Source organism: Dendrobates tinctorius, unplaced genomic scaffold, assembly GCF_039654945.1.
Source record: "Dendrobates tinctorius isolate UK_male_01 unplaced genomic scaffold, ASM3965494v1 ptg000011l, whole genome shotgun sequence".
Classification (NCBI taxonomy): Eukaryota; Metazoa; Chordata; class Amphibia; order Anura; family Dendrobatidae; genus Dendrobates; species Dendrobates tinctorius.
Window position 1 is genome coordinate 107,739,129 of NW_027361679.1, and position 288,358 is coordinate 108,027,486.

The following is a 288,358-nucleotide window of genomic DNA, read 5'->3' on the forward strand; positions in this document are numbered from 1 at the left end:
ACCTCTAGGGTTGTTCCAGGCATAAGGCTTTCAGCGCCACCCGGTGGTCTGCGCTGAAAGCACAGCAGTAAATCTGCTACATATGGGCGATCTGCTCATTGCCCATATGTAGCAGAGCCAATCGGGTTGCGCATGCTTCAAGCCTCCTATGGAGGCTATTGAAGCATGCCAAAAGTAAAAAAAAAAAAAAATGTTTAAAAATAAAATTAAAAAAACCTAAAAGTTCAAATCACCCCCCTTTCGCCCCAATCAAAATAAAACAGTAAAAAAAAAAATCCCACATACACATATTAGGTATCGCCGCGTTCAGAATCGCCCGATCTATCAATAAAAAAAAAAGCATTAACCCGATCGCTAAACGGCGTAGCGAGAAAAAAATTCAGAACACCAGAATTACGTTTTTTTGGTCACCAAGACATTGCATTAAAATGCAATAACGGGCGATCAAAAGAACGTATCTGCACAAATGTGGTGTCATTAAAAATGTCAGTCCGGCACGGAAAAAATAAGCCCTCACCCGACCCCAGATCATGAAAAATGGAGACGCTACGGGTCTCGGAAAATTGCGCAAATTTTTTTTTTTTTTTTTTTTTTTTTTAAGCAAACTTTGGAATTTTTTTTCACCACTTAGATAAAAGAGGACAGAGACATGTTTGGTGTCTATGAACTCGTAATGACCTGGAGAATCATAATGGTAGGTCAGATTTAGCATCTAGTGAACCTAACAAAAAAGCCAAGCAAAAAACAAGTGTGGGATTGCACTTTTTTTGCAATTTCACCGCACTTGGAATTTTTTTCCCGTTTTCGAGTACACGATATGGTAAAACCAATGATGTCATTTAAAAGTACAACTCATCCCGCAAAAAATAAGCCCTCACATGGCCATATAAACGGAAAATTAAAAAAGTTATGGCTCTGGAAGGAAGGGGAGGGAAAAATGAAAATGTAAAACCAAAAATACCCCTGGTCGTTAAGGGGTTAAAGTTTCAAAGGGGACCTTAGCAAGATAGATCAGAGAGGCTGTTCCAGGTCTGAATGCCCACTACACAGGAGCAATGGCTGCATCTTGGGGGAAGATGAATGTTTCCATCACCCAGATCTGTAAGGGTGTGTGTACACGCTGCAGATTCTGCTGCGGTGTACAGTACCATAATATCCTATGGGAAATGGAAACCGCAGTGCAGACGGTGCGGATTTTTCAGCGGTTTCTAATTTTGCTAAATCCGCAGCAGAATCCGCAGCGTGTGCAGTGTGCACACACCCTAAGGCGGCCATGTGGTCCTCTCCATCTACCCTTTTATAAGCAATAAATATAGCACAAAGGGACAGTGCTTACCTGCCCAGGTCTCAGAACTAGTCCACTCTCAGGATGAAGCAAACCCATGTAATAAAGATGGCGGAAATAGAGGTACAAAATACTGTAACCTACCAACTCATGGAGGGAGTGATTGCTCAGCAATAGATTGCACAAAAGAGGCTTGTATAGGGCGCTAGTCACACAAAGGCAATGCACAATGTCTGGCTTACAGCCGATTGGTGACACCCAGCACTAAATGCATCCCATGAGAGCAGACACCCTAGTTTACAAGGCCAAAAATGCTGGGCCTGGCTGCACCCTGAAAAATGAAGTGCAAAAAACCATATATAATGAGGTATTGGTCGATATTTTGGCCAAGATATGTAAGCTCGCAACAAGCGTCCTCACATTTGCAAGTCCTAATGCCTAAACTTCATACAAAAACCACAAACAAGGACTAAAAATCCTCCAAAAATCCAAGACTTAATACAGCACAAAGGGACTGCAGTGCTTACCTGCCCAGTTCTCAGAACTCCATGAGTTGGTAGGTTGCCTCATCAGTATTTTGTATAGCTATCATCTTTATTACATGGGTTTGCTGCATACTGAGTGCAGTAGTTCTGAGAACTGGGCAGGTGAGCACTGCAGTCCCTTTGTGCTATATTCATTCTTGAATTTTTGGAGGTTTAGTCCTTTTTGTGTTTTTTCCTTTAGAAGCAATATAGATCTGCCTCCTCTGATCTCACATTTGAGAAGGGTTCTGCAGGCTGTGGTCCCTCCCTAATGAGTAATTCTCCCATTGGTGCGGTCATGGGTGACAGAAAAACACGTATTACTTACCGGTAATGTGTTTTTTCAGAACCCATTACAGCACCTCATTTTACTAAAACGATCACCACAAGGTTGGTGGGTGGTTTTTATCTTATATACCCCTTTGGTGTTGGTGAAAGTTAAAAATAGTTAGATATATATGTAGGTGTGTACACTTACCTGGGAGTTCCTCTCATGCTCTGCAAACCAACTGATGCGGAGAGAGGCGCTGCCCTTTTTATCTTGAAGGTATCCATTCCTTGAAGGGCAGATACCCCCTTTCTCGATGCTGTCATGGGCTCCAAAAAAAAAAAAACACATTATGAGTAAGATACGTGTTTTTCCCTAACCTATGACAGCACACGAGAGAATAGGATCCTCCCCTATTACTGGACTAGACGGCAACTCCCACTTCCTCCTGCAATGCGGTTTTCTGTCCTCTGGCTATAGGAGCCTTGAGCACATGGCTGGAGCAGCCATGAATCACCAGTGTGTTCTATAGTAACCTCTAGTAAGAAAGGCAGCGTACAGGAGCCCAATTTGATTCTAAAATTCTAACAGTGGGAGAATCTACATTTAATGATTCAGTATCTACCTTTTTGGTGGCCCATCCTGGGAAGGTAGCTTGGAGCCTGGCATTTCTTGCTTATGCGCTTTGGTTTAGTTGGCTAAAAAAACCTTGTTAACAAGTCCTGTGTTTGATTTTTAGTGAAGTCTTGTATAGTGCTTGTTTTGAGCCTCATCTGTAGTCTCATATCTTGTGTATTGAGCGGGGGGGGGGGGGGAGACACATGGTTTGTGCGTTGAGCCTTATGTCTGACCTCATGGCTTTTGTATTGAGCCTCAGGTCTGACCTTGTGTATTGAGTCACTTCAAGTCTGGCCTTATCTATGAGAGATAAGGCCAGGAGGTTTAAGCCCCCACCACACACTGCGAGATCGCTAGCGAGATCGCTGCTGAGTCACAAGTTTTGTGACGCAACAGCGATCTCACCAGCGACATCGCTGTGACAGGTATCAGCGACCGCCCCCCCCACCAGGTATCGCTGATCGTGCGCAAAAGCCCTGGACTTTTTTTTTATCGTTGGTCTCCCGCTGGCTAGCACGCATCGCTGTGTGTGGCAAGCGGGAGAGCAACGATCAGCGAGCTCCCAGCTCGTAACCAAGGTAAACAGTGGGTTTCTAAGCGCCGCACGTCGTTTAGAAACCTGCAGTGTACCTTAGATACCAGCGAGCTGGTGACCAAGGTAAACAGCGGGTTTCTAAGTGCCACGCGGTGCTTAGAAACCCAATGTTTACCTTGGTTACCAGCTCCCTGCACCAGCACGCTAGTATCTAAGGTACACAGCGACGCGCGCTCTCGTCGTTGCTGGTGCTGATCGCTGGTGAAGCTGCCTGTTTGGCAGCTCACCAGCGATCCTGACAAGTTCATATCGTTGTCGGGATTGCTGGTGAGTCGCTATGTGTGACGGGGCCCTTAGCCTGCCTGAAGGTTTTCCGGCTGCTTCATAGTTGGGGGAAGAGCCTGCCATGTTAGGTCTTGGATTTTCCTCGGCTGTCTGTCACATGGTGGGACTAGATGGGGCAATCGGTGGCGTATGACTTAGTGGTATGTACGGTGTGGGGGTTATGGTTTTTGCCTGGTTAGCCAGCTTGGGGCGTGTAGATCTGTTTTCACTAAGGTCCCAAAGCTTTACTACCCTTTTACTAGCAATATTGCTGATATTGGTAAGGGTGGCTTCCGGATAATTCCCTCGGTCTGTGGTCACTGTATTATACAGTCCAAAGAGTAGCAGGCGAGTACAACAAATTCTATTCAATCTCTCGTACCTGAATATTGTATTGATCAGCATTTAACATCTATGTCCCTGTGGTCCTCGTGGACCAGAATGCCAACTTAAGTCCAGTCAGGGGTCATAAGAGGGACTGCTAAGAATTTAAGCTAATAAAAAAACTACAGCTCAGTTCAGCCACCTAGTTGGAGGTGCATGATGGACAAGGCTGCGCCAAGCTGAATAAAACCACTAAGTCCAGTTAAAGTTCCTAGCTGGAGTCTCTGAATGGCCTTCTGGATGTTAAGTGATTAAACGTTCAATTCCCCAATTTACCCCGATATGGAGTGGCAAGATGAACCTGGTTGTGCTAAGTCAAACAGTACTACGGTCTGCCCTCTTAAGGGAGGTCCGAGTTGGACTCACCTGCAGGGAGGCTATTAATCCACCAATTGCCCCGATCTACCCTAGTGGTAAGATAAGCTTGATTGTGCCAAGTCTGTCGGCACCAAAGGGAGGTGCAAGTGACTCGCCAGTATTGAGGGCAGATAAAGTACCCCCCTGGTATATTGTGTTAAGATACTTTGTGCCAAGTGGGGCAGCACTCTAACAGTTTGCCCTCCTAAGAAAGGGGTGAGCGAGACTCACTGGTATGGGACTGATGAACGAAAAATATTCCAGTCCAACCCCCTAATAAATGAAGTTGCATGACACACGGTTATACAGGATCTGGTAAAAAGTATTTCAAGACCAGTGTATCTTTCCGGTTAATGTGGGGAAATGGACTGATTGGAAATTAAGATGGCGGAGCCTTTATACCTAATAAATGTTTTTTGGGATAGAAGTCATAAAGTTAAAGATTTAACTAAGTGGTGAGTTGGTTAAATATCCAGTCTGTGCGCTCTTGGAGTGATACGATGGCAACTCTGCAATAAATCTATAAAGGGAGGAATTGATGGATGAGTTAAAATGTTCCCTTATCTGTGAGACTCCTATGGCGAAATATAAGCATGTTCGCTAGTTAAGATGAATTCCTTCGCACTGAGGTAAAACCGTTCTGAATATTAATCAATCACAGGATACATCCTTAACCCTTTTACTCCCAAGGGTGGTTTGCATGTTAATGCCCGGGCCAATTTTTAAAATTCTGATCACTGTCCCTTTATGAGCTAATAACTCTGGAACGCTTCCATGGATCCCGGTGATTGACAGTTTTCTCGTGACATATTGTACATCATGTTAGTTGTAAAATTTCATTCATATGACTTGCGTTTTTAGTTAGGAAGTTATAAGGGTTAAAAATTGACCAGCGATTTCTCCTTTTTACAATACCATTTTATTTTTATGGACCACATCACATTTGAAGTCACTTTGAGGGGTCTATATGATAGAAAATACCCAAAAGTGACACCATTCTAAAAACCCCTCAAGGTGCTCAAAACCAGATTCAAGAAGTTTATTAACCCTTCAGGTGCTTCACAGGAATTTTTGAATGTTTAAAAAAAAAAAAAAAAAAAAATGAACATTTTACTTTTTTCACAAAAAAAATACTTCAGGTTCAATTTTTATTTTACGAAGGGTAACAGGAGAAATTGGACTGGAAAAGTTATTGTGCAATTTGTCCTGAGTACGCCGATACCTGATATGTGGGGGGGAACCACTGTTTGGGTGCATGGCAGAGCTCGGAAGGGAAGGAACGCCGTTTGACTTTTTCACTGCAAAATTGGCTGGAATTCAGATCGGATGCCATGTCAAGTTTGGAGAGCTTCTGATGTGCCTAAACAGTGGAAACCCCCCTTAAGTGACCCCATTTTGGAAACTAGACCCCCCAAGGAACTTATCTAGATATGTGGTGAGCACTTTGAACCCCCAAGGGCTTTACAGAAGTTTTTAACGTACAGCCGTACAATTAAAAATAATTTTTTCCACAAAAATGATCTTTTCACCCCTGTTATTTTCCCAAGAGTAACAGGACCCCAAAAGTTATTGTGCAATTTGTCCCGAGTACGCGGATACCCCATATGTGGGGATAAACCATTATTTGGGCGCATGGCAGAGCTCGGAAGGGAATCGGATTCCATGTCGCATTTGGAAAGCCCCTGATGTGCCAAAACAGAGGAAACCCCCCAATTCTAACTCCAACCCTAACCCCAACACGCCCCTAACCCTAACGGGAAAATGGAAATAAATACATTTTTTTTAATTTTATTATTTTTCCCTAACTAAGGGGGTGATAACGGGGGGGTTTGATTTACTATTTATGGCGGTTTTTATGTTTGGCAGCTGTCACACGCTAAAAGACGCTTTTTATTGTAAAAATAGTTCATGCATCACCACATTTTGAGAGCTATAATTTTTCCATATTTTGACCCACAGTCATGTGAGGTCTTATTTTTTGCGAAACGAGTTGACGTTTTTATTGGTACCATTTTCGGGCACGTGTCCTTTTTTGATCGCTTTTTATTCCGATTTTTGGGACTCAGAATGAATAAAAACCAGCGTTTCATGAATTTCTTTTGGGGGGTGCGTTTACACCATTCCACGGGCGGTAAAATTGATAAAGCGGTTTTATTCTTCTGGTCAGTACGGTTACAGCGATACCTCATTTGTTTTTTTTATGTTTTGGCGCTTTTATGTAATGAAAATTTTATATAAAAAAAATTGTTTTTGCATCGCTTTATTCTGCGAGCTATAACATTTTTAATTTTTCGCGGGACAAGATGACGTTTTCAGTGGTACCATGGTTATTTATATCTTTTTGATCCCGCGTTATTGCACTTTGTTCGGCGGTATGATTAAGCTTTATTTTTTGCTTCGTTTTTTTTTTTTTTAAGGGGTTCAATAAAGGGGTTAACTAGTGGGACAGTTTTATAGGGCGGGTCGTTACGGATGCGGCGATAACAAATGTGTACTTTTGTTTTTTTTTTTTTATTTAAAAAAAATGAATTAGGGAATATTTTTATTTAGCGATTTTTTTTTTTTATAAATTACATTTACTTTTTTTTTTTCAACTATTACATTGTCCCAGGGGGGACATCACTGTCATGTGACAGATCGCTTATCTGTCAGATCACAGATCACTGTGACAGAACAGCAGGCTTCCTCATGCCGGCGCTTTGCAGGCACTGAGGAAGCCAGCTCCCTGCAGGCCCCCACTGCCATTTTGGACCCCCACACTGCACATCGCGCTGCTGTGGGGGTCTCAGGGAAGCACGGAGGGAGCCCCCTCCCTGCCGATGCTTCCCTAAACCCCCAGTACACTGCGATCGTGTTTGATCGCAGTGTGCCAGGGGTTAACGTGTCGGGGGCGGGCCGTGACCGCCCCTGACAGTGCCAGGTGTGATAATCAGCTGACCCCCGGCCGCGATCAGCTGCGCTCCCCCCGTGAGCGCAGCTGATCGCGCTAGACGTACTATTGGGACTTAGGTCCCAGGTCACATGGACGGAATAGTACGTCTAATGTAGGAAAGGTGTTAAGGTACGTGTTTAATGGGACCGGATGCTAATACCTAAGCTTATCTGAGATTTGAACAATACCATAATTGGATTTTCCTGAAACCCATGACAGTACCCGGATTTTCCCTCCCTCTGGCTTATGGTGGTTCTCAATCTTCTCTTTCCACACTGAAGACTGGGCTTGAATGAATGTATAAATAAATTGGGTGACTCTTGCTTGACTCCTTGGACATGCCTTTATTTTGTGCCTGGGGCTTCCTGTCCAGTGATAGGCGCGGATCCTGCTCTCTCATGTGTGCCATCATGGGTTCCAGAAAAATCAAATTATTGGTATTTTTCTCTCTGAAATGAATTGAGCGTTTCCTTGGCTTTGTGTCTCGGATCATTGTCTTGCTGAAATGTCACCCTTGTTTCATCATCTTCATCCTGGTAGATGGCAGCAATTTTTTTTATCAATATCATCTCAGTACATTTGTCTATTCATCCTTGCTTCAATTATATGAAGTTTGCCAGTGGTGAATGTTGAAAAACAGCCCCGCAACATGATTTTCCCACTTCCAAATTTCCCTGTCAGTATGGGGGATCTAACATGGTGTGTAGTATGGCATTCAAAGCATTCAGTTTTGGTCTCATCTGACCGGACTATATTCTCCCAGTATTTCACAGGCTTGTATGAATGCTGTGGAGCAAACTTTAAATGCACTTGAACATGCTTTTTGTTCAGCAATAGAGTTCTGCTTGGTGAACGTGCATGCAGGCCATGGATATTGACTGCATTATGTATTGTTTTCTTTGAAACAATTGTACCTGTTAATTCTAGGTCTTTCTGTATCGCTCCACAGATGGTCCTTGGCTCTTGGATAACCCTATTGAAAATTATTTTCACTCCTCTGAGAACAATTAACGCCTTAGCCTGTTAGATATGCACAAGGACCACAATACAAAAGGTTTCAAATTGTCAGTAATTATAGCAGTAGTTATAACACGGACCCTGCAAAACACTTAACTTTATTTTTCTGACAATATGGCCACCATGTGAGTTTTTTTTTTTTGCGGGACGAGTTGCATTTTTGAACAACACCATTGGTTTTGCCATATAGTGTACTGGAAAATGGGAAAAAAATTCAAAGTGCTGCAAAACTGCAATTCCACAGTTGTTTTTTTGTTTTGCCTTTTTTTTTTTTTTTACTATGCTCACTAAATGAAAAAACTGACCTGATTCTCCAGGTCATTACAAGTTTGTAGATACCAAATGTAGAGGTCTAAGTTATTTTAAGTGTTTAAAAAAAATAATTTGGAATATTTTTTTTTTTTTTAAGGAAAAAGATTCCATTTTTTGAGATCTAGGGCCGGGTGAGGGCTTATTTTTCAGGTGCTGATCTGACGTTTTTATTGATACCATGTTGGTGTAGATACGATCTTTTGATCGCCTTTTACTGCATTTTAATGCAATGTTGCAGTGACCAAGAAAAAACATACGTAATTCTGGCGTTTTGATTTTTTTCTCGTTATGCTGTTAACTGATCAGATTAACCCCTTACTGCCATTGGATGGGATAGTACATCCGATGGCAGTACCTCTGCTTTGATGTGGGCTCCTGTGGTGAGCCGGCATCAAAGCTGGGACATGTCAGCCGTTTTAAACCTTGTGGTCGGCGCTCATAGCAATACAGTAACTCTGCTACATAGAGGCGATCTGAGCATCATCTCTATGTAGCAGAGCCGAACAGGCTATGGCAGCTCATAGCCTCCCAGGGAGGCTATTGAAGCATGCCAAAAGTGAAAGAAAAATAGCTTTAAAAACATTAAAAAAAATTAAGTTTAAATCACCCCCCCCCCCCTTTCGCCCCGTTCAAAAAACAAAAAAAAAAAAAAAAAAAAAAAAAACCAAAAAAAAAAAAAAACATACACATATTTGGTATCGCCGCGTTCAGAATCACCCAAATAAAGGATTAACCTGATTGCTAAATGGCGTAGCGAGAAAAAAAATCGAAGCGCCAGAATTGTTTTTGGTCGCCGCAACATTACATTAAAATGCAATAACGGGCAATCAAAAGAACATATCTGCACAAAAGTGGTATAATTAAACATCAGCTGGGCACACAAAAAATAAGCCCTCACCCGACCCGCGATCACGAAAAATTGAGATGTCAAGGGTCTTGGAAAATGGCCCAATTTTTTTTTTTTTTTTTTTTTAGCAAACTTTGGAATTTTTTGTCACCACTTAGATAAAGACATGTTTGGTGTCTATGAACTTGTAATGACTTGGAGAATCATAATGGCTGGTCAGTTTTAGCATTTAGTGACCCTAGCAAAAAAGCCAAACAAAGTGTGGGATTGCACATTTTTTTTTTGCAATCTTGCCGCACTTGGAATTTTTTCCCCTTTTTCTGTTAAACAACATGGTAAAAAAAAATAAATAAAAAAAGTTACGGCTCTGGGAAGAAGGGGAGGGAAAAATGAAAATGCAAAACCAAAAATACCCCTGGTCGTTAAGGGGTTATACATTTGGACACAGATGTATTATGTAGAAGTAAGGCTCGGTCCATACTGCAAGTTTTAGCTCATCGAAACAGTTAGAGACTTATGCGGACATCGACTTTTTCCTGTGTGAAGAAAGCTCAACCATGTACAGTATGTTGCAAAGTTAGAAACTGAAGCTTTTATATAAAAAGGCTGTTTAAAAAAGACAACCTATGTAAATAGGAAAGAACAAGTACAGATCACACACAGGATACATGAGCAAATATCACCATATTTCTGTTGAACAGTACAAGAATCAGAATTTCTAACACAAAAGCCAAATGGAAATTTATATCATGTTTTATTTATATACACTTTCATAAATTAAAAATCGGTCATTCTGGATGAAATTCATGTACATCTTTTTCTAAAGACACAAAACAGATAAAAATACATTTGTGGTGGAAGATATTTTTTTTTTTTTTTTTTTTAATATCACTTTTCAAAATGTCCAAAGCAACAATCTACAAAAAGGAAGATAAACAATTTTGAAAAAAAGATGGGAAAACATTTTACAAGGCATACGGGCAAGTATCAAAATAATTACTAACCAAGAAGGAATCTTAAGAGTTTCTTACAAAGATTCTGGTTAAGTCTAACATCCTTCTAATGCAAGACAAAAAAATAGACCAAATTGAAATCTATTATACAAACTGCCAAGCACCCTTATCACATTTATATATCACACTCGGACAAGGAACGGTGGTAGAATGTCGCTTGGAGCAGGTTATTAAGGCAAGTAAAAACTATATATTTCTCAGCAGATCCAAGTTTGGAATGGAAGGCTCTGAATACCAATTGATACACAGGCCACTTTATGGTAACAAAAAAATAGCTTCAACTCTACCCTCCATATAAAACTCTGTAGAGGCCACGATTCCTTACACACGTCAGACTGCAAGTACAATGTTGTAATGTGGCAGCACCGTTGATTGGTCGGGGAGTGCATTTCTTGTTGCATATGACATAGCACCATAGGGCACCGCGACTAGGAAGATGCAGTCCCCACCTTGTCATCTGGAGTATTGTCTTGCATTGGCTTTTCCTGTAGATACTTAGTCTGGGGGACAACCACCTACACAATTTAGCCTTTGCTTCCCTAGGAAATACATACTGGATTAATAAGTCCTGGCCCATATGACACAAAATAAGATGTAATGCTCTACCCCAAGTACTACAATGATGTGTTGGGGTACTTACCCCAAGTTTTAGCTTGCTCAACCATTTAATTCTTTAAAAACTCAGAAAGACTATGTTTGGCCTCAAATACATGTCCTTCTAGGAAGGGTACTAGATTTAGGATTGTATAAAGATATCTGATATATGTGCAAGACTATATACATATAAATATGTACCTATACACAAATGTAATATACACACATTTACAATATATGCAATTATAGCTTAAGTTATATGTTGGAGGAGAAATAAAAAATCAAGTATCTTCAAAATCCTTGCTTTAGACTTAAATAGCAGGGTCAGTTGGATATTTAATACAGCATCACTACTGTGCCTTAATAACCTGGGATAAAAAGTTCCTATCTTACAGTCACACAATTAGCTGCCATATCATTTTATAGGGGGAAGGGCAAGGGTGGACCCACAAAATAAAGTAGAAAAAAAAAAAATGGAGTAAAGCTCATTTCTCTGAGCCGATAGAATGTGTCATCAAACTAGGAAAAGAACAGAATGTACTTTGGTTATACAGATTTAGACATCATTAATAAATTAAGCACACGTTATACCGACACATCGGACCTCGAGTCCCAGTGTGTACTGTTCAAAGAGCACCGCAACTTATCAGCACCAGATAACTGAGGCACAAGCTTATGGGTAGCACCAGTTGAATCTGCGAGGGAAGACAGGCAACCCTGCCGTATCCCTCGGGTTCATCCAAAATCCACGTGCCATTTCAATTTTCTGCTCAGTTCTTGAGCTACGTCCTCCAAAAGATAACGCACAAAAATAAAGTTACAAAAAAATGATATATAATATAAATAAAGTACAATTGTCATTTTCCCGGATGTTGCAGTTGAGTGTTCATTCACAGTGGAACAATGGTGTGTGTCCTGGCACTGAGCTCAGTGAAGAATTAAGTGATTTTGGAAGTTTAACCAGTGGTAGCTACAAAGGAAAGAATACGAGGGGGAAAGCTCTCCCCGCACACAACGTTGATGAGCACCTTTTTTTTATTTTAAGGTTAAAAAGACAAAAAAAAAAAAACATAGCAGGTCTGTATTTGCATAGGTGAATTCAACTGAGGTAGACGTCTAAATACCTGTGGAAGACAGAGGCAAAACATTACAACTTTACATGGCCATTGCTCCATAGCACCAACAAGCAGTGTAAGACTAAGTTCCTGGACAGTGATCAGCGATCCAAAATGGATCCAGCAGCGATTGGTTATATTCGCAGGATAAAAAAACAAACATTTGTGCAGACCACTATGGAGAAAAAAAAATAAAGATTGTAACTGGATCAGTGTTTTTTTTTTCTTTTAACATTGAATCTATGAAAATAGATTAGCCATCCGTTTTTTTTCTTCCAGTTAAAACGGATTAGTTTTTTTTTGCTAGATGACCACTGGAGTTGTGAACTTAACCTTACCCCAATACCAAGAGGTACAACAGAGGGCTCTATACACACTTCCAAGGAGAAGACTGGATCCATGAAAACATGCTCTTTTCAGACAATCTGATTCTGGTTTAGGAACAAAAACGCTCTTTTGCAGTTTTCAAGGCAGTCCAAGTTGTTTTCTGACCACCACCCCCCATTCAAAAGTTAAAAATGTTGGTTCTGTTTTTGTGCCCTATTAAAGGGTTATTTTCCTGTGGTCATCAGGAGTGTATAGCTCCCCTGCCTCCTAGGTTCCGGGGGCAATGCGCTCCTGAAGATTTCAGTCATGTGCACATGTTCAGGATTTGGTCAGTATTCTCCATCAGTATGTGTAAGCCAAAACCAGGAGTGGGTGATAAATCCAGAAGTGGTGACGGGTTTCTATTATACTTTTCCTCTGACTGTTACTCTCCTGATTTTAAAAGTCAGTAATAAGCGGTCATAGAGGAGCGCTTAGGAAGCAACCCAGGGGCAGACAAAAATGTCAGGTCTCCACCGCAGCTCCAGCCGAAAACCTCCAATGGAGCAGGGTTCCCCAACTCCAGTCCTCAAGGCCCACCAACAGATCATGTTTTCAGGATTTCCTTAGTATTGTTCAGGAGATAATTGCTTCACCTGTGCAATACAAAGGAAATCCAGAAAACGATCTGTTGGTGGGCCTTGAGGACTGGAGTTGGGGAACCCTGCAATGGAGGATAGGAGCAATGAGAAAATGGAAACGGTCTTAGGAGCGCAGGAAAGACTCAGACAAGAGATGGGGTTAAACCACAACGCGTTTCGACAGAGGATCCGTCTTCCACCTGATGAAGACGGATCCTCCGTCGAAACGCGTTGTGGTTTAACCCCATCTCTTGTCTGAGTCTCTTTCCTGCACTCCTAAGACCGTTTCCATTTTCTCAATCCTCTCCTGATTTTGGCTCATAAAATACTCACCAAGTACTCAACATCAGTATTTGTGTGTGAACATGGCTTAGCAGTTCAGAGCAGCAGCATTGGTTGGGCCGCTAGTCCGAATTACTTGCATATGTACCTTTTAGGCTAGTTTCAGACTAGCGTTCTTGGGCGCAGGGCCACCGCTAAGCCCCGCCCCCCAGTCAGCTCCTCCTAGGATCGCCTGAGGCTGCATGTGATCAGCTTATCCTATATTTAGCGTTGGATACGCTGATCGTGCGCTGGTCTGGTTTTGCTGGCGCTGCGTCCAAGGCACAAAACTGCAACAGCGCGTTTTTGTGTGCTGGGCGCGGCGCCAGCAAAACCAGACCAGCGCACGATCAGCGTATCCAACGCTAAACATAGGATACGCTGATCGCATGCAGCCTCATGTGATCCTAAGAGGAGCTGAAAGGAGGGGGCGGGGCTTAGCGGCGACCCTGCGCCCAAGAACGCTAGTCTGAAACTAGCCTTAGTGATAAGCAAACGTGCTAGGATAAGGTGTTATCTCCGCATGCTCGGGTGATAATAGAATGTCTTTGGCGTGCATGAATAATACAATTCCCCGCGGCTGCATGTCTCGTGGCTGTTCAACAGCTGCAACACATGCAGTGATTGATACACAAGCAGGCAATCAACGCATGTGTTGAACTGCCACGAGACATGCAGAGGCAGGGAATCATATTACTCATGTACGCCAAAGACATTCTATTATCACCCGAGCATGCTGAGATAACACCTTATCCGAGCACGTTTGCTTTTCACTAGTACCTTTACCTCTGAAGCATCACAAGGGGCACTGATGCTGGCTAAATCCAGTGATATGGCCAACTACAGAGCAGCGCTTACAAGCCCTATAGCAAGGAGCATGAAACTATGTGCTCCTTGTCTAGGAAGCGAGCCAACTGATCGACTGCAGAGGTGGTCAGTAACATAAGCAACAAGCAGTAAACTACAGAAATAAAAATCTTTCTTTTTGAGGCTGGAGACAATTTCTAATAGAAAGCTAAATTTCAAAGGTTGCAAACCTCTTAAAACAATAAAACCACATCTGTGCCGCAAGAGCAAAAATATGAAGCCATTTAGCATGTATATACTATATATTTTTTTTTCATTACAGGTAGTTTTCTTTAATCGCTGATGACACAAGACCTTCGGATGCTGAATATATACCATGACCTAACGGTCTTGGTATCAAAATAGGTTCAAGAAAACTTTCTGAATGCTATACCCAATGAATGATAAATGTTGAATACATTTTGAAATTTACTGCATTTAAAACAAAGAGAACAAAATGTAGTCCAGCAACACAAGGGCCTGAGAGGAGCATGCTCAAATATCCTAGATTACTGGCTTTACTTGTAAAAGTTTAAGAACCTTTACAAAGCATGTACCACCAAACCCAAGGGGCTCGATTAGTCTCCCGTAAAATATCCCAATTGGCAGCTCTGTGCTGGAAATGCGGCAGAATGCAGAAACGATGAAGGTACTATATGAAGGATAAACATTTTTTTGCACAGTAAGAAGGGAGAGGAAGATAGGATTTACATTTTATATGGTTCCCTGACTCATTTTGAAAGTTGGGTTTTGGAAGGTCTATTGAGCCTAAGCTAATAGGCCATAACCCAGAGAGCGCTCATTATCTTGGGATGTGTGTATTTCTCTACATTGCTTTAATACTCATTTCTGATGTAGAAAAATGCTCTTTGCATTCTATAGTCTCTGTGTTGCTGGCTGCAGAACATAGTAACAAAGCATATGTCAGCGAGTTCTGTCTGACAATTTATATATGGTAGATCAAATCTTACTTCCAAGTTCATCTCAGCTGGTTTATGAGCCCTACAAAGTTCAGCTCAGCTTTGATGTGGTCATAAACTGGCTGAGAGGAGCTGAGAAGAACAAGCTCAACCATGAAGAATGATCTCACCGATGGATTCTCAGTTAGTGCAAAACAGTGGCTACAGAAGGAAAATGGTGCAACATTGTCTACAGAAACCAAATTGCAAAAATGCTTTTCAGCTAAAAATACATGCACTTAAATACTTATAATGTATATATATATATATATATTAACAATAATAAATACATTGGAGCCTTTAAGCTGCTTATCTCCTCTGGAGAATCTACCAACCTAAACACGTGAAATAAGCTGAAATAATTATTTAGGAAATTCAGAATCAGTTTTACAATCCGAAACAGTCGGGGCATATATTTTGTACAATTTATATCAAAATATTACTGAAATATACTACCTTATGAATGGGAGAAGGCAGCTTTCAAAATATAATGAAGCTCTGACAAAACACCAGCTCTGCCCAATTCTGCGTCGAAAGTTTCTGACTGCACTTGCTTCCACATTGGGGTGATAGCATGGCTGGTCACATGAAATCTAGCAATACCTGACAGGACATGTGCACAAACATGACAACACTGACCCCCCTCATCTTCCAGTGCAGAAATGACTGGAGTCGGAATATCCCTTTTAGAAACACTGTCTCAGCTTGTCACTCCAGTTCTGGATCCCCGACCGTGTGCGTATTTCTGTACAGCATTCTGCATTTTCAAGTTAAAATCTTTTTTTTCTCAATGTGTGTAAAAAAATTAAAAAATTCCCTGCCTAAGGCCAGAGTCACAATAGCCTGTAGCATCTGATGCGATATTCTAATGACACTCGGCTCCAGCTCTGCTGCGAGAGCGTGATCAGAGTGTCCGTCCTCCCATCCCCTCGCATCAGAGAATCACAGCATAGGTGTGGAGGAGAAGGAGAAAGTAATTTCTCCATCTCCTCCATTGCCAGCATCCGCAGGAAACGCTCTGCACTTGGGTGACATCCGAGCACAGAGAGCAGTCGCACGACTACATCAGGGTGATTGCGAGGGCACAGGAGCTGCCCACAGAATTATTCACTGGTGCCGACTGTTACAAACAGAAATCCTTCCATAATGGGCGGAATTAGACAGAATTCCAATCCTATGCATATAACGAGGTATTCTTTTTAAATGACTCTTATGATGGGATATGCCATAAATGTCCAATATATGTGGGGCTCATCCTTAGGCTAGGTTCACATTGCGTTAGGGGCATCCGTTAAACGTATGGGCTAACGCTGATCTCATTTTTGACATCTTTTTAACCCCTAGCGCTAACGTATGCGAACGCATTTTGCTACCATGCGTTAGCCATAGAGGTCTATCCACAGCGAAAGTGTCCGTTCGCTGTGTGTTAGACCTAACGCACCCTAGAACGCGGTAGGCCGCATTTGAGGATGTGTCACAAAGTAACGCATCATCACTAATGCATGCCGAATCTGGCATGCGTTAGGATACGTTACTATAATGGCGGCCAATGGGTGCGTTAATGCATCCGTTACATAGCGTTAGTGCTGCTACGTAACGGATGCGTTAAATGCATATCCATAACGCGATGTGAACCAAGCCTTACTGAGAATGGGCCCCCATTGCATGCAGACCTGTTTAGAGCAATGGCTTCACATACACAGCGCTCATCATTAATTCCTATGGGAGCGCTACAATTGATGAACACGCTTGCTCTACAACCATCGGGACTCACACAGAGATTAATAGAGAGTCGCTCTATTTCTGACAGAGTGCGATGGGTGCCCCATTCATGAGATAGGTATGGTCCCAAAAGCAGGACCCACATATATTGAATATTTAGGGCATATCTTGTCAATATGTAACAAAAGTCCTAGATAGGACATCCACTTTAACCTCTTACATGCCGCGGGTCAATAGTATTCTGAACACAGGATGTCAATGGATTGTCATGGTAGCCCAAGGCCAAACATAGGTCTTGCCATGACTTTCAAAATCTACCACAGCTTTGCCTCTTTGTATGGTAGTGCTCAATAAGGTCCCGGTCAGTAAAACTGATACTCAACATATACAGTGCCTACAAGTAGTATTCAACCCCCTGCAGATTTAGCAGGTTTGATAAGATGCAAATAAGTTAGAGCCTTCAAACTTCACACAAGAGCAGGATTTATTAACAGATGCATAAATCTTACAAACCAAAAAGTTATGTTGCTCAGTTAAATTTTAATCAATTTTAAACATACAAGTGTGGGTCAATTATTATTCAACCCCTAGGTTTAATATTTTGTGGAATAACCCTTGTTTGCAATTACAGCTAATAATCGTCTTTTATAAGACCTGATCAGGCCGGCACAGGTCTCTGGAGTTATCTTGGCCCACTCCTCCATGCAGATCTTCTCCAAGTTATCTAGGTTCTTTGGGTGTCTCATGTGGACTTTAATCTTGAGCTCCTTCCACAAGTTTTCAATTGGGTTAAGGTTAGGAGACTGACTAGGCCACTCCAACACCTTGATTTTTTGGCTCTTGAACCAGGCCTTGGTTTTCTTGGCTGTGTGCTTTGGGTCGTTGTCCCACAGCATGATGCTGCCACCACCATGCTTGACTGTAGGGATGGTATTCTTGGGGTCGTATGCAGTGCCATCCAGTCTCCAAACGTCACGTGTGTGGTTGGCACCAAAGATCTCGATCTTGGTCTCATCAGACCAGAGAACCTTGAACCAGTCTGTCTCAGAGTCCTCCAAGTGATCATGAGCAAACTGTAGACGAGCCTTGACATGACGCTTTGAAAGTAAAGGTACCTTACGGGCTCGTCTGGAACGGAGACCATTGCGGTGGAGTACATTACTTATGGTATTGACTGAAACCAATGTCCCCACTGCCATGAGATCTTCCCGGACCCCCTTCCTTGTTGTCCTTGGGTTAGCCTTGACTCTTCGGACAAGCCTGGCCTCGGCACGGGAGGAAACTTTCAAAGGCTGTCCAGGCCGTGGAAGGCTAACAGTAGTTCCATAAGCCTTCCACTTCCGGATGATGCTCCCAACAGTGGAGACAGGTAGGCCCAACTCCTTGGAAAGGGTTTTGTACTCCTTGCCAGCCTTGTGACCCTCCACGATCTTGTCTCTGATGGCCTTGGAATGCTCCTTTGTCTTTCCCATGTTGACCATGTATGAGTGCTGTTCACAAGTTTGGGGAGGGTCTTAAATAGTCAGAAAAGGCTGGAAAAAGAGATAATTAATCCAAACATGTGAAGCTCATTGTTCTTTGTGCCTGAAATACTTCTTAATACTTTAGGGGAACCAAACAGAATTCTGGTGGTTTGAGGGGTTGAATAATAAATGACCCTCTGAAAAAACTTTTCACAATTTAAAAAAAAATTAAACAAAGAAATAACATTCTTTTTTGCTGCAGTGCATTTCACACTTCCAGGCTGATCTACAGTCCAAATGTCACAATGCCAAGTTAATTCCGAATGTGTAAACCTGCTAAATCTGCAGGGGGTTGAATACTACTTGTAGGCACTGTATATATTTAAAAAAATAAAATAAAAAACGCACCACCCCATAACACCCCTTAAAAATGATTAACTTAACTTATGGTATAAAGATTATGGTATACCCTAAATACAATATGACACATCCTTTAAGGGTTAATATGCACAATAGTCATTCAAAATCCATGAGATGGAAAATGCCCCAAGATCTACAAGGAAATAAAAATATGGCATGCTAGGCTCTCTGTGGGTTTTGGGCCACTGGCTAAATTGGGTCCCACTTCTACGACAGCCACATGTGGCAGATATTACTTGTATATTGTAGGGTAAAGCTGTTATTTTGATAGGTCTGGTATATTGCATAGAAAATAATTTGTCATTCTGTTGATTTTGTTAGCTTTCTGAACAAGGTTTTTGTTAGTTGTTGGCTATCGCGGCTTTACAGGTAGCATCAGGTTCCATTTTTACATGCCATAATAGTGCAAAGGTCATCATGCTAAAGAACAATCACTACTTTCATATTCATTTGCAGATGGGAGGAGTGGGTAACTCACCTCCTACTGTACCGCCGGTGACTCCAGGAGATGTAAAACTGCCCATGCCGTGGGAGTTAGCTAAACGGCTGGCTGGGCCAGACACATGTACAGGCACGGAACTGAAGAGAGACTGCAGCACCGAACTGCTGGCCACTGAATTGAGACTACTCTGCAGTGTGAGCTGGGAGCCGGCTGTTAAGCTGCTCAAGAACTGGTGTGGTGTCTGAAGAGGGTTAGGGCCAGGTCCCTTGCCATTCAGTAGCACTCCTGCTGCCTGTGACATAAATAAGTTGGTCCCTGCTCGGCCCTCCCCATCCCTTTCCCGACTGCGTGGAGCTCTGGAGCGATCGCCTCTTGTAGATGGACCCCTTTCCTCTCTCTTTCCACCATCGGATGAGCACTTTTTATTCAGGAACAAATTTCCATCTGGTGTTTTGCCCAATTCCAGACTGCTAGCTGACCCAGGGCTTGAACCCCCGGAACCTCGACGGACCCCATCTCCAGAGGGATAATGGGTGTTGTAGCATGGGGGTGAAGCAGAGCTGTCAGGGGTGCGGCTGGGAGCAACATCAGAGATCGGGGAGAAGGTAGACTTCCATTTGCCTATACTCTCACAAGAGGATTTTCTGCTGGGATACGGTAGACCTAAAGTGGGGGAGGTGAAAGGAAGGATGAATAATGTGACGAAGAGGTAAATGTGTCTTAGTAATTGTTTGGAACAGAGCGCCATTGATGAAAAAAGTCAAGTCATGTGAACACTAACCTCTCTCCCCTTCACTCTTCTGCGGGGAATCTTTATTCTCAAAACTCAGAGTGGAGCTCTTCCTTTCTGTCCTGCGTGGAGGGAAGTGAAGAGGAGTCAATTTATTACAGAAACACAAAATCCAGACCTGATATTTTGTCAACTACAGCTAAGATCTGAGCATGTAGGGCATGTTCAGACATGGTATCTGTGTGGCATTAAGTACACCTAATGGGAATTCTACATTTCCATAGTCACAGTGCGCTATGAAGACCATCTGCCATGCTTTTAAAAATGCTGGTTGTTTACATAAAAAGACAAACATTGGATTCAGTATAATTTGTGATCCAGAGGAAGCAAGCCCAGCACAACAATGTCTACCGAGTCAGAGTGCTACTGATGTCTGATCATATTACAGAAAAGCAGACGTAACATACACACTAATATATGTGTGTGTGCGTGCATGTTATGTATGTGTTTATCTTTAATGTGTGCAAAATATAAATATATATATATATATATATATATATATATATATACACACACACACACACACACACACACACTACATATATACACACGCACATTATATATATATATTATATACACATGCCTACACACATACATAGCTATTATATCGGAAATGGACAGTGTTGGAGCCGTATGTCTTCGCCATGGAATAAATGTTTTCAAAAATTTCAATGAAGGATCCGAGTCCTCCTTTTTTTAGCATTGGACTTTGAGGACTGTACCTAAAGGTACTGTCACACTAAGCGATATCGCTAGCAATATCGCTATAACTAGTGACGTTATAGCGATATTGCTAGCGATATCGCTGTGTCTGATACTTACCTACGACCGGCTCCCCCGCTGGTTATCGCTGATCGCACGAGAACGTCCAGGACTGTTTCTCGTCGTCAGCTTCCTGCTGGGGCTTCCTGCTGTGACGACGAGCGACGCGTGGACGACGCAGGATAGCCTGGTGTGACAGGTAAGTAGCGACCCCCGTCCCCAGCGATGTCGCTGGTGAGATCTGCCTGTGTGACAGCTCACTAGCAACCACTTAGCGATGCACCAGCGATCCTGACCGCGTCATATCGCTGGTCGGGATCGCTGGTGCATCGCTAAGTGTGACAGTACCTTTACCCCTTCACCCCAAAGCCTGCTTTCACCTTCCTGACCAGGCCAATTTTTTCAATTCTGACCACTGTCACTTTATGAGGTAATAACTCTGGAACGCTTCAATGGATCCCACTGATTCTGAGAAAGTTCTTTTGTGACTTATTGTACTTCATGAGTGGTAAAATTTCTTTGATATGACTTATTTGTTAAAAAAAAAAATTGGAAATTTGGTGAAAATTTGTAAAATTTTGCAATTTTCAAACTTAATTTTTATGCCATTAAATCAGAGTCATGTCACACAAATTAGTTAATTAACAACATTTCCCACGTCTGCTTTATAATCAGCACAATTTTTGAAAAAAATTTTTCTTAACAGCTTCATGACCTCCAACGGTAGATAAAGGTTGGCACTAGCAGGGCTTTGTGCAGCGCCAACATTTGTCTACGGTCAGCGGTTTTGTGCTAATCGGGACCCCCACGTACCTTATAACGAGGGGATCCCGGCGCACAATGCTTCCTTTGACCCCTGACCTCATCGAGACCCAATTGGTTCAGGTCAGATGACTTCAGCGTCACACCAGCCAATGAGAAATCACTAGGAAAGTTTGTTGTAGCAACAAACTTTCCTGGGCGATCTGCCTCAACACCGTTTCTCCTCTAATTTCCTGTCAGTGAGAGATTAAAGGAGAAACTGTGTCACAAGTGCTGCTGGCAACAGCAGTGCCAGTCAGCGATGTTGTTATAAAGTAAAAAAAAAAAAAAAACAAATAAGGCAGGTTTAGAGGTTAGTGCTATAGTCAGGGGTAGGGTTAGGGCTGGGGCTAAAGTTAGGGTTGAGGCTAAAATTAGGGTTAGGATTAGGGTTGTGGTTATGGTTAGGGCTGAGATTAGGGTTAGGGGTGTGTTGGGGTTAGGGTTGGAGTTAGAATTGGGGGGTTTCCATTGTTTAGGCACCTCAGGGGCTCTCCAAATGCGACATGGCGTCCGATCACAATTACGACCTCAAAGTGACACTGGCCCGGTCATGAAAGCAAAAACAGGCTCTGGTGCGAAAGGGTTAAGATTTCTCATTTTGACAACAAAACATTTAAAGTAAGTGAGGGGCCTATATGACAGGAAATACCCAAACATGGCACCAATCTAAAAACTGCATCCCTCAAGGTGCTCAAAACCATATTAAATAAGTACATTAACCTTTCAGGTGCTTCACAGGAATTAACGGAATGTGGAAGGAAAACAAACAGTTAACTTTCTTTCACAAAAATATTCCTTTATAGCTAATATTTACTTTTGCAAGGGGAACAGGAGAAAATGGGCCTTACAATTTCTCCCGAGTACACATATACCCAATATGTAAATGATGTGGGTGCACGGCAGGGCTTGGAAGGGAATAAGTGCCATTTTACTTTTTGATTTAAAAATTTGCTGGAATAATTAGAAGACGCCATGTCGCGTTTGGAGAGCCCCGATGTGCCTGAACAGCGGAAACCCCCCCACAAGTGACACCATTTTGAAAACCAGACCTCTTAGGAAATTTATATAGATGTGTATTGAGCACCTTGAGCCCCCAGGCGCTTTAAAGAAGTTTTTAACGTTGAGTCGTGAAAATAAAAAAAATCTAATTTTTTTTCCACAAAAATAATTTTTTAGCTCCAAATTTTGTAGTTTCACAAGGGTAACAGGAGAAAATGGACACTAAAATTTGTTGTGCAATTTCTCCTGAGATCACCGATACCTGATATGTGGGGGAAAAATTACTTTTGGAGGCACAGCACAAGTCTCAGAAGGGAAGCAGAGGCATTTTGCTGCACTGGTTTGAGGGTGCCATATCACATTGGCAGAGCCCCTGAGGTGCCAGAACAGCAGAACCCCCCCATAAGTGACCTTATTTTACAAACTAAACCTCTCAATGAATTAATCTAGAGGTAAGTGATTATATTGACACCACAGGTGTATCACAACATTTTATACTATTGGCCAGTAAAGAAAAGTAATTTAAATATTTAAACACCAAGTTTGTTTGTTAGGCTATGTGCACACGCTGTGGTTTTTGCTGCAGGTCCGCTGCGGTTTTGGCCCTGCGGAACTGCAGCAGTTCCGCAGACATGGTACAGTACTATGTTACCCTATGGGTTTTAAAAACCGCTGTGCTCACGCTGCGTTTTTTTCCGCGCGGTTTATAAACCACAGCATGTCAATTGTTTCTGCGGATTCCACTGCGGTTTCACACCTTTAACATAGTAGAGATGTGAAACCGCAGGGGAAAACCGCAGGTCACTTTACTTGCGGTTTTACCTGCGGTTCCGCGCGGAAAAACCCGCAGGTGAATCCGCAGTGTGTGCACTAGGGTGACCGCAAAAAATCGATGTCAGAATTTTGTCCGTCTGGACCCCACAAAACGATTCCCCTTTCCAGATATTGAGAGAGCCAAAATTTGAGCTCGATCAAACGACGTTAACCCGTGCCGCTCGTCGCTCAAAGTTTGAAAAAATCCAAATTGAGGTATTTTAAGATTTAGGTATTTTGCATAGTCTGTTAGACTATAAAGAATGTGACAACAACATTGCAGAAATAGCCCTGACCAAATTTTCGAACCATTTGTGGTATTTGAATGCAGAGTTGGTGGGATTATCGTTTTTTGATCCCACCATTACAGACAATGAAAAGTTGTTAATGGCTAATAAATTGCTCAGTAGCACAGATGAACCATCAGAGCACGCTAGGGTTGTAAATCCAAAAGTTAGGAAAGAAAAATTAAAAGAGGTAGGAAGTAACCGACTTTAACGACCTTCTGACAAAAGATGAAGAACAAAAGCAATATGTCCTGCAAGTTGTAAGCAAATGCCGAGCATTATATTCTGACGTTTCAAAAATTACTTTAACAGAAGCTCTAGAATAGATTAGATAACTATGTAAAATTATCAACTCATGTAGGTTAGCGTGCTCTGATGGTTCATCTGTGCTACTGAGCAATTTATTAGCCATTAACAACTTTTCATTGTCTGTAATGGTGGGATCAAAAAACGATAATCCCACCAACTCTGCATTCAAATACCACACATGGTTCGAAAATTTGGTCAGGGCTATTTCTGCAATGTTGTTGTCACATTCTTTATAGTCTAACAGACTATGCAAAATACCTAAATCTTAAAATACCTCAATTTGGATTTTTTCAAACTTTGAGCGACGAGCGGCACGAGTTAACGTCGTTTGATCGAGCTCAAATTTTGGCTCTCTCAATATCTGGAAAGGGGAATCGTTTTGTGGGGTCCAGACGAACAAGATTCTGACATTTTCCCCCCCCCCATATGAGATCCGGTCACCCTAGTGTGCACATAGCCTTAGTTAGTTTTACATTTTCATATTGGGAAAAATGGCACCAGAATTTCCCACAATTACTTCTGAATGTAGAAATATCCCATATGTGGATGTACAGTACTGTTTAGCCACACAGCGAGGCTTGGGAACCATGGAACGCTATTTGCCTCTTGGAGCAGAGATTTTTCTTGAATAGTTTACGGACTCCATATAAAGTGACACCAAGTACTAGAAAAGCAGAATCCCCCCTCAAGTGACCCCATTTTGAATATTAAACCCCTTTGGGAATTTATCTAGAGGTGTAGTGACGATTTTAACTCCATAGGTGGTATCCAGAAACAAGCAGTAGTGGATGTTGCTGAGTGAAAATTGCAAACTCCGGTTGTAGTGTCCAGTAAGTTGTAGTGCCCAGCACATTATGCTCAGCTCATGCTTCTGGAGACACACCTGTAAATTAGGCGAGCTCTCATCACTACAGAAATGCCAAACATGTGGGCGCTAAATGTGGCTTAGACACACTGGGGCTCAGAAGGGAGGGGGGGGGGGGGGCATTTGGATTTGGGAGTGCAGAAATTTTTCTTTTGGGGGATGAGGAGCCATTTTGCTTTGTGTTGCCAGTAACATGGAAGCCGGCTTAGGCCTCTTTCACACTTCAGTTTTTTGCATCAGTTATAATCCGCCAAAAAGGCGGACAAGCGGATCCGTTCTAAACTGATGCGAACGGATGGCACAGGATCCGTTTTCAGACGGATCCTGAAAATGAAGAAATTTAAAGGAATCACTGGCCGGGAAAGAGGGGAAGGAGGGGAAAGAGGGGAAGGAGGGGAAGGAGGGGAAGGAAAGAGGGGAAGGAGGGGAAAGAGGGGAAAGAGGGGAAGGAGGGGAAGGAGGGGAAGGAGGGGAAGGAGGGGAAGGAGGGGAAGGAGGGGAAGGAGGGGAAGGAGGGGAAGGAGGGGAAGGAGGGGAAGGAGGGGAAGGAGGGGAAAGAGGGGAAAGAGGGGAAAGAGGGGAAAGAGGGGAAAGAGGGGAAAGAGGGGAAGGAGGGGAAAGAGAGAGAGAGAGAGAGAGAGAGAGAGAGAGAGAGAGAGAGAGAGAGAGAGAGAGAGAGAGAGATCACAATCCGCCATTAATGCAAGTCAATGGGAAAAAAACGGATCCTCAAAAAAAATTGAGGATCCGTTTTTTTTCAAAACCTGGCGGATTGTGACTGATTGTAAAAAACGGAAGTGTAAAAGAGGCCTTATATTTCCGTTAACAGATGACAGATCTGAGTGGGTACTTGATTTTTTTGTGGATTGAGTTGAAGCTTTTATTGGGAACATTTTACATAACATTTATGATCACATTTATCCTGCGCTCTACGCTGAGCACTTAGTTTTGGGTTTCCATCTAAATCTCCGAGTGACGTGGCAGATGAAACCCCCAATGGATCCATTCACTATAATGAGGCAAAATTACTGTGGACTCCTCTGTTTAGCATTGTCCTTTTCAGAAGCGACTAAAACTGCAAAACTGTGGTCAACCGCGCTTTTATACTTGCCTAAAAAGACGGACACCACCGTATCACAGGCTAGACGGGTTCACAGTGCCTCCATTTGCCTCATTATAGGGAATCTTCCACCAGGGGGGTTCTGTTTGAAACATGCATTTCAGAGATTTACACAGAAACCCTGGTGTAAGAACTCAGAGCAGGATAAATGTGCACTGAGCCTTAATACGATTTATGGGAGGCAGAATGAAAAAAATCAACAGCATGTGAAGAATTGTTTTTATTTATTTTTTACGCCATTCCTTGTATGGTATAAGAGATTAAACAACTTTTTCAGGTCGGTGAGATTACATGGATACCAGATTTATATTGATTTTTTATGTTTGGTTGCGGTCACACACTAAAAGACTCTTTATTGCATCACCATATTTAAAGAGCTATAATTTTCCATATTACGGCCGACAATCATGTGATGGCTTGTTTTTTGAGAGACGAGTTGGTGTTTTTATTGGTACTATTTCTGGACAAATGACATTTTTTGATCACTTTCTATTACGATTTTTAGGAGATAGAATGAAGAAAAGACAGCAGTTCAGGCATTTTTTAATTTTTTTTTATACCGTTCCGCGTGTGATAAAATTGGTAAGACAGGTTTATTCTTTGGTCCGTACTAGTACAGCGATGCCACATTTATACCTTTTTTTAATGTTTTGCCGCTTTTACACAATAAAAGCTATTTTATAGAAAAAATAAATTATTTTTGCATCGCTTTACTCAGATATAACTTTTTTATTTTTCCACTGAGCAGTGTGACAACTTGCTTTTTGCGGGACAAGATTACGTTTTCAGCGTTACCATGTTTATTTATATTCGTCTTATTGATTGCACTTTTTGTTCGACGGTACGATGATAAAGCATTGTTTTTTGCTTTTTTTTTTTTTTTTACACAGTGCTCAATTAAGGGGCTAACTAGTGGGACAGTTTTATAAAGCGGGTTGTTGCGGACGTGGCAATACCAAGTGTGTACTTTAAAAAAAAAAAATGTATGCATGTTTTTTATTTGGGGGGGGGGACCATGTCCATGCCAGCAGGGGGGAATATAGGGGACGGGGAGGCCCAAGTCCATGCCAGCAGGGGGAATATAGGGACGGGGAGCCGTGTGCATGTCAGCAGGGGGGAATATAGGGACAGGGGGCCATGTGCATGTCAGCATCAGCAGGGGGGCATATAGTGACCGGGAGGGACATATCCACATATGTGCCAGCGCAAGGGGGCCATGTACCAGGATGGGGGTTTTATAGATACCAGGATGAGGGGGGTTATATAGATACCAGGATGAGGGACATATATATGATTTGAAAGATGGACACTGGCATTATAAGACACACCTCCAATTAAACATTTTTTTTCTTCACCAAATTTGGGGGTGCGTCTTATAATCAGGTGCGTCTTATAAAGCGAATAATTGGTGATTGGTGCCGCTTTCCATTTTTAGAATATACCCACCCATAACCTTAACCCCCGTGATCACAGCAAAAGCAGCTCCCGCAGGGCCATACATGTACAACGCATGTTGGGAACGGGTTATGGTTGGATTTGTGTTTATTTCCTTAATTAAAAATATACCCACCCATAATCTTAACCCCCCTCCCTTGATCATGGCGAATGCAGCTCCCGCAGCATCAGGAGCGGGTTATTGCTGGATTGGTGCTGCTTTCCTTTTTTTTTTTTTTTAAATATACCCACCCATTTGCAAATGCAATTTTGGGGAACAACTTTTTCCAGTGAGCCTCTACCAAACAGCCATGTAAAAGATAACATCTACTGCTACAGAAGCAAGACACGTCCAGAACAGACAGCAGTCGTAGGATAAGAACATTTTAAGATCACAGCTTTTTATTCACCTTGCATTGTGGATTTCAACTTCAGACTCTGCTTCATCCTCTGTTGTGAGGGGAGAATAATGAACCCCATTAGAGGAGGAAATGGGTTTCTCTTTTTTTAGTACTGGGGGCAATTCATGATCCTGGTAGGGTGCAGGGGAGCTTTTCAGAGAGTTTTCCGGTGAGGAAATAGCAGTTATTTCCAACGGTTGGTTAATGTTATTAACCTAGAAAAGATAAAGATAAACATGAATTCCATTTACAAGTAAAATACTTAATTTCCCTCCAAAATTATATATAAAAAAAAAAAAACACATCAGAAGAAAATGCTATAGAAAAAAAAAAAAAAGAAAAAAATCCTCATGTAAATTCCTGGCAGATCCAGCAAAGACCAGGAGGACCAGCTGGAGTGATTGAGCAAGAATGGCAGGGAAAATTTTTATTTTTTACTCTCCGCCTTATAGTGTACTGAAAAATGGGGAAATATTTTTTAAATGCTGTAAAATGGCAAAAATAAAAATTTCAACACAATTCAGATACTGTTTTTTGGGTTTATTTTCAAGGCATTCATTGTGTGGTAAAAATGACTGGGCAACAAATTTCTTCAGGTCAGTTCAAATACTATCATACCAAGTTTTTTTTTTTTTTTTTAAGTTACAAAATTTTTTTTGCTTGGGTCACTATTTTCTGAGACCCATAATGTTTCTATTTATCAGTCAATGGAGCTGTGAGGGCGTGTTTTTGTGACCTAAAATTACATTTTTATTGATATTTTTCAACAGATACATTAAGGATGTGAGCATACGCTGCGGATTCTGCTGCGGATCCGCAGCGGTTTCTGCTGCGGTGTACAGTAGCATTATAACCTATGGAAAACGAAAACCACAGTGCAGATGGTGCGGATTTTTGGTTTTGCTACGATTTTCAATCCGCAGAAAGAAATGACATATCAATTCTTTCTGCAGATTCCGCTGCGGTTTGGCATCTGCTCCATTGTAGAGATGATAAACCGCAGGGTAATCTGCAGATAAACCGCATGTCTTCTGACCTGGGGATTTACCTGCAGATTTCACTAAATCTGCGCGGACAAATCCGCAGAGCATTCCGCAGTGTGCACACACCCTTAGACTTCTTGGTATGTGCACACGGTGCGGATTCTGCTGCAGTTCTGCAGCAGATTTGGCCCTGTGGAAATGCAGCAGAACTGAAAGTGATGTACAGTACCATTTAAGGCTATGTAAAATAAAAAACGATGTGCACATGCTGCAGATTTTTCTGCACAGATTTGGTGCGGATTTAAAACTGCAGCATGTCACTTTTGTGCAGTTCAGCAGCAGTTTTACACCTGCTCCATTATAAAAATCCGCAGGTGTAAAACTGCAGGGGAAATCCGCACAAAAACTGCAGAAAATCTGCACTAAATCCGCAGGTAAAATGCAGGTCATTTTACCTGCAAATTAAACAAAATCTGTGCGGAAAATTCCACAGCAGAATCTGCAACGTGTGCTGCCATTTCTTTTATTTTTGTGGAAAAAAAAATTAAAAAAACAATTTTGGCATTTTGATTTTTTATTCTTGCTATGCAATTTACCCACTGGGCTAATATTACTTTTATATTTTGGCATATTGGACTTCTACTGATGTGAAGTTATCAAGTTTATTTTTAAGTTAAGTATTATTTAAGTATTTTTAAGTTAAGTTTTAAGTTTATTTTAAGTTTATTTTTAATTTTTCTTTACTTTTAATGGGGAAAAGGGGATATTTGAACGTATACAGATACACTTTTTTTTTTTTTTTTAAAATAGGGATTTTTGTGTACTCACCGCAAAATCCTTTTCTCCGAGCCAATCATTGGGGGACACAGACAGTGGGTGTTATGCTGCTTGCCACTAGGAGGACACTAAGAAAACCAGAAAAAAAGATAACTCCTCCCCTGCAGTATACGCCCTCTCGCTGGATGAGATTTCTCCAGTTCGGTGAAAAAAAGCACAAGGAGCATAAACCGTCAACAATACTATGTCAACACCTAAGAATGCTACAGTGAGCCAATAGGCTAAACAGGGTGGGTGCTGTGTGCCCTAATGATTGGCTCAGAGAAAAGGATTTTACGGTGAGTACACAAAAATCCCTATTTCTCCTACGCCTCATTGGGGGACACAGACAGTGGGACGTCATAAAGCAGTCCCTTGGTGGGGAGCATACATCTGCTAATACCCCATGTACCACCGAGTCAACACTGAGGTACTGCCGATTGCAGGATGCGTCTGCCGAGAGCTGCATCCGCAGAGGCCTGAGAATGAATTTGGTAATGTTTTGTAAAAGTATGCAGACTGGACCAAGTCGAAGCCTTGCAGACCTGTTCTGCTGAGGCCTGGTGCCGAATGGCCCAAGAGGCGCCCACTGACCGGGTAGAGTGCGCCTTAATCCCTGCTGGGACAGGCACGTTCCTGACATGGTAGGATTCCCGAATCGCCAAGCGAATCCACCTGGCTAGCTTTGCTTTTGAAGCAGCTAGACCCTTCCTATGCCCCTCTGGAAGTATGAACAAAGCCTCTGACTTGCGGAAGGGAGCCGTCCGCAACATGTACCATCTCAAATCCCTAACCACCATCCAGGGTGTGGAGGGCCTTCTCAATGAGATGGACTGGTGCTGGACAAAAGGAAGGCAAAACAATTTCCTCATTGAGATGGAAAAAGGACACTACTTTGGGCAGGAAAGACGGGGACGTCCTGAGAACTGCCTTGTCCTGATGAAAGTTCAGGAACGGAGGGCGGCAGGACAGGGCCGCCAATTCTGAAACTTGTCGAATTGACGTAATTGCCACTAGAAAGACCACCTTCCAAGAGAGGACGGTCAGTGGAACGTCCTGCAGTGGTTTGAAAGGAGCTTCCTCTTAGGCCCTGAGAAGCAGGTTAAGGTCCCATGACTTCAATGGCCTTCTATAAGGAGGCACCACATGGGAGACTCCCTGAATGAAGTTCTTGACCTGAAGTTTGGTGGCAATTTTACATAATAACATAGTTTTGAAGGCTGAAGGAAGACCCTATGGCCATCTAGTTCAGCCTATTTTTAGTGCAGCTGTTCTGCATTGTTGATCCTGGGGAAGGCAAAACATCCACAGAGTAGAAGCCAATTTTCTCCATAGGGAAAAAAATTCCTTCCCCTAAGCTGGGTCAATCATCTACCTATATTATGTTATTTGTAACCTTCTATACGGTTACTCACAAGAAAAGCATCCATTCCTTTCTTAAATTCAGTGAGTTGGCCATCACTAATTCCTCAGGAAGAGAATTCCAGAGCCTCACTGCTCTTACCGTGAAGAACCCTCTTCTATGCTGGTGCTGAAATTGTCTTTCCTCCAAAGGAAGAGAATGCCCCCTTGTTGTCACAGTCCTTGGTACAAACAGTTCATTGGTGAGATCTCTACATTGCACGCTGATATACTTGTACATATATATTAGGTCTCCCCTAAGTCTTCTCTTTTCTAGAGTAAATAGACCTAATTTTGATAACCTTTCTGGGTATTGTAGTGAACCAACTCCATTTATCATTTTAGTAGCCCGCCTTTGAACCCTTTCAAGTTCAGTAATGTCTTTCTTGAGCACCGGCATCCAAAATTGCACACAATACTCCAAGTGTGGTCTGACGAGTGATTTGTATAGAGGGAGAATTGTGTTTTCATCTCGTATCCCCAAACCTCTTCTAACGCATCCCATGACCCTATTTGCTTTGGTGGCAGCTGCCTGACACTGGGCACTCCAAATTAGCTTCTTATTGACTAAGATGCCCAAGTCTTTTTTTTGCGTTGGAATAGCACTGACAAGGCCGAAATTTGGCCCTTGAGTGAGCTAAGCGCGAGGCCTGACTTTAAACCGGATTAAAGGAATTCCAATATGGCCAGAATGGAAAACACCAGAGGGGATCGACCATGATTCTTGCACCATGAAAAGAAGGTTTTCCAGGTGCGGTGATAGATGCGCATGGACAGAGTCTTCCTAGCACTAATCATGGTGGAAATCACGTCGTGAGAGAACCCAGCCTGTGCTAAAATCAAGAATTCAACGGCCACACCGTCAAAGACTGGGCCCCGGAGTTCTGGTGGTAAATCGGGTCCTGAGAGAGTAGATCCATGCGATCTGGAAGTCGCCAGGGGAAGTCGGCGACCAGTTGTATCAGTTCTGCGTACCATGCCCGGCGCAGCCAATCTGGCACGACAAGCATCACTGGTACTCCCTCTGTTCTGATCTTCTTGATGACCCTTGGAAGCAAGGGAAGAGGGGGAGGAAGATGTACGGGAGCCGGAACAGGTGCCACGACAGAACTAGGGCGTCCACTACGATGGCGCATGGATCGGGCAATGAATCGAGGAACCTTCGTGTTTAGTCTTGAGGCCATGAGATCCACATCCGGAGTCGCCCAACGATGACAAATCTGCTGAAAAAGACTTCGGAATGAAGAGACCACTCTCCTGAGGCAAGGCCCTGGCGACTGAGAAAATCTGACGCCTGGGATGTGGATTGCTGAGATGGGCGAATGGCTGGTCTTGGCCCAATGGAGGATGTGACTCACTTCGTGCATGGCCATCCTGCTCTGAGTACACCCGTAGCGTTGTCGGATTGGATCTTGATTGGGTGACATGCGAGGAGATGGTGGAAACTCCGTAGAGCTAATCTGATCACACGTATCTCCAAGATGTTGATGGGGAGACGTGACTCTCGAGTTGACCAATGACCCTGTGCCATGTGGTGACGAAAGACCGCACCCCAACCCAGAAGACTTGCATCGGTGGTTACTACCAATCATCTTACTGGGAGAAAAGACATCCCTTGATTCAGGGAGGACTTCAGTGTCCAACACTTGAGGGCTTGCCTGACCCGCAGGGACAGAAGGAACCGATGGTCTAGGGAGAACGGATTCTTGTCCCAAGCTAACAGCAACGCGTGTTGCAAGGGACGGAGATGGAACTGTGCGAATGGAACTGCTTCCATCGCTGCCACCATCTTTCCGAGAATTCTCATGCTGAAACGAATGGCGTGAGGAACCAGTCAGGAAAGAGTCGGCGCTGTCTGTTCTAAGGATTGGGTCTTTTCTGGAGGGAGAATGACCAACCCGCAGGAAGTGTCCAAGATCATTCCTAAAAAGGAAATCTGCTGGGCCGGTTTTGGGAAAGATTTCTCAAAGCTTATCTTCCAGCCCAGGCAAGAAAGTGGATTTACCTTTATATCCACGGATTCCTTGCAGGCTGGAAGGGATGGACCCTTGATGAGCAGGTCATCCAGAAACGGTAACACCACCACTCCCCGAGTGGAGAAAGGCCATGACAGCCACCATGACCTTGGTAAAGACCCTGGGGGCGGTGGCGAATCCGAAGGGCAAGGCAACGGACTGGAAGAGTTCCTCGTGAATTGAAAAACGCAGGAACTGCTGGTGGGACGGGCAGATCGGAATGTGAAGGCAAGCGTCCTTGATGTCGATGGATGCTAGGAACTCTCCTTTTTCCATGGAAGTGACAACTGATTGGAGATTCCTCGGAATCGCCGTAACTTGACAAACTGATTTAACAGTTTGAGATCCAGTATGGGTCGCATGGTCCCGTCCTTCTTTGGAACCACAAAAAGGTTTGAATAAAAACCCATGAACCTTTCGTGATGAGGGACCGGAATGATGACTCCGTCCCTTTGCAGAGCCTGAGCAGCCCGAAGGAAGGCTCTCGTTTTTCATGGTAGAAGATCTATGTGATCTGGCTCCCCTTGATCCAGATGCCCTTGGCCTGGGCTTCCAAGAGCAGTTAGGTCTGTATGAGACCTGAGAGCCTCTGTCTCCGCACGGGGATCGACTTGATCCGGAAGAGAAGGTAGTGGAGGACCAACCGGAATTGTTGCGAAAAGGTCGAAAACTCGTCGGCTGTTGGCTCCGGAACGGCCGAACAGTTTTTAGTTGAGGAAGAAATTTACTCTTTCCCCCGGTAGTATCAGAAATGAGCTGATCCAGTTTCTCTCCAAAAAGACGACCAGTCTGATAGGGCAGGGAAGTCAACGATCTTTCAGATGTGGCATCCGCCCGCCAGTCGTGGAGCCATAGGGCTCTTCTAATGGAGATCGCATTAGCGGCAGTTTGAGAAGTGCAATTGGCAGCATCTAAAGAAGCGTCCACTACAAAGTCCGCTGCGTGAATTATCTGCCTGGCAACCCGTTGCCTCCGGAGGAAGATTGGTACCCTGGAAGGAAGTAATCAAGACTTCTGCCCAAGCGGCCATTGGCTTAGTGACCCAAGTAGTCGCGAAAGATGGAAAAAGCGCCGCTCCTGAAGCTTCAAAAACTGAGCGGGCAAGATAAGTCAATTTGACGATCCGAGGGGTTTCTGACTGAGGAGCCCTCAGAGATGGATAGGAGCGTTTTAGAAACAAGACTCGATACAGGAGGGTCCACCGAAGGGGACTGTAACCAATCCTTCATTAGGTCTGGAGCAAAAGGGTATTTAGTCTCAGTAGACTTTTGCCCTGTGAACCGCTTATGTGGCCGATCCCTATGTTTCTGGACAATGTCCTTAAACTCCGGATGGCTGGCAAATAACCTGCGCACACGCTTGGTTTTCTTAAATGAGATAGGGTGTGCTGAAGCGGGAATATTTTCCTCATCCAACTTCAGAATCCTGTTGACTGATTCTATAAGAGAATCATGCAACTCTTGATCAGTTGGGGGGATTCTGAGGGGCAGACATGTCAGATTCGAATTCAGAGTCGTGCTCGCTGTGAACCTCAGGAGAGGGAGAGTGAGAGACAGGAGTCGCAGATCCTGAGGGGCGAACGTGACTAGGGGACGCGTCATGGGTCCGCTTTCTAGAGACCTGACCATCCCTTGAACGAGTACGGCCCATGCTGGTGGACGGTTCCCGGCCGATGCCAGAGCCCTCCTTGGGAGGTAAGGACGCTTTCTGACTTAAAGAGTCCTCCTGGAGGGAGAATATAGCCTGGGTCAGAGACTCCGACCGTGACAGGGACGCAGCCCACTCAGGGGTACGAAACGCAGAGGCCTGCCAGCGGCGGCGAGGGGCGTTTGAGCGCAGGCCAGGTCGCAGTCCGTGCATAACGGATTAGTCTGTGCACTGGGTAAGGCAGACTTGCAAGTGGTACACACGATAGAAAACACTGTGCTTCTTAGCAGCCCGTTTAGCCTCCTTAGATTGAGACATAGTGCTCCTGAAAGGGTTAAAGGCAGATACTGGTCTGCAGCTGCAGGGAATGTGCCGGGAAGGGGTTAAGCTTTGCTCTGAGGGCAGATGCAGCTTACCTCGGTCCTGTGCTGTGTCCCTGGGTGGAATAGCGGTGGCCCTGTGGTGACACCCGGCATCCGGCAGAGTGTGTGCCTCACAGCCTGTTTCCAGAGCAGGCTGAGGTGAATTTCATGGCCCCCGAGACTAGGATTGCGCCTCTCGTAAGAGACGAGAGGCGCCAAGGAGGGGCAGTGGGGCCAGTGCGGGAGGCGCTATTAAAATTGCGGCCTAGTAGGCCGGAGACAAAATCTTTGGCCTACCCGCGGCGCCGAGAGCGGGGGGGGGGGGGCCGCGATGGGGCGCCAGAGCACCGCTGCTGAGACACGGTCAGCGCCTCTCCCAGGGACCAGGACCCGACCCCATACCTCTACTCCAGTGCTCAGGTTGGCCGCGCTGTCCTGGGCCATCCACGCAGGTCTTCTCATCCTCATGGGCTGATGTAGCAGAGCTGGAGGAGTTCTTAAAGGGGTACGCTCCATCGATCCACCCTATAGGTAGGGGGATGGAGAGCTATGGGGCTGATTCAGGGCATTCGGGAGCGCTGTAGGTAAATGCCTCTGCCGGTCTCCATGCACTCCATGCATCTTCTGTTGCGCTTGCCCTCATATCCGTCCACCGTAAGGAATCGTCAGAGGAATCAGCCACGTTCGTCGCAGGAAAGTGTACGGGGAGGGATATTTCGCGTGCTTGCCTGTTGGTTCGGGGGAGAGCGGGCTGTAGAAAGGTACCGTCGCCCCCTTCACTCCGTTAATTAAAAAATAAAAATTTACTGAAAATTCAAAAATAAAAAAAAACGGTGGGGTCTGAAACCAGACCCAAGTGCCTCCTACAGACACTAAGCAAGAACTAGAGAAATCTGATCCAGCGAGAGGGTGTATACTGCAGGGGAGGAGTTACATTTTTTTCAGGTTTACTTCGTGTCCGCCTAGTGGCAAGCAGCATAACACCCACTGTCTGTGTCCGCCAATGAGGCATAGGAGAAAGAACTTTTACTTTGTTAGTCTTCTTAGGGGACTTAAACCTACAATTATCTGATCGATTAAACTATATAAGGCAACACCCCAACAATACAGCATACAGAAACAATCAGGGTCAATGAAAGCAAGCCACAGGCTGGTCTTCATAGGGGCACCATCATAGCAGGCATGGGGGGCCTTACTAGACTCCCAACTGAAAGAGTAGCTCTTCAGCACCATGCAGTCTCGCTGTGGGGGCCTGATTAGTGCGTGCAATGGTGCACTCCCAGGCTGCGTGCTATAAATGGTGCTGTCAGAGATTGATAGTGGCATTTAAGGACTTAACAGCATAATATGCATGGAACCCTAATGTAATAATACTTAGCAACACACTGTACCATGGAGCTGATATTCAGTGGAGAACCTGATGCAAAGCCGCTCAACCCAAGGGATGCTGGAAGTGATCGTCGCTTAGGAGATACCATCAATGAGTGACTGCTTGTTGAGGATCTTTTCCTCCTGTTTCCACGTTTCCTACCATCCTGCCCTGTGCCACACTCCATGCGGATAGTGGCAGTCAGAGGGCTATGTTTGCTTGATGGCGACCTCCCGGAGGAACCTCCGCCTCCACTTGTTATAGTAAAGATTATTCGCCTCTTGGCTTCAATTTCAGCATCACTGTCTATTTCTCCATCTCCCGAAAGCTTGCTTGGGTCTTGAAGTGTACGTGGACTATTCGATATGGAATAGTGAGCAGGTGACCGCTGAGAGATTTGCTGGTGATGGGAAGGAGTGGAACTACGAGATCCTCCCGAGTTTGAAAGCGTGCCTGAATTTGAGGAGTCATCCATGCAGTCTGTCTCTGATCCATGGCTGTTCAAAACTGGTCCATTCAAGGATGACCAGGTTGGGTAAAAGAAACCTGAAAAACAGAGGAAGATATAGAAGTGTATACTTTATAAAAATATGGGTATACTGTATATGTAATATATTTATGAAAAGAGACACAGTGGGACAGAGGAAGGAAAGGAAAAGAGGGAGCCACAGAGGGAGGGAAGGAAAGGAAAAGAGGGAGCCACAGAGGGAGGGAAGGAAGGAAGAAAGGGAGCCACAGAGGGAGGGAAGGAAGGAAGAAAGGGAGCCACAGAGGGAGGAAAGGAAGAAAGAAAGGGAGCCACAGAGGGAGGAAAGGAAGAAAGAAAGGGAGCCACAGAGGGAGGAAAGGAAGAAAGGGAGCCACAGAGGGAGGAAAGGAAGAAAGGGAGCCACAGAGGGAGGAAAGGAAGAAAGGGAGCCACAGAGGGAGGAAAGGAAGAAAGGGAGCCACAGAGGGAGGAAAGGAAGAAAGGGAGCCACAGAGAGAGAGAAGGGAAGAAAGGGAGCCACATACAGAGAGAAGGAAGAAAGGGAGCCACAGAGGGAGGAAAAGAAAAAAGGAAGCCACAGAGAGAGGGAAGGAAGAAAGGGAGCCACAGAGAGAGGGAAGGAAGAAAGGGAGCCACAGAGGGAGGAAAGGTAGAAAGGGAGCCACAGAGGGAGGAAAGGAAGAAAGGGAGCCACAGAGGGAGGAAAAGAAGAAAGGGAGCCACAGAGAGAGGGAAGGAAGAAAGGGAGCCACAGAGAGAGGAGAGGAAAAAAGGGAGCCACAGAGGGAGGGAAGGAAGAAAGGGAGCCACACAGAGAGACGAAAGGGAGCCACATAGAGAGACGAAAGGGAGCCACACAGAGAGACGAAAGGGAGCCACACAGAGAGACGAAAGGGAGCCACACAGAGACGAAAGGGAGCCACACAGAGAGACGAAAGGGAGCCACACAGAGAGACGAAAGGGAGCCACACAGAGAGACGAAAGGGAGCCACACAGAGAGACGAAAGGGAGCCACACAGAGAGACGAAAGGGAGCCACACAGAGAGACGAAAGGGAGCCACACAGAGAGACGAAAGGGAGCCACACAGAGAGACGAAAGGGAGCCACACAGAGAGACGAAAGGGAGCCACACAGAGAGACGAAAGGGAGCCACACAGAGAGACGAAAGGGAGCCACACAGAGAGACGAAAGGGAGCCACACAGAGAGACGAAAGGGAGCCACACAGAGAGACGAAAGGGAGCCACACAGAGAGACGAAAGGGAGCCACACAGAGAGACGAAAGGGAGGCACACAGAGAGACGAAAGGGAGGCACACAGAGACGAAAGGAAGAAAGGGAGCCACAGAGGGAGGAAAGGGAGCCACACAGAGAGGATACACAGAGGGAGGAAAGGAAGAACGTGAGCCACAGAAGATAGAAAGGGAGCCACAGAGGGAGGGAAGAAAGAAAGGGAGCCACAGAGGTAGGAACTATGAGGTACTGATCTACCTATATAACTATATTATCTATCTATACACGCCCAAATACAGTATATATACACACACGTATATGTCACTATGTAGCTGCAGAGTTGTGTATCCTCAATGCGCACTGCAAGGATTCTCAGGCACGGGTGTTCATGTGACCACAATTATGCAATTTGACTATTTCTGCCCATCTAATTGGCACAGGACTGCATGTATGAAAATCATATACTTGTGGTCACACATCCGTCGCTGGAAAATCCCCACAACATGCAATGCTAGCGATGTGAGGTTTGCTTAAGACCAGACAACCTCTTTAAAATCTGATTAAATCTGGCACACAGCAACTGTTCTAGATTCAGTGTATTTTGCAGTAAATTGGTATATGCTTAGATGCAAGATATCCTCAGTGTTTGGAAGAACATGTAGACTATTCACACTTAAACTGTGTTACAACTTTTTTCTTTATTAAAAAAGCTACTTTGCCGACCCTGACAGGCTTATTGGATTTCATATCTTCCATAAAAACAAAATCGTAAAGTGCTGTAGAATAAGATGGCGCTATATAACTAAAAGTTATGGGTAAACTGGCTGCACAGAAAATGTAAAGACCCACACAAACTTATGGCAGCTAACTGGTTAGACACAAAACTTGAAAGAACTAGTCCACCATCATCATGGAGCTACACCATACACCTACTCAGATGAAAGCTTTACTTGATTGACTGAGGGCATCCATTTATTCTGAGAGGGCAGCTGGAGCAAGGGGCTGGGTTTTTTAGGAATAACTTTGAATTACAAAAAACCCCAACAACCCTACTTTCAATACGAAAGCCAAATGCTTGAACACTACCTCTCCAGATTTATTGACAAAGGCGACCAGGAAGAATAAAGGGATTTGAGATCTCAGTATCTGTCACAGTATCCAACAGACCCAAAATATTAACATATCTTTAAAAAAAAAAAAAAAAAAAAAACCTTGGGAAAGGGAAAGGAATGTAATAGGAAGCAGTCTACGCATAGGTAGCATACTGGCCAAAGGCTTAACACTATAGCTTTACAATACAGATCTAATGCACGGCCCAGTATTTACATAATAAAACAAAAAATAAAAATTTTAGACTCATTGTTCTGAAATTAGCCTTTAGTTGGTGCTTGAAATATGGAAATCAAACTGCATAGATGGAGCAACATATAAGGAAAGTGTGAGAAAATCAATATAAACCAGTTACCTGAGGTAGCCAGCGACTTGGAGACAGCAGCATAATTGAGGTTTGCAGTAGCACCATATTGATTATCAATACATGAGCTGTCTCGGCTATGACAACCAGGACTGGGACTGTTTCTCTGGAACAAGAAGTCAGAAGTTAGTAAAGTTAAAATATCCAAAGAGGTTGTGGCAAACAATAATGGTAACAAAACAAAAAAGAAAAGGAACGTGTGTTCACAAAGTCAGCTTTGAAGGAGCATTGTCAGGCATGCCAGAAAACAGGACTTGCGGATTGAGATTTAGTAAAATCCCATGTATTACATTGTGTACAATATAAACAGCATAATCCAAGTTATTTTAATGAGAGATGGGGCTAGTCACAATAGCGGGGTGTTGAAGGGTAACCACACCAGTAAAGCCCCAATCACTACATGTAGACGGCCAGCTCCTCAAGTAAGCACTTCATGCCAGTGGCTTCCGATAACACCTTTCCGGTGGGGGTGCCGGGTGTCAGACCCCCAACCAATCAGACATTGATGCCTTATCCTAAGAATGGGGAATCAATGTAAAAGTAGCGAACAACTACTTTCAGCAAAAGTGGTATAATTTGTATTTTATTCTCCCTTAAAAGTGCTATGATCGGCTATTTTCATCAGTCTCCGACATGAATGGAGGAGCAGGAGTGATGGGAAACTAAGAAGCTCCATTTAACCCCTTAATGACAGGAAATACGTCTTTTTACTGACCTGAGATATAAAGAGAATCTCATCCCCATACAGGTGACAATCCAGTAGCTGTCGACTGTCCACTATAGCTGACAACTTGCTGTATCATAAACGATCAGTGTTGTCACCGTCCATATCTGTTTAACCCCTTAGATGTTGCTGTCAAAAATGACTACATCAAATAAATGGTTAATAGATTGTGGGGGGTTCCGCTTTAATCTGACACACTGAGATCATGATAGTGTGGTCCTGTGGTTTGCCATCGCAATTCACAGCCAAATTAGCTGCCTTAGACTCTCCCGGCTATAGCTGTCAGTTCATAAGTCAGTGACATTTAGGTGGTAAACAAGCATTTTTTCATTCCTGCTCTACCACTTTGCATTAATTCCTGAAAATCATCTGAATCTTTATTAAACTATCTGACAGAAGTTTTCAGTATGTCGGGGGGGCTGTTTTTAAAATGGAATCACTTCTGGGGTTTTCCAATATATAGGACCCCCCAAAGTCACTACTAACCTGGATAGGTCCATCAAAAAAATAAATTTTGTAAATTTCTTTGAAAAAATGAAAAATTACTGCTGCATTTTTAAACCTCCTAAAAGGCTAACAAAATAAATTAGCATTTTAAAAATGGTGCTGATGTAAAGCAGACATGTGGGAAATGTTATTTATTAATGTTTTTGTGTGGTATGACTATCTGGATTAAAGGGATAAAAATTTTTTTTACATTTTTGTCAAGTTTCTGATATTTTTTATAAACAAACAAAACATCAACCTAAATTTACCATTATCATAAATTATAATGTGCCAAAAAAAAAAAAAAATTTCAAAATCAATGGGATTTATTGAAGTGTTCCAGAGTTAGTAGCACAAAGTGACATCGGTCAGAATTTTAAAAAATTGGCCCCGTCACTAAGGGGTTTTAAAGGGAACCCATCAGATCTGATAACGCTACAAACCCGTAGACGTGCGGTTAATTATCAGGTCAACAGCATTAGAAAAGATGCTTGGTTGCTGTACTAAAAGTGTGGTACCCAGGAGAAAACTTTTTCTCTCCCAGGAGCTGCTGGCTTTCAGTCATATTGTCACAATCACCACTCAGTATATTGTAAGCACACCCCTGCACTTTGACTGACAGTCGGTTCAGCACTGAGGCACTGCAGAGTGAGCTGTCAAAAGTTCCAGGGTGTGATTACAATCACAGCTCACAGTATACTTACCAGTGACTAGTCACGCCTATATGACTGAAAGCTGGCAGCTCCTGGGAGAAATCAAGTTAATTTTCTCATGGGTGCAACACTTCGTACAGCAGCTGAGCACCTCCATAACACTATCAACCTGCAGATTAACTGGATTTATGCAGGATAACAGCGTTATTGGACAAAACAAACCCTTAAATCCTAACTACAATGGAAAGGTACAGAGATTGGGGCAACTTTTCTTGCTATGTCAGGCACTCCAGTTTTCAGACGTTTATCATCTATCCCATGGGTAGGTGATAAATATCTTTTGTGGTAATACCCCTTTAACTCACATAATTAATCTGTAAAACTAAAGTGGACCACCACAAACTTACTACAATATTTAAGCTCATATGCCCAAATATCAATAATACAAGTAGTATCTGTTGCAGTGACTATGTTTTTACTCAAGACATGCAATAATTAGACATCCATTAATGTCTATTCTAATTACACAGTAATACAACATTCTTTCTGCCAATTAAAAGTCTGTCCCGATGGGAGATACAATGCAGTATGGCATACCTCAGAACAAAAGAACTTAATGTTCAGAAACCAGGCCTATAAGTTGGGTACAAGGAAGAACAGATCATTATCCTACCTTTTCCACACGACTTGGCAAGACAACACTTGCCAAAGGTATACTGACTGGCAGCTTATTAGGTTGGACTGTGCTAAGTGGGATACTAATAGGCAAACTGGTGATGGTCTCAAGGTTAGGAGCAGAAGAATAATCTCTGGATATCTGAAAGAAAATATAAACAATGAGAACCTAAAAAACTAACTGCAAAGTATAAATATAAATTGCTTCTGTGATTAAAATCTGTACAATAACCTACTGTATTCACCTACCTTATCACATCCTCTTTCCATTGCGGTCTGTCCAGCCTCAGGAGATGAAGGGTGAGACTCCTGAGGACTTAGCTGGATACCATTTAAAATTCCAGAACTCGATGACAAAAAACTACTTTCTCTCACCAGTTCACTTCTAAATACAACAAACAACATTAAGAAAGTGCATTAATGCCAATAATGCAAATCAAAAAAATATTTTACATGGTGCCCCCTAAATGTCTGACTGGAGGGGTTTGTGAAATAGGTTATAAGATGAGCAAGAACATCAAGGAAACAACTTTCTCGTACCTATGAGCGATGTCTGGGCCTTTGGAATTAGGATCTTGATTAAGATGACGCCTCATAGCAATTTTGGCAGGAGAGTAGCGTGTGTAGTCTGGTTGAGACTGGCCATTTTTTTCTCCCTTGTGCCGTGATGCATTTAGATCATTGTGATCTACACGAGATGGTGTGCTTTCTTTAGAGCAAGGCCTACTTCCTCCACCACGACAAGAGTGGTACAATTCATAGCTAGAAGCATGACCATTAATTAAGGGTTCAGGGCTCATGCCGTTGATGCTGGACGACTGAGTAGGGAGCAGACGAGTTTGTGATCCCTCTGGTGGGTAGCGAGCAGTGAAACTACCCTTCGAGCGACTGTTACTTGGTGGTGGATCCTCTGATAATGTGGTAGATTTTAGCTGAAGCAATTCATGTTGCCTCTGAAATTTCTCAAGCTCTACTATGCTGATCTGAAAATAAAGAATGAGCAAAGGGTTAAGCATGTAAAGAGTAGATGTCAGCTCTTAAAGTATTTGTTTTCCATCCCTGCAGCCCCACTTGATTGTCTTCACACTGCACTTTTAGAAGCTGTACTTCCCTACAGTTCAGCCTAGTCTCCAGGCTCCATCTTGAATACCACATTACACCCTGCATTTATTCCTCTGCACTCCTTTAAATCCCAGCATCAAATGGGCAGCTAAAGGCAATACCATCTATGCCTCTATAATCCACTTCATAAGCTAAAATATTTTAAGTACAAAGCAAAAGGCCGAACAGTGATCTGTTACATTATTAATGAGTGACATGAGCTGTCTAGTAGTCATCAGTAACTGTGATAGGAACTTCTGCTCCTTTTTAAAGAACCTCAGGGTTACAGTCCATGCAATATACAGTAGGTATATACAGTATGATTTGTATAAAGGGTAAGGAAAAGGTTTTATGCATGTCCCAGAAAAGCCAAGCATGCTGCCTCATCAAATGAGGAAGAAATATTGATCCATTTCTCAGCTTCATCATCTTTATAGAAATTTTACTTATCATAGCCAGAAAACATTTTGAACACTAATGCATGTTAAAAGGATATTAGGATGTCCACTACCGAACGATTCCTTCTTAATGTTTAATGTCATGCATCAACCGAGAATAACCATGCTGAAATCACAGGAGCAACACCAGTCTGGGGGTTGTCTAGTAGCGAAAAACCCATTTAAGAAATACAACCAATACTGCAAAATATCAATGACCTGTAACTCCAAACAATGCTTTTGCTTTTCTGAAATCTGATTCTTCAGTGTGGATTTCTCCTTCATCAGATTCTCCAGGGACAGTGTATTCCAATCCAATTTTAACTCTTCACAACGGGCCTTCAGCTGTAAGTGAAAACAGAACAAAAGCTACATGATTTCCGGTGTAGTAAGTGTGTAGAAGTAGTCATTTTGCCTTTATCTGTATGACAGTGTGATCCAACTTAACAGCAGATGCAAACCATGCCAGGAAAATCAGGTAAACTAAATTTTTCCCTACAAAACCAAGGGGGCATTAACCCTGGTTAATAAAGGGGTTATTCATTACAGGATAACCCCATATGATAAATGTCCATAGTACAGCACACACTTCTATACCTTCAAGAACAGCACGGTTTCTACAATATTTGTGAAGCGTCTCCTGCCAGTAACTTGGCTGATGGCTGCAGCTTTAACAGTTAATAATAATAATAATGATAAAGTATGGAATATATTGGCGCTATATAAATAAAATTAAGCTCTGCTCTGACGGAATAATTAAGGTTGCAGCTACCAGTGGCTGCAGTGATCACGTGACATATCAAATGGCCAGGGAACACCAAGTGCTACTGAAAGTGTTATCCAGTAGTGGACAATCCCTTCTACCTGCAAAGCGTCATGGCCGTTGAATGGATTTTACACCACAATTTTACCAGTGGTACAAAACAAGGAAATCTGCATTTGTGCTCATATGGCTACTAAATAGATGGCACAGCACTGGCCGGATAGATCTTCATCAAGCCAAGAAAACTGTCCTGTGTAACCTATGTAGTAGCTATATAACCAATGGTAAAATTGTACTGTAAAAGCAGCTTTACAAGTAAAGCTTCATGGCTATTGAAGGGATTGTGCTACTAAACAGCCTCTCATTAAACGCCTCAGGGTGTAGTGTTAAAAATTATTTTAAAAAAACTTGTATACTTGCGTCCGACTAAATGGATTATCCACTTCTGGACAAGCCTTCATTAATAGCCCTAATATTTTTTTCTGAGCTAAAAGGTGGATTGCACTATAAAATTAAGTGTTAAAGCACGTGAAGAAAATCAAGTGGACTAGGCGACTGGATACGTCGGGCCTGGCTCTCATTACACTGACCATAAACAGAAAGGTAAAAATTTTTATTTCTATAGCGCTGACATATTCCGCAGCACTTTACATTACAGAGGGGACTTGTACAGACAATAAAGACATTACAGAATAACACAACAGATATCAAGAGCAGTGAGGGTCCTGCTCGCAAGCGTACAGTCTGTGAGGAAATAGGGGGGACATGAAAGGTAAATGTCCTGCTCGCAAGCGTACAGTCTGTGAGGAAATAGGGGGGGACATGAAAGGTAAATGTCCTGCTCGCAAGCGTACAGTCTGTGAGGAAATAGGGGCGACATGAAAGGTAAATGTCCTGCTCGCAAGCGTACAGTCTGAGGAAATAGGGGGGACATGAAAGGTAAATGTCCTGCTCGCAAGCGTACAGTCTGTGAGGAAATAGGGGGGGACATGAAAGGTAAATGTCCTGCTCGCAAGTGTACAGTCTGTGAGGAAATAGGGGGGACATGAAAGGTAAATGTCCTGCTCGCAAGCGTACAGGCTGAGGAAATAGGGGGGACATGAAAGGTAAATGTCCTGCTCGCAAGTGTACAGTCTGTGAGGAAATAGGGGGGACATGAAAGGTAAATGTCCTGCTCGCAAGCGTACAGGCTGTGGAAATAGGGGGGATATGAAAGGTAAATGTCCTGCTCGCAAGTGTACAGTCTGTGAGGAAATAGGGGGGACATGAAAGGTAAATGTCCTGCTCGCAAGCGTACAGTCTGTGGGGAAATAGGGGGGACATGAAAGGTAAATGTCCTGCTCGCAAGCGTACAGTCTGTGAGGAAATAGGGGGGGCATGAAAGGTAAATGTCCTGCTCGCAAGCGTACAGTCTGTGAGGAAATAGGGGGGGACATGAAAGGTAAATGTCCTGCTCGCAAGCGTACAGTCTGTGAGGAAATAGGGGGGGACATGAAAGGTAAATGTCCTGCTCGCAAGCGTACAGTCTGTGAGGAAATAGGGGGGGACATGAAAGGTAAATGTCCTGCTCGCAAGCGTACAGTCTGTGAGGAAATAGGGGGGGCATGAAAGGTAAGTGTCCTGCTCGCAAGCGTACAGTCTGTGAGGAAATAGGGGGGGCATGAAAGGTAAATGTCCTGCTCGCAAGCGTACAGTCTGTGAGGAAATAGGGGGGGACATGAAAGGTAAATGTCCTGCTCGCAAGCGTACAGTCTGTGAGGAAATAGGGGGGACATGAAAGGTAAATGTCCTGCTCGAAAGCCTACAATCTGTGGAAATAGGGGGGACATGAAAGGTAAATGTCCTGCTCGCAAGCGTAGAGTCTGTGAGGAAATAGGGGGGACATGAGAGGTAAATGTCCTGCTCGCAAGCGTACAGTCTGTGAGGAAATAGGGGGGGCATGAGAGGTAAATGTCCTGCTCGCAAGCGTACAGTCTGTGAGGAAATAGGGGGGACATGAAAGGTAAATGTCCTGCTCGCAAGCGTACAGTCTGTGAGGAAATAGGGGGGGACATGAAAGGTAAATGTGCTGCTCGCAAGCCTACAGTCTGTGGAAATAGGGGGGACATGAAAGGTAAATAGTAAAATATGCTTATATACAATACAGCCATTCATGTAATAAATAGGGGATGCACATAATGCTGCATGAACCGATCACCAACCAGTATGTGTACGAATACAGAGGGCTATTAAGTGCATGAAGGTGAACAGATGCCATAAGGGACAAGATTTGGAAGAAAATTTTAGAATGGCAAAACTGGATTAGCTACATAAGTGAGGTGAGGTAGGAGGCCAGTCTAAAGAAATGTGTATTTACATCAGGCATAAAACTCTGGATATTAGAAATTACCTTATTTTTCAGATTATAAGATGCACTCCCCCCCGCCACAAATTTGGGGGGAAAATGGGGATGGGTCTTATAATGCGGATAGACCTTATCAGCCGCTGTGGAGCAGGGTCCCAGGGTAGCGGCTGGAGGAGGAAAGAGTGGAGCGTTGTTGCAGGCCACAGGCTGGGATGAAGGGGTGTCTGGATGTGCGGCGCACCACTGCGGGTGTCCGGTGCTGCTGCGGGGGCTCTGCCTGCATTTTGTGAAAGGCCAGAGCCCTCGCAGTTCAATGGTTTCCTATGCGGTGAACTCTGGGAAAATGGCTGCCACGGGGAGGAGCATGTGCAGATGGAGATCTCGGCACCAAGATCTCAGTGCTGAGATCTCATCTCCCGATGTGGGCATTTCTAATACACAATGTCCTCAGCTTACCAGCACCAGACTTCGGTTCCTTAGTTCACCATTTTCCTGCTCCAGTTGCCGGCTTTGCTCTTTCAGTTGAAGATTGTGAGCAAAAATCTCCTTCTGGGCCTGGATTAGGTCACTGAATGTCAGGGCCTTGACTCCCAACTATAGAGGTAAAAAAAAAAAAAAATCTTCATAACATAGAACTTTTATCCAAATCATAACTTTCACCATCAGCCTTACACAGAAACTGAGATATTGTAACCTCGTTTTTCTTGGTTTATTTTATGAATAAAGGGCTTCGCTTTAGCACACAGTAAATGGCATGCTTATTTGTTTTCTAGGAGCCTTTATGAGGAATATGCCAACAAAAAATGACTTACTATTTTAAAGGGAATCTGTCACCCCTTTTTTGAGATGATATATGATATCATTCAATTGTGTGTCACATAAGGATTCTCTTAGTACTTTTGCTTCCCCCTGACCCCGCACCTTTCATGCATAGATACCTTTTTTTATATCAGTTCAGATGTATGTAAACTGCTGCTGTCCGGTCCGATGGGCGGGGCTTATTCAACTGCTCCCCCCTCCCTGTCTTGTTCTACACAAGAAGAAATGTGTAGAGCAAGACAGGGAGGAGGGAGCAGTTGAATAAGCCCCGCCCAGCAGACCGGACAGCGGCAGTTTACATACATCTGAACAGATATAAAAAAGGTATTTATGCATGAAAGGTGCGGGGTCAGGGGGAAGCAAAGCACTAAGAGAATCCTTATATGACACACAATTGAATGATATCATTATATGATATCTCAGAAAAGGGGTGACAGATTCCCTTTAAATAAACATTTTAATGCTAACCCTTTCCCACCCCTTGATATACTAATACATCACAGAGTGGGTGCGGCCGCATGAAACGAGCTCAAGAGCTGAGCCTGCTCCCAACTAGTCATCTGTCGGCCATGCTATACAGCCAACATTTGTCCCTAGAGAAGAGTGTACAGAGTTTTGACTGATGCCGTTAAACCATTAAAAGCTGCTGTTAAAATGCAGGCAGCAGTGTCTAACCCGCACCTGACAACTATGTGTAAACCACTAAGATTGTAAAGAGCAGAGATCAAAGCCTATGTGTATACGGCTGTTACAGAAGACACTAGCACAATTGCTCAGCCCTCAGCATCATTGCACATCCCGAGAAGGTTACTATGCTCAGGTCAGATGACTGTACCTCATCTAGCTTTTGTTGGAAAAGTTTCTTGATTTCCTCTTTTTGCGCTTGGCAGTGCGTGAGAAGCTCTTGAGCAGCACCATGTAGATTGGAATTTTTCTCCTAAGAAAAATATTTAGGATTTATACACTACAAACCAGGAAGAAGGAAAACATTCCTGTTACACATGCAAAACAAAGCCATATGCAAATTGCCGACGTGGGCAAATCCCAGAAGCCACACATTTATCAATAGGCTAGAAACTAAAGTTTACAGTTCTTTGTATCTGTCAATTAAAAATGTGAGAGCTAGAATCCTGTTAAAGGGAATCTGTCCACAGGATTGTGCTCAGTAACCTTCAGACAGTGTCAGGTTGGAGCCGTTAAACTGATTACAATGATACATTGGTTGATTAAATCCATCTTGTGGCTGTTTTAATCTTTATTTTCAGTTTTGAGTTAATTATATGACCATGCCTTGGGGCGGTCTTTATGTGGTGCTGATTAGGTATTCATCAGTATGGCATCCCACAGGTCACTGAACCCTAGTTTATATAATTTTTTTTTCTTTCAATAAATATAATTATCACCTTCAGCAAGCAGGTGCCCGCGGCGCTGCAGCACGATCACATGTATAATATGTATTAAAAATTGTTTTATTTAGTCATCTACATTTATTCAGAAAAGAAATCCCTCTCAAAATGGCACCATTGGTGATCCAATAGCTACTACAGCGCAGGTGGCGCAATTTTGCTGGATGAAAAAAAGTCACCCCCAAGATGGCGCCTGCGCAGTAGCATCTATCGGAGCGCCAATAGATGCTACTGTGCAGCCACCACAAGTTTAAGAAAGTTTTTCTTTTCCAGAATAAATGTAGATGACTAAATAAACAATTTAATGAACATTACACATGCAATCATGCTGCAGTGCAGGTGCCTGCCTGCTGAATGTGATTTTTTTCCCCAATATATATACTAATCAGTATGTAAAATAGGGGCAGGTCAGTGAGGGATCAGTGACCTGTCAGAAGCCATACACATGAATTTGTAATCAGAGCACCACACGAAGACCCCCCTCCAGGACGCCACGGAGCACGAGCAGATCATTAACTCAAAACTGAAAATATAATTTTAGGGTATGTGCACACGTTACAGATTTGCCTGCAGAATCTTCTGCACAGAATCTTCACCTCTTAGCAAAAAACGCAGGTAAAAATCCACGCTTTTTGACGAGGATTTTCATGCGTTTTTTTCATGCAGATTGTATGCGTTTTTTGTAAGTTAAAGATAAAGATAGATATTATCCATATCCCATCTATAGATATATCCATATCCCATCTATAGATATATCCATATCCCATCTATAGATTATCCATATCTATCTATAGATTATCCATATCTATCTATAGATATATCCATAGATATATCGATAGATATATCCATAGATATATCTGTTGTGAACTCTCTTAATCTGACTTCTGAGTCGGGGCTCCCTCGGGTGGTTGATGCGGGTAGTGGAGCTGCTCATGTTGACAGAAGTCTATCACTTGAAGACGATGATTGGAAGTCAGGGGTTACAGACTAGGAGGATTTAAGTGAGCAAGCTTCCTTCAGTTGCTGCTGGTGATTTGGTTTCTCTGTGCATTGTGAAGTCTGCTTTTTCCCCTCCTTGGTCTTGCATCATTCAGATAAGTTGTTTGCTGGAATCTTTTGAATTTGATATAGTTTTTGCCTTTTTCTGCTTTGCTGTGTGGGTTCAGCATTATTCCATGCCGGAATTTGTGCTGGACCCCGCGCATATGTCACAGCTTATGTCATTCTGTTCAGTACTGCCAATTCCCTGTTATACAAGTATCTTTTGCTTTGCTTCCAGTTCACACCAGAATGCTGATCTAGTGGGGGAGAGGTCGTGTGGCCTCAGTGCTTTTGCATATCAGACGTGTTGGGATTTTTTTTTAGGGTTTTTGCGTGATTGCAGACAGTATCTTTTCTGTCCTATCTAGAAAGTTTGGGCCCCATCATTTGCTCACTATTTTCTGCCTGCGTTTGTGCCTCAGCTTGTCTCACCGACAATATATGTTTGGGGGCTATCTATTCCTTTGGGATTCTACTCCGGGGCAGTTTAGCCTTCTGCATAGTTAACTCTTTGGCTGTGCCAAGGCGTCTAGGGCATCGTAGGCACATCCCACGGCTAATGCTAGTTGTGTTGTTAGGTTTAGGGGTCGGCAATCCGCTAAGTTGCCAACCTTTCTGGTTTCCTGGTTGCTTAGCTGATTCCCCGGTAATCCTCCTCGGTGACCGAATCATAACATATATCCATAGATATATAAATAGATATATCCATCTTTTGATATATCTATGGATAGATATAGATAAATAATAGGAAGGCCGATGTCTATTAATGAACAATATGTTTAATTTTGGGGAAAAAAATTTATTTTCAAAAAAATGGTGTGGGCTCCCGCGCAATTTTCTGTGCCAGAGAGGGAAAGCCGATGGCCGAGGGCCAATATTTGTAGCCTGGGAAGGGGTAATACACATGGCCCCTTCCCAGGCTATGCTCAGCCTGCAGCTGTCTGCATAGCCTTTACTGGTTATTAAAAGAGGGGGACCCCCCCAAAAAAAATGACATGGGGTCCCCTCTATATTTTATAGCCAAAAAGGCTATGCAGACAGCAGCGGGCTGATATTCATAGCCTAAGAAGGGGCCATGGATATTGCACCCCCCCGGCTACAAACACCAGCCCGCAGTCGCCCCAGAAATGGCGCATCTGTTCGATGCGCCAATTCTGGCACTTAGCCCCTCTCTTCCCACTGCCGTGTAGTGGTGGCATATGGGGTAATAAGGGGTTAATGTCACCTTGCTATTGTAAGGTGACATTAAGCCCGGTTAATAATGGAGAGGCGTCAATAAGACGCCTATCCATTATTTATCTTATAGTAAGAGTTAAAAAAAAACACAAAGTATTTTAATTAAATAAAACACAACAGTTTTTCATATTTGTTATTGTACGCCTAATTTCATTTGAAGCCCTCCATCACCTGCAAAAAAATATTTAAAAAACAAACAATATACTCCCTGTCCGATGTAATCCCATTAATAACGATTGTCCCACGACGATGTCCCTTATAGAGCTGTCACATCAGCAGATGTGACCGCTCTATAGGCCTCTGATGACACACTGACCGGAGATAACCCTCCAGCAGTGTGTCATCGGAGACAAGCCTCTTGCTTTAGGGCACAACAGCGTGAGAAAATTCTCAAGCTGTAGCGCCGCAAAGTGACAGTTGAACTTGCATGACCCGTCAGCGGCGGAGTGATACAACGAGGAGGATTATCTCCATCACCTTATCACTGGAATCCTTGGAGAGCGGTCGCATCTGCTGATGTGACAGCAATCCACAAGAGATCGCCGTGGGACAATCGTTATTAATTGGATTACGTCGGACACAGGAAGTATATTGGTTTGTTTTTTTTTCAGGTGAGCAAGGGCTTCGGGGATAAGGTGTAGATGGTAAGTATGGACTATACGTGTGTATGTGGTTTTTTTTTTTTACATTCAACACATTACCCGGATGATGGGACTACTACTGTTCCATCATTGCCTAATGTGTCAATCACTGTCACTGTAGCAGGTATAGCCGGATGGGACTTTTAATCCCATCGGATGATGCCTGCACACACACACACATACGCAGACCCCCGGGCACAGCCCTGGCAGACCCCACACAGCCCCGCAGACCCCCCCGGACAGTCCCGGCAGCGCGTTTCTCGCACCCACTTCCGTAGCAAGATTGCAGATCTTTTTTACATCTGCGGTTTTGCTGCGGATGTGCCTGACTCAATGCATGTCAATGGGCGCAGAAACCCTACAGTTCTGCATAAAGAATTGACATGCTGCGGGGAAAAAACACGAATCCACGTGTTTTTTCCAGCAGCATGTGCACAGCGTTTTTGAATTTCCCATTGATTAACATTGTGTGCACAATGCACTGGGGATATGAGTCAATTCCATGTGTCCAAAAACGCCACGGAAATGCATCAAAAACTGCAAAGTGTGCACATACCCTTAATCAGTATAATGGAGCCAACCTGATACTGTCTGTAGGTTACAGTGCACAATCCTGCTGACAGGTTCACTTCAGAAGAAAAAAAAAAAAGAAAAACAAAGAAAAACACCCACCTTTTCCTTTTCTAATAGTTGCTGGAGCCCAGCTTTGTACTGAGGAGTCTTCATGTAAGACATAAGCTGCAAGTACTGGATCCTAAAGGAATCTGTTACAGAGAATGTGATAGTGAGAGGTATAGAAAATAAGCAGCAACAATGAAGGAGAATGCGTGATTATAGAAAACCCGGCCCTAAAGGCACAACTCACTCTTATCATTATAGAAGTCCTATAAGGCGATATTCATACGTTGCCTTTTTGCTGCGGTTCTTTTTATGCAAATCATAAGCTGTGTTTAAGCCGCTTACAAAAGTGGGTTTTGCTGCGGTTTTTTTTGTCTCTTGTGCCTGCTGATAACTTTACCAGCCAAAAAAAGCCTGATTAAACATCCTTAGGTTTATGCACCAAAAACACAGCAAAACCTGATACCTGTGTTTTTGCACTTACCCATTGTTTCCGATGGGTTAAAAATGCTGCAAATATGCTGAAAGAAGTGACATGCTGCAGTCTGCAAAAACGCAGCAATTTTTTTTAAATAAGTCAGGAAAATCAAACCAATTTGTGTGCGTGAGATCTCTGTAAAACAGTGTAAGTAAATAAAGTAGCAAAAATAAGATAACATAATAAAAATGAAAAGTACCATTAAAATGGGAAAAATCTGTGGAGATTGGATATCCTAGTGTCACTTCAAAATGTCAAAAAAAAAAAAAAAAAAAGCAAACATTGGTACATTTCAGCACAGTCTCTGCTGCTGCAAACCTCCAGAGGACAAAGATTTGGAAAGACTAGGGTAAATCAGCAACTACACTGCACAAAATGTGCTACGCTGAGGTCTCCTTAAAACAATGGCTAATTTTCGGATTGCAGGAAGATATAACCAACCTGAATTCCATCCGAAGGAAAAGAGGAAAGGATACAGAAGAGACAAAGCAAAAACAACCAAATACGAAGAATGGTAGAAGAGAGAAGAAAAGCACAAGATACAAATGCGCAACAGTATGAGGAAAGGAAAAAAGGGAAGAACATATGGACAAAAAGTACAGATTGGAAAAAAAAAGCCTGAAAAGAATGACGAACCATACACCTGCAAGATCGTATAAAGCAATGATGCATGCAATACAGGCCGAACATAAACACAATATGTAGTGAAAAATAAGACTAAAAGTGAAGAAGAGAAAGCGGCAGACACATGGGCAGCTCCATGGCAAAGAGCCTTTGCTCCGGCCTGGGAAAAGGAGGCTAACCACGAACACCCGAGAGGCTCCACTGCGGAACGCAGCTGCGAGCTGCTAGAGAAAGGCAAATTGTCAGACGTTAATATAGGTCAGACATTATGCACATGTCTCAGATTAATATGGCTGTTCGGGCTACAAATACATTTGTCACTCTGTAAAAGTCCCTGGACGCATTTTATTAAGACCGGCAGTCTTCACGCCAGTCTTAAAAGGAATCTACACTGAGAGCAGCATATTGCATACATAGAGACCCTGATTCCAGTGTTTTATCACTTAATGGATTACTAGCTGTAAAATCACTTTCATCAGCAGAAGATCATCACTAGAGGACTACTAATTTGTTGCCAGGCAGTCCTCAATATTAAGAAGCCCCCACCACCAATCGGCAGCTTTCTGCCTATGCAGTGTACACAGAAAGCTGCCACTCAGTGATATGGGCGGACAGGGCTATACAGAGCTCAAATAAAATAAAATTAAAAGCAAAGCCAGAAAAAGGGGAATTAAATGCCTTGAGAATTATGACAGCAAAAAAGGGAAGCAGTATTTACAATGCCTTACGAAAGTATTCGGCCCACTGGAACTTTTCAACCTTTTCCCACATCTCATGCTTCAAACATAAAGATACCAAATGTAAATTTTTGGTGAAGAATCAACAAGTGGGACACAATTGTGAAGTTGATCGAAATTTATTGGTTATTTTAAATGTTTGTGGAAATGCAAAAACTGAAAAGTGGGGCGTGCAATATTATTCGGCCCCTTTACTTTCAGTGCAGCAAACTCACTCCAGAAGTTCATTGTGGATCTCTGAATGATCTAATGTTGTCCTAAATGACTAATGATGATAAATATAATCCACCTGTGTGTAATCAAGTCTCCGTATAAATGCACCTGCTCTGTGATAGTCTCAGGGTTCTGTTTGAAGCACAGAGAGCATCATGAAGACCAAGAAACACAACAGGCAGGTCCGTGATACTGTTGTGGAGACATTTAAAGCCGGATTTGGATACAAAATGATTTCCAAAACTTTAAACATCCCAAGGAGCACTGTGCAAGCGATCATATTGAAAAGGAAGGAGTATCATACCACTGCAAATCTACCAAGACCCGGCCGTCCCTCTAAGTTTTCATCTCAAACAATGAGAAGACTGATCAGAGATGCAACCAAGAGGCCCATGATCACTCTGGATAAACTGCAGAGATCTACAGCTGAGGTGGGACAGTCTGTCCGTAGGACAACAATCAGTCATACACTGCACAAATCTGGCCTTTATGGAAGAGTGGCAAGAAGAAAGTCATTTCTCAAAGATATCCATAAAAAGTGTCGTTCAGGCCTCTTTCACACTTCAGTTTTTTACAATCAGTCACAATCCGCCAGGTTTTGAAAAAAACGGATACGCAATTTTCTTTTGAGGATCCGTTTTTTTCCCCACTGACTTCCATTATTGGCGGATTGTGACGGATTGCCGTCCGTTGCATCCGTTTTTTTTGCGGATCCGCCAAAAGTTGCTGTCCGTCACCATCCTCAAAGATTTCAAAACGGAGCTATCAACGTGTTTTTCTCTGGTGGATCCTCCAGACACTGATTTAACCCGAAATTCTTTCTGGGTGCCGGACAAAAAATAAGTCTCAGTCTCTCTCTCTGTCTCCTTTTCCAGGCTGCGATTCGATCCGTCAAAAAACGGACGGGTGGCATCCGTTGTCATCAGTACTAACACGAATCCGCCATTCGTCCTTTTGGCGGATTTTGACTGATGCAAAAAACTGAAGTGTGAAAGAGGCCTTAAAGTTTGCAACAAGCCACCTACGAGACACACCAAACATGTGGAAGAAGGTGCTCTAGTCAGATGAAACCAAAATCGATCTTTTTGGCAACAATGCCAAACGATATGTTTGGCGTAATGGTAACACAGCTCATCACCCTGAACACACCACCCCCACTGTCAAACATGGTGGTGGGTAGTATCATGGTTTGGGTCTGCTTTTCTTCAGTAGGGACAGGGAAGATGGATAAAATTGTTGGGAAGATGGATGGAGCCAAATACAGGACCATTCTTGAAGATAACCTGTTGGAGTCTGCAAAAGGCCCGAGACTGGAACGGAGATTTGGCTTCCAACAAGACAATGATCCCAAACATAACGCAAAATCTACAGTGGAATGGTTCATAAATAAACGTATCCAGGTGTTAGAATGACCAAGTCAAAGTCCAGACCTGAATCCAATGGAGAATCTGTGGAAAGAGCTGAAAACTGCTGTTCACAAACGATCTCCATCCAACCTTACAGAGCTCGAGCTATTTGCCAAGGAAGAATGGGCAAGAATTTCAGTCTCTTTATGTACAAAACTGATAGACACATACCCCAAGCGACCTGCAGCTGTAATAGCAGCAAAAGGTGGCGCAACAAAGTATTAAGTTAGAGGGGGCCGAATAATATTGCACGCCCCAATTTTCAGTTTTTGAATTTCCACAAAAATTTAAAATAACCAATAAATTTCATTCAACTTCACAATTGTGTCCCACTTGTTGTTGTTTCTTCACCAAAAATTTACATTTGGCATCTTTATGTTTGAAGCGTGATATGTGGGAAAAGGTTGAAAAGTTCCAGGGGGCCGAATACTTTCGCAAGGCACTGTACCTGCACATGTCTGAGAACTAATGCAGGATGCAGCAAGCCCATGTAGTAAAAGATGGCGGCAACACGTGTAAAATACTGATGAGACAAACACTCACAGCTTACCAAATCATGGCGGGGGTGAGTGCTTAGTATTAGAACCATACACACAAAAGGCTTGTATAGGGCGCTGGTCGCAGACAAGTAAAGCACAATGTCTGGCTTACAGCCACGTGTTGCCGCCATCTTTATAACATGGGTTTGCTGCATCTTCCAATAGTTCTGAGACCTGGGCAGGTGAATACGGCTGCCCTTTTTTGCTGTGATAATTATACGGAGCTCAGCATTCAGACAACTGGCAGATCTGCAGCAGATAAAACAGGCATTTTATCAAAACTGCAGAAAGCAGCCAAGAAAGTGATCCATCGCTGGAGTCAGGGTCTCTTATTTCTCGATCTGAGAGCACCATGATGTAGGGACAAACTGGCAACAGAGTCGCTATAATAAAAAGCATGCTATAGTAAAATGTGCTTATTTTATTAGGAGGCATGAGCACCTGAGTAAATTAGGAGCATTTTGTGGTGCACATGTGCCAGAAAATCTATGCCAGCCAAGGTAGTATAAGTTGAACTTTAGTTTTTGCCACTTTTTGGTGTAATTATAGTACATTTGTCGGGTCATGAAGTCATGTGTGATCCTGCCCCCTCCTACTAAGCTATGGCAACTTATTAGACAAGTGGCAGAAGCAATAGAAAAACGAATTTCTAAAAAATATCGAGTGTGCCATAATTTGCACCTATTTTACATCAGAAAAAAAGCAGCTGAGCTCTTGTATGGTTAATTTGATTCATGATGAGCTCAGAGGGCTGGTGACGTGGCAAATACACTCGCTGCTGGGATAAAACAGCGTTATCATTCTTGCCTCAACATTCAGGTCGTTGTTCCAACCAACGTCTGAATTGTGGCTGGTTCACGAAGTGCCGTGTTGGACGAATCATGTTAAATTAAAGGACAACCCAATACCACCAAACATGGCCTGAATCCGTAGAGGACTGCTCCTTGAGGAGGCCATTTGCTTCTTATTCATACCACCCCATGTACTAGTCTTACCAAGCAGCTTCTGCAGTGCTGGAGGTGTAGGCAAAGACAACAGCTGGTTGGAAGGTTGTCGCTGCACTTTGGGAGGTAGTTGAAAGTAGGGACTCTGAGGTGACTTGTATGTATCTGAAGACAATACAAAAAGAGAAAATTAAAAAAGATATATTTAAATTGTCAACAAAATGCAAAGTCAAGGATTGAAACAAAAGTGCAAGTCATTCTATAGTTCACTGACTTAAGCACACAATATTAAAAAAAAAACAAAGAAAATAAATAAAAATGAATGACGGCATCGGGGCCTTTTACCAATATTGTTTAGTGAACTTGCATAAAACTTTGACAGACTTGTTACAGAAAGTCCCTGAATATGGCACCTGATAGACAGCATTCATCTGCCCCACTGCCCAATTCCTAAACAGTGAAAACTTACACTAGACAGTCTTCGAATGCTCCAGATTTATCATGGTGCAAATAGCACCAGAAACGTCATCTTCCTGTCTAGACATGTCTTACTAGTTGGCTTGCTTTGTGCCAGAAATCGGAGCCACAGTGTTGCACGTAAGGCCATGCCACCTTTTCCACAAAGTGGCAAGCTTTTTAGGCACAGCCACAGCCCTCCTCAGACAAGGTGCAGAAAGGACCCATTTTAGACAAGAGAGGTCACAAAAATACCTCCAGTGCTTTTATGGAATACAAAATCAATCCGTGCCAACAAGGAAACATGAATCCATCACCATACTCAACGTGAGGACAACCCTGATTTGAGGAGTCTGTATATGCAATGTTTGATTTGATTTGCCCTTATGGACCATCTTGCTTTTAAAGGAGTTGTCCACTACTGGAGAACCCCAACAGAATGTCCCCCAAGGTGCTGCAATAAAAAAAAAAGTATACTTGGCACACAAACTGACACCACCCCTCCGCTCTGGGCCCTATGTTCCAAAACGATGTTATGAGCGGCGCTGCAGTCAAAAAGTGGCCAACATAAGTAGCGGACAACCCCTTTAATGGTTTTTATTGCATGTGCTATTCAGGACAAGCTGTTGTACTGAGTAAGGGATGGTTTAATTATGTCATTTTGATAAATATTACAGGAGCGAAATGCCATAATGGAACCTAGGAACAAAGGTGGTCTATGCGAGAGCCCAACTTCACTAACTTTTATTTCTGTGTATGGGTATTCAGGACAATTTGTACACTTAAGGCTGGTTTCACATTAGCGTTTGGAGGCGCAGCGGACGCTCACCGTGAAGCTCCGCCCCCTGCATGCGCCCATAGGTGGAGCTAACCGGAGGAGGCGCTTCACGGCGAGCATCCGCTGCGCCTCCAAACGCTAATGTGAAACCAGCCCAAGTCATACAAAATAAAATTAAAATAAAATAAAATTGTAGTGAAGATAAACTGCTGTCAGCCATGTGTATAGAAATACCAATCATTTCTAAAACCTGCATTTTCCACTCCCCATTGTCTACTGTGAAGCATAAATGTGTGACGTGCAAAGATCGCCCTCATTCTGCTTGTAGGAACATCTAACGCACCACCTTTACTATGGTAATATACACATGGCTGCTCCCTCAAATGAGCGCTATCCTGTGCCTAACATCTCCATATAAGGATGATATCTGGGGAATATCTCAGATTGGGTGACTGAATCAGGTAGTGGGTGATATGCATGTGTAATGAAGGACCCGGGAAAGAGTAGAACATTCCACCCCTGCCCCAAGGCTGCACTGTATATAGTCAATGGATTATCCTCCTGACGTGACAATTTGGGGACCCAACCAATAGGACTTGTGTACATTCTAACCCATGTCCCTGGGGGCAGAGAAGGACTTTCTTACAGAGGACTGTTAAAGGGGTATTCTCATCGCCAAGATCATATCCCATGCCTTTTTGCCCTAAAGAATTTAATTGTCTTCATGAAGACCAAGTGGCAGTTTGCGACAATGTGATTAGATTAGCATTTTCCCATCTTCCCACCCCTTTAATCCCAGTAGGTGACGGTCAAAGAGCTGATGCGGTTACTAGCTCATGTTGGGCTGGTATTGCTTAGTTGTGAAGATACTGAAATGCTACAGAGACCTACACGCACTGTTCTTACGTTACGGTCAAGGTGAGATTTACATTTATAATGTCCATCATCATACTGCGTATGGTCTTCAAACACAGTATGAATAACTTTCACTGTTAGGGAAATTAATGCCTTTCTTTTTTCACAATAATTTTGAGAAATTTGGCCCCATGTACGTAGTCCCCGTTAGTGGCATATTTCTACACAAGCTCCTGTGCTTGGCTCACAATAATGCTAAGTGTGATACAGGCAGGTGGAGTTCACACTCCAACACCGCTAGATTCTCATATGGCCAGTACAGACCTCAGTAAGACATGGGATTGAATGTCTACATGTTTGGCCTTCTGGTACATTAAATGTTGGGCCAACACATTTGTTCACCGCGGTTTAAAATCAGACTTTCTAATCCTACAACTAATTTTTATAATTGGTAGACTCAAAATTCCTGAGTCTCCAGGCAGGTCATATGTGCTTTGCACTAAAGCTATTAGAGATTCAGCATTGTTATTACATTTCTGATGACACCTGTTTCCGTCTCTTATACAACTTCACATCTACGCTGTGGGGTGGTGATATCAGAAACGTAAAGTATTGATAATTTGAATAGATTTTTTGGGGGGGACATATTACATGATCATACAGCTAGACATATTAGATTATACTGTATAACCTTGTGATGGTCCACAAAGAGGTATGACATTAAAGGGGACCGGTCACCAGTTTCAGCACGTTAACCTGGCCACGTGACTGAATAGTGCCTGCAGAGATGAGCAAGCGTAGATATCATTTTGGAATTTCTCCTCAGCGTTGCACAGATATTAGCCACTATTCCATGATGTGGCCAGTTTAACATGTCCAAACTTGCGAAAGGTCTTCTTTAACTAGAACATTAAGTGATCTCACAAAGGATCACATTAACAAGCAACAAAACGTGCATCAATGTGAACCCCACAGAACATGTAGTAAAGTATATGCTTACCCTGAGAGTTTTCTTGTGTTGGGGACTGTGGGGGAGGGATATTCTGTGAATGGACATTTTCCAGTGCAGTTGGGGATTTGGAGGGTTTTCGTTCACTTGAGGATGTAAGCAGTTTCTTAGGGCGCCCACGTTTCCGACCAGCCATTTTCCTACCCTTTTTACTGAGCCTTCTTCGAGCTTTGGTTGGAGAAGTCTTTTTCACAGAAGCTGGCTTCTCTTCCTCAGCTCCCGAATCCTTAAAAAAACAAAACCAAAAACACATCTGATATAAGCAGGTGATGAGTTCAGTACTTTCCTTATATCTCTAAAGTTTTTCAGCCCAAATATATTTGTTGTCTTATCATATACAGATACGGTCTGTAAAAGGTCCTACCTTGGTCTCCTGAATTTTTGTAGGGGTCGTGGTATTGCTCTTTCCCTCACGATGATTCTTCCGTCTTGTTGTTTCTTGCTCCTCCTAACAGACAAAGTTGTGTTATTAAACTCATTTTTAGATAGCATCTGAAAATACCGTGAAATATTTAATCTAGTATAACACTTGTCCACTAGGCAAGTATTCTTCACAATTCCCCCCCCCCCCCCAAAAAAACAACAAAACCAGAATCTTGGACAGATTGATCACTGCTGGGCGACAGAGACCACTTACATGTGAACACAGCACTTAACAACATGATGGTGCATCCCAAAATCTAAAGAGACTTTACTAAATGAAACAGACTCAAAGTTTCTCCGTGGAGTAAAAATCTCTCTATAGTTTAAGGTGAACAGGATGTGAGCGATGAAGGACTAACAAATATTATATAGATCATAGTTTGGGCAATAACCACTGCAGAAAGCTTATCGGGGTCACTAGAAAAAACAAAGGTTTCATACTACAGATGCTTTATTAAAATCTAATGCACCTGGCGGCAGTTTATTGTTGCCAGTGACTCCGCTGACTGATAAACAGTGCGTTATTTTTCTCAACTTTTAAATACTCACCCTGAGTTTTGGATTTTTCAGGCTGGAAAAATAATTTTCAAGCTGCAATACAATTGTGGGAAAGCAAAAAAAAAAAAAAAAAGTTCAACCTTCTAACATTCAATTAAAACCAATACAAATGTCACACACATTATGTGTCCAAAGAAAAAAAAAAAATTGTAATTCAATATTGTGAGTGGAAAGACATAGAAATGCTTACTAAAGTACGATCAATAGTGTGCAGATAGTAAGAAACTGGCTTGCCGGTCCAAGAAACAGAGCCTTTAAGTGGTGACAGCTCGACAACTCTCATTATTGTGCCAATGTCTGAAAGATAAAAAGGTTATAGTAAAACTGTAGGAGCGGTATACAGTGAGAGCTTCAAAAGGACAAGTCCTTGGTCCAAAATATACAAAAGCACTGAACCTAATAAGAAACCAAAACAGACATTACATGTAAAGAGGTAGTGTAGGTACAATTCTGCAGGACACGAAAAGCAGCATTTGTAGCAATTGGAGAAGCAACAATAGTATAGAGATAATGTTTATTGACAAAATGTCACAAAAGATCCATTTATTTAATACATATCACATTAAGTATATGGGTTTTTCAACAATTATAATGTCACTAAATCCATAGGTGTGAATGACCAATGAATACAAGGCGGGATAAAAATTGCATTGTAGGAATTGGCAAATATAATTAATAATTAACCATATATAATCCCAATATTGGGTGTATGTGCCAAAAGATATAGTGAAAAAAGTATTCAATAAAGTGACTAATATCCATTAAGCACTATACCGCTCCATACAATGTTATAGCATAGTAATAAGGTAATGAAAGTGATGGATAATTACCCATAGGTGTCAAAAATCCTATCTTGACCCAGGTCACGTACCTCGAAGCACGTTTCGCCCCCATCTTTACACCCCAACCACTTTTGTAATTTTCTTTAATATACCAAATCGTACACTTCTCCCTACCTAGCTAATCCCTAAATACTTCTCTTCCTATGACATTTCCTTTGAGAGCAGGCTCAATCAGAATGTCACAGGAGGCTGGGGCTGTACTCACTTCTGCAGTTACTTACTACAGTTTCTTGCATCACCGCCCTTTCAAGATGTCCTGGATCCATGGACATGGTGATATAATTGTGGGAAATATGAGTGCAGCGCCAGCTTTCCGACACCACATTTTTAAACTGTGAAACAAGTTGTCGTCGGGGGGTGGGAGGGTGTAAGGAGGTTTGTGTGGGGGGTAGAAGCATTAAGTGACAATAGTGCCACAGCTTCTAGCACATTCTACAACAACCAAATCATCATTGAGCAGCGCTGGTGTCCCTTACTGCTTCTATCACTGTCCTCTGATGTCATGTAGTTTGAGGACGGTACTAGAAGCTGTGGATCGGTGCTGGTGTTGTTCACTACTTCTATCTCCGCTTCCTGAAGATGTCTTGTTTCACAGTTAGAAAATTCAGTTGTGTTATATGTATTATCTATATGACCCTTCAATTGGAGATGGTTATAAGGGTTCTCTAGTTTTATTACCCTTCCCCATGTATATATTCCCTTTCCTTCCCTATTTTTGGTTTAAAAATTTCAATAAAAACATTTAAACAGAAAATGCAGTTGCGGATATAGAAGTAGAGACAGCACTGCTTCTATTCATGCATGGATCAGGAGATAGGCTCTCTTGAAGATCATCATCAAAACAGAAATTAGGATTCCTGTAATTGGATTTCTACGCTTCCGTTTACTCCCATGTGCTTAAAACTATATATTTTTAGCAAAAAGGAGAAAGTCCAGCTAGCATAACTAGGGAAAAAACTCACCACTCAGGTTTCTGCTGTTAATTCGGAAGTTGAGAGGTGCAAATGGTTTGGAGGAGACAATTCTGCCACCTGTGAAGTAGTTAAGTAGAAAAAAAAAATAAGAAACTGCTTCCATTTGGCTAAAGTACAGTTCATTCTGACTTCTTTCACAATGCCAACAAGCCAAGGCATTGGAAAGAAGAGAGAAAAACAAATCAAAGCATAAAACTGTAGAAATGACCAGTACTATGTTATCCTAGCCTTACAAGAATGTAAATGTGAAAAATACTGCCAGAGTTTACTTTTTCCTTGCTTTTGTAGATGAAGACATGCCTAAGGAAGAGAAGCAAGTTTATTTGCAGGCATCAGACAACCACATCTTATTTCTCTGGAACCTTTTGAATCATGTTTTTCCCCCCAAATATGACCACACGCACAGCTTACTAGGGCTATGGAGCCAATATCTAATCAAACAGTTCATTTCTGTCACTCAATTTGAAATCTCTAGATTTGCAAATGTGTAAGGTTATTAGATGGAGATAATTACACAAATATCTTTATGGGGGCCAAAGAAATGCAGAGTGAGCAAATGTAAACAAAAGTGTATCGAGGAGAATAATAATGCTACCAAGTACTCAGGGATCAGCTCCTCTTCTATGTAACAGGAGCTGAAATCTGACAGAAGCAAAAGTTCTAGTGCCAGCTATTGGTGCATATTCTATGGGGCAGCATATGGGGGCAAATTCTATGGGGCAGCATATGGGGGCAAATTCTATGGGCAGGATATGGGGGCATAATCTATGGAGCATTTTATGGGGCCATAACCTAAAGGCTATGTGCACACATATGCAGAAAATTTCTGCATAAAAACAGGACTCTTTCCTAGAAAACGCGCGTTTTTTGCGCGTCCCCAGACACATAGAAAATAGCAAGAAATGCGGAATTTTCCGCGAAATTAATGAGCATCCTGCGTTTTTTACCGCGAAGCGTTTTTTTTCACGGAAAAAAACGCATCAATATGCACAAAAAGTGCAAAATGCATTAAAATGAATGGGAAGCTTCTTTTAAGCGTTTAAGCTGATTTTTTGGTAAATCTGCGAAAAAAATTCAACGTATGAACACAGTCTTATGGAGCATTATATGGGGCATATTATTCTGTGGAGCATCTTATGGGGACATTATTAACCTTTGTGCAGCATTATATGGGGTGTATTTCGTATGGAGCATCTTATGGGGCCCATCATGAACTGTATGGCGCATTATATGGGGCTCCTGATTCAACATGGATATTCAAAAACATTTAACCTACTGATGTCTCAATTAATTTTTACTTTTATTGGTATCTTTTTATTTTTGAAATTTACCAGTAGCTGCTGCATTTTCTACCCTAGGCTTGTACACAAGTCAATAAGTTTTCCCAGTTTTTTGGGGCAAAATTAGGGGGTCAGCTTAGGCCGGTTTCACATTTGCGTTAAAGGCCGCAGCGTCAGCCTGCGCACGGCCGCCACTAAGCCCCGCCCCCTGCCGCGCCACAGCCGGTAACTCCGCCTCCGGGCGCATGACGCTGCATGCGTCCCCTATCTTTATCACTGGGGACGCAGGTCGTGCGCAGTATGAGTTTTGGCGGCGTCTGCGTCCTTTTGACGGTGCGCCGACCAGCGCCAAACACAACCTGTTGCAATTTGGTTGCACTCGGCGCAACGTCAAAAGGACACAGGCGCCGCCAAACGCATACTGCGCACGGCCTGCGTCCTCAGTGATAAAGATAGGGGACGCATGACGCATGCAGCGTCATGCGCCCGGAGGCGGAGCTGCCGGCGGAGGCGTGGCAGGGGGTGGGGCTTAGCAGCAGCCGTGCGCAGGCCGACGCTGCGGCCTTTAACGCAAATGTGAAACCGGCCTTATACACGGGTCGGCTTATACACGAGTATATACAGTATATATTTATTATATACTTGGTTGTGTCCATAGAGTCACTGCTTAATACATGGTGCCCAATCCATGGGTAGCAACAACAGGATTTTTGGGTTGCTTACCGTAAAATCTTTCTCGGAGCCTTCATTGGGGGACACAGAAACCATGGGTGTATGCTGCTGCCACTAGGAGGCTGACACTATGCACAAAAAAAGGTTAGCTCCTCCTCCGCAGTATACACCCCACCAACCGGCACTAATTTCCTCAGTTAGTGAGAAAGCAGTAGGAGAAGTAACAAAATAAATAGAGTTAAAACAGAACAGACAACTCAACTGTAAACAACAATCAACATAAGAACAGTAGTTGTAGAAAATGGGAGGGTGCTGTGTCCCCCAATGAAGGCTCCGAGAAACAGATTTTACGGTAAGCAACTTAAAAATCCTGTTCTCTCTATTGCTTCATTGGGGGACACAGAAACCACGGGACGTCCCAAAGCAGTCCCTGGGGAGGGAGAATCAAACTTCCATTAGATCTGAGAACTCCCCACCGCCACCTGCAAGATCCTTCTGCATAGGCTGGCATCCGCCAAAGCGTAGGTGTGGACCTTGAAAAATTTGGCAAACGTGTGGATCGAAGACCAGGTTGCAGCTTTGCAAAGCTGCAGCGCGGAGGCTCTGTGGCGCACCGCCCAGGAGTCACCCACTGCCCAGGTAGAGTGAGCACTAATTCCATGAGGGGGCACTCTATGCTTGACCCGGAAGGCTTCCAAAATTGCCAATCTGATCCAGAGAGCAATAGTAGCCTTGGAGGCCGGCTGACCTTTCCGCGCACCATCTGGAACGATGAAAAGTGAGTGTCTTCCGCAAGGGAGCCGTCCTAGCCAGGTAGACCTTCACCGCCCTGACAAGGTCTAGCTTGTTCAAGGAGCGCTCGAGCGGGTGGATTGGACCCGGACAAAAGGACGGGAGAACAATGTCCTCATTTAGGTGGAAAGTGGACACCACCTTAGGCAGGAAGGAAGGTGGGGACCGCAGGACCACCTAATCCTGATGGAGCACTAAGAAAGGGGGGGGCGACAAGAAAGGGCCGCCAATTCCGACATGCGCCGGATGGAGGTGATGGCCACCAAAAAGGCTACCTTCCAGGAGAGAAGCGATAGGGAAACTTCCTTGAGAGGCTCAAAGGGTGAACCTTGTACAGCCTCCAGAACCAGATTCAGATCCCATGGATCAACAGGAGCGCAGTACGGAGGTGCCGCATGAGCCACTCCCTGAAGAAAAGTCTCGACCTGCGGTCGGGAGGCCAACGTCTTCTGGAAAAGGATGGAAAGCGCCGAGACTTAACCCTTTAAAGAGCTTAGGGCAAGGCCCGCATCTAAGCCTGCCTGGAGGAACGCCAGGATAGAAGGGAGTGATAAGGACATGGGCAGAAAGTCATTGGCCTCGCACCAAGTGAAATAGGCCTTCCACGTGCGATAAATTCTGGAAGACGATGGCTTTCTAGCCCGGATCATGGTGTGGATAACCCGATCCGAAAAACCTGACCGTTTCAGAACCGCGGTCTCAACAGCCATGCCATTAAATTGAGCGGCAGAGAAGTGGGGTGGCAGATTGGACCCTGAGACAGCAGATCTGCTCTGTCTGGAAGCTTCCAGGGGGCGTCCGCGAGAAGGTTGACGATGTCCGCGAACCAAGACCTTCTGGGCCAATACGGAGCGATGAGGATGACTGGTACCCCTTCCGCCTTGATTTTCTTCAACAGCTTGTGAGGAAGAGGAAGGGGAGGAAACAGATAGGGGAGCTTGAACTGAGACCAGGGAATGGTCAGAGCATCGGCGCCCACTGCGAGAGGATCTCGGGCCCTGGATACGAATTGCGGAACCTTCCTGTTCAGGCAAGACGCCAGCAGATCTATGTCCGGCGTCCCCCAGCGACGGCAAAGCTGATGGAAGACGTCCGGATGTAAGGACCACTCGCCCGCCGCGAGACCCTCGCGGCTGAGAAAATCGGCAGCCCAGTTGTCTACGCCGGGAATGTGTACCGCGGATATCGCTGGGACGGATACCTCTGCCCAGTGGAGAAACTTGGACACTTACGCTAGTGCCGAGGAACTCAGTGTCCCCCTTGGTGGTTAACATATGCCACCGCTGTGGCATTGTCTGTCTGAATCCGGATCAGCAGACCCCTGAGAAGCCTTCGGCCATCGCCACCATCTTTCTCAAGACTTTCATGGCAGACCGGAAAGATGGAAGCTCTGCAGCGATCGTACAGTTCGTGGAAGAGAGCTCCTCTTCGGGGAGAAAGACCCTTGATAGACGGGTGTCGAACAATAAGCCTAGAAACACAAGACGTTGAATCGTAACAAGGCAGGACTTCCTTTTGTTTACGAGCCACCCGAATCTGGACAGGGTGTCGAGAACGATGGTAAGACTTTGGTGAGCCTGGGAAAAGGCGGAGCTTTGATTAGAATGTCGTCGAGGTACGGAAAGAGGACAAGACCTCTGACCCTCAACAGGGCCATCACCGCCGCCATGATCATTGTAAGCTCTCTGGGCGCGGTGGTGAGGCCGAACGGCAGAGCGACAAACTGGTAGTGGTCCTGATAAATGGCGAAACGCAGGAATCTTTGATGCCTGGGAAAGATAGGAACATGCAGATAGGCATCTTGAATGTCTATTGAGCACATGAATTCTTGCGCCTCCATGGAAGCGATTACTGAACAAAGGGACTCGATCCTGAAATGTTGCAGGCGCACCCTTTTGTTCAGTAATTTGAGGTCCAGAATGGGCCGAACCGCGCCACCTTTTTTCAGCACTACAAACAGGTTAGAGTAAAACCCTGTGAAGCGTTCTGTTTCGGGAACAGGTACAATCACCCCGGAACTGAGAAGAGAGGCGATGGATGCAAAGAAACCCGGAACTAAAGCAGGGTCTTTTGGAGGTCGGGACTCGAAGAAGCAATCCCGGGGCCGAGAAACAAACTCTATCCTGAGGATACAACTTCCCTGACCCAAGCGTCTAAGACCGAGGCAAGCCAGACGTCTCTGAAGAAAAGGAGTCGGTCGCCCAGTTGGGAAGGCGCCTCGGAACTTTGTTGATAGTCATGCCGACGTGGACCATCCGGTTCTGGACCTGGAGGATCTGCTCTGGGAGGAGTGAGATCGCCAGGAGGGAGTGGGCCAAAAGGAGACCTTCTTCCTATCCTGGCGGGCTGGCAGCCTCTGTTGGTTGGAAAAGGGTTCTGCCGTCGCGAAGCGACGGAAAGACCGAAAGGGCCGAAACTAACGCCTTGGAGGGGGTCTACGGGGCTTAGCCTGAGGGAGAAGAGAGCTTGTGCCTCCAGTGGCGTCTTTAATAATCTGGTCCAGCTGAGATCCGAAGAGACGCGCTCCCTGAAAAGGCAGATTGGTAAGGGACTTTTTTGATGACAAATCCGCCTGCCATGCCTTAAGCCAAATTGTACGCCGTATTGCCACTACGTTGCTGGAGGCTTGAGCTGCGCAAGACGCGGCATCTAAGGAGGCAAAGACCAAATATTCCCCTGCATGGGAAATCTGGTTGGCTAGCTCGGCCAGTCGCTCCGGTTGGGCCCTATCAAGAATGCCTTGGCGGAGATCCTCCGCCCAAGTAGCTATGGCTTTTGCTACCCAAGTGGAAGCAAAGACTGGGCTTAGCACCGCCGCAGCCGCTTCGAATGCTGACTTTGCTAAGGATTCTATGATCCTGTCGCTGGAATCTTTGAGAGACGCCACACTTGAAATCGGAAGAACTGTGTTGTTAAGATAGTCTGGACACAGGAGCTTCTACAGAGGGGGAAGCTGACCAGTTGTCGGTGAGCTCTTGAGAAAATGGATACAGCACGCCAAGACATTTCCCTCTTTGAAAACGCCTGGTTGGATTTTCTCTTTCCCTGGTAAGGAGCTTGCAAACTCAGAGCGATAAGCAAAGACTCTGGAAAGTGCTTCCGCCCGTCTGAACGAAACCTCCTGATCTGAGGATTTCGCAGGGGAGTCTGTGATCTCGAAAGTGTGGTTGATCGCTGCAATGAGGTTCTGTACCGTAACCTTCATATCCACGATATGGTCCGAAACCAGCTCTAAAATCCCTTTGGATGGCGCATCCAAGAACGCTTCGCCTGACTCCGGTGAATTAGCACGGGAAGGAGACTGCTGGGAAGGACTATGTGGTGAGATGGGGCGCGGGGAGGATTCCGGCTGGAGATTCTGCCTAGGCCTTTTACGGCTCACGCTGGCTGGCTCAGATGGAGCCTCTTGTGACCTACTGGATCCTGCAGAAGTGTCCAGGGGCAACTTATCAAGAATGGCCACTAGGGACTGAGACACCCTGGTGAGACTCGCTACCGATTGTGAAAGAGAGGAAGCCCACACAGGAATGGGGGATTGACTCTCACGTGGAGCATTAGGGGGCTCCTGGGCGGCAGGCTCAATGGGACTGCTGCAGTCGAGGCAGAGGGGAGTGGACTGACCTGAGGGAAGTTTGCGTTTACAAGAAGAACATGCAAAGTACTTGACCAGGGTGCCAGTGGAGGAAGCAGGAGGACGAGCACGATCAGGCTTAGGGTTAGACACAATGAAGGAAAGTCACTGAAGCAGTGCCGGAAGGTTGGGGGACAGGAGGCAGAGGAGGGTGTCAGTCTGCAGTTGCAGAGCTACTCACGGTCCGGAGTCCTGTAGATGCTTCCAGCTCGCGACGCTGAGCAGCTCGTCTAAATCTGCAGGGCCACAGATAGGGGAGATGGAGGCAGCCTGATAGGAGCAGGAAGTAAAAGCGTGCGTTTTACTGAGGATACAGGGAGGAGTGGGCGGGACAAAGCGCAGTAAGGAGGACGAAGATGGCGCCGCCCGCTGCCAATAGACAGACCAGGAGTGGGTGGGCTGAGGAGCGCAGACACCGAGGGAGAGAGCGGTGGGCGGGCCTAAAACAGGCGGGAGAGAAGCCCGCCTAAGGAAGAAGGCGGGGGGCCATGGCCACGCCGTCGAGCAAGGCCCAAACTGAAGCTGGGGCCTGGAGTAAATGCGGCTGCCGCCGGGGAGGGCGGGGCGGAGGTAACGCTGCTCTGTCGCGGCGACTGCTTCTGAAAGGATCCCTGCCTGCAGCCCGGCTGCCTAGCTGAAAACAAATAAGTGCAGCCGGGGAGGGGGGTAGGGTGAGGAAGAGGCTGTCACGGTGCTGTGGGGCAGTGATTCCTGGGAGACATGCCATTCAGGGACCCCATACTTACCTACCTGATCCTGTGATCCACGGTGGTAGACAGACCTGTAGAACAAGGTATCTTCATCATCCAGAGAAGGCTGTCCGCGTCTCTTCCAGACCGACAGGCTCTGGTGGGCGAGTGGGTGGGTGACGGGGGCGAGGACCAGACTGGAGGGCCTGACACGCATCCATGGTAGAGGCTTGTGGTCCTGCTGTGGAGAGCTATGGGGATACAGGGTGGCAGTACACGCCGTACTCAGTCTCTTTGTGGGAATACAGATGTGACCATTCACTCTGTAGCCCTCCTTAAAAAACCTGCAAAGAAACCATGCACACTGAGGTAGATATGGGTCTAATGAAAGACCCGTGTCCACCTCCTACTTACACTAAGCTAAACTGAGGAAATTAGTGCCGGTTGGTGGGGTGTATACTGCGGAGGAGGAGCTAACTTTTTTTGTGCATAGTGTCAGCCTCCTAGTGGCAGCAGCATACACCCATGGTTTCTGTGTCCCCCAATGAAGCGATAGAGAAAAGGGTATGTGCACATGCTGCGGATCAGCAGCGAAATTGGCCCTGCGGGTCCGCAGCAGATTCTGCTGCGTTGTACAGAACCTTTATTTCCTATGGAAACAAAAAAACGCAGTGCACATGCTGCGGATTTTTCCACGTGGATTTGCTGAGGGTTACAATTCGCAGCATGTCAATTCTTTGTGCGGTTTCCGCCCTTCACCATTGTGAGGTGAGAAACCGCAGGGCAAAACCGCAGGCTAATCCGCAGGTGTTTTGACCTGCGGATTTACCTGCGGATTTTACAAAATCCGCATGGAGACAGCCGCAGCACAGAAAACTACGTGGGCACATAGCCTTAGTGATGATCGCGTATACTCGTTACTCGAGATTTCCGAGCATGCTAGAGTGATCTCCGAGTAGTTTGGGTGTGCTCGGAGATTTAGTTTGTGTCAATACAGCTGCATGATTTGCGGCTGCTAGACAGCATGAATACATGTGGGGATTGCCTCTTTGTTAGAAAATCTCCACATGTATTCAGGATGTCAAGAAGCCTCAAATCATGCAGCTATGGCGACACAAACAATCTTCGAGCACGCCCAAACTACTCTGAGAACACCCAAGCACACTCGGAAATCCGAGTATACTCGCTCATCACTAGTAGCAAAGTGTATCAGCTGTCAGGTTCTCTTTAAGGAGAAACTTTATACATTTGTGACATGTTCATGAGGTGGCAAGGCATATCACAAAGCAAATGAAGGAGCAAGACCTCAAGAGCGATCCAAGCAAGCCAACTAGAAAATCGTGTAAGCGCAAAAGGGATTTTCCCAATAAAGTTCAATTTAATCAATAGATCATGGAATATTAAGTTTCACAATTGAATGTGTTAAATAAAATGTTCCTGTGCTGAGATAATCTTATGAATGTGCCCCTGCTGTGTACTGTGTAATGGCTGTGTCTGACCATGTAGGGATATCGTCTGATCAAACCACAGCTTCTGGGCAGGGGAGGAGGCAAAAGAGTATAAAGACAGGACAGCAGCAGGGGATCACAGCTGATTATTTCTGGGAGATAAAACATTACCCTGCCTGTTCTATCACAGGAGCGAGTATTTCTGAGGTCATCATAAATCAAGTCATTAACACATGAACTCGTCAGAAGTGGAGCTCCTACATCCCTAACTTGAATCATGATTAACGCGGGGTACTGTAGACTGAGCAGAAATACTCGCTCATGTGATAAAACAGGCAGGGAAATAAACTTTAATATTTTGCGATAACACCATCTAGCCACAGATCATTTTAATGCATACAAAAAAAATAATTACCTAACACACGGGTAAGCTCCTTTTGCACAACAAGCCTACAGGCCTCAATACACATTAAAAGGGTACGCCAGGGAGATAAAAAAAAAAAAATTTTCTGTCCCTGCCCACAAACAATAAAGAGGTGATGCCCAATGCAGTTTTATCATCTTTATAACCCTTGTAATTGTGTGCGACAGGATCTGCTCCCACTCCTGTCTGGGTCATTACATCATACACCAATGGTGAGCAGTGCAGCAGGGAAAAGAAGCTTCTGTCTGCAGCCCCCTGATAAGGTCTCCCTGTCTGCAGTCCAATGTGAGGTGGCGAGGCCTACTCCCTGCAAGTAGCCCTGCAGTTTAGGAGACATCATCAGGGGGCTATCTGCTACTACAAGCCAAGAGCAGGCCACACTTCCTCACCTTGGACTGCAGACAAGGAGACATTGTCAGGGGGCTGCTCTTCACTGCTCACCACTCTGTCTGGGACATTACAGCAGTGTGCTGCTCCCCGCTGATATCAGCCAGTCTTCTGATCATAGCTAATTCTCTGAAGAGAACAGGAGTGGCCCCTTCTCAGACAGGCTGGTCTTTACAGGGGGAAGCAGGACACTGGTATGTAATTTAATGACCCAGACAAAAGGGGGGGGGGAGCAGTGAGGAGCAGCTGTGGCCACACAACTACAAGGGTTAGGCTGGAGTCACACCAGCGTATGGCATCCGATGCAATATGTTAATGACCCTCGGCTCCTGCTCTGCTGCAAGCGGGAGCAAATTGTAATGCTACTGTGCTCCAATCCTCTTGCAGAGAGGATAGGAGCACGGATGTGGAGGAGGTGGATAAATTAATTTCTCCATCTCCTCTGCTGTTGGTGTCTGCATATATCGCACCGCACTCGGATGTTATCCGAATGCTGTGCGTTGTGTCACTCGCACCCATAGACTTATACAGGTGTGAGTTAGCCAAGTTTTGCTCTCAATAGCAGCATACTGCGATTGTTCTCGTATGCAGATTCAGCATGAGAAAATAATTGCAGAAGTGAGCTGCCCCATAGAGTAATATTGGGCTGAGTGCTGTGTGACATTTTATCGCATAGCACCCGGCCGTGTTGTACGGTAGTGACCCTCAGGCCTTATAAAGATCATATAACTGCATTGGACATCTCATTTTTATAGTTTGAGTAGAGTTGAGTGAATATGTTCGGTTTCAGAATCTTAATTTGCCATATTGGTACCCTAGTCGTTCTGAATTTATGTTTGATGATCGGTTCCGAACATATTCGTTCATTTCTACTCCCACTGACTCCAATAACGTTCAGCAAATATTTCAAGAAACAATATTCGGTGCCAATCATAATGGGAACAGAATTTTGAAAAATTCGCTCCTCTCTGTTTACGAGGGCAAAGACAGTACAAAAATGTGTTATCTCCCCGGAGTACCCCTTTAAATTAGCTGACAGCTATCTTGCCCATCTTACTGTAACTAACCTATACCCAGGACACTGCTAAGCGCTCCTGTGTTCTCTCCACTGGCATTGTTTTTTTCCAGGGAAAACAAAAGAATAGGACACTGACATTCACCAGGTTAGAATAGTCCATCCCCTATTTGGGTACCCCCATACACATTAAACTGTTGCACAGCCCCATAAATATCGATGGGTTGAGCAAACTTAAGTCTAATGTGTACGGGGGCTTTAATAGCACCCCTACCCACAGTAACAGTTGATTTAAAAACCAGAGACATAACTCCCAACGACAAATAAGGGTGGGTCAATACATTACCTTCCTTCATGTTGGCAAATCTCTCCTTAAGCTGGTGATCGACCTCAGGACCAAAGGCAAAATTATTCACAAAAATAACACTGCAAGATAATAGCAATGTTAATCCCAGAACATTAACAAACTTTTTTGCCACTCTGTTCGGCAAGATATGTCTTCAAGCCAAAAGCACAAAAGTTATTATCATGCTCAAAATATGATGCAAACAGCAGCCTGACTTATTAGGAAACTATAAATTAATTTCATAGCAGTGAACCACTGTGAAAAAATACAACGTCCTGCAGCACTCCGTCTTGGGAACAGCAATCACTGGGAAAATGTGTATGGCCTAATGGCCCTTGGCTAGATGAACACAAATTAGGGAACACTTGCTGGAAAAAGGTTTTTTCATAAGTAAATATCTTCAGAAGCTGGATCCACAGCAATCAGCTGATCATAGTCCAGGCTATTTTTTTTTTTTTTTAAGGGGGTGATCTTTATAAGACAACCTGTTAGTTGTGTAAAAAAAATTGTGTCAAGTACTTTGCATAAATTCCTGAGATCCCGATTCTGCCGCTCTTCTCCGTTTTGCATAGCACCATGACATTGCAGAGAAATTCACATTTGTTATTTTTGGAGAGCAGCATGTGAAATCTCTGCTTGCAGAGCAACTGGGCATTTCTTCTCGGTAAGTGTGCTTTTTCACCTCTTTGTTTAAGATGCTGCCAATCTCAGCTCGGCAGCTGATCTAGCAGTCTCAGACACTAGCAAGCTGTTAATTGGCAGTGCTTGTGAGGAAGAGGTGAAAGCACATGCTGAGAAAAATAAATAAATAAATGAACAGTGGGACTGCAAGCAGAGATTTCAAATGGACGATACAGCAAAAAATGAAAAGGAAAAAAAAAACACCAGAATCTGGGGAGATCAGAAATTTTTATGATGTATTTAACTCAAATTGTTTGAGAAAGAAACAAGTCCCTTAAAAAAAAATGTAGAAATGAAAAGAAATATATATAAAAAACAATGAAGTACTGCTCCATTAGTTATGCTTAAAATGGCAAACATTCATGTATGCAATATATACAGGTTCTCCCACTACAAACTGGCAGTGGAATAGAACACTCAAACGGAAGTAAATGGGGGTTTACCAAATCCTAATCTGCAGAGTAATCTAGACATGCAGCGGATTATCTCAGCAGTTATGTGCCAAATGTTGTGGATGTCATCCACAACAAGAAAGTAGTGGGAATGCTCAGCTGCTTGCACATAACAGTCATTCATTTGATTTAAACAAAAAAAACAACAATTCAACCATTTTCAAGCAAATGTACTCAAATTTGGACAGGACATGCAGCTGAATGATCATGGAAAAATTTAATATAATTGAAGAGTGGGATCAGTTTCCAAACAAATCCCTAATAAAGGGAACCTGGAAGGTCTGATAACACTATTATCCTGCACATATTTACAGTTAATCAGCAGGGGAATAGTGTTATTGAGGCGATGGGCCACTGTAATGAAAGTGCGGCTCCCGGGAGAAAAATATCTATTTCTTCTAAGAGCCACTGGCTTTCAGCCATACAGGCAAGTAGACGCGGTTAGTCACCATTTAAAGCACTGTGTGCGGCAACTGTACGCACACCCCGACACGAGTGACAACTGTCTATGCACTAAAATACTTCAAAGCCAGCAGTCATTCATAGAGGAGTATGCTTGCAGTTCTGGGAGCGGTGACTAACCACTCTGGAACGCCTGTATGACTGACAGCCGTAGGAGCTGCACTTCCAGTACATGGTCTGGCACCTTCCTAGCTATTAACCAGTACACGAACCCTGTAACTGCATGTTAATAGCATTATCTTGACAGATTCCTTTTAACAACCTTAATGTCAGGGACCATTACCAGCACCAATATTTAAGACTGATCATTAAAGACTGATCATATCATCATATCCAGGAGCCACTACATGTTTAAACAAGGCTGGGAGACTATGACAAACAAGAAAAAAACCTCAGAAGTACTCATAATTATAGTCTCTACATTGAAACTGCAACACCAAGAAGGAAAAAAGGAGATTTTTGTGTACTCACCGTAAAATCTCCTTCTCTTAGCCTCTAATTGGGGGACACAGAACCATGGGTGTCAAGCTGCTGTCCACTAGGAGGCGGCACTATGCATAATCTGAAAAAGATTAACTATGGCTCCTCTGCAGTATACACCCCTGGACAGCGTCAGCCTTCTTCAGTTTTGTGCAAAAGTATTAGGAGGAACGTAACAGAAACGACATAACCATGCCTGTAAGAAGGCAACTATGTACGAGCTCAAAAAAAAATATGAGAACTCAACCGTAAGCAACGGCCCGTAAGGGCAACAGGGTGGGAGCTGTGTACCCCAATTAGAGGGGAAGAGAGATTTTACGGTGTGTACACAATAATCTCCTTTACTCTGTCGCCTCATTGGGGGACACAGAACCATGGGACGTCCCAAAGCAGTCCCTGGGTGGGAAGCAATGGACGAATATTGTGCTAGAAGGTCCCTAAACTTGGGGAACTGCCGCCTGCAGAACCCATCTACCCAGGCTCACATCCGCTGAGGACTGGGTATGAACACTGTAGTGTTTCGTAAACGTGTGTTGGCTAGTCCAAGTGGCCGCCTTACACACTTGCTGTGCCGAATAGCCCAGGAGGCCCCTACTGCCCGCGTAGAGTGTGCCGTAATACCGGCCGGAAGACAATTGTTAAGGCAGTAAGCCTCTTGTATGGTGGACTTGATCAACCTGGCAAGGGTGGCTTTGGAAGCCGGCAGACCCTTTCGAACGCCTTCCGGAAGAAGGAAAAGGGAATCAGACTTCCGGAAGGGTGCAGTCCTAGACACGTATATACGCAATGCCCTGACGAGGTCAAGCGTATGCAGAGCCTTCTCCACTCTATGAACCGGGCAAAGGGATGGCAGTGAAATTTCCTCATTGAGGTGGAAGTTGGATACAACCTTCGGAAGGAAGGATGGGACTGTACGGAGAACCACCTTGTCCTGGTGAAAGGCTAGGAAGGGCCTTCTGCAGGAGAGTGCTGACAATTCAGACACCCTGCGAAGCGAGGTGATTGACACCAGAAAAACCACTTTCTGTGATAGAATGCGGAGTGGGACTTCCTTAAGGGGTTCGAAAGGTGGTGCCTGCATTGCTGTCAGGACCAGGTTGAGGTCCCACGTTTCCAGTGGACATCTGTAGGGGGAACCAATCGGGAAACCCCATGGAGAAAGGTCCTTACTTGCGGCTTGTTAGCGATGCGCCTCTGAAAGAGCACTGAGAGCTGACACCTGGCTCTTAAGCGAGCCTTGGGATAGCCTGGCGTCCAGGTACGATTGAAGAAACCCAAGTACCTTTGGAAGGGAATAAGGGAGTGGGACCTGTCCGAGAGATTCGCACGAGGTAAAAAAAAAAAAAAGCTCTCCAGGTACGGTAATAAATCTTGGCGGAGTCTGGCTTCCTTGCCCTGATCATGGTCGTAATGACATCCGGTGAGAGCCCTGCCTGGGTTAGAACCCAGGTTTCAAGGGCCACGCCGTCAAATTGAGAGCCCGAGTTCTGATGGTAGAACGGACCTTGTGACAGAAGGTCGTGACGGTCGGGGAGACGCCAGGGGGCGTCTGCTGTAAGTTGTACGATGTCGGCGTACCATGTACGTCTGGGCCAGTCCGATCAGGATGGTTGGAACTCCCTCTTGTTTGATCTTCCTCACGACTCTGGAGATCAGGGGGAGGGGTGGAAAAATGTACAGAAGCTGGAACTGGGTCCAGTCCTGAACCAGGGCATCCGCTCCGAGCGACCGCGGGTCGCGTGTCCTGGCCATGAAATTGGAGACATTGGCATTGAGATGGGATGCAATTAGGTCCACGTCCGGGGTCCCCCCAGCGATGGCAGATCTGGTGAAATATTTCGGGATGGAGAGACCACTCCCCCGAGTCCATTTCTTGTCTGCTGAGGAAGTCGGCTTCCCAGTTGTCCACACCCGGAATGTGGACCGCAGAGAGTACCGACCTTGTGTCTTCCGCCCAGTGGAGGATATGTGCCACTTCTCTCATCGCTTGGGTACTGCGGGTCCCGCCTTGGTGATTCACATGTCACCGATGTGGCATTGTCCGACTGTATCCTGATATGACAGGCTGCCAGCAAGTAATGAAAGGCTCTCAGTGCCAGGAAGATGGCCCAAATTTCCAGGATATTGATGGGCAAGGTCGCTTCCACTGGTGACCAATGGCATTGTGCCCTGTGATGTAGGTGCACCACACCCCAACCTGTCAGGCTTGCATCGGTGGTCAGGACCTTCCGTTGACCTGACAAAGGATTTTCCCCTTGCAAGCGAAGTTGGCTTGAGCCACCAGTGTAGGGACCTCCTGGTTGACGATGTCAGCCGGAACTCCATGTCGAGGGAGAAGGGATTCCTGTCAAAGACTTGAGGATGGCTAGTTGAAGAGGCCTGAGGTGAAACTGGGCAAATGGTACCGCCTCCATCGCTGCTGCCATCCTGCCGTGGACTCTCATGGCAAACCTGAGAGATTGGGGAGGATTGCGGAGGAGTATGCGAACTCCCAGACGGAGAGCCAGTGCCTTGTCCCTGGGAAGGAGCACCAGACCCCTGGAGGTGTCGAATAGCATCCCTAGGAAGGTCAGGGACTGACTCGGGGTAGTCGATGACTTTTGTAAGTTGACTAACCAGCCCAGTCGACTCAGTGTCGATTGTGATTGAGACGCTGACTTCGCAGTCCTTGAAGGTGTAAGCCTTGATGAGAAGGTCGTCCAGGTATGGAACGACTACAATGCCTCTTGAGTGTAGAACGTCCATGGTGGCTGCCACGATCTTGGTAAACGTCCTGGGAGCCGTGGCGAGTCCGAACGGGAGAGCCACAAACTGGTATTGGTCCTGGTTGATCGCGAACCTGAGAAATCTTTGATGGGCGGGAGCAATTGGTATATGCAGGTATGCGTCTTGTATGTGTATGGAGGCGAGATATTCTCCCTGCTCCATGGACGCAATGATGGACCGAAGGGACTCCATGCGAAAATGACGGACCCGTACATATTTGTTGACTTGTTTTAGGTCTAGAATGGGCCGGATGTTGCCTCCTTTCTTGGGGAATATGAATAGATTGGAGTAGAACCCTCGGAAGCGTTCGGTCGTGGGAATCGGTACTACGACTCCTGCTTGAAGGAGAGAGGAGACCGCCTGGTGAAAAGCACGAGCCTTGTCTGGCGGTTTTGGTGGAACAGAGAGGAAGAACTGGTTCGGTGGACTGGAAGTGAACTCTATCTTGTATCCGGAAGACACTATTTCCCTGACCCACCTGTCTTCTGTAATAGGCAGCCAGACCTGCTGAAAGAGTAGAAGTTGTCCGCCTACTGGTGGGGAGTCTTCCGAAGTTCATGAGTCATGATGAGGCGAAATTCTGAGGTTTTCCTCCTTTGGGCTTCGCCTGGCCTGCTTTCGACTGCCAGGTCCTGTCCGGCCTCTGCGCCGCCCGTGGATTGTCCCTGCGTGGAAAGCGGTTACGATTTTGTGCTGGGCGCGAGACGGACCAGCTCGAAGAATTGCGAAAGGATCGGAATAGAGTTTGGTTACGCCGTTTAAACGTGCGTTTAGGTCTTAGTTGAGGGAGAGAGGTAATCTTACCCCCAGTGGCGTTGGATATCATTGTGTCCAACTTTTCACCGAAAAGCCGTCCACTGAAGTACGGGAGATGCGTGAGGGATTTCTTGAGGCCGCATCCGCTTTCCATTCCCGCAGCCAGAGGATACGTCGAATTGTGATTGCGTTTGCTGCTATCCCACTACACCTCTTGCGGAGTCAAGGTCTGCATGAAGCATGTAATCTGCTACTACTGCTATTTGAACCGCTTGGTCTGACAGCTCAGGATTTGAAGTTTGAAGGCCATCTTGCAATGCTTTGGCCCAAGCCAGAATGGCCTTGGCCGCTCAAACTGAAGCGAACGCGGGGGCCAGGGAGGCCCCTGCCTCTTCGAACACTGAACGAGCCATGCGTTCTACCTGTCGGTCTGCTGCGTCCCTGAGGGTTGAGCTATCTGGCAGTGAGAGGAGGGTCTGTGCTGCTAGTCTAGAGACTGGGGGGTCCACTTCGGGTGGATCTGTCCACTGCTTGGCGTCCTTTTGTGGGAAGGGGTACCTAGCCTCTAAATATTTGCGATTGGTGAATTTCTTATCAGGCTGCAAAAACTGCTTAGTAAGGATCGTTTGAAATTCCGGGTGGTTAGTGAAAACCTTAGGTGGTTTCAGAACACCTTCAAAGCAAAATCTTGTGTTCTGGGACTTCCGGGGTTGGATCGGAAATGTCCAGCACCAGATGGATGGAAGAGATTATGTCCTCAACTAGCGCTGTGTTGCTAGGGGGACAAAGGACCAGAGACCTCTCTTTCTCATTGTCTGAGTCGGAGTCACAGATGCCTTCCGAATCCTGCATATCGCTCAGGCGTTCCCTGGTGGGTGAGCTGGGGCGGAGGTCTTCTTGTGGAGATCTGCGTTGTCTGTCTCTGGTAGGGGACGGTCTAGGCGGCCTGGAACTACGGTGTCTCTCCCTGGAGGGGGATGACCGTGTGCTATGGGATGACAAAGAGGAACGTGACGTGTGGGTCCGCTTACGTCTGGGAGCGCCAGAAACGGCCTGTCCCTGGGTGGAGCTGTCCCTTTGCTGGGTAACACTCATAGCCGAGACATGATCCTGCACAGCCTGGAGTAATGTGGAGGTCAGGTTATCTATGGACTGTGCCAGACTGCGACATCTGCGTAGCCCATTCCGGCGTGGTAGTGGCCGCTGAAGCAATGATAGGGGTTTCCTGGGGCTCTGACCCAGTATTTAGGATACAATCCTTGCAGTGCGGGTACGTGCTGCCACTGGGGAGAGTGGCTTTGCAGGCTGTGCAGAAAGCATAAAAACAGTCTTGCCTGGTTCTTTTCCTTGAGCCCGGCATAGTGCACAGAGGCTGGCTAGCAGAGGACTGTACAATGGTGACTATGCAGGGGAGACTATAGGAAAACCTTGTAGGTAATATGGATTCACAGCCGAGTAAAGAGAACCCGGCCGTGAACTTACCCCTCCAGTGTGCCCCTAGGTCCAGCGCTGACAATTCACAGTCCCGTGCCCCCTGGAGACTGCTGGCGTTGCTGCTGCTGTATGAGACGGCGTCTGCTGCAGCGAAGATGGCTGCCGAGGAGATGAGGAGGGAGAAGAAGGGGGCGGAGAGCTGAAGAAAGCACGCAGGGCCATGTAAAAGCGCGCCCTTTCTGCCTCGATCCGCCCCTTCTATGACACTGTGGAGTGTCATATTTGTCAACCGGGGGGGATGGCGGGCCGGGGGGGCAGAGAGGGGGCGGCGACCTCAGCTAGGCCGAAGCCGCGGCCTAAATTAGACGGATTTTAACCGGACTCAACTTCGAACCAGCACCCGCAGGACTGGGGAGGGAGCAACTTGGGGAACCGCCATCTCAACTTCAACTGGGCACCCCATAATAGGGGGCCGAGGAAGGAGCCATGCCGGGAGTCTCACTGAGGAGACCCACTTTTCTTCATCTGTCATCCGGAAGAAAAAAAACAGAAAAAAAGCGGAAAAAAAGAAAAATTCTTTAGGTGTGCCTCCTTGCGACACTAAGCAAAAACTGGAGAAGGCTGACGCCGTCCAGGGGTGTATACTGCAGAGTAGGAGCCATAGTTAATCTTTTTCAGATTATGCATAGTATCGCCTCCTAGTGGACAGCAGCATAACACCCATGGTTCTGTGTCCCCCAATGAGGCGACAGAGTAAGTTGTGGGATTCTGGTAATCACAGCACGGATAACAAGTTACTGATGTGCAAATGAAGAAAAAGGGAAACAGTTTTCAAAACATCTCAATTTATTCAATATCAAATAAGGGCATCGCCCAGAGAAATGCCCACACCTGCATGCCTCAACTGCCATCAGTGGGGTTATTAACAGTTGTCTGAGGAATGTTCTACACTTGGGTACAAAAATAGTCAAAATCTGCCACTGACAGTTCCCAGTGCTATTGTCAATCAATGACATCATAGATGTGCTCATTAAGAGACAAGTCAGGAAATGTTGCAGGCCATGGTAGCACTTAAAATGACTGAACCCTTATTACCAGTAACAAATCAGTGTAACACTGAGCTGTTCATGTACCTGGAAAGAAGAAGAATGGCGAGCAGTGATCCATTCTGTACTTCAGGTAAAATTAGAAGTCATATACCAGGCCTAAGGAATCAAACAGTGTCTGCACATTATCAGAAGGCATATGTAGGACATTGGGCTACGAGCCGGACGTTCAGCTACAGGTGTCTCAAAGACTGCTGCAGAGCAAATCAGCAATGGAGGTCTGGCCTCTTCAATGATAACTCCTTTTGTCTTGGAGCATGACGAAGCCAGGCCACCTGGTGCTTGTGGTACTCTGAATAGCGTGTGGTCTAAATGTGACACTCTAATCTGCAGTGTCTACAGACGTGGCTTTCATCAAGCACCTCTGGGACCATACTGGTCATCAATTGCAAAGGGAACTCCAAAAACAGCAGACCGCTGGGGTCCTGGGTTCAAATCCCACCAAGGACAACATCTGCAAAGAGTTTGGATGTTCTCCCAGTGTTTGCGTGGGTTTCCTCCAGGGTCTCCCGTTTCCTCCCACATTCCAAAGACATACTGATAGGGAATTTAGATTGTGAGCCCCATCAAGGACAGCGATGATAATGTGTGTAAAGTATTGTGGAATTGATAAAATTTGGAAGAGGTGGAACTTTTCTCATCTTACTCTACAAAGTGGGGGCATCGCATAGAGGATAGTATAATGTAAAGTATTAGGCTGTGAAATAGTAGTTGCTGTACAGTAGTAGCAGTTTAGGAACTTAGAATAGGTTTGTTACTTGTGTAATAATATAAGGTCTTGTATAATTTGAATGACAAATATTTCATAGTATACAGCCTATTGTCCTTTACATATATTCTGTAGGTTACGTATGTATTACCTTGCATATAAATAAGAGAGCACATTTTGCTTTTGGTTCAATAATATATGTATGTGTGCTCTGTATAATGTTTACTACTGTATGCAAATGTGTATATTGTGCATTTCGTTTTGAGGCTAAATAAACGAATTTAAAAAAAAAAAAAAAAAAAGTGCTGTGGAAGTAATATATATATAAATGAGTAAAGTAAATAAATCAAACATTAGACGCCATTTTTCAAAAACTACCGAGCTCTCATGGGCATCGTCTTGAAGAGTTCTTCAGAAGGAATGTAACACCTGTCCTTCATCCTGGATTATAGTGTGGCGTGGCATAATATATAGTAGCCAGACCCCTCTAGTCTTCATTCCAGGTACACTAAAGGGGGTTTTACACATAGCAATATCGCTAACAATATCGCTAAAGCATCACAGATTTGGTGACGCAGCAGCAATATTGCTATGTGTGATACTTACCTCCGACCGGCTCCCCCGCTGTCCGTCGCTGATCGCGCAGCTCCATTTCTCGTCGGGCGCTTCCTGCTGGCGCCGACGAGCGACGCGGGCGGGAGGACGTCAGGATCGCCGCGTCTGAAAGGTAAGTATCGTCCGCTAGATCGCTGCTATGTCGCTGTGAGATCTGCCTGTGTGGCAGCTCACTAGCGACCATTTAGCGATGCACCAGCGATCCTGACAGGGTCGTATCGTTGTCGGGATCGCTGGTGCATCGCTAAGTGTAAAGGGGCCTTAACAACTCAGCGTTACATTGATTTGGAGGTGGAACCAGGAGTACGGCCATTTCCCCAAAGTCTCTTCGGAGCCAACACAAAAACACCAATCCGTATGTTGCTTGTGCAACAGTGAGCAGCCCGAATAGCCTAAGCTTACGACTATGACCCGCAGAATCTCAGTACATGTCTCCCATTGAACACATCAGAGACCTCATTGTTCAAAAGGAACTGCCATCATCTTGATGATCTGCCCAAGTGCATTCAGCGGAGCAGAACATTACTCAGACGACTATTAGGAACCTCATACAGAGCAGCTATGGTGGGTAAGCATGAGCATTTCTGCACGTGGCAACAAATTTTGATACTGAATAAAATCAAGATTTTTTGAAAATGTTGCTTCTATTTTTCATCATTTGCATATCAGTAACAGGTCCATCCATCCTGTGATTGCCATAATACCCTAACTTTTACTTCTGGGTGATGCAATTTCAATGTTGAAGATTGTATTCCCCACATTGGTTTATCCTGGTGGGAGCAAGTCACTCCACCTAATACAGAGCAGATAAAACACCTTGTGTTTGCAATTCTTTCCCTCCATTCCTCCGAAAGGAAGTCTCCACGTTCCAGCTAAACAGAAAGAAAAAACACAGATTACATCATGTAAAATATTTTGGACTTTAACTCTTATTTACTGGGAAATCATCTAAGATCCCAGACACAGGTCCACATAAGCCATCCACATATCACTAATGTGCAGCAAAAATACATCGCAACATGCAAATCAAGTAATGTATGTAAACCGTCAGCATCAGGATGGGGGCAGAGACCCCGATTCCAGCATCTTCTCACTAGCAGGGAACATATTGAGATGTGTGTAACCTGCCCACTCCACAACTTTGTGCCAGCACACTACTGTGACAGAGGGTTGCTACTCTGGGGTGTAGCTGGACTAGGAGGCACAAGGGCACTTGTCCTCTACTGATAATCTGCTGATAAACACTGTGTTGAAACAGCAAAACACGCACGCTAATAAGTGACATCACTGTAATGAGGGTCTCTTCGCCTACTCTAGGTGCGCTCAGATTACAAAACAAAAACTTGCTGACAAACTCACTTTAAAATGCACAGTGGATTTGGGTTTTCATGAAAAACATATCCACTTTGCTTGAGCTGTTGAAATCAGATTTTCTGCACATAAAAAAATACTGCTGGGACAACTCAACTATCGGCCGCTTGAAGATGATGGAGGGTTTGGACATGCCATGGGCCCTTTTTCAATGTTTATATTTTGCTGTCTTGCATTTTGGCAAGTTAAAACTCTTAGGAATAAGAATATTTGGATTTAAGTGCGCTGCCAGACAAATTATCAGATTCCAATCATGTAGATGAATTGATCTCTTTATTCCCAACGCGTTTCGAAGTCCATACTTCTTCCTCAGGGGATGACATATACACATACACAGAGCTGTCAAAATGTGAGTGTATAAAGCTGGAGACAGCTCTGTGTATGTGTATGTGTCATCCCCTGAGCAAGAAGTATAGACTTCGAAACGCGTTGGCAATAAAGAGTTCAATTCATCTACATGATTGGAATCTGATAATTTGTCTGGCAGCGCACTTAAATCCAAATATTTTTATTCCTAAGAGTTTCATGTTTCGGTCACTGGTGGACCGATGGATGTGCAGCAGGCTGACAAACTAATCCTATATGCTTTGCTCTCTCCTGGAAAGGGTGAGTATATTTCTTTATTAAACCCTATAAGTCACCCAGATAAGACCCTATTGCGCTCTTGTTTTACCTATAGCTTGGACAAATTTTGGCAAGTTAGCAATGGCAGTGCAAAGCATTGCCCACAGACGTAGTCTCTTTAGGCAAATGAGTAGGGCAGGAGCCGAAAGGCAGACCACCACTGATCTGATGATCTAGCAGTATTTTAATGCTGGAGGGCTCCTTTAATGGCATTGGGGTAATTTGTGATAAATATTCCAAGTAGCCCATCTGCAGTCTTACAGGTATTCAACCTACATCAATAAATTAGCTCCACTGACTAAAATTATGAAAACTCGTGAAAAATGTGGGGCAAAAGTTTTTAGTTAGGAATGTGTGAGGTTTTCAACTCGGAGCCATCTAAAAGTGGGCAAGGATATTTGTATGCTTTGTCACAGAATGTATAATTAGGTGCTTCTCCTTACAGCATGCTCATAACTGCATAATTATCATTACGGTACAATCAAGATTATTCAAGTGCAATCAATTTGTAAAATACAAGGAGCACGTGGCTCTACCCAAGCTTACTACTTACTGTGTACTCTGCGTGCTTTTTCCCATACCACTTCATCCATTTTCGGAACTCTTTATCCATTGTCTATGGAGTAACAATGAAAAAAAATAAAAACAAAATTGCCAAATTGCAAAAACACTGCGCCTTACAGTCCTAAATTAGTATAATAATTGAACTCCTTCACTCCCAAACAAATTCTCATTCTTGCGCTATTGTTTTTTTTTTTCTTGCCTTCTTACAAGAGGCATAACTAATTTTTAGATCAAGATACAGTGGTTTGCTAAAAGTATTCACCCCTGCTGACATTTTTTGTGTTTTGCTACCTCACAACCTGGAATTTCAGTGTTTTTTTTTTTAGAGGGTGAGCATCAGTTCATGTAAAGAACATGCCTAGAACTATGAACATTTGATTTTCTTTTTATTGAGAAGCAAACAAGTAGGACAAAATAACTGAAAACTTCAGTGTGCATAATTATTCACCCCTAAAAGTCAGTATTTTGTAGTGCCTCCTTTTGCGGCAATTACAAATGCAAGTCGCTTTGAATAAGTGTCTATGAGCTTTCCACATTTTGACACTGGGATTTTTGCCCATTCCTCAAGGCAAAACTGCTGTTCACCAGAGGAAACCAACTAACTTGATGGCACTAGAGCATTCTTCAATTCTGACCACAAATTCTCAGTTGGACTAAGGTCTGGGCTTTAACTAGGCCGCTCCAAAACATTTACATGTTTCCCCTTAAACCACTTGGGTGTTTCTTTAGCAGTATGCTTTGGGTCATTGTCTTGTTGGAAGGTGAACTACCGTCCCAGTCTCATATCACTGACAGATTGAAACAGGTTTTGCTCAAGAATATCCCAGTATTTCATGCAATCCATCTTCCTCTCGGCTCGGACCATTTTCTCTGTCCCTGCTCCCGAAATGCAGCCCCACAGCATGGCCAGAAAGTGCAATTTTGGTCTTATCTGATGACAGCACCTTCCTTCATATATTTGGGGAGTCCCCACATGTATTTTGGCAAACTTAAATAGAGCCTTACAATTTTGAGTGTAAGTAAAGGCTTCTTTCTGCCCAATGCTACATAAAGGCCACCTCTATGGACAGTGGCTTATTGTAGTCGTATGGTCAGATACTCCGGTCTCTGCTTGGGAACTCTGCAGCTCTTTCAGGGTTACCTTTGGTCTCTGTGCTGCCTCTCTGATTAATGCCCACCTTGCCCGGGCTGAGAGTTTTGTTGGGCAGCCATCTCTTGGCAGGTTTGTTGTGGTACCATGTTCTTTCCATTTGATGATAAAGGGTTTGATGTAGTCTGGGAGGTCAGCATAGATTTGGATTTTTTTTTTTTTAATAATCCAACCCTGACTTGTGTTTCTCAACAACTTTGTCCCTGCCTTGTTTGGAGATCTCCTTGGTCTTCATGGTGTTTGGTTAGCGGTGCCTCTTGCATAATGGTGTTGCAGCCTCAGTGGCCTTTCAGAAAAGGTGTGTATATACTGGAAGACCATGTGCCACTTACAGTGCGCACAGGTGGGCTTCTTTTCACTAAGCATGTGACTTACGAAGTAATTGCTTGCACCAGAAATTTTTTGAGGCTTCATCACAAAAGGGGTGAATACGTATGCACATGCCAATTTTTAGTTATTAGATACCATAAATGTAATTTTTGCCTATATTTTTCTCACTTCACCAACTTAAACTTTTTAGGGCTGATGCATCACAGAAAAATCGAATTACAATATTTAAACACAGGTTGTAATGTAACAAAAAACAGGTAAAAAGCCAAGGGGTGAATACTTTTGCAAGCCACTGTAGCTTTATGAGGGTTTAAGAGTTGAGTTATAGTTTTAAAAGAAATTCATATTTCCAAATAATACACTGGAAAAAAAAATTCCAAGTGGGATAAAATGGTGAAAAAAATGCAATGTTATTATTTATAGTGTTAATTTTTACAGCATTCATTGTGTGAAAAAAATGACCTATCAACATGAATCTCCACGTCAGTATGATTTTCAGCAATGGCAAATTAAATAAAAAAAAAATCTATGTTAAGTGGTGAAAAAAATCAGAAGTTATGAGAAAAAAAAAGTCAGTATTTTTCTTTGCGCATATTCAGGACTTTAGTGAGCGGTACCACGTGACCGCTGAAGGAAGGAAGAGCTGCTGCAGACCTTGGGAGAAGCAGGGGGGCTGCAGAGACCGTGCCAGGAGGGGGTAAAGTATATGCTTTGTTCACCTGTCCCCGCTCCACCGCTGCGCGCCGCTCTGTCCTCTGCATCCTCTGTCTGTGACATTCAGGTCAGAGGGCGCGATGATGTGGTTAGTGTGTGCTGCGCCCTCTGCCTGAGCAGTCACTGACAGAGGACTCAGGAGACAGAGCGGCGCACGGCAGTGGAAAGGGGACAGGTGAATATAGCCATTGTCAGGGGCCTGAGCCAACGGTGACATCGGTACCTGTCCCCTATAGCACGCCGGTGTCCCTGCCTGCTCAGGACACCGGCACCTGGCCTCCAGCGACGAGAGGTGAGCATGTCATTTTTTTTTTATTCGCAGCAGCAGCTAATGGGGCATAATCTATGGAGCACCCTATGGGGCATAATCTATGGAGCATTTTATGGGGCCATAACCTTTGTGGAGCAGCATATGGGGCACAATCTAAGGAGCATCTGATGGGGCAGCATATGAGGCATGATCTATGGAGCATTTTAAGGGGCCATAACCTTTATGGAGCAGCATATGGGGCATATTATTCTATGGAGCATCTTATGGGGCCACTATTAACCTTTGTGCAGCATTATATGGGGCGTATTTTGTATGGAGCATTTTATGGGCCCATCATGAACTGTATGGAGCATTATATGGGGCTCCCGATTCAATATGGATATCCAAAAACACTTATCCTATATTATCTCAATTAATTTTACTTTTATTAGTATCTATTGTTAATTTTAAAATTTACCAGTAGCTGCTGCATTTTCCACCCTAGGCTTATACATGAGTCAATAAGTTTTCCCAGTTTTTTGTTGCAAAATTGGGGGGGGGGGTTGTCAGCTTATACTCAGGTCGGCTTATACACGAGTATATACGGTAATTTTGTATTTTAAAAGACTGGACTTTTATGTATGTTTATTTTTTTTTTTTTAAATATGAGAAAAAGTTGTTGATGGGAATTTGTATTTATTTATTTATTTATTTTTTCCGATTTTTAAAAACGTAACTTTTCACTTTAAAGTTTTAGAAACTTGAACCTGCAAATGTTTGATCGCTCTATCTATATACTGCAATACCACAGTCAAGCTCAGCCTGTAGTGTGACTGCGGAGTACCACCAAGATGTAAACATGAGTCTTCTACAGGACCTCACCTGCCATGGTAACCCATCAGTAGCCTGCAATCACATCACAGGGGCTGACAGGGGCTAATGTGCATATGTACCTGCTAGCGTTCCATTTAAATGCTGCTGTCAGATAGTGAACCGCTGTCAGATAGTGAACCGCTGTCAGATAGTGAACCGCTGTCAGATAGTGAACCGCTGTCAGATAGTGAACCGCTGTCAGATAGTGAACCGCTCTGTCCGCTGCTTTTAGTGGCAGATGTTTGCTAGGTGTAATATAGCAGGAAACTACCATGTGAGAAGCTCCTGAGAACTTTCCACAGTTGCTAACCCCGGATTTCCTTAGTATTATGTAGGTCAGTGGTGGCAAACCTAAGGCACATGTGCCATCTCCTCAAAACTAGCATCGCCATCACTCTCCTCAGCCCGCTCGCCATCTCCCTAGTCACTAGCACCCCAGCCACTCTCCGCTTCACATGCGCAATACCATCAGGACGTGAGGGTGCCGAATAGGGGGATGGTGCGTGGGCTGAGGAGAGTGGCGGTGTTATTGCCGAGGAGATGGCGCGCGTGTCCACAGGTAGGATTGTGATATATGAAGAGACCAGATCAGCATTGGAACGGACAAAGGTGAGTAGCAATTCTTTTTTAGGTGAGGCCATTATACAGTATGGAGCATTATGTGGGACCATTATACAATATGGAGCATCATGTGGAGCCATTATAAATAATAATAATCTTTATTTTTATATAGCGCTAACATATTCCGCAGCGCTTTACAGTTTGCACACATTATCACTGTCCCCGATGGGGCTCACAATCTAAATACAGTATGGAGCACCATGTGGGCCCACTATACAGCATGGAGCACCATGTGGGCCCACTATACAGCATGGAGCACCATGTGGGCCCACTATACAGCATGGAACACCATGTGGGCCCACTATACAGCATGGAACACCATGTGGGCCCACTATACAGCATGGAGCATCATGTGGGGCCACTATACAGCATGGAGCATCATGTGGGGCCACTATACAGCATGGATCACCATGTGGGGCCACTATACAGCATGGATCACCATGTGGGGCCACTATACAGCATGGATCACCATGTGGGGCCACTATACAGCATGGATCACCATGTGGGGCCACTATACAGCATGGAGCACCATGTGGGCCCACTATACAGCATGGAGCACCATGTGGGCCCACTATACAGCATGGAGCACCATGTGGGCCCACTATACAGCATGGAGCACCATGTGGGCCCACTATACAGCATGGAGCACCATGTGGGCCCACTATACAGCATGGAGCACCATGTGGGCCCACTATACAGCATGGAGCACCATGTGGGCCCACTATACAGCATGGAGCACCATGTGGGCCCACTATACAGCATGGAGCACCATGTGGGCCCACTATACAGCATGGAGCACCATGTGGGCCCACTATACAGCATGGAGCACCATGTGGGCCCACTATACAGCATGGAGCACCATGTGGGCCCACTATACAGCATGGAGCACCATGTGGGCCCACTATACAGCATGGAACACCATGTGGGCCCACTATACAGCATGGAACACCATGTGGGCCCACTATACAGCATGGAACACCAGGTGGGCCCACTATACAGCATGGAACACCAGGTGGGCCCACTATACAGCATGGAGCATCATGTGGGGCCACTATACAGCATGGATCATCATGTGGGGCCACTATACAGCATGGATCATCATGTGGGGCCACTATACAGCATGGATCATCATGTGGGGCCACTATACAGCATGGATCATCATGTGGGGCCACTATACAGCATGGATCATCATGTGGGGCCACTATACAGCATGGATCACCTTGTGGGGCCACTATACAGCATGGATCACCATGTGGGGTCACTATACAGCATGGATCATCATGTGGGGCCACTATACAGCATGGATCATCATGTGGGGCCACTATACAGCATGGATCATCATGTGGGGCCACTATACAATATGGAGCAACATGTGGGGCCACTATACAGCATGGAACACCATGTGGGGCCACTATACAGCATGGATCATCATGTGGGGCCACTATACAATATGGAGCAACATGTGGGGCCACTATACAGCATGGAGCATCATGTGGGGCTACTACAGAATATGGAGCACCATGTGGGTCCATTATACAGCATGGAGCACTTACCTCAGCGTACTTGGCGGGGATGTCGGCCTTCTCCACTCCATAATGGTGTTTACAGCCTGTAGCTGCAGCCACTTGTAAAACAACCTGCCCGACACCTGCAAGGTGAAGACACACAAAGCGCAAGTTACAACAGTGCTAGTATGCAACAATTAGTCTGAATACTTGACACTACCTCCATGGGCACATTCATCTTTATACATAATAGAAGAATGACAGATGACGACAAGATAAGGTTTCATGAATAACTTGAAGTTACAGACCAAACCCTTTCTGCTCCATGCGATCAGAGATTATGTGAGCCTAACCCTCCATCCAAAAGAATCTCTGTAGACAAAGTAACAAGAGGACATAAAATATATGAGCACCACGCTCTCTCCACAACCTGCCCGAGCTCAGGCTGGATCATGACAGGAGCAGCAAAAGAACCTTTCGTAGTAGTAACCTGAAATAGCGCATCTTTTGCTACTGAAAACGTGTCAGCCCAAACTGGCTGTATAAAAACTAAGCACGTAAGCTAGGTGCACCCTTGGTGTGGCCAAGAGGCTTCAATTTGGCTACAGAGCAACAATGCGTGTGCAATGTCCTGTGAATATTCCACAGCAAATGTTGGGATTAGTTTCTGAATCAGCTTCCCTCCAGTGTATCCCTACACACCAACGGGGGGAGACAGTCAGATTGGTGGAAACAAGCTCAGCGTTATCCAGGTAGTCTTAAAGGTCATCATATTTAATAGAAAAATATTCAGGATTGAGAGTCCTCAGTAGTTGATACCTTTTAATGGCTAACTGAAAAGATCGTAACACATTGCAAGCTTTCGAGACTACTCAGGTGTCTTCATCAGGCTAGACTAATACAAAATCTGAAGTCACATATTTATGCACAATACAGCACAGAAAAAATGCAATAGATAAGACAAGTGCCGTGAAGCAGATCAATTTGGGAGTACAAATTTATGACGAACTTTGACACTCTCAGTGCTGGAATGAATGTGTCGCATGGATTTATGTCTTTTTACATCAATTAAGGAATTTCCTTTTAAAACCGTGTGGGGGCATCACAACACAGAACTAGACCCCAATCAGAGGACCATAAAACATCCGGACTCCGTATCTATGAACTGGTCCAATGTTTATATTTATGTTTCTCCCTCTCCCATATTGATAGTTCTGCTTCACGTCACTTGTCTTATCTATTGCATTTTTTCTAGGATGTATTGTGCATAAATATGTGACTTCAGATTTTGTATTAGTCTAGCCTGATGAAGAGACCTGAGTAGTCTCGAAAGCTTGCAATGTGTTACCATCTTTTCAGTTAGCCATTAAAAGGTATCAACTACTGAGGACTCTCAATCCTGAATATTTTTCTATCTACTGGCTAACACGGTACAAAGATATACATCTTTCCTGTATCATATTTAATAGTCACTCACCACTGCCGAGGTCCACAAACAGATCATCCTCAGTCATTTTTATTTCATCAATCATTTGGGCCACCAGGTCAAACGATGTTTCGCCATACACTTCCGGGGAGAAAGGCTCATAGTTATTCAGCTTCTCTGGATCAGTTACTGAGTGGTTGTAGACTTGCTGTAATAGATGGCGAAGTAGGCCTGTGGACGGGCGAGTGTTCAACTTCATAGGCTGAGTGGTACCTTTCCACTGTCAGAGAAATATAAATAACGAGTACATTACCATTAGCTATCTGCTTTATAGAAATAAAACCCTGCAACAGTACCTGACAGAAAGCAAGATGGAGAGAGGCCATAGGTTGATACAAGACCCTAAAGTTATAAAAAATGGATTAAAAAAAAAAAAATCACTAGGCCACAGCAACAACTGAAAAAAATATATTTATATACACACACCAAGTTTTTAATTTGGATGTACAGCAGTACTTGCATGCCCCGAAGCTCCCCTCAGAATACAAATTATACCCACAAGTTCTGTTGCTGTATGGTTCTAGAATTATGAACCCCATTTAGAGCTATTTTTACGGTTTTCCCAAGGGGGCAAGACACATAAGGCCATAAGGCATAGCAACCTAAAAACATGTCCACCTTGCTAAAGATGATAAAAATCTGCACTAATGAAAAAGGCCCAAATCGCTTTAATCACATGGCAAATAAAAAAAAACAAACAAAACGCAAATACTCAGAGGAGCAGTGATAATCAAATAAGACCCAAAACTGTGGATTCGTTAGCTGATGCTAGGAACTCTAAAGAAGCACGGAGTATGCCATTTTCAAAAAGGTCATCGTGGATCTGCTGCATGGCTGCACTTCAAAGCAGACACTTTACACATATGTTCCCCAGTGTCTGACAACCAGTACGAATTAACATACCATAACTTGACCAGAAAAGGAATTGACATGTTATTACAGTGCACATATTTACACACATGCCATGACTTGGCAAGACAAATATAAGCAGATGCTCGTAGCTCTTCACAGACATCAAACCCTGGCGGTGGCACAGGAAGCTCCATGGGGACAGACAATGAATGCAATATGGACATCGTGTGCACGCTTACCAGCTGATGGATGCTGTCTATGGCTCGGTTGTACTTCTCACACAGACGCTGCATGCTCTCAAAACTGAAGCAAGGAAAGAATATTACTTTAGCAGTACAGAAATATAAAGAAGCAAAAAGACTGAACAATGGGAGTACAAACAGACCCGCTTGCTTATTTCCCCCAGATGCATCATTGCGACTGCCAGAGGTGACTTAACCCCTTCACGACCTTTGACGCCACGTAGGCGTCATGAAAAGTCGTGCCAAAACGACCCGTGACGCCTATGTGACGTCATGACTTTAAAGCCCCCCTGCGGGTCGGGTGACGGGGTCACTGAAAGGTCACCCGACCCGCACACAGAGGACACCTTAGCGTTAATCCTAGTGGGGCGTGGCTTAGCCCCCACGTGTCTACGATCGCTCTGATTGGCTGTTAAAAGCTAAACGGCAAATCAGAGCGACTGTAATATTTCATCAATGAAATTTGATGAAATATTACAAATCCAACCATGGCCGATGCTGAAATAGCATAGGGCATGGCTGGAGACACTGAACCGACCCCCCCGACTGACTGACAGCGCCGATCGGCCGCCACCATCTAACGGCGCCGATCGGCAGCCGCTGTCAAAATCTGCCCCCCCCCCAACCCCCTCTCACCCTCCACGAGGCCTCCGAACTCCCTCTGGCTGTCCCGGTGTCCCGGATCATGGGCGCCGCCATCATGGAAAATGGCGGGCGCATGCGCCGTGCACCCGCCGGGAATCTGCGACACTGCAGATTCATTCATTTATTTTGATCACTGACCGTGATCAAAAATAAAAAAGTAAATCACCGCCCCCCTTGGTAGCGACGTATAATAAAATAAACATTTTTATTTTTCCATTAGGGTTAGGGCCGTAATTAGGGTTAGGGCAAGAATTAGGATTGGGATTACAGTTAGGCTTGTGGTTAGGGTTAGAGTTGGGATTAGGGTTAGGGGTGTGTTGGCGTTAGGGTTATGATTAGGGTTGGGATTAGGGGTGTGTTGGGGTTGGAGATAGAATTGAGGGGTTTCCAATGTTTAGGCACATTAGGGGGACTGCAAACGCAACATGGCGCCACCATTGATCCCAGCCAATTTTGCGTTCAAAAAGTTAAACAGTGCTCCCTCCAATTCGAGCCCCGATGTGCGCCCAAACAGTGGTTTACCCCCACATATGGGGAATCAGCGTACTCAGGAAAAATTGCAAAACAACTTTGGGGGGTCTCATTTCTCCTGGTACCCTTGGGAAAATAAAAAATTGGGCGCTAAATAATTATTTTTGTGGAAAAAAAATTTTTTTTATTTTCACAGCTCTGCATTATAAACATCTGTGAAGCAGAGTGCTCACCACACATCTAGATTAGTTCCTTGGGTGGTCTAGTTTCCAAAATGGGGTCATTTGTGGGGTGTTTCCACTGTTTAGGTACATCAGATGCTCTGCAAACGTAACATGACACCCGCAGACCATTCCATCTAGTCGGCATTTCAAAACGTCACTACTTCCCTTCCGAGCCCCAACGTGTGCCCAAACAGTGGTCCCCCCCACATATGGGGTACCAGCGTACTCAGGACAAACTGGACAACAACTTTTGCGGTCCAAATTTATCCTGTTACCCTTGTGAAAATAAAAAATAGTGGGCTAAAAATCATTTTTTGAGGAAAAAAATTTTTTTTTATTTTCACAGCTCTGAGTTATAAACTTCTGTGAAGCACCTGGGGGTTCAAAGTGCTCACTATGCATCTAGATAAGTTCCTTAGGGGGCCTAGTTTCCAAAATGGGGTCATTTGTGGGGGAGCTCCAAAGTTTAGGCACACAGGGGCTCTACAAACACGACATGGTGTCTGCTAACGATTGGAGCTAATTTTCCAATCATAAAGTCAAATGGCGCTCCTTCCCTTCCGGGCCCTGCCGTGCACCCAGTGGTTTATGATCACATATGAGGTATTGGTGTGCTCAGGAGAAATTGCCCAACAAATTTTAGGATTTATTTTATCCTGTTGCCCAAGTGAAAATGAAAAAACTGAGGCTAAATAAAATTTGTGAGAAAAAAAAGACTTTTTTTAACGGATCAATTTGTGAAGCACCTGGGGGTTCAAAGTGCTCACTATGCATCTAGATAAGTTTCTTGGGGTGTCTAGTTTCCAAAATGGGGTCACTTGTGGGGGAGCCTCCAATGTTTAGGCGCACAGTGGCTCTCCAAACGCGACATGGCAACCGCTAAATATTCAAGCATATTTTCCATTCAAAAAGTCAGATGGCGCTCCTTCCCTTCTGAGCCCTGCCGTACGCCCAAACAGTGGTTTATGACCACATATGAGGTATCGGTGTACTCAGGAGAAATTGCCCAACAAAATTTAGGATCTATTTTATCCTGTTACCCATGTGAAAATGATAAAATTGATGCTAAAAGAAAATTTATGTTGGAAAAATTAAAATGTCCATTTTTTTCCTCCATGTTGCTTTAGTTCCTGTGAAGCACCAGAATCTTCCTGAATGTATTTTTGAGTAGCTTGAGAGGTGCAGTTTTTAGAATGGTGTCACTTTTGGGTATTTTCTGCCATATAGACCCCTCAAAGTGACTTCAAATGTGAGGTGGTCCCTAAAAAAAATGGTTCTGTAAATTTTGTGGTAAAAATGAGAAATCGCTGGTCAACTTTTAACCCTTATAACTTCCTAACAAAAACAAAATTTGTTTCCAAAATTGTGCTGATGTAAAGTAGACATGTGGGAAATGTTATTAACTATTTTGTGTCAGATAACTCTCTGGTTTAACAGAATAAAAATTCAAAATTTGAAAATTGCGAAATTTTTGCCAAATTTCCTTTTTTTCACAAATAAACGCAAAAATTATCGACCTAAATTTACAACTAACATGAAGCCCAATATGTCACGAAAAAAACAATCTCATAAAGGGACACTGGATAGAATTGCAAAAAATGGCCAGGTCATTAAGGTCAAAATAGGCTGGGTCATGAAGGGGTTAATAAAAGTATGGCAAGAAACACGAGAGTATGATCCAAAACAGGCACCATCGATAAAATGCCATGGAATGGTGGCGCACATGCACAGCTCGATGTCACAAAATAGTTGCCATGTCGCGTTTGGAGAGTCCCTGTGTGCCTAAACATTGGAGCTCACCCACAAGTGACCCCATTTTGGAAACTAGACCCCCCCCCCCCCCCCAAGAACTTATAATAATAATAAATACATTTTATTTCTATAGCGACGACATATTCCGCAGCACTTTACATTTCAGAGGGGATTTGTACAGACAATAGACATTACAGCATAACAATAATCACATAGATTATAACAAATACCAAGAGGAAAGAGGGCCCTGCTCGCAAACTTATCTAGATGCACAGTGAGCGCTTTGAACCCCCAAGTGCTTCACAGAAGTTTATAACGCAGAGCCGTGAAAATAATAAAAAAAAACTTTCCTCAAAAAATGATTTTTTAGCCAGCAATGTTTTATTTTCACTAGGATAACTGTAGAAATTGGACCCCAAAATTTGTTGTCCAGTTTGTCCTGAGTACGCTGGTACCCCATATGTGGGGGGGGGGGGGAGGGACTACTATTTGGGCGCACGTTGAGGCTAGGAACGGAAGTAGTGACATTTTGAAATGCCGACTTTGATGGCATGGTCTGCGAGCGTGATGTTACGTTTGCAGAGGCCCTGATGTGCCTAAACAGTAGAAACCCCCCCACAAGTGACCCCATTTTGGAAACTAGACACCCCCAAGGACCTTATCTAGGTGTGTGGTGAGCAATCTGAACCCCCAAGTGCTTCACAGAAGTTTATAACGCAGAGTTGCAAAAATAAATCTTTTTTTTCCACAAAAATAATTTAGCCCCCAATTTGTTATTTTCCCAAGGGTAATGAGAAATTAGACCCCCAAAGTTTTTGTGCAATTTTTCCTGAGTACGCTGATACTCCTTATGTTGGGGTAAACCACTGTTTGGGCACACGTCGGGGCATGGAAGGGAGGGAGCACTGTTTGACTTTTTGAACGCAAAATTGGCCGGAATCAATAGTGGCGCCATGTCATGTTTGGCGACCCCCTGATGTGCCTAAACAGTGGAAAGCCCTCAATTCTAACTCCAACCCTAACCCCAACACACCCCTAACCACAACCCTATCCCCCAACACACCCCTAACTCTAATCCCAACCCTAACCATAACCCTAACCACAAGCCTAACCCCAACCCTAACCACAAGCCTAACCCCAACACACCTCTAACCCCAACCCTAACCCCAACCCTAAGGGCGTGTGCACACGCTGCGGATTCTGCTGCGGATTTTGCCAAATCTGCATGTAAATCCGCAGGTCAAAAGACCTGCGGTTTATCTGCGGATTAGCCTGCGGTTTTGCCATTGACATGTCAATTCTTTCTGCGGATTAGAAACCGCAGCAAATCCGCATGGAAAAATCTGCACTGCAGTTTCCATTTCCCATAGGATATTATGGTACTGTACACCGCAGCAGAAACTGCTGCGGATCCGCAGGGCCAAAACCGCTGCGGACCCGCAGCAGAATCCGCAGCGTGTGCACACACCCTAATTCCAACACCAACCCTAATTCCAACACCAACCCCAATTTTAATCGAAAAATAAAACTAAAAATATTTGACTAATTTTATTATTTGTCCCTACCTATGGGGGTGAATTACTATTTTTTTTATTTTGATCACTGTGATAGATCCTATCACAGTGATTAAAATGAATGAATGGAATCTGCCGCTTGGCAGATTCGACAGGCACACTGCACATGCGCCCACTATTTTGGAAGATGGCTGCGCCCATGATCCATGGTGGAGGGAAACCGGGAGCGTTAGCGGGACTCGGAGGGTACAGGGGGGGAGGCAGGTGCTGGAGGCGGCGGCAGATCGCATTTGTCAGTCGGTGACAGTCTGTGGGGGGGTTCAGATAGCCGTCTCCAGCCTTGGCCGATGATATTGTAATTTTCATTGATGAATTATTACTATCGCTCTGATTGGCTGTTTCACCTTCAACAGCCAATCAGAGCGATCGTAGTCATGGGGGGGGGAGGGCAAAGCACAAAGGATCCCTGTATCTGCTGGTCAGGTGACCTTTCAGTGACCCCGGTCAACCGACCCACAGGTCGTATTGGCACAGGTTTTCATGACACCTACGTAGGAAAGGGGTTAAAGAAGACCTTTCACTAAATTCTTCATGTTGAACTGAACACACAATAAGAGGATCTCTGCAAACGTTGTGTTTGTCACGCTTTTCCTGAGAAGTTGTCACAAAACCTGAAGAACTTCCCAGTCCTAGTAAAGTGAGGTTCCTTAAAGGGAATCTGTGACCACATTAGCCCTATCTGACCAATTAATATATATTAATACTCTGAGGGGAGTGATACCTGTTTGTCTCATATCAGATGCCTTGTTGGGGAGAAATCATCTTTTATGACTTTATATAAATGACGTCTTCCAGGCTCTGGGGCAGATGCTGCCTGGACAATAACTCTGCCCCCAGAGATGATTATATAGAAAGGGGATTTACCAGTGTGGCAAGTAACTAATTGCTCCTGTTCTGTGTTAAACACATTTTTGCAGCTATCTCAGCTCTGCTGTACTTTTAGAATATTGCACCCTATCCGCCTGTGAGCTAGAAGCCAAGCGGAAACTGCAGATGTGTCAGTTATCAGGATAGCAGAAAGACTCCATCACACGTCTCACTGGTAACTCCCCTTTCTATATAATAAGAGGAGATCCCCCAAAAAAAAAAAACACCTGGCTCCCGCGCTGCTATACTTCAACCCTCAAATGGAGAAAATCCATTGATATTGATATTGGAACCTACTCCTAGAATCAACTGGATTTCCTCCATTTGAGGGTTGAAATATAGCAGCGCGGGAACCAGGTGTTTTTTTTTTTCCCCCCTTTTGGGATCTCCTCTTTGATTAATGGAAGCAGACGCTGTCTGTCTACACCCTCCTGCTGCAGCTTCATTATATGGGATTGAGCGTATTTAGTAGTTGTGGAGTTACACAACCTCTGAGGGTGAGTACCCTGAACAATTCAATTTTTACTTATTATATCTGGTAAAGCCCTATGGGTGCGCTTTTGTGGTTTCTTTTATCTTTCTATATAATAAGCTCTGGAGGCAAAGTGATCTCCAGGTACCATCCCGCCCTGGAGCCTGGAAGACATCATTTAAATAAAGTGATAAAAGATGATTTCTCAACAATAAGGCATCTGATATGAGACATACAGGTATCACTTCCCTTTGCAGTCTATAACCTGTATGCCCATATTAATAGGTCAGATAGGACAAATGTGGTGACAGATTCCCTTTAAGGACTCTCACCTTGCTAGGACTGGGAAATCCTTCAGGTTTTGTGACAACCTCTCAGGAAAAACGTGATAGCCCCTTAGAAGCCCAAGAACACCAGCCCCCTACTGGCTGTTGTCAAAAACAGGGGGAGGACCCCATGCCCTTTTTTTTATTTAAATAATTAAAAAATTCCACAAGGGGACCCCTCTATTCTTGGTAACCTGCCTTGCTAACGCTGACAGCTGATGGTGGCAGCCTGCAGCTGTTAGCTTTGCCTGGCTAGTTATCAAAAAGACAAGAGAACCCCATGTCAGGTGGGGGCGGCTGATGGGAGTATTCATGCTATGTTACCAGTTGAATACAACGCTCAACATTCTCCCCTGCTAGCACTGATCACAGCACATGCAGGGGAGAATAATGTGAACTGTTTTCAGCACCTAACAGTACCGCTGATTCCCAGGTGATGGTACTTGTGATACTGATGCGGCACACAGTTGCCATACGTATACCACACATATTAAACACACCTTCATACTGACGATATCGCCGGTACTGGTTTTTCCAGTACTGGAAACATCAGGATGTGTGAAAGAGCCCTTTGTGGTATTAGGTCAATATAAGCCATATTCAGTATCTGTTGAACCGAATACGGATTAAGGCTTCTTTTACACTTGCCGTGTTTTTGCGGGCTGTTTTTGCGGCCCCAATAGAATTCTATGGGACCGCAAAAACGGCCTGCTTAAAAATACATCGGAGAGTAGTGTCCCTTATGGCCGCGAGGGCCGTATTTAAGGCCGTGGAAAAATAGGGATTTTTGTGTACTCACCGTAAAATCCTTTTCTCCGAGCCATTCATTGGGGGACACAGACAGTGGGTGTTATGCTGCTTGCCACTAGGAGGACACTAAGTAAGCCAGAAAAAAAAAGATAACTCCTCCCCTGCAGTATACACCCTCTCGCTGGATGAGATTTCTCCAGTTCGGTGAAAAAAAGCACAAGGAGCTTAAACAGTCAACAATAACGAACATGTCAAAACCTAATAATGCTACAAATGAGCCAGTAGGCTAAACAGGGTGGGTGCTGTGTCCCCCAATGAATGGCTCGGAGAAAAGGATTTTACGGTGAGTACACAAAAATCCCTATTTCTCCTACACCTCATTGGGGGACACAGACAGTGGGACGTCCTAAAGCAGTCCCTGGGTGGGGAGCATACATCTGCTAATACCCCATGTACCACTGAGTCAAAACTGAGGTACTGCCGATTGCAGGATGCGTCTGCCGAGGCCTGAGAATGAATTTGGTAATGTTTTGAAAAGGTATGCAGACTGGACAAAGTCGCAGCCTTGCAGACCTGTTCTGCCGAGGCCTGGTGCCGAATGGCCCAAGAGGCGCCCACTGACCGAGTAGAGTGCGCCTTAATCCCCGCTGGGACAGGTGCATTCCTGACACTGTAGGATTCCTGAATCGCTGAGCGAATCCACCTGGCTAGCGTTTCTTTTGAAGCGGCTAGGCCCTTCCTATACCCCTCTGGAAGTATGAACAGGGCATCTGACTTGCAGAAGGGAGCCGTCCGGGAGATGTACCGTCTCAGCGCCCTAACCACATCCAGGGTGTGGAGGGCCTTCTCAATGCGATAGACTGGCGCCGGACAAAAGGAAGGCAAGACAATTTCCTCGTTGAGATGGAAAGAGGAGACGACCTTGGGCAGCAAGGACGGGAACGTCCTGAGAACTACCTTGTCCTGATGAAAATTCAGGAACGGAGAACGGCAGGACAGGGCTGCCAACTCCGAAACTTGTCTGATTGACGTAATTGCCACTAGAAAGACCACTTTCCAAGAGAGGACGGTCAATGACACGTCCTGCAGCGGTTCGAAAGGAGCCTCTTGTAAGGCCCCGAGAACCAGATTAAGGTCCCATGATTCCAATGGCCTTCTATAAGGAGGCGTCACATGGGAAACTCCTTGAATAAACGTCTTGACCTGAGGTTTGGTGGCAATTTTGCGTTGGAAAAGCACTGACAAGGCCGACATTTGGCCCTTGAGCGAGCTAAGCGCGAGGCCTCATTTTAATCCGGATTGAAGAAACTCCAATATGCCCGGAATGGAGAACACCAGAGGGGAACGACCATGATCCTTGCACCATGAAAAGAAGATTTTCCAGGTGCGGTGATAGATACGCCTGGATACAGGTTTCCTAGCACTAATCATGGTGGAAATCACATCGAGAGAGAACCCAGCCTGTGCTAAAATCCAGGATTCAACGGCCATGCCATCAAAGACAGGGCCCCGGAGTTCTTGTGGTAAATCGGGAAAGCAGATCCGTGCGATCTGGAAGTCGTCAGGGGACGTCGGCGACTAGCTGTATTAGTTCTGCATACCATGCTCGGCGCGGCCAATCTGGCGCGACTAGGATCACTGGTATACCCTCCGCTCTGATCTTCTTGATGACCCTCGGAAGCAAGGGAAGAGGGGGAAAGATGTACGGGAGCCGGAACCGGTGCCATGGCAGAACTAGGGCGTCCGCTCCGATGGCGCATGGATCACGCGATCGGACAATGAACCGAGACACCTTGTTGTTTAGTCTGGAGGCCATGAGGTCCACATCTGGAGTCCCCCAACGAAGTCAAATCTGGTGAAAGACTTCCGGATGAAGAGACCACTCTCCCGAGGCAATGCCTTGGCGACTGAGAAAATCTGCTGCCCAATTTTCTACGCCCGGGATGTCAATTGCTGAGATGGGCGAATGATTGGTCTCGGCCCAATGGAGGATGTGACTCACTTCGTGCATGGCCATCCTGCTCCGGGTACCTCCCTGGCGATTGATATACGCTACAGCCGTGGCGTTGTCAGATTGGATCCTGATGGGGTGACCTGCGAGGAGATGGTGGAAACTCCGTAGAGCAAATCTAATTGCTCGTATCTCCAAAATGTTGATGGGAAGACGGGACTCTTGGGTCGACCAACGACCCTGTGCCGTGTGTGACGAAAGACCGCACCCCAGGCGAGAATACTTGCGTCGGTGGTTACTACCAACCATCTTACCGGGAGAAAAGACCTCCCTTGATTCAGAGAGGACCTCAGAGTCCACCACCTGAGGGCTTGCCTGACCCGCAAGGGACAGAAGAATCCGACGGTCCAGGGAGAACGGGTTCTTGTCCCAAGCTAACAGCAACGCATGTTGTAAGGGACGTAGATGGAACTGTGCAAATGGAACTGCTTCCATCGCAGTCACCATTTTTCTGAGAACTCTCATGCTGAAACGAATGGAGTGAGAAGCTGGACAGGAAAGAGTCCGCACTGCCTGTTGTAAGGCTTGCGTCTTTTCTGGAGGGAGAATGAAGTGTCTAAGATCATTCCTAAAAAGGAAATTTGCTGAGCCGGTTTCATGGAAGACTTTGCGAAGTTTATCTTCCACCCCAGGCATGAAAGTGTATTTACTGTTATCTCCACGGATTCCTCACAGGCTGAAAGGGACAGACCCTTGATGAGCAGGTCGTCCAGATACGGTAACAGTACCACTCCCCGAGAGTGGAGAATGGCCATATCAGCCACCATGACCTTGGTACAGACCCTGGGGGCAGTGGCGAGTCCGAAGGGCAAGGCAACGAACTGGAAGTGTTCCTCATGAATTGCAAAATGCAGGAACTGCTGGTGAGACAGGCAGATCGGAATGTGAAGGTAAGCGTCCTTGATGTCGATGGATGCTAGGAACTCTCCTTTTTCCATGGAAGCAACAACTGATCGGAGAGATTCCATTCGGAATCGCCGAACCGTGACAAACTGATTTAACAGTTTGAGATCCAGAATGGGTCGCATCGTCCCGTCCTTCTTTGGAACCACAAAAAGGTTTGAATAAAATCCTCCGAACCTTTCGTGATGAGGGACCGGAATGAGGACTCCGTCCCTTAAGAGAGCCTGAACAGCCCGAAAGAAGGCTGTCTTTCCCTTGGGGGGGGAGAGGAAAGGAAAAAGCGAGTTGGAGGGGGAGCGGAGACACCAGCTCCCTGACCCACTTGTCGTGGACGACCGCGAGCCAGGTGTGGCTGAAGGAAAGTAGGCGACCGCCTACTCTGTCTGCGTCCGCCAGCTACCGCAACAAGTCATTGGATAGATCTATGAGATCTGGCTCCCCTGGAGGAAGATTAGTGCCCTGGAAGGAAGTAATCAAGACTTCTGCCCAAGCGGCCCATTGCCTTAGTGACCCAAATTGCCGAGAAAGATGGAAAAAGCGCTGCTCCTGAAACTTCAAAAGCTGAACGGGCCAGGTAGTCAATCTGACGATCGGAGGGGTTTCTGATTGAGGAACCGTCAGAAACGGATAGAAGCGTTTTTGAATTAAGACGCGATACAGGCGGGTCCACCGGAGGGGACTGTAACCAATCCTTCATTAGGTCTGGATCAAAAGGGTATTTAGCCTGAGTAGAATTTTGCCCTGTGAACCGCTTATGCGGACAATCCCTATGTTTCTGGACAATTTCCTTAAAGTCCGTATGGCAGGTAAATAACCTGCGCACACGCTTGGTTTTCTTAAGTGAGAGAGGATGTGCTGGAGCGGGAACATTATCCTCATCCAATTTCAGAATCCTGTTGACTGATTCTATAAGAGAATCAAGCGACTCTTGATCAGTTGGGGGATTCTGAGGGGCTGCCGTGTCAGATTCGAATTCAGAGTCGTGCTCGCTGTGAACCTCAGGAGAGAGAGCGATAGACAGGAGTCGCAGATGCAGAGGCGGGAACGGGACTAGGGGAAGCGTCATGGGTCCGCTTTCTAGAGACCTGACCATCCCTTAAACGAGTACGGCCCCTGCTGGTGGACGGTTCCCGGCAGACGCCAGAGCCTTCCTCAGGGGGGTAAGGACGCCTTCTGGCTTAAAGAGTCCTCTCGGAGGGTGAATATAGCCTGGGTCAGAGACTCCACCCACCATGACAAGGACGCAGCCCACTAAGGGGTACTAAACGCAGGAGGCCCGTCAGCAGCGGCGGCGAGGGGCGGCTGAGCGCAGGTCGGGGCGCAGTCCATGCATAACGGATTAGTCTGTGCACTGGGTAAGGCAGACTTGCAAGTGGTACACACGGTAAAAAATGCAGTGTGCTTTTTAGCAGCCCGTTTAGCCTCCTTAGATTGAGACATAGCGCTCCTGAAAGGGTTAAGGGCAGAGTCTGCTGCAGCTGCAGGGAACGTGCCAGGAAGGGGTTAAGCTTTAATCTGAGGGCAGATGCAGCTTACCCGGTCCTATGCTGTGTCCCCCGGGAGGAATAGCGATGGCCCTGCAGTGTCACCCGGTATCCGGCAAAATGCTCGCCTCACAGCTCGTGTCCAGAGCAGGCTGAGGTATAAAGACATGGCCCCCGAGATTAGAATTGGGCGTCTCGTCAGGGATGAGAGGCGCCAAGGCGAGGGGGCGGCGATAATAGCGCGGGTGGCGCTATTCAAATTGCGGCCTAGTAGGCCAGAAAAGCAGGGGGCTAAATTTTTGAGCCTACCCGTGGAATGTGCCGGTGGGCGGGGCGGCGCTAGAGGGCAGCGCTATTTAAATTGTGGCCTAGCAAGCCGGAGACTAAATTTTTCGGGCTATCCGCGGTAGCGCCGAGGGAGCCGCGAATGGGGGGGGGGGGGGGGGCTGGTGCACCGCTGCTGACGCTACATCAGCGCTACTCCCGGGGGAAAGGACCCAACCCCATACCTCTACACTCCAGTGTTAAGCGCTGTCCAGCCATCCATGCAGGCTCTCATCCTCCTGGGCTGATGTAGCAGAGCTGGAGGAGTTCTTAAAGGGGCCATGCTCAATTGATCCTCCCTATGATAGGAGGATGGAGAGCTATGGGGGTGATTCAGGGCTTACGAAAGCGCTGTCCAATCTTCTCCATTCCGTGCGCCTGCCCTCATACCCGTGGATTACCGGACTGCGGTTGTAAGGATCATCGCCAATTGCTAGAGGAATCAGCCCCAAACGTTGCAGGAAAGTGTACGGGGAGGTATACGTCGCATGCTTGCCTGTTGTTGGTTCGGGGGAGAGCGGGCTGTAGAAAGGAACCGTCGCCCCCTTCACTCCGTTAATTAAAAAATAAAAATTTACAGAAAATTAAAAAAAAAAAAAAAAAAACGGTGGGGTCTGAAACCAGACCCAAGTGCCTCCTACAGACACTAAGCATGAACTGGAGATATCTCATCCAGCGAGAGGGTGTATACTGCAGGGGAGGAGTTAACTTTTTTCTGGTTTACTTTGTGTCCTCCTAGTGGCAGGCAGCATAACACCCACTGTCTGTGTCCCCCAATGAGGTGCAGGAGAAATATCAAGCTTGCTCGATATTTTTCACGGCTCACGGACACGGTCTGCATTTATATCAATGGTACCGCAAAAACAACGTTAGCTTGTTTTTGCAGTACACCGTATTTGTGGATCGCCTTTTTTTCGCTGCAATTTGATACAACAGGGAAAAACGGCGATCTGAGGTTTTTTGAGGCCCGTTTTTGCGGGAGACCGCAAAAATCATGGCAATATGGACGCAAAAAAGCGGCATGTGTAAAAGTAGCATTACCATGACAACGAGTAAATTGTCTGGTTCAGAAACAGCATAGGTGAAAGACATCAAGTTAGGTTTTTCAAATGTTTTCTTTCTAATTTCATTTATAAGGTATATTTGAAAATTACTTAAAATTACTAGATTAGACAAAAACTAAAACATGCTTTAAAGCACAGAACATATACAGTGGGGAAAATAAGTATTTGATATACTGCCGATTTTGCAAGTTTTCCCACCTACAAAGAATGAAGACGTCTAATTTTTATCATAAATACACTTCAACTGTGAGAGACAGAAAAAAAATCAGAAAAATAACATTGTATGATTTTCTAATTTAACTGCATTTTATTGCATTAAATAAGCATTTGATCACTTACCAACCAGCAAGAAATCTGGCTTTCAGAGACCTGTTAGTTTTTCTTTAAGACGCCCTCCTACTCTGCACTCATTACTTGTATTAACTGCACCCGTTTGGACTCGTTACCCGTACAAAAGACACCTGTCCACACACTAAATCACACTCCAACCTCTCCAACATGGTCAAGACCAAAGAGCTGCCTGAGGACACCAGGGACAAAAGATCTGAAAGATCTGGAGAAGACCTCTTTGGAGAAGTGGGCCAAAATCCCTGCTGCTGTGTATGCGCAAACTTTGTCAAGAACTATAAGAAACGTCTGACCTCTAATTGCAAACAAAGGTTTCTGTACCAAATATTAAGTTCTGTTTTTCCATTGTATCCAATACCATATGTTGCGGATTATAAGACGCACCAGTTTATAAGATGCACCCCAAACGATGAGAAAAATAGGAAAATAAAAACTTTTTTTTAATAAAATGGTGGTGCTTCTTAGGCTATGTGCCCACGTAGCGTTTTAAAACGCTCACTAAAAACCGGACTCCTTCCCAGAAATCGCACGTTTTTTTCCGCGCGATTTCACTGCGATTAGGATTGCGATTTTGCCGCGATTTTAGCGTGCGATATTCAAGCACTTTCCAAGCGATTTGAAGCATCGCTTGGAAAGTGATTGACAGGTTGGTCACACTCGTCAAACATAGTGTTTGACAAGTGTGACCTGGTTTTTACTATTGAGGCCGCCTATGTGGCATCAATAGTAAAAGATAGGATGTTAAAATGCTAAAAAAAATTAAAAAAATAAATCGGGGTATATTTACCTTCCGGCGTCCCGCGCTGCATTCCCGGGCCACAGCGTTCCCAGTAATGCCTTGCGAGACCTGTGATGACGTAGTCTCGCGTTGCTATAGCGATCTCGCGAGACCGCTAGAGTCACGCGAGACTACGTCATTACAGGGCCTTGCCGCAAGGCATTACTGGGAAAGCTTAGGCCGGGAATGCAGCGCGGGACACCGGAAGGTAAATATACCCCTTTTTTTTTATTTTTTATTTTTTCACAGGGGTATGGTACCCAGGGCCTGGAGGACAGTCTCCTCTCCTCCACACCGTGGGTACCAACCGCACATGAGACGCTTAACTTCCCGCATGGTGGGCATAGCCACATGCGGGAAGTAAGCGATTCTCATGCATTCCTATGGGTGCGGAATCGCGGCAATTCTTTGCGATTCCGCACAAAAGAATGAGCATGCTGCGATTTTTTCCGCGATGCGATTCCGCCGCAGAAAAAAGCGCAGCATTAGCACAGCATGTGCGGAATGCCATAGGAATGCATGGGGGGCGTTCTGTACACGATTTTTAAACGTTTTCGCGCCAAAAATCGTGGCAAAAACGCTTAAAAATCGCTACATGGGCACACAGCCTTAAAATCCAGGCGTCTTATTGCTGGTGGCTGCGGTGAAGCGGGGTCTCAGGGTCGCTGCTGGCAGAGGCAGGAGTGGGGCGATATTGTGGACCCCAGACTGGGAGAAAGGGGTGTTTGGTGGTGCAAGCCGCAGTGGAGCAGGGTCCCAGGGTCACAGCTAGAGGAGGCAAGAGTGACACTGCGGGTGCTCAGTGGTGTGGGGGCTCCACTGACATTTTGTGAAAACCTAGAGCCCCCGCACTGTTTACTATGCGGTGGACTCTGGGGAAAATGGTTGCCGGTGCAGCGCATGCGCAGATGGAGATCTTGGCGCTGAGATCTTGGCGCTGAGATCTCATCTCCTGAGATCTTGGTGGCGAGATCTCCATCTGCGACTGCGCCGCATCCGCGGCCATTTTCCTGGAGACATCGTGTAGAAGCAGGCGCGGATGGGGATCTCGAATCTCCTCCATTTGCTCCGAGTGAGAAGCCGGACTCCGGAAGAATGGCGGCCACTATATGCCACAGTCACAGGGCTACTGCTCACCACTGTACCACCACAGCAGGACCACCGCTTGCTGCCGGTACCACCAATGCACACCACAGGACCACCGCACCACCACCTCATCACCCCCCAGCACCAGGCCCGCAGCATTGACCCCTCGGGTAAGAACAGTGTTCGGTTTATAAGAGGTACCCCATTTTTCCCCTAATTTTGGGAATCATAAAAGTGCGTCTTATAATCCGAAAAATATTTCATGCAATAAAATGCAAACAGTTGAACTGTACCCAAGATAAAACTAACAAGCCATTAACAGTTGAACTGTACCCAAGATAAAACTTACAAGCCTCTCCATTAATTGTAGGTCAGAAAACTTGCAAGATCGGCAGTGTATCAAATATTTATTTTCCCCACTGTATCTTACATATATATGTAAGTATAGTAGAAAAGCTGACCTTTTTGTGTCATAGTCTATAAGAACATAGTTCTCCATTGCTAACTTCAGATCGGGGATCTCCTCACATACCCACCTAGCAGAGGAATAAAAAGGAAAAGCTATATTATAGTAACATTTTAATTTGTAAGCAGGACCTAAGGAAATAAACAACCATGACTACGGAAAATTAGCAATTCTGTAATTTTACATTAATTTAGCAAAAGAGAAAGTTACAGTATTCTATGGATGGGACCATGGCTGACATTAGTATGGCATCGCACCTCAATGCTCAAGGGACAATTTTTGTTGGCAATAGAGGATTATACTATGACAAGACCTTAGCTGCTGCAGACCTGGATTTGGAAGCATCAATTCAATATATTCAACAGAACATGAATTTCTCACTTGAGAGGCTATGCTCACTTCACAAAAGAATAAATGATGGTTCATTTTTGCTTCCTAGATTCAAAGTATGCCATATGAGCTGTGTGGATGGAGCACAAAATAGGGTAACCCTAGTTAAGGAGGAAGAAAAAATGGTATTGCTCACCTAGGGGATGGTATGGTGCCCGTTATTTAAAATTCCACCTTCTGCTGCCATAGGGATACTTCACACTAAGCGAGATCGCCAATGCGTCACCGATTTTGTGACGCGTCAGCGATCTCGCTGTGTGTGGCACGCATCTGCAACCGACACACCCCCCCCCGGGTATCGCTGATCGTGCAGGAATGTCCTGGGCCATTTTTTGATCTTTGGTCTCCCGCTGGCTTGCACGCATCGCTGCGTGTGGCAGCGGGAGACCAACAATCAGCGAGCTCCCAGCGCTGTAAGCAGACGCTGGGAGCTGGTATCCAAGGTAAATAGCGGGTAACTAAGCTCGCGCGTCCCTTAGTTACCCGCTGTGTACCCTGGATACCAGCGTGCTTGCGCTGGGAGCTGGTATCCAAGGTAATACGTGGGTAACTAAGCGCCGCACGTGCTTAGTTACCAGCTGTTTACCTTGGATACCAGCTCCCAGCACGCTGGTATCCAGGGTACACAGTGGGTAACTAAGGGACGCGCGCGCTTAGTTACCCGCTATTTACCCTGGTTACCAGCATCCTCACTGGTCCTGATTGCTGGCGAGTCTGCCTGTTTGAGAGCTCACCAGTGATCATGTAGCGACGCACCAGCGATCCGGACCAGGTTGTATCATTGTCGGGATCGCTGGTGCATCATTTAGTGTAATGGGACCCTTAGGTTGTTTTAATAGGACAGCACGTTTCAATGCTGGGAGGCGTCTATCTTAAACCAACAGCTAATTTTTTTTTTTGTTAACTTGATAAAGATACCTTGAAAACACTGCATTAAAACATGTTATCCTAATAAAAGAACCTTCATCATCCATCTTTGCAGAAAGTGTTTTTCCCCACCAGCTCGGCGTTTTAAAGTTTTTGCATTATTTTGGACATACGGTAAATGCAAAGTATAGCAGTTCTCTAAAATAGTTCTCATTAAAAGTTTCCAACTATTTATCTGTTTAAGTGTTAACAAGTTCTTTATTTCACATGTTCAAAAATGGTACAAACCCTGAGATATTAATTGGGTATTGGAAGAGCTTGTACACAAAACTCTACAACATGGGCAGAGGGAAGAGTGTCTCGGAGGTTTAAAAGCCTATAGACAAGGAGGAAAGCCGTATCCTGCTAGATTGCACGGAGCACCAGGAGATATAGGACCACTCTTTTGACATATATTACATAACCTAAGTAAATGTGCCCAGCTATTTTACCCAATCACATCATTATATGTTATAACCATGTCATCATTGCAGAAATTTTCTACTATGCAAGACCAGTTTAAGGCTTGGGCTACACAGCAACTCTGGCCACAACAGGCTCTGAAGGGACCAACATTCCCTTGGTACCGCTGCTACATGAATGGGGGTCGCACTGTGATACCTACACTACTGTGACAACATCCATCTGAGTGATTATTTTTTGCACCTTGCTTGTCATACTCGTTTAGACATCGTACAGTGCTACAATGTGGCAACGGCACAGAGTAAACTTCAGGCATGCTGGACGTAGCCTATAAAAGGCATCTGAAAGTAAATTTTCTTACTAAAATAAACAAGGTTAATCTGGTAAGCTACATCACAAACCTGTTTAATATAAAGTAATGAAATAACTTACCGGATGGTCTCAATAATTTCATGTGCCGCATCATGATGCTTATCCTGCAGAATAAAAAAAAAAAAAAAGCCATCAGCTCCGCAATTGTTGGTGGTCGTCACATTGACAGGCTACATTGTATACAGAAAATGGAGATCATCAGAGCAACTATCAGCAGATTAGTGGTGCCTTTGGAATGTGGGTATTTGAAGGTGTGAAGTCATAAGCGACATTGAATAGACACAATTAGCAATATCCACAAGTGTCGATGCTCATTGGGCATAGTGTTTCATGACTCGAAAGGAAACACTTATGTGCGACCATAACAATGCAAAATATGCAATAAGACACCTGGCAGTTCAGTTCATGTATTAATTGCTTAACAACCCATGACAGACAGCCACCGCATGTGTCATACCTGCCACAGGCAAGTGCTGGCTGCCAGTAATGGATCTAGCCATATGCTGCTCAGTGTACAGTGGCTGGTGAAAGTATTCACCCCCTTGTCATTTTTTATATTTTGCTACAGTATATCACAACCTGGAATTACACTTTTTTTTTTTTTTTTTTTCAGGGTTTGCATCAGTTCATGTAAAGCACATGTTCATAGTTTGAGGCTTTTTTGTGAAGCAAACAAATAAGACAAAATAACTGAAAACTTCAGTGTGCATAACTATTCACCCCCCTACATTCAGTAATTTGTAGAGCCTCATTTTGCAGCAATTACAGATGCAAGTCGCTTTGGATAAGTGTCTATGAGCTTTCCACATCTTGACACTGACTAGGATTTTTGCCCATTCCTCAAGGCAAAACTGCTCTAGATCCTTCAGGTTAGATGTTTCCTCTGGTGAAGAGCAGTCTTCAAGTCTGATAACAGATTCTCAAATGGCTTAAGGTCTGCACTTGAACTAGTCCACCCCAAAACATTTACATGTTTCTCCTTAAAGCACTCAAGTGTTGCTTTAGCAGTATGCTTTGGGTCATTGTCTTGTTGTAAGGTGAACTACTGTCCCAGTCTCATATCACTGAGACTGAAATCAGTTTTGCTCAAGAATATACTTGTATTTTGCACCATCCATCTTCCCCTCGACTCACACCATTTTCCCTGTCCCTGCTGCTAAAAAGTACCCTCCTATCATGATGATGCCACCATGTTTCACTGTGGGATGGTGTTCTTGGGGTGATGAGCTGTGTTGGCTTGGTGCCAGACAAAGTTTACCTTGGTGGCAAAAAAGTTCAATTTTGGTCTCATCTGACCACGGCACCTTCCTCCATACATTTGGGGAGTCTCCCACATGTCTTTTGGCAAACTAGAAACAAGCCTTACAATTATGTGTAAAGGCTTTTTTCAGCCCAATCTTCCATAAACGCCACATCTATGGAATGTACGGCTTATTTTAGTCGTATGGCCAGATACTCCTCAGCAGCTCCTTCAGGGTTACCTTTGGTTTCTGCGCTGCCTCTCCAATTAATACCCTCCTTGCCTGGGACGAAAGTTCTTGGGTGCGGCCCTCTTTAGGCAAGTTTAGGGGATTATTATTATTAGCGATTGTTTTTTTTGTTTTGTTTTTTATTATTATTATTATAACCAAATGCCAATCCGGACTTGTCCTTCTCAACAACTTTGTCCCTGACTTGTTTGGAGATCTCCTTGGTCTTCATAGTGTTTAGTTGGTGGTGCCTCTTGCACCATGCATATGCATTAAAACGGCAGCCGCTGAGGGGTCTTAATCCCCCCCACTGCCATTTTAAAATGGTGATCGGGAATTAGACTATAGCGCCCCACAGAGTCTGAAAATTTATGGGGTCTAAGCTACCGGGGTAACCGAGACCTTGGAGAACATGATCAGGGCCAGATAATACCATCCCCGATCACATGATCGCTGTTATTCAATGAATAACAGCGATCACGTTAAAAAAAAAAAAAGGAAAAAAAAGTGTGCATGCTAGTAAAATCATTTTTCTCTTTGGACATAATCTGAGTAAAGGGAAATAATGTCCCAAGCCCCCCATTCCCCCACTTATTTTATCATTTTTCTTTCATTCTTTGGTCTTAGGGATCGCTTTTTCAAAAGTTAAAACATAAAAAAAAAATTGTGATAATATGGTGACCAGTGTTGAGGATTTTGAACCCAGAGGTTCTACACAGAATTTCATCACATAAGATTCTGTCATATTGAATGTGATCATTAGCGATGAGTGCCAGTGCTCACTACTTGAGTTTGCATCGGGGTGGTCGAGTATGCACAGATTATCGCCAGTACTCAAGTGACATGCTCGGGTCTCTGATCCGCATGTTTTGTGGCAAAAAAAGGAAAAACATGCAGGGTTTCCTGCCATACACGGGCAACCCCTGCATGTTTTTTTGGGTGTCTAACAGACACGAAACATGTAGGATGTAAGGTCTCGAGCACCTCACTCAAGCCAACCTGCAATACTTGGGTGCATACTTGAGCACCCATTGTAAACTCAAGCAACTTGCTCTCATCACGACAATGACGACATTCAATATGACAGCCTAATACAATCAAATTCTGTGTAGAACCTTTGGGTTCAAAATCCTTAATATCTCTCTGGATAAAATCATTGAATGGTGTAGTTTCCAAAATGGGGCCACTTGAGGGGGTTCCACTCTTTAGGCACATCAGGGGCTCTCCAAATGTGACATGGCATAAACCCTTGATTCCAGGCATTCTTGCTTTCAAGATGTCAAATGGTGTTGTTTTCCTTCTGATCCCTGCTGTGTGCCTAAATAGTAATTTTTCCCCACAAATGAGGTATTGGCGTACTGAGGAGAAACTCCACAACAAATTTTGGGGTACAGTTTCTCCTGTTTCCCTTGGCTACAATAACATTTTTGTGGGAAAAAAAAAACAAAAAAAAATGTTCATTTTCGTTTTCCAAATTCCAATAATTTCTGTGAAATGCCTAAGGGGTTAATAAATTTCTTGAATATGGTTTTCAGGACTTTGAGGGGTGCAGTTATTAGAATGGTGTCATTTTTTGGTACTTTCAACTTTAAACCCTAACGTCCTAACAAAAAAAACATTATGCTTCAAAAATTATGCTGATATAAAAGTAAACATGTGGAAAATGTTATCAATTATTTTGTGTGGTATAATCATCTGATTTAAAGGCATAAAAATTGTGAAATTATCACTTTTTTTATATATATTTTCCTAAATGTAAGAAAATCCTATTGACCAAAATATACTACTAACATGAAGTACAATGTGACACGAAAAAAACTCAGAATCAGTGGGATCCCTTGAAGCGTTCCAGAGATATTGCATAAAGTGATACTGGGCAGATTCAAAAAAAATTTGGCCTGGTCCTTAAGGTCAAAATTAGCTCTGTTACTAATGGGTTAATGGTGTTGCAGCCCCTGTAGCCTTTCAGAAAAGGTGTATATACTGACAGATCATGTGACAGATTGCACACAAGTGGGCTTACTGTCACTAAGCATGTGACTTATGAAGGGAATTGCTTGCACCAGAAATTTTTAAGGGCTTCCTAGCAAAAGGGGGTGAGTACATATGCACATGCCCATTTTTAGCCTTTAAATTTAAATTTATGACAATATTTTTCTCACTTCACCAACTTAGACTATTTAGTGTTGATGCATCACACAAAAATCGGTTGTAATGTAATAAAGTAGCTAAACAGCCGGGGGGGAATGCTTTCGCAAGCCAATGTATACACAAAATTACAGCGGAAGAACATATGGAATACACAGCCGAGTTACCGTTGAGCCACAGAGATAAGAGGACTGTAATCCTGGCAAGCGCAAATACGTGAAGTAAGGCTGTGTGCACACGATGCGGATATATAGCGGATCTGCAGCGGATTTTACCGTGCAGAAACGTTGCATATCCGCATTGTGATGTACAGTAGCCTTAAATTCAATGAAGAAAAAACCCGACGCTGCAGATTTTTCCACGTGGTTTTCCTGCGGTACAAAATCCGCAGCATGTTACTTTTGTGCGGTTTTCCACCTCCCCTGTCTCCAAATCCGCAGTGGGGAGTCCGCAGTAGAAAACCGCACAAAAAACGCAGGAAAAACGCATTAAAAATGGAAGAAATCCGCAGGAAAAATGCAGGTCATTTGACCTGCGAATTTCTTCCAATCTGCGCGGAAAAATCAGCAGGGCAAAAAAGTCCATCTGCACTCAGCCTGAACGTCCTTTGGTGATGATCTCACATGTAAAGCACCAAGGAATAAATGTCGATATAATAATAACCAAAACAAATTAATAATACAAGACCATCAACCTAATATATTTGGGCATCAAATCCCACTGTTCAGCAACAGCAAATGTATCCATGTAGATCTATCATAGGGTGAAAAAAAAACTGAATTCTGGCATACCTTAAGGGCATGTCACACTAAGATATCGCTAGCAATATCGCTATAACTAGTGACGTTATAGCGATATTGCTAGCGATATCGCTGTGTCTGATACTTACCTACGACCCGCTCCCCCGCTGGTTATCGCTGATCGCGCAAGAACGTTCAGGACTGTTTCTCGTCGTCAGCTTCCTGCGGCGCTTCCTGCTGTGACAACGAGCGACGCGTGGAGCCGGGCGGGAGAACGCAGGATCGCCTGGTGTGACAGGTAAGTAGCGATCCCCGTCCCCAGCGATGTCGCTGGTGAGATCTGCATGTGTAGCAGCTCACTAGCGACTACTTAGCGATGTACCAGCGATCCTGACTGCATCATATCGCTGGTCGGGATCGCTGGTACATCGCTAAGTGTGACAGTACCTTTAGTCATATTGTATCAAAGGTTCATGATAATATAATCAGAAAACCTTAAAACCGAATCAATGGCAAACACGTGCCCACCTCTTCATTGTCCCATGATGCTACAATTGTATTTTATCATAAAGTACAAAAAGCCACCAAGAGGAAGAGGCGATAGATCATTTTTGTAAACAATCAGGTTGTTTGGAGTCTAATGTTAACCCCTTAACGACCACCGATGCGCCTTTTAACGGCGGAAGTTAAAGGGAATATGTCACTCCATTTTCGGCCTATAAGCTGCGGCCACAGCCATCAGGGGGCTTATCTACAGCATTCTGTAATGCTGTAGATAAGCCCCCGATGTAACCTGAAAGAGAAGAAAAACAAGTTAGATTATTCTCATCGGGGGACGCGGTTGGGTGCCGCGGTCCGGTCCGATGCCTCCCATCTTCTAGAGATGACATCCTCCTCCTTACTTCTACCACGGCTTCTGTGCAGGCGTACTTTGTGCCCTGTTGAGGGCAGAGTAAACTACTGCAGTGCACAGGCACTGGGAGAGGTCAGAGAGGTCCAGCGCCTGCGCCCTGCAGTACTTTACTCTGCCCTCAACAGGGCACAGAAAGTACACCTGCACAGAAGCCGCGGCAGAAGTAAGGAGGAGGAAGGCAAAGTATGGAGATGGGTGGCGTAGGACCGGACAGCGACACCCATCGGACCGGACCATGCCCCCCGGTGAAATAATATAAATTGCTTTTCTCATCTTTCAGGTTACATCGGTGGCTTATCTACAGCATTACAAAATGCTGTAAATAAGCCCCTGATGGCTGTGGCCGCATCTTATAGGCAAAAATGGGGTGACAGATTCCCTTTAAGAGTACTTATTCCTCTTCACCACTTTTTAACAGCGCTGGGAAATAAGGTTATAGCGCCCCCAGCATCGGAAATTCTCCAGGGTCTTGGCTACCAGGGGTAGCAGAGACCCCGGAGAACACGATTCGGATCGGTTTTACCGTGCCCAGTATCTTGATCTCAGTTCACCAAATAACGGCGACAGCAAACAAAAAAAAGTCTGCTTTCCCATTTATTTCTCTCTCCTCTGATATGATCTAGCACATCAGAGGAGAGAGAAATGGGGTCCCCTCCCTAGCGCCCCCGGTACCTGTAGTGCTCCCTGGTCCCTCCAGCTCTGTCCCCACCGGCCTCTTCTTCTGGGAAGGGAATGACGGGCGCAAGTGCGCCTGCCGAGATCTGCAGGCAGGCACCGGACAACAATTGAAGATTCCTCCTATTGGTTCATTTTAATCAATGTGATAGACCCCATCACAGTGATCAAAATAAAAAATAGTAAATCAAACCCCTCTATCACCTCCTTAGTTAGGTAAAAATAATAAAATACAAAAAAGGTTTGTATTTCCATTTTTCCATTAGAGTTAGGGTTGGGGCGTTGGAGTTAGGGTCAGGGGTAGGGCTTTGTTAGGGTTAGAGTTAGAATTAAGGGGTTTCCACTTTTCTGGTACATCAGAGGGTCTCCAAGCGCAACATGCGCTCGCCATTGATTGATTGATTGCATCATTGGACTCAGGAGAAATTGCACAACAAATTTTGTGGTCCATTTTCTCGTTACCCTTGTGAAAATAAAAAAAATTGGGTCTAAAGAAAATTTGTGAAAAAAGTATAATATTCATTTTTTCCTGTCACGTTGCTTTAGTTCTTGTGAAGCACCTGAAGGGTTAATAACCTTCTTGAATGTGGTTTTGAACACCTTGAGGGGGCAGTTTTTAGAATGGTGTCACTTTTGGGTATTTTCTTTCATATTGATCCTTCAAACTCATTTCAAATGTGAGGTGGTCCCTAAAAAAAGGTTTTTGTAAATTTTGTTGTAAAAATGAGAAATCGCTGGTCAACTTTTAACCGTTATAACTTAATAACAAAAAAACTGTTTGCAAAATTTTGCCGACGTATAGTCAATATGTGGGAAATGTTATTTATTAACCATTTTGCTATTTTGTGAGACACCACTCTCCGATTTAAGGGTACAAAAAGTAAAAGTTTGAAAATTGCAAAATTTTCAAAATTTGTCAAATTTCGGTTTTTTTTCATAAATAAACGCAAATTATATATCAAATAAATTTTACCACTGACATCAAGTACAATATGTCACGAAAAAAACAATCTTTTAATCAGTGGGATACGCTGAAGTGTTCCAGAGCTGTAACCACATAAAGTGACAGTGGTCAGAATTGTAAAAATAGGCTTGATCATAAAGTCACTAAGGGGATAACGAACCATTCGCTTTCAAAACATATTTAAAATGAAATACATGTATGCCACATTAAATATTGCTGGAGCAGGTAATAATTTTACATAACACCATTCCACTTCTATCTCCGGGAAACATATGAATACAAGGACAAATGGGTGTTACTCCGGGCACTGCATACTCCATCCCATCAGCTTACGACTAGTGAGCCTCATTGGTGTATGCCAGCGTTCCCCAAACTCCAGTCCTCATGGACCCCAACATGTCATGTTTTCAGAATTTCCTTAGTATTTCACAGGTGATGGAAGTATCATCAAGGCATCAGGAATTCTCTCACGTGTAACACTATGGAAATCCTGAAAACATGACCTGGAGTCCGTGAGGACTGGAGCTTCGGAACCACTGGTGTAGGCTGTTAGCAGGATGATCACATGCCAGCCCCAAAGATGACAAGGAAAACACTTGTCATATGTCTGCTGAAAGGCCACAAAAAAAAACAAACTTTTTTTTATACGTTCACAGAGCTTCCATGAATATATGGCAGGAAAAGCACGCATTCGCCCCATTCAATATGCCTTTCCGGGTCAAATACCTCAAAACGATGCGATTCTCTGACAGAGCCACTGACGTCAAGGAGGCAAATAGTCTAAAATATTAATCTTTGGACACCTTCGGCAATCTTTCCATCAGCATCCATCTTGAGTGACTGCTACTTATTACGGTATGTAAAGTGGTTGTCCAGGTTTGTCACCAAAGTCTGCAGACACTCTGACTGCAGGCTTGCGAATGCTCACAGCGCACACTGAGGATTTCCCGGGCCTGTGGCGATATGCACACTTCCGGCCACATTCCAACTAGACGTACGCTGCCTCGCTTAATTAATATTTATGGTGTTCTATTGTATAGCACAGAGAGACTGCAGACTTCTGCATAAAATCTGGACCACCCCTTCACCTTGAGCCATTTGATTCAATATTATAGGCGTGGATTTAGCCGCCCAGATGTGTTAGCCCAATTCATCACTTGCGACTTGAAGTCAATATTTTTACATAATTGTACTCCAGCACCTTAATGGAATATAAAATCCCCCCCCCCCCCCAATTATGTTTTTGCGCAGTTGAGGATTAACGCGAGACATTATGCGTAAAGTGTTTCAATGCAATCCTATGGGTGCGGAATAAACGCGATTCCACAGAAATAATGAACATGCTGTGGATGTTGCCATTATGCGATTCCACAGCGGTAAAATCCGCAGCATTGACACAGCAATTGCGGAGCCCACATGATTGCATGGGTGCGTTTTGTTAGCGTTTTTTAAGCGTTTCCGCAGCGGAAAAAAAAAGCGGCAAAAACGCTTAAAAAAACGCAACGTGGGCACATAGCCTAAAAGGTTCATGCCCTTTCATTTTGCTTAAACCTCCCAAAGTTAATAAATGTTGGTGCTAGTTGTATTTTATGTAGCGTTACAGTACATTTACAGTGAACGTTTCACCAGCAGTTCGGTCCACTATAGTGCGTACAGGGACCAGACCCAAACATGGCACTCGGAGATTACCGGCACTGGCTCCCCTCCGGCTTCTGCCAGCGAGCAGAGAACGTGCAGCAGATGTCAGATGTCTATTACGACACTCTGCTGTGGAAGCCAAGATAAATCGGCGCAAACCCTGTTCAAGGTCATGTAATCTCTGATGCCTTAGACAACATTGACAGCGGCATCTTAATAGTTAACAGTGAGAGGGGACTTCCTCTGTATCCAAACTGCACCCGCCCCGGCTACCAGCAGGGTCTAATAGCTTGTATATCAGTGTTAAAGGGAACCGGTCATGTGAAAAAAAACATTAAACAGTAGGCTCTGTAGTGATACACTGCTGAGCTGGCTGTCAGTCAGTGCTAGGGTGTGAGTATAGTTGCCACTCCCTATGTACTGAGGGGTGACAAACGGCGCCGTCAGCACCCAAAGCTGCTGGAGTAATAAAGTTCATTCAGAATGCTATTAACCTGCTCAGATGGGGTGCATTAATGCTGAGCCAGCTGTCAGTCAGTGCCGGGGGTACGGTTACAGCAGCCGCTCATTATGCACTGAGCGATGACTGAAGCAGCACCCCTATGACTGAAAGCCGGAAGCTGGACTATCCTTACATTTGACTTAATTTAGACACTGACTACTTTAAGTGTAGAAGCACGGTAGAGAAGTACGGCAGAAGACAATGTTCTATACCTCTCACAAACATACCACGTCAAATCATTAGTCATTTCGAACGTACTCGCTAGAAAGATGTAAAATACAGAGATAATGAAAATGTCAACAGCCCCTGGCATAATTCAATTCCTCACATGGGGACATAACACTAACTACCATCCCTTGTTATATCACTGGATGAATACCCAGACAGATTATGTGTTGTTTCCAAAACGGGCTCACTTTTCAGGGGTTTCTCCTTTACCGCTACTGCAGGGGCTCTGCAAAAGCAACACGATGCCCAACACTAATACAGCAGAATCTGAGCTCCAAAAACCAAACGGTGGTCCTTCTGGTCTGGGTCCATTAGAGTGCGCAAGTAAAACGACCAATTCACCTCTAGATAAAAGTAGAGTTGCACTTTATAAGATCGTGAGAATATACCAATTCAATCACTAAATTGGCAGACCACATTGCCTCCCCAATCACCTAACCGTAACCCAATCGAGATAGTCTGGGAAGAGTGAAGAAGTCAAGACATGTTGAGGACCTCTAGCAACTCCTTTAAGAAAGTTGCACACCACTCCAGTGACTACATGAAGCTGCTTGAGAGAATTCTGAAGGGGTGTAAAGCGGTCATCAGAATAAAAGGTTAACACTGGTTCTGGGTTGTTTTACAAGTTTCTTTACACCTTTTCTCCATGTGCGTTTCATCGTGGTTTTGCTGCTTTAAGTCTAAATCTACAATGTACATACCGATAAGAACAAGCCAAACCATTGCATGAACAGGTGTGTCCAGACTCTTGCGTGGCACTGTAGGCCCCAAGAAGACCCTAAAAAGGTTACTTATAAGGGAAGAAAAAAAAAGGTTTTGAAATTTCCCTTTAAAATAAAGGTTGCTGCTAAACATGTAAGGTTTTCTAACATGCTAAAAAACTTAAGGACACTGAATATTTGTTTGTTAAAATTCTAAGTTAAAAAATTGCAAATTTGTGCAAATTTCCGGCAAAAAGATTTTTTTTCATAAACACAAAAAGCATATTGACTTACAATTACCACTGAAGGTATGGGCACACAATCAGTGATCGCTGCAGGTTGGACGCTCCGTACTTGTGCAGCATCAAATCGGCAGCGTCCTGACGTTACAGCATAGTGGATGGGATTTCAAGAAATCCCATGCCCATTATGCATCCATAGACACCCACAATTCACCCGCCAAGACGGACATGTGGCGCGTCTTTCCAGACCACAGCATGGCAATTATGCAGAGACGAGAGTTTCCGAAAGAGAAATGTCACTCATAGAATGTATTGGACGTGGTGAATCCGCACGGTTCAGTGACCACATGCAGATTCAACTGCGTTCAATAGACGGTAGCGATTTGGACATAGGGCATGCTTGCTGCTAATTCCCGATTGTGTGCACCCAGCCTAACAAAGTACAATGTGTCAAGAACAAAAACAAAAGTTACACAATCCAAAAATAAATCACTAGGATATGTAGAAGCATTCCAAAGTTATAACAGCATGTAGGGACATGTCTGTTTTGAAAAAACTGTGGTTAAGGTCAAAACAGTGTAAAAAGAGGGGGAAAAAAAAAAAAAAAAACACGCAAGGCAGTGTGCAGAATTTTACACAAAAACCATCAATGAATGTCACATGATAAAAGACTTCAAGGAAGCCAAAAATGGTGACTTGGGTCCGTAGTATTGAGAGCACTTCTCCCAGTTTGGGAAGCTGCTCTTAGTTATTCCTAGTCCTGCATAGTTTCCTGGATAAAAAAAAAAAAAAAGTAGAGACACCATGTTTCTAGCACAAATGTTGCCGTAAGCCCCTTATAAGGCATGAAACATAGGTTTATTTTTAAAACCACACTACTCCACCAGAGGAAATAGTAAGCTGCTGGCAGCCAATGACAAATTACGTGTGCCGTGTTCTTGAACCACGGCTCCCTTGAGTCAAGAATGTATAAACAGCGCGGAGAGAGTCACACATTGCTGGAATAGCACAGCAGTGAGGCTCATCTCTGGACAGAGGAAAAGTTCAGATCAGGGCAGGCAGCTCGACGTGCTTACTACAGGACTGTGCCCCGAGCCCAGGGATGAATGCTGCCAGTAAGCTATGCAGGCCCCATTCATCATTGGAAGTGAGGTTTTCCGGTCACTCTGTCTTGTGGTCTTAGTTGATCTTTTTAAAGGGGTTGTCCAGGCTTTTCACAATCTTAGTGCATATCTGGGCTGCAGAATGCTGACAATAAGTAATTTACCTTCTGTGGCCAGTTTGCAGCGTTTGCTAGATATCATCTCTTGCTTTTAAGAAAAACGTCCGGGGGGGGTGGGGGGGGTGTTCTGGCATTGAAATGAGAACTGGTTGTTTCCTCCTCACTAGTTTCACTTTCCATAGATCACTGTTCAGCGTGTGTCTGGGGGAGGAGCAGCTGCTCTCTGCACTGAGGCTGCTAGAGGGGGAGGATTTGTTACTGCGTGATGAGGGCTTCTTCATGTGGTTGGGGAGGGCCTGTTGCTATGGAGGGTGGGGTTGTTGCTATTGAGGGCAGGTTTTTAGTAGAGTAGGAGGAAACGACCAGTTCTCATTTCAATGCCAGAACACACTCCCCCCGGACGTTTTTCTTACAAGCAAGAGCTGATATCTAGCAAACGCTGCAAACTGGCTACAGAAGGTAAATTACTTATTGTCAGCATTCTGCAGCCCAGATATGCACTGAGATTATGTGAAAAGCCCGGACAACCCCTTTAAGCCAAATTCTTCAGAACAGCACTAAAAAAATACATAGATATTGCACAATAAATTGGTACCATTTCAAAAGTTGTAACAGACTAATTATGCGCGAACATCTGGTAAACAAAACCCTCCCACAAAAAAATAGAAGGCACAAATTAACCCCTTAATTACAGTCTTTACGCATAAAAAAAGGGTGGCCGCTAAGGGGCTTTATTCCCTTATAAGGTAACATGGCCCTCAGAGTTGGAAAATCTCCGGGGTTTCAGCTACTGGGGGTAGCGAAGACCCTGCCTGAAGAACACAATCAGGGCCAGTCTTTCCATTACCCAATCACTGTTAAATCATGGAGACCATGTAAAAAATAAGTGAGATCCGGTGTGAAAATCATTTCTCTCTCGTCTGATATGATCTAACATGTCAGTGGAGAAAGAAATCGTGTCTCCAGGAACCACATGGTAACTTAGTACAGATCTGCCATTCCCTGGTCCTCGTCTCAAAGTAATATGGCGGCCACTCTGGTAGTGCGCCTGCTGAGACCTGCTGGCCATCGCGGGAATTTTTCCTATTAATTGGTGACTTTTGATCACTGTGACAGACTGCCCCGCCCCCCCTTCCTCCTCATGTCATCCCTTTAGATTAAATTTTTTTAAAAACTTTTATTTCCTTTATTCTTTGCACTTAAGAGATAGGCTTAAGGTTTTTTCAAAGGTTACAGAAAAAAATGACAATATGACGACCCGTTATCAAATTATGTGCAGTACCTGTAGGCAGGGCTGTGGAGTCGGTAAGCCAAACCTGCGACTCCGACTCCTCAATTTCCCTTACACCGACTCCGACTCCACGACTCCGACTCCCACACATATTGCTTATATTTAAGTGAAAAATTTATTGTAGTACAATGTGAACCTCAGACATTTAATCATTTTTATGATCCAATAATCAAGATATTTATATAGAACAGAATATATATTGGTGTACTACCCGGTTTTCATTCTTTTTGGTACAGATACGATATGGATAGACAGATATGGATAAATGGATGGATAGAGCAGATTTCTAATCTGCTTTTGCTATTGAAAACATTATCTATGAGCTCAAAAACCTTTCAGGTGATGCAGTTTTTTAAAAAGATGATCAGCTTTTGCAGCTGAAAAACGTATCCTCAAAAAACACAGGAAAAACGCTGTGTGTGAATGTAGCCTTAGATCAGGAATATAACAGCCATTTATAGGACATTTCATAACTTTCCCAAACTCCTATGAAAAAATATTCAGCACATCCTGCATTGAATTACTGTACCCAATTTATTATATATTTTAGGAGTCGGAGTCGGTCCATTTTATACCGACTCCAACTCCGACTCCACCAAAATGAGCACCGACTCCGACTCCACGACTCCGACTCCACAGCCCTGCCTGTAGGTTCAAAATGCTCACTATACCCCTGGATAAAATCCTTGAAGGGTGAAGTTTCCAAAATGGGGTCACTTGTGGGGAGTTTTTTCTGCTGTTTAGGCCCCTTAGGGCCCCTACAAATGCTACATGGTGACCACAATCTCTCTCAGCCAAATTTGTTTTCCGAAATTCAAATATTTCCCCTTCCTTTGGACAAACAATCTTTTAGACAACATGTGGGGTATCGTTGTGCTTGCAGGAAAGTGGGCAACAAACTATGGAGTCCACTTTTTGGTGCTACCTCTTGCAAAAGTGAATAAATTGGGGCTAAAGCAATATTTTAGACGTAAAATTCAAATTATTTTTTTTATTCCACTTTGCATTTATTCCTCTATAGCACTTGATGGGTCAAAAGTATTTCAGGGGTGCCATTTTTAAAATGGTATAACTTTTGGGGAGTTTACAATATAGAGGCTCCTCAAAGTCCATTGACACCTAAGTCCCTAAAGAAACAGGTTCTCTAACATCCCAACAAACTAAAGTGACATTTGAAAAATGATGCAGAAGTAAAGTAGACATGTGGGAAATGTTATTTATTATTTTGTACCACATGACTAACTGGTTTAAGTACAAAAAAGCAAAAGAAAAAAAAAAAAACAAAAGCTGACTAGTTCTCAGCATAAAGGAATACTCCCAGTTTCAGGAATGACTGTTCTTTATGGTGCCCACTATCACACACGTAAGGCAGATGGATTCAATCAACAGCATGTAATTACATTTCTATTCATAGAACTCTCTTACTCACGGTGAAGTGTTTCTCCACCTCCTCGTAAAGTTTATTCTCGTCAAACCCAGCCACAATGAGTCAGATGGTACAGCGTGTAAGAAAACCAGAGGTTTACTTTAGACTGAAGGACCTGTTCAATAGTCTCCCAACCTAGGAGAGCCACATTCCACAACCGCCAATCTGCTCTTGGAGGGATTGTCACTTGTCTAACCCACACAGTGAAGAACACAAACATTACAAGGATTAAAGAGCGAGATTTATACTACTGAAGTGTGAGAAGTTACCCCTCTTTCTGGCTGCAGTTTGCTTTCCATAACTTTGTTTCACACTTGTCATCTGTATACAATCTGATTTTTTTATAGCAGCTATTAATAATTTACATCTGGGGTGGGGAACCTTTATTCTGCCAAGGGTCATTTGAATATTTAGAACATCATTCGTGGGCTGTACAAGATCAACCACCTGAAAATGATCCTGCTATATTTGGCGAGTTCATTATGGTGACTGGCCCTAATGTGATGGCTGGAGGGGCTTCTCTTTGGTGCCGCCGCGATATTAGGTGGTATTAACCCCTTCACCCCCAAGGGTGGTTTGCACGTTCATGACCGGGCCAATTTTTACAATTCTGACCACTGTACCTTTATGAGGTCATAACTCTCGAACGCTTCCATGGATCCCGGTGATTCTGACATTGTTTTCTCGTGACATATTGTACTTCATGTTAGTGGTAAAATTTCATTCAAATAACTTGCGTTTATTTGTGAGAATAACGGAAATTTGGCGAAAATTTTGAAAATTTCGCAATTTTCCAACTTTGAATTTTTATGCCCTTAAATCACAGAGATACGGCACACAAAAAACTTGATAACTAACATTTCCCACATGATTACTTTACATCAGCACAATTTTGGAACCAAAATTTTTTTTTGTTAGGAAGTTATAAGGGTTAAAAGTTGACCAGCGATTTCTCATTTTTACAACACCATTTTATTTTTAGGACCACATCACATTTGAAGCCACTTTGAGGGGTCTATATGATGGAAAATACCCAAAAGTGACACCATTCTAAAAACTGCACCCCTTAAGGTGCTCAAAACCACATTCAATAAGTTTATTAACCCTTTAGGTGCGTCACATGAAATTTTTTGAATATTTAAAAAAAAAATGAACATCTAACTTTTTTACATAAAAAAATACTTCAGGTTCAATTTTTTTTATTTTACCAAGGGTAACAGGAGAAATTGAACTGCAAAAGTTATTGTGCAATTTGTCTTGAGTACGCAGATACCTGATATGTGGGGGGGAACGACTGTTTCGGCGCATGGCAGAGCTCAGAATGGAAGGAGCGCAGTTTGACTTTTTCAATGCAAAATTGGCTGGAATTCAGATTGGACGCCATGTCACGTTTGGAGAGTCCTGATGTACCTAAACAGTGGAAACCCCCTACAAGTGACCCCATTTTGGAAACTAGACCCCCCCAAGGAACTTATCTAGATATGTGGTGAGAACTTTGAACCCACAAGGGCTTTACAGAAGTTTATAACGTACAGCGGTACAATTAAAAAATCATATTTTTTCCACAAAAATGATCTTTTCACCCCAATTTTTATTTTCCCAAGGGTAACAGGACCCTAAAAGTTATTGTGCAATTTGTCCTGAGTACGCTGATACCCCACATGTGGGGGTAAACCACTATTTGGGCGCATGGCAGAGCTCGGAAGGGAAGCAGCGCCATTTGACGTTTTTGGCTGGAATTGAGATTGGACACCCTGTCGCGTTTGGAAAACCCCTGATGTACCAAAACAGTGGAAACCCCCCACAAATGACACCATTTTGGAAACTAGACCCCCTAAGGAACTTATCTAGATGTGTGGTGAGCATTTTGACCCCCCCCAGTGCTTCACAGAAGTTTACAACGCCCGGGCGTGAAAATAAAAAATTCGAATTTTTTCCACAAACATGATCTTTTAGTCACCATTTTTTTATTTTCCCAAGGGTACCAGGAGAAATTGGACCCCAAAAGTTGTTGTCCAATTTGTCCTGAGTATGCTGATACCCCATATGTGGGAGAAAACTACTGTATGGGCACACGTCGGGGCTCGGAAGGGAAGTAGTGACGTTTTGGAATGCAGACTTTGATGGAATGGTCTGCGGGTGTCATGTTGCCTTTGGAGAGCCCCTAATGTACCTAAACAGTGGAAACCCCCCACAAATGACACCATTTTGTAAACTAGACCCCCCAAGGAACTTATCTAGATGTGTGGTGAGCACTTTGACCCCCCCAGTGCTTCACAGAAGTTTACAACGCCCGGGCGTGAAAATAAAAAATTCGTATTTTTTCCACAAACATGATCTTTTAGTCACCATTTTTTTATTTTCCCAAGGGTACCAGGAGAAATTGGACCCCAAAAGTTGTTGTCCAATTTGTCCTGAGTATGCTGATACCCCATATGTGGGAGAAAACTACTGTATGGGCACACGTCGGGGCTCGGAAGGGAAGTAGTGACGTTTTGGAATGCAGACTTTGATGGAATGGTCTGCGGGTGTCATGTTGCCTTTGGAGAGCCCCTAATGTACCTAAACAGTGGAAACCCCCCACAAATGACACCATTTTGTAAACTAGACCCCCCAAGGAACTTATCTAGATGTGTGGTGAGCACTTTGACCCCCCCAGTGCTTCACAGAAGTTTACAACGCCCGGGCGTGAAAATAAAAAATTCGTATTTTTTCCACAAACATGATCTTTTAGTCACCATTTTTTTATTTTCCCAAGGGTACCAGGAGAAATTGGACCCCAAAAGTTGTTGTCCAATTTGTCCTGAGTACGCTGATTTCCCATATGTGGGAGAAAACTACTGTATGGACACACGTCGGGGCTCGGAAGGGAAGCAGTGACGTTTTGGAATGCAGACTTTGATGGAATGGTCTGCGGGTGTCATGTGCGTTTGGAGAGCCCCTGATGTACCTAAACTATTGAAACTCCCCACAAGTGACCCCATTTTGGACACTAGACCCCCCACGGAACTTTTCTAGATGTGTGGTGAGCACTTTGAACCCCCAAGTGCTTCACAGAAGTTTATAACGCTCGGACGTGAAAATAAAAAAATCATTTTTTTCCACAAAAATGATATTTTTGCCCCCAATTTTTTATTTTCCTAAGGGTAACAGGAGAAATTGGACCCCAAAAATTGTTTTGCAATTTGTCCTGAGTAGGCTGATACCCTACATGTGGGGGTAAAACACTGTTTGGGCGTATAGCAGAGCTTGGAAGGGAAGGAGCACCATTTGACTTTTTCAACTCAGAATTGGCTGGAATTGAGATCAGACGCCATGTTGCATTTGGAGAGCCCCTGATGTGCCCAAACAGTGGAAACCCCCAATTCTAACTCCAACCCGAACCCCAACACGCCCCTAACCCTAGCCCTAACCCTAGCCCTAACCCTAGCCCTAACCCTAGCCCTAACCCTAGCCCTAGCCCTAGCCCTAACCCTACCCCAACACACCCCTAGCCCTAACCCTAGCCCTAACCCTAATGGAAAAATGGAAATAAATACATTTTTTTATTTTATTATTTTTCCCTAACTAAGGGGGTGATAACGGGGGGTTTGATTTACTATTTATGGCGGTTTTTATGTTTGGCGGCTGTCGCACGCTAAAAGACGCTTTTTATTGTAAAAATAGTTTTTGCATCACCACATATTGAGAGCTATAATTTTTCCGTATTTTGACCCACCGAGTCATGTGAGGTCTTATTTTTTGCGGGACGAGTTGACGTTTTTATTGGTACCATTTTCGGGCACGTGAAATTTTTTGATCGCTTTTTATTCCGATTTTTGTGACGCAGAATGAACAAAAACCAGCGTTTCATGAATTTCTTTTGGGGGGGGTGCGTTTACACCGTTCCGCGTGCGGCAAAATTGATAAAGCGGTTTTATTCTTCGGGTCAGTACGGTTACAGCGATACCTCATTTAGGTCTTTTTTTATGTTTTTGTCGGTTTTATGCAATGAAAACTATTTTATATAAAAAATAATTATTTTTGCATCGCTTTATTCTGCGAGTTATAACTTTTTTATTTTTTCACTGATGATGCTGTATGGCGGCTTGTTTTTTGCGGGACAAGATGACGTTTTCAGCGGTACCATGGATATTTATATGCGTCTCTTTGATCGCGCGTTATTGCACTTTTTGTTTGGCGGTATGATAATAAATCATTATTTTTTGCTTCGTTTTTTATTTTTGTTTTTTAAGGGGTTCGCTAAAGGGGTTAACTATTGGGACAGTTTTATAGGGCAGGTCGTTACGGACGCGGCGATACCTAATATGTGTACTTTTATTGTTTTTTTTTTATTATTTTCAAAAAATGAATTTATTGGGGAATTTTTTTTTTTTTACTAATTTATTTGGCGATTTTTTTAAATTTATTTTTACACTTTTTTTTTTAATTTTTTTTTTACTTTATTACATAGTCCCAGGTGGGACATCACTGTCCTGTGACAGATCGCTGATCTGTCACATCACAGATCACTGTGACAGATCAGCAATCTGTCACAGGCAGTGCACAAGGCTTCCTCATGCCTGCGCTTTGCAGGCACTGAGGAAGCCAGCTTCGCCAGGCCCCCGAAGGCCCCCGTCGCCATCTTGGATTCGGGGGCCTGGAGGAAAGGAGCCCCCCGCAGCAGCGCTGCACATTGCGCTGCCGTGGGGGGCTCAGGGAAGCACGGAGGGAGCCCCCTCCCTGCCGATGCTTCCCTTTAACCCCCGGTACACCGCGATCATGTTTGATCGCGGTGTGCAAGGGGTTAACGTGTCGGGGGCGGTCCGTGACCGCCCCTGACACATTGTGCCGGGTGTCAGCTGTGATAATCAGCTGACACCCGGCCGCGCTCAGCGGCGCTCACCACGTGGGCGCCGCTGATCGCGGTAGACGTACTATCCCGTCCCCGGTCATACGGGCCCGGGTACCGTGGACGGGATAGTACGTCTCATGTCAGGAAGGGGTTAAAGATGTTGCTACTCGCAACTGCTTTTCCGGGTTTGGGTCTGTCTGAAGAACAGTCGACTGATTTTTTTTTTTTTTTAACCCCCTTCATTATCTGTTTTTGCCCTTTCATTTTGTTATCCCCTTATTCAGACAAGCCATAACTATTTTCTGTCCACAAACAGAGAGCAGCTTGTTTTTTGCTGGAAGAGTTGTATTTTTGAATGACACCACTGATTTACCATATAGTGCAATGGAAAACAGGGAAGAAACTCCAAGTGTGGTGAAATTGCACAATTGTTTTTTGTGTTTCTTATTTACCATGTTGACTATATGGTAAAATTTACCTGGTAATAATTCCCCAGGTCAGTACGAGTACGCAGATACCAAACATATCACATTTTTCGGACTACAGTATAAGACACTTTTTCCCAAAATAATTTGGAAGCTGTGGGCTTTAAGAAAATGGCCACCAGGAAAGAAATGCAATCCAGCGCCGACACAAGGACCGCAGCATCCCACGCCATTCCCCTACTCCAGGCCTGCAGCAGTGCCCAACTTCTGCTGCCGGCTTCCTGAGGAAGTGACCACGCCTCCTGTTACCCCGTTCCACCGCCACGTCCCCCCAGCTAAGATACCTTAAAGCGAACCTACCTACAGTCCTGCTCGAGCACAGGTATCTCATTAACTGAAAACTTCCAACACAGACTACACAAGAACCACAAGACGAATTTCTTCACCCCAGGTGTCAATTTAATCAGTGTTAAGCTACTTTCAAACTTGTGTTAGGAGGCGCAGCGGAGGGCCGCCGCTAAGCTCCGCCCCGGACGCGCCTCCTCCAGTCAGCTCCTCCTATGGGCGCATGACGCTGCATGCGATCAGCATACCCTATATTTAGCGTTGGGTACGCTGCCGTGCGCTGGTATGATTTTGCCGGCACGTGCGCATAAAAATGCAACACGGTGTGTTTGGCGCACGTCGGCACAGCACCAAAAAGGCGCACGCGCCGGAAAAATCATACCAGCGCAACCCAACGCTAAATATAGGGTACGCTGATGCAGCATCATGCGCCCATAGGAGGAGCTGACCGGAGGAGGCGCATGACGCAAGTCTGAAAGTAGCCTAAGGCTGGTTTCACATTAGCATTTTTTAAGCGCAGCGCATCGTGCGCGTCAATGCACATGCGCCTCTACGCTTAACATGACGGACGCATGGTCTAGCGTTTGAACGCATTCGTATGCATTTTTGTGCGCGCCTAGGCGCGCCCGACGCGACCTGTTGCATTTTAGGGTCAGTCCGACGGCGTCAAAAAACGCATGCGCACGCTTGCACACGGAATGCGCCTAAATACCACATTAGTGTATGAGAACGCCCTGCGTTTGAAATCGCATGCGTTTTAAGAGTTAACATGGCTAGAAACTGGTTAAAACGCATGCGCCTAAAAAACGCAACCGCATGCAAAAAACATGATGCGTTTTTTGCATGTGTTTCTACTGCGCACGAAGCGCAGCGCTAAAAAACGCTAATGTGAAAGTAGCCCAACAGTGGCAACATGACAATGGCTGTAGTTTACTTAGCAAAGTCCTACTAACAGGTTCACTTTAAATTTGGACTATAAGACAGACCCACATCTTATCAAAATTACCTTTTTTTTACCATTTTCTTCCCCAAAATTGCATCTTATGGTCCAGTGCATCTTACAGTACAAAAATACAGTATATAGTATATCATTTAATTGGTGGAAAACAAAAATCTGAAATTCGTAACATTTTGGGGTAGATACTGTGTTAAATCGCCTCATTGCAATATTAAAATAATTCCATTTTTTTCTTTTTACGCTGTTTACGAATAGGATTAATTTATTTCATATTGTGATAGATCGGACTCTTTCTAACGCAACAATACCAAAATATATAATTTTTTTTATAGTTTTATTTTTAATGGAGCAAGCGTTTTTTTTTTTTTTTTTTATATTTTAATCCCTTACTGACATCGGACAGAATAGTACGTCCGATGGCAGTACCCCCGCTTTAATGTGGGCTCCAACAATGAGCCCGCATCAAAGCCAGGATATGTAAGCAGTTATGAACAGCTGACATGTGCCCGCAATAGGTGCGGATGGAATTGCGATCCACCCGCGCCTATTAACTAGTTAATGCTGCTGTCGCCATCGGGCCGGAAATACGCGCACCGCTGATCCCCGTCACGTGATCAGGGGTCATCGGTTTGTCGGCATGACAACCAGGTGTCTCCTTGAGACCTCTATGGTTGGTGATGCCGGATTGCTATGAGCGCCACCCTGTGGTCGGCGCTCATAGCAAGTCTAATTCTACTATACAGAGGCGATCTGAGCATCGTCTCTTTGTAGCAGAGCCGATAGCTCCATGGAGGCTATTGAAGCACGTCAAAAGTTAAAGAAAAACGTTTTTAAAAATACTAAAAAAATATAAAAGTTCAAATTACCCTCCTTTCGCTCTATTAAAAAATAAAAAAAATTCACACACATTTGGTATCACCGTGTTCAGAATCCCCCATCTCTATCAATAAAAAAGGGATTAACCTGATCGCTAAAATTGAAATGCCAGAATTACATTTTTTTTGTCGCCGCGAAATGACATTATAATGGGCGGTCAAAAGAACCTAACTGCACAAAAGTGGTATCCGTAAATGTCAGCTCGGCGCGCAAGAAATATGCCCTCACTCAACCCCAGATCACGAAAAATGGAGACGATATGGGTCTTGAAAAACTGCGCAATTTTTTTTTTTTTTGTAAACTTTGGAATTTTTTTCCAGGGCTGTGGAGTCGGAGTCGTGGAGTCTGAGTCTGAGTTAGTTTTGGTTGGAGTCGGAGTCGGTAGAAATGTACCGACTCCAGCTTTAAAAAAAATGTATTAATATTTCATAATTGAACTTTCATATGAATTTTATAAATGTTACTCAAATATATATGTTCTATCAAACTATGAACAACAGTGATAAGCAGTTCTGCTGGAGATAGAGACATTTCTTCTTGTGTGTCACTGTTCTCCACTGCTCTTATCTAATCTTATACTTGGTTAACCTCATGCTGCCCCAACCCCCCTACTTACATTGTGTGAAACTGAAAGTGAAAATGTGTTGCAAATTCTTAGTAGTAAAGCTCCTCCTCTAGACTAGATCATACTAGGTGTGCATCTTCCAAACATCTCACAGCTGCCTGCTACTCAGAAGAGGAAGACTGTAAGAAGTATTATCCTTTCTACAAACTTTACATCAGTTAACTGAGTACATGAGGAATAATAACAGTATTACTGACCACTATATCAGTTGTACAATTGTTTTTAGGAAAAACAATTGTCATTTGGATTGTGAATGCAGAATTAAAAACCTGAGAATGTCAAAGAAGCATCACATTAAATCAGCTGTATTTGAACATTTCACCATCACTCAAGATAGAAAACATTATGTCTGTCAGTGTATGACAAATGATCCAGACGAAAACAAATGCTGTGAAGCCAAGATGAGTGCATATTCAGGCAAAGATAAAAATGCTCCTACCAGAGCTTCTTATCTAAAGAGACATTTACAGCACTTTCATCCAGAAACACTGAAAGCAGTGGATGAGAAAGACTGCATCCAAACCAATGAACCAGTGCCCAGCTCTTCCAGCCAAACAAAGGAGCAGAGAACTTTGCAGCCATCAGTTGCAAGATATTTTGTCAGTGACAAAGTTACTGTGACAATGACAGTAGATACATTTAAAAAACAGATCATAGAGCTTGTTGTAAAGGATAGTGTGCCTATTTCATTATTTTCATGACCAGCTTTTATGTGTCTGAATGGGGAAATGGCCCGCAAGCTTGGTGTTTCTCTGGAGAGAGTATTAGAAAATTAGTAATCGAAGAAGCTTTTAAACAAAAGGAAGAACTTAAAAAAAACTCTCAAGGGACACTTTCTGTTTCTTAAAATGGATGCCTGCACACGTCACAGAGTGAACTATTTTGCCATCAATGTCCGATTTGTTTGTGACAAAAATGAAATAGTTACCAAGACATTGGCAGTAAAAGACACCAAAGCTCATCACACCAGTGAGTTTCTCCAGGTCTTGGTGGAAAAGGTTCTGCAAGACTATGAACTTAAAAAAGAGCAAGTTCTTTCTGTCGTAACTGACAATGCTTCAAATATGATAAGTACTATTAAGCTAATGAATGAGAGTAATGATGGTGACCAGCAGCTAGAAGAACATTCTGGGTCCACAGACACAAATGTTTGAAATAGAGGAACACAGTATTGTAACTGAGGAGCAAACTGAAGTTGCTTCAGATGAACAGCAACATGATAGTTTAGATGATCTTGTTGAAACTGTGTCAATATGTTCTTTCATTCATCACATGCGCTGTGTTGTGCATACGCTACAGCTGGCTATAAGAGACAGTCTGCAAGAAGGACATGCTGCTGCACTGATTGGCAAGGTGAGAAAATTGGCTACTGTTGCCAGAACCCCTAAAGTTGACTCAATTTTGAAGAGACGTGCTGGAAAAGGGGCAATTATTGATCAAGCCACACGTTGGGGCAGTACTTACTTAATGATTCAGCGCTTGGTTGAACTGAAAACCTTTCTTGTAGACATGGCTAACCCTCAACTGACGCTAAATGAAAGTCAGTGGAATCAGGTGACTGAGCTGGAAAAATTGCTAGAGCACCCATTTACAGTGACTAAAAAATTACAAGCAGAGGACTTAACTCCAGGTATTTTCTTAAAGGAGTGGAAGAACCTGATGTTTCGCCTGTCCCAAAGAGGAGGGTTAATTGCAAGTGGCATTGCTACATCAATGAAACAGAGAGAGGAGCTACTATTACAAAATAACATTCTTTTGGCAGCTGTTTATGTAGACCCAATGCATCGGATTCTTCTAGATGATCAACAGCGAAGTAAAGGAAAAGAAGCTCTGTTTGAAATAGCAGTAAGGATGAAAGGGTTGCAGAACAGTCAGGAGGAACAAGAAGAATTTGGTCGTCCTGCCACATCTTCACCCTCATCATCAACTGATGAAGAATTTAATTTCGAAAAATATTTGGATCTCAAGGACCGTGCAAAGCGTTCCCGCATAGAAGAGTCATCCCCATCAAGGAACACAGCCAGTACATTTCAGCAGAATTTTTCATGTGCACTAAAAGAAATTGAGAAATTTGACCGTTCATCAAAAATAACAGTGCAACAAGCGATTCCTCTGTATCCTGACATTGTCAGAGATGTTGCCCGAGTGGTTACTGCTTTGCCACCAACACAAGTTAGTGTAGAAAGGTTGTTCTCTGCTCTCAAAATAATTAGATCAGATTTGAGGGCATCCATGAAGGAGGATCTGACAGAGGCAATACTTTTTCTGAGGACAAATTTATAGATTTCTTCTTATTAACTGCATAAAAGTGTTTATTGCATATTTACTTACAGTTTAGAAAAGTTTATAAAAGTTATTTGATATATTCTAATTGTATTCTAATAAATGTAGTTTTTGCTCTAAGTGGTCTGATTACTTATATGATGGTGAGAAACTGAATAAGCACGATGTTTAATATTTTACAACAGTAAATTTGTTATGAATTGGCCATTTATGAAGGAGCCGGAGTCTGAGCCGGAGCCGGAGTCGGAGCCTGATAAAATCCAGGAGTCGGAGTCGCAACTGTGGCTTACTGACTCCACAGCCCTGTTTTTTTCACCACTTAGATGAAAAAGAACTTAGACATGTTTGGTGTCTATGAACTCGTAATGACCTGGAGAATCATAATGGCAGGTCAGGTTTAGCATTAAGTGAACCTAGCAAAAAAAGCCAAACAAAAAACAAGTGTGGGATTGAACTTTTTTTGCAATTTCACAGCACTCTGGATTTTTTTTCCCATTTTCGAGTACATGATATGCTAAAACCAATGATGTCTTTCAAAAGAACAACTTGTCCCGCAAAAAATAAGCCCTCACAATGGCCATATTGACGGAAAAATAAAATTATGGCTCTGGAAAGAAGGGGAGCGAAAAACGAAAAAACAAATACAGATCCGGTCATATGGGGGTTAAAAGTTTGTTTTTTTAAATTCTACATTGTATTTAATAGTCCTCTTAAGAGAATTGAAACTGCATTGTCTGATTGTCTATGTTGTACATAACATGTTCATGAGCTTACTGTGTAGAGAGAAAATCACAATCTCCTATGAATGCCGGCCACTGGATGACATGCACAGGAGGATCGTAATGACATCAGCAGACCCCCAAGCTCTCATGACAAGCCATTGGCACTCCACAATCAAGTGACAGGGGTGCAGACGGTGCAGCATAATTTACGCAGTCAGCAAATAACAGCCGGGGGGTGGACCTGGGCCCGAAAGATAGCAACAAGGAGCTTTGGCCTAAGTGATAGCCGAGCTCCAGCTGGCACGGTTAGGTACGGTGCCACACTGCCCGGGGCCATTTTACTCCCTAAATGCTGAGATTAATTAACAGTGATTGCAGCATTTAGGTTAGGAGAAGGAGGGGCTTCCCTCTCTCATATGAACGGCATCTCCGCCGCATCAAAACCTAATTTCTTGGCAGGAAAAAAAGCTGCGGCAAAACGCATGTTTTGGTGTGTTTTTGTTGCATTTTTTTCATGCATTTTGGGATTAACTTGTGTCCTTTTGAGCATGCTAATAAAGTTGAGTGCTCCCCAGAGAGAAAAAAAAAATCTACTTCCTGTGGAACCATACCTCTAGATCCCTTGAAAAGTCGGCAATTCATATGCCATGACAGCAGGTACCGCTGATGGGAGATGTAGTCTCATCTGCTGGTGCCTGGGCTCAGTATTAAAAAAAAAAAAAAAAAAAGCAAAATTAAATACATTCAAATAAAAATCCATTATACTCGCCTAACGCCCAAATCCCCAGTGTTAGTCTCCTAGAAAAAAAAGGAAAAATTATAAACACATACTCACCTGTCCACCGTAGTCCACGCAATTCTGAGTGTCCCGCGGCAATCTCAAGTGTAGAACAGTCACATCAGGATATATGCCTGCTTTACCCAGCTGCCGGCGATACACTGACAGGAGGTAATCGCTCCTGCAGTGTATCACTGAGCTGCCTTGAGGGAATTCACAGGAGTTAATCATCTGATCAGTTCCGTTGCTCTCACGCAGCAGTGGCGTTGTAAGGGAGATCATCGAAGCTGATGAACTCAGGTGAACTCTCTCACGGCAGGTCAGTGATGATCACTCCCACAGTGTACCTCCTGTCAGTGTATTGCCGGCTGTCTTTGAGAGCAGTCACATTACGGTCGTGGGACATTATGGATTATTGTCTCGGCAGACAGGTGAGGAATATTGTGGTTTATTTTTGTTGCAGGAGACGTTGGCTGCGGTGGATTAGGTGTTCGGTAAATAAGGTTTAATTAAGATTCATTAAAGGAGTCTGTCATTATTTCAAATAAAGAACTTTATTCTGAGTGTTTGTTAATATACAATATCACTATGGGGTTACTAATGGATAGGTGCCTTATAGATGCCTCTCCATTACGAACTTGTGGGCCAATACAAAGGTGACATCAACCTTGCCACCGCTACAGGACAAGTGGAAAGAGTGAGGCTAATCGCCAGATTTGGTGCATCTTATAGATGCGCCTTTCCTGAGGTGGCTGAGAGCTGATGTTTTTAGTCTGAGAGGGGCCAATATCCATGCCCCCTTCCTAGGCTATTATCAGCCAGCAGCTGTCTGCCTTGACTTTAGATTTTATAGGGGGACCCTATGTCAATGTTTTTATGGGGTCCCCCTGTAAACTAGCCAGTATAGGCTAAGCAAACAGCTGTGAGCTGATATTAATAGCCTGGGAACTTTTATGGCTATTGGCTTTATGACTCCTCCTCAAACACAAAATTTTGAAAAGCATTTCCAAAAAAGCTATATAACATTTAAAAAAAAAATTCACATGTGCCTCCTCTATGGTCCTAGCCATCTCTGTATCAAAATTCAAGTTGGGGTCTCAAAGGGATCATATGTCAAAAATTATTTGCAAATCTTGAATTATAATCTGTTCAGCCTGTGGTCTGAAGATGTTTGGTCTATATTTTCCATATAAAAGAAAAAAAAAAAGTTTAATTACTTGTCCTGATCATAAACCAGTCAAATCATTAAATGAATCTGTAGTGGATACAGCTAAAGATTTTTACAATAGTGAGGACATGAGCCGAATTATACCTGGCAGGAAAGACTATGGTTCTTGCCAATTTGAAGGAGACCTAAGATTATTTAATGGGTTTTTTTGTTGTTTTTTTTTTTTTTTTTTTAAATTCATCTGTGAAAATAAGATTTCCAAAATGTGCTGCCCTGTGTCCTAAGAATGGAGTTCTGGCTGGTGGTAGTGGTGAACACTCAGTATGCTTATGTACCGCACACCAGAGCACAGCTTATGACTGAAGCAGGGAAGCTGGATGATACTCAGATTGGCGAGTCCAACCTTGGGGATTGCAAAGCATGTGTCTCACATAATGTGACCAGAAGAGAGTTCAAACTGTTACCTAAATATCTGCAAAACATGTCCTCCAGTAATGACTCTCCAAGAAAAAATATTACATAATTTCTTAGAGGCCATGGCAGATAGTAAAACTTATAAACAGTGGATATCTGGGGACAGATAGACTTGACACCGTTTCTAAATGTGCAGAAGACTGAGTAAAACATTTTGTGACCAGTCCTTAACCCCTTTCTGACATCGGGCGTAATAGTACACAAATGCCGAAATCCCCATGTGAAGCGGGCTCCGACGCTGAAACTACATCTTTCCGGGCACATGACAGCTGTTCTGGACAGCTGTTCTGTACAGCTGCCATGTACTCGCGGCTGTTAACTAGTCGTTGCTTACTAAAAGCACGTCATAAATCCCGCCCATCCAGGCTCAGACTGGCCCACAAGGTAACAGGGGAATCCTCCGGTGGGCCCCTGTGCAGATCTGGGCCCTCAACCCCTCTGCATGGGCAGTATTTGGCATAATTCACTTGATTCACTCTGTACAGAAAAAAACAGGATCTCATCATTTATTTAGCAAACTACCCAGTGTTTTATTATATAGAGATAACGGTAAATTTGTGAATGAGGGAAGTGTAATAACTGCATGCAGGTGAAAAGTCACCCCCCCACCTCCCAAAGTCAATGATACTGGTGGTCTCTGGACACCCCAGTCCGACACTGTGCCCATCGTTGACCCAGTCACAGGATCGCTGGGGTCACGGATGGGTTGGCACGACAGTCAGAGGTCTCCAGCAGACCTCTGATTGTCATTGACAGATTGCTATGAGCGCCACCTCGTGTCCGGCGCTCATACCAAGTAAGCATTACGGCTACACACAAGTGAGCTGATCATCGCCTGTGTGTAGCAGCGGAGCTCAGAGTACAGCAGTTTCTAGTCTCCCATGGAGACTATTGAAGGCGGCAAAAAGTAAAAAAAAAAGTTTGTAAAAATATAAAAAAAACAAAACATCTAAAAATTCAAATCATCCCCCCCTTTCGTCCCATTTAAAATAAAACAAATAAAAAAAATCAAATATACACATATTTGGTATCACTGTGTTCAGAATTGTCAAAACATTAGAATTAGTTTTGGTTGCAGCTACATTGCAATAAAGGGTGAGTAAAAGATAGTATCTACACCAAAATGGTATCAATAAAACATCAAATCGGCGTGCAAAAATAAGCCCTCACCCAGCCCCAGATCATGAAAAATGGAGATGCTATGAGTGTCGGAAAAAGGAGTTTTTTGTTTTTTTTTTAAAAGTTTGGATTTTTTTTAAACTTAAAAAAGTAACCTAGACATGTTTGGGGTCTATGAACTTGTAATAACCTGGAGAATTAGAAAGGCAGGCCAGTTTAAGCATTTAAAAAAAAACAAACTATAAAATTGCACCTTTTTCTTTGCAAATTCACGCACTTGGAATTTTTTTCCCCGTTTTCCAGAAAACGATATGTTAAAACCAATTGTGTCGTTCAAAAATAAAACTTGTCCTGCAAACCACAAGCTCACATGGTCATTTTGACCGAAAACCAAAAAAAAGTTATGGCTCTGGGAAGAAGGGGAGCAAAAAGCAAAAACGGCAATACCTCTGGTAGCGAAGGGGTTAAAGGGTTAGTCTGAAAGTGAAGAGAAAGCTGCAGGCTCAGCAACAGATAACATATATATAGTATGTCATCGGTCGTGAAGGGGTTAAAAAGTAACGCATTTTGATTTCACAAACCCAAATTACATATGAAAATAAGCAACTTTGTAATATAGCTTATCAGAGAAATCTGTTTCTTTCTCCTCCTGCACGGACCATGATGTCATTGGAATCACTGAAACTTGGTGGGACGATACACATGATTGGAATACAAGACTAGAAGGATACAACTTATTTGCAAGAAACAGACTTGATAAACGAGGAGGAGGAGTCGCATTGTATGTTAGAAACGCGTATATCTGCACAGAGATTGAAGCTTCAGAGACTGGGAGTTCTGTGGAAACTGTTTGGGTAAGAATATGGAAAGGACACCATTGTAGGCATTTACTACAGGCCGCCTGTGCAAGCTGAAGACATGGATGAACTCTTTATGCATCAAATGGTCAAGTTCTCCAAAAAAAATATGACATAGTTGTCATGGGAGATTTCAACTATCCTGACATTTGTTGGGAATCTCTCTCAGGCAAAACTAACAGGTCAAGGAAATTCTTATCCTCTCTTGCTGACATTATCGTCCAAAGGGTAGGGGAGAAAACAAGGGGAACTGCTATCTTGAATCTAATTTTTATAAAACAGGGAGGAAATGGTTGAGGAGGTAAGTGTCAGGAACACCGCACTGCACTTGCTCACTGAGCCAGTGCACATGTCCTGAGTACAAAGACTGTGCACAAAGATACCTGCGGAGCAGGGTCTCAGTGGTGACGATGCATGCTCCAAGCTCACAGGACCTGAAGCATGTGACTGCTGGGGGCGTGGCCTCAGCTCCACAGAGCCAGGAGCTGCAGGGAAACTCCTAGAAAGGTAACTACAGGGCAATGTTACCAAGGGGCATAGACAGACAGAAACCAGATCACGCCAGGTCTAAGTACGAGATAGCAATACAGTACCAAAGGGTTGGACAGAATGGATAGTCAGGACGAAGCAATAGATCAGAAAACCAGAATGGGCAATAGACGGTACAATAGGGACAAACTGTAACGGGGTAACGATAGCCAAGCCAGGAGGTCAGAACCAGATAAAGTCAATAGTACCAAAAGGAGAGACGGAGTACAGAGTGAGGGAACGGACCGGGTCATACACGGGAAGCAAACAAGCAACGCAGAAATCACACACACCAGGGGTCAGACACACCAGAACAACAGTATAGCTGACAGAGAACCCTGGTAAAGAGTGAGTATAAATACCCCTCCCAGATCCAGAAAGAGGCCACGAACACTTAACCCTGCGAGTGCAGGGCAAGAACCCTGTTCAAACCATGACAGTAAGAGTGGCTGCGACCTTAGGAGGTAGCGACCATGCTATTTTAGAATTTTGGATAACTAGAGGAGGAAGACCTGTGAAGACTCAGACGTCAAGGTTAGATTTCAGAAAGGCAGATTTTAAGGGTCTCAAAGAGAATCAGAGGGAACCGATGACTGGATATCCTTAAGGACAAAAGTGTCCAGGAAGGATGGGAAATTTTGGAAAATGAGATTCTCAAAGCACAATCGTTAACAATTCTGAAAAGAGGGAAGACTAGTAAGCATTTAAGGAAACCAGGACTGATGAACACAGAAATTAAACACATGCTAAAAAATAAAGAAATGTTTATCAAATGGAAAGAGAGAGGCATATCTAAAGAAGAATATAATGCTGTCTGCAGAACCTGCAGGGAACAAATAAGATTATTAAAGCTGACAATGAAGTAAAGCTTGCAAGAGATGTCAAAAGCAATAATTGATTTTGGGGATAAGTCAAAAGTAAAAGAAAAAAGTCAAACATGCTATAGGATTTTTACAGGATGAAAATGATGAAATAGTAAGAAAAGATGTTGAGAAGGCCTAACTTTTAGGCTGTGTGCCCACGTAGCGATTTTTAAGCGTTTTTGCCGTGATTTTCGGCGTGAAAACGTTTAAAAATCGTGTACAGAAAGCCCCCCATGCTGTGCTAATGCTGCGCTTTTTTTCACGGCGGAATCGCATCGCGGAAAAAAATCGCAGCATGTTCATTCTTTTGTGCGGAATCGCAAAGAATTGCTGCGATTCCGCACCCATAGGAATGCATGAGAATCGCTTACTTCCCGCATGTGGCTATGCCCACCATGCGGGAAGTTAAGCGTCTCATGTGCGGTTGGTACCCACGGTGTGGAGGAGCGGAGACTGTCCTCCAGGCCCTGTGCACCATACCCCTGTAAAAAAAAAAAAAAAAAAAAAAAGAATAAAAATAAAAAAAATAATCGGGGTATATTTACCTTCCGGCGTCACGCGTTGCATTCCCGGCCTCAGCGTTCCCAGTAATGCCTTGAGGTAAGGCCCTGTGATGACATGGTCTCGCGAGATCGCTATAGCAACGCGAGACTACGTCATCACAGGTCTCGCAAGGCATTACTGGGAACGCTGAGGCCGGGAATGCAACGCGTGACGCCGGAAGGTAAATATACCCCGATTATTTTTTTTATTTTTATTCTTTTTTTTTTTTTTTTTTTTATTTTTATTTTTTTTTTTATTTATTTTTTATTTATTTTTTTTAGCATTTTAACATTCTATCTTTTACTATTGAGGCCGCATAAGCGGCCTCAATAGTAAAAAGCTGCTCACACTAGTCAAACACTATGTTTGACGAGTGTGACCAACCTGTCAATCACTTTCCAAGCGATGCTTCAAATCGCTTGGAAAGTGCTTGAATATCGCACACGAAAATCGCGGCAAAATCGCGATCATAATCGCGGTGAAATCGTGCGGGAAAAAAACGCTCAATTTCTGGGAAGGAGTCCGGTTTTTTAGTGTCTGGAATAAAACGCAACGTGGGCACATAGCCTTAAATAACTATTTTGCATCTGTTTTCTCTCAGAAAGTAAATATAACATCAACTGATCTTCACTGTCCTATTAAAGGAATAGAAGACCCCAAGTTATCTATAAACAGAAAGATAGTGAGGAAACACTTAGCTAACCTAAATGAATTCAACTCTCCAGGTGAATTACACCCCAGAGTACTGAAGGAGATAGAAGAAGCTTTTGAACCACTCTCCATAGTCTTTGAAAATTCTTGGAGAACAGGAGAAGTCCTAGAAAAAAAAAAAATCCGCATTTAGTGAAGACAGCGTTTTCCATTAAAGAGATAATAGATTATGTCCATAACTGCTGTCTCCTAAGTAGCGGGAGATGAGAGGAGAAGGGAGTAACTAGAAGCAGAGCTCATCCTCCCCTCATCACATCTACATGCCACTTTCCTTTCCTATCTCAATGTCACAATCTGTCTTCACTGAATACAGATTTTACCCAAGAATTCAGAATTTTCATGACTGATCACCACTGGCAGGGAAAGTCACTATGATAGAATATATTATACAGTTACTTAGCTACATGCATATTATTGATTACTGAATTAAAAAAAACTGTGGTAACCCTTTAACCCCTTTACTCCTGAAGATGGTTTGCGCATTAATGACTAAGCCAATTTTTACAATTCTAATCAATGTCACTTTATGAGGTCATAACTCGAACGCTTCAACGGATCCCGCTAATTCTGAGATGGTTTTTTTGTGACCTATTGTACTTCATGTTAGTGGTAACATTTCTTAAATATGACTTGCATTTATTTGTGAAAGAAATGGAAATTTGTCACTTTTCAAAATTGAATTCTTATGCCCTTAAATTAGAGTCATGTCGCACAAAAAAAGTTAACATTTCCCACGTCTACTTTACATCAGTACAATTCTTGATACAAAAATGTTTTTGTTAGGAAGTTATAAGAGTTAAAATGTGACAAGCGATTTCTCATTTTTCCAGCAAAACTTACAAAAATATATATTTTTTTTTTTAGGGACCACATCACATTTGAAGTGACATTGAGGGGTCTATATGATAGAAAATACCCAAAAGTGACACCATTCTAAAAACTGCACCTCTTAACTGCTCAAAACCACATTTGAGAAGTTTATTAACTCTTCAGATGTTTCACAGGAATTTTTGGAATGTGGAAAAAATGAACATTTAACTTATTTTTCACAAAATAATTATTTTAGTCATAGTTTTGAAGGCCGAAGGAAGACCTTATGTCCATCTAGTTCAGCCTAAAAAAAAGTCACTTTTTTATTTTCACAAGGGTAACAGGAAAAAATGGACCCCAAAATGTGTTCAATTTCTCCTTATCATGTAAAAAACTCCATATGTGGGGGAAAACCACTGTTTGAGCACATGGAAAAGCTTGGAAGGAAAGGAGCGCCACTTGACTTTTTGAATGTAAAATTTGCTGGAACAATTGGCCTAAACAGTAAAAAGCCAACACAAGTGACACCATTTTGGAAACTAGACCACCCGGGGAACTTATCCAGATGTATGGGGAGAACATTGAAACCCTCAGGTGTTTTACAGAACTATACAACGTTGAGCCATGAAAAAAAAAAAAACTGCACAGTAAAATATGTTGTGCAATTTCTCCTGAAAACGCCGTTAACTGATATGTGGGGAAAAAACTTCTGTTTGGACTGAGTGTAAAATTTGCTGGAATCATTAGCTGACGCCATTTCCCATTTGGAGAGCCCCTGATGTGCCTAAACGATGGAAACCCGCCACAAGTGACCCCATTTTGGAAACTAGACCCCCTCAAGAAATGTATTTTAATGCGTGGTGAGGAAACTGAACCCCAAGTGCTTCACAGAAGTTTATAACATTGAGCCATAAAAAAAAAAAAAAAAAAATAATAATCACATTTGCCACAGAAAAATTAATTTTAGCCTGATGTTTTTTTAATTTCTCCAGAGTAATAAGAAAAATTACATCATACAGTTTATTGTGCAATTTCTCCTGAGTATACAGACACCCCATATGTGGGGGAATACTACTTTTGAGGCACAGAAGTTTATAACATAGAGCTGTGAAAATGACATTACATTTTTTTTCCACAAAAATTTTTTAGCCCCAATTTTTTTTATTTTCATAATAACAGGAGAAAAAAAGACCCCAAAGTTTCTTGGGCCATTTCTCCTGATTGTACCAATTCCCCATATGTGAGGGAAAACTACTTTTGAGGCACAGTGCAAAGCTCAGAAGGGAAGAAGCACCATATTGGAGTAAAGATTTCGCTGGAATGGTTTGAGGGTGCCATGTCACTTTGGTAGAGCCCATGAGGCGCCAGAACAAAAGAAACCCCCTCTATGTGAATTCATTTTATAAACTACACCCCCAAATGAATTAATCGAGGGGTGCATGATCATATTGACACTTGTGCCTCACAGAATTTTATACCACTGAGCAGTGAAGAGAGAGCAAATTAAATTTTTACCACTAAAATGTTGTTTTAGCCCCAAATTTTTAATTTTTCTAAGGGCTAATTGAAAATTTTTTTTTTTAGAACAAAACTGGGGTCCATTTTTTTCTGAATGCTCCAATACCCTACACGTAATCGGGAAATATTTTTCAGGCACAGTGTAAAGCTCAGAAGGAAAGGAGAGCCAAATTATAGTGATTGTTTGCGGGTGCCATGACCCACTGGGATAGCCATTGAATTGCCAGAACAGCAGTAACTCCCCCTTAAGTGACCCCATTTTAAAAACTACACCTCTCGTCGAATTCATCTAAGGGTGCAGTGATCATATTGACACCACGGGTGTGTCACACAATTTTATACCATTGAGCAGTGAATAACTACATTTTTACCATCAAAAAATTCTATTTTAGCCTCAGATTGTACATTTTCACACAAGTGGGTAAATATGGCACCATAAATTGTCGCATAATTTCTACTAAACATGGCAATACCCAACATTTAGATGTACAGTACTGCTTAGCTATTCAAAAAGACTAGTGAGGAACGGAGCGCTATTTGTCTCCTGGAGCGCAGATTTTCCTAAAATAGTTTGCAGAGTCCATACACAGAGCCCTTTAGTGCTACAAGACCTCAAGTAACCCTATTTTGGAAATTCTACCCGTTTGGGAATTTATCTACAGTTGTAGTGACAATTTTGACTCCATAGGTGTTTTACAGAAACTAGCAGTAATGAATGTTGCCAAGTGAAAATTGCAAACTCTCCTTCCTTATAGTGACCAATACCTTATGCCCAGCTCGTGCTTCTGGAGACATGCACTTGTAAGTTAGGCAGGCTCTCATCACTTCAGAAATGCCAAACTTGTGGATGCTATATGTGGTTTAGGTACACTGTGGGGCTTAGAAGGGAGAGGGATATTTCAAAGGGCAAAATTTGTTAAATTTCTTTTGAGGGGCGAGGAACTAATTCGCTTTTCCAGAGCCTTTCTGCTACCAGTAACGAGGAAGCCTATATATTTCCGTAACAGATGACGGGCCCGAATAAGGACTTGCTTTTTTGGTGGAGTGAGCTAAAGCTTTTGTTAGGAACATTTTACATAACGTTTGGGATCACATTTATCCGGCGCTCTACGCTGAGAACGCACTTTGGGGTTTCCATCTAAATCTGAGTGACGGAATTCAGATGAAACCCCCCGAGGGATCCATTCACGATAATGCAGCAGCCGAGTTACTCTGGACTCCGTTTGGCCTCTGTTCAGAGTTGTCTTTTTCAGAAGTGCACAAAAATGTGGCCAAAGACACTTATGCAATCCTAAAAAGATGGACACCACTAGAACACAGGTCCTATGGCATCCACAGTTCCACCATCTGCCAACGGAAACCCCAAGGTAAGCGCTCAGCACAGGATTAATGTGCACTGAGTCTTACTGCGATCTTTGAGGCAGAATTATATCAACAGCAGTTGAAAAATTGTACTGAAGTATAAGTGATATGCTGACTTTATTATTCAGATCGGTGTGATTACAGCGATAGCAGATTTGCATCAGTTTTTTAAGTTTGACTTCTGTCACGCACTAAAAAACGCTTTTTATTGCAAAATTTTACTTAAGATTCCTTTTTTTTATTTTTACAAGGGTAATAGGAGAAAATGGTCCCTATATGTGTGGGAAAACCACTGCTTGGGCGCACGACAGGACTTGAAAGTTAAGGAGCACCATGCAAAATTGGCTAGAATCAAGAATGGACGCCAGGTCGCGTTTGGAAAGCCCCTGATGTGTCTAAACAGTGGAAACTACACACAAGTGACCTCATTTTGGAATCTAGACCCATCAAGGAACATGTCTCGATGTGTGGTAAGCATCTTAAACACCCAGATGCTTAACAGAAGTTTATAAAAGAGTATAGTTGAGCGAAGCGGGTCGGCCAAATTCAGAATCCGACTTTTGCTAAAGTCGTGTTTCGCCGATTGAAACCCGACCACAGCGTGAGGTCTGCCATGAGGTCGCCGACTTGCGCGCCAAAGTCGCGTTTCCCACAATCCTTCCAGCACCTATTTTCAGCCAATGGACGCACACTGTGGGTAACGCGATAATGTCGGCAGCGGCCCCCACCATGTTAGAGTAGGGCATGCAAGTGATTGGCTTGCTTTGTGTGGCGTCACAGGGGCTATAAAAGGGAGTGCACGCCGACCGCCATCTTACTTCTGCCGATCTTAGCATAGGGAGAGGTTGCTGCTGATCGTTCTCAATAGGGAGTGTTTAGACAGGGGAAAAAAAAATTGCTTGTGCTGATAGCGAATGTCACTGTAAAACACAACTGTATAGTGTGCAGTGACAGGGGAGGATATATTTGTGCGCAGCAGCTCTGTTGGTTATTAGGCTGTGTTCACACAGCTTTTTTCCCACGGATTTACCAAAAAATCCACTCAAAAAACGCTTAAAAGAAGCTTCCCATTCATTTTAATGCATTTCGCACTTTTTATGCATATTGATGCGGTTTTTTTCCACAAAAAAACGCTTTGCGGTAAAAAACGCAGCATGCTCATTAATTTCGCATTTCTAGCTAATTTCTGTGTGTCTGGGGACGCACGGAAAAAATCGCGGCAAAAACGCACGAAAAAAAGCGCGTTTTCTGGGAAGGAGTCCGGTTTTTATGCAGACATTTTCTGCATACGTGCGCACATAGCCTTAGGCTGCCTTATAAGGCTCCCTGATAGCTGCATTGCTGTTTGCACACTGCTGTGCAGAGTGCTTTTTTAAAAAGCAAAAATTTTTTTTCCTTTTCTCTGCAGTTAGCAAGCGTTGATTTTTTTCACACTTTTTTGTGCATCAGCTCTGTTGGTGATTAGGCTGCCTTATAAAGCTCCCTGATAGCTGCATTGCTGTTTGCACACTGCTGTGCAGACTGCTTTTTAAATGCAAAAATCCTTTTATTCCTTTTTTTCTACACAGTAGATACTGAGCGTACATTTTTTCACACACCGTATAGAGGTGTACGCTCCTCACACACTACCGTGTACCGGCTGGTATCACGGACAAATACATGCTATATGTGTGTGACTCCGTAAAAAAAATACACGGAGATTAACATTTTTCCATACATACACCGTATAGAGGTGTCCGATTATCAAACAGTATCGGATATCTGGTGTTCTTATTACTGTCACATCTACACAGAGTAAGCGTGTGTGTGTGACACAACATATACAAATACGGACATTTCCATTTCTTTATACACCGTATTGACTGCTGTCCGATTGTCAAACAGTATCGGATATCTGGTGTTCTTATTACGGTCACATCTACACAGAGCCAGCGTGTGTGACATTCCATAAATACATATACGGAGATTGACAGTTCCACCAACAACGTATACAGCTGTACACCTCTGATACAGTACCGTGTATCTGCTTGTTGGATTACGGTGAAATACATACTGGGTGAGCGTCTGTGACTCACAAAATATATACGGAGATTTCACTTCTTATATATACACACCTTACACAGCTGTACGCTATTCATACAGTACCATTTCTCTGCTGGTATTTTTGGTACATTTTCCCAAACATGAGGAAATCGGGTGGAAGAGGCCGCGGATGTGGGCGTGGGGGGCACAGCTGGTACTGATGGTGGTGCATTGGCTGATTCTGGCAAAATCACAATAGCAGCTAAGGCAGGAGGTGTTGAGCCTGCGTCATTGTCTGGCACAAGGCCTTTAAGGTTCCCATTTCTGGGAGTAAGTAAACCGCTTTTAAAGCCGGAGCATCAAGAACAGGTTTTGGCTTACATTACTGAAACAGCCTCCAAATCTATTGCCTCCTCTTCTGAAGTTACAAAAACTGCAAGCACAGAGTCGTCAGTGCAGGCCTCTGGTCAGGAACAACACCTTTCGTTGTGTCCTTCACCCACACCAAAAGTGAAGGATGCTGCAAGCCACACTTCAGATTACTTCATGGAGCTCTTTTCACATACCATTCCTGGGTTATCAAGTCAAATTCTGAATTCCCCAGTCCAATATGAATCTGACATGGAGTGCACTGATGCACAGCCACTGCTAGATGATTCTGCTGGTACATTCACCCACAGCACTACATTGTCCTCGCAGTCTACTGAGCCCGAATCAGACCCTGATGAAACTCAGGTGCCCCTTCCCGCATACTATACCACCTTACACGGTGACACACAAAGGTACAGAGGAAGGTGCAGATGACATTGAAGACGAGGTCATGGATGACCCAGTTGTTGACCCGGATTGGCATCCATTGGGGGAAGAGGGTGCTGGTGACAATAGGTCAGAACAGGAGAAGGATCCGCAGCAGGCATAGTCATCGCAGCAGCGGTCATCTGGCAGGCCCGTAGCTGTCAAAAAACTTGTTAAGAAAACTAAAAGTTGCAGGACAGCTTGGCCAGAGGGTATAATTAGCACAGTGTGTAAGCCCTGAAAATTTGTACCATAGTAGGAAGAGTGCAGTGTGGCACTTTTTTGAACAAAATCCTACTGATGACGCAAAGGTTATCTGTAAGAAGTGCCGAAGGAACTTTAGCAGAGGGAAAAATCTAAGAAATTTGAATACCAATTGCATGCTTAGACATTTAACCAACATGCACTTGCAAGCGTGGACGGACTACAAAAGCTCAGGTAGCACATGTGCACCTGCTCCTACTCAAGTTAGCCAGCAACGCTCCATCGCTTCCCCCATTGTAAGTCCACCGCTAAGCACACCACCATCAAGAAATGTTGAGGCGTCGTCGCTAGGCCAAACCAGTCACGCAAACACAATATTTTCGCGAGGAAACACTGAATCCAGGCCATCAACACCCTCACCATCACCAAACCCTTCTCAGTCCGTCATGTCCAATGCTAGTTCCCCCATATGCAGCTCCCAAGTCCAGCTCACCCTACCAGACACTCTGAGTAGGACAAGAAAGTACTCATCCTCTCATCCACGTACACTGGCTTTGAACGCCTACATTGCCAAAACTGATCTCATTAGCGATCATGCCCTTCCGTTTGGTAGAAAGCGAAGCTTTCCAAGAGTTCATGGCCTACGCTGTCCCACGCTATGACCTACCCAGTAGGTACTTTTCTCGAAAAGCCATCCCTGCCCTCCACCGGCATGTGAAAGAGCGCATTGTCCATGCACTAAAACAATCAGTGAGTGGAAAGGTGCACCTCACAACAGATGCATGGACCAGTAGGCATGGCCAAGGCAGTTACGTGTCCATCACTGCACACTGGGTTAATGTGGTGGATGCAGGCTCCACAGGGGACAGCGGCGGTGGAACTGTGCTGCCTAGCCCACGGTATAGGAAACAGTTGGGTGTAGGCGTTAGACCCTCCTCCTCCAGAAGCGAAAGCTCGTCGACAGAGCGCAGTCGCACGAGCACTCCATCCACATCTGTCAGTGTTGCACACGAGGTGTCCCACTATCGAACAGCTAGTGGTAAGCGGCAGCAGGCTGATTTAAAAATGATGTGTTTGGGCGACAGTAGACAACGCGGAGGTACTGGCCGAGTACTTGCATCGACAAACTGAGTCATGGCTGGGCAGTCTACATCTTGAGCCAGGCAAGGTAGTCAGTGATAATGGGTGGAATTTTGTGGCAGCCACAGCCCTTTCAAGACTCACACACATACCTTGCCTGGCTCACACCTTGAACCTGGTGGTGCAGTGCTTCCTAATTATCCGGAGTTAACAGCCCTGCTCCATAAGATGCGAAGACTGTGCTCGCACATCCATCGTTCAAATGTCCACTCCAGTCATATGCAGAAGCTGCAGCGATCACTCAACCTCCCCAAGCACCGCCTAATCATAGACATTGCTACAAGATGGAACTCCACCATGCACATGGTTGAGAGGCTGTGCGAACAGAGGCAGGCTGTAATGCATTTGTGGGAGGACAAACGGGCAGGCAGTTTGAGGGCAGACATGGAATTGTCAGGTGTGCAGTGGTCAAAGCTGAAAGACCTTTGTAAAGCCCTTCCGTGTTTGAGGAATGCACACTGCTAGTAAGCGCAGACGCCATCATAAGCATAACACTTATGCGTCTGCTCATGCAAACTTTGACGCACATCAAGGATCAGGCGTCTGCAGCTGAGGAGGAGGAGGAAGAGGAGGAGGGGGGGAGCCTTGATGAGTCAGCCAGTGTCTGGTCAGGGAACTGTCATGTACGAGGTGGAGGAGGAAGATAAGGATAAGGGGGATGATTATTTTGGGGAGGAGGATGCTTCTCAGGGGGCAAGAGAACATGTGGGCGTGCCAAGGTCAGGTACAGGGTTTGTGCGTGACTGGAGGGATGTGGATTTGCCAGAAAGTGCTCCACCCACGACTGGCAGTGCAGCATTGACACCTGGAACACTGGCCCACATGTGTGACTATGCCTTGCGGATCCTAAAAAGGACCCCCGCATTGCCAAATTGATGAGGGATGACGACTACTGGTTGGCCAGCATCCTCAATCCATGCTATAAAGGCAAATTACACAACATCATGCCACAGGAGAACCTAGAGCTAATATTGGCTAACAAACAAGCAACTCTGGTAAACCGGTCGTTTGAGGCATTCCCAGCACACAGCAGCGGAGCTGGTTCTCCCACGAGCCGTAGTGGGCAAAATGGAAGAGGTGTTTGTGGTGCACACAGCCGAACTGGCGTTGGAGACAGGGGTTTCCTGACCATGTTGTGGTCTGATTTCTTAAGTTCCGCGCATACGACAGCTAATACAGAATCGATTGCAAGTGACAGGAGACGGCAGTTGTCAACTATGGTTACAAACTACTCCCATATCGAGGTTCTCCATCACAGGTCATTCCCCTTTGATTACTGGGCCTCTAAACTGGACACATGGCCTGAATTGGCACAATATGCCTTACAGGAGCTCGCTTGCCCTGCTGGTAGTGTGCTATCTGAAAGAGTTCAGTGCTGCTGGATCAATCCTGACAGAAAAAAGGACCTGACTGTCGACCCAAAATGTTGATGTTCTAACCTTCATTAAAATGAACCTTGCATGGGTTTAAAAAGATTTTGTCCCACACTCCCCTGATAACACATAGGTTGCCAGAAAAAAGGCTCGCTTTTGTCCTCCTCTTCCTCTGACTTCTCCAATTCCTCCATTTTCAGCAGCTGAAAGTCCAGCCTACACATCAACATATGCCATTATTTAAACCACCCGAAATGGGCTGCCCCCCCACCCCAGGCCCGGGGTCAACACCTGCCGCGCCCGGGCAAATGCTGTTACCCTACCCTTGGGCGACAGCACTGGCACAGGGCCTCTCATAGTACAATAAAGTGTCTCTGACGGTGGGGGGCCCACTCGCCGTCAGACACACTGGCGTACTATGAGGGGCCCAGTGCCAGTACCGGCGCCCACGAGTGGGTCCCGCCTGCTTGCTCAGGGACACAGCACTTGCAATACTTACCTCTCCCTGCTCCACCGCTGTGTAGTCTGGCCAGTTAAATCCGTCACAGGGACGGCTACTACAAACTTGGTGTACTGATCGATGATGGTTAAGATGTAGCTATGTCCTGTCCTGCTGGCCTCTACCTTCAGATTACCAATGGCTACCATTTGTAATAGACGTCAACTCCCATTCGGATGCAATGGTGCTTTATGATCACCTTTCACATTTTTCATAGTCACAGACGTGTGACATTCCTGCCACCATTTTTCAATGTGTCCTGTCATGGCAATCCAATAAAATCCCCTACGGCCTGTGGCTTGTGTTTTGCACTCCAAAGAGACCAGACAGATGATGATAGGCAGTGAGGACCATGTCTATAGCTCTCCCTGTGATCACAATTTGATAGAGACGCGTTACGGTGATGGGATCGACGCAACTGCGATAGCTGTATCCACAGTTTAAGTTATTCTGGGTCAGCATCGCCTCTGCGAAAAATCCCGGGAGGTTTTCCCGTGTTTACAAATTCAAAAACATCTAAAAATCACTCGACTTTATGTCTGTACTTTTATCCATCTACCTTCCTCTAGCGGAGAGTCTGGACTTGCAGACTGACAGTGAAAGATTAATGAAGATTTCAAAGTACTCAAACACTGTACACTGGTGTACGTTTCGAATACATTTCCCTTTTTCTCATTTTTATATTCGGATGTAATCCATGCTGAGCCTGTGAGAGTTTGTGTCTTACTCTGGTAAAATATAAGGAGATTTAAAATAACACCAACACTGTATGCAGCTGACCGATTGTAAAACATTACCCTTTTTCAAGTTTTTATATTCTTGTGTAATCCATACTGAGCCTGTGAACGTCTGTCTGTAACTCCACAAATATATTTGTAGATTTAAGTTTAACCCAACACTGGTACAGCTGTACGCTTGTGATACCTTACCCATTTACTGCTTTTTATATAGTGGTCTAATCCATACTGGGCCAGTGAGAGTGTTTCTGACTCTGGAAATATCTACTGAGAATTACAATTACCCCCAACACTGTATGCAGCTGTACGCTTCTGATCCATTACCCTTTTACTGATTTTTATATTGTGTAATCCATACTGACCCTGAGAGCGTCTGTCTCCTGAAAAAAATAAGAAGATTTATAATGTTTAAAGAATACTACATGTACCTTGTATCTGGTGATACAGTAACCTTTTTATATTCTTGGCTAATGCATACTAGGACTGAGAGCGTCTGTGTCTGCCTCATGAAATGTCTACGGAGATTTAGACTGTTTAAACTATACTATATATACTTTGTATCTGGTCATACTGTACCCTTTTTCAACTTGTTACATTATTGTCAAATCCATACTGAGCGAGTGAGCATGTGTCTGCCTCCTGAAATACATACGGAAACTTTTTTGCATTTTAAGTAGACTATATATACCTTGTATCTGTTGAACCAGTACCCTATGTGCCCGAAATTCATCCTCCACCCACCACTCAAAGTGCATCATTGACACCTGGAACATTGGCACACGCGTGATTATTTTTTTGCGGATTTTCTTTTTATATTATGGTGTGATCCATACTGAGCATGTGAGAGGCTGTGTGTTACTCTTGAAATATATATGTAGATCACCAAATGACCCCAACACTGAATACAGCAGTACGCTTGGGATCCATTTGCCTTTTACTGCTTTTTATATTGTTGTGTGATCCATACTGGGCCTCAGAGCGTCTGTGTCTGCCTCAAATAAATATGGAGATTTTGAATGTTGAAACTATACTATATATACCTTGGATCTGGTTATACTGTACCCTTTTTCTACATTTTAGTTTGTTGTCGAATCCATACTGGCCATGACAGCGTCTGTCTGCCTCCTCAAATATATACGTAGATTTGTAATGTTGAAAATATACAATATATCCCTGTTATCTGGTGTTAAAATGAAACGCCACACAGGGCCGGGGGTTGCTCAGTACCGGGCCTTTAAGGCTCTTTTAAGGGGGAAGTATGTCACGGTGGTGATTGGGACCCGGTCCGTGGCCTTGGGTGTCCAATAAAGAAGATGACAGTTCAGATGATGGGGAAGATGGTATGATAATTTGCAAGGGGGGGGGATCATGACGCCACCCATAGTACTCGGCTAGGGTAGCCGACGCTGCAATGCAGATCCTCTGTGCGGGCGTTAAAGCAGACAAGATGATGACGCTCTCCACGGGCAGAGATGTATCCCAGGGCAGTTGAGATGGTGTTTGTGAGCCGTTGACGGTGATGGTGAGTGTAGCGTGTAGCAGGAGAGTTGTAAAAGCCACCAAGGATGTAGTTGGGTGGAGTTTCTGATTTTTTCCTCAAAAGTTTTGTGCACAAGATGACCCGATTGGTACTGTGTCATCCGAGGGAGGGGTCCGGCAAACTCAAAGGTACATCAGGAACACTTGTTCAAGACTCCTCCTTGTATCCTTTCTAGGCCGTGTCTCTGCGCTGATCTCTCCCTTCCTTCCTGCTGTGGGCCTTCACAAACCGTGTCCCAAGCCGGCAGCCACGGATCACACCGGGCGACGTGGGTCACGCTCCAGGGTCCTTTATTCCAACTGCTGCCTTTCTGAGTATTGAATGCGACTGAGGCACTTAAGTTACCTCAGCCTCCGTCTTTTTAGCTGAGCCCTGTATTTCTCCACTACCTTCAGGAGCCACCTTCCCCAATGAGGCCTGGTCCTTCCTTCCCCAGAAACAGGCTTCACAGGTGGCTTATTGCACTTTCCGTTCCCCATGGACCCCATTCCTTCCAGGCAAGGAGCTTGGACAATATTTTTCCTCTCTTCTCTGACCATCAGCCCTCTCACAGCAATCCTGCTCTTACTCTGTCCTGTCACTGACTGACAACTGCCATCCTCCCGCCGGGTACACTCAGAAAGCACTGACTAACGTGTGTGTGGTGTGCAGGGTTAGGAGTCTTGAGTGGTGATCACTCCTTACCTGAGGGTGGGATACCACACCTTTGGATGAGGTGCAGTACCTCTATGGCGACCGTACCCTCAGGGGTTCCAGAGTACCCTTTCTCAACTTTCTATATTGTTGTCGGATCCATACTGGGCCTGAAAACGTCTGTTTGCATCCTGAAATGTATACTGAGACTCAGTATGTTTAAACCATACTATATATACCTTGTATCTAGTGATACTGTACCCTTTTGCAAATTTTTATATTATTGTCTAATCCATACTGAGCCTATGCCAATCTGTGTCTGACTCATGAAATATATACGAAGATTTACAATTATCCCTAGACTGTATAGAGCTGTCCACTTCTGAAACAGTACCATATATCTGCTGGTATTTTTAGTCTATTTTCACAAAAATTATTACGTATGGTGGAAGAGGCTGCGGACGTGGGTGTGGGGGGGCCAGCTGGTACTGGTGGTGGTGCATCTGCTGGTATTGCCAAAAGCACAATAGCAGCTAAGGCAGGAAGTGTTGAGCATGCGTCATTAGCTGGCACAAGAAGGCCTTTAAGGCTCCCTTTTCTGGGAGTAGGTAAACTGCTTTTAAAGCCGGACCATCAGGAACTGGTATTGCCTTACATTGCCAAAAAAGTCTCCAGCTCTATCGCCTCCTCTTCTGAAGTTTAAAAAAATGCAAGCACTGAGTCGTCAGTGCAGGCTTCTGGTCAGGAACCACCCTTTTCCTTGTCTCCTTCACCCCCAATAAAGTGAAGGATGCGGCAGCCCACACTTCAGATTACTCCATGGAGCTCTTTTCACAGGCTTTGCCTGTGTTATCAAGTGAAATTCTGAATTCCCCAGTCCAACATGAATTGGAGATGGAGTGCACTGATGTACAGTCACTACTAGATGATTCTGCTGGTACATTGACCCACAACACTACATTCCCCTCGCACACTACAGAATGTGACAATGATTAAACTCAGGTGCCCCTTCCTGCATCTATACCACCTTACACAGTGACACAGAGGAAGGTGCAGATTAAAGTGCCAGTTCACTGAGCAGGTGGGGGGGTCCTACTCGTGGGCGACGGCAGTGGCACAGGGCCCCTCATAGTACGCAAAAGTGTCTCTGCCAGTGGGAGGGCCCACTCGTCGTCAGACATACTGTAGTACTATGAGGGGCGATGTGCCAGTGCCGTCGCCCACGAGTGGGCCCCCCCCATGCTTGCTCAGGGCCACAGCACTTGCAATACTTACCTCTCCCTGCTACACCACTGTGAAGTCTTCCGCCTTTCCTGACAGTGACATTCATTTTACAGAGCGCGATGACATCACGTCTGTATGCCCTCTACCGAAACAATACAAGTGCAGAGAGCTTTAAAATGGCAATGCTGAGCAGTCCAGAGTAGAGCAGTACCCAGCGAGGAGAGGTATTTAATTTTTTTAAATGTTGGGAGCATTTTTTGGGGAGCAATATACACTGGAGAATGATATTTGGGGCCCATCATACACTGGAGCATCATCCATTTGGCCCATCATATACTGGAGCATTCCAAATGGGGGACATCAGACACTGGTGCAGCATTTACGGGGCCCATTTTACACTGGAGCATTAGAAATGGGGCCCATTATATATGGAGCATTATTTGGGCCCATAACACACTGGAGCATCGTCCATGGGGATCAACATATACTGGAGCATTCCAAATGGGGGACATCAGACACTGACGCAGCATTTACGGGGCCCATTATACACTGGAGCATTAGAAATGGGGCCCATTATATATGGAGCATTATTTGGGCCCATAAGACAGTGGAGCATCATCCATGGGGACCAACATATACTGTAGCATTATGTGGAGCTCATCATATACTGTATGGAACATTATATGTTACCAATTCTGTATTGAGAAATATATGAAACTCATTCTGTATGGCGCACTAGGTGGTGGCCATAATACTTTATGGAGTAATATACTGTCCGGTTTTTGAGCTATTGTAGAATTTAAAATAGATATCAGTCATGTCATGTAAGCAGTGAAGTATTTTTCATTGTACTAAACCTATACTTCTGTGCCGTATTGGAGCATTATGAATTGTGCTATGTGTTAAAAGGGCGCACTGACACGCTTTGGCCCAGGGCACACGAAAACCTGGCGCCAGCCCTACTCCCCCACAACTTTAGCCAAATTACCCCCAGTTTTAAATACATAACTATTTTAAAGTAAATTAAGGTTGCCAAGCTTAAGTAATAAGAATTGATGTCGTTGGCATTGAAATGGGCACTGTAGGTGTGTTTACTGTCCTCCACTCCCTGCCGACTTTGCTTCCCCATTGACTTGCATTGGGTTTCGTGTTTGTCGGCCTCCGACTTTTCCCTATAGTCGGCCGATTTTGTTCGACCCAACTTTTTAGAAAGTCGGGTTTCATGAAACCCGACTCGACCTGAAAAAAGGAAAAGTCGCTTATCTCTATAACAGAGCTGTGAAAATTACATTTTTTCCACAAAAATGTTCTTTTAGCCCCAAATGTTTTTATTTTCATAATAACAGGAGAAAATAAACCCCAAAATTTCTTGTGCAATTTCTCCTGAGTGTACCAATGTGTGGGGGAAAACTACTTTTGGGTCACAGTACAAAGCTCAGAAGGAATTGGAATTGTTTGAGGGTGCCATGTCACATTGGCTGAGTCCCTGGGGTGCTTGAACAACAGAAACCCTCATAAGTGATGTCATTTTAGAAACGTCACCTGTCAATGAATTCATCTAAGGGTGAAGTGATCATAAATTTACACTACTGGGCGTTGAAGAATTACATTTCTTTCACTTAAATGTTGTTTTAGCCTGAAACTTTCAATTTTTGTAAGGGCCAATAAGAAAAAATGGACCTCAGTTTGTTGGCAATTTCTCCTGAGTGCGTCAATACCCTGCATGTAATCGGGAACTACTTTTCGAGGCACAGTGCAAAGGGAAGGAGAGTGCCATATTATTGTGCAGATTTTATGGTTCTAGTTTGAGGGATGCCATTACCCACTGGGAGAGCCCCTGATTTGGAAGAACAGCAAAATCCCCCATAAGTCACTTCATTTTACAGACTACACCTCAATGAGTTCATCTAGGGATGCAGTGATCATATTGACACCAAAGGGAAGTCACAGAATTGTATACCAATGGTCAGTGAAGAAAAAAATAATTAAATTTTGAACACAAAAAATTGTGTTTTGCTTGAAGATTTTCACAAGGGGAAACTGGTAAAGACACAAAAATTTGTCCCACATTCTGTTGAATGTACACACGTGGTCAAAATTGTTGGTACCCCTCATTTAATGACAGAAAAACCCATAATGGTCACAGAAGTAACTTGAATCTGACAGAAATAATAAATAAAAAAATCTATGAAAATGAACAAATGAAAGTCAGACATTGTTTTTCAACCATGCTTCCACAGAATTTAAAAAAAATAAATAAATAAAACTCATGAAATAGGCCTGAACAGAAATGATGGTACCCCTGAAAATAATGTGACAAAAGGGACATGTTAAATCAAGGTGTGTCCACTAATTAGCACCATCTGTCGTTGTATGAGCCAAAGTGGACTTCATGGGAGACGACCAAGGAGGACACCATTATTGAAGAAAAAAAAAAAATCATAAAAAAGTAAGACTGGAATTTGCCAAACCACAAAGCTTCTGGGAGAATGTCCTATGGACAGATGAGAAAAATGGAACTTTTTGGCAAGGCACATCAGCTTTATGTTCACAGACAGAAAAATGAAGCACATCAAGAAAAGAACACTGTCCCTACTGTGAAACATGGAGGAGGCTCTGTTATGTTCTGGGGCTGTTTTGCTGCATCTGGCACAGAGTACAATGAAATCTCAAGACTATCAAGGGATTCTAGAGAGAAATGTGCTGCCCAGTGTCAGAAAGCTTGGTCTCAGTTGCAGGTCATGGGTCTTTCAACAGGATAATGACCCAAAACACAGCTAAAACACTCAAGAATGGCTAAGAGGAAAACATTGGACTATTCTGAAGAGGACCTAAATCCTATTGAGCATATTTGGAAAGAGCTGAAACATGCAGTCTGGAAAAGGTGACCAGCAAACACGAGACAACTGGAGCAGTTTGCGCTTGAGGAGTGGGCCAAAATATCTGTCGAGAGGTGCAGCAGTCTCATTGACAGTTACAGGAATCGTTTGATTTCAGTGATTGCCTCAAAAGGTTGTGCAACAAAATATTAATTTAAGGGTACCATCATTTCTGTCCCGACCTGTGTTTTTTTTTTTTTTAATTCTGTGGAAGCATGGTTGAAAAGGAACGTCTGACTTTAATTTGTTCATTTTCAGAGATTTTTGATTTATTATTACTTTCGTCAGATTCGAGTTATTTCTGTCACTATTGTGGGTTTTTCTGTCATTAAATGAGGGGTACCAACATTTTTGACCACGTGTGTACAACAAATACCCTATATGTGGCTGCACAGTACTGCTTAGCCACACCGCGAGACTCGGTAGGGACAGAGTGTTATTTGCCTCCTGGAGCGCAGATTTTATTACAATAGTTTGCTATACACAGAGCTCATAAGTGTTAGGAGAGCAGAATCCCGCCTCAAATGACACCATTTTGGAAACTATACCCCTGCCAAAGATGTGGAAGCAAAAGGCGGTGTATGCAGACTGGGGCTCAGAATGGGGTATTTGGATTTGGGAGGACAAAATTTGTTGAATTTGTTTTGGAGGACTAGGGGTCGTTTAGCTTTTCCAGAGCCTTTGTACTACCAGTAACGTGGAAGCCCCCTGTATTTCCATTGACAGTTGACGGACACAAATGGGGACTTTTTTTGTAAATTGAGTTGAAGCTTTTAGTGGAAACATTTTACATAACATTTGGGATCACATTTATCCTGCGCACTACGATGAGTGCTTACATTGGGATTACATCTAAATCTCCGAGTGACATGATTCAGGTCAAACTACCGAGGGATCCATTCATTATAATGAGGCAGCAGTTACTATGGATTCCCTCTGGCATCTGTTCAGCAGAGTCCTTACTTTCAAAAGTGCACAAAAATATGACGGACCACACTTTTTGTGCACGCCAAAAAAGAATGACACTACAAGATCATAGCCCAGACAAAGTCCACAGTGCCTCCATCTGCCTTATTATAGGGAATCTCCGCCGGGGGTTCCGTTTGAATCACTTATTTCAGAGAGTTACATGGAAACCCCACTGTAAGTGCAGAGTGCATTACAAGTGTGAGCAGAACCTTACTGGGATCTTTGGGTGGCAGAATTAACAAATGAACAGCAGATGAAGAATTGGTTTTATTTTTACGCCATTTCTTGCACGGTATAAGTGATTAGAATACTTTATTCTTTGGGTCGGTGCGATTACAGAGATACCAGATTTATATCGGGTTTTTATGTTTGGATACTGTCACACACAAAAGATGCTTTTCATACCAAAACCGTATCCCCATATTTTAAGATCTATAATTTTTCAGCCAATAGTCATGTAACTGCTTGTCCTTTGTGGGACGAGTTGACATTTTTATTGGTACTATTTTCAGGCACATGACTTTTTTGATCGCTGTCTATTACAATTTTAGTTGAGGCAGAGTTAACAAAAACAAGCAATTCAGGAATTGTTTTTTTGCTTATTTTATTTTATGCCGTTACACATGTAATAAAATTGATAAGACCGTTTTATCCTTCAGGTCTATACGATTACAGCAATACCACAAAGTTATGTTTTTTCGCTTTTACACAAACTTTTATGGAAAAAAAAAAATCATATTTGCATCACTTTATTATGAGAGCAAAAACTTATTTTTCTGTTGATGGAGCTGTATGATAAGGCATAGTTTGCTACATTTTTTTTTTTTACGGAGTTCACTGAAGGGGTTAGTGTGACAATTTTATATCATGTTTATCCGGACAAGGCGATATCAAATGTGTTGATTTTTTTTTTGTTTAGATTTTATTATATATTTTTAGATTTTTTTTATTTTGCGTTTTTACTTGGTTCCTGCATGGGACCAACTTTTTTTTTTGCCAGTATAATACATTGCAATGCATTATACCTATACTGAAAGTTTCTGAGACCATGCTGTGAGCATGGTCTCAGAAGTTTTCTATATCTTGGTGACCCGGGGGTCGTCATGAAGGCAGTTGGAGATCCCGTCCCTCCAGTTGCCTCCTTAATGTTGTAATCGCGCTCGATCACAGCATTTAGGGGATTAACAGTAGGGTGGCGCAGACACCGCTCCTGGTTTTTCGTGAAGCTCGCCCATTGGCAGTGCTGAGCTCCTGATATTTCAGATTGACTGACCAATCACGATCTGGGCACGGGGACAGATGGCATGGGTCCCTGAACGTCTTTCCGTGCCACTCAGCTGTCAGCGACATCTGTCGGCACTGAACGATCACTGTGCGTTTACACACAGTGACAGCGCAAAGTCACGACGGACATAACACGTCCTGGTGCGGGAAATGCCACGCGCTCATTACATGCTATGTCCATCACTGGACATAAAGGTGCTAAAGGGCTTGTTTGAGCTAAAACTAAAGCCTGAGGTCAGTCCGTGTGACTGCAGACTTGTGATTCCTCACATTGTGTGCTGTGAGCACTCTCTGGGAACAGCGGCCATGTGACCAGGTATGGGATGTGTGTAATCATTTTTTCCATACTCTCCTGATCCAAATGAATCGGATCACACTGGTCAGCATAACTGACCAGATTCTCATGGATAACAGAATATACACTCGTCTGTACCCTTTAATTGATAACAATGTCAGATTGTCTTGCTTGGCACCTGACAGATAGTGAGCTATGAGTAAACCTATCGGGTTTTAACACAGAATTATTTGGTAGAGAAACTTGTATTTTTTAATCTAATTGTATTTGGCTTCTCTCAACAGAAGTGAATTGAGAGAAGACAGGTCAATCTAGTTGGTACTTAACCTGAAGTATGAACATCGCATACATGCCATCTGGTTACTGCCCGCTGGAAATACTGGTTAACCTTGACAGCAAACACACTGCACAGTCAAAATTCAGCAGTCACAGAGCAACAGCAGACTTGTCCAGAGCCCGGACAAACCCTTTATTATAAACCTTCATTTCTAGGCTTCGTGTTCTACATATGAGTACTGCCTGAACTCCTACAGACAGGAGTGGGAAAGAAGAAACTGGTGACACAGCAGCCATGCACAATCTCTCAGCCATGGAGTGCTGCATCAGTGAGAGATGACTCACTAGGCGTTTCTGATGTGGCTGACTATCATCACCTTATCCTTATTAATTCACATTATTCAAGTGGGTACACGCATCATAGACATAATGTCTGAGGTCTATTCCAAATTATTTTTCTAAATCAAGAAACTTTACAGTAAAATCTAATAAGCAATATGAGGCGCGATCCCATTGTGAAGCCAGTAACAATGTAATTTACATAAATATAAGATTTTCCTATAATAAGTAATATTCCAATACATTTCCAGTAATAAAAAAGGAGCGTTTTAAGGGAGGCTATCAGCAGGTCATAGGTCAGACCCACAGACACCATCAATATAACTTCTCACCTCCTTCACTTCCCCTCTAACAACAGGGCACCCCACACCAGGGTTGTGATCATGTACAGGGTGCCATGTGTGAAAATAGCTGTGCTGGGTGTGCCCAATGTATGCCAACACTAAAGCAGCAGCAGTGCCTAAACAAGTTTACCAAGAATGCTGGCACAATAGTAGGCACATTAACCCACTCATGATCACTGGAAAACCCAAGTGTACACACATATAATGCATTTAACATCCATTGGTCCAATACTGGCGATAAATCAGTTACTTTGAGGCCAACACCAGGAGACCAATAATCAGAATAAAAGTAATAGAAACACGTCACCACTTCTGTATTTATCACGCACTCCCGGTTTTGGCTTACACATACTGATGGAACATACTGCCCATATCCTGAACGTGTGACCGTGGCCCAAGTGGTTTTCTAGGCTGTCCGACTCCAGCTCTGCACTAAACCGCACCTCTCTTATCGTTTACTGGGCATGGTTATACCAATGTTGTAGAGGCTGTACCGGTTAGGTTACAAAACGACAGACGTGCCTGGTAAATAAAGGGAGAACGTGCTCACTACAACCCTTTCAATCAGCTGATTGGCGGAGAAGCTAGGAGTCATACCACCAACGACCTTATACTAATCATCATCAAGAAGAGTTCCAGAAATGCCCTTTATGGCCGTACATGCTCAGATCATATGGATGTACAATACCCCGATGTCCATATATCAGCACCACCGTGTGAAGCACAACGTTTCATTAGTATCCAGATCTATAAAATGCTAGATTCATGTCATTTCACAAGACGTGAAACATGGTGGTAACTAGAAGAGGCAGAGAATGGTCACTTACAACAGCAAAAGTATTGGTTGTACCCATTGAATGACTCATTGATAATATGCAATTCACACCGACACAATATACCGTAACTGCATTTCATTGGAAAGAGGGTTGTATGAGTGAATCCCTGAGATGATCAATTCTAATCAAAAATTTATCACATTAACATAAAACAAAAAAACTAGCCATAATGGCATAGGCACAAAGAGAGGCACCAGGGACCACTACCACACGGGTAGGCTGCCACCACCAAGATTTCATGGTTTCTCAATGTAGACCTGGAACAAATGAGGCAAGAACCATGTAAAAGTGATGGCACACCCATAAGTTTAACAGTATTCTCTAGTCACCACAAGAAACTGAAGCTAGACATTTGCCAAGATTACTCAACACAGATCTAGCTACGAGCACATATTGGGTGGTTCATCAGTGATGTACGTGACGCACAATGATAGGTCAAATCTAATTTGCTCTTACATTGGGTCTAGGTTCATATCTGCATTTGGGACTCCAACGCCGCAGTTGCTAATCTTGCCAAAAGTATCAGAGAAAGCAGTGCAGCATTTTGTAAGGTAAAATGCTGAGCCCCAAATGACAAGTGATACTCAGCAAATCTGCAGGGAAGTGTGCAACACCTTCTCTAGCAGTCCCATAGAGAATATCAGACCCCCATCAATCTGATAACGATTAGGGCACCAATTGCTTGTGAATGTAGCTTGAAGATTGCACAGCTTTGGTGCAGCTTATGCCATGGTTTTCTAAAACTCCTCTTTTTACATGATAACCCAGCTTAGGGGGCTAAAGACAAAACTACGGCTGGGTCGTAAACATAGGAAAATACTAACAAAAAAAAAAACACTTGGAAAACCTTACAAGCTTGACTTTATTCTATCCATTTCTATAAACAATGAAGTGGTTATCTCATGAGACGTGTCCATAAAAGTCCTAAAAGGCTAGTAATAGCCATTTTGGATATACAGTGTTATTTTCATAATTTTTTTAAATAATTGTTTGCTTCCATGTGTCCCCTTTGTTGGGGCTACTAATCTGTTCTGTAGGACACTATGTAGAGAAGGTAACAAGTGTAGCCAGCAGCCTATGGCTTATTATGTGGACAGGCATTGGTATGCACTATAAAAACGAGGTGCAGCCATGATGGCTACGGAAATAGCAGAACTGCTCACTGGATTATCTTAGTATACAAATGGAATACTTAACGACCTATCCAATGATTGTGATACAATACTGGTGAGGAGATTTCTTCTAAAAGGGAACCTGTCAGTAGATTCAGGCTGTCACAGGCAACATTGTCGTTATGTATGTTTAACTGTGAAATGCAGCAACGTTTCAGAGAAAATATAGTTTGACAAGCCCCTGGCCAGCCTCTCCCCACCCCAGGTGACTGACAGAGCTCACTGTATGTACACAATGGGTGAGACCATCAATCACCGAGAGCACTGTTTGGAGAAGCTGGTCTGGGTCCTCACCAGAGTAGTCATGTCTGTCCCTATTGTGCCCAGCTGACTACTCCATCTGCTTTCTATAAAACGCGAGGCTTCCGAGTAACACATACCTGGCTGCAATCACGCAGTCAGGCTCTGATTCATGCTGCCCCCATGGTTCAAAACATCATCAATCTAGTGGCATGTTCCCATTAAAAAGGTTGTCCCATAAAAACAACCACTGTAGGGCATACAAGCATTGAGGAGGGACATCAAGAGTCAGAATAATGGCTGACTAAAGTCATGTTTGCAGGACATGGACGCAGGTATTCAGCAGATTTTTCCTGCAGAAAATACTAATACATTGTAGCAACCCATGCACCAGGCTGTCCTAGTATTCCTTCACATAGCTGTCCACATTTATTGTACGCTTTAGGTAAGGTTCCACCAGATGACTCCGCAGGCTCCCATTTCCCAGGGGGATATATAGGACTTCAGGTTTCTTCCTGTATAGGACAGCACAATAATCTGCACTCCTCCATACAATGAGGAGTATTTACTGCGCACGATACATTTTGGCAGTATCTTCTAGGTCAGTGGTCCCCAACCTTTTTTGCACCAGGGACCGGTTTCAAGCAAGACCATTCTTCCATGGCCAGGCAGGGCGGGGATGGAGGTGTGGCAGGGGCGGGGCTTTGGTCATAAGGGGGCAGGGCTATGGACACGGTTGTAGTGTAGCAGTGCATACTTATAATTAAATAACATTTATAATGTGACTCAACTCACCATAGGTTTTGAATAAGTGCTCCATCACTCCCTTCTCCCCATCACTGCCATCTCTCCATCATTGCCTTCACCCCATCACTGCCATCTCCCCATCATTGCCTTCACTCCTTCACTCCCTTCTCCCCATCACTCCCTTCTCCCCATCACTCCCTTCTCCCCATCACTGCCTTCTCCCCATCACTGCCTTCTCCCCATCACTGCCTTCTCCCCATCACTGCCTTCTCCCCATCACTGCCTTCTCCCCATCACTGCCTTCTCCCCATCACTGCCTTCTCCCCATCACTGCCTTCTCCCCATCACTGCCTTCTCCCCATCACTGCCTTCTCCCCATCACTGCCTTCTCCCCATCACTGCCTTCTCCCCATCACTGCCTTCTCCCCATCACTGCCTTCTCCCCATCACTGCCTTCTCCCCATCACTGCCTTCTCCCCATCACTGCCTTCTCCCCATCACTGCCTTCTCCCCATCACTGCCTTCTCCCCATCACTGCCTTCTCCCCATCACTGCCTTCTCCCCATCACTGCCTTCTCCCCATCACTGCCTTCTCCCCATCACTGCCTTCTCCCCATCACTGCCTTCTCCCCATCACTGCCTTCTCCCCATCACTCCCTTCTCCCCATCATTGCCTTCACCCCATCACTCCCTTCTCCCCATCATTGCCTTCACCCCATCACTGCCATCTCTCCATCATTGCCTTCACCCCATCACTCCCCTCTCCCCATCATTGCCTTCACACCATCACTCCCTTCTCCCCATCATTGCCTTCACACCACTCCCTTCTCCCCATCATTACCTTCACACCATCACTCCCTTCTCCCCATCATTGCCTTCACCCCATCACTCCCTTCTCCCCATCATTGCCTTCACCCCATCACTGCCACCTCTCCATCATTGCCTTCACCCCATCACTCCCCTCTCCCCATCATTGCCTTCACACCATCACTCCCTTCTCCCCATCATTGCCTTCACCCCATCACTCCCTTCACCCCATCACTGCCGTCTCTCCATCACTCACCTCATGGCCTTCTCCTCATGTCCCCATCTCCTCCAGGGCCAGGCTACACAAACACAGACACACACACACACACACAGACCACACACACACAGACCACACACACACAGACCACACACACAGACCACACACACAGACCACACACACATGTACACACACACACACACACACACACACACACACACACACCACCTCTCTCCTCTCACCTGTCGCAGCACCGCCCGCGCTTCCTCGCTCTGACACAGCAGCGGCCGCGGCACGCTCCTCTCTGTGTCAGTCAGAGACAGGAAGCGCGGGCAGGAAGCTGGACGGGTCCTTGCAGCTCCGCTCCTGCTATTCCCTCTTGCAGGCAGCGGAGCTGCTTGATCGCTCCCTGGCCGCCGCCAAGAACTGCTGCGCGCCGCCCCAGCCCCCGCTACGCCACTGACCGCCCCTGGCTCCCCTTGTGTCCGCGGACCGGCAAGGGCACTGCAGCGGCCCGGTGCTGGGCCGCGGACCGGCGGTTGGGGACCCCTGTTCTAGGTGACAGGAGGCACTGTAGGCCACCACAGGCTTTCATTGGTCATGCACATTAGGAGAAATTGACAAGTATGCGTTTCTCAGAAGATGGCTCATTCTTATTACATTTTTGCCCCATGTTGAACATGCATAGAATGCTAGGAGATCGATCGGCATCCCTGAAGGGTAACATGCTGCCGTTTATTTTTTTCAAGCCTAAATCTATATAAACATATGCGTAATAATGATCACTGACATTAAAAGGTTTTCTGGGCTTGAGGTAAATTTGTGCAGTCATTGACTGTAGATTTACAACTGGCATATGGTCATGTGCGGACAACTCCCATCAATTAACCTCAGGAACAGCCCTTTTAACCCTCCGTCAGGAACAATGGATCTGACAGGCGCAGCTCTTCTACTTTCATTTCTCCCTTCTCATCAGATTTTCAGGAAACCCCCTCCCTCTAGATAGTCTCCTGGCTCTAGCTGCTGTGTGAAACCTGATACCACTGTTGGTCTGCAGAGCTTCAGGAAGGAAGATATAGCTGTGCTGGCTTCTCAGGCTCATTGGTCCCGAACACATCACACTTTATAAGGTTGGTATGTAATGTTTTTAGTCATTACTATTGTTTATTTAGCTTGTTTTATGAATGGATAGAGAAAGGTTTGTGGATATTTCATATAAGGCAGATTTTCTTACAAATGAAAGTGTACTTCTCAGGAGTTTTGAAATTTGTGTATATCAAAGTTATTACTTTTATGTTGAGTAAATGGGTTGCTTTTGCACCTGATAATGTGTAGTCTCTTTTATTACATCCCTATGAAGGTCTCTGATCACTTTTAGATCACAGAAATTGAGAAAACTAGATATTCTAGGCATTTTTCTAGCCTGCGCTTGACAGGCACATTGTTCCATTACGAGTTAGTGCGAATATTGTTCCTGACGGAGGGTTAAAAGGATTTTCCCCCCCAAAACCCATATTAAACTAGCTGTATGGTATAGCTAAGCCCTAATGAAGATCATACTAGCATTTTAGTGCCTCAGGGTCTAAGAAAAGTAATTCCAATGCTAATGGATGGGCTTCAGTGCACCGATATGCCCCATATTTTGCACTTTCACCACCCCTTACACAGAATGTGCCAGGTGGTGGATACAGTGTCAGCATGCACACATGCAGGAGAGCGCAGGCAGCACTTAGTCTGGATCAGGAGAGGGGTGGAACCCAAAAACACCAATTGGGTGCACCTCATTAAAATTGAAAACTTACAGTTAAGTCATTTTCTCTCGCACTGTACAACTAAAATATACAGTGTATCATTTTTTATAGGGATCACTATACAGGTAGTTCAATACGCATTTTCTGGGTAGGGGAGGGGTGGATGATGAAGCTAATACTTGGCTATCCCTCCGAAAGATCTTGAGTATAGATAGAAATTGAAAACCAATGAACATGAGAATGCAGCTGTATTTTTTTTTATACAATAAAAACTGCTGCTTAAGGCTATGTGCACACGTAGTATTTTTGCCTCTGCGGATTTTGTAGTGAAAACCGCAGATAAATCCGCAGGACTTAAGTCCTGCGGTTTTGCCCTGCGGTTTTACACCTCATAATGGATGAGGTGTATACAGTAACTGCATCATTTCTGGACCAAAGAATTGACATGCTGCGGATTGTAAACCGCAGCAAAACCGCGCGGAAACCGCAGCATGTGCACAGCGTTTTCCAGTTTACCATTGAAAACAATGGTACTCTACATCGCACCTAAATCTGCTGTGGACCCACAGCTGCAGAAACGCTGCGGATCCGCAGCAGAATCCGCACTGTGTGCACATACCCTATGAGTTTCCCATGAAAGTAATTGTGACGGGAGTATTCTCCAGAGCAAGGAGGGACAACAGGCCTGGGAACGATCCAACAGATTTATTGACCAGAAAACAGGAACAACACGAAGGTAATTTGCAGAGTCCCAAAATAAGTCCACAGGAAACTGATTCGGGGGCACCTCCCAACAATCCTTGTGCCAGATCACAAAACCATAGTCCTTTAAGAGTCCCAGAAATCCACCACGATCACACAGAGGCCGAGGCTTCCTCAGACAGCCTCGTCCTTCTCCTTCTGCATCCAACTCACATCTGACTGAGTTGCACAGGGGTCTAGTGTCTCTGCTCCTGGATCAGCCCATGTGTGTAGTGGAGGATGGTTCTACTCCTCCTATGCAATGGTTTGGCCCACAGCAAGGCACCGCTGTGTCTACGAGGATGTGCACTGAAAGTAGTCCTCTGCTTAATAAACAATAGCTAATCTCTCCCAATCTGTTGACCAAGTTAATTACATTATAGTCTCAGTAATGAAGTCAGGTTAGGGTACCGTTACACCTAACGATGCACCAGCGATCCCAACCAGCGATATGACGCGGTCAGGATCGCTGGTGCATCGCTAGGTGGTCGCTAGTGAGCTGCCACACAGGCAGATCTCACTAGCGACATCGCTGGGGACGGGGATCGCTACTTACCTGTCAGACGCGGCGATCCTGCGTCCTCCCGTCCGGCTCCACGCGTCGCTCGTCGGCGCCACAGGAAGTGACCGACGAGGAATGGTCCAGCAGCTTCTCGCGCGATCAGCGATAACCAGCGGGGGAGCCGGTCGGAGGTAAGTATCACAAGCAGCGATAACGCTAGCAATATCGCTGCAACGTCACAAAATCGGTGACTTTACAGCGATATCGCAGTGTGTAACGGGGGCTTAAGTTACAGCTAATAGAACCAGAGAACAATTACGTGGCATATTATACAAATACAGGACAGGGAAAAATATATACATCATGAGAGTAAAGTTTTAGGATTACGTTCAATAAAATGTTTTTATGATACAGGAAGTATGAGGTTTGTGACATCTATGACAGCTCGATTTTAAAGCTTAGCTTGTGAATGCTTTCTAAGCAAGATACCAAAGTAGGGTGTGGTTTTATGTGGGTGTGCAAGGTGGCATGATGGCTTTGAAGAACTACCCCCAACCCCCTCCATCTCAACAATTCAAGTAGTAAGAGTTGCATCTTTGTCATGAAGACCTTTAGCAGTAGCTTTTGGTTGTAGCCTCGGCACCCACATGCCAGAATTACTCATGTTAGCTCTTTTCCCTGGTGCGTGTTGTGAATCACTTTGACATGAATCACTCTTACAAGAACACTTAGTGAAGTCGAAATTCAAAGGGATTTCCCAGGTTTACGGTGTTAATGACCTACCCTTGGGATAGTCTCCAATATCAGATCACTGGTGTTCCAACACTCAGCACCCCACCAATTAACTTTTTCTTCTGCATCAGCGCAGACCTAACTTAACCAATGTACATAGTGGAAAACTCACAGCTCCGTACGCTGCATAGTGGACGTGCAAACAGAAGCTGGGCTGCAGTACCCAAGAATGGCCACCTAACTGGGTAGGGAGATGGGACATTGCTCTATTCACAGCGTTCAATTGACTGATGCATCACAGCGGGACCAATCATTTAGATACACCTTCCCGCCTACTTAGCTTCCATTGAGCCCTTGTCTGGCTCTATCAAAAAAGTGGGGGAGTGGAGATAGAGCAAAAACAAGCCGATGGAAAGGTGTACTAAAGGGAATCAGTCACTAGAAATAGCGCTATAAACTTGCAAATATGGAGTATATCTGCAGGTTAATAGCATTATTATGCTGCTTGGTGCCTGCACACAGCCGAATGCAACGGAGAGAAAAATACCTTCATCAGGAATCAGTCATGGAGGCGGAGGCACCAAAGGTTCAGTCACCGCTCTGAGAGTACAGAGCGACCACTGTAACCACCGGGGTTGCGGTTACAGAAGCCACTCTGTATACTCAGATCAGTGACAGAACCAGTGTCCCTATGACTGAAACAGAATCAAGGCGTTTGGCTGCGTGATGCTGTTAACTTGCAAATTAACCATATAGCTGCAGGTTAAGGGCATTATTTCTGGTGACAGGCTTAAATCATTTATCCTGCCATGAAACACACAGTAGCGAGACTTCATTTGAACAGTCATCCTGTGCTGACCAGAGTCCCTTTAAACTGCTGATTGGGGGGGTATCAATACCCCAACATTCTGATACTGATGGCTTAAACTAAGAAAAGGCCATTAATATTGTAAGAATGGAAGGGACAGATCCCCCTTTAAAGCGATGTTCCACTACAATGATACCGATGACCAGTCAATTAGATAGGTGCGGATCTAAAGTACCCAGCTGCAGCCACTAAGCAGTTGGGGTAGCCGTGCTATTCAGCTCCGCAACTACTTGGAGATAGCCACCGAATGTGCTGAAAAGAGCAGATGGTGGGTATGCCAGGTGTTTGACCCCCCAAAATTCTGACATTGATGATCGATTATCTTAAAAGACAGATTAATGGCATTGTAATAGAACAACCCTTTAACCTCCTATTGAAAATGGGGAGGTGCTGAAAATTCCCATGTGATAATTTTTCAAGAGGCTGCGGCATGAAGACAATTTTTGTCCATATGCCCTATTGCAGAGGTCTCAAACTGCATTCCTCAAGGGCCGCAAATAGGTCATATTTTCAGGCTTTCCTTGTATTGCACAGGTAACAATTTAATCACATGCACAGATGATTCCAGCACCTTGTGCAATGCTAAGGAAATCATGAAAACACGCATGGTTTGTGGCCCTCGAGGAATGCAGTTTCATGCCCTATAGTATACACACCTTGAAGAGAGAAAATCCCCTTTACAAACCAGATCTGACAACAGCTCTATCAAGTTACTTCTGTTCTCACTAATGCAAGCTACCTTCGCATTAGGTCGAAGTAACGCTCCCAATGTGAAAAAAAAAAAAAATATATTACTGCAGGAAATAGAACATTGTTTTTTTCCAATGTCAGATTGATACAGAATCAAAACATAAAAAACAAAACAAAAACATAACTCATTATTAGGGATGTGCGAACGTGCTCGGTGACGCTTGGTTATCACTCGAGTATCACGGTGCTCGGATGTTCTCGTCACTCGGCAAGCATTAGCCGATGATCGATGTAAAACTCGAATCCTTGCATCTGTTATATAGCCAATAAAGCATGCGGGGATTGCTTGTGAGTCACTGTAATATCAGACCCATCTTGGTAGTGGCCGGCCATATTACATCATCAGGGGGAAAATAAAAAAAAAAAAAAAAAAAAAAAAAAGGACAGGAGACACCACGCTTGGATCACTGACACTACTGCACAGCTCTGTGACACTTTGTATTGGAGGGAGAGAGTGCTTGTCCAGGCATGTGTGTGCACAGTTTAGTCTAAGAATATACAAAAATGGGTGTACAGCCCAGATAACCACTCCAAGGTGCTGCATCATATATCAAAGAACATATGACCTCAGGGAAAGAAAAAAGAAGCTAGTGATGTGCACACCTAAAATAAAAATGGCTTTTATTGGTGTACAAGTTATAAAATATATATAAAAAGAAAAATCAATTAAACAACCTGTTAGTCCTTAAAGTGGAGTAAAGGTGTGACAACATTGTTCTCAGCAGCCATCTGGGATTCAGATGCTTCCATGGGTCTGCTCCATCCTGTTCTCCTTCCAATCAGCACTTTTTACATCCATTTGAACATTTTCACTACCCCCCAGACCTCTTTGTAGGGTCTGCCGGAAAAATACATGGATTTCTCATTGACTCCCATTATACTTGTTACTCGAAACGAGCATTAGGCATTGCTCGGTTCAAGTAACGGGCATCCAAGCATTTTAGTGGTCGCTTATCTCTACTACTTATACAATTTGGGACATATGCTATAACAACGTATTGTCTGTATAAAGCCATAATGTGGTATGAGTGAAAATAAACCTCTGCTACCAATGCACATGAGATACACCCTAAAGTTTTGCTGTATTCCCTTTCCGCACACAGGCTGGCTGTGAAATGGAAGCTAAAAAAGTTCCAATCAGGCACAGCACTAGATAAGAACTCAACAGCACTAAAAGAGGACAGTTACAATTACAGATGTGTTTGTGATGTGAGAAAACTCAGCTCTGCTGTACTGTTATATTCACACACAACTCTGCAGTGAGCTAAGAGCAGACTGTCAGTCATTACGTGTCTCTCACTGATAACGCCCCCTTCATATATAATAATCCCTGGAGGCAGATTCTCATCGAGATCAGTGTTCGACCCACAACAACTCATTTATATATAAGAAAAATGTGGATATCTCTGGAGTAAGACATCAGATCACAGATATCAAGGTATCATGTTATTCAGCTTCCTACGATTTACATGCCCATATTAGACTGCTTAGGAGGTTTGATCCTGCAGACAGATTCCTTTTAAATAGGTTGCCTTATTACCCCAAGTCCTGTCTCTTGCACCCCTGTGTAATAGCCAAATTAGGTTGTGCTGCCAACACAACTGAGGAATAAGAACATTGTTGAATATTTGGTTGCGACTTTGCTCTCATATACTTCATTGAAGGTCAAGTCGGAAGCAATATAAAGTTTAGATGCAATTGCCGGTCAATTTCAAAATGTTTTAATTCTGGCATTTGTTTGAGAATTGATGTGTAGCCCTAGCCTTGCTTCACATGAATGTCCATCCTTGGAATACTAGTCATCCAGAACAGGAGCCACCTTCACACACTGGCTTTTTATGGTTTAGAGGGGAGACCATAAAAACACAAAATGCTTGACTTATAAGGAATGTATCACCTATATTCCTTTTTAGACATTTTAACCAGTTAGGCCAGTTTCACACAACCAAGATTGTGGATCGCCTGACCTGAACTCAACAGCCTCATGGGCGTATATAAGAGTGTCAAGTTTGTTTCAGGGCACCTGAGGCAATGGACCGTGAAAACAAACAAAGTTGATACATATTCCATATTTCCTCAACTACTCACTTTCTGTACATTATTATGGACGCAGCCATCTTGCAGGGCTGATGTCAACAGCATATAAGTACAGGTGCTTCTCAGAAAATTAGAATATCTAAAAGTTAATTTCAGTTCTTCAATACAAAAAGTGAAACTCATACAGTTGTGCTCAAAAGTTTATATACCCCAGCAGAATTTTTGCTTTCTTGGCCTTATTTCAAAGAATATGAATGATAACACCAAATCTTTTTCTCCACTCATGGTTAGTGCTTGGGGGAAGCCATTAATTGTCAAACTACTGTGTTTTCTCTTTTTAAATCATAATGTCAACTCAAAACATCCAAATGACCCTGATCAAAATTTCACATACCCTGGTGATTTGGGCCTGATCACATGCACAGAAGTTGACTGAAATGGGTTTGAATAGAAACTAAAAGGTAACATCCTCACCTGTGACAAATGCCAGGAAAATTGTTTGGGACACAAACAAAAACCCACAAATAACATCAGCTGAAATACTGGACTCTCTGAAACTACACTTTTTCCTTCCACTCAACTTTCCATTAACCCCTTCATGACCCAGCCTATTTTGACCTTAATGACCTGGCCATTTTTTGCAATTCTGACTAGTGTCCCTTTATGAGGTAATATCCTGTAACGCTTCAACGCATCCCAGCGATTCTGAGATTGTCTTTTCGTGACATATTGGGCTTCATGTTAGTGGTAAATTTAGGTCGATAATTTTTGCGTTTGTCAAAAAAAATCAGAAATTTGGCGAAAACTTCACAGTTTTCAAATTTTGAATTGTTATTCTGTTACACCAGAGAGTTTTGTGACACAAAATAGTTACTAAATAAGATTTCCCACATGTCTACTTTACATCAGCACAATTTTGGAAACATTTTTTTTTTTTGTTAGGAAGTTATAAGGGTTAAAAGTTGACCAGCGATTTCTCATTTTTACAACAAAATTTACAAAACCATTTTTTTTTAGGGACCACCTCACATTTGAAGTCACTTTTATGGCAGAAAATACCCAAAAGTGACATCATTCTAAAAACTGCACCTCTCAAGCTACTCAAAACTACATTCAAAAAGATTATTAACCCTTCAGGTGCTTCACAGGAACTAAAGCAACATGGAGGGAAAAAATGGACATTTAAATTTTTCCAACACAAATTTTCTTTTGGCATCATTTTTTTCATTTTCACATGGCAACAGGATAAAATGGATCCTAAAATTTGTTGGCCAATTTCTCCGGAGTAAACTGATACCTCATATGTGGTCATAAACCACTGTTTGGGCGCACGGCAGGGCTCAGAAGGGAAGGAGCACATTTGACTTTTTGAATGGAAAATACGCTGGAATATTTAGCGCTTGCCATGCATGTCGTGTTTGGAGAGTCCCTGTGTGCCTAAACACTGGAGCTTCCCCACAAGTGACCCCATTTTGGAAACTAGACCCCCAAAGGAACTTATCTAGATGCATAGTGATCACTTTGAACCCCCAGGTGCTTCACAAATTGATCCGTAAAAAAAAAAAAAAAAAAAAAAAGAAAATCACACTTTTTTTCACAAAAATTATCTTTTAGCCTCAGTTTTTTTCATTTTCACATGGGCAACAGGATAAAATGGATCCTAAAATTTGTTGGAAAATTTCTCCTGAGTACACCGATACCTCATTTGTGGTCATAAACCACTGTTTGGGCGCACGGCAGGGCCCGGAAGGGAAGGAGCACCATTTGACTTTTTGAATGGAAAATTAGCTCCAATCGTTATCGGACACCAGGTTGCGTTTGGAGAGCCCCTGTGCACCTAAACATTGGAACTCCCCCACAAGTGACCCCATTTTGGAAACTAGACCCCTTAAGGAACTTATCTAGATGTGTAGTGAGCACTTTGAACCCCCAACTGCTTCACAAAAGTTTATAACGTAGAGCAGTGAAAATAAAAAATTTTTTCTCAAAAATGATTTTTTAGCACGCTATTTTTTATTTTTACAAGGGTAACAGGAGAAATTGGACCACAAAAGGTGTTGTCCAGTTTGTCCTGAGTACGCTGGTACCCCATATGTGGGGGGGGGAACCATTGTTGGGGCGCACGGCAGGGCTCAGAAGGGAAGGAGCACCATTTGACTTTTTGAAATGAAAATTAGCTCCAATCGTTAGCGGACACCATGTCGTGTTTGGAGATCCCCTATGTGCCTAAACTTTGGAGTTCCCCCACAAGTGACCCCATTTTGGAAACTAGACCCCCTAAGGAACTTATCTAGATGGATGCATTGTGAGCACTTTGAACCCCCAGGTGCTGCACAGAAGTTTATAACGCAGAGCCGTGAAAATAAAAAATTTTCCTAAAAAAAAAATATTTTTTTACTCCGCAATTTTTTATTTTCACAAGGGTTACAGGAGAAATTGGACCTCAAAAATTGTTGTACAGTTTGTCCTGAGTACGCTGGTACCCCTTATGTGGGGGGGAACCACTGTTTGGGCACACGTCGGGGCTCAGCAGGGAAGTAGTGACATTTTGAAATGCTGACTTTGATGGCATGGTCTGCGGGCGTCATGTTACATTTGCAGAGCCCCTGTGTGCCTAAACAGTAGAAACCCCCCACATGTGACCTCATTTTGGAAACTAGACCCCCCCCCCAAGGAACTTATCTAGATGTGTGGTGAGCACCTTGAACCCCCAAGTGCTTCACAGAAGTTAACGCAGAGCCGTGAAAATAAAAAATCATTTTTTCCCCTCAAAATAAATGATTTTTAGCCCGCAATTTTTTTTTTCACAAGGGTAACAGGATAAATTCGACTCCAAAGGTTGTTGTCGAGTTTGTCCTGAGTACGCTGATACCCCATATGTTGGGGTAAACCACTGTTTGGGCACACGTCACTGTGAGAGTGATCAATATGAAAGAATGGAATCTGCAGCCGGAAGATTTTTCCAAGATGGCGGCGCCCACAATCCAGACCCGCGGGACACCGGGAGCGACAGGGGGACTCAGGAGGTACCCGGGGGGGGGGGGGGGGGGTGAGGGGGATCGGAAGCTGGCGGGGAGCGGTGCAAATGATGACAGCGGCGGAAGATCGCCACTGTCATTCAGTGGCGGGGGGGCGATCGCCGGTGGGGGGCGTCGGTGTCTCCAGCCATGTCCGATGCTACAGCGGCATAGACCATGGCTGGATTGTAATATTTCATCAATTTTCATTGATGAAATATTACTATTGCTCTGATTGGCTGTTAAAAGTGAAACAGCCAATCAGAGCGATCGTAGCCACGTGGGGGTGAAGCCACACCCCCTGTGGTGAATTACAAAGCCCCCTGTATCTGTGAGTCAGGTGACCTTTCATTGACCCCGGTCACCCGACCCGCTGTGTCACAGGTCGGGAAGGGGTTAATATGCTTGGATACAGCACTCTGAGCAGCCAGCTTCTTTGGCGTACCCTCCAATTACTGCCTTCTAGACATTTGTCAAGTCAGAAGTCTTCCCCATGATTGTGGAGCCTACGGAAACAGACGAAGGCTGGGTTCACACTTGCGTACCTGGGCTCTGCAGACGGCTGCGTACTTCCTTCTTGAAGTTAGTTCCCGTGCAGTCGGTGGGCGCGTCAAAACAACACATCCGCATGTCCTGCGCACCCAATGTTAAAGATAGGTAAGCAGGACACATGCAGAAGTAGACGGACATAAACGAAAAGTGCTGAAGTGGGCGGAGCTTCAAGGAGGAAGTCTGCAGCTATCCGCAGAGCCCCCGAACGCTAGTGTGAACTTAGCCTAAGGGACTTTTATAAATGCTTAGGAAGCTTTTGCAGGTGTTTTTTTTATTCATTATTCTAATTTACTGAGATAATGACTTTTGGGTTTTCATTGGCTGTAAGCCATAATCATCAACATTAACAGAAATAAACACTTGAAATAGATCAATCTGTTGGTAATGATTCTATATATGAGTTTCACTTTTTGTATTGAAGATTTGGAATAAATTAATTTTTTGATGATATTCTAATTTTGTGAGAAGCACCTGTATATTTCTACAGCAGCTACATGCAGCACAGAAAGCAAAAGTCTGGAGAATACTCAACATCTATAGGAGGATTTTCTAGGCAAGCTCCTTGTTGGGTCCAGGAAGAGATAGCTGTGACCAAATCTCATTGTAAATGCTGGAGCCTGTGTTTTCTTTCTATCATTATTACAATCCTGCCTGTGATAAGATGTGGGCTTCTACAAACTATTGAACAGGGTGGATCACCCCAGAGATGGCGATGTACATTAGGAAGGTTGATGATTAACCCCTTAAGCCCCCGTTACACACTGCGATATCGCTAGCAATATCGCTGTAAAGTCACAGATTTTGTGACGTTGCAGCGATATCGCTATGTCTGATACTTACCTCCGACCGGCTCCCCCTCTGCCCACCGTTGGTCGCGCGAGAAGCTCCTGGATCATTTCTCGTCGGGCGCTTCCTGTGGCGCGGACGAGCGAGGCTTGGAGGTGGGCGGGAGGACGTCAGGATCGCCTCGTCTGACAGGTAACTAGCGACCCCCGTCCCCAGCGATGTCACTGGTGAGATCTGCCTTTGTGGCAGCTCACTAGCGACCACTTAGTGATGCACCAGCGATTCATATCGTTGTCGGGATCGCTGGTGCATCGCTACGTGTAACGGTACCCCTTAGTGACAGAGCGAATTTGGTACTTAATAACCAGGCCAATTTTTACAATTCTGACCAGTGTCACTTTATGAGGTTAAAACTCTGGAATGCTAAAACGAATCTCAAGGATTCTGAGACTGTTCTTTTCATGACATATTGTACTTCATGTTAGTGGTAAAATTTCTTCGATATGACATGTGTTTATGAAAAAAATGAAATTTTGCCAAAATTTAGCCATTTTCAAACTATTAATTTTTGTGCCCTTAAATCAGAGTGGTGTCACACAAAATAGTTAAATAACATTTTCATATGTCTACTTTACATTAGCACAATTTCGGAAACAATTTTTGTTAAGAGCGTTATAAGGGTTAAAACTTGACCATTGATTTCTCATTTTTCCAGCAAAATTTACCAAACCATTATTTTTAGGTACCACCTCACATTTGAAGAGACTTAAAGGGGTCAATATGACAAAATACCCAAAAGTTACACCATTCCAAAAAACTGCACCCCCAAAGTGCACAAAACCACATTCAAGATAACTTTTCAGGTGCATCACAAGAACTAAAGCATTGTGGAAGGAAAAAAATGAACATTTTACTTTTTTCACAAAAAAATTTACTTTGGAACCAAACTTATTTTCACGAGGGTATCAGGAGAAAATGGACCACATATTTTGTTGTGCAATTTCTCCTGAATATGCCAATACCTCGAATGTGGGTGAAAGCCACTGTTTGCGTGTAAGGCAGGGCTCGGGAGGGAGCACCATTTCACTTTCTGAATGCAAAATTGGCTGGAATCAATGGTGGGTGCCATGTCGCGTTTGGAGACCCTCTCAGGTACCTAAACAGTGGAAACCCCCCCAATACTAACTATAGCCCCAACACTCCCAACCCTAACCCCAACACCACAACCCTTGCCCCAACCATAACCCCAATTCTAACCCCAAACCTAACAAAAGTGGCTCAGGGATAGGAAATAAAGGGTGGTTATTAATGGAGCACACTCTGATTGGGTCACGGTTAGCAGTGGAGTACCACAGGGGTCAGTATTGGGCCCGCTTCTTTTTAACATTTATTAATGAACTTGTAGGGGGATAGAGAGTAGAATTTCGATATTTGCAGATGACGTTAAACTCTGCAGGGTAATCAATACAGAGGAGGATTTATGTAAACTAGAAGCTTGGGCTGATAAATGGCAAATGAGCTTTAATGGGGATAAATGTAAGGTCATGCACTTGGGTAGAATGAACAAGATGTATAATTATGTGCTTAATTGTAAAACACTGGGCAAAACTGTCACTAAAAGAGACCTGGGTGTATGGGTGGACGACAAACTCCCATTTAGTGGCCAGTGTCAGTCAGCTGCTGCAAAGGCAAATAAAATAATGGGATGCATTAAAAGAGGCATAGATGCTCATGAGGAGAACATAATTTTACCTCTATACAAGTCACTAGTGAGACCACACTTAGAATTCTGTGTACAGTTCTGGTCTCCGGTGTATAAGACATAGCTGACCTGGAGCGGGTGCAGAGAAGAGCGACCAAGGTTATTAGGGAACTAGGGGGTCTGCAATACCAAGACAGGTTATTACACTTGGGGTTATTTAGTTTGGAAAATCGAAGGCTTAGGGGTGATCTTATTACAATGTATAAATATATGCGGGGAGAATACAAAGACCTTTCTAATGATCTTTTTACTCTTAGACCTGTGACGGGGACAAGGGGGCATCCTCTACGTCTGGAGGAAAGAAGGTTTAAGCATACTCACAGACGTGGATTCTTTACTGTAAGAGCAGTGAGACTATGGAACTCTCTGCCATATGATGTTGTAATGAGTGATTCCCTACTAAAATTTAAGAAGGGACTGGATGCCTTTCTTGAAAAGTATAATATTACAGGGTATATACACTAGTTTCCTTAATATTGCGTTGATCCAGGGAGCTAGTCTGATTGCCGTATGTGGAGTCGGGAAGGAATTTTTTTCCCCAATGTGAAGCTTACTGTTTGCCACATGGGGTTTTTTTTTGCCTTCCTCTGGATCAACACGTTAGGCTATGTGCACACGGTGCGGATTCTGCTGCGGATTCGCAGCGTTTCTGGCCCTGCGGGTCCGCAGCAGTTTCTGCTGCGTTGTACAGTACCATTCTTTGCAATGATAAAACAAAAAACGCTATGCACATGCTGCGGATTTTTCAGCGGGTTACAATCTGCAGCATGTCAGTTCTTGTGCGGATTCCGCTGCGGTTTTACACCTTCACCATTGTAGAGGTGTGAAACCGCAGGGCTAAACCGCAGGCTAATGAGCAGGTATTTTGACCTGCGGATTTTCCCAAATCCGCAGGGACTAAAACTACGTGTGCACATAGCCTTAAAGTCTTCCTTCAACCTTAATAACCATGTTGCTATGTAATAGCCCCATCACTAATGGAAATATTTTTTTTTACGTTACTATTTTTACTCAAGGGGGGGTAATAAAGAGGGGGCTGATTTTCTATTTTTTATTTTGATCAGTGTTACAGGATCTATCACAGTGATCAAAATGAAGCAACATGAAAAATTCTCTATTGTTGCCGGGTGCCGGCCGGCAGATCTCGGTGGGCGTAATGCACATGCGCCTGCCATTTTCTTCCCGGAAGAATACGCAAACATCACCGGGGTATGCAGGAGGGTCCAGGGACTCTGGAGGACCCCATTTCTCTCTCCTCAGATGTACTAGATAACATCAGAGGAGAGAGAAATTAAATGGGAAATCAGATTTTTTTTTTTTTTTTTTGCGGTCGCCGTTATTCCATGAATAACAGTGATCGCAACACTGGGGTTGGTAGCAACCAACCCGAATCATGTTCTTCAGGGTCTCCGCTACCCCCGGTAGACGAGACCCCGGAGAAATTCCAACACTGGGGGGGGCACTATACACTTATTTCTCAGCGCTGTTAAAAAGCAGCGCTGAGGAATATCTACCCTTAAAGGAAATCTGTCACTCATATTTCGTGATATCATGTAAAGATATCACCCAATTGTGCGTCCCATAAGGATTCTATTAGGGCTTTTGATATTGTTGGAGATGTATGTAAACCGCCGCAGTCCGGTCCGATGGGCGTGGCTTAGTCGCCTTCTTCCCCCCCTTGGCTTGCTGCATGTAATCTTCATCTGTGAATAGCACAGAACGTTGGTATCCGCGCTTGTGCATTGTAAAGGCCACCGGCGCCTTTACGTAAAGATTACGTGCAGCAAGCCGGGGGGGGGGTTGGGGAAGGCGACTAAGCCATGCCCATCGGACCGGACCGCGGCGCTTTGCATACATCCCCAACAAGATCAAAAAGGTATTTATGCCTCAAAGGTGCGGGGGAGTCAAAAGCACTAGTAGAATCCTTATGGTACGCGCAATTGGGTGATATCGTCACGATATTACGAAATATGGGTGACAGATTCCCTTTAACTGCCACCATTTAAAGGCGTATCGGCGGTCGTTAAGGGGTTAAAAGTACTATCAGAACAGAGTTCAACTAAGTCAAGGTGTTCTGCGCACCCAGGGCATGGCCAAACAGTTCAGTGCACTTTCCCACCATCTCCGCCCCTCTCTATATTGACAGCTATGGCTTTACAGAGCAAAAGAAGGGCAGAGATCAATGCCAAACAAGTAGGTGGGAAGGTGCACTTAAACGTTTGGCAACCCCAAGGGTGCAACTGCACTTTGTTTTAACAGGCATTCATTTCAGTGACATACCATTTGTCAGGCCATATTGTCAGTTACAGCCTCTCAAACTTAAGGCATTTATTCGGTAACACGTGATGAACGAGGATATATATATTTCTGGGAGAACGTACTTTCAAACGGTGAATTGTGCAAAATAACTTTTGTCTGTCAGATGAAAACTTCAAGCATGGATAACTGTTCCAGACAATGCCATCAAGTCATCCAACTACATCTATCATTTGGTATATTTTATCCAATAAACATTTGTCCTTTGTTATAATTAACTGTAGTGTATTGTGAGCGAGGATCTTAAATAGGTACTACAAAGTGCTTGTAAAAACAAGCAACTTTGCCATTTACCCCCTACTCTCAAGAACAGAGGGATTTTTTTTACTTTAGTGTATAGCTGGTTGCCTAGGTTACCAGCCACCTTACAGTCTCACAATGGCGTTTCCCCCAAGAAGGAGACAACATCACTTGCAGGCTCTATTCTTTGAAGCTTGGTCGCACAACTCTAAAGATTGCTCTAAAGAAGTCCCGATGCACTTCACACAGACTGTAGAAGCAAAGTTGCCTGTGCTAGCAGTTTGAGAAAGCCCACAAATTTGAACCAGAGGTGCGACCATGCCTCTGATCCTGTCAATCTTCATGAGCACAGCATATAAGCGTCCTGTCTTCTCAATAGCTTGTCTCTCACCCTACCTACTCTCTGCTGCAAGCACAGACACAGCAGTAGGGTGTGATCAGAGTGGCCGGAGGGATCTACTCTGCTAATTCTTTACACCCCAATTAATGAGCTGTCATAAGCTCTGTCGGTAGACTGGTATTTACACATCGAATGGAGCTTCTCTTCTCATCATTAGCTGTTCTGCAGGATCCATCAGTGGCTGCTATAAACGGAACGGGGCTTCGCATTGCAGTACTTTGCTTAAATCCAGCTGCCGAAGTTTATACCAGAGTATTGGTAGCGTGCTGAGAGTTTTTGCCTCTATAGTATTGAAAGAGTGAAGGTGGTTCCTGCAATCACACGGTCTCAGTGATCAATAATCAGACATTGTGGCTTACTCTAATGTATGTACTGCTTGAATGCTCCAGTGGGTGCCCAGCAGACCTGCTATTCTGCAAAGAAAAGGGGCTCTATTAAACTGTATGAAATTAGAGTGTTCACAAGTTATTAAAATTGTGTATGAATGAAAATAAGCAAGTTTGCAATTGGCTTGCTTTTTCTATTTGCTGTCGTTTTCCTGCAGTGAGCTTTTGTCTGACATAGTGTACAGCTTGTTTCTAAAGAAACAGAACACCAGACCCTGACTAACTGTGCACAGTAGCTACATTCCAGGAGAAAAATTATCTCCTGAGATTCCAGCCATCGCACTCCAGCCCACTGACTTCTATATAGGAGTTAACTGCTCACCTACCTCTATACTTTCTGTCAGCTCCTGAAGAGCTGCTCTCGTCAGTGCTGTGTAACCACAATATCACCCCTCTCCCAACATCATAGCTCTCACTGCCCATGCCCTGTTATCTCTATATGCAAGTCTAGTAATATCAGTGTAAGCTTCAGAACAAACCATTGATGGCTGAACGTGTTATTACAACTATAAAGCTCAGCACAAGTTGTGCCATACTACAGGGTGGGCCATTTATAGTTGGATCCAAAATGGCCGACTTCAAAATGGCCGCCATGATCACCACCCATCTTGTAAAGTTTCCCCCCTCCCATATACTAATGTGCCACAAACAGGAAGTTATCACCAACTATTACCATTTTATTTCGGTGTATCCATATAAATGGACCACCCTGTATAGCTCGGCTAACCACCAGAGTTGTCACACCAGCAGAAGAGACTGCCATGCTATAAACCAGAATAAACCTTAAACTGCACAACGTAAAGAATGTGTGGTTGTTAAAAAGGCAAGAAATGTAATAAAAAAATGCATCAAGATATCAACAAGACTGTCTCAAAAACCTGAACATTTGAGCCACATCAGCCATAGCGTTAGGCTCTGGTCAAACCGGTGTCAGACCAGTTATGTCACATGATCACTTATAAAGGGTCCATCAGCACTCTTGTCAAAGTGCCAATCATTTTGACAGAAGCCAGCACGGCATGCTGCATTTTTCCTCCAGACAAATATGCCAGGATCTCTGACCGAGGCTTTTCACAGAGTCTCCAGCGCAGACGTGAACACATAACACCCTCGGGTGTAGAATCTGCACAGCAAAGTGCTGACGTTACAGAAACGCGACGTTTTAGCTGACGACATGACAACGCAAGGGTCTGCATCAATAAGCCACACGTCAAAGTGGGAAATTCCTGTTTCTTCACTGGCCCTTTAAAACATTACCGCGCGCTGGGCCTGTGGGAAGGTGGTGGAGAAGAAGGGGGAGCAACTGTTGCTATCGAGCGGGTAAACGCTAGGTTTCTCCCCAGCCAATAGAGAGCCATGGCCTTATTAACCCTTCGCCAGCCGAAGGCGGGAATGGATAAAAATAGAGTTGGCTTCTTGGAAGCCCCAGTTACTGCTGACAGGAGTCGGAGAGCTGAGGTCTGGAAGGAGGCTGACACTTGTCAGACTTACACAGCAACATATCTACCGTTCACCCGGCCCCAAAGCCACGCAGCACACACAGCGTGGGGCCACGGTCACAGGTGGCAGTGCACAGGTGTGCCTGGCAGCCATGCAGGAGAGCTGCCCCACAGCAGGCAGGAGCCTGACACTGAGCACACAGGGCAAAGGTCAGGCACAGCACTGAGAACATACCACTCTGGCCACACACAGGGGTGTCCACTCCTCCACACACGGGGAGTGCTCAGCACGACACAAACACACACGTGGGCCTCCAGCTGGAGGACAAAGCCAGGCACCCTGCCGGCGGCCACCCCCAGCGCGGCCTTCCCACAGTCACAAGCCCCGAACTCACGTAAACAGGCAGCGGCCAGGGGTAGATGGCAGGCTCGGCTCCCACCGGCGACTTGAGCCTGAGTTCCAGCTTCTCGCCCATGTCCTGAGAGCATACTAATCCCAATCCGCCGGCTCTGGACAGCAGGGGGCAGCCAGCACGGTCACCACCAGCACGGGCACTAGGCGCTCTCTCCCCGCCGGTCCACGGCTCACTTCTCCTCACACTCACTAGCCTCACAGCGCCATCTTGGACCCGGCGCCAAGCAACAATGAGCTGAAGGCCGGGCCAAACCACCGTGTACTGGGCGGGGGGAGGGGGCGTGCGAGGTAGACGCCTAGCGATAGGGAACGGAGTAATCCGGCAGGGTGTCCTCACATGGCCCCTTAGCCTCAGCTGAGAGGGTAGGCCAGCCTGACTACAGCAGAACGGGCGGCCCCCGCTCGCTCCATGCTAATGAGCTCACCCGGCGGGTGTAGCGCGCGCGGCCCTAGGCTGCCTGACGGGTCACCCTGTGTGTGGACTGCTCCAAGTCACCTCGCAGGGGTGTGCTCGTGTGCAGGGAGAAGGAACGCTCCCTCAGGCCCGGCAGGAATGGCTGCGCTGGGTGCTGGCTGGCGGTCGTCATACACAAACCCCGGGCACTGCTGGCTCATTCCATTGGAGCAGCCTGGCAGGAAGGGCAGCCATCACGCCAGGCATTGTCGGGGCCGAAGTTGGTTCTTATTTGGCAGTTTTTACAGGTTTAATAAAAAAAAAAATACAATGCAGCGAGGCGTCCTGATGGGAAATATGCTTACAAGCAGCTATAAGGCTACGTGCACACGCTGCGGAATGGGGTGCGGATTTGGCCCCGCGGATTTTGTAAAATCCACATGTAAATCTGCAGGTCAAAAGAGCTGCGGATTAGGCTGCGGTTTTGCCCTGCGGTTTTTCATCTCCACAATGCAGGAGATGGCAAACCGTAGCGGAATCCGCAGAAAGAATTGACATGTCAATTCTTTCTGCGGTTTCAAAACTTGTCTGCACAGCGGTTTTTTATTCCCATAGGGAATCATGGTACTGTACACCGCAGCAAAAAGTGCTGCGGACCTGCAGCGGCCAAATCCGCTGCGTAACCGCATCAGAATCCGCAGCGTGTGCACACAGCCTCTAGCTGGCACAAAAATGGGCATCAAAGTGGGCACTGAAGGGCGTTACTGAAAGGGTTAAATGACTGGGCCACTGATCTCACACTACAGCCACATAAATCAGGGTGCCCCACATCTAAGTCAGGTCACTACAGCCACATAGATCAGGGAACCCCACATCTAAGTCAGGTCACTACAGCCACATGGATTAGGGTGCCCCACATCTAAGTCAGGTCACTACAGCCACATAGATCAGGGAACCCCACATCTAAGTCAGGTCACTACAGCCACATAGATCAGGGAACCCCACATCTAAGTCAGGTCACTACAGCCACATAGATCAGGGAACCCCACATCTAAGGTCACTACAGCCACATAGATCAGGGCGCCCCACATCTAAGTCAGGTCACTACAGCCACATAGATCAGGGAACCCCACATGCCACATGATCAGGGAACCCCACATCTAAGTCAGGTCACTACAGCCACATAGATCTGGGAACCCCACATCTAAGTCTGGTCACTACAGCCACATAGATCAGGGAACCCCACATCTAAGTCAGGTCACTACAGCCACATAGATCAGGGAACCCCACATCTAAGTCAGGTCACTACAGCCACATAGATCAGGGAACCCCACATCTAAGTCAGGTCACTACAGCCACATAGATCAGGGAACCCCACATCTAAGGTCACTACAGCCACATAAATCAGGGCGCCCCACATCTAAGTCAGGTCACTACAGCCACATAAATCAGGGTGCCCCACATCTAAGTCAGGTCACTACAGCCACATAGATCAGGGAACCCCACATCTAAGTCAGGTCACTACAGCCACATAGATCAGGGAACCCCACATCTAAGGTCACTACAGCCACATAAATCAGGGCGCCCCACATCTAAGTCAGGTCACTACAGCCACATAGATCAGGGAACCCCACATCTAAGGTCACTACAGCCACATGGATAAGGGCGCCCCACATCTAAGTCAGGTCACTACAGCCACATAGATCAAGGAGCCCCACATCTAAGTCAGGTCACTACAGCCACATAGATCAGGGAACCCCACATCTAAGTCAGGTCACTACAGCCACATAGATCAGGGAACCCCACATCTAAGTCAGGTCACTACAGCCACATAGATCTGGGAACCCCACATCTAAGTCAGGTCACTACAGCCACATAGATCAGGGAACCCCACATCTAAGGTCACTACAGCCACATGGATTAGGGTGCCTCACATCTAAGTCAGGTCACTACAGCCCCATAGATCAGGGAGCCTAACATCTAAGTCAGGTCACTACAGCCCCATAGATCAGGGAGCCTAACATCTAAGTCAGGTCACTACAGCCACATAGATCAGGGAGCCTAACATCTAAGTCAGGTCACTACAGCCACATAGATCAGGGAACCCCACATCTAAGTCAGGTCACTACAGCCACATAGATCAGGGCGCCCCACATCTAAGTCAGGTCACTACAGCCACATAGATCAGGGAACCCCACATCTAAGTCAGGTCACTACAGCCACATAGATCAGGGAACCCCACATCTAAGGTCACTACAGCCACATGGATTAGGGTGCCCCACATCTAAGTCAGGTCACTACAGCCACATAGATCAGGGAGCCTAACATCTAAGTCAGGTCACTACAGCCACATAGATCAGGGAGCCTAACATCTAAGTCAGGTCACTACAGCCACATAGATCAGGGAGCCTAACATCTAAGTCAGGTCACTACAGCCACATAGATCAGGGAACCCCACATCTAAGTCAGGTCACTACAGCCACATAGATCAGGGAACCCCACATCTAAGTCAGGTCACTACAGCCACATAGATCAGGGCGCCCCACATCTAAGTCAGGTCACTACAGCCACATAGATCAGGGCGCCCCACATCTAAGTCGGGTTACTACAGCCACATAGATCAGGGCGCTCCACATCTAAGTCAGGTCACTACAGCCACATAGATCAGGGAACCCCACATCTAAGGTCACTACAGCCACATAAATCAGGGCGCCCCACATCTAAGTCAGGTCACTACAGCCACATAGATCAGGGAACCCCACATCTAAGTCAGGTCACTACAGCCACATAGATCAGGGAACCCCACATCTAAGTCAGGTCACTACAGTCACATAGATCAGGGAACCCCACATCTAAGGTCACTACAGCCACATGGATTAGGGTGCCCCACATCTAAGTCAGGTCACTACAGCCACATAGATCAGGGAACCCCACATCTAAGTCAGGTCGCTACAGCCACATAGATCAGGGAACCCCACATCTAAGGTCACTACAGCCACATAAATCAGGGAACCCCACATCTAAGTCAGGTCACTACAGCCACATAAATCAGGGTGCCCCACATCTAAGTCAGGTCACTACAGCCACATAGATCAGGGAACCCCACATCTAAGGTCACTACAGCCACATAGATCAGGGAACCCCACATCTAAGTCAGGTCACTACAGCCACATAGATCAGGGAACCACACATCTAAGGTCACTACAGCCACATAAATCAGGGCGCCCCACATCTAAGTCAAGTCACTACAGCCACATAGATCAGGGAACCCCACATCTAAGGTCACTACAGCCACATAGATCAGGGAACCCCACATCTGAGTCAGGTCACTACAGCCACATAGATCAGGGAACCCCACATCTAAGGTCACTACAGCCACATGGATCAGGGCGCCCCACATCTAAGTCAGGTCACTACAGCCACATAGATCAAGGAGCCCCACATCTAAGTCAGGTCACTACAGCCACATAGATCAGGGAACCCCACATCTAAGTCAGGTCACTACAGCCACATAGATCAGGGAACCCCACATCTAAGTCAGGTCACTACAGCCACATAGATCTGGGAACCCCACATCTAAGTCAGGTCACTACAGCCACATAGATCAGGGAACCCCACATCTAAGTCAGGTCACTACAGCCACATAGATCAGGGAACCCCACATGCCACATGATCAGGGAACCCCACATCTAAGTCAGGTCACTACAGCCACATAGATCTGGGAACCCCACATCTAAGTCTGGTCACTACAGCCACATAGATCAGGGAACCCCACATCTAAGTCAGGTCACTACAGCCACATAGATCAGGGAACCCCACATCTAAGTCAGGTCACTACAGCCACATAGATCAGGGAACCCCACATCTAAGTCAGGTCACTACAGCCACATAGATCAGGGAACCCCACATCTAAGTCAGGTCACTACAGCCACATAGATCAGGGAACCCCACATCTAAGTCAGGTCACTACAGCCACATAGATCTGGGAACCCCACATCTAAGTCAGGTCACTACAGCCACATAGATCAGGGAACCCCACATCTAAGTCAGGTCACTACAGCCACATAGATCAGGGAACCCCACATCTAAGTCAGGTCACTACAGCCACATAGATCAGGGAACCCCACATCTAAGTCAGGTCACTACAGCCACATAGATCAGGGAACCCCACATCTAAGGTCACTACAGCCACATAAATCAGGGCGCCCCACATCTAAGTCAGGTCACTACAGCCACATAAATCAGGGTGCCCCACATCTAAGTCAGGTCACTACAGGCACATAGATCAGGGAACCCCACATCTAAGTCAGGTCACTACAGCCACATAGATCAGGGAACCCCACATCTAAGTCAGGTCACTACAGCCACATAGATCAGGGAACCCCACATCTAAGTCAGGTCACTACAGCCACATAGATCAGGGAACCCCACATCTAAGGTCACTACAGCCACATAAATCAGGGCGCCCCACATCTAAGTCAGGTCACTACAGCCACATAAATCAGGGTGCCCCACATCTAAGTCAGGTCACTACAGGCACATAGATCAGGGAACCCCACATCTAAGTCAGGTCACTACAGCCACATAGATCAGGGAACCCCACATCTAAGTCAGGTCACTACAGCCACATAGATCAGGGAAACCCACATCTAAGTCAGGTCACTACAGCCACATAGATCAGGGCGCCCCACATCTAAGTCAGGTCACTACAGCCACATAGATCAGGGAACCCCACATCTAGTCAGGTCACTACAGCCACATAGATCAGGGCGCCCCACATCTAAGTCAGGTCACTACAGCCACATAGATCAGGGAACCCCACATCTAAGTCAGGTCACTACAGCCACATGGATTAGGGTGCCCCACATCTAAGTCAGGTCACTACAGCCACATAGATCAGGGAACCCCACATCTAAGTCAGGTCACTACAGCCACATAGATCAGGGAACCCCACATGCCACATGATCAGGGAACCCCACATCTAAGTCAGGTCACTAAAGCCACATAGATCTGGGAACCCCACATCTAAGTCTGGTCACTACAGCCACATAGATCAGGGAACCCCACATCTAAGTCAGGTCACTACAGCCACATAGATCAGGGAACCCCACATCTAAGTCAGGTCACTACAGCCACATAGATCAGGGCGCCCCACATCTAAGTCAGGTCACTACAGCCACATAGATCAGGGAACCCCACATCTAAGTCAGGTCACTACAGCCACATATATCAGGGCGCCCCACATCTAAGTCAGGTCACTACAGCCACATAGATCAGGGAACCCCACATCTAAGTCAGGTCACTACAGCCACATGGATTAGGGTGCCCCACATCTAAGTCAGGTCACTACAGCCACATAGATCAGGGAACCCCACATCTAAGTCAGGTCACTACAGCCACATAGATCAGGGAACCCCACATGCCACATGATCAGGGAACCCCACATCTAAGTCAGGTCACTACAGCCACATAGATCTGGGAACCCCACATCTAAGTCTGGTCACTACAGCCACATAGATCAGGGAACCCCACATCTAAGTCAGGTCACTACAGCCACATAGATCAGGGAACCCCACATCTAAGTCAGGTCACTACAGCCACATAGATCAGGGAACCCCACATCTAAGTCAGGTCACTACAGCCACATAGATCAGGGAACCCCACATCTAAGGTCACTACAGCCACATAAATCAGGGCGCCCCACATCTAAGTCAGGTCACTACAGCCACATAAATCAGGGTGCCCCACATCTAAGTCAGGTCACTACAGCCACATAGATCAGGGAACCCCACATCTAAGTCAGGTCACTACAGCCACATAGATCAGGGAACCCCACATCTAAGGTCACTACAGCCACATAAATCAGGGCGCCCCACATCTAAGTCAGGTCACTACAGCCACATAGATCAGGGAACCCCACATCTAAGGTCACTACAGCCACATGGATAAGGGCGCCCCACATCTAAGTCAGGTCACTACAGCCACATAGATCAAGGAGCCCCACATCTAAGTCAGGTCACTACAGCCACATAGATCAGGGAACCCCACATCTAAGTCAGGTCACTACAGCCACATAGATCAGGGAACCCCACATCTAAGTCAGGTCACTACAGCCACATAGATCTGGGAACCCCACATCTAAGTCAGGTCACTACAGCCACATAGATCAGGGAACCCCACATCTAAGGTCACTACAGCCACATGGATTAGGGTGCCTCACATCTAAGTCAGGTCACTACAGCCCCATAGATCAGGGAGCCTAACATCTAAGTCAGGTCACTACAGCCACATAGATCAGGGAACCCCACATCTAAGTCAGGTCACTACAGCCACATAGATCAGGGAACCCCACATCTAAGTCAGGTCACTACAGCCACATAGATCAGGGAACCCCACATCTAAGGTCACTACAGCCACATAAATCAGGGCGCCCCACATCTAAGTCAGGTCACTACAGCCACATAAATCAGGGTGCCCCACATCTAAGTCAGGTCACTACAGCCACATAGATCAGGGAACCCCACATCTAAGTCAGGTCACTACAGCCACATAGATCAGGGAACCCCACATCTAAGGTCACTACAGCCACATAAATCAGGGCGCCCCACATCTAAGTCAGGTCACTACAGCCACATAGATCAGGGAACCCCACATCTAAGGTCACTACAGCCACATGGATAAGGGCGCCCCACATCTAAGTCAGGTCACTACAGCCACATAGATCAAGGAGCCCCACATCTAAGTCAGGTCACTACAGCCACATAGATCAGGGAACCCCACATCTAAGTCAGGTCACTACAGCCACATAGATCAGGGAACCCCACATCTAAGTCAGGTCACTACAGCCACATAGATCTGGGAACCCCACATCTAAGTCAGGTCACTACAGCCACATAGATCAGGGAACCCCACATCTAAGGTCACTACAGCCACATGGATTAGGGTGCCTCACATCTAAGTCAGGTCACTACAGCCCCATAGATCAGGGAGCCTAACATCTAAGTCAGGTCACTACAGCCCCATAGATCAGGGAGCCTAACATCTAAGTCAGGTCACTACAGCCACATAGATCAGGGAGCCTAACATCTAAGTCAGGTCACTACAGCCACATAGATCAGGGAACCCCACATCTAAGTCAGGTCACTACAGCCACATAGATCAGGGCGCCCCACATCTAAGTCAGGTCACTACAGCCACATAGATCAAGGAACCCCACATCTAAGTCAGGTCACTACAGCCACATAGATCAGGGAACCCCACATCTAAGGTCACTACAGCCACATGGATTAGGGTGCCCCACATCTAAGTCAGGTCACTACAGCCACATAGATCAGGGAGCCTAACATCTAAGTCAGGTCACTACAGCCACATAGATCAGGGAGCCTAACATCTAAGTCAGGTCACTACAGCCACATAGATCAGGGCGCCCCACATCTAAGTCAGGTCACTACAGCCACATAGATCAGGGCGCCCCACATCTAAGTCGGGTTACTACAGCCACATAGATCAGGGCGCTCCACATCTAAGTCAGGTCACTACAGCCACATAGATCAGGGAACCCCACATCTAAGGTCACTACAGCCACATAAATCAGGGCGCCCCACATCTAAGTCAGGTCACTACAGCCACATAGATCAGGGAACCCCACATCTAAGTCAGGTCACTACAGCCACATAGATCAGGGAACCCCACATCTAAGTCAGGTCACTACAGTCACATAGATCAGGGAACCCCACATCTAAGGTCACTACAGCCACATGGATTAGGGTGCCCCACATCTAAGTCAGGTCACTACAGCCACATAGATCAGGGAACCCCACATCTAAGTCAGGTCACTACAGCCACATAGATCAGGGAACCCCACATCTAAGGTCACTACAGCCACATAAATCAGGGAACCCCACATCTAAGTCAGGTCACTACAGCCACATAAATCAGGGTGCCCCACATCTAAGTCAGGTCACTACAGCCACATAGATCAGGGAACCCCACATCTAAGTCAGGTCACTACAGCCACATAGATCAGGGAACCCCACATCTAAGTCAGGTCACTACAGCCACATAGATCAGGGAACCACACATCTAAGGTCACTACAGCCACATAAATCAGGGCGCCCCACATCTAAGTCAGGTCACTACAGCCACATAGATCAGGGAACCCCACATCTAAGTCAGGTCACTACAGCCACATAAATCAGGGCGCCCCACATCTAAGTCAAGTCACTACAGCCACATAGATCAGGGAACCCCACATCTAAGGTCACTACAGCCACATAGATCAGGGAACCCCACATCTGAGTCAGGTCACTACAGCCACATAGATCAGGGAACCCCACATCTAAGTCAGGTCACTACAGCCACATAGATCTGGGAACCCCACATCTAAGTCAGGTCACTACAGCCACATAGATCAGGGAACCCCACATCTAAGGTCACTACAGCCACATAGATCAGGGAACCCCACATCTAAGTCAGGTCACTATAGCCACATAGATCAGGGAACCCCACATCTAAGTCAGTTCACTACAGCCACATAGATCAGGGAACCCCACATCTAAGGTCACTACAGCCACATAAATCAGGGCGCCCCACATCTAAGTCAGGTCACTACAGCCACATAAATCAGGGTGCCCCACATCTAAGTCAGGTCACTACAGTCACATAGATCAGGGAACCCCACATCTAAGTCAGGTCACTACAGCCACATAGATCAGGGAACCCCACATCTAAGTCAGGTCACTACAGCCACATAGATCAGGGAACCCCACATCTAAGGTCACTACAGCCACATAAATCAGGGCGCCCCACATCTAAGTCAGGTCACTACAGCCACATAGATCAGGGAACCCCACATCTAAGTCAGGTCACTACAGCCACATAAATCAGGGCGCCCCACATCTAAGTCAAGTCACTACAGCCACATAGATCAGGGAACCCCACATCTAAGGTCACTACAGCCACATAGATCAGGGAACCCCACATCTGAGTCAGGTCACTACAGCCACATAGATCAGGGAACCCCACATCTAAGGTCACTACAGCCACATGGATAAGGGCGCCCCACATCTAAGTCAGGTCACTACAGCCACATAGATCAAGGAGCCCCACATCTAAGTCAGGTCACTACAGCCACATAGATCAGGGAACCCCACATCTAAGTCAGGTCACTACAGCCACATAGATCAGGGAACCCCACATCTAAGTCAGGTCACTACAGCCACATAGATCTGGGAACCCCACATCTAAGTCAGGTCACTACAGCCACATAGATCAGGGAACCCCACATCTAAGGTCACTACAGCCACATGGATTAGGGTTCCCCACATCTAAGTCAGGTCACTACAGCCCCATAGATCAGGGAGCCTAACATCTAAGTCAGGTCACTACAGCCACATAGATCAGGGAGCCTAACATCTAAGTCAGGTCACTACAGCCACATAGATCAGGGAACCCCACATCTAAGTCAGGTCACTACAGCCACATAGATCAGGGCGCCCCACATCTAAGTCAGGTCACTACAGCCACATAGATCAGGGAACCCCACATCTAAGTCAGGTCACTACAGCCACATAGATCAGGGAACCCCACATCTAAGGTCACTACAGCCACATGGATTAGGGTGCCCCACATCTAAGTCAGGTCACTACAGCCACATAGATCAGGGAGCCTAACATCTAAGTCAGGTCACTACAGCCACATAGATCAGGGAGCCTAACATCTAAGTCAGGTCACTACAGCCACATAGATCAGGGAGCCTAACATCTAAGTCAGGTCACTACAGCCACATAGATCAGGGAACCCCACATCTAAGTCAGGTCACTACAGCCACATAGATCAGGGAACCCCACATCTAAGTCAGGTCACTACAGCCACATAGATCAGGGCGCCCCACATCTAAGTCAGGTCACTACATCCACATAGATCAGGGAACCCCACATCTAAGGTCACTACAGCCACATAAATCAGGGTGCCCCACATCTAAGTCAGGTCACTACAGCCACATAGATCAGGGAACCCCACATCTAAGTCAGGTCACTACAGCCACATAAATCAGGGCGCCCCACATCTAAGTCAAGTCACTACAGCCACATAGATCAGGGAACCCCACATCTAAGGTCACTACAGCCACATAGATCAGGGAACCCCACATCTGAGTCAGGTCACTACAGCCACATAGATCAGGGAACCCCACATCTAAGGTCACTACAGCCACATGGATCAGGGCGCCCCACATCTAAGTCAGGTCACTACAGCCACATAGATCAAGGAGCCCCACATCTAAGTCAGGTCACTACAGCCACATAGATCAGGGAACCCCACATCTAAGTCAGGTCACTACAGCCACATAGATCAGGGAACCCCACATCTAAGTCAGGTCACTACAGCCACATAGATCAGGGAACCCCACATCTAAGGTCACTACAGCCACATAAATCAGGGCGCCCCACATCTAAGTCAGGTCACTACAGCCACATATATCAGGGAACCCCACATCTAAGTCAGGTCACTACAGCCACATAAATCAGGGCGCCCCACATCTAAGTCAAGTCACTACAGCCACATAGATCAGGGAACCCCACATCTAAGGTCACTACAGCCACATAGATCAGGGAACCCCACATCTGAGTCAGGTCACTACAGCCACATAGATCAGGGAACCCCACATCTAAGGTCACTACAGCCACATGGATAAGGGCGCCCCACATCTAAGTCAGGTCACTACAGCCACATAGATCAAGGAGACCCACATCTAAGTCAGGTCACTACAGCCACATAGATCAGGGAACCCCACATCTAAGTCAGGTCACTACAGCCACATAGATCAGGGAACCCCACATCTAAGTCAGGTCACTACAGCCACATAGATCTGGGAACCCCACATCTGAGTCAGGTCACTACAGCCACATAGATCAGGGAACCCCACATCTAAGGTCACTACAGCCACATGGATTAGGGTGCCCCACATCTAAGTCAGGTCACTACAGCCCCATAGATCAGGGAGCCTAACATCTAAGTCAGGTCATTACAGCCCCATAGATCAGGGAGCCTAACATCTGTCAGGTCACTACAGCCACATAGATCAGGGAGCCTAACATCTAAGTCAGGTCACTACAGCCACATAGATCAGGGAACCCCACATCTAAGTCAGGTCACTACAGCCACATAGATCAGGGCGCCCCACATCTAAGTCAGGTCACTACAGCCACATAGATCAGGGAACCCCACATCTAAGTCAGGTCACTACAGCCACATAGATCAGGGAACCCCACATCTAAGGTCACTACAGCCACATGGATTAGGGTGCCCCACATCTAAGTCAGGTCACTACAGCCACATAGATCAGGGAGCCTAACATCTAAGTCAGGTCACTACAGCCACATAGATCAGGGAGCCTAACATCTAAGTCAGGTCACTACAGCCACATAGATCAGGGAGCCTAACATCTAAGTCAGGTCACTACAGCCACATAGATCAGGGAACCCCACATCTAAGTCAGGTCACTACAGCCACATAGATCAGGGAACCCCACATCTAAGTCAGGTCACTACAGCCACATAGATCAGGGCGCCCCACATCTAAGTCAGGTCACTACAGCCACATAGATCAGGGCGCCCCACATCTAAGTCGGGTCACTACAGCCACATAGATCAGGGAGCCCCACATGTAACTCAGGTCACTACAGCCACATAGATCAGGGCACCCCACATCTAAGGTCACTACAGCCACATAGATCAGGGAACGCCACATCAAAGTAAGGTCACTACAGCCACATAGATCATGGAGCCTCACATCTAAGTCAGGTCACTACAGCCACATAGATCAGGGAACCCCACATCTAAGTCTGGTCACTACAGCCACATAGATCAGGGAACCCCACATCTAAGTCAGGTCACTACAGCCACATAGATCAGGGAACCCCACATCTAAGTCAGGTCACTACAGCCACATAGATCAGGGAACCCCACATCAAAGTCAGATCACTACAGCCACATAGATCAGGGCGCCCCACATCTAAGTCAGGTCACTACAGCCACATAGATCAGGGAACCCCACATCTAAGGTCACTACAGCCACATGGATCAGGGCGCCCCACATCTAAGTCAGGTCTCTACAGCCACATAGATCAGGGAGCCCCACATCTAAGTCAGGTCACTACAGCCACATAGATCAGGGAACCCCACATCTAAGTCAGGTCACTACAGCCACATAGATCAGGGAACCCCACATCTAAGTCAGGTCACTACAGCCACATAGATCAGGGAACCCCACATCTAAGGTCACTACAGCCACATGAATTAGGGTGCCCCACATCTAAGTCAGGTCACTACAGCCACATAGATCAGGGAACCCCATATATAAGGTCACTACAGCCACATGGATTAGGGTGCCCCACATCTAAGTCAGGTCACTACATCCACATAGCTCAATGAACCCCACATCTAAGTCAGGTCACTACAGCCACATAGATCAGGGAACCCCACATCTAAGTCAGGTCACTACAGCCACATAGATCAGGGAACCCCACATCTAAGTCAGGTCACTACAGCCACATAGATCAGGGAACCCCACATCTAAGGTCACTACAGCCACATAGATCAGGGCGCCCCACATCTAAGTCAGGTCACTACAGCCACATAGATCAGGGCGCCCCACATCTAATCAGGTCACTACAGCCACATAGATCAGGGAACCCCACATCTAAGTCAGGTCACTACAGCCACATAGATCAGGGAACCCCACATCTAAGTCAGGTCACTACAGCCACATAGATCAGGGAACCCCACATCTATGTCAGGTCACTACAGCCACATAGATCAGGAAACCCCACATCTAAGTCAGGTCACTACAGCCACATAGATCAGGGAACCCCACATCTAAGGTCACTACAGCCACATAGATCAGGGAGCCCCACATCTAAGTCAGGTCACTACAGCCACATAGATCAGGGCGCCCCACATCTAAGTCAGGTCACTACAGCTACATAGATCAGGGAACCCCACATCTAAGTCAGGTCACTACAGCCACATAGATCAGGGCGCCCCACATCTAAGTCAGGTCACTACAGCCACATAGATCAGGGCGCTCCACATCTAAGTCAGGTCACTACAGCCACATAGATCAGGGAACCCCACATCTAAGTCAGGTCACTACAGCCACATAGAATCATAGAATCATAGAATCGTAGAGTTGGAAGGGACCTCCTGGGCCATCTGGTCCAACCCCCTGCTCAAAGCAGGATTCGCTAAATCATCCCAGTTAGATGTCTGTCCAGCCTCTGTTTGAAGACTTCCATTGAAGGAGAACTCACCACTTCTCGTGGCAGCCTGTTCCACTCATTGATCACTCTAACTGTCAAAAAGTTTTTTCTAATATCTAATCTGTGTCTCCTCCCATTCAGCTTCATCCCATTGCTTCTAGTCTTTCCTTGTGCAAATGAGAATAAAGTTGATCCTTCTACAATGTGACAGCCCTTTAGATATTTGTAGACAGCTATTAAGTCTCCTCTCAGTCTTCTCTTTTGCAAACTAAACATTCCCAAATCCTGCAACCTTTCCTCATAAGACAGGGTTTGCAGACCGGTCACCATTCTGGTCGCTCTTTTCTGAACTTGCTCCAGTTTCTTGATGTCTTTTTTAAAATGTGGTGCCCAAAATTGGACACAATATTCCAGATGAGGTCTGACCAAAGAGGAGTAGAGGGAAATAATTACTTCACGTGATCTAGACTGTATGCTTCTGTTAATACATCCTAGAATTGCATTTGCCTTTTTTGCTGCTGCATCACACTGTTGACTCATATTCAGTCTGTGATCTATTAGTATACCCAAGTCTTTTTCACATGTGCTGTTACTTAGCCCTATTCCTCCCATTCTATATATTCTTTTTTCATTTTTATTGCCCAGATGTAGTACTTTGCATTTCTCCCTGTTAAAAACCATTCTGTTAGTTGCTTCCCACTTCTCCAGTTTATTTAAATCTTTTTGAATCCTCTCTCTCTCCTCTCTAGTATTAGCTATCCCTCCTAGCTTTGTGTCATCAGCAAATTTAATCAGTTTACCCTCAATTCCTTCATCTAAATCGTTGATAAAGATGTTGAACAATACAGGGCCCAGGACAGAGCCCTGTGGTACCCCACTTGAGACATTCTTCCAACTGGATGTGCAGCCATTTACGACCACTCTTTGGGTCCGATCACTAAGCCAGTTATGAATCCACCTAACAGTTGCCTTGTCCATTCCATACTTAGTCATTTTTTCAATAAGGATTGTATGAGAGACTTTGTCAAATGCTTTGCTGAAGTCAAGATATACTATATCTACAGCATTTCCTTGATCCACCCAATCAGTAATACCATCATAGAAGGAAATTAAATTAGTCTGACATGACTTATTAGTTACAAACCCATGCTGACTCTGTTTAATCACTTCATTCTTATCCAGGTATTGACATACATGTTGTTTAATAATTTGTTCAAAGATCTTTCCTGGTATAGAAGTCAGACTCACCGGCCTATAGTTGCCTGGGTCTACCTTCTTCCCCTTTTTGAAGATAGGAACAACATTTGCTCTTCTCCAGTCTTCTGGCACATAGATCAGGGAGCCTAACATCTAAGTCAGGTCACTACAGCCACATAGATCAGGGAACCCCACATCTAAGTCAGGTCACTACAGCCACATAGATCAGGGAACCCCACATCTAAGTCAGGTCACTACAGCCACATAGATCTGGGAACCCCACATCTAAGTCAGGTCACTACAGCCACATAGATCAGGGAACCCCACATCTAAGGTCACTACAGCCACATGGATTAGGGTGCCCCACATCTAAGTCAGGTCACTACAGCCACATAGATCAGGGAGCCTAACATCTAAGTCAGGTCACTACAGCCACATAGATCAGGGAGCCTAACATCTAAGTCAGGTCACTACAGCCACATAGATCAGGGAGCCTAACATCTAAGTCAGGTCACTACAGCCACATAGATCAGGGAACCCCACATCTAAGTCAGGTCACTACAGCCACAAAGATCAGGGAACCCCACATCTAAGTCAGGTCACTACAGCCACATAGATCAGGGCGCCCCACATCTAAGTCAGGTCACTACAGCCACATAGATCAGGGCGCCCCACATCTAAGTCGGGTCACTACAGCCACATAGATCAGGGAGCCCCACATGTAAGTCAGGTCACTACAGCCACATAGATCAGGGCACCCCACATCTAAGGTCACTACAGCCACATAGATCAGGGAACGCCACATCAAAGTAAGGTCACTACAGCCACATAGATCAGGGAGCCTCACATCTAAGTCAGGTCACTACAGCCACATAGATCAGGGAACGCCACATCTAAGTAAGGTCACTACAGCCACATGGATCAGGGAGCCCCACATCTAAGTCAGGTCACTACAGCCTGGCCCTGATGTGATCTGGGCATCAAAGTAGGCAAATAGCCAATCCTCACAGATTTGTATATAAGTAACTGGCATTTATCAGGGGTTAAATGAGCAACATCACTATGTATGTAATGGTGGAGACCGGTGGCCCAAAGTCATTTCCCCTTTCAATATTGCCCTTTGATGCCCATGTTTGTGCCAGTGTTATAACTTTTATAGCTGCTTTTAAGCATATTCCCATCAGGACGCCTCGCTGCATTGTGTTGTATTAATGCATTTTTTTAAATTTTATCGATAAACCTGTAAAAAGCAGAAAAAAAAGAAACTGCTGTCATGTCGGACGCTGTTCACACCACAGCGTCCGGCAGGCAGAGGTAGTTCCACCTCCAGCCACTATAGCCTCAGTGGCGCCGGCTTGATCTTCAGGCTCTCGGGGGTTAATCCTGCTGGAGACCAGGTTGGAAGGTTAGTCACGCCCACGGTCTTTAAATAGTCATACTGGCATAGGGGCGTCGCTGATTATAGCTTGTGTTTCATACCAAGTGGTTCCGGTCTGGAGTGGAGGTGTTGCAGAGAGAGAGAGATTCGTATCTGGTGTCGTATGATCCGTCGTTATCCTTTCTCCTTCCCATATTTGTGTTTAGTTGTGCCCTGTTCACATTACTGTATATTCCTGTGTGTGTGCGGCGCAGTGCAGTTTAAGTTCTACCTGTCTGTCATTATTTGTGTGGGGGCTTTGGTGGTGTGTCTCCTCACTGGGTGGAGGGTGGAGGGTTAAGTGCAGGGCTGAGCAGGAGATAAGGAAAGGTCGGAGGCTCAGGCATTTGCACCTTCAGCAAAAACCCTGGGTTGAGGGTCAGACAGGGTTTCCCCTAGTAAAAGGGACACCACAGGGGCCCCGGGTATTTCAGCCTTAGTTGAACTAAGCCCCCGTGACAACTGCCGAATAAGAACCAACTTCAGCCTCGTCAGTCATGACATAACCATAGTGGATGCAGGGGCATCTGGGCCCTGGAGCCAATGTGGCCCAAAACTGCTCATTAAGCTTTAAGAGAAGACCAAAATGCTCGGAGTCTCACGGATCTCATTCTTGGATCCACGATTCAAGGCTGAAAACCTACATTGTACCCAATGGGTTGTATTGTGTCCCACAAATGGAACAACCTGTAATGTATATTTCTCTGTGTTTAGTTTTTCCTCCAATCAGCAAAATTCCCTGTTGTTGCTAGGTAGAATTAGACTATGTGAAAATTGTGCCTATGTCCCTCCTGTAGCTGAGCTCTGTATTAGGTTGCTCCTCCCTTCATCAATTTAGCCTACAGCAGCCATTACTCAAGACACATGTGTACTCCCCTGTAAAGAGTACTCCTTTTTACCTACTGTCCATTGTAAACTAATACAAGATTTTGAAAGAAAGCAGCATTGTTTCTCCTGGTCTTTCTACAGTTGCATTGGCAGTGGAGTTAAAACTACTGAGGACGCCTGGTGGTGTAAGCACAAGTTATACAATTATCTAAGAAGCTGATAGAACACTTGGGATTTTGCAGCCAGCAGGAAGAGTCAGAATAGTAAAAAGGAATAGCTGTGACCAGGAACAGTATACTGTACAGCTGTAATCCAAAAAGAGGATTGTTTATAAGGCTAATGTTTAGCCACAACAGCAGCTACATGGACTGCAGACATTCTGTGCTCTTCACTTCAGAAAATTGTGCAGTGAAAGATTTAACCTGTTACTAAGAACAGTTCACAACCTGTAATCAAGAGAAAGGATCACCTATAAGCTATTGAGAAGTTGCAGTTTACATAGCCTTATAACACATTCTGTGCTGTCCAGTTCATCTAGTTGCAACTTTGTATTAGTCTCCTTGACAAGCAGGAGCAGAACAGCCCCCACCCTTGCACTTCCACTATGTCCCAGACTAAAAGAACCCTTTCACTGCCAGTCCTGCAGCAGCAAGAAATGGAAACAGAACTTCACACAGTTCGCAGTGAAAAATCCAAACGATCAACCAATCCTACATGGAAAGTCAAAGAGAACCTAGAATCCATCAAAGGTGAATTGCTACACTACACAGCTTCCCTATGGAAAAGAGTACTGGGCCAAGCCACTGTCTTGACTGTGCCCAGCTCTCACGAGTTACCACCAGAGGGAGCCGCCCTTGAACAATTGTACTCTGCATACCAGTCTTATAAAGACACTTGTAAAAAAATACATCTCTACTCTGCTGAAATTAAATACAAAAGAGTCTTTAAAGGAAATTCAGCACTTCCAACAGCTCAATGCTGATCGAGACTGCACCGTGCATGACATTGTAGACAATACAGAAGCAAAAATCGCACAGATGTCAGAAGCTGCATCGCACAGACCCAGGTCCGCTAGGAGCTCAAAGCACTCAATCAAGTCAAGCTCATCTAGGTACTCAAACCTCAGTGAGCAATTCATAAGAGTGCGTGCTGAAGCGGAATCTACGAAAGTGCAAGCAGTTTTCGCCCAAAGGAAGGCAGAGAGGGAAACAGAATCTGCACGCAAGAAGGCAGAGATGGAAACGGAATCTGCACGCAAGAAAGCAGAGATGGAAGCTGAATCTGCATGCAAGAGTGCGGAGAAGGAAGCCCTGCAGAAGGAATATGAACATGCAGCAGCCATGGCAAAGCTAAAGGTCTTGCAGCAAGCCCTAGGTGGGAGCCGAGGAGAGAGCCTCAATTTGTGCGAATTCGACACGGAAGACTCACTTAAGCGCACAAGAGACTACATGCTGATCCAAGCCAGCGAACCTCTGACCACCAAGAACATTCCCATCAGTACCAACCCCTCTCCAAAGCATCAAGATGTCGATCGGCCTGCAGTTCCCAGCATTCAAAGCCAGTCCAATGTACTACAAACAAACCCGAACTTTCTTTATGCTTCAATACACGGCCTGACCCTACACCTCAGCAAACGCCATACGTCAACGTCTACATGCAACCTAACATGCCAACAAGGCACTACGCTGTGTGGTTCCAGCCCCGCATACAACAGATTATATGCCACAAACCGGTTGCTGGTCTAAACGCCTACACCACTCCATATCTTCCCATGTTCATGAACAAAGAAGCTACAACCCACACTAACAGCATCACTCAGCCAGTAAATGTTTCTCCAAAGTCAGAAAGAACAGACATGTCCGATTTTGCGAGGTACATGATACGCCGAGAACTCACCAACACCGGTCTCACAAGGTTCGACGACCAGCCTGAGAATTACAGAGGTTGGAAATGTGCCTTTAAAGCCGCAATTAGTGACCTTGGCATCACTGCTGCTGAAGAGCTGGATCTGCTAATCAGGTGGCTTGGACTTCAATCCACAGAGCGGGTCAAGAGGCTCAGATCAGTCCACATCAGCAATCCGGCAGCTGGTCTCATGGCTGCATGGGACAGATTAGAACGTAGCTTTGGCATTCCTGAAGCCATAGAGAATGCACTGTTTAAGCGTCTACAGGATTCCCCAAAATATCCGGCAAGGACAGTTCAAAATTCCTAGAGCTCAGTTACCTGCTCCTAGAGCTCCAGTTAGAAAAGGCAGACACGCACCTACCTGGTCTCGGCTCCCTGGATACCGCTCGGGGCGTTATCCCTATAGTTTCTAAGCTGCCATACAATATACAAGAGAAGTGGACCACTATTGGGTCAAAATACAAAAGAGCCAATCAAGCTTCTTTTCCTCCATTTTCCTTCTTTTGTGACTTCATCAAGGAGATTGCAGAGTGCAAAACCAACCCCAGCTTCTGCTATGAAGAAACCAGCAGCTCTGCATTATCCCCTAAGTACAAGAGTTCGTGCTCTCACAACAGTAACCGCAGCGGTCCGGTGTCTGCAAAAAAGACAGAAGTTCTGCTTACACCGACATCAGCGCCAGACAAAGGCAATGAAGGTGAGAAGGTGGAAAATCCAAACCACCAGAGCCCAATTCACAAATTGCCACATTCCCTGAAGAAGTGCATCGGCTTCAGGAAGAAACCCCTTCAAGAACGAAAGGAGCTCTTGAAGGAGTTTGGAGTATGCTTCAGGTGCTGCGCCTCTACCGAACATCTTGCAAAGGACTGTGTCATCGCCATCAAGTGTCTAGAGTGTGACAGCGAAAACCACGTACAAGCAATCCATCCATCACAGCCTGACTCTGCGTGTACACCTTCTCCCACCACAAGCCATGGCAGGGAGAGTTCAGACCAAGTGACAAGCCAAGTTGCGGTATCTTCCTCATGCACCGAAGTCTGAGGAGAAGGTCTTCAAGACAAGTCCTGTGCGAAGATTTGCCTGGCAAGGGTGTATCCCAGGGGTCATCCAGAGAAGGCAGTCAAGGTGTACGTTAGTCTTGACGATCAGAGCAACAAATCACTGGCCAGGTCAGAACTCTTTGACTTGTTCGACTTAAAAGGAGACGTCTATCCTTACACTTTGGGCACCTGCAGCAGCGCTATAATAACCTCTGGAAGAAGGGCCAGTGCCCTCATAATAACTTCTCTTAAGAAGGACGCCATGGAGATACCACTACCCACGCTTGTTGAGTGTAACCAAATTCCATTCAGCAGGGAAGAAATCTCAACGCCAGAAGTCGCTCTTCAGCATCCTCATCTCAGAATGATAGTCAAAGAGATGCCACCCCTGGACGACAAGGCAGACATCCTAATTCTCCTCAGCAGAGTCATTATACGACTGCACAAGATGCGTCAACAAATTCACGGACTACTCAATGAACCGTATGCCCAGTGCCTCGAGCTAGGCTGGGTTATCATCGGCAATGTCTGTAGCGTCCAGACACAGGATCCAAGCAACATCTCCTCTTACAAAACCCTTATCACGTGAGATCACCATGACTTGTTCCCTCTGCCAGACCCACATCACTACTGGATAGAGGAGAAGTCAAACGACATTAAGTGTCAACAACAACCATCTGACAATTCAATTCTGCTTTATCCTCGAGACTACAACCTCAAGATAATGGCACTCGATCCTTCTACGAAGGACAACAACTTACCACCTACAGTGGAAGACAAGGTGATCATCAGGGTCATGAGCATCAAACCCACCGACTACAACTATAACAGCTGGGTAGCTCCCTCACCTTCTCTTCCCACAAAGACTGAGTGGCCATCAGATTCACAGCAAGCAACTGCGAAGTTCCCAGCCTTTGACACCTATCTCCATCACAAGCCTGGTCAAACCGAAGCCGTGCTAGACTTAAGTGCTCAGATTGAGAGCCCCTCTCTCAACAGACTACCTCTTACCGATGGTGCTAGCATTTGCCCCACGCAATGCAGCCTCAGCATACTGCCGTATGTCGAACAAGACACGTTCACTTCCCAAGCATCACCCTGTGATGAACTTCCTATCGAACGAGGAGCTTCGCCTGTTCAAAACACCATCCACGGTCCTCTTGGGTTCAAAACACCCATCGCACCTCAAGGCAGGGCATCACTGAGACAGCGCGCTACTCAGGGCATCAACAGGAACACTATGTTACCGTCTCAGAGACAGCAAAGGTGGGAGACGGGGAAGAAGTCCCTAAAGGCCTAACAGCAACTCCAAGCCCTGCACCGTAGTTCTTTAAAGATTCTTTCAACCGTCATCAAGAGACAAGTCTACGTTTCTTACGATGCATTTAAGAAGAATACAGCCGCAGGAACCTCTGCAAGTGCTTCAGTTTGCTGGATCCTTCGAACAGGAGTCACATGAACGTAACTTTGTTGCTGGACTCTGCCATGGCGGGGAACATACCTTTGCATGCTACTGCTGTGCTAGGACACAGGACTATCGGTGTCCAACTGAACTTTAAACTTCCCCTTGTGGACTGGAACTTCTACTGTTGGGTTGGTGGAAGAGTTGGCATATTGCGGCTTCCCCAATCCTAAGATGGGTTTCCTATTGGACTCATTTTTCATTCTTTATTCAAGGTCTACGTTTACTACAAGTATGGACTTGATTTCTCCATTTTGTTGCATAGTTTTTCTTCTCTCATTGCAGGTTTCACGACGTCGAGGGACACAGTCGTCTCCTTATCTCGCACAAGGACTTATGAAATCTGAAGATTTCAGATGGGGAGTGTTGTGTCCCATGAATGGAACAACCTGTAATGTATATTTCTCTGTGTTTAGTTTTTCCTCCAATCAGCAAAATTCCCTGTTGTTGCAAGGTAGCATTAGACTGTGTGAAAATTGTCCCTATGTCCCTCCTGTAGTTGAGCTCTGTATTAGGCTGCTCCTCCCTTCTTCTTCAGTTTAGCCTACAGCAACCATTACTTAAGATGCATGTGTACTCCCCTGTAAATATTACTCCTATTTACCTACTGTCCATTGTAAACTAATACATGATTTTGGAAGAAAACAGCATCGTTTCTCCTGGTCTTTCTACAGTTTCATTGCCAGTGGAGATAAAACTACTGAGGACGCCTGGTGGTGTAAGTACAAGTTACACAATTATCTAGAAGCTGATAGTTAGAACACTTGGGATTTTGCAGCCAGCAGAGTCAGAATAGGTTGTGTGCTGCCCAATTTAAAAATCTAACTGCACTCAGACGTTTCATATGGACATGTGAATGCTGCGTTATGGTCACCTCTTCAATTATGTCATCTAATCTCATGGTGCCTCTCCTGGCTTTATGTTCTTCAGGGGAGGGGGCACTATTTCAGTTAGAAGGTGGGAGGGGGACTAAACAGCTATCACAGAATATGATGATGAATGCACAGCTCCTGTCACACCATTATAATATAGGAGATTACAGTATACGCTCACTGATTGTATACTTATGTACTCTTGTTTAGGGGAATAAAGGGGGAAAAGAGAGACGATACTGACGGTAGCTGGTCGTGTAACGCTGTACTGATTTATCATGGGATTGATAACAGAAAACAGTAATAAATTACAGGATTGAGGGGTTGTTCACCTTTGAGAAATTTTCAGCAAGTGTTGCACATTACACGCTATTAGGCTGGAGTCACACTAGCAATTTTAAAATCTGTCCGGTTTTGATGCAGGATAGTCGGACGAGTGTCATGCGTTTTTTTTTTGCGAGTACAATCCGATTTTTCACACCTAGCATCCGATTTACATCCGAATGCAGTGTGATTGCTATCTGATTGCAATGCGATTTTAACATGAGCTTTTACATAGAGCACTTCTCTGTCATTTACACATCGTTTTCAAAGGAAATATTCTCCAAAACATATACAGCTCTGGCAAAAATTAAGAGACCACTGCACAGTTTTATAAAAATCAGCTTCTCTACACGTCTGACAGCCATTCCATTCCAGTGTCAGTTGAATTCCAACTAGAGTATACCTCATTCTACTTAACCTGCAGTAAGGAAAAATGACCTGCAAGTGGCACCACAGTTCCCCAAAGCACACTATCAACATATCTGTAAACATGCACTGCTTTTTTGCTGATTACTTTGCCCTACACACTCACATGATACACCATTTGAAAGGTACATTTGCTCCCTTCAGCAAGAAAACAGCCACACAAACCACACATTCACGATTTTAGCACTAAATACAGTTTAAACATTCATTTTCATAAACCTGCAGAAAGACACAATGAACTGCAGGTGGCACCTAGTAACATAGTTTTGAAGGCTGAAGGAAGACCTTATGTCCATCTAGTTCAGCCTATTTTTAGTGCAGCTGTTCTGTATTGTTGATCCTGGGGAAGGCAAAAAACCCACCTCAACCGGAAAACATTTTTTGGCCTCTACTTATCAAACTATTGTATTAACAAGCTACATATATAAATACCTGTCTGTGTTCATCAGCTCATGAAATACATTTACATTTGACCAGCTTGCTTTTTCTGAAATTGCCTACGCCCCCAATGACCAATGTGCAAAAATTTTGCACGGGCCAAGCTAGTGTTATTCTAATTCTGGACAGGATATTCAAGATAGTAAACGCACAAACCTCAGTGACATTATCTGGATGTCAACAAAAAGGTGAGGCTGTACAAACAGCCCCCCTTGGGCCAGAAGCCCAAAACACCCACTCCAAAAACAATCTATTAATGCAAGGAGGAAAATAGAGCAGACGGGTGAATAAAGTAAAAAAGTCGTTATCTTTATTAATTTAGTACAAACAAGTGTAATAGCAAATGGTAATGAATAAAATCATGAGAGAAGCAACACCGCAGGATAAAAGAACAGAAACCCCCGGGCATAAGAGCAGCCACCATGCATGACGTGGCATACAAGTGCACATAATTCAATGGTAAGTAACACCACACAGCGTCCACCTGAACAGTACTACACCGCAATGTGTGAGTATGGAAATGTACCAAAAGCGCTAAGTGCGCCAAATGTAAATAGCGGTATCTTACCAGGGGTGGAGGCAAGGGCTGAATAAGTCCGGGGCCAGGTGAGGGGCAAGCCCGACGCGCGTTTCGCGTGTTTAAACACACGCTTTCTCAAGGGAAGCTATTTACATTTGGCGCACTTAGTGCTTTTGGTACATTTCCATACTCACACATTGCGGTGTAGTACTGTTCAGGTGGACGCGGTGTGGTGTTACTTACCATTGAATTATGTGCACTTGTATGCCACGTCATGCATGGTGGCTGCTCTTATGCCCGGGGGTTTCTGTTCTTTTATCCTGCGGTGTTGCTTCTCTCATGATTTTATTCATTACCATTTGCTAGTACACTTGTTTGTACTAAATTAATAAAGATAACGACTTTTTTACTTTATTCACCCGTCTGCTCTATTTTCCTCCTTGCATTAATAGGATATTCAAGATGCTGACAATTCTGCGCTCCTCCAAAATCAGGCAAGGGAACCACAGAGTTCATAAGAGTTGCATACTTTATTCAGGGCTATAAAACTATGCGTTTTGTCGACGTCCTGTCCACTTCCTCAAGTACATAGCCATGATTGTACTCTGTGATTCCCATGCCTGAATTTGGAGGAGCGCGAAATTGTCGGCATCTTGAATATCCTACCAGAATTGAAGATCCTTCGCTGGGCCGATGCCATCTGCAGCTCCCCTATTGTCACGCTCGCGCCTTGGCTGAATGGCGCGAGCTGGGGGTTTGTGGCCCCACTGTGCCACAAACCAGACTACCCTGGAAGGGGCGTGACTACGACAGCTACCTCGGTCTTCACTGGAGCCTCTGATGGTGAGTTCAGGCTTGTGCGGCAGATAGCTGTCGGGTGCCACTCCAGGGTGGTGTCTGGCTGTGGCTGCTGGTCCCACTTGGGGACAAGTCACTTTGACAGAAGCTATAGAAAGGCAGGCAGGTAGACACGACAGGCACGGCTGAGACACTGGGCAGGTGGGCACGGCTTGGAGACACAGGACAGGTGGGCACGGCTTGGAGACACAGGACAGGCGGGCACGGCTTGGAGACACAGGACAGACTGGTGTGGTATGAGAAGGGGCAGGTAGGGACCTGTTCACACAGCAGGTGTAGGCAGGAGGGAGTGGTGTACGCTGGAACAGGATTTGGACCTGTTCACACAGGAGGTGCAGGTATGGATATAGGCAGGAGTGGGGAGTAGGCTGAGCGGCAAGAGAGCCGGGCAGGCAGAGCGGCCAAGGAGCCGTGCAGGCAGAGCGGCCAAGGAGCCGAGCCGGCAGAGCGGCCAAGGAGCCGAGCCGGCAGAGCGGCCAAGGAGCCGAGCCGGCAGAGCGGCCAAGGAGCCGAGCCGGCAGGGCGGCCAAGGAGCCGAGCGGGCAGAGCGGCCAAGGAGCCGTGTGGGCAGAGCGGCTAAGGAGCCGTGCGGGCAGAGCGGCTAAGGAGCCGTGCGGGCAGAGCGGCTAAGGAGCCGTGCGGGCAGAGCGGCTAGGGAGCCGTGCAGACAGAGCGGCTAGGGAGCCGTGCAGACAGAGCTGCAAGGGTGCAGACGCACAGATAGGGAGGACACAAGGAAAGACACGGCAGAGAAGGAACCACAGACAAGGAGACTGACAGACAGAGGTAAAACTAAGTTCAGACAGAGACTCAGGGACAAAGACACAAGGACCAGGATATTCTGCCTCCTGGCAGGCGGCCAGAGTACAGACAAGGTACTGGGAACAAGACTCAAGGGCCAGGATATTCTGCCTCCTGGCAGGTGGACAAGGTACAAAGCGAGACAAAGAGTATTCCTACAGAGAAGGAGATACACAGAACAGGGCCTGGCTTCCTCAGCAGCAAGATACTAACTGAGTATAGACATTGCTCAGGCAAAGGTCAGTGGTTGTGGCGAAACTAAATAGTCAAGGGCTCTAGGTGATTGGTAAGGGACATATTACACAGGTGCACCCTGACTGCATAAGAACCAGAGAGTTCAGGCTCCGCCCCCCTATACACACAGTCAGGAAACATGGAGAGCAAGCAGGAAAACAAGAGGCATAGCACCTGGAGGTCAGGGCTGGCAACAGACAGAGTTCACAGCATGGCTTGAAGCAGAAAGTAAGTTGGTGTGCGGGGAATGGGAGGCCATGCAGTGATGCCAGCAGGGTTGTTACAGTACCCCCCCTTTACGGCCCCTCTTCCTCAAGCCTGCCAGAATGACCTGCAGAAGGAGTGTGGGACCACACACAGTCCAGGCTAACATGATATTCATCAGGTCAAATAGATTATGTGTGCCATCAGGAATCCCAGATTGCCCGGTTTCTTGGTGTCCAAGGGAGTCAGTTTCCAACACAGAGGGTACAAGGACTTCTTCCTTCAGATTGGCGAAAAGCGGGGCCCTGGCAGCTTCAGACTTCGCCCCTACATCAGCCGGCCAGCTACAAACTGAAGACACCTGCACAGAGTCAATTTTTAGGCTGTTATTCCAAGAAAATTGGACCTCCTCCTCCAGATGGGTAAAAAACGGAGATACATAGGCCACTGTTCTCACCTCTTCGTCCACCTGCCACATGGAAGTTGGAGGCATACATACGGGGAGCCACTTCCGCCTGTTACCCGGAAAAGACTGGGCCACTTCTTTCAAGTTGGGGAAGGAGTACTGCTTAATCCTGGGACCTTCACCCACAGGCCATAGAGGAGCCGAGGGCATCCACTCAAGATCCATCTTCAGCCCACTATCCTGGGGAAGACAATCAAGCGACAGGGATGTTCCTGGGGACAGGTCATCGGAGGTGTGCGGAGAGGGCGCCACTGCTTTTTTTTCTTCAGTGACGTCAGCACACCATGACTTAATAACCGACAGATCAGGTGGAGAAGGTGACAATACAGAAGACTGGCCTTGCAGTAGTGGAACTAGGAACCTCTGTTGGCTAGGTAGTTCCAAATGCAGCACCACGCTGGGTCTTTGGACCGGAAGGGGCAGTAGAGTACCCGGCTCCGAACGACCAGTGGGCAAACTGGACAGCAGGTGGAAAATAAATGTCTTTGTGTATAACGCTCCGATTAGGAGTTGTAGTTGACCCCTCAGTACTGGACTGTTCACAAGTAGGGCTCGGCCATCACCAAACACCCTCAAAGGATTCTGGAACTGTGGAACAGGAACCCAACACAGACTCCGTCTGGCTTGCAGCTTACATACAACTGCAGGGCCGAAACTCCCACAAGGCACCGGAACAGTCACAGACTTTAGTGGAGTGGAGGTACTCTCACCAAGGGCAGTCTCTCCTACTGACCCAAGGTTCTGGAGATTTGGCTTCACAGGGCAGAGACCGTCAGGATGTTCCTTCTCAGGAATGGACTCTGGCGACAACCTAGCCAGCCCCTTTTTCTTAGACCTCTTGGATCTTGCACGGGGGGCTGTCTTGGCAGGTGGTGGAACAGGTGGGTCATGGACGGTCATAGACGGATGAGACGATTTAGCCTCGGGTTCTCTTCGTCTGGTCCGTTTCTGGAAGCTTGTGGGGGAAGACTCTTCAGGAGACACTGTATTTGGCTTGTCAAAGGCTTTGCAGAAGGCCACCAGGAAGGCCGGTAAGCTCAAGGTGATAGGATCCCCCGCTTCCCAAAGGGGGTTAAACCACTGTAATGCATCTCCTGTTAGGTAGGACATTAGTAATCCTACCTTTACCCGATCGCTGGAGAAGTAGGGAGCATGCCATTGAAAATAGCGTAGGCACTGCTCCATAAAGGCACGACACTGCTTAGGGTCCCCATCATATCTTGGCGGGTCCGAGGGAGGTTCAACTTTAGGTATGCCAGCCTCTAGTTGAGCAAACAGTCTATTGGAGACCACAATGGTGGGTGGAGCAGTGAAGGATTGGGCTTCAGACCGGGTAAATTTATTTCGTTGCCCATACTGGCAAAAAAGCTCATCTTGTTCCGAGAGCGAAAGGACATGGGACTCAGCGGGGACCATGGCCTGAGCAAACTGTCACGCTCGCGCCTTGGCTGAATGGCGCGAGCTGGGGGTTTGTGGCCCCACTGTGCCACAAACCAGACTACCCTGGAAGGGGCGTGACTATGACAGCTACCTCGGTCTTCACTGGAGCCTCTGATGGTGAGGTCAGGCTTGTGCGGCAGATAGCTGTCGGGTGCCACTCCAGGGTGGTGTCTGGCTGTGGCTGCTGGTCCCACTTGGGGACAAGTCACTTTGACAGAAGCTATAGAAAGGCAGGCAGGTAGACACGACAGGCACGGCTGAGACACTGGGCAGGCGGGCACGGCTTGGAGACACAGGACAGGCGGGCACGGCTTGGAGACACAGGACAGGCGGGCACGGCTTGGAGACACAGGACAGACTGGTGTGGTATGAGAAGGGGCAGGTAGGGACCTGTTCACACAGCAGGTGTAGGCAGGAGGGAGTGGTGTATGCTGGAACAGGATTTGGACCTGTTCACACAGGAGGTGCAGGTATGGATATAGGCAGGAGTGGGGAGTAGGCTGAGCGGCAAGAGAGCCGGGCAGGCACAGCGGCTAAGGAGCCGAGTGGGCACAGCGGCTAAAGAGCCGTGCGGGCAGAGCAGCTAAGGAGCCGTGCAGGCAGAGCGGCTAAGGAGCCGTGCAGGCAGAGCGGCTAAGGAGCCATGCAGGCAGAGCGGCCAAAGAGCCGAGCAGGCAGAGCGGCCAAGGAGCCGAGCGGGCAGAGCGGCTAAGGAGCCGAGCGGGCAGAGCGGCTAAGGAGCCGAGCGGGCAGAGCGGCTAAGGAGCCGAGCGGGCACAGCGGCTAAGGAGCCGAGCGGGCACAGCGGCTAAGGAGCCGAGCGGGCACAGCGGCTAAGGAGCCGAGCGGGCACAGCGGCTAAGGAGCCGTGCAGGCAGAGCGGCTAAGGAGACGTGCAGGCAGAGCGGCTCAGGAGCCAAGCGGCCAAGGAGCCGAGCGGCCAAGGAGCTGAGCAGGCAGAGCGGCTAGGGAGCCGTGCAGACCGAGCGGCTAGGGAGCCGTGCAGACAGAGCTGCAAGGGTGCAGACGCACAGATAGGGAGGACACAAGGAAAGACACGGCAGAGAAGGAACCACAGACAAGGAGACTGACAGACAGAGGTAAAACTAAGTTCAGACAGAGACTCAGGGACAAAGACACAAGGACCAGGATATTCTGCCTCCTGGCAGGCGGACAGAGTACAGACAAGGTACTGGGAACAAGACTCAAGGGCCAGGATATTCTGCCTCCTGGCAGGTGGACAAGGTACAAAGTGAGACAAAGAGTATTCCTACAGAGAAGGAGATACACAGAACAGGGCCTGGCTTCCTCAGCAGCAAGATACTAACTGAGTATAGACATTGCTCAGGCAAAAGTCAGTGGTTGTGGCGAAACTAAATAGTCAAGGGTTCTAGGTGATTGGTAAGGGACATATTACACAGGTGCACCCTGACTGCATTAGAACCAGAGAGTTCAGGCGCCGCCCCCCTATACACACAGTCAGGAAACATGGAGATCAAGCAGGAAAACAAGAGGCATAGCACCTGGAGCTCAGGGCTGGCAACAGACAGAGTTCACAGCATGGCTTGAAGCAGAAAGTAAGTTGGTGTGCGGGGAATGGGAGGCCATGCAGTGATGCCAGCAGGGTTGTTACACCTATCATACTTACTATATGTGCTGTGCATACTCACAATGTGTAAAGGTGAGAATTTTACCTTACAGTAAACTAATTGTTAATTTGGTAACTGCGTTATTGCGCCCCTCTCTTTGCCGTTTCTAATCTTATTCTCATTTGTCACTCAGCAACCGCAGGATGACATTAAGTGACTTAAAAAGGAATGGCAAATGGCAGCTGGGGTGAAGTGCACAGCAAGAACAGTTTGTAACAGGCTCCTAGAGGCAGGGCTCAAGTCATTTAAAGGTATAAAAAAGCCTTTCTTCAATGAGAAGCAAAGGAGAGCCAGGCTGAAGTTTGCCAAAGACCATAAGGATTGGACCATAGAGGATTGGAGTAAGGTAATCTTCTATGATGAGTCTAATTTTGAGCTTTGCCCAACACCTGGTCGTTTAATGGTTAGACAGAGACCTGGAGAGGCATACAAATCACAGTGTCTTGCACCCACTGTGAAATTTGTTGGCGGATCGGTGATGTTCTGGAGATACTTCTGCAAGGCTGGAATTGGGCAGGTTAATCTTTGCGAAGGAAGTATGAATCAAGCCATATACAAGGTTATCCTGGAAAAACAGTTGATTCCTTCTGCTCAGGCAATGTTCTCCAACTCTGATGACTGGGTTTTCCAGCAGGACAATGCGCCATGCCACACAGCTAAGTCAATCAATGTGAGGATGAAGGACCACCACATCAAATCCCTGTCATGGCCAGCCCAATCTCCGGACCTGAACCCCATTGAAAATCTCTGGAATGTAATCAAGAGGAAGATGGATAATCACAAGCCATCAAACAAAGGACTGCTTAAATTTTTGTACCAGGAGTGGCATAAGGTCACCCAAAAGCAGTGTGAAAGACTGGTGGAAAGCATGCCAACATGCATGAAAGCTGTGTTTAAAAATCATGGTCATTCCACAAATATTGATTTCTGAACTCTTCCTGATTTAAAACATTAGTATTGTTGTTTCTAAATGATTATGAACTTGTTTTCTTAGCATTATTTGAGGTCTGCAAGCACTGCATTTTTTTGTTATTTTGACGATTTCTCATTTTCTGAAAATAAATACAAAATTTCGTGCTTGGAAATTCGAAGACATGTTGTCAGTAGTTTATAGAATAAAAGAGCAATTTACAATTTACTCAAAAATATGCGTATAAAGAGAAAAATCAGACAAAATGAAAATTTTGCAGTGTTCTCTTAATTTTTGCCAGAGCTGTATATATAGATAGAATAAAAGCCAGCAATTCAGAAGCTGCACAGTGTAAAATCACAGCAGGAGCCAACAGGATAGGGGAGATGGATTACATACAGTAAATACAAATAGAATAGGTAGATATACAGTTAGTGAAGTGTGTGTGCAGCTTACTGTACATGTATTTAATTAATAAAAGACGAGTGATTGCGCGCGCTGGAATTACGAACCACGCAATGGGGAGTAACCACGCATCAGACTGACCTCGCAATGGGATGTAATCACGCACCAGACTAACAGCAAACATAACTACCTGGAGTACCTCTCCTGCCACTCCTATCTTGTGTATGAAAAAGTTCTGTCGCTAATACTGTTCGGGTAGAGCTATTCGATAGCGCTATCCATGAAGAAAGTGCACGAGTAAAGGAAATGAACCGAATTTTTGGACAACTGTCATGGCATCTTGGTAATTTCCTGCATAGCTCTTGGGCTTCCAATGAAACTGGATGGTAAAATTACTGGTGTCCCAGCTTTTAGCCCTTGGTGTAACGCAGCATTATGGATGTGATCCATAATGCCGGCATAACTGTCGACGCGTAAAGCCTTTTGATTTTGTTTAATATATTCAATCATGCCGGATTCAATTTTGACATAACTGTCAACGATAAATTGTTGCGTCAACTTCACAGCATTTAAAAAGGGATTGAACTTGTCATGAATGGCAAGCCTGTATAGTACTGCAACAGGGTGATTTTTTTCTTGTCGATCTTGATCCACTGGTATGGATGGTAGATGAATGTCACCAATTCCTTGATGTTGCACACTTAGGGCAATTGGAGTTGTCAAATTTATTGTCCATCCACTGTCCCAATATGGGAATAGAAGTGGATATGTCATTGCATCACACTTTATGTGAAGAAAGCTAATTTGAACTGTTTGGTTTTCACTTTTCAGGTGAACTCTGATGTCCCTATTAAATGGTGGTTCACCCAATGCATTTTGATAAATTATAGCTACTTCATTGCACCTTGGTGCATTGTAGCGCCTCTGGTCATCATTGTAGTTATTTATAATTGACATTGTTATTTCGAGTGGCTCACGATTTTCTAATTCAGCAATCCTCTCTTCCGCTCTTTCAAATTCCCTTATTGTGAAGGCTCTTGCGAGTTGGTTATTTGCTTTCATTTTCTCTCCAAGAGATGACAGCAGTGCTGGGAGGCACTTTTTATTTGCTTGACTTCTTGTACTTAGTGCTTCTTCGCTGTCCAAGATATAAATCTGGGCATACTTGGGAGTACTACCCACAGCAGGATGCAATGGGGCAGTTCTGTGGTAAATTTGTCCATGAATTCGAAAACAGTATGGACCATGCCCATGAGGTGGCACTACTTGTGCTCCCATTGATGCCAAAGCAAGAGAGCTATTGTATTGCCTCATATTAGCCATAAAGTTATTGGAGTGCTGATGCTCTCCTTTCATCAACTTGACTAATTGATCATCCATACGAATGGGACGTAATTGGATGCGCCCTCGCTTGCAGCAGGAAGGGAATGTTTTGTCCTGCACCATTTCGTCTTTGAAATTTTTAGATTAGCATAACTGACATCGAAATGTTGGTTCGCCAGCATAGTGCTCTTCAATACGTGTCTCATCAATTTGATTAAGAAGCCCTCTAGCGGCAAATGTAACTTGCCGTCGTCGAGTGGCGCTTGCATTTTGGACACATCTTCTAACTTGTTCTCGTTTTTGTGAAATTTGTATATCACTTTGTGCATTGCGTGTTGCTCGTTGTCGTGCAGCATATGTTTTACGTGATTCAGTTACTTCATTCGTTTCTCTTGTTCTGGACGCCCTCTGTCAGGCTGCATCAGCAGTTCTTCAACAATTTTGTTCATCTTTTGTTTCATTAACACGCAGGTTACGCGTCCGTATGCGATTCACTTCTCTACGTGCAGCAGCGCAATCAATTTGATCCATTTTTTGCAATGTTGCCTCCCAATGTTGCCTCACAGTGTTGCCTCCCAATGTTGCCTCACAGTGTTGCCTCACAGTGTTGCCGCACAGCGTTGCCTCACAGGCTAACGTTCAAAAAAGGCTTATGCCTTAATTCGTCACCAGGGAGAGCTCCTCTCCTTATTAGATATGTCACTTAACTCCTGTACAGGGCCTTAGAGTACTTAGGTATCCATGGTTACGCCCACGCATATAGTCAGTTAGCTGCTATTGGTAGTAACTATGGATACCTAAGTTACTGTTGAGCTGTGGATGACTCATTGTGCACAGACACAAATTAGGTATATGGATTATTTTGGCTGCTTTGAAGAGAGAACGTGTCCTCCATGAGCCTTCGTTTAATCTAGGGAAAACTGAGGAAAGAGCTTTCTTTTCAAATGGTGATTCCCTCAAAGTCAAGGAGGTGGCCCTTGGTGTCTTTTGGGAGGGATTTGGGAGCTGTAGGGAGACGGTTGCCGTCCATGTGGGACCCTGAGGGGCTAACAAGGAGAGAGAGGATGCCATCTTCCCGCCTAGTGCTCTCACCAGCAGGGCGTATGCGGAGGCAGCGGCGACTGTAGTTGAGGTACAGAGGGTGTGGTTGCGGTCCCCTCACGGAGACCCCTATCTCTGCTCCTGCCCGACAGTGTACCCCCCTCATCTCCCCCTGGATCCCAGGTGCTGCGGACCCGGCGGTGTGGGCTTTTCTAGAGCACTTCAGGCTCCCCTCTGCCTCCCTAGGAGGTCGGTATCACGTGCCCTCTCAGGGAGACTCCGGACCTATCTACCACCAGGAAGTGCGGCGGCTACCACCAGCTTTTCTCCCCCTCCGCCCCCCGGGGTGAGGATTGGGCTTACCCGGACTGGGGCTGATGTCGTGGCGCCCTGGTGTCCCTCCCCTCAGCCAGCGCCATATTGAAGACAGGGCTTTGCAGTGTGCTGGGGCGCTTTGAGCTGCAGTAGTGAGATCTGCTCCCTGCCTGGGGATTGCGGAGTCATTGTTTCCTCTCTGCACTTACTCTTTTGGGCCATGAGGGCTTGAAAATCCCCCTGAAATATCATACAATTTCATCATTGGTACAAAAAAAGGGGGAAAAGAAAAGAGTTGAACTCTGCTGCCATCTACTGACTGTCTTTTATATCACAAATGCAACTATTCTTGATATATATTTCTATTACAGTGAGGGGAAAAATGTATTTAGTCACCCACCAATTGTGCAAGTGCTCCCACTTAAAAAGATGAGAGAGGCCTGTAATTGACATCATAGGTAGACCACAACTATGAGAGTCAAAATGAGAAAACATATCCAGAAAATCACCTTGTCTGATTTGGCAAGATTTATTTTGCAAATTATGGTGGAAAATAAGTAACAGCAAACCCAAAGAAATGCGCGATAGGATTCACGAAAGCCCAGTACTTAGGTTATGTGATCGGCCGTTAGGTTATCAAACCCCAAATAAACAAGATCGAGGCCACCCACAACTGGCCCAAGCTGTTGAGTACCAAACAGGTGAGGAGATTTCTTGGCATCATTGGGTACTACCGTCTGTTTATACCCAATTTTGCAGGGAAATCGGCACCCATAACTGACCTATTAAAAGGTAAGAAGTCAGTTATGGTCCAGTGGAATCCTCAAGCGATGGAAGCATTCCAGTCCTTGAAGTCGGCATTGTGTGAACAGCCGGTCCTCATCAGCCCCAACTTCAAGGAAACATTTATCGTGCAGACAGATGCCTCAGAGGTAGGCCTAGGAGCAGTGCTGTCACAGGAGGTGAACAGGGAAGAGTCACCTACTTGAGCAGGAAACTGACCCTGGCAGAGAAAAATTATTGCATGGTGGAGAAGGAGTGCTTGGCGATCAAGTGGGCCTTGGAGTCCCTACGCTATTATTTGCTCATCTGGATGAATGCTCAAGTCACCAGATGGTTCCTGTCCCCACAAAACTTCAGTGTTTCAGTGGAACATCGAGCCGGGAAGTCGCAGGGAAATGTGGATGCCTCGTCACGGGCCCCCTGTATGGTGACAAATGTTCAACCCCACAAGTTTGAACGGGGGAGTATGCGAGGCTGTGACTGGTGTTATATGCGAGAGTCACTAAGTGTCCCCCAGGATGTGCAAAGAACCATATGGAGGCCGTGGGAGTGCATTGCAGTCGCAGGCATAGCTGTGATTGCAATGCAGAATAAAAGTAAGCATAGCTTAGGGTAAGTTATTTGTCCAAGGCAGAGTTAGGAAAAACCTGTCATGGGCTTTTATTTTTGAAACGGACTACAGGAAGGTAGTGAGGTTGGTCCGTTTCCTCCCGGCTCCGGGTTTTCCATGTGGCCCATGGCCACAGATTCAAGTTAAAGGCCCTGCAGTAAAGGGTTTGGGTGTGTCAGTTATAGTCTTGCATGAAGGCAGAGCAGCGCATCCCTGCACAGTGTGGACACTGCTGCACTACACCTGGGATGTTCCGTGGGTATTACCCCCTTCCCAGGCAATAAACATCTGCCCCCAGCCGTAGGCTTTCCCTCTGCTGGCTAACAAAATAATGCGGGAGCCAACACCATTTTTTTCAGAAAAATAATCTTTTATTAATTAAATACATGTATAGTAAGCTGCACACACACTGTGCTAATTGTATTGTCACTAAGTTCAATAGATCTACCTATTCTATATGTATTGTGAGGTAGCGCTGTCATTCAGATAGGGAATTCTCGCTTGGCAGCCAAATAATCACAACCGACACGGGTTTTCCATAAAACAATCTCAGTCCGTGTGGTTTATTCAGGCATCATAAACCATAACCCGCAACATAAAGTTCATATGCACAGCATAGCATCCTTGACAGAGCTTCACTCTGTCCTCCCTGTGGTTACATAGGCACGTCCAGCCACTCAGGGGCGTATCTACGGGGGGGCAGCCGGCAGGGGGGCGCAGTCGGGCCGCCAAATGCAGCGGTCCGCAGTGTCCTCCCTGGCGGCTGCATTCTGCCGCCCCCCCCGGGCCTGAGAGTCGGCGGTTCTCTGTGTCAGCTGTCAAGCTGACAGCTGGCGCAGAGAAGGTGCGTGAGCCGGCTCCCAGGGAGTAAATGTAGTGGCGTCTATACAGACGCCAGTACAATTGAAGCTCTGACCACCGGGCCAGAGCGACGCCAGCAGCATGATCAGGTCATGTGATCACACTGCTGACGTCACTCCCCGGCGCCCAGAGCGAACGCTGGTGGTAAGTGCTCCACTGTGGAGCTGAAGACACCGAAGATGGGGGGTGTTCATGTGGGGAAGGGGGTTAATGAGTGGGGATGGGGGTTAATGTGTGGGAGGGTTAATGAGTGGGGATGGGGGTTAATGTGTGGGGGGTTAATGAGTGGGGATGGGGTTAATGTGTGTGGGGGGTTAATGAGTGGGGATGGGGGTTAATGTGTGGGGGGGGTTAATGTGTGTGGGGGGTTAATGAGTGGGGATGGGGGTTAATGTAGGGAAGGGGGTTAATAAGTGGGGATGGGGGTTAATGTGTGTGGGGGGGTTAATGAGTGGGGTTGAGGGATAATTTGTGGAGGGGTTAATGTGTGGGGGGGTTAATGAGTGGGGATGGGGGTTAATGAGGGGATGGGGTTAATTTGTGTGGGGGGTTAATGTGTGGGGGGTTTATGAGGGGATGGGGGTTAATTTGTGGGGGGTTAATGTGTGGGGGGTTAATGAGTGGGGATGGGGGGTTAATGAGTGGGGATGGGGGTTAATGTGTGGGGGGTTAATGAGTGGGGATGGGGGTTAATATGTGGGGGGTTAATGAGTGGGGATGGGGGTTAATGTGTGTGTGGGGGGGTTAATGTGTGGGGATGGGGGTTAATGTGTGTGTGGGGTTAATGTGTGTGGGGGGGTTAATGAGTGGGGATGGGAGTTAATGTGTGTGGGGGGGTTAATGAGTGGGGATGGGAGTTAATGTGTGTGGGGGGGTTAATGAGTGGGGATGGGGGTTAATGTGTGGGGGGTTAATGAGTGGGGATGGGGATACTTAATGTGTGAGGGGATTTGGAGTGGGGATGGGGTTAATGCGTGGGGGGATTTGGAGTGGGGGTATATAATGTGTGGGGGGATTTGGGAGTAGGGATGGGGTGTTTTTGAGTGGGGTTGGGGGGTTATTTAATGTGTGTGGGGAGTTGGAGTGGGGATGGTGGGTTATTTAATGTGTGGGGGGATTTGGAGTGGGGATGGGGGTTATTTAATGTGTGTGAGGGATTTGGAGTGGGGATGGGGGGTTATTTAATGTGTGGGAGATTTGGAGTGGGGATGGGGGTTATTTAATATGTGTGAGGGATTTGGAGTGGGGATGGGGGATTTAATGTGTGTGGGGATTTGAAGTGGGGATGGGGGTTATTTATTGTGTGTGAGGGATGGGGGATTTGGAATGGAGATGGTGGATTTAATGTGTGTGTGGGGAGATTTGAGGACACAAAATGAAGAGTATGTATGAGGAAACAGTATGGGGGACGGGTGCAGACAGTATGGGGAGCGAACGGGTTAATGTATGTGGACACAGTATGGGGAGTGAGGGTGATGGGATGTGTGCAGACACAGTATGGGGAGTCGGGGGTTTGGCTGAGCAGACAGTATAGAGAGTGAGGGGGTAAATATATGAGGAGACAGTATGGTGAACAGAGGGGATGTTAGAGGAGACAGTATGAGGAGGGAGTGGAATAGTGTGAGGCGACAGTATATTGCTGATATTTTTATTTAGGAGCATTATAATGACATTTCTATCTTTAAGTGGATCGTGTGGAGATTTGCTGCAGAAGACCGGAGAAGATGGACGTCTGCAGACACGGCTGTGGATGAGAAAACTCTTCATGGGGTCTGGACAAGAAGAAGAAAAGGAGACCAACTTCAGAGACGATGTCATCTATAAGGTACCTAGATGTAAATATTATTTGTGATACTGACTAATTCTATGTTTTTATTTGTTAGGAGCATTAAAGGGGTTGTCCAGGTTTGTGCTGAGTCTGCAGTCATTCTATGTGACTGCAGACTTCTGAATTCTCTCAGTGCTCACTGAACGCTGTCAGGATTCTCTTGTGCCGGTAATTTAAATACATGCGGTCACATTCTGACTAGACGTGTGTGGCCTCACTCAATAAAGGTGAACAGAGCGAGGTTGGGCACGTCTAGTCAGAATGTGGACAGAAGTATACAATCACATACTTGTGCTGACATGACTGTATATCGGCAAGGGAGAATCCTAAAAGTGTGCAGTGCATTAGTTGTGAGGATTCAGCTCTGCAGGTTCCAGTAATCATCACATGGACACTTCACTCATATGCGATTTACATAGTTATGGTCCTGTGACAATGAGCTTCCCCTCCTGCTTTCAGTTTTTTACTGAACATTGAGAGGATTAGGGAGAGCAGCTCGTGGGTACATGACTAACTGTGCAAGTCGCATATGTACTGATGGGGGGCACCGAACCAAATTCTTGCCCCGGGTGCCAGAAAGCCTAGATACGCCTCTGCAGCCACTACACACAGCCACTTCACATGCTGTTAGCCAGGAGCCACATCTCCCAGCGGGATCTTCCACAATGGACCAACCAGGTCCCTGCATTCACCCATGTGACCTACCCTGGCCACCTTATATGGTCCGTAGCCACGCCTACCAGGTCACATGACTATGACCTCACCACAGGTCCTTCACACACTCACATAGCCTTTTACTACAGGCGTTTTCAGACACACCCCTGGGTGGATTTGTAGGTTGCTGGGTCCGCCCATCTCCCCAGCTACCTGGAGACTTCTCCCTGACACATTGACACAGCACCTCAGCAGTATCACTGCTGATCAACACACACATCAGTCTCCATCTCAAGGCCACCCACCTTGAGATACATAACAGTCCTTCCGTATTCTGCCACTCATCCTCTCTCTTGAGACATCCACACAGCACCCCCTAGCGGACACAGTGGTCACTACACCACAGTATTTACTGTATGTAATCCATCTCTTCTATTCTGTCGGCTCCTGCTGTGATTTTACACTACGCGGCTGCTGAAATGCTGGCTTTTTTTTCTATCTAAGTAATATATATACTGCTCAAAAAAATAAAGGGAACACTTAAACACAATGTTCTAGGATGTGTTCCCTTTATATATATATATATATGTGTGTGTGTGTCACTGACATCTATATATCTACAGTATGTATTCTATGTGTATATATTTATTCTATCTATTCTATTCTAACCTGTCATGCAGTGATATTACTGTACACTGCACAAGATTTGCAGGCTTTTCAAATGTGATCGGTGTGTAAAAATCGGACAGCACTCGCATGTTTTTTTTCTCGCACCCATTGACTTCTATTGCGGGATGCAATACGATTTCCGATTACAATCGCAGCATACTGTGATTTTTTTCTAGTCCGATCGTGATACGATCCGAGCTGGAAAAAAAATTGCAGATGCACACACGATAGAATATCATTGGTGCAGATGCAATCCGATATTTTATCGTATTGCATTCGTCCAATTTCATCGCAAGTGGGAATGAGCCCTTAGGCCAGGGTCGCACAAGTGATAATTCTCGCATGCAAGAGAATCGGCCGATGATGCTAATGACACTGGGCTCAAACTCTGAGCCGAGTGTCATGTTAGTGTGATCCGATTCTCTCGCATGTGAGAATCCGAGCATAGGTGTGGAGAAGACATCTCTGATGTCTGAGTTCTGGCATGTCACATTGCAGTCCAATGTTTCACACGCACCCTTAGACTTGTATGGGTGAGTGTGATCCAAATTCCATAGCACTTGCAGCATGTTGCAATTTTTTTCTCATGCCAAACTAAACTGCCCCATAATGTACAGTAATATTGGCCCGAGTGCTATCCAATAAAACATCGGATAGCACTTAGTTGTGTGAGCCCTTAGGATTCAGCTTGCATGCTGGTTTTAGTGGTTGCATGTATACGATTTGTATACTTGCAGTCACTTGCCGAATAGATTGTGATCCTTTTCACTCAACAGAACATTTCAAGACAGGGCTGTGACTTTAGTTGGCATGTGCATGGAAGTTCACTACGTACAAGGGAAATGCGACTGAGCTAAACAATAAGGTGAGAGGGCATTCTTTAAAGCAGTTGTCCCAGAAACTATATGTAGGATAGGTGAGAAAAGGATGATCGCTGGGGGAGAAATTTGAGGACACAGTATAGGGAGTGAGGAGGTGAGATGGATGCGGACACAGTATGGGGAGCGGGGGGGGGGGTGTTGTGAGTTCATTTTCCCCTTCGTCACTGAGGTCTGGTGAACTCCCTATTCTGGTAAAGGAAGGTAATGAGCCTGATTATCAGGCACCTGAGCCTAATGATGATGACTGGCTGAGTGGAGTCACGGACTGGATATAAGGCTGTCAACGCCCTTTTGCCCTGCGGGTGATTTCTCTGTGGACTTCTAGGAGACCAGTCTGATTCCTGCTCCTCTAAAGCTAAGTTTTCTGCTTTGCCTTTTAGCATTTGTGTTTTGTTTTTGTTTGCCTTGCTTTTCTGGATTCTGCCATTCCCTGCTGGGGTGAGCTGAATCTCCTTTTGCTGGTTGCTCTGTCTTCAGAATATTCCTGAGTACTGACATAGTCTTTTTGAAGCCTAGCGTCTTCAGGGCCTTTTTCACTGTCAGTTTGTTGGCTCTTATTTGCATAGGGTTTTTCACGGATTGCAGACAGCAGCCTTCCTGTCCTTTCCTATCTAGTTAGCTTGGGCCCCGTCTTTGCTCAGTCTATCTTTCTGTCTGTGTTAGTGTTCTTTCTTCTTGCTTCACCGTCATTATATGTTGGGGGCTGCCTTTTGCTTTGGGGTCTGCTCTGGGGCAGTTTAGATTTCCCTTTCTGTCTTTAGGTTATATAGTCCTCCGGCTGTGATCGAGGGGTTTAGGGCATCGTAGGAACCCCCCACGGCTACTGCTAGTTGTGTTGATAGGTTCAGGGGTCTGCAATCCGATAGCTGCCAACTTCTCTGGTTTTCTGGACTTAGCTAGCATTTCTGTTTTTGCCTCCTACGGTGACTCATTCATAACAGAATCACCCGCCATACCGCAGATCCTGGGGTACTCAGTAGCAGGAAAGAATTGTAAAAAAAAAAAAAAAGTGTGTATATTTTTTCCTCTATATCTCTGAGGCCGTAGGGGGAATTTTTTTTTCTCTCAATGGAGATAAAGCAATTGTCTGATCGTGTGGAGCAGCTCACTGCGGGAGTGCGGGGAATTTCCGCCTACCTTGCTCATTCACATGCTGCTGAACCAAAGATTCCTACACCTGATGTATTTTTTGGGGATCGATCTAAATTTTTGAGTTTCAAAAATAATTGTAAATTATTTTTTGCCTTGAAGCCTAACTCGTCAGGGAGCTCCGCGCAGCAGGTTAAAATTGTCATCTCTTTGCTGCGTGGCGATCCCCAGGATTGGGCGTTTTCTTTGAAACCAGATGATCCTATTCTGACTAATGTGAACGCATTTTTTCAGGCCTTGGGGTTGTTGTATGACGAACCTAATGCCATTGATCAGGCTGAAAAGACCCTGCTGGCATTGAACCAGGGTCGTGATTCTGCAGAATTGTACTGTCAAAAATTCCGAAAGTGGGCAGTACTTACTACCTGGAATGATAAAGTCTTGGCTGCTCTCTTTCGGAAGGGGTTGTCAGAAGCCGTAAAAGATACTATGGTGGGATTTCCTGTTCCCTCTGGTCTTGACGATTCTATGTCATTAGCCATTCAGGTTGATCGGCGTTTGCGCGAACGCAAAGCTGCACGAGAGATGTTGCCACCTGTTGAACAAATGTCTGAACCTATGCAATATGATAGAGTTTTTTCCAGAGAGCAGCGTCAGGAGTTCAGAAGGCGTAATAAGTTGTGTTTTTTCTGTGGAGATGCCTCGCATATTATTTCTGTCTGTCCTAAACGAGAGAAACGCTTTGCACACACGTTTTCTGTTGGGGGTGTTCAACCTAAGTTTCTTCTGGCTATTACTCTGATCTGCTCCCTGTCCACATTTTCCGCCAAGGCTTTTGTGGATTCGGGAGCAGCCCTAAACCTAATGGACTTGGATTTTGCTAAACGTTGTGGATTTCCGATGACACCTCTGCAGACGCCTATCCCTTTGAGGGGGATTGATGCTACTCCTTTGGCTAAAAATAAACCTCAGTTTTGGACCCAGGTGGTAATGCGGGTCTCCCCAGACCATCAAGAAAATTGCAGATTTTTGGTGTTGCATAATCTGCATGATACTATTGTTCTGGGGTTTCCCTGGTTACAAATTCATAATCCAGTTTTGGATTGGAAATCTGTGTCTGTGGTGAGTTGGGGTTGTCGGTGTGCCTTTAGTGAGGCTTCGGTGTTTTCCACCTCTCCTCAGTCGCATGATGTTCCTGATTATTTGGCGGACTTTTATGATGTATTTAGTGAGAATGAGTCTGCGTCTCTGCCTCCTCATAGGAGTTATGACTGTGCAATTGAACTGAGCCCGGGGTGTAAATTTCCCAAGGGTCGGCTCTTCAATTTATCTGTACCCGAGCACGAGGCTATGCGATCCTATATTAAGGAGGCGTTGGAGAAGGGTCATATTAGACCATCCTCGTCACCCTTAGGTGCTGGGTTTTTTTTTGTAGCCAAAAAGGATGGATCATTAAGACCTTGTATTGATTATCGTGCCCTCAACAAAATTACTGTTAAATATCAGTATCCGTTACTCCTGATTTCTGATCTATTCACCAGAGTTAAAGGTGCTTGCTGGTTTACCAAGCTTGACCTCAGGGGGGCGTATAATCTTATTCGCATTAAGCATGGGGATGAATGGAAGACGGCATTTAATACTCCGGAGGGACATTTTGAGTACCTGGTGATGCCTTTTGGGCTCACTAATGCCCCTTCTGTCTTCCAGTGCTTCATGAACGATATTTTCCGAGATTTTGTCGATAAATTTTTGATTATCTATCTGGATGATATTTTGATCTTCTCCAAGGATTGGGATTCTCATGTGGAACATATTCGGACTGTGTTCCGGATCTTGAGGGAGAATTCCCTGTATGTCAAAGGATCTAAATGCCTTTTTGGAGTACAGAGGATTTCTTTTTTGGGATTTATTTTGTCCCCGTCAACTATTGAAATGGACCCGGCCAAGGTACAGGCCATTTACGATTGGGTTCAGCCCACTTCTTTGAAGGCCCTCCAGAAGTTTTTGGGTTTTGCTAATTTTTATCGGAAATTTATAGCAAAATTTTCTAGTATTGCCAAGCCATTGACTGATTTGACTAAGAAGGGTGCTGATGTGTTAAATTGGTCTCCGGTGGCTGTTTCTTCCTTTCAGGAGCTGAAGCGAAGATTCACCTCCGCCCCGGTTTTGCGGCAACCTGATGTCTCACTTCCATTCCAGGTAGAGGTGGATGCTTCTGAGATTGGTGCAGGAGCTGTTTTGTCCCAAAAGGACCCTGTAACATCTAAAATGAATCCCTGTGCTTTCTTTTCCCGAAAGTTCTCTCCATCTGAACGTAACTATGATGTGGGGAATAGGGAACTGTTGGCCATGAAATGGGCATTTGAGGAGTGGAGACATTGGTTGGAGGGAGCTAAGCATCAAGTCGTGGTCCTCACTGACCACAAGAATTTGATTTACCTAGAGTCGGCTAAGCGCTTGAACCCTAGACAGGCTAGGTGGGCCTTGTTTTTTACACGTTTTTATTTTGTGGTTTCTTTTCTTCCTGGAATGAAGAATGTCAAGGCAGACGCCCTCTCTAGGAGCTTCTTTGCTGATTCTCCTGTGGTGACCAAGCCTGCTACCATCTTAGGCGAAGGGGTAGCTCTTTCTGCCATCTCGCCCGATTTGAGACGTGCTCTGGAAGAGTTCCAGGAGGACAAACCTGAGCGTTGTCCCAGTGGAAAGTTGTATGTTCCTGACCAGTGGAAGAAGAGAGTGATGTCTGAAGTTCATTGCTCTGCTTTGGTTGGTCATCCAGGTATTTTTGGTACTAGAGATCTGGTGAGTCGGTTTTTTTGGTGGCCCTCCTTGTCTCGTGATGTCAGGAATTTTGTGCAGTCCTGTGGGACGTGCTCCCGGTCTAAATCGTGTTCTCGCTCTAGTGGGTTGTTGATGCCTTTGCCTGTCCCCAAGAGGCCATGGACCCATATTTCAATGGATTTCATCTCTGATATGCCTGTCTCTCAAAGGATGACTGTTATTTGGGTGATTTGTGATAGGTTCTCTAAGATGGTTCATCTTGTACCACTCCCTAAGGTGCCCCTGTTTTTACAACAGGTGGTTCGTTTGCACGGGATTCCTGAGAACATTGTGTCAGACAGAGGAGTCCAGTTTGTGTCTAGATTTTGGAGAACTTTCTGTTCCAGGCTGGGAATTCAGTTGTCCTTCTCCTCTGCTTTTCACCCTCAGACCAATGGGCAGACAGAGAGAACAAACCAGACCTTGGAGTCATATTTGAGATGTTTTATTTCTGCTGATCAGGATGATTGGGTTTCATTTTTGCCCTTGGCCGAATTTGCTCTAAATAATAGAGCTAGTTCTGCCACTTTGATGTCACCTTTTTTTTGTAACTTTGGGTTTCATCCTCGATTTTCTTCAGCGCAGGTGGAGCCCTCTGCCTGCCCAGGTGTTGACACTGTGGTGGAGAGAATGCACCAGATCTGGGACCAAGTGGTGGATAAGTTATCTCTCTCCCAGGAAAAGGCCCAGCGGTTTTCCAAGCGACATAGGACCATTGGTCCTCAGTTTAAGGTTGGTGATATGGTGTGGTTATCATCAAAAAATATTGCTATAAACGTGGCTTCTCCTAAGTTTAAGCCTAGATTTATTGGACCTTACAAGATTGTGGAGATTATTAATCCGGTCTCTTTTCGTTTGGCTCTTCCTGTCACATTTAAAATCCATAATGTGTTCCATAAATCTTTGTTGAAGAGGTTTGTTGAACCTGTTCCGGGGGTGCCACCTCCAGACCCTGTATTGGTTGAAGGTAACATGGAATATGAGGTAGAGAAAGTACTGGATTCCCGTCTGGCTAGACGGAGACTCCAGTATTTGGTTAAATGGAAGGGTTATGGTCAGGAGGATAATTCCTGGGTCTCTGCCTCTGATATTCATGCCAAAAGATTGGTGCGTGCCTTTCATCAGGCTCACCCTGATCGCCCTGGTGGCGTAGTTGAGGGTTCGGTGACCCCTCCTCAAGGGGGAGGTACTGTTGTGAGTTCATTTTCCCCTTCATTACTGAGGCCCGAGGAACTCCCTCTTCTGGTAAAGAAAGGTAGTGAGCCTGATTATCAAACACCTGAGGCTGATGATGATGACTGGCTGAGTGGAGTTACTGACTGGATATAAGGCTGCCGACGCCCTTCTGCCCTGCGGGTGATTTCTCTGTGGGATCCTTGGAGGCCAGTCTGAATTCCTGCTCCTCTAAAGCTAAGTTTGCTGCTCGGCCTTTTGCATTGGTGCTTTAACTTTGTTTTTCTGGATTTCTGCCATTCCCTGCTGGGGTGTGCTGAATTCCTTTAGCTCTGTCTTCTGAAAATACCTGAGTGCTGATTTAGTTTTTGAAGCCTAGCTGCTTCAGGGCCTTTTTCATATCAGCTTGTTGGCTTATGTCTTTGATAGACTTTTATCTTTGGGGTCATCTGAACGCAATTGTCTATGCTGTGAAGATATGAGATGTGCAGCATCTGAAACAACAGATACTGGAAGCCTGTGCTAGCATTTTTTCTGCGGTGTTGCTATCCACTGGTTGATCTGACTGCATACAACTGTGCTCTTTTATAATTTTTTTCTAATATTTTCAATAAAAGTGAAGTTTTATATACAAGACCTCTGAAAGTGCAGCAGATTCTTCATCATCGGGTCACACATATTTTCTTAAACATGCAGGGTGGGGATTCGAACATTAAATCCGAGCACCAACCAATGCTCGGCAAGTGCTGAGCACATCTGAACATCCAGATACTCGAGTGATATCCAAGTATCACCGAGCACGTTCACTCATCACTATTAATCTTACTTTTATTTTTGCTCTAGAACAGGGGTCCCCAACCGTCGGTCTGCGGCCCAGCACCGGGCCGCTGCAGTGCCCTTGCCGGTCCGCAGACACAAGGGGAGCCAGGGGCGGTCAGTGGCGTAGCGGGGGCTAGGGCGGCGCGCAGCAGTTCTTAGCGGCGGCCAAGGAGCGATCAAGCAGCTCCGCTGCCTGCAAGAGGGAATAGCAGGAGCGGAGCTGCAAGGACCCGTCCAGCTTCCTGGCCGCCGCCCGCGCTTCCTGTCTCTGAATGACAGAGGAGCGCGCCGCTGCTGTGTGAGAGCGAGGAAGCGCGGGCGGCGGGCAGGTGAGAGGAGAGAGGTGGTGTCTGTGTGTATGTATAATGTGCGTGTGTGTGTGTGTGTGTGTGTGTATGTATAATGTGTGTGTACATGTATGTCTGTGTTTGTGTGTGTCTGTGTGTGTGTGTCTGTGTGTGTGTGTGTACATGTGTGTGTGTGTGGTCTGTGTGTGTGGTCTGTGTGTGTGTGGTCTGTGTGTGTGTGTGTGTGTCTGTGTTTGTGTAGCCTGGCCCTGGAGGAGATGGGGACATGAGGAGAAGGCCATGGGGGGAGTGATGGAGAGACGGCAGTGATGGGGTGAAGGCAATGATGGGTAGAGGGGAGTGATGGGGTGAAGGCAATGATGGGGAGAGGGGAGTGATGGGGTGAAGGCAATGATGGGGAGACAGCAGTGATGGGGTGAAGGCAATGATGGGGAGAGGGGAGTGATGGGGTGAAGGCAATGATGGGGAGAGGGGAGTGATGGGGTGAAGGCAATGATGGGGAGAGGGGAGTGATGGGGTGAAGGCAATGATGGGGAGAAGGGAGTGATGGGGTGAAGGCAGTGATGGGGAGAGGGGAGTGATGGGGTGAAGGCAATGATGTAGAGACAGCAGTGATGGGGTGAAGGCAATGATGGAGAGATGGCAGTGATGGGGAGAAGGCAATGATGGAGAGAAGGGAGTGATGGGGTGAAGGCAATGATGGGGAGAGGGGAGTGATGGGGTGAAGGCAATGATGGAGAGACGGCAGTGATGGGGTGAAGGCAATGATGGAGAGACGGCAGTGATGGGGAGAAGGCAATGATGGAGAGAAGGGAGTGATGGGGTGAAGGCAATGATGGGGAGAGGGGAGTGATGGCGTGAAGGCAATGATGGAGAGACAGCAGTGATGGGGTGAAGGCAATGATGGGGAGAAGGGAGTGATGGGGTGAAGGCAATGATGGGGAGAGGGGAGTGATAGGGTGAAGGCAATGATGGAGAGACAGCAGTGATGGGGTGAAGGCAATGATGGGGAGAAGGGAGTGATGGGGTGAAGGCAATGATGGGGAGAGGGGAGTGATGGGGTGAAGGCAATGATGAAGAGATGGCAGTGATGGGGTGAAGGCAATGATGGGGAGAAGGGAGTGATGGAGCACTTATTCAAAACCTATGGTGAGTTGAGTCACATTATAAATGTTATTTAATTATAAGTATGCACTGCTACACTACAACCGCGTCCATAGCCCCGCCCCCTTATGACCAAAGCCCCACCCCTGCCACACCTCCATCCCCGCCCTGCCGGGCCATGGAAGAATGGTCTTGCTTGAAACCGGTCCCTGGTGCAAAAAAGGTTGGGGACCACTGCTCTAGAATACAGGTGCACTAGTATAGAGAAATGTAGCTCTCTATATCTGTATAATCTTCCTGGAAAATCGGTGTTGTAATGGAAATACAGGTATAGAAAATTCTCCTTTACAAATCAGTCCAACCTGTGACTTCCAACTTTTGTTATTACTACAGTGATTCAAGTTCTTGGTTTGAAGCAACATTAAGGGTATGTGCGCATGTTGCAGATTTGCTATGGTAAAAATCGGCACGAGTTCTTCCTCTCTTGGCAGAAAGCACAGTTGAAAATCCCCACTGATTTGATGCATTTTTGATACTGATTTGATTTGGATTTTCATGCGGATTTGCATGTGGATTTGTATTGTGTTTTTGTAAGCTAAATAAAGATATATTAGGGTATGTTTCCACGGTCAGTAAGTGCTGCGGGTTGGACGCTATGTACAGCCGCAGCGTCCAACTTGCAGTGGCCAGATGTTACAGCATAGTGGAGGGGATTTCATGAAATCCCATCTCCACTATGCATGCAGGGACGCCTCCGGCTTACCTGCGTAACTGGACATGCAACGCGAATTTCTAGATCACAGAATGTCTTTTTATCTTGCGGAGACGAAGCGTCTCCGCAAGATAAAGTCACCCATGCAATGTATAGGACACTGTGATTCCGTTTGGTTCATTGAACACATGCGGAATCACCGGCGTTCAAAGGCCAGCAGCGCTTTGGACAGAACAGACATGTGCTGCGTCCAAAGCGCTGCCGGTTTCTGCCCATGGAGACATACCCTTATTTAACAGGAAAAAAAAGAATTGTGATGTAATTTCTTTGTCCAACCTCTTCTTTTACATTCTCCATTGAAAACCATAATATCATTACATACCATGTTCAAATATAATGTTTACACACAAGACAAATATAAGTGAATATGTATATACTGTGTGTGTGTGTATATATATATATACAGTGCCTACAAGTAGTATTCAACCCCCTGCAGATTTAGCAGGTTTACACATTCGGAATTAACTTGGCATTGTGACATTTGGACTGTAGATCAGCCTGGAAGTGTGAAATGCACTGCAGCAAAAAAGAATGTTAATTCTTTGTTTAATTTTTTTTTTAAATTGTGAAAAGTTTATTCTGAGGGTCATTTATTATTCAACCCCTCAAAGCACCAGAATTCTGTTTGGTTCCCCTAAAGTATTAAGAAGTATTTCAGGCACAAAGAACAATGAGCTTCACATGTTTGGATTAATTATCTCTTTTTCCAGCCTTTTCTGACTATTTAAGACCCTCCCCAAACTTGTGAACAGCACTCATACATGGTCAACATGGGAAAGACAAAGGAGCATTCCAAGGCCATCAGAGACAAGATCGTGGAGGGTCACAAGGCTGGCAAGGGGCACAAAACCCTTTCCAAGGAGTTGGGCCTACCTGTCTCCACTGTTGGGAGCATCATCCGGAAGTGGAAGGCTTATGGAACTACTGTTAGCCTTCCACGGCCTGGACCGCCTTTGAAAGTTTCCTCCCGTGCCGAGGCCAGGCTTGTCCGAAGAGTCAAGGCTAACCCAAGGACAACAAGGAAGGAGCTCCGGGAAGATCTCATGGCAGTGGGCACATTGGTTTCAGTCAATACCATAAGTAACGTACTCCACCGCAATGGTCTCCGTTCCAGACGAGCCCGTAAGGTACCTTTACTTTCAAAGCGTCATGTCAAGGCTCGTCTACAGTTTGCTCATGATCACTTGAAGGACTCTGAGACAGACTGGTTCAAGGTTCTCTGGTCTGATGAGACCAAGATCGAGATCTTTGGTGCCAACCACACACGTGACGTTTGGAGACTGGATGGCACTGCATACGACGCCAAGAATACCATCATTACAGTCAAGCATGGTGGTGGCAGCATCATGCTGTGGGGCTGTTTCTCAGCCAAGGGGCCTGGCCATCTGCTCCGCATCCATGGGAAGATGGATAGCACGGCCTACCTGGAGATTTTGGCCAAGAACCTCCGCTCCTCCATCAAGGATCTTAAGATGGGTCGTCATTTCATCTTCCAACAAGACAACGACCCAAAGCACACAGCCAAGAAAACCAAGGCCTGGTTCAAGAGGCAAAAACTCAAGGTGTTGGAGTGGCCTAGTCAGTCTCCTGACCTTAACCCAATTGAAAACTTGTGGAAGGAGCTCAAGATTAAAGTCCACATGAGACACCCAAAGAACCTAGATAACTTGGAGAAGATCTGCATGGAGGAGTGGGCCAAGATAACTCCAGAGACCTGTGCCGGCCTGATCAGGTCTTATAAAAGACGATTATTAGCTGTAATTGCAAACAAGGGTTATTCCACAAAATATTAAACCTAGGGGTTGAATAATAATTGACCCACACTTTTATATTTAAAATTTATTAAAATTTAACTGAGCAACATAACTTTTTGGTTTGTCAGATTTATGCATCTGTTAATAAATCCTGCTCTTGTGTGAAGTTTGAAGGCTCTAACTTATTTGCATCTTATCAAACCTGCTAAATCTGCAGGGGGTTGAATACTACTTGTAGGCACTGTATATATATATATATATATATATTGTGGTGCAGTGACTGCTGTGACAGCTAGGGGGCGCTGTATGGGTCATGCACACAGGCATATCCGTTGTGGTAATGGAGATAGGATGGTAAATGACCGTTATGTATCCCAGGGTGGGTGGCCCTGGGATGGAAGCTTGAACATGTGTTAATCAGCAGAGGTACTGCTGATGTTTTTGTTACAGTGTATCAGGGAGAGCTTCCAGGTGGCTGGTGAGACAGGTGGAACCAGTCACCTACAAATCCACCCAGGGGCTAAACGCCCATAGTAAGCATGTATATGTGTGTGTATGGCTGGGTTAGGACCTGCGATAAGGTCATAGCCATGTGATCCGGTGGGCATGGCTACAGACCATATAAGGTGACCAGGGTAGGTCTCATAAGAGAGAGTGCCTGGATCTGATTGGTCCATGTGGAAAGGTCCCGGCCGACGTGCTGGAAGAGGTTCTGCCTTCCTGAAGAGCACATGCGTAGGCCGCTGACCCGGGGAGGCCTGTGTATAATGGCCTGCGTGTGTGTGACAGTTCCCAGGAGGGAACGGACATCTTGAGTGAGAAGCAACTAAGAGGTAACCCCGGACAGGGGGAAATAACTGTGAGGCTATAGAGCCTGATTGCTGGACATTGCACAACCTGTGTGACCACAGGGCTGAGAGAGCGAAGCTCTATCATGAACATTCTGTTGTTGGATATAAGCCTGTTGCAGTATATGGTTTATGCTGATTAATAAACAGCATGGACTGTTTATGTTGAAAAACCCGTGCCGGACCTGGTTAATCGGCTGCCAAGCGAGAGTCCCCAACGTGAATAACAAGCGCTACTGTTGTGAATTCTCTTACTTCTGAGTCGGGGCTCCCTCTGGTGGTTACTGTGGGTAGTGGAGCTGGCCGGATTGGCAGAGGTCTGCCACCTGATGATGATGATTGGAGATCTGGGGTTACTGATTGGAGTATTTAAGTCAGAAGGCTTCCATCAATTACTGCTGGTGATTAGTTCTTCTTGTGCATTCTGAAGTATGATGTCTCCTGCCTGATCCTGCATTTTTCAGTTAAGTTGTTCATTTGTTAATCCTTTGCATCTGATCTGGTTTTGCCTCTTTCTGCTTGTTGTGAGGGTTCAGCGTGCTCCCTGCTGGGGGCAGTGCTGGACCCCACTTCATATGTTACAGCATGTGTCAGTTTGTTCAGTCTTCTGTTATATTAGTCTCTTTTGCTTTGCTGCCAGTTCATACCGGAATACTGATATAGTGGGGCGAAGTCGTGAGACCTCAGTGTTTTTTCTCAGTCTATTTGTTGCCTGCGTTTGTGTTTCATCTTGTCTCACCGACAATATATGTTTGGGGGCTATCTATTTCTTTGGGGTTCTAGTCCGGGGCAGTTTAGATTTCACCTTTCTTGCTTTAGGCCTAGTTAGTTCTCCGGCTGTGTCGAGGCGTCTAGGGCATCGTAGGTACGCTCCACGGCTACTGTTAGTTGTGTTAGGATTAGGGGTCTGCAATCCACTAAGTTACCAACCTTTCTGGTTTCCTGGTGGCCTAGCCTATTCCTACCATCTTCCTTGGTGACCTGTTCATAACACGGTACCTTACTATATATATATATATATATATATATATATATATATATATTACCAAGCCTGAGGTTTAGTAATGAACAGGTGTCAGCCAGATACCCTCATTAATAAAATGGTAAATAAACAGTTCAATAAAAGACACACACGCACACATGAAATCTGCGTGAAACACAATATCTGTGTAATTTTCAAAAATTTTATAAAAAATTACATGGGTTCCTGCATAATTTTCATAACCAGCAGAGGGAAAGCCAACAGCTGAGGGCTGATGTTAATATTCTGGGAAGGAGCCAATAGCCATAAAGGTTCCCAGGCTATTTATATCAGCTCACAGAAGTCTGATTAGCCTATACTGGCTAGTTTACAGGGGAACCCCAGAAAAAAATTGACATGGGGTCCCCATATAAAATTAAACCAGCAAAGGCTAGGCAGACTGCTTCAGGCTGATTTTAGTAGCCTGGGAAGTGGCCATGGATATTAGCACTCCTCAGGCTAAAAACATCTGCTCTCAGCCACCCCAGTAATGCCGCATCTTATAGATGCCTGAATTCTGGAACTTAACCTCGCTCTTCCCACTTGTCCTGTAGCGGTGGCAAGTGGGGTAATATTTGTGGGGTTGATGTCACCTTTGTATTGTCAGGTTACATCAAGCCCACGGATTAATAATGGAGAAGTCTATAAGGGTATGTTTCCACGGTCAGTAAACGCTGCATGTTGGATGCTGCGTACAGCCACATCGTCCAACCCGTAGTGACCAGATGTTACAGCATAGTGGATGGGATTTCATGAAATCCCATCTCCACTATGCATGTGACTGTTCTACACGTGAGATTGTCGTGGAACACTCGTTATTAAATGGACTACGGCGGAAAGGTAAGTATATGTTGGATTATTATTTTATTTTTTTGCTGTAGGAGATTGAGGGGGTCGGGGACTAGGTGTTTTGTGAGTATGAATGTGTTTTTTTTGTTTTAACAATTGAACACAGTCGCCGAATGATGGGACTACTACTGTCCCATCATCGGCTCATGCTGTCACTGTTATTTGTGACAGCAGACATAGCCGGATGGGGTAGTAGTCCCATCAGATGATGCCTGGCTACACACACAGACCATGCAGACACCTGCATACACACAGACACCCGCAGACACGCACATATTCTCCGCTCACACACTCTTCCTCCTTCCTTTCTGCAGCGTTTTTGGCTCACAACTCCGCAAACCTTTTTAAACCTGCGGTTTTGCTGCGGATTTGACTGACTCAATGGAAGTCAATGGGTGCAGAAGCGCTGCAGATCTGCAAAAAGAATTGACATGCCGTGGAAAATAAAATGCTGCGAATCCACGTGGAATTTTCCACAGCATGTGCACATCAATTCTGGATTCCCATTGATTAACATTGCTTGGGCACTACATTGTGGATTTGGTGCAATTCCACGCATAAAAAACTCTGAGGATCCGTAAAAAAATCTGCAACGTGTGCACATAGCCTAAAGGAGCTGCAGGAATTTCTGGCAAGTACTGAATGTGTCCTGCATGTGACACCAACCTCCAGTTTTCTTTATATGTCTGTCCTGTGGGATAAGGTGGCAATACGGAAGCGTTTTCTTACATATAAAAACATCCATGCCCGACAATATTTTGCCAAAACCTATATCAAGTCTGCCAAAAATATATGGGAAAACATGTCATGGTCTTATGAAATCAAGGTTGATCTTTTTGGCCTGAATTCCAAAAGTTATGTTTGTGCAAAGCTAACACTGCCCATCACCAAAACAACACCATAACCACAGTGAAACATGGAGGAAGCAGCATTAGGCTTTGTTGCTATTTTTGGCATCTGGAACAGGCACTTAATTCGTGCTGGAGTCCTAGGTTCAAATCCCACCAAGGACAACATCTGCAAGGAGTTTGTATGTTCTCCCCGTGTTTGCGTGGGTTTCCTCCCACATTCCAAAGACATACTAATAGGGAATGTAGATTGTGAGCCCCATCGGGGACAGTGATGATAATGTGTGCAAACTGTAAAGCACTGCGGAATATGTTAGCGCTATACAAAAATAAAGATTATTATTACTAAGATTAAGGAATGATCACCAGTTCCAAATATCAGTCAAGTTTTGCAACAAGACAATAAAGCCTTTGCTAAAGAGCTGAAGATGAAGAGGAATTTCACCTTTCAGCATGACAATGACCTAAAACACATCTCCAAATCAACAAAATAATGGCTACACCAGAAGGACATCAAAGTTTTGTAATGGGCTAGCCAGGGCTCAGGCCTGAATCCAATTGCAAACCTGTGGGTTGTCCTAAAAAGGGCTGTACACAGAAAATGTCTCGCAATCTGAGAGTTTTGGAGTATTATTTTAAGGGTGTGCATATTTATGCAACCACATTAAGTTCTTTATTTTTATTTTTCCATGTGAAAAGATTTCAGTTTATTTGTCAACTCCTTTATATGGTTAGTATGGGGACATTAAAAGTGGAGAAAGTTGTGAAATGATTCTTCTTGGTATGATTATTTTTACATGACAGATATCTAGTGTTTTAATGTACTTTATTTTTAGGATTATAAGTCGCTCCGGATTATAAGACACACCCCAAATTTTGAGGCGAAAAATAGGAAAAAAATTTTTTTTAATAAAATGGTGGTGCTTCTGTTTTATTGCTTACCGGGTGTGGTGGCTGCGGTGAAGCAGGGTCCCAAGGTCGCTGCAGGAGGAGGCAGGAGTGGGGTGATGCTGCAGGCCGGGATGAGGGGGTGTCCGATGTGCAGTGTGCTGCCGGTGTCCTGTACTGCGGGTGTCCCAGAAAATGGCTGCCGGGGAGCAGCGCATGCGCAGATGGAGATCTCTGCATCAAGATCTCTGGAGAGGAGATTTCCGCAGCACCGGACACCCCTGGCAGCAGCACCGCACACCCCAGGCACCATCGTTGGACACCCCAGCAGCACCCCCTCATGCCAGCCTGCATCAACGGTAGTAGTAAGGCATGTACACATTATAAGACGCACCCACATTTTCCCAAAATTTGGGGGAAAAAGGGCATCCTATAATGCGTACAATTACAGTAAGTTTGTAGAATTTTAATATCCTCTGTATATCCTGAAAGATGGCAGTATTGCTGTACATAGTGTAAGCGATCAGACAAGCATACAGTAGGTTCAAGTCCACTAAGGAGGCTACACAATAATGAATGAGTACTGTAAAAGCGAAACGAAAGAAAAACAATGCCGAAACTGCATTTTGATGGGGCGCCACTTCAAATTTTGCCTGAGTTAGCAGAAAAGCTGGAATTGTCCATGGATCTGCTTAATTCATTAAGTGGTGTGCACCTTTCATAATTAATTATCTGTATCTTGCTCAAGTGCCGATTGGGTACACTTTGTCGCAGGTGGGATGGCTTTTATGCTTTTTTTAATCAAAAAAAGTGTGAGCTAAGTACCCTTTGTTATTTTCATGTACTATTAATATTTATTCATTTGCTTACTACAGGGTATTTGCTCATTCTGTTTTTATCTTAGGTACTGTCTTGTACACCACTTCATTAAGGGTCCCGTTTCACATAGCAACGCACCAGCGATCCCGACAATGATACGACCTGGTAGGGATCTCTGGTGCGTCGCTACATGGTCGCTAGTAAGCTGCCAAACAGGCAGATCTCTTCAGCGACGCACCAGCGATCCCGACATCGATACGACCTGGTAAGGATCGCTGATGTGTTGTCACATAGCAGCTATTCTGAATGATTCCAGCCTGTGTCCTTGAGTTCTGCATCGCCAATGAGGTCGAGCACTATCAGCGATATCCAGCAGGGGGAGCGGTTGCCGCTATGTGTCACATGTAGCAAGATCGCTGGTGAGATCGCTGTTGCGTCACAAAATCGGTGACGCATCAGCGATCTCGCTATGTGAGACGGGGCCTTAAGACTAGTGTGTACAATGAATGAATCGATCCGATAACTGCACTTTGGTGTCCTGTTTATAACCAATATGATATAATGCTTGACCTGCAGCGACCTCCTGTGGTCAAATTATCCCATACCTGTTGAAGAATATTTTTACAACCTCCATGCTGATTTACATTTGCAATTTACGCTGTCATTTCAATATTTCCATTATCAGGTTTGCATCACATTACAGAGCAGCTTGCTGTGTATTTGATATGTTTACTATATGTGTATCAAATAAGAATTTAAAGATGCTTTATCAACATCTTCTGCAGAAGCGTACCGCCATACCTCCCAATTTTTGAAGAAGGGAAAGAGGGACAAAGGTTGTGGCACGCTCAGCGTGCCGCAGCAACTTTTAGGCCACGCCCCTGATCACACCCATTTCACAACTAGTCACACCCATGTCCATGCCCCAACCACACCCAGAGAAAGAAAGAGGGGAAAGAAAGAACAGAGAGAAAGAGAGAAAGAAAGGAGAGAGATAAAGAAAGAACAGAGAGAGAAGAGGGGAAAGAAAGAACAGAGAGAGAATGAAAGCAGGGAAAGAAAAAGAAACAGAGAGAAAGAAACAAAGAAACAAAGAAAAAAAGAAAGAACAGAGAGAGAAAAAAAGAAAGAGGGGAAAGAAAGAAAGAACAGAGAGAGAAAGAAAGAGTGGAAAGAAAGAACAGAGGAAGAGAAAGAAAGAGGGGAAAGAAAGAACAGAGAGAGAAAGAAACCAAGAAAGAAAGAGAGAAAGAAAGAACAGAGAGAGAGAGAAAGAAAGAACAGAGAGATAAAGAGAGATTGGAGAGAGAAAGAAAGAGGGGAAAGAAAGAACAGAGAGAGAAAAAAAGAAAGATTAGAGAGCGAGAGAAAGAAAGAACAGAGAGAGAGAAAGAAACAAAGAGAGAAAGAAAGATTCTATAAAGATACTATAGCAGCTTGGCTCCCATTATAATGCCAACCTGAGCCTCCTGGTGCAGGATATATCATGATCCGCTCACATGGCCGGCATCCCCGATTCCAAGGCGATCCCGCTGTCCGCTCTGTCGGAGGAGGACACAGTGATGGATCTGAAGCATTCCCTGAAGTGCCTCCTTGGTTCCGTCACAATCTCCTTCCGATATTATCTCATTTCCGGTCAGCTTCTAGCACGTCACTTCCGGCGGAACGTCACGTGCAAATTTTAAAGTGCTCCTCGGGGCTCCGCCGTGTACTCCTGTGCCCGCAGGAAAAGTAAGCTCCAGGCCGGGACAGACTCTCTCTCAAAATCGGGACTGTCCTGCTGGATCCGGGACGGTTGGGAGGTATGAATGCTCCCCAACTTACACCTTGTACACGCATGGCTCCGCACACCTCATACACACACGGTTCTTTGTATGGCTTTGTATGCCTCGTACACACACGGCTCCACTCCGTACACCTCGCACACACATGGCTCCACTCAGTACACACATGGCTCCAATCTGTAAACCTCGTACACATGCGGCCACGCTTTGTAAAACCTTGTACACACATGGCTCCACTCTGTAAACCTTGCACACATGCGGCTTTGCTCCATTCACCTCATACACACGTGGCTCTGCTTCGCTCCATAAACACATGGCTCAGCTCCATACACCTCGTACACGCACGGCTCCGCTCCGTACACCTCGTACATGCACAGCTCCGCTCCATACACCTCGTACACGCACGGCTCCGCTCCGTACACCTCGTACACACATGGCTCAGCTTCGTACACCTCGTACACGCACGGCTCAGCTCCATACACCTCGTTCACGCACAGCTCAGCTCCGTACACCTCGTACACACACACATGGCTCCGCTCCATACACATCGTACACACACATGGCACCACTCTGTATACCTCGTACACACATATGGCTCCGCTCCGTATACTTCGTACACTCACATGGCTCCACTCCATACACACATGGCTCCACTCCATACACACGTGGCTCCACTCTGTACACCTCATACACACACGGCTCCGCTCCATACACCTCATACATACACGGATCCGTTCCGTACACCTCATACACACATGGCTCTGCTCTGTATACCTCGTACACACATATGGCTCCGCTCCGTATACTTCGTACACTCACATGGCTCCACTCCATACACACATGGCTCCACTCCATACACACGTGGCTCCACTCTGTACACCTCATACACACACGGCTCCGCTCCATACACCTCATACATACACGGCTCCGTTCCGTACACCTCAAACACACATGGCTCTGCTCTGTATACCTCGTACACACACATGGCTCTGCTCCGTACACTTCGTACACACACAGCTCAGCTCCGTATACTTCGCACACACACATGGCTCCGCTCCATACACCCGTACACACACGGCTCCGCTCTGCATACCCCATACACACACGGCTCCGCTCCACATACCCCATACACACGGCTCTGCTACATCCACCCTGTAAACCCCTACTGGCCCCACACATAAACTTCCCCTCACCAGCATCATGACAACCAGCACAGCAGAGTCCTGCACACGCTGAGCCCCTGATCATGTGACTCCTGACTCCTCCCCTCCTGTGACTTCATCACAGGTCCTGTGCACACAGAAGCAACAGCCTAGAAAGTCAACGCAGGCTGTGGGGGGCGCTGCGGGGGGGACTCTGGGTGGGTGAAGATGGGGTCGTTGCATGGGGGCATGGCGGCTCAGTACAGTGCAGGAAAAAAAGAGTCCCGGGACAGGCAGTCAAAAACGGGACTGTCCCGCCATATCCGGGACGCTTGAGAGCTATGGTACCTCTCATATGTCTTATGGCCTCCTGCTTGCCAAGGTCAGTGCTATAATGCTGGTTTGACTCTTTGGACAAGTGGCATTAGCATGTCATTGGCCCAAACTGTGTGCTCACAGGCATAACTTCAGAGCAGCGCTTAACCCCTTAACTACCAAGCCATTTTGTAGGTTAAAGACCAGGCCTTAATTTTGAAATCAGACCACTGTCACTTTATGTGCTTATAAATCTGGAACGCTTCAACTGATTCTGAGAATGTTTTTTCGTGACATATTATATTTCATGTTAGTGCTAAAATTTCTTTGATATGACTTGCGTTTATTTATAAAAAAAATGGAAATTTTGCGAACATTTTTAAAATTTTGCAATTTTCAAACTTTAAATTTTTATGCCCTTAAATCAGAGAGATATGTCACAACAAATAGTTAATAAATAACATTTCCCACATGTCTACTTTACATCAGCACAATTTTGGAACAAAATTTTTTTTTTGTTAGGAAGTTATAAGTTGACCAGCGATTTCTCATTTTTACAACAAAATTTACAAAACCATTTTTTTAAGGGACCACCTCACATTTTAAGTCAACTGGGGGGGTCAATATGACAGAAAATACCCAAAAGTGACACCATTCTAAAAACTGCACCCCTCAAGTTGTTCAAAACCACATTCAAGAAGTTTATTAACCCTTTAGGTACTTCACAAGAACGGAAGCAATGTGAAAGGAAAAAATGAACATTTAACTTTTTTTCCCCAAAATTTCTCTTTGGGCACAATTTTTTTTTCATTTTGTCAAGGGTTTCAGGAGAAAATGGACCACAATATTTGCTGTGCAATTTCTCCTAAGTACACTGATACCCCATGTGTGGAGGAAGACAAATCTTTAGGCTCATGGCAGTGCTCAGAAGGGAACGAGCATCATTTGAGATTTTGAATGTCAAATTGGCTGGAATCGAGAGTGGACGCCATGTTGCGTTTGGACAGCCCCTGATGTACCTAAACAGTGGAAACTCCACATACGTGACCCCATATTGGAAACTAGACCCTCCAAGGAACTTATCTAAATGTGTGGTGAGCACTTTGAACACCCAAGGGCTTCACAGAAGGTTATAACATAGAGCCGTAAAATTAAAAAATCATATTTTTTCCACTCCACACAAATGATCTTTTCACCCCCAATTTTTATTTTCCCAAGGGTAACAGGACCCCAAAAGTTATTGTGCAATTTGTCCTGAATACGCTGATACCCCATTTGTCAGGGTAAACCACTATTTGGGCACATGGCAGAGCTCAGAAGGGAAGCAGCGCCATTTGACTTTTTTGGCTGGAATTGAGATCGGATGCCATGTCGCATTTGGAGAGCCCCTGATGTACCTAAAGAGTGGAAACCCACCCACAAGTGACCCCATTTCGGAAACTAAACCCCCCAAGGAACTTATCTAGATGTGTGGTGAGAGCTCTGAACCCTCAAGGGCTTCACAGAAGATTATAACATAGAGCAGTAAAATTAAAAAATCATTTTTTCCACAAAAATGATCTTTTCAGCCCCAATTTTTATTTTCCCAAGGGTAAAAGAACCCCAATAGTTTTTTGTGCAATTTGTCCTGAGTATGCAGATACTCCATATGTGGGGGTAAACCACTGTGTGGGTGCATGGCAGAGCTCAGAAGGGAAGGAGCGCCGTTTTGGAATGGACTTTGATGGAATGGTCTGCGGGTGTCATGTTGCATTTGCAGATCCCCTGATGTGCCTGCTCTGTGGAAACCCCCCTCAAGTGACACCATTTTGGAAACTAGACCCCCTAAGGAGCTTATCTAGATGTGTGGTGAACACTTTGAACCCCCAAGTGCTTCACAGAAGTTTATAACGTAGAGCCATGAAAATAAAAAAATCACATTTTTTTCCACAAAAATGATCTTTTTGCCCCTAAATTTTTATTTTCAGAAGGGTAACAGGACAAATTAGACCCCAAAAGTTGTGCAATTTGTCCTGAATACGCTGATACCTCATATGTGGGGGAGAACCACTGTGATCGCCTTACTGCGATCCTTGGGAGGCAGAATCCACAAAAGGTGAAGAATTGGTTTTATTTTTTACGCCATTCCTTGTGCGGTATTAGTGATTAAGCGACTTTATTATTATTATTAGTGATTAGGCGATTACAGCGATACCAGATTTATACCTTTTTTCACGTTTAGCTTCTGTCACACACTAAAAGATGCTTTTTTTTTTTGGAAGAATTTTTTGTAAGAAATTTTTGAATCGCCATATTTTGAGAGCTATAATTTTTCCATATTCCGGCCGACAGAGTCAAGTGATGGCTTGTTTTTTGTGGGACGAGCTGATGTTTTTATTGGTACCATTTTCGGGCACATAATATTTTTTGATCGCTTTCTATTCCGATTTTTGTGGAGGTAGAATGAACAAAAACTAGTAATTCAGGAATTGTATTTTTTTTTCTCCTCCGTTCCGCGTGTGGTAAAATTGGTATGGCAGCTTTATTCTTCAGGTCACTACAATTACAGCGATACCTCATTTATATATTTTTTTTATGTTTTGGTGTTTTTTACACAATAAAAACTTTTAGAGAAAAAATAATTATTTTTGCATCACTTTATTCTGCGAGCTATGACTTTTTTATTTTTACGGTGATAGAGCTGTATGGCGGCTCGTTTTTTTGCGGGACAAGATGACGTTTTCAGCGGTACCATGTTTATTTATATCCATCTTTTTGATCGCGTGTTATTGCACTTTTTCCAAGCGGTATGATGATACCGCTTGGAAAAAGTATAATTTGCTACTTTTTTGTGTTTTTTTTTTTACGGCGTTCACTGAAGGGGTTAACTAGGGTGGCGCTTTTATAGATGGGATTTTTACGGACGCGGCGATACGAAACGTGTATTTTTTTGTTTATTTTATTTTTTTTACATAAAAATGTGTATTTGTAGGGGAAATTTAAGGGGATTTTTTATTGTCATTATTTTTTAATTTTTTTACATTTAAAAAAAAGAAAAATGTTTGTTTTTTTTACCTTGTCCCTTTATGAGACTTTCACTTTTGGAACAATACATTACAATGCTCCAGCATTGTAATATATTTATTATTCCTATGCTGAAAGCTGCTGACACCATGCTGTGAGCATGGTCTCTGCAGCTTTCCGTAGGTAGATGACCCGGAGGTTGTCATGACACCTCCGAGTCATCATAGCACAGGTCGGGCCCTGCGATTACATCGCGGGGATGCCGTCCTGAGGCAGAGGGAGCCCCCTACCCTCTACCTCCCCATCTGAATGCTGCGATCGTGCTCGATCGCAGCAGTGAGGGGGTTAACAGCCAGGGGCGGTGGGGGCGCTGCTCCTAGCTGTCAGTGCAGGAAGCTCATCCACTGCAGCGCTGAGCTACTGCACTGAGATCAGGCAGGTGAGGCTGAAATTTCAGCCTCCCCTGCCCGATCGCTGCTGTTTGGTCAGTCAGATTGATTGACCAGTCACACTGATGAGCGGCAATACCCCGAAACAGCTGTCTGTGGATGGATACCATGTTTTGGCATAGATGGTTTCCTTCATTGGAGACTGCCCTTCCCGTGGTTGTTCCTTCCCGGGGAAAGACCTGGCTAGTCATTGCTTGCGTTGAGAAACGTGATGGTGTCTCTGCGGCTTGTGTTTTGCATGTTTTTACATATTTCCCATAAGGGATGGGGTGCATTGCTCTAGAATCACTGCGTTGAGAAACATGTGATGGTGTCTCCGCAGTGTTGGATGTTGATCTCCATGAGTTCATTCATCCTCATTTTTCACAGTCTTTTACTAGGCATTGCTCCTACTGGCCAGTTTCCTACTCCACACTGATGAGGGGCAATACCCCGAAACAGCTGTCTGTGGATGGATACCATGTTTTGGCATAAGTGGTTTCCTTCATTGGAGACTGCCCTTCCCGTGGTTGTTCCTTCCCGGGGAAAGAGCTGGCTAGTCATTGCTTGCGTTGAGAAACGTGATGGTGTCTCTGCGGCTTGTGTTTTGCATGTTTTTACATATTTTCCATAAGGGATGGGGGCATTGCTCTAGAATCACTGCGTTGAGAAACATGTGATGGTGTCTCCGCAGTGTTGGATGTTGATCTCCATGAGTTCATTCATCCTCATTTTTCACAGTCTTCTACTAGGCATTGCTCCTACTGGCCAGTTTCCTACTCCACACTGATGAGGGGCAATACCACGAAACAGCTGTCTGTGGATGGATACCATGTTTTGGCATAGGTGGTTTCCTTCATTGGAGACTGCCCTTCCCGTGGTTGTTCCTTCCCGGGGAAAAACCTGGCTAGTCATTGCTTGCGTTGAGAAACATGTAATGATGTCTCCTCGGCTTGTGTTTTGCATGTTTTTACAGAACCAGATCCGGCACAGGTTTTCCATAAACAATCATAGTCCATGTGGTTTATTTAGCATCATAAACCCACAGCAGCAACATAAACTTCATAACATCAGCATAGCGTCCATGACAGAGTTAAGCTCTGAAATCAAAGTGGAAACACAGGTTAGGCATACACAGGCTCTTCAGCCTCAGTTATCTCACCCATGGCAGGGTTTCCTCATGGTTCCTTTATCATGCTGCAGACGTCCATTCCCTCCAGGGAATCATCAGGCACATGCAGCTATTCAACACAGCCACTTCACATGCTGTTAGCCAGGAGACACATCTCCCAGCAGGACCTTCCACAACGGATCAACCAGGTCCCTACATTCACCCCCATGTGATCTACCCTGGCCACCTTGCATGGTAACTAGTCCCTGACACATTGAACCAGTACCTCAGCAGTATCACTGCTGATCAACAAACACATAAATCTCCATCTCAAGGCCACCCACTTTGAGATACATAACGGTCATTCCATATTTTGCCATTCATCCACTCTCCTGGGACATCCATACAGCGCCCCCTAGCGGACACAGTGGTCACTACACCACATACCTTCCCCCTTTGTTCAAACTTGAACACACAACATTACACTAGGATCTCAAGACCGGGCACTTATTACACCTTGCCCCACAGGTCGAGAGAACTGTCTCCGTCCGTCATATGGCCTCATCTCTACGTTAGGCCTCCCCCGCCCCCAGCAGTCAGAATATCGGTCCTGATCTTTGGCCCTCCAGTCACAGTCTGTCTGCGTCATCAGACACTGTTTAGTCACCACATTTCAGTATTCCGGGTTTTCTAAATCACCTTGTGAATGATTTTGCCCTTTGTCAAGATGGAGGTTGCTGTTTTTGTGTGCCCTACTTCCTGTTCATTTGTATAAAACCTGGCTCGGGTGCTGCCTTCCTTGCTGGAGTATTCTGCTTCCTTCAGCTGTGCTGCTGGTTCCTTAGTGTGCTTCTACTGTGGCTCTGGACATTCCCTGTTCTCTGCGTAGGAAAGCTGCATTTGTTGACTTTGGAACTTAACCTTTGGTTCACTTCATCGGGTAAGAACTGTTTTCCTGAACTGTGTGTTGTTCTTAACCCTCCACTCTCCCCAGTGAAAGCGATCAGAACTATCACCAACCGTATGCTTTAATGTGAACCTGTTTCTGGACTCAACTGTGTTCACACCGCTTCTGGGATCAACTTGTGAATCAGCTTTTGGACTTTCCTGTGCTTTTGCTGTGTCTGGGATTTACCTATAGACTTGTTCTGGACTTCCCTGTGCTTGCTACATACCTGGATTGGACTCTTTCTGCATCACTACTGTGTGAACTGCGCCACGTCACCTGAGTGTCACACTCACCTTTGGATCACATTTTTGTGAGGACTCTGTCTTGGGAACTATACTGAATCGCTATATCGCTTTAGGACTTGTCTCATTACAGGTTATCAGTATATTGTTTTTGGGTATCACTGTTGTTGTAAAAATACACTATTTGCACTAAAGCAACCCGTTTCTGTCTGTTCATTGCCCCACGCTACCAGAATCCTCGAGTTCCTACAATAGTATTACACCACACTCCTTTCTCTCACTGACCGGCTCTCCCGGTTGCTGTGGTCATAAGTCTTAATCGAGCCTACTGTCTGGCCTGAGTCTGACCCATTCAGCATCTCACAGGAACTAAGGTCTCTCAGCCTTGTACGGCCCGTCGAACTGCCACTCGCTGACATTCTTCGGCCATCTGCCATGTCACTACTTGGAGGAACCCTTCGGGTCCTTACATCTTGGGTTGAAGGCGGCCGCCACCTGGTATTCCGTACCTCTTTATTGATTTGCCGACGGTCCAGCCTCAACTGCTCAATCTCTTGCAGGTACCCCACTTGATACTCCAAGAGCATCCGAAAGTTTCTCAGGCTTTCCACGGAGCCAACCACCATGATGGGAATCCTACCCTCTTCACTGGATACCTGGCCATCATCATCAGGAGGGATCCTCACCCTCACCACACCGGAGATATTCAGAAGGTCTTGCATTACCTTCCCGAATCTTCCATGATTCTCCCAATCAGACCTTTGGGTACCGGAACTACATCTTTCCGCAAACCCAGCCGATCCATAGCCTCCCTTGCTAACTTTAGGCATCGAGCAGCTTTCATATTACTCCACCTGACCAACTGTTTGGCGTGAAGACAATGCAGATGCATGTTTTTTAGGACCGCTACCCACTTTGCTGTGTCTTCCCTGGCTGATGCTATCACCAACTGCCAAGTCTCAGGTGTCCAGTGCACCTTACACGCCTTGACCGCCTCTTTAAAAGCCTCATGCACACCTTCCTCAGCACAGGCTTCGTGCATGTCTTCTGGTACATCAATCACAAACTTGAAGGTTGTGGCCTTGCTCTCTTCCTGGCCAGGAGGCTCTGGCTTTACCACGGACACTTCCTTCACTACAGTTGACCCGACCGGGTGACTGTCTTCTTCAGTTCTCAGCTCCTCAACTTCTCGAGATCTCATCTCTTCATGACCCTCTGCCAAGACGGGCACCGGCAACTTTGTCCCACCACCAATTGGACCCGGCCGGTGTACGTCACTGTCCAAGCTCTTCTCCCGCAGAAGACCACTTACAGTTTCTTTGAGCTCCAAGACTTCTTTCTTGAGCTCCTCAACCCTGTGCTTGGCCATTTGTCTCAGGACTCTTTCTCGTTCGAGATGTCCTTCAACTGTCTCCTTTATTAACTGTATCTCATGATCTTGCTCTCTTTTGGCTAGCACGTGTCTCACTACTACCTCTTTAATTATATTGTCAAAGGGTACAACTGGTACAACTGGGTCAGTCCCGTCTGCAGAATGAACCCTCCAGTTATCGTCCACCAATGTGTCTAGTCCAGTTGTCTCATCTCCCAGCCCACCATCCGTCATGTCACAAGGTGTCAAGTCCGTAAGTTGGGCAGATGTACTTCTTCTTCCGGTCAGTTCTACCTCTGACCTGTCCATGTCAGGAGCCTTCACCGTCTCAATGTCTGCTGGCCCCACAGTCGAAACGTCTCCATCGTCCGACCATACGTCATCAAACAAAACAAAGTCCCGGCCCCTCTCCAAGGCATAGACTAAGTCCCGTGGTATCCCGCCACCTTGGCACTCAACGTTGTGGGACGGGTCAAACATTACTCTGTCTACCGCATAGTTCACCATGACCCCATGTTTACAGCGAACCTGGACCATTTACTCGGTCAGCCAGAAAGTGAGCAAAGTTCCTGTCAGAGTCACCTGACTCTTTGAGTCCAGCCGACCAGAGAATCTTTTCCGGTGCAACATCACGGTACACACCTGCGGCCCATCGTTACTATCCGGAAAGAATATCCCACATTCTGACCAAGTCATACACACACACTGCGGTTCCCCAGACATACCCACTGAGGCAACCAGTGCTGCCATTTCCTCTTTTGACACACTGACCCCTTTCTGGACCACCCAATTTGGGCCACCGCCTCCCTCTGGGACTCCACCCCCTTTTGGGTTACCTTCTCAACTTGGGTCACTGCCCCCCTCTGGGACTCCACCCCCTTTTGGACTACCACCCAACAGGAAGCCGCATGTCCCCTTCGTAGCCCCGCCGAGTTACAGGAAGCCGATTGTCCCCTTTGTAACCCCGCCGAGTTACAGGAAGCCGCTTGTCACCTTCTTGACTCCCACTGAGCCACCGCAGACTGAGTTGAGAAAAGAAAAAAAAAAAACACCACACAAAACTTACATATCCTGTCTGTGTGCTATTCAGGATGTTCCGTCTCCGCCTGAGACCGTCCAACACACAGGGCACACCGGATGCTATTCAGGGAGCCGACCCTCCTCCCAGGGTTTCCCAACACACCGGCCTCACCAGATCCAGGGGCTCAGCGGGTGCTCTTCAGGACATCCATCTCCTCCTGAGACTGCCCAACACTCACGCCTCACCAGTTTCAAGGTCATACCACATGCTCCAGGGATCCGATTCTTCTCCCAGAACCTCCCAACACAGACCCTCCAGGACCTTGCTCACTGAACCCTCCAGGTACACAGTCTTTTCCACTGACCCAGGTCAGTACAACACGAACACCTGTCCGTTACCTGTGTCGGCCACACAGGTCCTCGGGTACCTCTTATCCGCAGAGGCACCCTATCACAATCCACAGTCTCACTGCACCATGTGCCTTTGGAAACCGTTGCCCTAACAACCGAATTTTGCAGTCCTCTTCCGTTGCTCCTAGCAACAAGGCTACAACACTGCCTGCATTCTCCACCAAATGTGAAGGTAGCGCTGTTATTCAAGTAGGGGATACTCACTTAGCAGCCACAAAACCAGATCCGGCACAGGTTTTCCATAAACAATCATAGTCCATGCGGTTTATTTAGCATCATAAACCCACAGCTGTAACATAAACTTCATAACATCAGCATAGCATCCATGACAGAGTTCAGCTCTGTAATCCCTGTGGTCACACAGGCTAGGCATACACAGGCTCTTCAGCCTCAGTTATCTCACCCACGACAGGGTTTCCTCATAGTTCCTTTATCATGCTGCAGACGTCCATTCCTTCCAGGGAATCATCAGGCACATGCAGCCATTCAACACAGCCACTTGACATGCTGTTAGCCAGGAGACACATCTCCCAGCGAGACCTTCCACAATGAACCAACCTGGTCCCTGCATTCACCCCCATGTGACCTACCCTGGCCACCTTATATGGTCCGTAGCCACGCCCACCGGGTCACATGGCTATGACCTCATCACAGGTCCTTGAACCATTCTCACACACTTTATACTTGCGTTCTTAAACACACCCCCTGGGTGGGTTTGAAGGTAACTAGTCCCTGACACATTGCACCAGCTACCTCAGCAGTATCACTACTGATCAACACACACATAAATCTCATAAATCTCCATCTCAAGGCCACCCACCTTGAGATACATAACAGTCATTCCGTATTTTGCTATTCATCCACTCTCCTGGGACATCCATACAGCGCCCCCTAGCGGACACAGTGGACACTACACCACAGTGTTTACACACAGTGGCAGTTCAAAGCCATGACATGCACAGTCTGTCCTGGTGCGGTAAGTTACAACCGCCCATGACGGACTATGCACGTCAGTGGACATTAAGGGGTTAAAAGCCCTATTGGAAACAGCTTGTAAACACTGCGCTTCTTGCCTTGGAGACACAGTTGCTTGACTACAGTAACCTAGGAAACGAGCAGTAAACAAATTAAAAATCCTTTTTCTTTGCGAAAATAGAGAGGATTTTGAATATAAGTAAATTTTGCTTATTTTTACAAGCATTTTGCAAAGTCAACTATTCATGACGATGATAATAATTAGTGATGATCGAAGAGTGAAAATTCGGGAAAATCGGCAAGAATAATTTCTAATATCCGTGTATTCCTACCGAATAGCGAATTGAATGCAAATCATTGGGAAAGCCGGATATTTTTCTGCTGGACCCAACAAACAGGTCTGGGGGCCTGGGAAAAAAGCAGAAATGGATGGGAAACGGCTAAACTAAATGGGAACAGCATGGGTAAGATGCCTGCATGGCTTTCTGACTCACATATGGCATCTGGGAATAATGTCAGACTATTGCTCCGGATTTACGGATTTTTAAAAAGACCTACCAAACCTAGATTTATTTTTAAAGGGGAAAAATGCGAAGAAATATTTTCTCCTTCATAATTACATGTATATAACGCAAAATTAAAATAAAAAAAAATATACCTCCCCTTTAGCACATGATCACATGGAGCATTTTGGCTTTAGTTTTTCCTTTAACATTTGTGAGGGCTCCCTCTCCTACATTTGGCAGATCCCTCCCTCATAATAATAATCTTTATTTATATAGCGCCAACAAATTCCGCAGCGCTTTACAATGCCAAATAGTTAGCTAGATAGTGGAATACATATTCCCCATCACTTTACAATACCAGCTAATACAAGCCCATTTGAATTTTGGGCTTTGCTACATTTTTGTTCATAGTTTTTTAAAAGAGGTTTTGCTCCTATGGTAACAGCGTAATTTTATAAAAGGGGGAAGTGTTGTCATAGGGCCTTGAATGTAATTATTTTTGAGGACAATTATTATAAAGTCCTTTATTTTTTTCAGACACAGTAAATGTGTTTTACTTTTGGGAACTTTCCTTACTCGCCCGGCTCCTCCAGCCTTGATGCTGATGATCAGTGTGATCTGCCATGTTATTACTACTCGTTATCAATATTAACACCTGTGGAGATATCACTCATGGTCATATGTGACATCATCAAATACAGGAGGCCATTGTGACCTCACAGCATGATGTCACAATGACTGTGGGTCTATATAAACGGGTGTTCAGGGGGCAAAGGCTCATTTCAGAAGATGAAGACGAGGAGAGCGGAGGATCCAGGATCGAGAACACAGAGTCTCATGTCAGGAGATGAAGACGAGGAGAATGGAAGTTCCTGAATTGATGATCCAGGTAAATAAGAAACCTTATAGGGATTTCTTAGTGAACTTACTGCCAACACGAACCCTGCAAGTCTACAGATTGTGGCTGTAAGGTTCTAGGTTTCTTCAGTCCTTGTTGGTAGAATCTCTAGACTTGGGTGCTGAAGGTTCTTTGTGAGGTCACACAGCGGAATGTTGGACACTGAGAGTTCTATGCAGCAAACATGGGGACATCCCTGGGGTTATCAGAGAGGTCAGCACAAAGATAGCACCTCTGATGTAGACACTACAGTAGCTACTTTGGTCAGTGGCACAGATTCTTGGTGGGGGTTCTGTCACTTTAATTTAAGATTATAGGGGCAAAAAAGTCTCCCATTATGCCTCTACATGGGAGAGAGGTTGGTGTACATACATTAGGGGAGATATATTTGTTTATATACTTTCTATTTATTTATTTTGCTATTTTATTTTACTATTTATGTTACTTATATATAAATGCATTTGAAGCATTTTTTTTCAAATTGCATTTATTACACCATTTTTATTGCCTACATCAAAACTTAAAATTCGTAGTAAAGGAACGTGGATACCTGGCACTTTATGCTTTTCTTCAGGATTTATACTGATACTTCCCCTCATATATTATTTTTTTTCTTACTAGGGAGAGAATCTGGATCCTAGAAGGAAGACTGGAGAATCTAAAGCGAGCAATGCGATTGTGTAGCATTAATCATTTAATATGTCTGTACATTATATTTGCTGTCTTATGATGTCATTATATACTGATTATATGGATCTAATTCTGGAATCAGTCCATCATGACATTATAATGTTTAGCTGTCTGCTGTATAACTAAGCAGTATAAGGAGTAGTACATACTGTACATATTTACATGCTTTAGCACTACAGAGTGCAACTTTATTTGTTTTCCAACTGTATAGGGTCCTGATATGATATAACTGTCCTATGTATGTATATTAAAGGGTAGTGTTTGTAGAGGGGGTAGTGTTCTATTTTTTTACAGGGGAGATGAACGTAGTCAAGCTATGAGCTCCAGGATCTGATCTGACTAGGAGAGGTGAGGCGTGTTACCAGGACAAAGAAGATCTGCAATCCAGAAACGAGTCTCAATATTGAATATCATTACTCTATATATGTCATTTAGTTAGTTGTTGTATGGCCTTGGTCCAGGGTTCTCGAACTGATCGCCTTTTCCCGGGGTCAAGAAGGAATTTTTTCCCTGTAACACACAGGTGTCCAGGTTTTTTGCCTTCTTCTGGATCATTGGCTTTAGGTAGGGGTAGAGATTGGAATTAATAAAATATGTTTAAAATCAATGATCTGTGTCCTTATATCTTTATTTTATACTCGGGTAGTTGTATATGTTAGTTCTCATTTATGATCCATGACTATAAAGGTATACAGAAATACAAGGGCGGTAATTATGTGTTTCCTAATGCAATGTCTGTATTTATAACGCATACAATAGAGCCATAGACAAGATATCTGAAGTAGTGGGAATTATTATCCTCATAGAAAATAATTGCAGGCTTGACTCGAATATCGAGTATAATGGAAGTCAATGAGAAACTCAAGCATTTTTCGGAAAGTTCCTAACAGGAGAGCTGGTGGGGCAGGGAAATCACTGAAAAATGGATGAAAACTGTGCTCAAATGGAATGGGCTGCCTGGATGCATCTCTAAATCCAAGATCTCTGCTGGGAACTAAATTTTTTTTAAACCAGTCAAGGCAACGCAGACAGCTGAAGGCTCATATTATCAGGCTGGGAAGGCCAATGATCATTTGTCCCTTCCCAGCCTAAAAAAAAAAAAAAAACCCTGCAGCCTCTCCAAGATTGGTACATCATATTAAATGTGCCAATTCTGGGGTTTTGCCCATTTCTTCTGGACTGGAGGAAGTTATGGGGGTGTCTTATAAACACCTCTCCATTACTAATCCCTGGGCTTCACCTGACATTTGTAACAACCCTGTCGGCATCACTGCATGGCCTCTCATCCCGTGCTGCTACAGCCAGTGTCAAATTATTAACAAGGGTGGGTGGTTATGCTAAGCATAAAATACTTGTTCAGAAAAAGGTTGAGGTGTACCCCACAGGGGAAATGTTTGCCAGCACATACACTTAATCTTAGGCGTCGTGTTTCTGTCGCTGCACAGCAGAAATCCCGAGCCTTGCCTTCGGCGGTCTCCCATTCAACTCATAGATTGTAAGCTTGCGAGCAGGGCCCTCATTCCTCTTGGTATCTGTTATGATCTATGTGATTATTGTTATGCTGTAATGTCTTTGTTGTCTGTACACATCCCCTCTGAAATGAAAAGTGCTACGGAATATGTTGGCGCTATAGAAATAAAATTTATTATTATTCCTCTCCGGCCACAGAGGAGCCTGCTCAGCAGACTCATTGATCCTGGGACTCTGCTCAGACCAGCATTGTGGGTATGGTTGCTGCTGCCACCTCTGGACCAGCTATAGCAATGCATGTTGGTCTGCAGCGAACAACTCCAGGGACTAAGTCCTCCTTTTGGTCCACTGAGCATGCCCGTGGGATGATCTCCCATTGGAGATCGGAGGGCACATGCTCAGGTCCTTCTCCAGCTTGGATTGGACCACCAGGAAGGTCCCGGAAGGACGCTGCTATAAAAGGTTCGCATGGCCGCTCGGCCATGCGCTAGTATAGACTGCATTATCAGACTATATGGAATGAGTGTTGTATGCATGTATGTAGGGACAGGCAGACCAGGCAGATGCCTGGGGCCCCCACCTACAAAGGGGGCCCCCTGTATCTGCAGCCGATTTATCAAGTGCCCAGAGGGTGTACAGCAGTGAATAATGCTGTGCATTGCTCTGAAGTCTTGGAGTGTCTCTCGCAAAGCCCCTTGAGCCCCCTGTCTCTTTCTCCCTGCAGTTAGGTTAAAAGTTGAGAGGGAGGGGCCGATTACAGCACAGTGACAGCCAGGAAGATGCCTGAAGCTCTGTATGTCTCCTCCTGAGTCCTGATCATGGCTGCTCGTAGCGCTATCCTGAGAATGGATATGCCTAAGTGAAGCCACAGAACCTGGTAAGAGCAGAAATAACAGGTCAGAGTGCAGTGGTTTACTCACTGTGGTCCGGAGCTCTGTGCTGATTGCTGTAGGATCAAGATTCACAGCCACATACAGCAGCGATCAGCATTAGCTCTGACCACAGTCACTAATCCCTGCTTGTAATGTGACAGGGCGACCTCCTGTCACTACTGTCTGGGTGACACAAGACAGGGATATTGTCTGCTGAATCAGGGGATTTATGACATAGAAATAAATTAATATCCATGTGAAATAATAAGGGTAGACCATACACATACACTCACTGGCCACTTTATTAGGTACACCTGTCCAACTGTGTGTTAAGACTTAATTTCTAATCAGCCAATCACATGGCGGCAACTCAGTGCATTTAGGCATGTAGACATGGTCAAGACAATCTCCTGCAGTTCAAACCGAGCATCAGTATGGGGAAGAAAGGTGATTTGAGTGCCTTTGAACGTGGCATGATTGTTGGTGCCAGAAGGGCTGGTCTGAGTATTTCAGAAACTGCTGATCTACTGGGATTTTCACGCACAACCATCTCTAGGGTTTACAGAGAATGGTCCGAAAAAGAAAAAAAATCCAGTGAGCGGCAGTTCTGTGGGCGGAAATGCCTTGTTGATGCCAGAGGTCAGAGGAGAATGGGCATACTGGTTCGAGCTGATAGAAAGGCAACAGTGACTCAAATTGCCACCCGTTACAACCAAGGTAGGCAGAAGAGCATCTCTGAACGCACAGTGCGTCGAACTTTGAGGCAGATGGGCTACAGCAGCAGAAGACCACACTGGGTACCACTCCTCTCAGCTAAGAACAGGAAACTGAGGCTACAATTTGCACAAGCTCATCGAAATTGGACAGTAGAAGATTGGAAAAACGTTGCCTGGTCTGATGAGTCTCGATTTCTGCTGCGACATTCGGATGGTAGGGTCAGAATTTGGCGTAAACAACATGAAAGCATGGATCCATCCAGCCTTGTATTAACGGTTCAGGCTGGTGGTGGTGGTGTCATGGTGTGGGGAATTTTTTCTTGGCACTCTTTGGGCCCCTTGGTACCAATTGAGCATCGTTGCAACGCCACAGCCTACCTGAGTATTGTTGCTGACCATGTCCATCCCTTTATGACCACAATGTACCCAACATCTGATGGCTACTTTCAGCAGGATAATGCGCCATGTCATAAAGCTCGAATCATCTCAGATTGGTTTCTTGACCATGACAATGAGTTCACTGTACTCAAATGGCCTCCTCAGTCACCAGATCTCAATCCAATAGAGCATCTTTGGGATGTGGTGGAACGGGAGATTCGCATCAGGGATGTGCAGCCGACAAATCTGCGCCAACTGTGTGATGCCATCATGTCAATATGGTCCAAAATCTCTGAGGAATGCTTCCAGCACCTTGTTGAATCTCTGCCACGAAGAATTGAGGCAGTTCTGAAGGCAAAAGGGGGTCCAACCCGTTACTAGCATGGTGTACCTAATAAAGTGGCCAGTGAGTGTATATATAGTACTAGTACAGGTGTGCATAAGAATCAGCGTTTTTGGTGCATTTTTTTTGCTGCCAAAGTCTGCTCTCTTGGCAGTAAAAACACTGCTTTCAAAACGCCCATTTTTTTAGGGTATGTGCAGACGATCCGGAAATGGCAGCACTTTGGACGCAGCAGACATGTGCTCCGTCTAAAGTGCTGCCATCTTACGCAGGTGATTCCACATGTGTTCATCCCCTCCACTATGCTGTAACATCTGGCCGCTGCGGGTTGGATGCTATGGATCTACGCAGCATCCAGAGTTTACTGATTGTAGACACACATACACTTAGAGCTTTTGCTGTTTGTTTTTTTTTACAATATGCATTTTGTCTACAGTACATGTTTAATAAAGTTCGTTTTATTCACCAAAAACACAGCAAAAAACAACGTTGCGACATTTGCAGCTTTTCTAAAACTTTTTCATTGCTTTCTACGGGTGAAAAAAACTGCTGAAAGAAGTGACGCTGCAGATTTAAAAACATGCTGCAGTTGTGAAATTCAGCCAGGAGAAAATAAAAGGGTGTGCGGGAGATTCCTGAAAATCTCAGTCTTTGCTTGTGCTGTAAAATGCTGTAAATTTCTTATTTGCAGAAGAAAAAGCTGCAGAAATTCTGCCTATGAACATGGCCAAGAGCGGCTTTTTAAAGTGCCAGCAAAACATATGAGATTTCTGAAATCTCCTGCATGCGCTTGTCTTCTTTCTGACTGAATTTCAGAACTGTAGCGCTTTTTAATCTGCAGCGTGTCACTTCTTCAGTGTGTTTTCACCCGTAGAAAGCAATGAAAGAATATAAAAAAGAAAGCTGCAGATATTGCAATGGCAATTTTTGCTGCAATTTTTTAATTGGTTTTGGTGAATTAAACTATTAAGTCTCATTTACACGTTCAGTATTTGGTCAGTATTTCACACCAGTATTTGTAATGCAGAAATAGCAGTGGAATAATCAGAGGAAAGTAAAGTAGAAAACACGTCACCACTTCTGGATTATCACCCTCCTGGTTTTGACTTGCACATACTGATGTGAAATACTGACCGAATACTCAACGTGTGAACGTGGCCTTAAACATACTGTAGACAAAGCAAACATCCTCACTTTAAAAAAAGCTGAAAAAAGTGTAAAGAACACCAGAAAACAAGCTGAAAAACAGGTGTTTTGAACGCAACATTTTTACTGCCAATAGAACAGGTTTTGGCTACTGAAAAAAATGCATGTGAACATAACCATAGCGTTTCAGAGTAAGACTATCTGTGGTGTTACATAGGACTGCAGGTGACATCTACTATAAGATCTGTTCTCAGAGTTATCACTGCTATCTCTGATGTTACGTAGGATGAGGTCACAGTCATGTGACTGGTCACGTGAGCCAGGGAGGGCTTCTGTTCTGGAGTGTGCTGTGCATAGAGGGAATTGTATGGCGATCGGTACACAGTCCCTTCTGAAATGACAGGTGGGCGTGGCGGCTGATTTGCAGTGCGGGAAAACTTCAATCCCGCAGGTGGGAATGTCAAAATCGGGACTGTCCCACTGGATCCAGGACGGTTGGGAACCCTGTTGTGTTATCTGCCGTGTTAAAAAAAAATTAAGATGGGGTTGGGGGACAACTCTTTGTCTTTGGGGCTTGGGCCCCCAATCTTTTTTGACCCTAGCAACGCTCCTGTGTAATGCTAATAGTGGCAGACCCGTCGGCCGATATAAGGCCCCTGAATATGGGGGACACAGCGCCACCCTCTGCCAACTGTTCATGTAATGTAACCTAAATGTATGATTTTAAAATGTTAGTATTTGGGGCCCAACTTTAAACTTTTGCCTAGGGCCCCACTTTGTCTAAAACTGGCCCTATATGTATGAATGTCTCTGGTGAATGACTCATTAAGAAACCCCTACCCTTGGTACGCATGTGTTGTGCAGCTTAGCCTGTTAAGCGCCCAGGCATAGGTTTAGGTAGTGGCAGAGTCTGAGACTGGCATCAGAGTTCACCGGTGGCTCTGCATGCCACGGTGTTAGAGTGGAAGGTATGGAGCCAGAAACTCCAGGAATGGACCCCCTGGACCGTGGCACCGAGGGGCCCCGCGCGAGCTGCCAGGTGGAACCGACCACTATACAGGGACCGTTAGGAGCAGGCCCAGGGGTTCGAGTACCACAGTAGACGGTACCGAGAGGGACGGCTCACAGGAGACACGGGTGGGTATGACTGAGGGACGGTACTGGATACTTGGAACACCAGGTGTGTACACGGAAGTGCGCTAACTACAGAATAGTGCGAGACAGGTACACGTGAGCACGTATGGCGTGTGGCGAGTAATACGTCTGGAGGTAAACCAAGCAAGACGCGTGCAAGGAGCACGACAGAGTACAGAATGGAGCAGCAGTCGTGCCAGGAGGATTATTAGAGTATAGGGACAGAGAGAGTGCCCGGAGGCACAGCGGAGCAAGAGACAGAGCACAAGATCCGAGTGGATGCCAGAGGGCACGACTGAGCAAAGACAGAGCTGAATGGAAGTTCAGAAAGGGTGCCCTGGAGCACTAAGAACACAAGGCGGAACAGAGGACCTGAGTACAGTGAACAGCCTGGCAGAGACACAGACGTCCCAGCCAGGAAGCACAACAATAATCAGGCACCTCCCATAGGGGAAGGTAGCCTGATATAGCACATGACCATGACAGGTTCTGGGTCAGATCCTAGCCAGAAAGCACATGACCACTACAGCTTCCGTGTCAGGTCCTCCATTACCATAAAGAGGACCGACCCGGAGACAGCACTGACAGGAGCGCGCAAGCGCAAACATGACATGGAGGAGGAGCTCCGGGGGGCAAAAGATGCACGTGCGCACCCGACGGGAGCCCCCGAGGGACCGCTGTACCAGAGGGAGTGACGTCGGTACCGAAGCCCCGCCACCTGGTGAGCGTGCCATATCACACGGTGCACTTGCTCAACACTCCACCATAGTCAGTGTCTATAGTGGTGTCCGCAGGTGCAATGCCGCACGCTCAGAAGGTCTAGAGGGACTCTGACCCCGTGTCCTTGGGGCAGAGTTCTGTGACTGCTTTCTGTGCGCTCTGTTGCCGAGATCTGTGCGCTTGAACAGGCTCCGGCATTTATGTTCTGCGGTAGTGCGGCTCTGTGAGGGAACAGAGCTCGCCCTGTACACACTGGGTGACGTTAACCCATGTGTGTTCTTTCTTTATACCGCCATATAGCGTCCGCCATTACCAAGCAGCAGTTACCATCTCTGCACGGTGGACCCCGAGCTGCGAACGCACCTTACACCTTCTTTATTATTTGGTGCGTTCCACCAGCCCGTAACATTATACTAGCGATAGGGTCTGGCTAGTAATGGCGGACGAACAGCGACTCCTCCGGAACATCCAGCAGCTGGAGGGCAGGTTGGTGGCTCTTGAGCGCTCAGCCTCAGCTGAGGATCTTTCCGCAGTCGCTGTTCAGGCAGTCACAGAGGCTGTCTCCCGAGTGTCCACTGCCACCCCTGCCCCGAAGTTATCCCACCTCCCCCTGCCCGAGAAGTTCTTGTGTGATAGTGCTTCTTGTAGGGGATTCATCAGCCAATGTACCATACAGCTAGAGCTGCTGGCTGCACGATTCCCCTCCGAGCGGGCTAAAGTGGGATTTGTTATTTCTCTCCTTTCAGGCAGGGCTCTTGAGTGGGCCACACCGCTGTGGGAGTGTGGTGACCATGTGGTGCAGAGTGCCTCACAGTTCTTGGGCACTCTGAAGCAGGTCTTCTTGGGACCGCGAGTCACCCATGATACCACGCTTCAGCTGCTGGCATTATCGCAGGGCTCGTCTCAGGTCAGCCATTATGCCATCCAGTTCTGGATGCTTCAGAACTGGAGTGGTCAGATAAGACCCTCATTCCGTGTTCTGGAGAGGTCTGGCTGGTCATGTAAAAGACACTCTGGCCACAAGGGAGATTCCCGCCACACTGGAGGAGTTTATCACCATCTCCACCCGCATAGACCTTTGTTTTTCGGAGCGAAGATTGGAGCAGTCCCAGTGTAGGCAGAGGTTTAGGTTGCCACCCAGTTTTGTTAAACCTCTGGAACCTCCCAATCGGGCGTCCGAGCTCCCAGGGGCCATGGGGGATTCTCACACGGGATTCACGTCCCGGTCCGCACGAGCACCCGTGGGCTGTCACCTTTGCCAGCAGTCTGGTTACCCTGCCAACAGTTGCCCACAGCGGCCGGGAAACCGCTCGCGTCTAGTGACCGTAGGTGGCGGCTCACTAGAATCTGCGGCGTTTTCCTCCAAGTTGTCCTTTAAGGGGATAAATGAGTTTGGTTCTTCCACTCTGGCGGTGGAGGTTTGCGTGGATTCCGGAACGGAGGGCAATTTTATGTCATCTGCCTTCGCTCAACGGCACGCAATACCACTGGTTATATCTAAGCCAGTCACCGTCAGAGTAGTAAACGGAACGACTATGCCCTCACAGATTACCCACCAAACTGCTCCATTGATACTCTCGGTGTCTCCATGTCATCAGGAGACGATATCCCTCCTCGTCATGCCCAAGGGTATTGACCAGGTTCTTCTAGGGGTCTCCTGGTTGCGGTATCACTCTCCCCATATAGAGTGGTCCTCGGGGAGAATTCTTGGTTGGAGTAAGTCATGTGAGGGTAGATGTCTGAGGGAGTGCATCCAGGTTGCCACCACCGAGGTCCCCGCAGATCTTTCCTTGCTCCCCGAACACTATCGACAGTATGCGGACGTGTTCTCCAAAAAGGCGGCGGAGACCCTTCAACCGCATTGCCCCTGTGACTGTCCTATTGACCTCTTGCCGGGTGCTGAGCCTCCCCGGGGTCGAGTCTACCCCTTATCTCTCCCGGAGACAGAGGCCATGTCTCAATACATCAGGGAGAATCTGGCAAGAGGATTCATTAGGATGTCAGTGTCACCATCGGGGGCGGGATTCTTCTTTGTCCAGAAGAAGAATGGAGAACTACGTCCCTGCATCGATTACAGGGGTCTTAATGCCATGACCGCTAAGAATAAATATCCTCTGCCCCTGATATCGGAACTGTTCGATAGGTTACGAGGAGCGAGAGTGTTTACTAAACTTGATCTGCGGGGGGCTTACAACCTGATTCGCATCTGTGATGGGGACGAATGGAAGACGGCTTTTAACTCCAGGGACGGGCATTATGAACATTATGAATACCCGGCGATGCCCTTCGGGCTCTGTAATGCTCCAGCCGTCTTCCAAGACTTTGTGAACGACATCTTCCGGGGTATGCTCACCACCTCATTTGTAGTCTATCTGGATGATATACTCATCTACTCTCCAGATATTGACTCCCACAGGAGAAATGTTTGCAAAGTTTTCGACCTCCTATGGACGAACTCCCTCTATGCCAAGTTGGAGAAGTGTGTGTTTGAGCAGGAGTCCTTGCCTTTCCTGGGCTATATCATCTCTGCCCAGGGAGTGGCCATGGATCCTGCCAAACTACAGGTGGTGATGGATTGGCTGGAGCCCCATTCTCTTAAAGCGGTGCAGCGCTTTATGGGGTTCATAAATTATTATCGCCAATTCATTCCCCACTTCTCGACTTTGGTATGTATTTGGAAGTCGCCTTGCTACACTTGTAAGGAGAGCTTTAAACTAGAACAACATGGGAAGGGAAGCAAAAGACCAGAAAAAGCCATTCATCTGACAAATGCTATTGAGAACTCTGCTATTAGAAGTGGAAAGGAAGAACAAAGACAAAAGAAACACAGGAAAAGAAATATGATGTCATTGGAATCACTGAAACTTGGTGGGACAATACACATGATTGGAATACAAGACTAGAAGGATACAACTTATTTGCAAGAAACAGACTTGATAAACGAGGAGGGGGTGTCGCATTGTATGTTAGAAACGCGTATATCTGCACAGAGATTGAAGCTTCAGAGACTGGGAGTTCTGTGGAAACTGTTTGGGTAAGAATACAAGGACAGAACAATAGAAAGGACACCATTGTAGGCATTTACTACAGGCCGCCTGTGCAAGCTGAAGATATGGATGAACTCTTTATGCATCAAATGGCCAAGTTCTCCAAAAAATATGACATAGTTGTCATGGGAGATTTCAACTATCCAGACATTTGTTGGGAATCTCTCTCAGGCAAAACTAACAGGTCAAGGAAATTCTTATCCTCTCTTGCTGACAACTTTATCTTCCAAAAGGTAAGGGAGAAAACAAGGGGAACTGCTACCTTGGATCTAATCCTTATAAACAGGGAGGAAATGGTTGAGGAGGTAATAGTGGATGGGACCCTAGGAGGTAGCGACCATGCTATTTTAGAATTTTGGATAACTAGAGGCGGAAGACCTGTGAAGACTCAGACGTCAAGGTTAGATTTCAGAAAGGCAGGTTTTAAGGGATTCAGAAAGAGAATTGGAGGGATCCAATGGCTGGATATCCTTAAAGACAAAAATGTCCAGGAAGGATGGGAAATCTTGAAAAATGAAATTCTCAAAGCACAGTTGTTAACAATTCCGAAAAGAGGGAAGAATAGGAAGCATTTAAGGAAACCAGGATGGATGAACACAGAACTTAAGCACATGCTAAAAAGGAAGAAAAAAATGTTTATAAAATGGAAAGAGGGAGGCATATCTAAAGAAGAATATAATGCTGTCTGCAGAACCTGCAGGGCACAAATCAGATTAGCTAAAGCTGAAAATGAATTGAGGCTTGCAAGAGATGTCAAAAGCAATAATAAAGGATTTTGGGGATATGTCAAAAGTAAAAGAAAAGTCAAAGATGCTATAGGATTTTTACAGGATGAAAATGATGAAATGGTAAGACAGGATGTTGAGAAGGCTGAACTTTTAAATTCCTATTTTGCATCTGTTTTCTCTCAGAAAGGAAATGTAACATCAACTGTTATTCATTGTCCTATTAAGGGAATAGAAGAATCCAGGATATCTATAAACAGAAAGATAGTGAGGAAACACTTAGCTAACCTAAATGAATTCAAGTCTCCAGGTCCAGATGAATTACACCCCAGAGTACTGAAGGAGATAGCAGAAGAAATTTTTGAACCCCTCTCCATAATCTTTGAAAATTCTTGGAGAACAGGAGAAGTACCAAAAGACTGGAGAAGAGCAAATGTTGTTCCTATCTTCAAAAAGGGGAAGAAGGTGGACCCAGGCAACTATAGGCCGGTGAGTCTGACTTCTATACCAGGAAAGATCTTTGAACAAATTATTAAACAACATGTATGTCAATACCTGGATAAGAATGAAGTGATTAAACAGAGTCAACATGGGTTTGTAACTAATAAGTCATGTCAGACTAACTTAATTTCCTTCTATGACGGTATCACTGATTGGGTGGATCAAGGAAATGCTGTAGATATAGTATATCTTGACTTCAGCAAAGCATTTGACAAAGTCTCTCATACAATCCTTATTGAAAAAATGACTAAGTATGGAATGGACAAGGCAACTGTTAGGTGGATTCATAACTGGCTTAGTGATCGGACCCAAAGAGTGGTCATAAATGGCTGCACATCCAGTTGGAAGAATGTCTCAAGTGGGGTACCACAGGGCTCTGTCCTGGGCCCTGTATTGTTCAACATCTTTATCAACGATTTAGATGAAGGAATTGAGGGTAAACTGATTAAATTTGCTGATGACACAAAGCTAGGAGGGATAGCTAATACTAGAGAAGAGAGAGAGAGGATTCAAAAAGATTTAAATAAACTGGAGAAGTGGGCAGCAACTAACAGAATGGTTTTTAACAGGGAGAAATGCAAAGTACTACATCTGGGCAATAAAAATGAAAAAAGCATATATAGAATGGCAGGAATAGGGCTAAGTGACAGCACATGTGAAAAAGACTTGGGTATACTAATAGATCACAGACTGAATATGAGTCAACAGTGTGATGCAGCAGCAAAAAAGGCAAATGCAATTCTAGGATGTATTAACAGAAGCATACAGTCTAGATCACGTGAAGTCATTATTTCCCTCTACTCCTCTTTGGTCAGACCTCATCTGGAATATTGTGTCCAGTTTTGGGCACCACATTTTAAAAAAGACATCAACAAACTGGAGCAAGTTCAGAAAAGAGCGACCAGAATGGTGACCGGTCTGCAAACCCTGTCTTATGAGGAAAGGTTGCAGGATTTAGGAATGTTTAGTTTGCAAAAGAGAAGACTGAGAGGAGACTTAATAGCTGTCTACAAATATCTAAAGGGCTGTCACATTGTAGAAGGATCAACTTTATTCTCATTTGCACAAGGAAAGACTAGAAGCAATGGGATGAAACTGAATGGGAGGAGACACAGATTAGATATTAGAAAAAACTTTTTGACGATTAGAGTGATCAATGAGTGGAACAGGCTGCCACAAGAAGTGGTGAGTTCTCCTTCAATGGAAGTCTTCAAACAGAGGCTGGACAGACATCTGACTGGGATGATTTAGCGAATCCTGCTTTGAGCAGGGGGTTGGACCAGATGGCCCAGGAGGTCCCTTCCAACTCTACGATTCTATGATTCTATGATTCTATGGTAGCCCCCTTGGTGGCCCTCACCAAGAAGTTTGCAAATCCCAAGTTGTGGTCAGAATCTGTCTCCAAGGCCTTCTCCTCCATTAAGACCCATTTCGCTAGCGCTCCCATTCTACCTCGGCCCGATGTAGATAAACCCTTCATTCTGGAGGTGGATGCCTCTTCCGTTGGTGCTGGAGCAGTCCTGTTACAGAAGGACTCGCAAGGTTGGAAGCACCCATGCTTCTTCTTCTCCAAGACCTTCACACCGGTGGAGATTAATTATTCCATCGGGGACAGTGAGTTGCTAGCGATGAAGTTGGCCTTCTCAGAATGGAGACACCTCCTGGAGGGGGCTCACCACTCTTTCCAGGTATTCACTGACCACAAGAACCTGGTGCATTTTCAGACGGTCCAGCGGCTAAATTCTCACCAGGCCAGATGGTCCTTGTTCTTCTCCCGGTTCCATTTCACCCTCCATTTCCTATCCGGAGAGGAGAACGTCAGGGCCAATGCTCTCTCCCGCTCCGTGGTGTCATCGGAGGAGGAGGAGCCTCGCCTGATCGTCCCATCCGAGAGCCTGAGGACCATGGCTCCGGTCGCACTTGAGTCAGTACCTCCAGGCAAGATATTTGTCCCTGCCCGTCTGCGACCTGAGGTCTTCTCTTGGGCTCATTCGTCCAGGGTGGGTGGACATTTCGGGACAAAATGGACCTCTGAGCTTCTGGCGAGGACTTAATGGGGGCCGCATATGGCCCGTGACATCAGGGACTATATTCAGACGTGCGTCTCTTGCGCCCAGAATAGGTCCTCTCGGCAGCGGCCCGCTGGGCTACTTTACCCTCTGCCAGTAGCGGGCAGGCCCTGGGAGATGGTCGTTATGGACTTTGTGGTGGGACTGCCCAAGTCCAGTGGCAGCACGGTCATTTGGGTTGTCACCGACCACTTCTCCAAGATGGTGCACCTGTACCTCTCTCCCGGTTATCTTCTGCACAGGGCCTGGCACTGTTGTTTATTAAGCACGTTTTCCGCCTGCACGGCATGCCGGATAACATTGTCAGCGACCGGGGTCCTCAGTTTGCGTCTCGGTTCTGGAGAGAGCTCTGTAGCCTGCTCAGCATTGAGCTAAATCTCTCCTCGGCCTATCATCCCGAGATGAACGGGTTGGTAGAGAGAGCCAACCAGACCCTGGTCACATATCTATGACATTTTGTCTCGGCCAGGCAGGATGACTGGGCATCCTTGCTGCCATGGGCGGAGTTCGCTTTGAACAATGCTGTGACCGACTCTACCGGTCAGACCCCATTCCTCCTTACGGCCAGCATTCGCGCGTCCCTGTGCCCAAGCCCATGTCATCCACCAACTCTAGGGTGGCAGACTGGGTGGTGGAGGCACGTGACATTTGGGATCTCACTCAGGATGCTATCTGGGCCTCCAAGTACTGTAGAGAATGAGGGTCTCTGCTGATGCACACTGGCACCCTGCTCCGACCTTTTCCCCTGGCGACTTAGTGTGGCTATCCGCCCGTAACATCAGGCTGTGGGTTGAGTCCGCTAAGTTCGCACCTCACTACATTGGCCCCTTCAAGTTCCTTGAGCAGGTCAACCCTGTGGTCTACCGTCTAGCCCTTCCACCACACTTGGCTATCACTGACACCTTCCACGTGTCCCTCCTTAAGCCTGTTCACTTGTCCCGGTTCTCCGAGTCATCTGCCGGGACATCAGACCTGTCTTCGGACGAGTTTGAGGTCAATGGCATTGTGGGATGCAGGGTAGTGCGTGGTAAAAAGTTTTATTTGATGGACTGGAAGGGTCATGGTCCTGGGAGCCAGTGGAAAACATCCACGCTCCACTCCTCATTGCGGTATTTGAGTGTAGAAAGGCTCAGAGAGGAGGGGGCCCTAGAAGGGGGGTAATGTTAGGCATTGGGTTTCTGTCGCTGCACAGCAGAAATCCTGAACCTTGCCTACGGCGGAATCCCATTCCTCTCCGGCCACAGAGGAGCCTGCTCAGCAGACTCATCGATCCCGGAGCTCTACTTAGACCAGTTTTGTGGGTTTGGTTGCTGCTGCCACCTCTGGTCCAGCTATAGCAACGCATGTTGGTCTGCAGCGAACAACTCCAGGGACTAAGTCCTCCTTTCGGTCCACTGAGCATGCCTGTAGGACCATCTCCCATTGGAGATCGGAGGGTACATGCTCAGGTCCTTCTCCAGCTCGGATTGGACCACCAGGAAGATCCTGAGATGACGCTGCTAAAAAAGGTTCACATGGCCGCTCGGCCATGCGCTAGTATAGACTGCATTATCAGACTATGTGGAATGAGTGTTGTATGCATGTATGAATGTCTCTGGTGAATGACTCATTAAGAAACCCCTACCCTTGGCACGCAGGTGTTGTGCAGCTTAGCCTGTTAAGCGGCCAGGCTTAGGTAGTGGCAGAGCCTGAGACTGGCATCAGAGTTCACCGGTGGCTCTGCACGCCACAGTGCACTTGCTCAACACTCCACCATAGTCAGCGTCTATAGTGGCGTCCGCAGGTGCGACGCCGCGTGCTCAGAAGGTCTAGAGGGCAGAGTTCTGTAACCGCATTCTATGCACCCCGTTGCCGAGCTCTGTGAGCTTAAACAGGCTCTGGCACTTATGTTCTGCGGTAGTGCGGCTCTGTGAGGGAACAGAGTTTGCCCTGTACACACCGGGTGACGTTAACCCGCGTGTGTTCTTCCTTTATACCGCCTTATAGCGTCCGCCATTACCGAGCAGCAGTTACCATCTCTGCACGGTGGACCCCGGGCTGTGAACGCACCTTATATCACCTTTATTATTTGGTGCATTCCGCCAGCCCATAACACGTAATGTATGGGCATTACAAGTCTAGGAGACCCGCTCATTTAAATTGGGCATAGTTTTTAATCAGGCCATTCTCCACATCTCATCATCCACTGCCACTAGATCACCGCGGTGTCATGATCCCAGTGCGGGTTGGACTCGCACGCTTGGGGTTAATGTCTGGAACCAGTGCTGGTGGACCTGCACTTCTGGGGTTAATGTTATGATCTCAGTGCAGACTCTTACCTGCACACCTGCACACCTCTCCTTGGTTCTGAGAAGGCTTCTTATAGCCTCAGGAAGCTCCAATCCCCGTCAGTTATATTTTTGCCCTTGGCACAGTGTGTTGACCCCTGAGTGTGTTTGTTCTGTGTTCTGGTTGCCTGATACTTTAGTTTTGACTCGGTCTGTTCTCTGGATACTGCTTGTTGGATTCTGCTTGGTACCTTCTATGTCTGTTTGGCTTTGACCTCTGCTTTTCCCTTCCTCCCACTGCCCCTGAGAGAGTGTCAATGTCAGGGTCCTGTCAGCGCCGGCATGCAGCCTCCGCAGAGCAGGGACTCACCCTCATTGTAGGGAGGCCTGGGGTCAGGTACAGCCCGGATGCTCAGACAAACAGGACCTGGGGACGCTGAAATTTAGCAAGCAGTGAAGGACCTACGGTCATGTGACTGCAAGGGGCGGGGCTTAGCATCCTGCTGCCAGAGATCAGCAGGACACAACTACAGGAATGCTCAAAGTCAGGCAAACGGGGGTCATACACAGGGATAGCAGTAAAGTACCAGGGGTGAGACAGAACGGATAGTCAGGGACAAACAACTTGCCCCCTGGCTTGGCCGCTCAAGATTGTGGAAAAAATCAATCCAGTGGCGTACAGGCTGTGCCTTCCACCCTCTTTCAAGATCCCTAACGTCTTCCATAGATCTCTACTGAAACCTTTTGAAGCAGTTCGGGGAGAATCCGAGTCCGCTGCTTCTCCGGTTTCGGTTGAGGGACATGTGGAATATGAGATTGGTCATATCGTAGATTCCAGGTTGGTACGGCGATCAGTACAGTACCTGGTTCATTGGAAGGGATATGGGCCGGAGGACAGGTCCTGGGTGCCGGCCCGGTTGATGCATGCGGATCGCCTGGTTCGGGCTTTCCATGCTAGGTACCCGGGCAAGCCTGGGGGTCCAGAAGCCCCCCGTTGAGAGGGGGTACTGTCATGATCCCAGTGCGGGTTGGACCCGCACGCTTGGGGTTAATGTCTGGAACCAGTGCTGGTGGACCTGCACTTCTGGGGTTAATGTTATAGTCTCAGTGCAGACTCTTACCTGCACACCTGGGGCTTATTATTGTGGCCTCTCCTTGGTTCTGGGAAGGCTTTTTACAGCCTCAGGAAGCTCCAATCCCCGTCAGTTATACTTTCGCCCTTGGCAGAGTGTGTTGACCCGAGTGTGTTTGTGCTGTGTTCTGGTTGCCTGATACTTTGGTTTTGACTCGGTCTGTTCTCTGGATACTGCTTGTTGGATTCTGCTTGGTACCTTCTATGTCTGTTTGGTTTTGACCTCTGCTTGGCTCTGACTATCCATTCTGTCTCATCCCTGATACTTTACTGTTATCTCTGTGTATGACCCCCGTTTGCCTGACTTTGAGCATTCCTGTAGTTGTGTCCTGCCAATCTCTGGCAGCAGGACGCTAAGCCCCACCCCTTGCAGTCACATGACCTTAGGTCCTTCACTGCTTGCTAAACTTCAGCGTCCCCAGGTCCTGTTTGTCTGAGCTTCCCGGCCGTACGTGACCCCGGGCCCCCCTACAGTGTGGGTGAGTCCCTGCTCTGCGGAGGCTGCACGCCGGCGCTGACAGGACCCTGACACAGGGTTAACATGTTCCGTGCTGCTACAGCCAGTGTCGAATTCCTAACAAGGGTGGATGGTTATGATGGGCGTAAAATACTTGTTCAGAAAAAGGTTGAGGTGTACCCCACAGGGGAAATATTTGTCAGCCCATACACTTAGTGTATGGGCATTACAAGTCTAGGAGACCCGCTCCTTTTTAATGGGACTTTTTTTTATGAGGCCCTCCTCCATGTTTCTTCCAAGGGGGGATTGGGGTTATTGGGGTGCATATGACTTGGTAGCAGGGCAGGCCTTGCAGTCAATGTATAATAAAACAGTATGGGACTACAAAATGAATAATATGAAGTGGATTTTCCTGTGCCCAGGGCCAGACTGGCCATCTGGCAAATGCCAGAAGGGCCTGTCTGGTTGTGGGCTGCCTTGTCTGCTACATTGTTAACAGAATCTGTGTTCTCAAGATACCCATACTGTTAAGAGTTGTGATGGACCCCAAAGTGGCTGACTCCGTCACTTACCCCAGCAGTCCACGGGTATCATTAGAAATATTGGTCTTGTAGTAAATCTTGCTTTCCTTCATCCAGGGTATTATTAGTAATATATCCCGTTCTGGTGCTTGGGGATGGGGACAGCATGGGTCTGAGTGATTTCAAATGGCATCGCTGAATTTCAGCCCCAGTCCGTACCTGCCTGTGCCCATCCAGTACCAGGGTTCAAAGGCTTATCGGGGTGCATATGACTTGGTAGCAGGGCAGGCCTTGCAGTCAATGCATACGAAAACAGTATGGGAGAACAAAATTAATAATGTGAAGTGGATTTTCCTGTGCCCATCCAGTATATAAAAATAAAGATTATTCATGTGGGTTTAAAGGCTTATTGGGTTGCATATGACTTTGCAGCAGGTGGAGACAGTCAACATGCTGGTACTGGTCAGCACAGTCTGTGCTGACTAAAAGGATAGAACTACGGGCTGAGCTGCAGGTGGAGACTGTAATCATGGACACTGGAGATTTGTCACCTGGGCCCTGGCTCACCCTATCATCAGCACCCTGGCTCACCCCATCATCAGCCACCTGGCTCACCCCATCAACAGCCGGGCCCTCGGCTCACCCTATCATCGGCCCCTGGCTCCCCATCATCAGCCCCTGGCTCACCCCATCATCAGCCCCTAGCTCTGGTTCATCCCATCATCAGTCCCTGGCTCCCCCATTATCAGCCCCCTGGCTCACTCCATCATCAGCTAGGCCCCCTGGCTCATCCCATCGTCAGCTGGGCCTTCTGGCTCCCCCATCATCAATCAGCCCCTGGATCATTCCATCATCAGCCCCTAGCCCTGGCTCACCCCATCATCAGCCCCTGGCCCTGGCTCACACCATCATCAGCCCCTAGCCCTGGCTCATCCCATCATCAGCCCCTGGCCCTGGCTCTCCCCATCATCAGCCCCTATCCCTGGCTCATCCCATCATCAGCCCCTAGCCCTGGCTCACCCCATCATCAAGCCCTGGCCCTGGCTCACCACATCATCAGCCCCTGTCTCACTGTCATGAACTCATTTTCTGCTCCACCAGTTGAGAGTTCCCCTTCCGTTCTCCCTCTGGTGGTGACAGGAGGTAGTGCTGTTGGTTTAGTTGGTAGTGATCTGCCACCTGATGAGGAAGATAACGATTGGATCTCTGGAGTATCAGACTGGATATAAGACAGCCGATGCCCTATCCGGGTGCTGGTGATTCAGTCTGCTTCTCAGGTCCTGGACTTCAGCTCTCTTCCAGTCTTCTCAAGTTAAGTTTGTTTTTTGATAATGTTCACACTTGCGCCTGTTGGTCAATTCAGTTTTTTGTGTAATCAGCTTGCCCCTGCTAGGGCTATGCTGAATTTCCACTCCTATTAATCAGTATTTGCCAATCTGCTTTTTGTTCCTTATTAGATTGGCCTCTTTTTTGCTCTGTCTCAGTATATTTCAGAGTGCTGATAGAGGTTTTGAAGTCTAGTGACTTCAGGGTTAATTTTGTTATCAGAAGTGTTGGACAATATTTTGTAGGTTGTTTTTGGCAGATTGCAGACAGTGTCTTTCCTTTTCTGTCCTTTTTAGTTAGCCTGGCCCCATCGTTTGCTCAGTCTATTTTCCTGCCTTTGTTTGTATTTTCATCTTGCTTCTCCGTCAATACATGTAGGGGGCTGTCTTTCCTTTGGGGTCTGCTCTGGGGCAGTTAGTTTTCCTCTTTTCCTGCTTTAGGCTTATGTAATTCTCCGGTTGTGATGAGGCGTCTAGGACCAACGTAGAAACGCTCCACGACTGCTTCTAGTTGTGCGGTTAAGATCAGGGATCTGCAATCTGCATAGTTACCAACTTCTCTGGTTTTCTGAGACTTAGCTTGTTGTCTTGTTTTTCCTCCTCTGCTTCCCATTCATAACAGAATCACCAGCCATACTGCAGATTCTAGGGTACTCAAAAGCAGGAAAGAATTGTTAGAAAAAGATAAAAAAAAAGAGTAAAAAGTGTCAGAATTTTTTTTTTAATTATGTATTTTTTCCTCTTTTTCTCGGGGCCGTAGGAGGATTTTTTTTCCTAATGGAGATTAAGCAACTGTCTGATTGTGTGGAGCAGCTTGCTGCTGAAGTGCAGGGAATTTCCGCCTACCTTATTCAGTCACATGCTGCTGAACCCAAGATTCCTACTCCTGATGTGTTTTCTGGGGATCGATCTAAATTTCTGAATTTTAAGAATAATTGTAAATTATTTCTTGCTTTGAAGCCTAACTCATCGGGGAGCTCTGTGCAGCAGGTTAAAATTGTCATCTCCTTGCTGTGCGGCGGTCCCCAATATTGGGCTTTTTCTCTAACACCTGAAAATCCTATTCTGACTAATGTGGATGCATTTTTTCAGGCCTTGGGGTTGTTGTATGATGAACCTAATGCTGTTGATCAAGCTGAGAGAACCCTGTTGGCATTAAACCAGGGTCAGGATCCTGCAGAGTTATACTGTCAAAAATTCCAAAAGTGGGCAGTCCTTACTACATGGAATGATAGTGCATTGGCAGCTCTCTTTCGGAAAGGTTTGTCAGAGACCGTAAAAGATGTTATGGTGGGATTTCTTGTTCCCTCTGTTCTGGATGGCTCTATGTCATTAGCCATTAAAGTTGATCAGCGTTTACGTGAACGTAAAACTACACGGGAGGCGCTGCCACCTTTTGAACAAATGTCTGAACCTATGCAATGTGATGGGGTTTTCTCTAGGGCGCAACGTCGGGAGTTTAGAAGGCGTAATAAGCTGTGTTTTTTCTGTGGAGACGCCTCTCATACTATTTCTCTCTGCCCTAAATGAGAGAAATGTTTTGCACACACATTTGCTGTGGGCAGTATACAACCTAAGTTCCTTTTGGCAATTACTCTGATCTGCTCCTTGTCCACATTTTCCACTAAGGCTTTTGTGGATTCAGGAGCAGCTCTGAATCTGATGGATTTGGACTTTGCTAAACGTTGTGGTCTGTCCATGACGCCTCTGCAGATGCCTATTCCTTTGAGGGGTATTGATTCCTCTCCTTTGGCGGAGAATAAACCCCAGTTTTGGACCCAGGTGATAATGCGAGTTGCACCAGACCACCAAGAAAAGAGTACATTTTTGGTGCTGCATAATTTGCATGATACTATTGTTCTGGGGTTTCCCTGGTTGCAAACTCATAGCCCAGTTTTGGATTGGAAATCTGTGTCTGTGGTGAGTTGGGGTTGTCAGTGTGTTCTCAGGGACACTCCTGTTTTCTCCACCACTCCTCAGTCTCATGATATTCCTGATTATCTGGCTGATTTCTCTGATGTTTTTAGTGAGAGTAAGTCTGCGTATTTGCCTCATCATAGGAGTCATGACTGTGCAATTGAGTTGATGCCTGGGTGTAAATTTCCCAAGGGTCGGCTTTTCAACTTATCTGTACCCGAACATGATGCTATGCGATCCTATATTAAGGAGTCATTGGAGAAGGGTCATATTAGGCCATCCTCATCACCTTTAGGCGGTTTTTTTTTGTGGCCAACAAAGACGGTTCATTAAGACCGTGTATTGATTATCGTTCCCTTAACAAGATGACAGTTAAATATCAGTACCCGTTACCTCTGATGTCTGATTTATTCTCCAGAGTTAAGAGTGCCTGCTGGTTTACTAAGCTTGACCTCAGGGGGGGGCGTATAATCTTATTCGCATCAAGCACAGGGATGAATGGAAGACGGCGTTTAGTACTCCGGAGGGAGTCTTCCAGTCCTTTATGAATGATATTTTCCGAGACTTTGTGGATAAGTTTTTGATCATCTATCTGGATGATATTTTGGTCTTTTCTACAGGAAAGATGTATATCTTTGTACCATGTTAGCCAGTAGATAGAAAAATAGTAGTCACCTACAACCCAAATCTGGAAGTGCTAAGGGGAGCTGCATGGAAATTACAACCTTTACTACAAAAAGATGCCCGATTACAATCCATTTTTCCAGACCTCCCACTGCTGTGTTTTAGGCAGCCCCCAAATTTAAGAAGCATCATTATCAGAAGCTCCCTGTCCTCTCCAACAGCTTTCCTTGCAACCAGAAAAAAATGTAAAACCTGTCCATTTATAATGACCACGGACAAGATAAAGATCCCCAACTCACATCAGGACTACAAGATCCCAGGTACTTTCAGCTGCATTACATCTAATGTGGTGTACTTAATTATTTGTACTAAATGTCCAACTGGGGGTCTGTATGTGGGGGAGACCGGACAAAAGCTTAGAACAAGGATGAATGCTCATAGTCACACAATAAGAGAAAAAAGAATGGATCTGCCTGTGGCAAAACATTTTTGTATCCCTGATCACAGCAACATGGATATGAAATTACTGGTATTGAAAGGTAATTTCAAGTCTCAGAGAGAGAGAAGAGTTTGGGAGTATAAATTTATGACGACCTTTGACACTTCAGTGCTGGAATGAATGTGTCGCATGGATTTATGTCTTTTTATATCAATTAAGAAATTTGCTTGTAAGAACTTGTGGAGGCATCACAACACATTAGGAGACCCCAATCAGAGGACTATAAAACATCCGCACTCCTTATCTATGTACTGGTCCAATATTTATGCTTCTCCCTCTCCCATATTGATAGTTCTGCTTCACGTCACTTGTCTTATCTATTGCATTTTTTCTATGCTGTATTGTGCATAAATATGTGACTCTTCAGATTTTGTATTAGTCTAGCCTGATGAAGAGACCTGAGTAGTCTCGAAAGCTTGCAATGTGTTACCATCTTTACAGTTAGCCATTAAAAGGTATCAACCACTGAGGACTCTCAATTCTGAATATTTTTGGTCTTTTCTAGTGATTGGGATTCCCATGTGGAACATGTCTGGACTGTGTTCCGGATTTTGAGGGAGAATTCCCTGTTTGTTAAGGGATCGAAGTGCCTCTTTGGTGTACAGAGGATTTCATTTTTGGGATTTATCTTGTCTCCATCGAGTATTGAAATGGACCGGCCAAGGTACAGGCCATTTATGATTGGGTTCAGCCTACTTCTTTGAAGGCTCTCCAGAAGTTTTTGGGTTTTTCTAATTTCTATCGTAAATTTATAAGTAATTTTTCTAGTATTGTCAAACCACTGACTGATCTGACCAAGAAGGGAGCAGATGTGCTGAATTGGTCTCCTGAAGCTGTTTCAGCATTTCAGGAGCTTAAGCGGAGATTTACTTCAGCTCCAGTTTTACGGCAACCTGATGTCTCACTTCCATTTCAAGTGGAGGTGGACGCTTCTGAGATTGGTGCAGGAGCTATGTTGTCCCAAAAAGACACTGTGACTTCTAAGATGAATCCCTGTGCCTTCTTTTCTCGAAAGTTTTCCCCATCTGAACGCAACTATGACGTGGGGAATCGGGAATTGTTGGCCATGAAATGGGCATTTGATGAGTGGAGACATTGGCTGGAGGGAGCTAGACATCAATTTGTGGTCCTCACCGATCACAAGAATCTGATTTATCTGGAGTTGGACAAAACGCTTGAATCCTAGACAGGCTATCTATAGGCCTTGTTTTTTACGCGTTTTAATTTTGTGGTCTCTTTTCTTCCGGGCACTAAGAATGTTAAGGCAGATGCCCTGTCTAGGAGTTTCTTTGCTGATTCTCTTAATGTGACCGAGCCTACTACTATCCTAGGTGAGGGCGTAGTTCTTTCAGCCATTTTGCCCGATTTGAGACGCGCCCTGGAGGAATTTCAGGAGGATAAACCTGAGCGTTGCCCTATGGGAAGATTGTATGTTCCTGACCAGTGGAGAGAGTGATGTCTGAAGTCCATTGCTCCGCATTGGCTGGTCATCTGGGTATTTTTGGTACCAGAGATTTGGTGAGTCAGTCATTTTGGTGGCCTGCCTTATCTCGTGATGTCAGGAATTTTGTACAGTCCTGTGGGACTTGTTCTCGGTCTAAACCCTGTTCTCGTTATAGTGGGTTGCTGATGCCCATGCCGGTGCCCAAGAGGCCATGGACACATATCTCAATGGATTTTATTTCTGATCTTCCTGTCTCTCAGAGAATGACTGTTATCTGGGTGATTTGTGATAGATTTTCGAAGATGGTCCATCTTGTACCACTCCCAAAGTTGCCATCTTCCGCTGAGTTGGTGCCCTTGTTTTTACAACAGGTGGTTCGGATACACGGGATTCCTGAGAACATTGTGTCCGATAGAGGGGTCCAGTTTGTTTCCAGATTCTGGAAAGCCTTTTGTTCCAATCTGGGAATTCAGTTAGCCTTCTCCGCGTTTCATCCCCAGAACAATGGGCAGACTGAGAGAACAAACCAGACCCTGGAGTCTTATTTAAGATGTTTTATATCTGCTGATCAAGATAATTGGGTCTCATTTTTGCTCTTGGCCAAATTTGTGCTAAACAATAGAGCTAGTTCTGCCACTCTGATGTCACCCTTTTTCTGTAATTTTGGGTTTCATCCTCGATTCTCTTCAGGGCAAGTGGAATCTTCATCCTGCCCAGGTGTGGACACTGTGGTTAAGAGAATGCAGCAGATATGGGACCAAGTGGTGGATAAGTTGTCACTCTCTCAGGAAAAGGCCCAGCGTTTTTCCAACCGGCGTAGGACCATTGTTCCCCGGTTTAAAGTGGGTGATATGGTTTGGTTGTCGTTTAAGAATATTTCTATGAAGGTTGCATCTCCAAAATTTAAGCAAAGATTTATTTGACCTTATAAGATTTTGGAGATTCTTAATCCTGTTTCTTTTCAAATGGCTCTTCCAGTGACGTTCAAAATCCATAACGTATTTCACAAGTCACTGTTGAAGAGGTTTGTTGAGCCAGTAGTTCCTGTGGCAGCACCTCCTGATCCTGTATTGGTTAAAGGCAATGTGGAATATGAGGTAGAGAAAATATTGGATTCTCGTTTGGTTAGACGGAGACTCCAGTATTTGGTCAAATGGAAGGGTTATGGCCAGGAGGATAAATCTTGGGTCTCTGCCTCTTATATTCATGCCAATAAATTGGTTCGTGCTTTTCACCGGGCCCATCCTGATCGGCTTGGTGGCATGGATGAGAGATCGATGACCCCTCCTCAAGGGGGGGCACTGTCATGAACTCATTTTCTGCTCCACCAGTTGAGAGTTCCCCTTCCGTTCTCCCTCTGGTGGTGACAAGAGGTAGTGCTGTTGGTTTAAGTGGTAGTGATCTGCCACCTGATGAGGAAGATAACGATTGGATCTCTGGAGTATCAGACTGGATATAAGACAGCCGACGCCCTATCCGGGTGCTGGTGATTCAGTCTGCTTCTCAGGTCCTGGACTTCAGCTCTCTTCCAGTCTTCTCAAGTTAAGTTTGTTTTTTGCTAATGTTCACACTTGCTGGTCAATTCAGTTTTTTGTGTAATCAGCTTGCCCCTGCTGGGGCTATTCTTAATTTCCACTTCTATTAATCAGTATTTGCCAATCTGCTTTTTGTTCTGTGGTGTAATGACCACTGTGTCCACAAGGGGGCGCTGTGTGGATGTCCCAAGAGAATGGATGAGTGGCAGACTCCTGAAGGATAGTTATGTATCTCAAAGTGGGTGGCTTTGAGATGGAGACTTGTGTGTGATCAGCAATATCATTGCTGAGGTGTTGGTTCTAAGTATGAGGGAGAAGTCTTCAGGTAACTAGAGAGATGGGCGGGTTCTGGTTACCTACAAACCCACCCAGGGGTCTGTCTGAAATTGCCTGTATTAAAAGGCTATGTGAGTGTGTGAAGGACCTGTGATGAGGTCATATTCACGTGATGCGGTGGGCATGGCTATAGACCATATAATGTGGCTAGGGTAGGTCACATGTAGTTGAATGCTGGGACCTGATTGGTCCAGTTTGGAAGGTCCCGTGAGAAGGATCTCCTCACTAACAGCCTGTGGAGCGGCTGTGTGTGTAATGGCGGCCAGTGTCTGAGAGTCCCTGAGGAGTGAGTGGATTTCTGCAGCCTGGAGAAACAGCCATGTGGGAACCCTGACATGGGTGAGATAAGGATGAGGCTGAATAGCCTGTATAATGGACGCTATCCTGTGATGCTGTTTATATTGCTGTGGTTTATGATGACAAATAAACCTCATGGACTGTTATGGCTTATGAAAACCCGAGCTGGATCTGATTGTGTGGCTGCCAAGCTAGTGTCCCCCAACCTTGAATGACAGCGCTACCTCACAGTTCCTTATTAGATTGGCCTCTTTTTTGCTCTGTCTCAGAATATTTCAGAGTGCTGATAGAGGTTTTGAAGTCTAGTGACTTCAGGGTTAATTTTGCTATCAGAAGTGTTGGACAATATTTTGTAGGTTGTTTTTGGCAGATTGCAGACAGTGTCTTTCCTTTTCTGTCCTTTTTAGTTAGCCTGGCCCCATCGTTTGCTCAGTCTATTTTCCTGCCTTTGTTTGTATTTTCATCTTGCTTCTCCGTCAATACATGTGGGGGGCTGTCTTTCCTTTGGGGTCTGCTCTGGGGCAGTTAGTTTTCCTCTTTTCCTGCTTTAGGCTTATGTAGTTCTCCGGTTGTGACGAGGCATCTAGGACCAACGTAGGAACGCTCCACGACTGCTTCTAGTTGTGCGGTTAAGATCATAGATCTGCAATCTGCATAGTTACCAACTTCTCTGGCTTTCTGAGACTTAGCTTGTTGTCTTGTTTTTCCTCCTCAGTTTCCCATTCATAACAGCTCACCCCATCATCAGCCCCTGGCTCACCACATCATCAGCCCCTGACCCTGGCTCCCCCATCATCAGCCCCCTGGCTCACTTCATCATCAGCTGGGCCCCCTGGCTCACCCCATCATCAGCCCCTGGCCCTGGCTCACCCCATCATCAGCCCCTGGCACTTTCTCCCCCATCATCAGCCCCCTGGCTCACTCCATCATCAGCTGGGCCCCCTGGCTCACCCCATCATCAGCCAGGCCCCCTGGCTCCCCCATCATCAGCACCTGGCCCTGGCTCACCCCATCATCAGCCCCTGGCTCTCCCATCATCAGCCCCTGGCCCTGGCTCACCACAGCATCATCCCCTGGCCCTGGATCACCCCAGCATCAGCCCCTGGCCCTGGCTCACCCCATCATCAGCCCCTGGCCCTGGCTGGCTCCCCCATTATCAGCCCCTGGCCCTGGCTGGCTCCCCCATCATCAGCCAGGCCCCTGACTCCCCCATCATCAGCCGAGCTCCCCCAGACCCCCATCATCAGCCAGGCCCCTGGCTCCCCCAGACCGCCCCATCTTCAGTCGGGCCCCTGGCTCCCCAGACCCCCCCCATCATCAGCCAGGCCCCTGGCTCCCCCAGAACCCCATCATCAGCCGGGCCCCTGGCTCCCCCAGACCCCCCCATCATCAGCCGGGCCCCTGGCTCCCCCAGATGCCCCCCATCATCAGCCGGGCCCCCGGCTCCCCCAGAGCCCCCCATCATCAGCCGGGCCCCTTGCTCCCCCAGATCCCCCCATCATCAGCCGGGCCCCTGGCTCCCCCAGATGCCCCCTATCATCAGCTGGGCCCCTGGCTCCCCCAGATCCCCCCATCATCAGCCGGGCCCCTTGCTCCCCCAGATCCCCCCATCATCAGCGCGGCCGCCAAGGAGAGAGACAGACAAGACAGACTACTTACCTTATCCTGATCGCTGTCACCTCGACTCTGCCTGCCATCTGCGCCTCGCTGCCCCGCCGCCGTCGTCCACTGCCAGCAGCGCTCCAAGTCCCACGTGGCATGCGTGCACGCCACTCTGCTCCGGAATGAGTAAGTGGAGCAGAGCAGCGTGTGACGTCACGTGAGGGGGCAGAGCTGGACCATGGTGCACTGGGGGGGAGGGGCCCGGCAGGCGCTGTGCGCTGCGCTGGGTCATCTGGCTTGCTGAGGGCCTGAGGCTGAACAAAATGTAGGGGAGTCCGAACGCCAGGGCCAGATTTAAGAGGAGGGTGGCCCGGGGCCCATTTTGGAGGGAGGCCCATTTTTCAAGATGTTGCAATATGTAATGCAAAAACACAAAATGAAATGAACGCAAGTTTACTTACAAAAATCATTTACGCAGAGTAATTCAGGCAAATAATTCATTTTTTACAATCCAGGCACTTTCCTTGATTTTCGTGCTGCAAAATCACTAATGATGTCACTAAAGTCCAATTCACACAGTATATCTGACTCGATGCTCATGATAAGCAAATTTACAAGTCATTCCTGCTTCATGGATGTCCTTAATCGGTTTTCAACTAATTTGAGTTTTGAGAAGGAACGCTCACCACTGCAGCTTATTACCATCAAAATTAGATATATCCTTAGAGCTATCTCAATATTTGGGAAAGTGTCCTGCACACCCTTTTCCATGATAAGCTTGTACATGAAAAGATCAGTGCTGATCTCTTTTGGCTCCTTGTCAGTGAATAAAATGGCAAATGTTACAAACTGACACAGTTCATCGATAGATGTAATGTCCAAGTCATCTGAATAAGACCTGACGAATTGCTCATCTGAAGACAGTTCTTTCAGATGGCTAGAAAGCTAAATTTGCTTGATATATCTTTATATGCTTGAAGACGTTGGTCAAGAAAAGCGATAAACTGATCAATGATAGGCAAGAAAGTTTCTGTTCTGTACATTTGTCTTAACAGTCCTTCTGCTTCACACCACACACAGCTTTTTTCCTCAAAGTCATCAGCAATCTGTTTAAGTACATCTTTAATCTGCTGATAGTCATGCTTTAGGGATTTAGTAGCATCAGCTCTGCAGGACCAACGCGTTGTTGTGACACGTTTGAGAGTCAATGCTGTTGTTGAGTCAATATTTTTCAAAGCCTCAGTCAGGAGCTGATGCCAATGCGTTGAAACTGTGAAGAAGAGGAACAGCTTTTCAAGGGAGTCAAAAAAATGTACAGCACTCCAGCAGCTTTCTACAGTATTTTTAGCAACCAGATTTAAAGAGTGTGCCATACAAGGAATCCAGGATGCAAGATAGTTCTTCTCTCTCACTTTGGATTGCAGGCCATTGTGTTTGCCACTCATTGCAGATGCATTGTCATAATTTTGACTGCGGCAATTTCCCAGGTCTAGGTCATGTCTCTTCAAAAATTCCAACAAGGCATTGAACATGTCTTGAGCGCCATGGCCTTTGTTTGCCAGGAACGTTACAAAGCGTTCCACAGGGCCATCTTTCTCCATATACCTCAATACAAGGGTTAGTTGTTCAATGAGAGCTGCATCGGGTGTGGAGTTCAAAGAGATGGAGTATTATTTTGATCTGTTAACTCGAGAAATAATTTCTCTGAGGACTTGTTCACCCATTACATTGATAATTTCTTCCATAATTGTAGATGACAGGTAGTTTGTATGACCCTTGCCCCGATTGGCTTGAGTTTTGATATGCTGTGCAAGAAAGTCGTCGTACTGGACGATGAGAATGCCCAGAACGTTTTCATTTCTAGGTGATCCCACCAATTCGTTATCTCCTCTGAATGCTAAGCCACACTCGGCAATAAACTGAATAACATTTACTACTCGTTTCAGTACTGACATCCAATAATGCTCCTGAGCCTCGACATATTGTGTTAGCTCCGTATCAATTCGCCCAATCACTTTTAACCTCATATTGAAAGCAATTGTAGAGTTCAGATGTTCCGCTGACTGCTCATGACTTTTTATACGTTCTTGTGAATGTTTCCAATCACAGAATCCATTAGACGAAAGCTGAGAAGACTCAGATGCTGTAATAAAGCACATCAATCTGCACGTGAAGCAGTAAATGCATCCTTTAGAGGGAGAGAAGCATAACTAATTCCTCGTTATGACTTCTCCATTATGATTTTGACGACGGAAAAGCCCAAGTGTGCACATTCTTGGAATATTGCGGTCCTTTCTAGGTTGCTGAACCGAGTGTGCAATGAACAAACTTTCATCACAGTGCTGGATTGTTGATACACCCCTTTTCAGCCAGTAATCTCGCATCTGTTCCGAAATAATGGATGGCCAATGTCTAATGTCATTGCCCCCTGGTGGGCACTCAACTTCACCTTCTTTATAAGATGTGCCACTGTCAGTCTCCTTTTCTTTGTGTTCTTCAGTTGTACATGTTACTACTTCAATCTTTTCTTTGCCAGGAGCAACAGCCATTTCCACTGAAGCATTCTCAGGTTGATCAGATTCAACAAGGTCATTACTCCTTTCTAACACTTGCCTTGAATGAACAGAAAAGAACTCGTCCAATTTTCGTCTTCGCTATCTCTTCTGTTGATTTCATTGTTGATTCTTTTGCCTTACGTCTATTAGAAGCCCCAGACTCCCAAATTCTTGTGCGATCTGTGCCTATCTCCTTCACGATTGTCCATGATGGTAATCTAAAAGTAACAAAATGACCTTGTCAACCCTTGAAGTCCTGAAAGGGAATTAAAGATTAAAATATATACATATGTATGTATATTGTAGAAATTTGGGCTGTCTATATAAGACTGCTGCTGGGTTCTATATGTCAGAGGCTACTGCTGGGCTGTATATGTATGAGAGGTTTCTGCTGGGCTGTATATATATATATATATATACAGTATATATACATACTGTATATATATATATATATGAGGGGCTGCTGCTGGGCTGTATATATTAGAATCCGCTGCTGGGCTGTATATATATGAGGGGCTGCTGCTGGGCTGTATATATCAGAGGCTTTTTACCTATATGTATCAGAGGCTGTTGCTGTGCTGGCTGTATATAGAATAGAGGCTGAGAGGCTATATAAAGTGTATACACAGCACTATACTGTAAACAAGTCCACACTATATACATACTGTATACACAGACACACTGTAATGCAGGATATAGCGTGGACTATATACAGTATATATAGTATATACAGTATGGTACTATGTAGGACAGGAGCTGCAAGAAAGATACACAGACAGACAGACACCATACTCACCCACCGCAACACTGTGAAGACTGAACCACTTCACCTTTGAATCTTCAGTGACTGAGAAGATCCATTCCAGAGTGAAGTCCTGCCATGCTCCGGGGTGGAGAATTCTCTTCTCGCACCGACATTGTGGCTCCGCCTCCTTCCTTGAAGGTAGCTGAGCAAACTCTCATCTGATCTAATCTGAAGGAGTGATCATATAGCTGAATAGGTAGCGCCTAGAAGCTTCTGTTGGGATCGGAGAAGGCTGCCGCATGCCATAAGCTAAGGATTAGGTACAGGGTACTAAGGAAGTCTGGCTAGCCAGGTCAGTGGATGCTGATGCAGGTCAGGTGCTATGACTCTGCCGCTCTTCGACAGCCACTGAGATGTAGGAGCATAGCCAGGTCCCTACACTTTCAATAGTTACTCTTTTGTTAAATGTTTCTTATCATTAAAAATGGTTCACAGCAAAGAGATGTGTATTTTACATGTTTTGAGATATTTATCCCTATATTGGTGGGAGGCCCCCGCTTGTTGGGTGGCCCAGGGCCCCCCTAAATCCAGGCTTGCCGAGCGCGGACCAGGCTGCCAGCATGCTCAGGCGCCGGGCCCGGGTGGGCCCCCCTAATCTCCAGGCCCCATACACCTGTAAGGGCCCTTGCTGTGACCTAGGAGAAATTCTTCCAGGGGCAGTTGCCATGATGTTCCAGTGTCATTTGAGCAGTGTTTCTGTCATGAACACTGCACTGCACCTGCTCACTGAGCCAGTGCGTGTGTCCTGAGTAAGACAGACTGTACTCAAAGATACCTGTGGAGCGGGGCAGCAGCAGTGAAGATGTGTGCTTCAGGCAAACAGGACCTGAAGCATGTGACTGCTGGGGGCGGAACCGGCCACAGGTCTCTCAGAGGAAGCAGAAGCAGAGAGAGATCGCTTCAGGCCAGATAGGACCTGAAGCACCTGACTGTTGGGGGCGTGGCCTAAACGCCAAGAGCTAGA

The 288,358-nt window shown here is 45.3% G+C and overlaps 1 protein-coding gene across 2 annotated transcripts; it reads right to left on the reverse strand.

Annotated features, from left to right (window-relative positions):
• Positions 1-10,140: 10,140 nt before the first annotated feature.
• On the reverse strand, positions 10,141-187,383 carry DOT1L (DOT1 like histone lysine methyltransferase). Of its 2 annotated transcripts, XM_073546023.1 has the most exons (28): positions 186,964-187,369; positions 111,820-111,863; positions 109,664-109,738; positions 94,121-94,184; positions 93,021-93,249; positions 91,592-91,686; positions 86,090-86,152; positions 84,358-84,413; positions 74,081-74,160; positions 63,385-63,453; positions 61,771-61,877; positions 61,572-61,613; positions 60,964-61,047; positions 60,591-60,825; positions 57,553-57,666; positions 52,615-52,706; positions 48,454-48,555; positions 47,256-47,393; positions 43,912-44,037; positions 42,695-43,137; positions 42,404-42,539; positions 42,153-42,296; positions 39,608-39,722; positions 36,445-36,968; positions 27,839-28,044; positions 20,027-20,097; positions 19,282-19,908; positions 10,141-12,134 (listed from the first exon to the last, which is right to left on the reverse strand). In XM_073546023.1, the coding sequence occupies exons 1-28, from the start codon at positions 187,042-187,044 to the stop codon at positions 12,127-12,129; spliced, it is 4,170 nt and encodes a 1,389-aa protein (XP_073402124.1). In that variant the 5' UTR covers positions 187,045-187,369; the 3' UTR covers positions 10,141-12,126. The 2 variants fall into 2 exon arrangements, with proteins under 2 accessions (XP_073402124.1, XP_073402131.1); XM_073546030.1 differs by lacking the exon at positions 19,282-19,908 and having other exon boundaries at positions 186,964-187,383.
• Between the last annotated feature and the right edge of the window lie 100,975 nt (positions 187,384-288,358).

Bases quoted from the DNA above. Each gene is read 5' to 3' on its own strand.
- DOT1L (XM_073546023.1), bottom strand. From the start codon at position 187,044: ATGGGCGAGAAGCTGGAACTCAGGCTCAAGTCGCCGGTGGGAGCCGAG. The intron at 57,667-60,590 runs GTAAGCATATAC...TATTGTCTTCAG, and splicing joins AACACAAGAAAACTCTCAGG to ATACATACAAGTCACCTCAG. The intron at 42,297-42,403 runs GTAGGTGAATAC...ATTTTCTTTCAG, and splicing joins TGGAAAGAGGATGTGATAAG to ATATCCAGAGATTATTCTTC.